Source organism: Saccopteryx leptura, chromosome 1 (genome assembly GCF_036850995.1).
Source record: "Saccopteryx leptura isolate mSacLep1 chromosome 1, mSacLep1_pri_phased_curated, whole genome shotgun sequence".
Lineage (NCBI taxonomy): Eukaryota > Metazoa > Chordata > Mammalia > Chiroptera > Emballonuridae > Saccopteryx > Saccopteryx leptura.
Genome location: NC_089503.1, coordinates 376,925,156 through 377,195,549, shown reverse-complemented (window position 1 = coordinate 377,195,549; position 270,394 = coordinate 376,925,156). Strand labels below are relative to the sequence as shown.

The following is a 270,394-nucleotide window of genomic DNA, read 5'->3' as shown; positions in this document are numbered from 1 at the left end:
AGACACCACCCTGCGGAGGAGGAGTGCAGGTGGAGTCCTCGGCCCATCCTCAGCTTCCACCCTGCCTGGGGTCTCTCCCCTGCAGGCCTTCTCCCCGGGGCCCTCTGCTTAGTCGTGCCCCACGTACCCTTCTATTGGCCTGCTCTCTTCAGCGTCCCACACCCAAAGCCACAGCCCTTGTTAGCTTGCATTAGCCTATCAGAACTGGAAGGGCAGGAACTCTGCGTTCTGAAGATTGCTGCAACCTAACTCCCAGCCCTCTGTTCTGGACCCCAGACTCTACCTGTCCATCACCCCTCCAGAGTCCCCACTTCGGCCCCGGCTCGGGGCCAAGGAGTCCAGCTCATCAAAGAAGATGATACACGGGGCCGCGGCCCTGGCCCTGGCGAACACTGTGGAGAGAGAGCCCACGGGAGGGGGACGCTCAGGGGGCTCTGGAGCCAGGCTGGGGGGGAGAAAACCCGGTGTGACAATTCACTGCTAGCACTCCAGGTGACAAGCCCCACTGGCAGGAAGCTGATGTGGAAAGGAAGACTAGGGGTGACCACAGGCAGCCTGAGGGTCAGGGGCCATCGGCGCTGGGGAAGGCCGGGAAGCCCTGGCTCCGGCCCTCACTCACCTTCCCGTACATTCTCCTCACTCTGGCCCACGTACATGTTGATGAGCTCTGGCCCCTTCACGCTGAGGGAGAGGGTGTGGGGGGTAACGCCTGTTAGACGCCCCGGCACACCAGTGACCTCCAGGCCGGCCCCTCCGCCCCCCAGCCTGCTGCACGCTCAGCCCGCCCGCCACCCCTCCGGGCCCCCTCGCCACCTGAGGAAGGTAAGGCTGCACTCGGTGGCCACCGCCTTGGCCAGGAGGGTCTTGCCGGTGCCCGGGGGCCCGTGCAGCAGGAGGCCCGAGCGCCGCAGGCCCAGGCTCAGCAGCTCGGGGTGCTCCAGCGGGAGCTGGATGGTCTCCAGGATCTCCTTCTTCACCTCCTGCAGCCCGCCCACGTCGTGCCAGGACACCGAGGGGATCTAGGGGACGGGAGGTGCACGCTGGGGCCGCCGGGAGGAGGGGGCTCCACCCCGCCTCCGAGGGCCTGGCGCCCTACCTTGGGGGCTCCGACGGCCTGGGAGTGGGCTGCCTGCAGCTGCTCCAGGGCCTGCCCGAAGTCCTCAGCCAGGAGAGGGAAGCCAGCAGCACACAACTCCGCCTCGTCCTCCTCACTCAAGCCACCTGCCAGGCTGCATAGAGAAGCTCAGGCGTCTGGGGGCCCTGCCCCGAGGCCCCACCCCATCAGGGTCCCGTTCCCTCCCCCCTTCCTCATCAGCCCCAACACACCATATCTCCTCTCGTCTCCTTTGCCCTTCTGTGCCCAACTTTCTTACCCAGAGTTCCTGATCCTGGTGCAGGCCGCCCGGCTGCTGTGGGCCAAAAGGGCATAGAGATCTCCTATGACAAAGCCCTGGGGGACAACGGGGAAGGACACATGAGTGGGACACAGTAGGCAGCAGCCCTTGGGTGGCAGGCCCCCCAGCCGGAGCAAAGGCCCACTGTTGACACCCTGGGCTTCTCCACCCTCACTGGCAGGGCGGCCGGCCTGAGTTCCCGCAGGAAGAATGCGGGGGGCCAGAGCCCCGTCTCGGTACTCACTGCGCACCGCCGAGCCAGCTGCGCCAGGTTCACCTCATGGCCCAGGGGCAGGCGGGCAGTGAGGGCCCGCAGGACGCTGAGCCGCTGCCCCTCGGACAGCGCGGGCACCTCCAGCTCGTGAGGGAATGCGGTCTGCACGTTTGCAGGCAGGTCCTGGGCCCGGCTTGTGGTGGCCACAACCAGCAGTGGAGGGGAGCTGCAGACAGGGCGTGGGCACTGAGGGCCTGAACAGCTGGCAGCTCATCCTGAGGCTGGTGCGGCAGGGTGGGAGGGGCGGCGCCGAGATGGGGTAGGGAGAGGAGCGTCCAAGGCTCGGGGTAGGGGGACCCTGTGTTCCCCCCACACAGGGAGCCGACTGGGAGCAGAGGTTGCGCTTTTTCTCCAACCTGGTGCTCCCCAAGAAAAACCAGGGACCACCCCCTACTCCCTCTGGCACCGCTGAGCTCCACAGAGCCCTGGGGTCAGCCTGTTGGCAGCAGACAGTGGAGCAGCCATGGAGGGGGTGAGGGCTGGAGGCTGAAAGGCTGCAGGGAGGGAAGGGGGGGCCCCACTCTGTGTAATACCTGGTGAGGGGGTCCTCCTCGAGGAGGAGGCGACACAGCGTGGCCACCACACGGGCGTCCTCACCGATCCCGTCACGGTCGCGGCCCAGAAGGTCCAAGGCTTTCAGCAACAGAACCACAGGCCGGCAGCGCCGGGCCCGGGAGAAGGTGGCCTGCAGTTTTGTCTCAACAGCCCCACTGCTGTCTGCACAGAGGCTGGAGCAGGGCACCTGGGGAGGGGGTCCCAGCGGGCCTGTGAGCAAGGGGCAGGTGGGACAGGCAGGAGAGTGGGGGCGGGGACTCAGAAGAAGGCACAGGCCACCTCTTTTTGAAGGGCAGGGACGGGGGGTGGGTAGTGTAGGCCAAGTTCTACTTGTTTTTTACCCTAAACTCATTCCATGGACTGTACATCAAAATCTTGAAACCCCCTCCTTGAAGGCATCTCTCGGGAGCTGAGCATATAAGAACATGGCTGACCCACTGGGCTGAGGGGTTGGGGCCAGGCCAGTAGCCAGACGGAAGAGGGGAGAGGGGGAGGGAGAATCTGGGCTGGGGGGAAGCAGTCGGGGTGCTACCTTCCAGGTACCCTCACCTTCAGTAAGTGGAGCCCGAGGCGGCGGCAGGCAGCAGCAACCGCGGTGGTCTTCCCGCTGCCTGGGGGCCCCCGGAGAAGGACACTGCTAGTCCCTGTCAGCAGGGCACCCCTGCAAGCGGAGAGCAGACTCTTGTCTCCTTCATTCGGCCCCCCCCCCAGTAACAGATAAACCCGTGGATGTAGAGAGCAGACACCCTGATTTTCCTGGGGGCGCCCCCCTCCCCGGGCTGTCTGCACGTGGTGAGGCCATCTTTCCCACACCACCTGTGGTGCTCCGGCAGCCAAAACTAATTCCCTTCTGTCACCACTGTGCCTTCAGGAAAGCCCTGACTGCTGTGTCCGGTTTAGACTGTGCCAGGATAGAGAGGGGCCTGTCTACACTTGGGCCAGGGGCACGGGGAGCTGTGTCTCTCAGGGTCAAGGTGTGAGGACCGATGCCTAGCGGGCTTCCCAAGGGGAAGGGCAGTCTCAGGGACAGCGGTCCCTGCGGAGATTTTTTCTGCACAGCCAACCCTGGAGGGTGGATGTTATCCCAGGACAGGGGTCTGAGAATCTGCTTACAGAAAGGATATGGGCTAGGGGCCTTGGCATACTGGTTTGAGCAGGGAACACCTTACAGCCCTTCCCTCAGGGAATTAGCACCTACTTGTTGGGCCTGCTGCCCCTCCGGGGATGCTGCCAGCAGGCTTTCCCCACCCCTCTCACCCTGGCTGGAGGCGAGGTTTCAGGGCGGCACACAGCTCAGCCACCAGGGCCTCCAGGCCAGGAGGAGATAAGCTGCTCCAGAGACTGGATTCTCCTGAGGGGACCCTTGGAACAGGGCTCAGGGTGGAACCCACCTGGGAAAGATGGGAGGAACCTTTAGTTTCTAAAAGTTGTTCCTGTTCCTTTCCTCGGGTCGTCTCCCACCATAGGGCCTCACCAAGTACAAGGAGGTGTGGGTGGTGTCGGCCAAGTAGGCACGGGTGGGCCCATCCGGAGCTTCCCCAGCTGTTTTCTTCACTTTAAAGAACATCTCCTGCCACCTGCAGGGAAGAGGCCCAATGAATCCGGGATCCAGACCCACAGATCCCCTCCCCAAGGGCAGGTGGCTGCCTCAATCACAGAGGTCCAAGGCCCTGGCCAGTTCGCTCAGTGGTAGAGCGTCGGCCTGGTGTACAGAAGTCCCGGGTTCGACTCCCGGCCAGGGCACACAGGAGAAGCGCCCATCTGCTTCTCCACCCCTCTCCCTCTCCTTCCTCTTTGTCTCTCTCTTCGCCTCCCACAGCCAAGGCTCCATTGGAGCAAAGTTGGCCAGGGCGCTGGGGATGGCTCTGTGGCTTCTGCCTCAGGCGCTAGAATGGCTCTGGTCGCAAAAGAGCGACGCCCCAGATGGGCAGAGCATCGCCCCCTGGTGGGCGTGCCGGGTGGAACCCGGTCGGGCACATGCGGGAGTCTGTCTGACTGCCTCCCCGTTTTCTTTATCTTTAAAAAAAAAAAAAAATCACAGAGGTCCACTGCAGGAACAAACGCAAGAGCAGCACAAATAAAGGCCTCAGACATGCAGGGATTGGAGTGGGGGAGTTGGCGGAAGGAAAGCAGACGGTCCTTTTTATCTCCCTGACTGGACCACACACATCTGGAGGGCAGGAGCTATGCCTGTCCTCCACATCCCTCACGACCACTGACCACCACCACTCTTAGAGAGTCATGGGGGCAGGGGGGTCCAGGTAAATGACCTGGCCATTTTCAGTGGCTTCACAATAGTCTCTCTCAGCCTTGGCTGGTTGGCTCAGTGGTAGAGCATCGGCCTGGCATGCAGGAGTCCCAGGTTCGATTCCTGGCCAGGGCACACAGGAGAAGCGCCCATCTGCCTCTCCACCCCTCCCCCTCTCCTTCCTCTCTGTCTCTCTCTTCCCCTCCCGCAGCCAAGGCTCCATTGGAGCAAAGTTGGTCCTGGCGCTGAGGATGGCTCTATGGCCTCTGCCTCAGGTGCTAGAATGGCTCTGGTTGCAACAGAGCAACACCCCAGATGAGCAGAGCATCGCCCCCTGGTGGGCGTGCTGGGTGGATCCCGGTCGGGCGCATGCCGGAGTCTGTCTGACTGCCTCCCCGTTTCCAACTTCAGAAAAAAAACAAAACAAAACAAAAAACACAATACAGTCTCTCTCTCTCTCAAATATGTACCCACCGAGGCCCCCCAAAACCTCAGAGGGAAGGGTCTCTTGGTTCTTACTTGATAATAACACCTGATGACTAATGATTCTGTTTGGGCTGCACATTAGGATTCTCTGTGAAACTTTTAAAAATCAACATCTCTCACATATTGTATGATTTTTTTATTATATATATATTTTTGTATTTTTCTGAAGCTGGAAACGGGGAGAGACAGACAGACTCCCGCATGCGCCCGACCGGGATCCACCCGGCACACTCAGGAGGGGCGACACTCTGCCCACCAGTGCCCGGGCCATCTTTGCTCCAATGGAGCCTTGGCTGCGGGAGGGGAAGAGAGAGACAGAGAGGAAGGGGGGGTGGAGAAGCAAATGGGCGCTTCTCCCATGTGCCCTGGCCGGGAACCGAACCCGGGTCCCCCGCACACTCAGGCTGACGCTCTACCGCTGAGCCAACCGGCCAGGGCTATTGTATGATTTTTATTCAACTGATTAGTGGTTGCCAGGGACTGGAAAAAGACGAAAATAGGGAGTGACTGCTAATGGGTAGGGGATCTCTATTAGGAGTCATGAAAATATTCTGGAATTAGGTTATACAACCTTGTGAATATACCAAAAACCATGGAACTGTACCCTCTAAAAGCATGAATTTTATGGTATATGAATTATATCTCAATGAAAAAAATTAACATTTTCCCTTCTGTTGGAAAAAAAAATAAAAAGACTGCACAGGCCCCAGCTTCCCCCATTCTGTCCCAGTAGGTCTGGGGGGGGGGGGGCTCAGGCATCTGCAGCTTTCAAAAGCTCCCCAGTCACAAACAGGGCTTTGCAGTCACTGGCTAGTGTCACAGTGAATTAGGGTTACTCCATCCACTGCTACTGCTACTGCAGATAGCAGTTTCTAGCCCAACTTCCTAGATAAAGATGTGATCAACTATTCATCTCTGTAGAGTCCTATAGCCACAAAGTTGCTCCCTCTGGGAGCAAAAGGGGAGTGGTGGGCATGCCTCAAGGTGGCAGGGGGAAGCACATCACATTAGTAGAAGGAAATTCTTGTAACTATTATGGTAGGCAGTGATTATGTTAAAACCTAGAACATAAGGAAAAGTGTGTCTTATTGGTAATCATTATAAATAAATAATGGGTCTATAAGCTAAGATCTCAGTCAAGCCCAAGATCCTGGGTCAGAGTGCAAATGGCCAGAACTGAGGTCCAAGGAGGAACAGCACTCTGGTGGAGGGTCAGAGAGAGACTCCTCCCGTCCTCGGAGGGTGGCTGAACCACTTCACTGAGTCCAAAGGCCAGAACTTGAAAACATTTCTGGATTCTGATGGGGAACACTGAGTTGTGTTCACAAGAGCCAGGTGGGAGCCGGCGGAGCGGGCTCCCATTGGCCTGGTTAGGGAAGCGGAACATAGGGCAGAATCTGAAGAGGCACCACCCCTGCAGGAAGCTCCCTGCAGGGCTTCCCTTACCAGGTCCAGCGCAGAGGGCTGAAGCACTCATCCTATCTGCCCTTGGGCCCAACTGCCCATCCCAGCCCTGCTTTCCAGGACCTGCTCAGGGGGGAGTTTGTGCTCAGCACCCAGAGGAGGGAAATAGGTCTCTAAGGGGTTAGAATGACAGACATCCAGGAATAGGAAGGGCTTGCTGGTCTGTCTCAGGAGGGCTGAGTGGCCATTCTCCTTTGAAAGTACAAACAGTAGATATTCTGCAGTTTTTCTACAGAAAGCTAGTTCATAGACACTTACTATATTTAAGATGTGAGACAGAGGTGGGAGTGACTGATACATGCCAGCCTGGCATTTCCCATCAAGCCCCAGTTGTAGATTTAATCAGGGAAAGCTCAAAGAGCTGCCATGAGCACGGAGACGGCCACAGCCCTGAGACTGAGCAGTGGACAGAACCAGACTCTGAATGTTGATTAGGAATAAATCAGGCACTCCAGACAAGGCGTCTCTCACGGGGCAAAGGACCCAGGCTGGCTAGACCTGACACCTTGGTCCTGACAGCTCTGATACTCAAGTTCTCACAAGCTGCTCCCATCCCCTTATTGAGATTTCTCCCAAAGTTGGGTTTGTGTGTCTATCAGTTGTGTTCTCCTAGTACAGGGGTCGGGCACCTTTTTGGCTGTGAGAGCCATACAATGACCCATGTACCTTACGCATTATCCAATAAAACTTTGGTGTTGTCCCGGAAGACAGCTGTGATTGGCTCTAGCCATCCGCAACCATGAACATGAGCAGTAGAAAATGAATGGACTGTAATACATGAGAATGTTTTATATTTTTAACGTTATTATTTTTTTTTATTAACGATTTGTCTGCGAGCCAGATGCAGCCATCAAAAGAGTCACATCTGGCTTGCGAGCCATAGGTTCCCGACCCCTGTCCTAGTAAATCTCTATAATCAGTGCTGAATAGAGGGCCTGGCTGGGGTAGACGGACTACACATTCTCTTCTTTTCACATAAAGCCAAAACAGTCTCTGAGTTCCTTGCCTCACTATTTGATAATGAACCTCTGTGGTCAAGAATCAACAGGAGGAGAAAGGGTGGCCTCTCTGTTTTAAGATTCATGGTTCAGTTATGCTCTATTTTTCATTCTGTTGAGGATAAGGTATGAGAGAAGGCCTTTCGAGGATAGCAGCAATGCCTCTCTCCTCCTTTTGGGACATAAGACCGAAAAGCAACCCATGCCTACTCTGTCAATTAGAGCAGAAATCGGAGTCTGGGTCTCCTTATGTTGAGTATGTGGGGGGTATGGCCCAAGCCCTGGCTCAAACAGCATTACGATTGAAAATGAAAAATACCTGGCCAGTTGGCTCAGTGGTAGAGCGTCGGCCTGGCGTGCAGAGGTCCCGGGTTCGATTCCCGGCCAGGGCACACAGGAGAAGCGCCCATCTGCTTCTCCACCCCTCCCCCTCTCCTTCCTCTCTGTCTCTCTCTTCCCCTCCTGTAGTGAGGCTCCATTGGAGCAAAGATGGCCCGGGCGCTGGGGATGGCTCCTTGGCCTCTGCCCCAGGCGCTAGAGTGGCTCTGGTCGCAACAGAGTGACGCCCGGGAGGGGCAGAGCATCGCCCCCTGGTGGGCAGAGCATCACCCCCTGGTGGGAGTGCCAGGTGGATCCCTGTAGGGCGCACGCGGGAGTCTGTCTGACTGTCTCTCCCCGTTTCCAGCTTCGGAAAAAATACAAAAAAAATAAAAAATAAATGAAAAATAAGGGATTCCACCTTGGTCTATGCTTTACTTCACATGGGACCACCATTCAATTTGAGGATAAACCCCTCCCAATGCTAGCAGGCAGTGGTCCTTAATCTTTTGTCAATCACGTGCCTATTTGAGAACATGAAGATGCGTACTTTCTCTCCAGAAAATGTGTAACAAAATATTCTTATGTACAAAGTGATTCCATACCACTTGTGAGTAGGGGGTTGTAGAACTACCCCCAGATTAAGAATCCCAGCTGTAAGACAGGAGGCAGCTGCATACCTGGGCAGTTTCTCTGGGCTTCCTTCCAGGGCCTCTACTTGCCCAACTGTCGGCACACACAGAACATCCCCTTCCTGGACTGCCCTGTAACACAGCAGTGGCCCTGGTCAGCTCACAGGGGGAGTCAAGAACATGTGCCTGACACGTCCCCCTGATTTCCATCCCCAACACGAAGACTACTCCTTAGGGACCTACTGCCCACCCAGAGGTCACAAACAGTGGCACAGAGAACAAGTCTGACCTAGGATGAGCTGGAAGAAATGGCAGGGAGGCTAGAAAAGGGAGTCAGACACCAGGGAGGTGTGAGGCGGGATCCTAGCTCTCTTGGAGCTCTCTGGAATCAAAGCAGTTTTCCAATTTGGAATGTCCGGATTTACCTCAAAGTCCAGATTTCTGCTCTGTTGTTTGCCTGAGACACCAAGAGGCTTCTAGCCACAATATTGCTTAAAATGTGGCTTTTTAAAATCAGAGGCTCTGCCCTGGCCGGTTGGCTCAGTGGATAGAGCATTGGCCCCACATGGATATCCTAGGTTCAATTCTTGGTCAGGGCATACAAGAGAAGCAACTATCTGCTTCTCTCTCTCTCTCTCTCTCTCTCTCTCTCTTCCCCACTGAGGTGGGGCTCAGGTGCTAAAAATAGTTTGGTTGATTGAGCAGCTGCCCTAGACAGGGGTTGCCAGGTGGATTCTGGTGGGGGCGCATGCGATAGTCTTTCTCACTACCTCCCCTCCTCTCACATAAAAAAATAAAATAAAATAAAATAAAATAAAATAAAATAAAATCAGAGGCTCCATGGTTTCTGAATCTAGGTATGATGGACTAGGAGAGCAAAGAGGGTGAGATGTTGTCCTCCTATAAGGGGTAACCAGCTAACCTGGGTGTCTGAAAGTGCCGGTAAAGAACGTGGTCATAATTTCCGTTAGTGTTGTAGTGGGGAGAGGACACAATTTCGATGTGTAACTCTTTGGCAAACGGAGGCCCAGGCAGCACTGAGCAGCTTCTTTTGTCTTCAGGGGCATTGTAGCCTTCCAAGTATCTCTAAGAGAGAAATAACCACCACCTTATAATCTTCTCCCAAAGTCAGGCTCTGCCCTATCTTTTAGCAGCCAATATTTCTACGTTTATCCTCTTTCATTCCCATAACCATAGGGCTTGTGGGAGGGAAGGCCTAGGATAGCAGAGTTAAATACCTGCATCTTCCCTAGAACAGAAACCTCTCTTTCTAATGACTACCAGGAAGGTTTCTGACTTTTCTGACGTTAGTGCCTAAAAGTTCCCTAGTAAAGAAAACCCTTCTGTGATACCTTTGAGTTGGACCATAACCACTAAAATGGCAGACATTTAATTCCCACAGTCCTTTGAAAGGCACCAGGGAGCCACTGGGATTGCTATTAAGTGGACATTAGTGGGGATACTCTGAATTCAGGCTGTGGGAAAAGGATATGATCTCAGTGAAATTAAAAGGGTTGGTTTAGCTGAATGAGCTCTAGTCTGAGTACTCCAGTAGTTTTTCCACCCTTCAGATGGAAACCCACTCCTGGCTCCCATTCATGCATATCTTACCTCTGTTCTTGACACCCCATGGCCCTGACTGGTTATGCCATCTAAAGGAACTTTCGTCAGTGATAGAAATATTCTATATCTACATGTGTCTACTGGGCACTTGACATGTGACTAAAACAACCAAAGAACTGAATTTTTAACTTTATTTAGTTTTAATTAAAGAGTCACAAAGTGGCTAGTGGCTTCCATATTGGACAGTGCAGGCCTAACCATACATCTAGGTGCTTAGTTAAACATTAGACTATATTTGTTGCCCCACATACAATGATCTTTTTGAAGCAAGCTCTGTAAAGACAAAAACCAAAAACTTCACTTGGATATGATATATTAAATAAAATATTAAAATTAAACATCAGGCACTAAAGACAATAAAGAGCCTTCCTTCAAGAAATTTATACTAGAATATAATTGGGGATTAGACAGATTACATGAACATAACAAGGCAGAATAAAATAAATTCTGTAAAAAGGGCACAAAATGCTATAGGAGAATAGGAGAATATCATGTTAAATTTTTGATGGTGAGATTATTAAAAGCTTTGTGAGGATGGTGGCATCTTTAGGTGGGTCCTGAAGGAAAGGATGAAAAAAGCATTTTAACAGATAAAGGCAAGAAGGCTAGGAAGGAATTTGAAGCCAAAGATAAGCATGAGCAAAAGCACTGAAGTATCATCCTCCATGCTACCCTGCACAATACTGGATGCACTGTAGCATTTCAACAAACACTTGATTAGACTGAGCAGATTAATGTATACCCCTGGTAATTTGTGCATCTCACATTTCACCTGAATAGAAGAAAAGCCCTTCCCATGCACAACCACACTAGGGAGGATAATGATACTTTGATTGTAGAGGAATGAATAAGGCTGACATTAAGCGAAAAGTCCAGATCTAAGAAGTAAGGGACCTAAATTTTACAGCTCTGGTTTTCCAATTCGGTTAAAACAAAGGGGGAAACCCTGGCCGGTTGGCTCAGTGGTAGAGCGTCTGCCTGGCATGCAGGAGTCCCAGGTCCAATTCCCAGCCAGGGCACACAGGAGAAGCGCCCATCTGCTTCTCCACCCCTCCCCCTCTCCTTCCTCTCTGTCTCTCTCTTCCCCTCCCGCAGCCGTGGCTCCAATGGAGCAAAGGTGGCCCCGGCGCTGAGGATGGCTCCATGGCCTCTGCCTCAGGCGCTAGAATGGCCCTGGTTGCAACAGAGCAACGCCCCAGATGGGCAGAGCATCGCCCCCTGGTGGGCGTGTCGGGTGGATCCCTGTCAGGCGCATGAGGGAGTCTGTCTGACTGCCTCCCCGTTTCCAACTTCAGAAAAATACAAACAAACAAAAAACAAAACAAAGGGGGAACAAGGAACATAAGCATTCCTGACCTCAGTGCTATATCGTACCTGAATTCTGAGTTCTCCCACTTCTAGGAGATCACAGCCGAGATTAAAAGCCAGAGTGGCAGGCACGAGGGCCAGTCCATCAGCGAGGGGCTCTCCCACCTGCCCAGAGGCGGGTCCCAGCCTTTCAGAGAGGTCCCAGCGAGGCTCTAGAACCTGCACCGTGGCCAAATGTGGCTGGGAAGTGTCCGATGACTCTCCGGCCCGGGTCACCCATACCCATTCGCCCTGGAAGAGACCGAGGCTACGGAGACAACTCCGGCTCACGCCCAGTGAGTCTCCAGTCCCTCCTAGAACTCCCCGGAGTCGCCGGACTGTACCAGAAACCGCGAAGAAGGACACCAAGGGCGCGGGTGGAGGCCGGCTGCTGTCCCCAGTCTCCCAGCCCAGTTTGGCCTGCCCACGGAGCTCTGTCACAGCGAGCCGCGTCCCTGGGCCCAGCAGCCCTTGCAGCGCCGGCCGCGTCTCCAGCACCCGCGGGCCGGGCACTGGTAGGGCTTCTCCGCGCCTCACCAGCAGCGGCCCGAGTCGCGGTCCGAGCCCGGGCCCTGGCGAGGTGCCCAGCAAAGCCCAGCTCAGCGCCGGAGGCCGCCGCACGGGCCGCGCCCGCACCCACGAACCGGAGCCCAGGGCCAGGAGCCGCAACAGCGCGCGGCTAACCAGCAGCTGTGGAGGCCCGGGCCCCTGCTCTTCGGTCCCCGTGCCCATTCCCTCCAAGGCCGCCACTAGCAGCGCCGGGCCCGCCGGGCTCTCCCCTGCGGGCCGCAGGGCCAGCACCAGGCCGTGCCCCGCCGCAGGCCATGGGCCCCCAGGCGGCAGCAACACCGCCAACGGGGCTGTCTCGCTCGGGAAGGGCTCCAGGACCCGTAGGACCGCCAGCACCATGGTGACAGGAGACCCAGGAGGAAGGCGCGCCTTCCGGAGCCAGAGAGCCGGGCCGCACAGTGGCGCGCACGCCGCTTCCGCTTCCGCCAGGGGAGGTGCTGCGAGGCCCGTGGGTGGGGCCTCGGTGCAGCGCCCCTGCTCTGAGCGGGTGAGTTGCGCCTTGGCTGGGGAGTATGGTGTCTTGACGGCATTAACACAATTATTGTGGTTGCAGTCTTTACCCACGCATCCTTTGGAACTCTTTCCAAGGATCTGCCTTCCACACCTGCCAGGGGAGTGGCGTCCTCTCAACTACCTTGCCCCATAACATTTACTTGTTTGTTGAATGATAATGAACAGTCAGCGTGCCTGGGACCCCCGCTCCCGGGAATGGAAGCTGCGGGTGGAGAGTTTAGGAAGGATTTCTTTCCTCTGGAAATCCTACCGTTCCCACTGTGGAAATGTAGGCACTGAGGTTTGGGGGTTGTGGGAAGGTTGCAGGAGGGAGTGGCAGGATTATAAAACTGTCTCAGACATGCTTATGGATACGTAGTGCCTGCTGGCTGATTTACTGCATGTGATTCATGTAGCCCTGGAGTGCTGGGTGCTGCCACACCTGTTCCAACACATCCTACACAAAACCCACGTTCCAGTGTTTCTTGTCCTGTGCCTTCTACTCCCACCAAACTTGAAGTAAAGACAAAGCAGCTACGCTTTCTTATCCTTCCAAAACCAGTTGTTCTCCCCAAGCCAATCCCTGCAAACTGGGATTCTCTTGTTTCTACCCTGGGGGGAGGGCAGCAGAGCAGGAAGAAGAGAATGGGTCAAGGCTTCAGTCCTGGGCACCAATCCAGCAGCTTGCTCCCCACCTATGCAGTTACTTAGATTCCCTACTGTTGCCATCACCCTGCTCTGTACAAGACACGGGTACACTTCCAGTTATTAACAATATATTTATACTTAGAATCAATGGATTGCTTGGTGGCGATCCACTCTTTCTGTACCTTGCATTCTCTTCCAGCTATTGCCCAAGTTTCTCCTTTCCTTCACAGCGAGCATCTTGAGACTGTCTTCTACCTTGTACATTATGCATTCCTAAACTCTGAGAATTGAATATTAGATTTACATGTTAGGAGGTATTTCCATCCCTAAAGTGATAAGAAGATATTTTTAAAATTAATTTTTACCTGGCCGGTTGGCTCAGCAGTAGAGCGTCGGCCTGGCGTGCGGGGGACCCGGGTTCGATTCCCGGCCAGGGCACATAGGAGAAGCGCCCATTTGCTTCTCCACCCCCCCCCCTTCCTCTCTGTCTCTTCCCCTCCTGCAGCCAAGGCTCCATTGGAGCAAAGATGGCCCGGGCGCTGGGGATGGCTCCTTGGCCTCTGCCCCAGGCGCTAGAGTGGCTCTGGTCGCGGCAGAGCTACGCCCCGGAGGGGCAGAGCATCGCCCCCTGGTGGGCAGAGCGTGGCCCCTGGTGGGCGTGCCGGGTGGATCCCGGTCGGGCGCATACGGGAGTGTGTCTGACTGTCTCTCCCCGTTTCCAGCTTCAGAAAAATACAAAAAAAAAAAAAAAAAAAAAAAAGTAGTATGGTTGCTTCAGTTTAGTGGTTCATTGCTTGCTTCTTGTTGTTATATGTGCCTTGACTGGGCAAGCCCAGTGCTTCTAACCAGCAACCTCAGCGTTCCACATTGACTTCTATCCGCTGCACCACCACAGGTCAGGCAACCAAAGGTTGTCGGTGTGATCCCCGGTCAGGGCACACACAATAATCAAACAATGAATGCATAAATAAATAAAACAACAAATTGATGTCTCTCTCTCTTTCTTCCTTCCACTCTCTCTAAAAATTAATTTTTTTATTTTTTATTTTTTTGCATTTTTCTGAAGCTGGAAACGGGGAGAGACAGTCAGACAGACTCCCGCATGCGCCCGACCGGGATCCACCCGGCATGCCCACCAGGGGCCACGCTCTGCCCACCAGGGGGCGATGCTCTGCCCCTCCGGGGCGTCGCTCTGCCGCGACCAGAGCCACTCTAGCGCCTGGGGCAGAGGCCAAGGAGCCATCCCCAGCGCCCGGGCCATCTTTGCTCCAATGGAGCCTTGGCTGCAGGAGGGGAAGAGACAGAGAGGAAGGAGGGGGGGGGGGTGGAGAAGCAAATGGGCGCTTCTCCTATGTGCCCTGGCCGGGAATCGAACCCGGGTCCCCCGCACGCCAGGCCGGCGCTCTACTGCTGAGCCAACAGGCCAGGGCCGCAACTATACTTTTTGTTACCCCCTCCTCCTCTTTCTGTAAAATCAATAAATTAAATCTTTACAAAACAAAAACAAAACCCACAACCTTGACATGTTGGGACAATGCTCTAACGAATTGAGCTAAAGTAAAGACAAAACTGGGCCAAGAACATATTTTTTAAATGTCTGATTATAGTTCCTGGAGGTACCTCTAATCCTAAACCTGAAATTGCCTGGGTCTAGATCTTTACAACAGCATGCCAGAATATTCTAGGTAGCTGACCTGACCCATGGTAGTGCAGTGGATTGAGCATCCGCTGGGGACACTGAGGGCCCCAGTTGCAAACCTGGAACTCATGGACTAGAGCGCGGGCTCACAGGCTTGAGCATGGACTTTCTAGCTTGAGTGCGAGGTTGCCTGCATGAGTGTGAGATCATCAACATGATCCCAAGGTCTCTGGCTAGAGCCCAAAGGTCACATTGGCTAGAATCCCAAGGTCGCTGGCTTGAGCAAGGGATCTCTGGCTCGGCTTGAGCCCCCTGGTCAAGGCATTCATGAGGAGCAATCAATAAACAACTAAAAAGTGAAGCAACTACAAGTTGAATTACTATTTGGTAGTTCTAAACTATTATGTGCCTCTGTCCTCTGCCTCCCAGAGGGACCAAAGACTTGGGGGATGGTGGGATAGCAGGCAAGCTCTAGGCCTTAGGACTATGATGCTCCTTGAAGCCTTAGGAATGGGTAAATATATCTGGTATCCTGTCTCAGTTGGCATACATACAGACACAAATATCTGTCTACAAATAAATGTCCTTTCCTTCCAAGATTTTCCTCCAGCAACTAATGGCTGGCACGCAGTCCACTGTGCATTACCTTGAAATCGCCATTAGTCATTGGGAGCCAAATACTTCTTCTGAAAGATAGCAGAAGCCTACATTTATTGCTTTTACTTCTATACTTCTTGGGGCTCTTCAACCCACTATAAGCTTCCTTACACTCCTCTGAAACTTTCCTGCAAAGATCACTCATAACTTCTCAACTACAGAATCAAGGTGATGCTGTTTGATCTTTATCTTACCCAATCGTTTCTGGAATCTGGCACAATTGACACATTATTTTACTTCCTTTGCTATTATGACACTAGTTTTCCTTCTACCTCTCAGATAGCTTCCTGAAGTCATTCTCAACCCCTCTTTTTCCCTCACCATCCTCCCCACAATCCAAGGAATCACCAAATCCTATTGACTGTAGAATTACCAATTCCATTCTTTCTTCTTCATGCCATGGTCTTATAACATTGCTTTCCTGGGCAAGGACCACAGGCTTATTCTTGAGCCTTCTCCAGTTTCATATAGTCAATCTGCTACTGGAGTCAACTTTCTGAAACAGTCTTCCAGCCACCTCTAAGTTTGTGTAATTTATTACACTGTATCTTAATTATCTATTTATACATGTCTGTGAACTTCATCAGATTGGAACTCCCGAGGGCAGTAACTGATCTTATCCAACGGCTTGGGCAGGGTCGGGAGTAAGGGATGTATTTCCCAAGACACTAAACAATGAAGTAGCTTTTCCACTGCGTTCCCAAGTGTGCAAATCTAGCTGGTTCCTCAATCTCAGGGCACTTGCAGTAGTAACAGAAACCCTCTTCCCAAAGTTGCAACAAACCTGGGATTTTCATCTCACCCATGCTCTGGGCTGCTAGGCTTCCCCTTTGGCTCTCTGCAAGTCCCGTCTAGACAACGGATGCCCTCGAGTACTTAGAAGATCTCTCCACCAATTTTGTGTATGCAATTAGTGCTACGTTACCTCGATAAAAAAAAAAGGCACTCTTCATTTTAGGGCTTCTTTCCTTCAATCCGGACTGGGCGGGGTATTAGAGTGGGGAATGAGTGAAAGAGCCACTTTAGAAGGGAACCGGCTGCAAAGAAAGCCGAGGCCGACGTACCGCAGACACCAGAGTGCGGCACTTGGTGCTAGGCTTGGGCTTCTCCTTGCCCCCGCCTCCTTCACTAAGCTCGACCCACTTTAGGGCGGAACTTCCCACTTGAGCCAATTCTGGGAGCCGAACCCTGGCGGTTTGTACTCTTCCTTTCCAATGAGAAAAAAAGGAAGCAGCTTGGCTCCCTTGACCAATCCGAAGAGGCGGCGCCTGGTTGTCAGGCAGGTTTGTAAGAGTTCGGGCCAATTGGAGGCGCAGACGCCGATCGACCCGGGCGCAGCGCGCAGGCGGTGGCGAAGAGACGCCGAACGGGCCGAGTGCGGCCGAGCAAAGCCGGAGCCGGAGCGGGGCCGCAGGAGCCGGGCCGGGTCCGAACGGGCCGAGATGCCCTATAAACTGAAGAAGGAGAAGGTAAGCGTGGCCCTTTTCTTTGCGCCTTCGTCTTGGGGTCTGCGCGGAGCTCTGGGAGGGGCCCGAGGCAGGCCCGGGACAGCCCCAGACTGACCCTCCCGTCCGGCCCCCGCAGGACTCCCTGGGCCAGCCCTCGCCCCCGCTGATGGTTGCACCCTCAGCCCGTGCCGCAGCTAAGAAAGCACCCTCACCTTGCACCGGATAGAGTCCTCCCACTTCCACCTCCCGGTCTACCCCGGCTCAGGGTAACACCCTCCCTCCAGATCTGCCCCTCTCCCAGGTCACTCCCCTGCTTTCTCTCCCCCCACCACGTATTCCCCCAGCCCCTTCTCGTTTGCCCGTTTGGGACAGCCCGTCATCTGAGGTAGTCCCTCCAGAACTACCTCCTCTCCCAGCCCCTTCCCTCCTCTTCTGACCCGCTTGGGCCTGGGCTGGCTTTCTCTACCGTCCCCTACAGCCCCTTCAGTTCTGCCAAGCTTCCTGACCTAGAACAGCTCTGCTTTCTCTTCTCCAGCAAATGTGGCCTAGGCCCCTCCCTCTACTTCTTTCTTCACACACAAACTTGTGAGCCTGAACTGAGCCTTTCCTTCTGTCCATGGAACCTCAGAACGTCTGTGCTGGACAGGACCTCTGAGTGCATTCAATGCAACCGGGAGTGGTACAGATGAGGAGACTGAGGCCTGGACAGGGGAAGGGACCGGGCCAAGGTCACATAGCCTGCTGGAGGTCCAACTGCAGTTATCAAGGCTCCTGACTTAAAGGCGCCTTCTGTACCAAAGTCCCCGCTAACAGGCATCAATCAAATCCCAGGTTCATTCTAAACCAGTCATCTTTCCTAATCTGAGTAGACTCCTTCCCTTAATCCTAGGATAACCTTTGCATTTTTCCCTTTTTGCACCAAGTGCTGGACTTCAGTCTTTCCTGGGCCATACTGTCTGCAAATCCGGAATCTGCCCTCCCTATCAGATTAGTTTTCCTTCTTACTCCACGGGCTAGCCACCCCTGAACACCCTCGCCCTCGTCTTGGTGTCCTGATACAGGCTGTTACTTGATATTGCCTTCTTTCACCTTGTCTACCTCTATTACCGCCTTCCTCTGTTCTTCATCCCTGTCTTTTTCTATCTCTGATTTCCTGAGGTCTGACTCAGAGGTGTGGTTCCTTTGAGGTACAGACTTACACAGAGGATGTTAGAATACCAGTTCCAGCCTCCGCCAGTTTCTCCCCTCCTATGCTGGCCCCTCGTGGTGGGGGACAGCGCTGGCCTGGTGTCCTGCACCAACATAAAGCAGCCCACTTTATGACCCCAGAGATGTCATGCCTTCATTTGCCCTCTGGCTGGGTTGCTGGGCGGCCATCTCTGACTTTATCTCTTAAACTCTTTATCCTGGTGCTGTTGGAGATCTACCATAGTTGTCCCCATAACCTCTCGGGACCTGATGTTCTGAATATAGGGTTGGTGATTGGGTCCTAGGTACTGTACATCCTGCAGTGCTGAGCTGGTCAGGGCCTTCTCCTTGGGGAGTGGGCATGCTGTCATGGTTTGGGCAGTTTAGCATGAGATGATACACTCACAAGTCAGTCATACCAGGGGCTAACAGGCTCCTTCAAAGAGTGTGGAGGGGCATGGATTGCAAGGAAAGCCGGTGAGGTCTCTACCAATCTGTAGTTTTTAGTCTGATGAAACAGATACTGTCCCATCCACAGAAAGCCTTTCTCTAGTAGATGACTAAAAGGAAGAACTTTTAGTTAGACTTGCTAAGACCATGGGTATAAGTATTTGGTTGGAAGAGAGTATTGAAAGGGGCAAGGTACATGGGGCCAGGCACCTCTGATCCCCTTCAAGGTTTAATATTCTGTTTTTGATTTCCAGTTGCATTTGGCCTCTTTCTTTTTTTTAATTTATTTACTTTAGAGAGAGGAAGGGAGAGAGAGAGAGACAGAAATATTTATCTGTTTCTGTATGTGCCCTGACCAGGGATGGAATCGGTAACCTCTGCCTATTGGGACATTGCTCTAACCAACTGAGCTATCCAGCCAGAGCATCTCTTGGCCTCTTTTAATGGTTGGCAAGTCCTGAGGAAGAGGGAGGTGACGTGTGACTGAAGTTTGCCTGGATGGGGTAGGGACAGAGAGAAGGGGTGCATAGAGGATCTTTATTGCTCGTCTATCACTTCTCCCCTTTCTTCTTCATCTCTGTTGGCCCCAATCCTGGCCAGCCTTCAAGGCTTCTGCCCGGAACCCTTTCCTGAACCTTTAGTTGGTAGTGAGCTTTCCTTCCTCTCCCGGGTTTATAGAGCACTTGGTAGATCACTGGTGCCCCTTCTGTGTTCTTTTGAACTGGAATTATCAGCAAGTCTTTTCTTCCAATTTGAGTGATAACAGCTGAGTTCCATTTTGGTTTGACATCTCCCTTGCATACAATAGGCGCTCAGTGGACGGGTGCTTCGTCAGTCCTCCTTCCTCATGTTCTGATCTGGGACTTACATCTTTTAGGTTTCTGAGTCAGGTTCCCCTGCTCCCTCCCACTTTCTGCTTGTTCATAATGATAGTGATAACATTGACTACTGTTCAGCTTTTCACATAGCAGACACGTTGCTAAGAGAACTAGGTACCATGAAAGTTGTCACTTAGTATATGAGGAAACTGAGGTTCAGAGTGGCTGGTTAACTTGCGCATGATTATGTAAATGCTAAGAGCTGGCTGGGCTCAGAACTCAGGGCTGGCTTCACCGTGCTGTGTAGCCCTGGACTGCTGGGTTGGGCCGAAGTGTGTGCACTTCACCCGCTCTCCAGAGGCCCTCTCCAGAGGCCCGGGAGCGGGAGTGGTAGGTAGGTAGGCCTGGCTTCCCACGCCCACACACACCCAGGCAGCTGGGATCTGTCTTAGGCACATGCCCTGAGTGATATCAGTGAGTGCTTTAGGGTAGGTGGAGGGCCACACAAAAGAACCAGGAGCTTATTATCAAGCAGAGCGAGGAGACATGTATGAAGAGGGGTCAGCTTTGTCCAAAGGGCCCACATCTGGGGTCTGTACAGACAACGACCTCAGTCTTGTGTCCTGCTCGCACCCCTTCCTCTTTTTTCTCCCCACCTCATGATCTGAGCCATGAGCCACTCCCTGGACCTTTGATGAGAGGGTCAGTGTGCCCAGCCTGGGCAGTGGGCAGTGGGACAGTGCTCAGCCCAAAGAAGGAGCTCCTGCCCGCCTCCTGACTGCTTGGAGCTGCTCCATACCTGGGAACGGCTTTCTCCCTCCCCGCCCCCGTGAAGTGTACCCCTCCTCTCGCCCACACAGAGCATTCTTCTCCCTGAAATCCTTTTGCCCCCATAGTCACAATCACTTGATTTAACACTTCGCACTGAAGGAGCTTGGATGTCATTAGAGTCGCAGAATCTCAGAGGTGGAAGCGATTTCCAAGGTTCTCCAATCCAGTCTTCATTTAAGGCTTGGGTCCCTTCTGCAACATGCCTTGGAGGGGCATGAGTGCACCCGTGATTGAATGCTCTTGGGCTTGGGGAGCTCGCAGCCTCCCGAGGCCTCCGGTTTGTGTGCAGCTGTTCCGGGAGGAAAATTCTTTCTTGTTTGGAGCTTCATCCTGTCTTCCTGATGCTTCAGCCCCTGGCTCTTGAGCCTCTGAATCCACATAGAACAAGTTGCATCTTTTGTCCACGGGGCAGCCCTTTAGTTATTTGTAAAGATCCCTCTTGCTCCCCCTCCTGCCAGGACTCCTCCCTTCCATTGTTACCTCTCCCAGTTCCTGCAGCTGTTGCTCTCAGGACAAGCTTTTGAATCCAGTCCCAGTATGAGTTGTATTTCCCCCGAAGAAAACCTAGAATTTGACTTTGTCCCTCCCCAAAGCTGTTGCTCTTTGGAGCGACCCATCAGTGCCAAGGACGGGGGCTTCCAGGTCCCCCAGTGCCAAGCACTCCACATCGGTCTGTTAATGGGATGGAAGGTCAAGCGAGCTCCCAGGGCATCCATGGCCCACAGAAGATTTGTTTGGAGCCTGCAGTCAGACCTCAGTCCCTGTCTTTTTCACATTTCCCCCCATCTTGTCCCTGTGCAGTTGCTTTTTCTGGCCTGAAGCTTAGGAAGAGATGCTGGGCAGACCACGGCTCTGAGCCAGTGGCCAGGTTCCCGAGGAGACTTGGGACTAGTGCTAACTCTCTCTCTCTCTCTCTTTTTTTAATGTTTATTTTATTGATTTTAGAGAGAGAAGAAGGGAGAAAAGCAGACAGGAACATCCATTTGTTCCTATATGTGCCCGGACCGGGGATCGAACCTACAACCTCTGTGCTTTGGGATGGTGCTCTAACTAACTGAGCTATCCGTCCAGGGCCAGGGCTCACTCTTTTTTTTTTTTTTTATAAATAAATTTTTATTTTAATGGGGTGACATCAACAAATCAGGGTACATATATTCAAAGAAAACCTTTCCAGGTTATCTTGTCGTTTAGTTCTGTTGCATACCCATCACCCAAAGAGAGATCATCCTCCGTCACCCTCTATCCAGTTTTCTTTGTACCCCTCCCCCTCTCCCTCCTTCCCTCCCCCCACCCCCCGTAACCACCACACTCCTGTCCATGTCTCTTAGTCTCGCTTTTGTGTCCCACCAATGTATGGAATCCTGCAGTTCTTGTTTTTTTTCTGATTCACTTATTTCACTCTGCATAATGTTAACAAGATTCCACCATTCTGCTGTAAGTGATCCGATGTCATCATTTCTTCTAGGGGGCTCGCTCTTTATAGAATTCAGGGCCTTACCCCCATCCCTGTCCCTGTGCTTTTCCCCTGAGGCCTTCTTGGGGCAGTCTATAGGATGTCCTGTACCTGTTAGCATTCCTGGGCCAGTAGCATCCTCTCTTCTGGGTGCTGTCAATGCTATATAAATAAATGTCCCTGGCTCTTTCCAGATGGCCTTGGGGGCAGAGTGGTGACCCCTTGCCCTCTAGCATGACAGCGTCTGGCACCGTCTGCCCACTTTGGCCAGAGCAAGTATGAGCAGCTTTTCCCGTCAGGCTTTCCCTTAAGACAGGGGTCCCCAAACTTTTTATGCAGGGGGCCAGTTCACTGTCCCTCAGACCATTGGAGGGCTGGACTATAAAAAAAAACTATGAACAAATCCCTATGCACACTGCACATATGTTATTTTAAAGTAAAAAAAAAACCAAAATGGGAACAAATACAATATTTAAAATAAAGAACAAGTAAATTTAAATCATCAAACTGACCAGTATTTCAATGGGAACTATGCTCCTCTCACTGACCACCAAGGAAAGAGGTGCCCCTTCAGGAAGTGCAGCGGGGGCCGGATAAATGGCCTCAGGGGGCTGCATGTGGCCCGCGGGCCGTAGTTTGGGGACCCCTGCCTTAAGACTTTTCACCCGGGTGGTTGACAGAGGCCCTCGTAGGCCGTAGCTCCTACACCAGTGTTGAGGGTACAGAGCATTACCATGCTTAATTACTGTGTATTGGAGATGTCTTCCCAACCAGTTTCTGAACTCCTTGGAGGGACTGAATTTTGCTTTGTGTACCCCAACTCGTCCTCCGCTGGGATAGGTGTAAGGTAGGTGCTCAGTGGTGCTGAGTGACTGATTGATTTAACCGGACAGAGGATAATTACAGCAAAGACCTAAGGGGTCCAGACAAGGCCTCTCCCTTCCCCTGGGATGTACTAACCCTACTTCCCTCTTCTTCCCTCAGGAGCCCCCTAAGCTTGCCAAAGGCACGGCCAAGCCCAGCAGCTCAGGCAAGGATGGTGGCGGCGGCGAGAGCGCCGAGGAGGTAATGAACATGGACGCAGCCCGAGTTACGTTGCAGGCTCCAGCTCCAGCTGCTATTTGAGCAGAAGGGAAGGAGGCTTCATAGCCTGAGAGGGGCCTGGACAGCCCATCCAGACTGCCCTCAGGCAGGTCTTCCCTTGGGCTGGTACAGACCAGAGCAGCTCCTCCATTCCTCACACTCCCCAGAGAGCCTCGTGAAAGTCGTTCCTGTCTTCCAGCTTTGAGTATAGCGAATTCCCTCCTCCCTGGGGCAGAAAGCTGGGGGTACCCGGTCCTGGGGAGAAAGGAAGAAGTACACGGTGCTCAGTGGGGTGGCGAGTGGCTTCAGCATGGCTCTGGGTGGGGTAGGGGGCGGGGAGTGGCTGGTGTTCCCGAGTCAGGCCGAGCTGGGCCCACTGCCCTTGGTTTCGATCAAATGGGAGCTACTGAAGGATAGTCATGAGCGGAGGTCAGTGCCCTAGCAATCTAGGGCTATAAAGCAATAAATGGCAAGTGGAGAGCGCCCTGGAGGGGGCAGGCCTTAAGGAAGTCCAGAGTGTGTCCATGAGGGTTGGGAGTGTGCTCAGTGGGATGCTCAGGATGGTGAATGATCCTATGAATACGTTGAGCAAGTGCCCGTATTACCCAGGGGCCGGTGGTCCTTGATTTCTCTGCTTCCTGCCTCCTATTCTAAACTATTCAGAGGTCTGGAGGAGAACAGGAAATGGGGCAGTTCTTGTGTGTCTCTGGGAGAAGAGATTGATCGATTAACAAGTGTTTGAGGTTAACTTTGGATTTAGATTTTTCTGTGTACTTCTGGTCCTTATCCCCCTTAGAGAGATTCAAGCACTTTTCATACCTGTGGCCATTTTAGGCCTCATTTTAGTAATCGGAAGAAGCACGGTGGGTTTCCCTTGTTTCACAGACGTGAGAGTTGAGGCACACAGAAGATAAATTCCTCCGTCCTCTACACTGACCCGGTAATCTGATCAGCTCTTTAGAATAGTCCTTATCACTGGGTGTTGTAACTAGTTGTTCTCACATGTGTTTTTCCCCATGAACTGTGAGCTCCGCGGGAAGGAGCCGGCTTCCTCCCCATACCTGTGTGCTCCTGCACGGGGTCACAGCGGATCAGCACATTCTTCCGGGGAGCACTCCCTCTGGGCTCAGTCTCCCCTTTAGGAATGATGACATCTGTGGAACCCAGCATAGTTGGGAACTAGCAACTAATACCCAGATCCGCAAGAGAGACTTATAACAGCATTTAAAGGGACAGAAAGGAATAATTAGGAGCTGCTCCCACTTCTTCCCTAACTAACTCCCTACTTGTTCAGTTATTAGATTGATGTCATTTCCTGAAAGTGGCTCTCCTTGACCCCCCCCCCACTTTCCCCCAGGACAAGGTAGGGCTCCTGCTCTTTGCTTTTCTGGCCCCCAGTACAGGCCCACGACAGCCCTTAACCACGGCTGTCATGAAACAATTCCATGAGAATTCAGTGTTTACCAGTCAGCTTCTGTGCTAGTGGGTAAGCTCCATGAGGCTCTTGTTCAATGCCACCGGGCCTGGCACACCAGAGGTGCCCGCATTTGAGTGCATTGGTGAGTGGAGAGTGAATGAGCTGAAAGGACCCTTAGAGTGTAACCCTCTCCTTTCATAGGTGGGGAAATGAGGGTCTCAAACTGGTACAGGACCAGTTGCCGGGATTTCCCCACTGCCTTTCTGGACGAATCTGATAAAGGCAGTAGGTCAATATCAAGCACTCTGGGAAAGGAGTGTGGAGTTCACCTTTTGCTCTGTTTTGTGAAACGCTGCTCAGGGTTTACCTGTAAGGCAGTTGCAGGAATTCTGCTCCATGCTTTTGTAGAAATGCACCCATGTGGCCCTAGGCAGAGGGACAGTACAGAAGTTGGCGATCAGGCTGGGAGGCCCAGGTCATCAAAAGCTGTTTGGCACAATTTTTCCTTTGCCCTCCATGTAGTCCAGAATTGGGGGCACTTACAGTCAAATTTACCCTGTGTTAAGCATTTGCCAGTCTTTCCAGTTGATCCTAATAATTATAGCAGCCAACATTGTTTTTTTTTTTTTTAATTTTTTTATAGGGACAGAGGGAGAGTCAGATAGAGGGATAGACAGGGACAGACAGACAGGAATGGAGAGAGATGAGAAGCATCAATCATCAGTTTTTCATTGCGACACCATAGTTGTTCATTGATTGCTTTCTCATATGTGCCTTGACCGCGGGCCTTCAGCAGACTGAGTAACCCCCCCACCCCCCGCTCAAGCCAGTGACCTTGGGTCCAAGCTGGTGAGCTTTTTGCTCAAACCAGATGAGCCCGCGTTCAAGCTGGCAACCTCGGGGTCTCGAACCTGGGTCCTCCGCATCCCAGTCCACGCTCTAGCCACTGCGCCACTGCCTGGTCAGGCCCAACATTGATTTTATTGAACAGTGACTTGCTTATTAGTTTCCTAGGGCAGCCGTGGCAAGTCACCACAAACTGGGTGGATAAAATAACAGACGTTTATTTTTTCACAGCTCTGGAGGCCGGAAGTCAGAAATCAAGGTGTCAGTGGGCCATTTCCCTCTGAGATTCTGGGGAAGAGCCTGTGCCATGCTTCTCTCCCAGCTTCTGGTGGCTTTTCAGCAGTGCTTGATGTTCTTTACCTTGTAGATGCATCACTCTAATCTCTTCCTCCGTCTTCATGTGGCCTTCTCCCTGTGTGTGTCTGTCTCTGTCCAAATTTCCCTCTTTCTTATTTTTTAATTCTTCCATTGATTTGAGAGAGAGAGAAAAAGTATCAACTCGTTCCACTTAGTTGTTCCATTTAGTTGTGCACTCATTAGTTGCTTCTCGTATGTGTCCTGACTGGGGATCCGGGCAGGGGTGACAGTTTATTTACTGAGCTACCTGGCCAGGGCCCGAATTTTCCTCTTCTTAGGTTTTTTTTTTTTTTTTTTTTTGTATTTCTCTGAAGCTGGAAACGGGGAGAGACAGTCAGACAGACTCCCGCATGCGCCGGACCGGGATCCACCCAGCATGCCCACCAGGGGCGAGGCTCTGCCCACCAGGGGGCGACGCTCTGCCCCTCCGGGGCGTCACTCTGCTGTGACCAGAGCCACTCCAGCGCCTGGGGCAGGGGCCAAGGAGCCATCCCCAGCGCCCAGGCCATCCCTGCTCCAATGGAGCCTCGACTGCGGGAGGGGAAGAGAGAGACAGAGAGGAAGGAGGGGGGGGTGGAGAAGCAAATGGGCGCCTCTCCTATGTGCCCTGGCCGGGAATCGAACCCGGGTCCCCCACACGCCAGGCCAACGCTCTACCGCTGAGCCAATCGGCCAGGGCCTTTTCCTCTTCTTATAAGAACACCAGTACTGCCTGACCAGGTGGTGGCGCAGTGGATAGAGCATCAGACTGGGATGCAGAAGGACCCAGGTTCGAGACCCCGAGGTTGCCAGCTTGAGCGCGGGCTCATCTGGTTTGAGCAAAGCTCACCAGCTTGGACCCAAGGTCACCGGCTCGAGCAAGGGATTACTCGGTCTGCTGAAGGCCCACGGTCAAGGCACATATGAGAAAGCAATCAATGAACAACTAAGGTGTCGCAATGAAAAACTGATGATTGATGCTTCTCATCTCTCTCCGTTCCTGTCTGTCTGTTCCTATCTATCCCTCTCTCTGACTCTCTCTGTCTCTGTAAAAAAAAAAAAAAAAAAAAAGAACACCAATCCTATTGGATTTAGGACCCACCCCAATAAATACAGTAGGGCTTCTTCTTAACTTCATTACATTTGTAAAGACCCTATTTACCTTTTTTTTGTGTGACAGAGCTAGAGAGAGGGACAGATAGGTACAGACAGATAGGAAGGGAGAGAGATGAGAAGCATCAGTTCTTTGTTGCAACACTTTAGTTGTTCACTGATTGTTTTGTTTTGTTTTTGTATTTTTCTAAGCTGTAAACGGGGAGAGACAGTCAGACTCCCGAATGCGCCCAACCGGGATCCACCCGGCACGCCCACCAGGGGGCGATGCTCTACCCCTCCGGGGCGTCGCCCTGCCGCTACCAGAGCCACCCTAGCGCCTGGGGCAGAGGCCAAAGAGCCATCCCCAGCTCCCGGGCAATCTTTGCTCCAATGGAGCCTTGGCTGCGGGAGGGGAAGAGAGAGACAGAGAGGAAGGAGGGGGGGTGGAGAAGCAAATGGGCGCTTCTCCCATGTGCCCTGGCCGGGAATTGATCCCAGGTCCCCCGCACGCCAGGCCGACGCTCTACCGCTGAGCCAACCAGCCAGGGCCCACTGATTGTTTTCTCATATGTGCCTTGACAGGGGAGGGGGGGGGCTACAGCAGACTGAGTGAGCCCTTGCTCAGGCCAGCGACCTTGGGCTCAAGCTGGTGAGCCTTGCTCAAACCAAATGAGCCCATGCTCAAGCTGGCGATGTCAGGGTTTTGAACCTGGGTCCTCCATGTCCTCCATGCCCCAGTCTGACACTATTCACTGCACCACTGCCTGGTCAGGCACTTTTTTTTTTTTTTTTTTTAAGATTTTGTTTATTGATTTTACAGAGAGAGGAGGGGCAGGGAGTGAGAAGTATCAACTCATCATTGCCTCACTTTAGGTGTTGCTTACTTGTTGCTTGTCATATGTACCTTGACCAGGAAGCCCAGTGTTTTGAACCAGCAACTTCAGCATTGCAGGTTGATGCTCTATCCACTGCGCCACCACAGGCCAGGCTCAAAGAGCCTATTTCCAAATAAGGTCACATTCACAGATGTTGGGTTGATGTGAATTTGGGAGTATATTTTATTAGGCACTGTTCTGAATACTTTGCATGTATTTAATCTTATAACCTTCTCATTTGATCTTCACTTCCATGAGGTCATTCTGTTATCATTATCCCCATTTTACAGATGAAACTGAGCCTTAACAGTGTTAAATAGCTTTTACTTGGTAGTAAAACAGTAGAGGTGGAATTCAGCCTGGTCTGTGGCTTGGGAGCCAGTTCTCCTGTGTTCTTGATGACATGAGACACTGTCTCTAAGATTCTAGAAGACAGTCTCAGAATGGAAGGGCCTTGAGAGTTTAGGTCAGACTTACTCTGACCTGCCGCTGCGGGCAGGTGGCCTTCTTGGTCTGTCTTTGGAGAAAGCAGGTTAGTGCTGTGGATTTTCTATGTGCTGTGTGCTCTGTCTTGAGTTCTGGGAGTGGAGACAGAGGGAAGAAAAAATTACCCTATTCTCTTCCACTTCAGCGTGATCTCCCTGTAGCCAGAGTTGTTACCCTAAAAACATTTTTGGTCTTATTAGTCCTCTACTTAAAAACCTCTGTTGGTGCTCTGGCCAGGTTGTTCAGTTGGTTTGTGCATCGTCCCAATACACCAAGGTGGGAGTTTGATCCCCCATCAGAGCACATAAAAGAATCAACTGATAAGTGCATAAATAAGTGGAACAACAAATCAGTGTTTCTCTCTCTCTCAAAGCAATTAAAAAAGAAAGAGAAAACCTCTGTTGGCATCTCATTGTTCACAAATTCAAATTTACGCCCTCAGCCCTGCTGAGCTGGCCTCACACATTCTTTTACCTCGCATCCTGGTTTCTTGTCACGATGAACGCTTTTATGACTCAGCCCTTACTGATGCGAGTCCATTGATCTGGACTGCTTTATTGCCCTCCTTCCTTTGCCTAAACTCATGTTTATCCTTTAAGAGCCAAATTAAAAGTCTTGTCTTCAGGGATGTCTCCCTTTACCTTAGGCAGAGCTTGTAGCTCAGCCCTCTGGGTTCCAAAATCCTTGTTGCTGTCTCTACTTTTACATTTCCCTTGTACTAATAGCATCTTTTCTTTTCTTTCTCTCTCTCTCTCTCTCTCTCTCTTTTGGTGAGAGGAGGGGTGATAGTGAGGCAGACTCCCGCCTGCACCCCGACTGGGATCCACCCAGCAACCCCATCTACGGCCAATGCTCAAGTACTGAGCTAATTTTAGTGCCTGAGGCTGACACACTAGGACTAACCAAGCTATCCTCAGTGCCCGGGAACCAGTTGAACCACCAACTATGGGAGGGAAAGAGGTAGAGAAGGGGGAGAGGGAAGGGTAGAGAAGCAGATGGTCTCTTCTGTGTGCCCTGGCAGGGAATTGAACCCAGGATGTCCATATGCTGGGCCGACGCTCTATCCACTGAGCAAACGGCCAGGGCCCTAATAGCTGCTTTCATGTCTGTCTCACTGACTAGACTGTGAGCTCTCTGAAGGCAAGGGTCATATCTTTCTCTAGTGCTTAGCATGGTGTTTATTGAATAAATGAAGGAAGAAAAGAAGCACAGCTAGATAGAGCTCCAGATGTCAGTATGGGAAAGAATGCCTCTGATCTTCAGGGTTTTAAACTGGCCTGATCTTTATTTGGCTAGTTAATTCATGATCTAAAAGGTATCACATTAGCCTTTGCATTTCCACTGTTATAATATTTTGTGGAGTGCTTAAATAATTTTTCTATCTTCTACTTTATTTATGTGGGTTGAATTATTAAAGGTGGCTATGTTAGGATCCGGTTGGACTAGCATTGGTTCAGAATGAGCTACTAGTAGAGTTACAACCTCCTGAGTGTGAGAGTGGTGTGTGCATTCAAAGTGCTGCTTTGACTGCTGGAGGCCGGAATCTAGGAAGACTTCTTAGAGTTTGGGTCCAGTTCAGAGTTTAGAAGTGGGAGGAAGGAGACGGTACTTCAGGCAGAAGAGATGGCCACTGCAGAGTGTCGCCAGTGGGACCAGGCAGGACATGGAAGGGGTTAAAGAGAAGCCTGGCGTGTTGCCTTTAGTCAGTGTCCAGTTATGCTCTGGTGCTTGCAGAAGGTTTCCAGGAGCCTCGGCTGCCTCCCACTTCCGACCCAGGTCAGTGGAGGAGAAGTCAGGAGCTGGAGCTTTTAGGAGAAAGTATTGAGCATGAAGTGAGTCACTGGTGTATCCCCAGCCCTCCCTCCTGGCAAACATGCTTCTTATCAAAGGGTGAACAGTCCAGGGGACGCCTCATTGAGGCTTAGCAGCCCAGGGCTTTACTGGCTGGCCCAGCTGTCTCTCAGATGCTTCCTATGTCTGGGGCCTGGGAGCCAGTGGTCCTGATAAAACCGGATGGTTTTTAAACTTTGATTTTTAGTCATACAACCCTCTCTTCTCTTGAAACCTACATGGAGAATGGTTGGGAGGTCCTGGCCGGTTAGCTCAATGGTAGAGCGTCGGCCTGGCATGTGGATGTCCGGAGTTTGATTCCCCGCCAGGGTACACAGGAGAAGCGACCATCTGCTTCTCCACTCTTTTTTCCCTTCTGTCTATCTCTCTCTTCCCCTCTAGCAGCCAAGGCCACAAGCTGAGAATGGCTCCATGGCCTCTGCCTCAGGCGCTAGAATGGCTCTGGTTGCAGGGGGGCAATGGCCCAGATGGGCAGAGCATCGCCCCCTGGTGGGCACGCCAGGTGGGTCCTGGTCGGGTGCATGTGGGAGTCTGTCTCTGCCTCCCCACTTCTTACTTCAGAAAAATACAAAAAGAGAGAGAGAGAGAGCATGGTTGGGAAACCACTGATCTAGTCAAACCCCTTCCTCATTAGTAGAGAAAATGGAGGCCTTGCTTTCCCCTTTCTGGGAGGAATGCCTCTTTTCTCTGGATGTCTCCGTGGTATAAGGTTTGTAGAGGTACAGGGTGTCTGCATCTCACCTGGGAGGTTGGAGAGAGACTTGTTTTTCCTGAGTTTCTTCCTCCTCTGCCACGGAGCCCCTCACCCGAGCATCACTGTTTCTCCCCACCCCTGCCTTTGCTGCTGTCCGCGGCTCTGTTCTGAGGGTCCCCAAGTCAGGACAAGAAGTGCCTCTGGGGAGAGGTCTGGGCTTGGCCCCCAGTCAACCAACCAACCAACCAAACATTCTCTATTAGTTGCTAGTGCTCAGGGGACCCAGAGTGGTACAAATTGGGGTCCAGGCTTTTGAGGGACTTGCTGTCTAGTAGGGGAATGACACTTGAACAGACCAAGTAAGAGGTGTCACTGGAGATGATCAAAGACAAGTAGTGTCAGGAGGTTGGGGACAGGGGCGATACCCAAGGCCTGGGGTCACCTGAGAAGGCTTTTAGGTCACCGCATGCACGCTGACTGGGATCTACCCGGCAACCCCTGTCTGGGGCTGATAGTCTGCTCATTTGGGGCCATGCTTGTAACCAAAAGGGTGGGGCTTAAGCAGGGGCTTGAAAGATGCAATGCCTGTCCCGTAGGATAGCTTGGTTGGTTAGAGTGTCATCTCGACACACAAAGGTTTCAGGTTTGATCCCTGGTCTGGGCACATACGGGAATAGATTGACATTTCTGTCTGTCTGTCTCTCTCTCAAATCAATCAATAATTTTTTTTTAAAAAAAGAAAGATGCCATGCCTTCTTTTGTCCCCGTTTTAAAACAAGGAGGATAGGCCCTGGCGAGGTGGCACAGTGGATAAAGCATGATCCTGCCATGTCAAGGGTGCAGGTTGATTCCCAGTCAGGCTACATATGAGAAGTAACCAATGATTGTACAACTAAATGGAACAACTAAGTAGAATAATGAGTTGATGCTTCTCTCTCTCTCTCTCTCTACCCTCCTCACTTCCTCTCTCTCTCAAATCAATGGAAAAATAAAAACAAGAAAGGTTTTATTGGACTCTAAGGAATACATATTTTTTCTTCTTTTCTAAGCCAGAGGAGGGGAGATAGAGAGACTCCCTCATGCACGCTGACCGGGATCCACCTGGCAACCCCTGTCTGGGGCCAATACTCTGCTCATTTGAAGCCATGCTTGTAACCAAACTATTTTTAGAACCTGAGGTGGAGGATCCATGGAGCCATCTTCAGCACCCAGGGCCAGTGTGCCCAAGCCAACCGAGCCATGGCTGTGGGAGCAGAAGAGGGGGAAAGAGAGAGACCGAGAATGAAGGGGAAGGGGGGAGAAGCAGATGGTCGCTTCTCCTGTGTGTCCTGTGTTCCTGATGGGGAATCCAACCCAGGACATCCACACACCAGACTGACACTCTACTGAGCTAATTGGCCCGGGCCTATAAGGAACATTTGAGGTGTGTTAATTTCAGGGATTTCTAGCCACATTCCTAAAATCCTTGGGATGGGAAATAATAACTAACTCATAAAACTTGTAATGGGATTTAAATGAACAGTGTATGGCACACAGAAGTGTTTTATAAATATGTATACTGTTCATTTAAATCCCATTACAATTCTATGAGGTTGGTCCTTTTTGTTATCCCCCCCACCCTTTTTTTTTTTTTCATTTCCGAAGCTGGAAACAGGGAGGCAGTCAGACAGACTCCCGCATGCACCCGACTGGGATCCACCCGGCATGCCCACCAGGGGGCGATGCTTTGCCCCTCCGGGGCATTGCTCTGTTGCATCCAGAGCCGTTCTAGTGCCTGGGGCAGAGGACACAGAGCCATCCCCAGCGCCTGGGCCAACTTTGCTCCAATGGAGCCTCGCTGCGGGAGCGGAAGAGAGACAGAGAAGAAGGAGAGGGGGAGGGGTGGAGAAGCAAATGGGCGCCTCTCCTGTGTGCCCTGGCCGGAAATCGAACCCGGGACTTCTGCACGCCAGGCCGACGCTCTACCGCTGAGCCAACCGGCCAGGGCCCCGCCCTTTTTTTTTTTACAGAGACAGAGAGTCAGAGAGAGGGATAGATAGGGACAGACAGACAGGAACGCAGAGAGATGAGAAGCATCAATCATCAGTTTTTCGTTGCACCACCTTAGTTGTTCATTGATTGCTTTCTCATATGTGCCTTGACTGTGGGGCTACAGCAGACTGAGTGACCCCTTGCTCGAGCCAGCGACCTTGGGTCCAAGCTGGTGAGCTTTTGCTCAAACCAGTTGAGCCCGCGCTCAAGCTGGCAACCTCGGGGTCTCGAACCTGGGTCCTCCGCATCCCAGTCCAATGCTCTGTCCACTGCTCCACCTCCTGGTCAGGTTTATTATCCCCATTTTAATGATGAGGAAACTGAGACACCAAGAGACTTTGTGACTCTCAGCTAATTAATGGCAGAGTCAGGCGTGAGCCCGCTGTTCACGGCAGGAGAGGTGTGTGATGGCTGCTTTTGCCTCGCTTGCTTGCTTTCCCTCATCTAATTGGTGTTTGGGGCTGTCATTTCAGGTAGGGAGGGCCAGAAAGCCAAAGCTACACTGGACCCAAGGGCTGCTCTGGGCTGGACCCCTGCTCCCCTCCTGTTCTCTGATTCCCAGATAGACCACAAGCTCGACATAATTGTTTCTATAAAAAATTGGGAGCTTACAAAACATAGCATTTCTGTCTTCCTCTCTTCCTCCTATCCCAGAGGATTTCAAATTTTCCCATACTTATTGTATGAAGTGAGAGTTTGTGGGGGGGCTGGAGGGGAGAGGGCTGTATGGCAGGTGTGGGGACAGGAGGACAACTTTCCTGTGGCCTGGGTAGCCTGCTGGATGTGGCTTCACCCTCCGGTCTGCTGCAGTCTCTGGTTGGGGGGAAGGGCTGTCCTGTGGCTCAGCCTCTCTCCTCTCCCAACAGGGGTACCTGGACAGGACCTGTGGGTGCACAGCCCTGCAAATGTCACTGTGTAACGGGCTTCATGGGGCTCTTACACCCGTGTCCGGGAGGAAGTCAAGAGATAGCTTTTAAAAATTAGCTGTATTCATACTCACTATTAAAATTGGAATATGCTAAAACAAAACAAAACCGTATTTACAAAAGACAAAAATGTAGAAAACAATCATATGTCATTCTGCTGCCACAGGGGACGGAGAGAGAGAGTGGACTTGCTCTTATTCTTTTCTTCTGACCTTTTAGCTTCCACGTGTTGGGACGCAGGGGAGCTCATGTATGTAGTTTTGTGTTACCCTTATTTCACGTAGCACAGCAAACAGTTTTCTGTCATTACAAAGTTTTAGGCTTTTTGTTTTATGTTAAATTGTGTGTGTGTGTGTGTGTGTGTGTGTGTGTGTGTGTGTGTGACAGAGACAGAGAGAGGGACAGATAGGGACAGACAGGAAGGGAGAGAGATGAGAAGCATCAAGTCTTTGTTGTGGCACCTTAGTTTTTGGGGGTTTTTTTTTTTTTTTTTTACAGAGACAGAGAGTCAGAGAGAGGGATAGACAGGGACAGACAGACAGGAACAGATAGATGAGAAGCAACAATCATTAGTTTTTCGTTGCGCATTGCAACACCTTACTTGTTCATTGATTGCTTTCTCATATGTGCCTTGACCGCGGGCCTTCAGCAGACTGAGTAACCCCTTGCTCATGCCAGTGACCTTGAGTCCAAGCTGGTGAGCTTTTGCTCAAATCAGATGAGCCCGCGCTCAAGCTGGAGACCTCGGGGTCTCCAACCTAGGTTCTCAGCATCCCAGTCCAACACTCTATCCACTGCGCCACTGCCTGGTCAGGCTTAGTTGTTCTTTGATTGCTTTCTCATATGTGCCTTGACTGGGGGGCTCCAACTGAACCTGCGACCTTGGGCTCAAGCCAGTGATCTTTGGGCTCAAGTCAGAGACCATGGGGTCATGTCTATGATCCCACAGTGACCCCATGCTCAAGCTGGTGAACCCACACTCAAGCGGATGAGCCTGTGTTCAAGCCGGCGACCTTGGGGTTTCGAACCTGGGTCCTCTACATCCTAGTCCGATGCTCCATCCACGGAATCACTGCCTGGTCAGTTTGATAAATATGAACATGGTTCCGAAGTTGGGTAGTGTTCGGTCTGTAACGGAGAGGCGGCCCTGCCCAGGCCCTTTTTTCTGTTGCTCTGTGGAGCACGTGCAACTCCCAGCTCTTCCCGTGGAGTCATTCTGTATCCCAAACAAGAGTCTCTTTCTCTTTTTTTCCTTAAATTTTATTGATTTTAGAGAGAGAGCAAGAGACAGGAACACAGATCTCTTCCTGTATGTGCCCTGACTGGAGATCAAACTAGCAACCTCTGTGCTTCTGGATGACGCTCTAACCAACTGAGCATCCAGCCAAGGCCCAAATGAGATTCTTTTTCTGCTTTTTTTTTTAATTTTTGAAATTTTGATATTATTTATGACTACCGTGGGAAATTAAAGCCTCAATGTCTTATACCTTCACACGGACATTTCCCCTCCTCTCAAAATAGTTATCACCAATTTTGGGAAAATAACTATGAGTAAATATTTTTCACAGTTGAGCTATGTATGATTACATCTAGTACATCATTTTTATAAACATGATTTTAACTCTATAATATCCAATTTATTTATTTATTTGCTGTTATAAATAAGGCTATAAAAAATATTAAAATGTCTTGCTCTGGCCGGATGGCTCGGTTGGTTGGAGCCTTGTTCCGAAGCACAGAGGTTGCCAGTTTGATGCCTGGTGAGGGCACATATAAGAACAGATGTTCCTGTCTCTTGCCTGCTTTCTCTCTTCCTCTCTCTAAGATCAATAAAATAAAATAAACATTTTTACAAAGGTGTAAAAAAGCCAAAGCCTTTTTTTTATATTTAGAATTTTTCTTAAGCTCTATTTCTAGTAAACTTCTGAGATGAAAATAACTTTCTTTTAACTTTTTATTTTTATTTACTGATTTTGAGAGAGAAAAGAAAGAGCGAGAGAAAGAAACATTGATTCGCTGTTCCACCCATTCATGCTATCACTGGTTTGTTCTTGTATATGCCCTGGGGGCAGGGCAGGGATTGAACCCACAACCTTGGCATGTTGGGGTGATGCTCCAGCTGAGCTACCCAGCCAGGGCCTCAACTTTTTCAAGTGAGAGGAGGGGAAGTAGTGAGACAGACTCCCACATGTCCCCCGATGGGTATTCAACTGGCAACTCCCATTTGGGGCCCATGCTTAAATTAACCGGGGTCCTCAGTGTCTAGGGCAGCGCTTTAGCCTGTGGAGCCACTGCCTGCGGGAGGGGAAGAGGGAGAGAAGGGAGAGAGGGAGGGGGAGAAGCAGATGGTTGCTTCTCCTGTGTGCTCTGACTGGGAATCGAACCCAGGATGTCCAGACACTGGACTGACGCTCTATCCTCTGAACCACCTGGCCCACGCCACATTCAGTGGTTGATTCTTTTTTTTTTAACTTTTTAATATTTTTTTGTTTTGTTTTAAATATTTATTTTTTAAAGATTTTATTCATTTTAATTTTTTTAATTTATTTATTTTTTACAGAGACAGAGAGTGAGTCAGAGAGAGGGATAGACAGGGACAGAGAGAGATGAGAAGCATCAATCATTAGTTTTTCATTGTGCGTTGCAACACCTTAGTTCATTGATTGCTTTCTCATATGTGCCTTGACCGCGGGCCTTCAGCAGACCGAGTAACCCCTTGCTGGAGCCAGCGACCTTGGGTTCAAGCCGGTGGGCTTTTCCTCAAACCAGATGAGCCCACACTCAAGTCAGCAACCTCTGGGTCTCGAACCCGGGTGCTCTGCATCCCAGTCCGACGCTCTATCCACTGCGCCACCGCCTGGTCAGGCTATTTATTCATTTTAGAGAGAGGAGACAGAGAGAGAGAGAGAAGGGAGGGAGGAGCAGAAAGCATCAACTCCCATATGTGCCTTGACCAGGGAAGCCTGGGGTTTCGAACCAGCGACCTCAGTGTTCCAGGTCGATGCTTTTACCCACTGCACCACCTCAGGTCAGGCAATTTTTTTTACTTATTTATTTTTTACAGAGACAGAGAGAGTCAGAGAGAGGGACAGACAGACAGGAACGGAGAGATGAGAAGCATCAATCATTAGTTTTTTATTTTTTTTATTTTTATTTTTTATTTATTTATTTTTTTCATTTTACAGAGACAGAGAGTGAGTCAGAGAGAGGGATAGACAGGGACAGACAGACAGGAATGGAGAGAGATGAGAAGCATCAATCATTAGTTTTTCATTGCGCGTGCAACACCTTAGTTGTTCATTGATTGCTCTCTCATATGTGCCTTGACCGCGGGCCTTCAGCAGACCGAGTAATCCCTTGCTGGAGCCAGCGACCTTGGATTCAAGCTGGTGGGCTTTTTGCTCAACCAGATGAGCCCGCACTCAAGCTGGCGACCTCGGGGTCTCAAACCTGGGTCCTCTGCATCCCAGTCCGACGCTCTATCCACTGCGCCACTGCCTGGTCAGGCAATCATTAGTTTTTTGTTGCGTGTTGCAACACGTTAATTGTTCATTGATTGCTTTCTCATACATGCCTTGACCGCGGGCCTTCAGCAGACCGAGTAACCTGTTGCTCGAGCCAGCGACCTTGGGCTCAAGCTGGTGAGCTTTTGCTCAAACCAGATGAGCCCTCACTCAAGCTGGCGAGCTCAGGGTCTTGAACCTGGGTCTTCCACATCACAGTCTGACACTCTATCCACTGCTCCACCGCCCAGTCAGGTTCAGTGGTTGATTCTTGTATGTTCCCTGACTGGGGATTGAACCCACAACCATGACATATCAGGATGATGCTCTAACCCAGGGGTAGTCAACCTTTTTATACCTACCGCCCACTTTTGTATCTCTGTTAGTAGTAAAATTTTCTAACTGCCCACCGGTTCCACAGTAATGGTGATTTATAAAGTAGGAAGTAACTTTACTTTATAAAATTTATAAAGCAGAGTTATAGCAAGTTAAAGCATATAATAATAATTATTTACCAAGTACTTTATGTCGGATTTTTGCTATGTTTGGCAGAATAAATCTTTATAAAACAACTTACTATAGTTAAATCTATCGTTTTATTTATACTTGGGTTGCTCCGCTACCGCCCACCATGAAAGCTGGAACGCTCACTAGTGGGCAGTAGGGACCAGGTTGACTACCACTGGGCTAACCAATTAAGCCACCTAGCCAGGGTTTCTTTTGACTTTTTCTTCTTTATTTTTAATTGAATTTATTGGGGTGACACTGGTTAACATAATTAAACAGATTTTGGGTGCCCAATTTTACAGCACATCTCTGTACACTGTATTGTGTGTCCACCCCCTCCAGTGAAGTCTACATCCATCACCATTTATCACCCCCATACTCTTTCTTTTAACTTTTAATGGATGAATGTCACACATTCACTAAAGTGTTACCATATAGTAATCTTAGGTGTCTGGATTCAATGAATTGTTACATATGTATACCTGTGAACTATCTCCCAGACCCAGTCAAGGTATAAAATGTTTCCATTACTCCAGGCTCCTCAGGCCCTTTCTCAGGCAGTACTCATAGGCAAGGCCTCCATTCCAGCCCCGCCCTGGAAAGGTAGCACTTTTCTGACTTCTGTCAGTATCTGTCCGTCCATTAGTTCAGCCTGTTCATGAACTGGAGTGAGCGTTGTGAAGGTTCTGATGCACCGGCAGTGGGCATCACTTTGGGGATGTGACTTTGTGACCACTCCCTTCCAGGGATGACCCATAGTTATCTCTGACCCTGGCCTAGCGCCTTCAGGTCGGGGACATGAACGGACTGAGGGGTGGCAGGTGGCCTGGGCCTGGGGTGGCAGATGTGGCTTGGGGAGCAGACTTTAACCACTCACTTGTTGGACCAGCCGCAGCCGCAACCACCGCCCCAGCCCCAGCCCCAGTCTCAGCCACCGCCATCCAACAAGCGTCCCAGCAACAGCACGCCGCCCCCCACGCAGCTCAGCAAAATCAAGTACTCAGGAGGCCCCCAGATTGTTAAGAAGGAGCGACGGCAAAGCTCCTCCCGCTTCAACCTCAGCAAGAACCGGGAGCTGCAGAAGCTTCCTGCCCTGAAAGGTACTCGGACAAGGGGGCTGGGCACCAGGCCTCGGGGCACTGGGTGTTGACAGATGGAGGTTTGGGGTGTTTTGGGGGGATGGGAGTCCTAGCAAGTGTGAGAGGAGTTCACCCGGGGCTGAGGGTGCCAGGGAAGCGGGACGGGGTGGGGAAAGCCCTGTGAGACAAGGGGCGTGACAGGGAGGGACCCCGGAGGGAACCTGAGTGTTGGGCCACCTCTAGATTCGCCAACCCAGGAGCGGGAGGAGCTGTTCATCCAGAAGCTACGCCAGTGCTGCGTCCTCTTTGACTTCGTGTCAGACCCACTCAGTGACCTCAAATTCAAGGAGGTGAAGCGGGCAGGGCTCAACGAGATGGTGGAGTACATCACCCACAGCCGCGATGTCGTCACCGAGGCCATTTACCCTGAGGCTGTCACCATGGTGGGCACGGGCAGAGGGGCCGTGGGCACGGTGGGGCCCTGGAGCAGCCCGACAGAGCTCTCACCGGGGCCCTGTCCCTCAGTTTTCAGTGAACCTCTTCCGGACACTGCCACCTTCATCAAATCCCACTGGGGCCGAGTTTGACCCGGAGGAAGATGAACCCACCCTGGAAGCCGCCTGGCCACATCTGCAGGTACCAGGACAAGGGGCAGGTGGCCCTGGCTCCAGAGACTAGGGTACCTCCCAGTCCTGGGGGAATACCCGCTGAGTGGCTGCTCTTTTCCCCCCACAGCTCGTCTATGAGTTTTTCTTACGTTTCCTTGAGTCTCCTGACTTCCAGCCAAACATAGCCAAGAAGTACATTGACCAGAAGTTCGTCCTTGCTGTGAGTCCCTGAGGTTGCTGGCCTTCCCTCCTTCCAGTGCCTGACCTGCAGCCCCACGCCCCTCACGCCAGGCCCAGCGGCTCTGTCCTGCAAATGTGTGGTGTTCCAGCTGTGTTTGTACAGGAGATACGGGAGTTAAACAAACCTACTCTGCCCTTCGCAGCTTCCAGCATAATGGAAGGAACCAGAAAAGCCACAGTGGCCCTTCTCCCCCCTGGGGATATGCAAACATGCATGCTCAGATGTCACCTTGGGTAGAGCAGTTTAATAGATAGAATCACTTTCCAGAGACTTGCCTGCTTGTCCTCCCCAGAACTTCTGGGTTCTCTCAGCCAGGACCCTGTGTCGCCCAGCCCCCTTTCCTCGGCTGCTGCTCACTGGCTGCCTTCCCCCGCCCCTCCCAGCTCCTGGACCTGTTTGACAGCGAGGATCCTCGAGAGCGGGACCTCCTCAAGACCATCCTGCATCGGATCTACGGCAAGTTTCTGGGGCTCCGGGCTTATATCCGCAGGCAGATCAACCACATCTTCTACAGGTGAGGCCAGGAGCAAGCAGTCACCTCTGAGGAGGGGGGAGGAGGGGGGGGAGGGGGGAGGAGGAAGGGGGGGAGGGGGAGGAGGGGGAGGTAGGGGGAGGAGGGGGGAGGTAGGGGGAGGAGGGGGGAGGGAGATGGGAGGCACTCAGAAGGGGCGTCGTTTGTCAAGAGACCCTTTTCGCTCAGGTTCATCTATGAGACGGAGCATCACAATGGGATCGCCGAGCTCCTGGAGATCCTGGGCAGGTGAGAGGTGGGATGGGCACACGTGCCTGAGGAAGGCTGGGAGGCTGACCTGTGGTTGCACAGTGGGTAAGGCAGCCTGGGATGCTGAGGTCGCCAGTTCAAAGCCCCAGGCTCGCCTGGTCAAGGCACATATGAGAAACAACTACAAGTTGATGCTTCTCGCTCCTCCTCTCACCTCTTGCCCCTCTTCTCTCTCTCTCTCTCTCTCTGCTCTTTCTCTAAAATCAGTAAATAAATAAAATCTTGTAAAAAAACAAGTTTGGGAGAGTTGGTGTCCTGAGCTTGGACCGAGCCCATGGGTCCTAACAAACCCCCTTAACCCCTAGCATCATCAACGGCTTTGCCTTGCCCCTCAAGGAAGAGCACAAGATGTTCCTTATCCGCGTCCTGCTTCCCCTTCACAAGGTCAAGTCCTTGAGTGTCTACCACCCTCAGGTAAGCTGCCTGCGTCCTGATGATCCCTAACCCTGGCGGCCGAGGACAGACAGGGAGGGAGGCATTGCAGCTGGGATGGGGCGGCCGAGGGAGCAGGGGGGACAGGCTGGCTGGGCCCCTGCAGCTCACCTGCCCTGCCCCTTGCAGCTGGCGTACTGTGTGGTGCAGTTCCTGGAGAAGGAGAGCAGCCTCACTGAGCCGGTAACCCCCCCCCTCGCCCTCGCACCCCCTGCCTGTGCTGTCAGCGGGTGCTCAGGAGGGAAGTAGCCCAACGGGGGACATGGCCTCCTTGAAGAAAAGCCCATGTACACCTAGTGACAGATCCAAGCCAGAGAAACATGAGCAGTCAGCTGCAGCCACCCAGCTGTGCCCACTGCAAGGGGCTGGGTGGCGGGAAGACTTCCTGGAGAAGCAGGCAGGGACTGAGTGGCCGTTTTATCCCCACATCCTCATCTCAGGTGATTGTGGGACTTCTCAAGTTCTGGCCGAAGACGCACAGCCCCAAGGAGGTGATGTTCCTCAATGAGCTCGAGGAGATTCTGGATGTCATCGAACCTTCAGAGTTCAGCAAAGTGATGGAACCACTCTTCCGCCAGCTTGCCAAGTGTGTCTCCAGCCCCCATTTCCAGGTGAGGTCTGGGCCCAGCCCGTCCCAGCCCCTGCCTCCCAGAAACTGAGGGGTCTTAGGAAAGCAAGCCGGGTCCCCGCTGAGTCCCGCTTGTCCCCACCAGGTGGCAGAGCGTGCTCTCTATTACTGGAACAATGAGTACATCATGAGCCTGATCAGTGACAATGCTGCCCGCGTCCTCCCCATCATGTTCCCCGCACTCTACAGAAACTCCAAGAGCCACTGGAACAAGTAGGGGCTTCAGTGGGGCTTGGGTTTGGGGGGCTGTGAGTGTGCGGAAGACCTAAAGAGCCAGGGGGCTCATCTGGCCACGCCAAGTGGGGCAGTGCCGACCTATGTTGATAGGACTTTGAAGGACTTGAGGGGAGAAAAGGTACTTATGTGAGAGATCTCTGTGATACCAAACAACAGAGCAGTGGCCTGTCTTACACCTCTTGCGGTCAGATATTCTATGGCTGTGTGGAGTTAATTCCATGCTGGGAGAAGCTGATGTCATCTTAGTATATCGTTGAATCTCAGTGCTGTAAAGTCTTTCCTGCTGAAAACAGGCACAGCGTGGTGCAGACGCATCTCCTGGGAGGCCGTATGTGTGTGCGAGAGCCTAGGAAGTAGTGGGAAGTCGATAGGTCTTGGAGCAAGGGGGGAGGGGAAGGATGGACAGGCAGACCAATATTTGTAAAGAGCCTCATATGCCAATCTCAGGTCATGTGATTTGACCGGAGAAATGCGCTTACACTGTATAGGGGTTTGTGAAATGGGAGTAGTCAATGAGAAAGTTCTTAGCAGAGATGCCTTCTGTGAGAGCAGATTGGGGGTGGGCACAAAGGGCAGGCTCTGGCCGTGTCCACATCTTTCTTCCGGTGGCAGGACAATCCATGGACTGATCTACAATGCCCTGAAGCTGTTTATGGAGATGAATCAGAAGCTATTTGATGACTGCACACAGCAGTACAAGGCCGAGAAGCAGAAGTGAGTGTCTCTCTCCGTGGGGGGCTTTGCTCTTCTACCACCAGCCCCCTTTGCTTTGCTTTCCAACTCAACCCATCCTGTCTCTGCGCCCTCAGGGGCCGGTTCCGAATGAAGGAAAGAGAAGAGATGTGGCAAAAGATCGAGGAGCTGGCCCGACTTAATCCCCAGGTGAGGTTTGTCGGCCACCGCCCTGAATTTAGGGGCCCAGCTCAGGCCAGGGAAGGGTTTGTTTGGGGAGGGGGAGGCAAACAGGCTCCCATACTTATGAAGTGGCTCTCCCCACTTGTCCACGCCTCCTTTCCTTCCCAGTATCCCATGTTCCGAGCTCCACCGCCCCTGCCTCCTGTGTACTCGATGGAGACAGAGACCCCCACAGCAGAGGACATCCAGCTTCTGAAGAGGACCGTGGAGACAGAGGCCGTGCAGGTGGCAGGGCACAGAGGGAAGGGGGAGGAGACAGAGCAGAGCCCAGGATCGAGGGGAGGAAACAGATATACTGGGAATCGGTCGTCATTCCTCGCCTTCTCCGTATCCACACACAGATGCTAAAGGACATCAAGAAGGAGAAAGTGCTGCTTCGGAGGAAGTCAGAGCTGCCCCAGGACGTGTACACCATTAAGGCACTAGAGGCTCACAAGCGGGCAGAAGAGTTTTTAACTGCCAGCCAGGAGGCTCTTTGACGCCCTCCCCTTCCCTCCATAGGGCCACAGCCCACTCAGCCCTGGGTCGCTGCCCTAGCCCTGCACCCTCTGCTCCCCACTGGCTGACTTGGGGCAAGGCAGTGCCTCTCTAGCTACTCTAGGGAGGGTGATGGAGCACTTGAAGCAGGGACAGCCAGAGTGGTTCCTCTTCTCCCCAAAATGTGTCGGTGCCTCTTGTGGCTAGTACAGACAGGCTGAGCCCTGGGGTGCTCAGTGCTCAGACAGCTGGGGATGCCTGTCCCCCTCCTCTCCCGATCCCACAGCTACCTGAGGCTGCTCTGAGAAACACACAGGAACACACATGCTCCTCTCCTCTCCCCTCCATCCTCATCTGAACTCCAGGGTTGAACTCCAGGGGTCTCTTCTTCCCTCCGCCCCCTACAGAGGCACACAGGGAGCAGCAGGAGATTGCTCTCACCAAAGTTATCTCAAGTCCCATTGGCCCCGGAAGTCGGTAGCTGGCGGGTGCCAACCCCCAACAGCACAGAGCGGCCCCCAGCCCCAGCAGCGAGCAGGCTGAGGGGGCTGTACTATTTCCTCTTACACCCTGCCTGACCAAGACCATGAGGGAGGTCAAAGAGAACTGCAGAGGCTGTGGGCAATGTGATGAAAAAGGGCCCAGATGGATCAGGAAAAGGGGATGAACAAACACCCTGCCTTGTGCTCCGTAGGTGAGCAGCAGCCCTGGGATCACAGACAAGGAAGGGACCACCTGGGGCTGACTGCTTTCCCTGCTGCTGGTTCCCAAAGCTAGGAGGAAGGAAGCAGGGAGCAGTGCCCTAAGCATGGCTCCCCAACACCTATTTATTTCCTCATTTGTGCTAATGCTGGGCAGGCTCGCCCTTGTCCTTTCAATGGAGGGACAAGGGGCTCATGAGAGCCAGACCCAGGTTCCAGGGGCACAGGCAGTGCAGCTTTTGGCTGTGTACATAGGGTGCTTTATTCTCCTGAGTGGTACATGCTGCGGTGGGTTGGGCTTGGGCTGATGTCCCCGTATGTACAGAACTGAATAAAGTGGGTCTCTGAGAAGTCTGATTTGCCTTGATGTGGAAAGGAAGATGGGGAGGATGGAGAAGAGCATTACAACCAGGGTTGTGTTCAGTCCTGTGCTGGTTCCAGTCTGGAATGCAGGGAGATAGGCAGCTCTCCAGGTGGTCACTTCCAAGCAGGGGATGCCTGCCGGGATTGGAGAGCCTTCTGTACCACATCTTCCCACTGGGCATCTGATATCTCCCGAGCCCAGGCAGGAACCCCTGGTGCGGGCAGACTTACTCCAGCCATCGTCCTTTTCACCAGCTCTACGTGTTCTGAAATCATAGGCAGAGGCCAGTTATGGGATAGACACAATGTAACCAGCTCCCCCTTCCCATTCCTTGAATTAACTCAGAGCCCCATGGTTAGGCAAGTCACCAAATCCATCTGTTATTTCTAGGCAAGCCTGCCCATTCCCCAAGTCTAGCAGAATGGCATTTCAACTGGATTTTTAGGTCTGCATAATCTTAGATTATAAACTGTCATTTTAGGAACAGGGTATTGCTCTGTGACTTCTCTGTATGGGCTCTGGCCAATCCTTTTCCTCCATAATTATCCCAGAATGAAAAAATGATCTCTTTTACCTGGGTCCATGGGAATAGAGCTGTGGTTGCTCAATGCTGTAGCTCCCTCCTCATCTTCATCCTCACTCTCTAATGGTGGGTCTGGCAAATGAAGCCCCAGGGCCTGAAGAGCCAGAGAGAAGAGAGTTCAGGGCCAGCCTTAAAGGATCCCAGCTTCACCTGTTCAGGAAAAATGCTTCTCCACCATACCTGGATCCGATCCTGGATATCGGCAACTACATCTTCTCCGTCCCCCACTGGTGCCAGCTCCACTTCCTCTACTTCGGGATCTTGATTCAGGGGCTGGTAAGAGTAGCCAGCTGGGCCTGCCCCGGTTTCCTCCTGCTCTTCCTCAGGCTCCTCACTGCTCCAATCCCCAGTGCCTTCTGCCGGGCCCTGGTGCGGCCCTAGTTCCTCAGTCTGATTGGGGAAGATACGCTCGGGGCCCATAGTGTCTCCCCCAAGAACTACTGCTGCCATCCGGGCAGGGGCTGCAAGAACAGGGAGGAAGGATAGGAATCTGATGAAAGTAGGTCTACATTCAGCCTCCCAGCCAGATCTTTACGGTCTCCTGTGTCCACAAAACACTTAAACGCCCCGTACCTTCCTGCACCCTAAGCCATCCAGCATCTCCTGGGCCCTCCTCCTTTAACGTCGCCTCTTGGCTCTTACCTCGAACCGAGGCCTACCCGCCTCGCTAGGCCATTTCTTAAATAACAGCCCAACCGGAGGCCAAGCCATCTCTCAAAACAAACCCCTTCCAGGACCCCGCCTTCTCGTCCCCACTCCTGACGTTGGAACTCCGGGTCGCCTTAAGCTCCCCAGGCAGGGCGTACCCGTTCTCTCCTCCCCTCTTCCTGGGTTCCCCCTCTGCACCACCTGACAGATGCCCTACAGGCCCCAGGGGCTCCCCTCAGATGGTCCCGGCTGCGGCGTCCCCCACCCGCCTCCACCGATTGTCAGCGCCGGTGCCTCCTCGCGCCTCACCCGCTCAGAGCCCGCGGCCAAACCCGCACCCTCACTTCCGGCGGGGCGGGACGTGCCGGGTACCTAGCCCTCCAGCCCCGCCCCGCGCTCATGATTGACGCGAGCGAAGACAACATCTCCGCCCCTTGCTTGCTGCTGTCATCCCAGGCTCAGACAACAGAGAACTACGTTCCCAGTAACTTGTCACGGTGGGTTTTTGTGGGTTTTTTTTGGATACATTGCACATGCGTAGAATCTCCTACAGCTCCTGTCCACTCCTCAGCACCTGGCGTCCCTCTGAAAACCGGTGGACTACAAGTCCCGGTAGTCTTCCCGCACTTAGCTCTGACTGCACGTGCGCACACAGCTGCCCGCCGGAAGAATCGAGCCTGGCTGTGTTTATCTCGTTGGAGACCAAGTCATCGGTTGGCGCGCAACGGGCTACAGGCTGCCCGGGGCCCCGCCCCGGCCCGGCCTGGCAAGGTAGCCCGGGATGGGTTGATGTTACACGGAAAATTGGGAGGTGCTGGGGACGTCCTTGCCTGGAGCTGGAGTCGTGCGGGGGGAACCTGACAGTGATGCGGTGGGGGTGGGGAAGGAACTAAGGGGATGATGGGAAAGGAGAGCGTTAATGGAAAAGGAAGGGTCGGGGGAGGATGGTGAGGTGATGGGTGAGAGCGATCTGGTGGCTAGAGGAAGCACTGAGGGAATTGGAAGGAAGGCTGGGTTATGAAGAGAACCGGGAAGCTGAGGGTGATGGAAGGGGGGCGAGATGCCTGGCGCTGTGGGGGAGGGGAGGTTGGGATGACTTGGAAGAATCTAGAGATAGCGTCATTTACGGGGAGGAACATCTCTGGCCGAAAGGGGTCAATGACTATTAACCTTTCTTCCCGTAGTGGAAGAGGGAAAATGGAGAGCTGTCGGGTGGAGCTTGGAGTGATGGGAAGAGGAATAAGGAGAAAACTGCAAAGCTCCCAGATCGAAAAGCGCTAGAAATGGGGAGGGGAAATTGCAAGAGACCAGGGAGAGGGACAGGCACGTGAAGGGAACTGAAGAAGTTGAGAATGCAGTAATGATGGAGTATGCGGAAACCCCAAGATAACAGAGCCCCTGAGAGTCTGGGGCCTTGTTTTCCATGAGCTTGAGTTGTCTTTAAGGAAGAGAAGCTAAGATTCTCTCCCCACCTTTGCATGGAATTGCTTCTCTCTGCCCTATACATTCTTTACCTTGACTTAGCTGAAGGGGAATAGGAGCTATGAGGGAAGACAAAGGACTCCCCTCTTAAGCCCATCAACCTCCCTATCTATGCCCACAAACCCACATCCAAGATCTTTCGGATTGAGGACAGTAGTAATGAAGTGAGACTGCTTTCCTCCTGGAGCTCTTTCAGGTTTGGCAGGGTGGGTATTTAAAGCCTGGGTTGGGGGCTGAGGGAGGTTGGATGGGTGGGGAGGGGACTGCAAGAAAGCGAAAAGCCATCTCTTTTTTGTGAGGGGCCTCCTTTACTTGAGCTTTCTCTGTGCCTGAAGTTCTACCTTGAACAGGGAGATGATCCACCCAAACCCAACAGGTGCCTACCACGGAAGGCAGTGCTAGTTACAAGAGGCTGTGCTCGACAGCCTTCAGATGCACCCGTTATCACTCAGATGGCAGGCTGTCTTAAAGGGATCTCGTACCCAAGGGCGATTTGCTTTCCTTCTCTTTTCTAGTGCACACCCCCACTGCCACCGCCTTCTCAGGGACTCAAGTGGGAGAACAGCTGCTAGAAACAGCTTGTCTCTACCACAATAGCAGGGTTGGGGAAGTGGCAGGGGGAGAAAGCCCTTCCTCCACCCCACTCCATCCCTTCAGTCTACAGTGGACCACATACCTTTCTGGTTTAAGTTCCTAGTTTTGGCAACATACCAGGCCCAGCTGTCAAAGGAACTCTTCATGCCTGTGAGGGGCCCTGGGTAACCCTGATGACAACAGCTTAGTTTGACAAGAGCTTCCTATGAGGGGCTAACTATCCATAGTGATATGGCGGTCCCTGTCCTTGATCCCACCCTGTCTTGGATAGGGGGACTATTCTACTTTAAAAGCCTAAAAGCTTTTCTGCTTGGAAGCACCCATGCCAGTTTTCAATGGACTCCCTGGGGCTGGCGGGGCTATAAATAGCTCTGAGTATTTTGAGATCCCTCTCCCCACCTTAAAGAGCACCGAGATTCTTAGAGAGGTGGCAGTAAGCAGAGCAAGCCAAAAATACAACAGAACCCACCGGCCTGGGAAGGGGGCTGGAGCTTGTGCCAGGCCATGGCCAGGGTGGAGCCTCTATGAGTAGGGGGTGATCATGCTGTGCTCTCAATCCGCAGATTCTGAGCTGGCAATCAGGTCGGAGTGGCCCCACCCTTTGCCTTGGGGAACGCAAGGCCAGGGCTAGCTCCTTGACCTCAGGAACTCCTCTGGGGCAGGGCCAGCCACCTGAGCTGTGGAGGGGTGGTGTGGGAGGGACACCAGAGTGACACATAGAGACAAGGGCTGGTCCTGGGCAGAGTCCTGGTGAGCCAGACAAAGGTCTTGCCTGAGTAGCCTGTGGCCCTAATTTGTATGCAGGTAGCAGAGGCAGCAGGCCTTGCCGGGGAGGCATGTTGCTGTAACCAGCGGCCCAGGGGATGTTACGGTGGACAGTGCACCTGGAGGGCGGGCCCCGCAGGGTGAACCATGCTGCAGTGGCTGTTGGGCACCGGGTATACTCCTTCGGGGGTTACTGCTCTGGTGAAGACTATGAAACACTACGTCAGATTGATGTACACATTTTCAATGCAGGTAAGTAATGCGGGGAATGTCCCTGGGTGCACACAACGGAGGGTAACAGGTGGTCGAATGGGTTATGGTGGTGGCCCCGTGGCCAGAGGAGATGAGGGAATGACTGTCTGTCTGGTTTGGGAAAGGATGTGCAGCCTGGGAGGAGGGTTCCAAGGCTAAGCTGAGCTGTGCCCACAGTGTCGTTGCGCTGGACAAAGCTTCCCCCGGTAAGACCCACCATCCGTGGGCAGCCTCCTGTGGTACCATACATGCGGTATGGACACTCAACTGTCCTCATTGATGACACGGTCCTCCTTTGGGGCGGACGGAATGACACAGAAGGGGCCTGCAATGTGCTCTATGCCTTTGACGTCAGTGAGTATGGGGCTATGTTCTTCCAAATGGTGCCTCACAGGGCTAGGAGGGTGTCGGCTGGGCTGGGAATAGAGCACCCCAGAGTCTAGGAGGAGTGTCAGAGGTGCTTACCTGGTCCACCTTTTCATTTCTTTCAGATACTCACAAGTGGTCCACACCCCGAGTGTCAGGAACAGTCCCTGGGGCCCGGGACGGACATTCGGCATGTGTCTTGGGCAAGATCATGTACATTTTCGGAGGCTATGAGCAGCTGGTAGGTGTGGAAAGAAAGTAGAGAATTAGGGTGGGAATGTGAAAGAAGAAGGGAATGGAATGGAGGAGGGTGGAATGGGAGGCTTTGGCCTGTTTTGCAGGTTCTGAAGGGATGAATGGAGGGTCAGAGAGTCACTTCTGACCCCCTCTTATATTTCTTCCCTCCCTTCCTTCCTCTACCCACTCAGGCGGACTGCTTTTCCAATGACATTCACAAGCTGGATACAACCACCATGACATGGACCCTTGTCTGTACAAAGGTCTGCCTTTTCTTCTTTCTCAGATCCCCACACGCAATTGCAGAAAGCATAGGAAGCCCAAATAGTGAGAGCAGATCCTGTCCCAGCCTTCTTGCTCACCCTCATCTCTCTGCTCTTGCCTAGGGCAATCCTGCCCGCTGGAGGGACTTCCACTCAGCCACAATGCTCGGCAATCACATGTATGTCTTTGGGGGTCGAGCTGACCGCTTTGGGCCATTCCATTCCAACAATGAGATTTACTGCAACCGCATCCGAGTCTTTGACACCAGGACTGAGGCCTGGCTGGACTGTCCACCCACTCCTGTGCTGCCTGAGGGGCGCCGGAGCCACTCAGCCTGTAAGTGTCTGTTAGGTCCCTATGGAGTCCCCCTTCCCACCCATTGTCCTAACACTCTTGACATGCCTCTCTCCTTCCAGTTGGCTACAATGGGGAGCTGTATATCTTTGGTGGCTATAATGCAAGGCTGAACCGGCACTTCCATGATCTGTGGAAGTTTAACCCTGGTAAGGAACACTGTCTTTAAGGGAGGAACAAGAAGCAATTTAGGAGGGAGAGAAAGAAAGAAAAAAACAATCTTGAGTAGTTAAGAGGTTGAGGTTGGAACGACTATTTGGACTGGGCAGGTATTGAATCTCCATATAAACTTCTCTTTAGTGTCCTTCAGTTGGAAAAAGATTGAACCTAAGGGGAAGGGGCCATGTCCCCGCCGGCGCCAATGCTGCTGTATTGTTGGTGACAAGATTGTCCTCTTTGGGGGTACCAGGTTAGTAGGAGAGAGGGGAGGGCTCAGGGAAGGGCCTAAGTCTGTGACTATCATGGAAGGCATTTGGGCAAGAAGGTTTCATGGATATGCCTTTCTCCTTCCTTCATCTCTCTTTATCCCTACAGCCCATCTCCTGAGGAAGGCCTAGGAGATGAGTTTGACCTCATAGATCATTCTGACTTACACATTTTGGACTTCAGTAAGTATACTTATTCCCAAAGTTCTTCTGCCATCAGAGTCCCTGTCTGTGGGTGGTGACATCCAGGACTGAATCCTTTCCTTGGCTTTGACCATCTCCCTCTCTCCCACGCCTCCTCTAAGGCCCTAGCCTGAAGACTCTGTGCAAACTGGCTGTGATTCAGCATAACCTGGACCAGTCATGTTTGCCCCATGACATCAGGTACAGTGAGTGGTTGGAAAGGAGGGATTGGTTGAGGGTGAGTGGCAGCACAAGCATGACCTGGTTAGCTTGGTTTCAGTATGGAGCAGATAGTTTTGTTTTTTTTCCTGCTGGAGATGTAGCATACTTGTGGAGAATAAGGTAGAAGGAGATATAAACTGCCTGCTGGGTAAATTACATGGAAAAAAAAAATTATGTTTCAAACCAAGCTCAGAAGCATCACTTCCTGAGATCTGAGCCTATACAGTTGTTTTTGTTAACATGCTGAGAAAGTTTGATTAAATCTTAGAACCTAGCTGCAAAGTCAGGATAAGTTTAGGAGCCTCTGGATCACCTTAGTTCCAGAATTCAAGGAGGTTCTTCCTAGCTGCTTCCCTTTGAATACATTCTTAGGTCCAAATCAAGCACCGAAAGTACTTTTGTATAATTGTGCCCTTTTGGGTCCCTCTGAGACACATCCCTGTCGTTGTATCAGTTCAGTGTAACTCTTTATTTGTTGAGGGTCTGTGTGTTCAGTATTTGATGATACAGTGTATATAAGGCTGAACTGGTGGATCAGAAGCAGGCCCAGGATTGATATATATCAACTACCTAATACAAAGTAGCCTGTAGTGAGGGTCCTGGCATAAGGAGGTTCTTGGTAAATCTTTGTAGATGACAGAATTGTCAAAAAGAGAGAGATTTAATTTGAATATGATGAGGTGGGTGGAGAAAGCCTGGGGGGGGGGGGGATAGGAGAGCTGAATCAGGCTCTCTGGAAAGGATGGTGGTTGAAAGCAAAAATGGGCATTTCTGATGTGGGGAGGAGGAGGAGCTGCCTGGTTGGATCTGAGAAGAGGAAAGGTGGGTTGAGAAATTTGTTAAGATGTGTACACCCATGCTTTTCTCCAGGTGTTGTACACAAGAATATACATATAAACATAAACAGGAAGTCCACACAGCTTGCAGGTGGAGTTGTGGGTGGGACCTGATTGTTAAACTTAGTAGGGCTGTAAGGAAGAGGTGGCTTTGGGTAGTCAGGCTTTAAGGAAGTTGAAGGCACTGGTGTGTGCATAGTTTTGTTAGCAGTTCTGGGTTTCGGGGGTGGAGGCTCCTTCTTCTGTCCTTTATGCCTATCATTGTTGGCCTTCCAGGTGGGAGCTGAATGCCATGACCACCAACAGCAATATTAGTCGCCCCATCCTGTCCTCCCATGGATAGGAGGAAGTTTCTGCCGCCGCCCCTCCTGAGCCTGCTTTGTCTTCACTGCCCCTGCCCACCTCTCGCCTGCCTGCCCCTTTGAACCCTGTTATACTTCCACATGGAGTTGTTGGAGTAGAGGTGTTTTCTGTGCTGTGAACTCAGTGGGGAGCTGTGGAGGGAGGGCTAGGTTCTCTCCCTCCTTGGGCCGAGGGCCCCTTCCCTTGGTGCTCTGTCCCGTCCACCTCCTTCCAACCGCTCCCGGGCCTCTGCTCTGCCCCGGGCCAGCCAGGCTCTGTGAGGAGTGAAGGGAATGGGGAGAGAGGAGAAGCAAGCAGTGTCTGGGCCACGGAGCTCCCCCCAGCTCTCTTTTCATCCCCTGCCCCTGCCTGAGCCATGAGCTTTGATTGGGAGCTGAGAAAAGTTGCAGCTGTTGTCATGAAATCTCCTTCTCCCCGACCTGGGGAAGGCGGGGACCAGCAAATATCCCACCCCCCCTTCCTTGAGCTGTTGCTGTAACCCTGATGCTCTCAGCCAGCTCAGATTTTATAAAAATGAATTAAAAACTTACAAATGAATTATCTGTATGTGTGAAATAAGGTGGGGATGCGTTTGCCCAGGGGGCAGGGTGCTGAGGTTCTGGCTTCTCGGCCAGGAGCATCCCCAAGGCAAATTCCACCGCGGCCTGGCCCTAGTTTCTCATCGGCGCGGAATCCAAGGCCATGCGACAAAAGGCGGTGACGTTAGCGCCAGTGGGCGTTCCTTTCGGCCTAGGGCCGCCTGCGCCGCAGTCCGGCGGTCGGCACGCGTGCGCGGCTCTTACGTCACCAGTGGTGCGGCCACCCGGGAGCTGCCGGAAGAGGCGGGGCGGGGTGCCGGAAGAGGCGGGCGCGGACCGTCGGAGCGGAAGTGCCGTCTGTCCTCGCCCCGCGCGCAGTGCGAGCCAATGCCGAGAGCGAACTCCCGCGCCGGGACGGCTCGCGGGGTCTCCCGCGGGGCTCGAGACTGCGGGGCGGACAGTGGGGCCCCGGGGCCCGAGGACCTGAGGAAGGGTGAGGATGCGGGGCAGCCAGCTCGGGGCTCCCCGTCGGCTGCAGTGCCCGCGCCAGCAACGCAATTACCGCGAGCCCGCACGGGGAGCGTCCCCAATGCAACGGGAAGTGAGAAGTGGGAGGGGATACATCCCGGCTTAGGACATGCTGAGCAGTTTTTAAAAGGGAGGATGGGGGGTTTCCGCCGGGATAAGACGCCTGTGCAGAAGCACAAAGTTAGGAAGGGGTATGGGTTGCTGGGGAAAGGTTAGTAGGTCCAGATTCAAGAAATGTAGCAAATATTTATTGAGCATCTGAATGCGCACACAGTTCTAGATGCTGGAAATACAGTAAATAAAGCAGTCAAAATCTCCTATCCTAGTGGAACTTACCTTTTAGGAATGGCAGTTAAAAAAAAAATGTGGATTAATATATTAAAAGGCAACAAAGCACAGAATTGTATGTTGTAAAAGGATGAATTTTATCGAGTGCAGAGGAACTGAGGTGGGAACACACCTTCCTACTCAGGAACTGCTAGGAGACCAGTTGATGAGGGGAGATTAGATACAAAGTGGGGGCTAGGCCTCCTGGGGGCTTTCGGGTCATTATAAGGCCTATCTATAGCTGTTACTCTGAGCAAGATGGAAGGCATTAGGGAGTTGTGAGTTCTGGAGTGACATGATCTGAAGTATATTTATGTGGTAGTGAGTGATGAGGTGGGGTGATCATATTTGTGTTTTAGATGTCTCCAGGCTGAAGTGGGGAGCGTAGCTTTGAGAGGAGTGAGGCTGGAGGTTGGGAGACCAGTTAGGAGGCAGGAACACTGATGTGAGGTGCTGAGAGTATGAACCAAACATTGGCAGTGGTAACTGGGGGCAAGGGAGACAAGCTCTTCTGGGGAAACCTGTGAAGGAATAATTTAAAAGAGAGGGTGAGAAACCTGGCAGGCCTGACCTGCGGTGGCACAGTGGTTAAAGCGTCGACCTGGGACGCTGAGGTTGCCGGTTCAAAACCCTGGGCTTCCCTGGTCAAGGCACATATGGGAGTTGATGCTTCCTGCTCCTCCCCCACCCTCTCTCTCTGTCCCCTCTCTCTAAATGAATAAAAATAATTAATTAAAAAAATTTATACCGAGAACTGATATTTAAAAAAAAAAAAGAAAGAAAGAAACCTGGCAGGTTGGCTCAGTGGTAGAGTGTCGGCTGGGCATGTGGATGTTCCAGGTTCAATTCCTGGTGAGGGCACACAGAAGTGACCATCTGCTTCTACACCTCTCTCCCTCCCTCTTCTCTCTATCTCTTTCTCTCTTCTCCTCCCACAGCCGTGGCTTGATTAGTTGGAGAGCATCTGCCTCAGGCGCTGAGAATGGCTCTCTGGAGCCTCCACCTCAGGCACTAAAAGTAGCTCAGTTGTGAGCATGGCCCCAGATGGGCAAAGCATTGGCCACAGATGGGTTGCTGGGTGAATCCTGGTTGGGGTACATGCAGGATTCTGTCTATCTCCCCTCCTCTCATTTGGAAAAGAAGGGGAAAACATTTAAAAGAGAGGGTGAGAAAGAAGGGACTGTGGCTTGGTCCACCACTAGCCTTACTTTTATATACTTTCCTTAGCAAGGTGAGGTCCCAAGGTAGCTGGAACAATTGGGAAGTAAGGTGGCTGTGCAGCACCAGTACAACCTGTCCTGCCCAGGATTGGTTTGATGGGGATATTGGGGAGGATCAGTTGCCTGAGCAATGAGGATGGGATACTGTCTTTCCAGCAGCGGGAGATGCTGAGCTGAGTTGTGTCCCCCCTCTCCCCCACCTTCACTCCCTTCCACAGACACATCTAACATGTCCTTTGAGGAGCTGTTGGAATTGCAGAGCCGAGTGGGGACTAAGACAGACAAACAATTGGTAGCTGGAAACAGCACTAAGAAGCAAGGTTCTAGACCACCTGTTCAGAATGCATGTGTTGCAGATAAGCACAGGTGAGGAGCAAGGCCTGCCCCAGGTGTTGGAGGATACCTGTGACATTAAGTAGGTGTCTGTTTTCTTAGGTGGCAGGTGGGAGGCCTTTCACCAAGACTGGAATCCCCTTGACCTGTCCTTTAATTTCTCTTTAGGCCTCTGGAAATGTCAGCCAAGGTCCGGGTGCCATTTTTGCGTCAAGTTGTCCCTGTCAGTAAGAAGGTAAGCAAGAAGCAGAAAGTAGGCCCTGGCCGGTTGGCTCAGCGGTAGAGTGTTGGCCTGGCGTGCGGGGGACCCGGGTTTGATTCCCGGCCAGGGCACATAGGAGAAGCGCCCATTTGCTTCTCCACCCCCCCTTCCTCTCTGTCTCTCTCTTCCCCTCCTGCAGCCGAGGCTCCATTGGAGCAAAGATGGCCCGGGCGCTGGGGATGGCTCCTCGGCCTCTGCCCCAGGCGCTAGAGTGGCTCTGGTCATGGCAGAGCGACGCCCCGGAGGGGCAGAGCATCGCCCCCTGGTGGGCAGAGCATCGCCCCTGGTGGGCGTGCCGGGTGGATCCCGGTCGGGCGCATGCGGGAGTGTGTCTGACTGTCTCTCCCCGTTTCCAGCTTCAGAAAAATACAAGCCTGCCCTGTGGTGGCGCAGTGGATAATGCATCGACCTGGAAATGCTGAGGTCGCTGGTTCGAAACCCTGGGCTTGCCTGGTCAAGGCACATATGGGAGTTGATGCTTCCAGCTCCTCCCCCCTTCTCTCTCTCTGTCTCTCTCTCCCTCTCTCTCTCTTCTCTAAAAATGAATAAGGAAAAAAAGAAAAAAAAAGATTTAAAAAATAAAAATTAAAAAAATAAAATTAAAAAAATAAAATAAAAGGCCCTGGCTGGTTGGCTCAGCGGTAGAGCGTCGGCCTGGCGTGCGGGGGACCCGGGTTCAATTCCCGGCCAAGGCACATAGGAGAAACGCCCATTTGCTTCTCCACCCCCCACTCCCTCCTTCCTCTCTGTCTCTCTCTTCCCCTCCCACAGCCGAGGCTCCATTGGAGCAAAGATGGCCCGGGCACTGGGGATGGCTCCTTGGCCTCTGCCCCAGGCGCTAGAGTGGCTCTAGTCGGCAGAGTGACACCCTGGAGGGGCAGAGCATCGCCCCCTGGTGGGCAGAGCGTCGCCCCTGGTGGGCGTGCCAGGTGGATCCCGGTTGGGCGCATGCGAGAGTGTGTCTGACTGTCTCTCCCCGTTTCCAGCTTCAGAAAGGGGGGAAAAAAAAAATTTTTTTTTTTTTGGTGATAGAGACAGAGAGGGACAGATAGGGACAGAAAGGGAGAGAGATGAGAAGCATCAGTTTTTCATTGAGGCACCTTAGTTGTTCATTGATTGCTTTCTTATGTGCCTTGACTGGGGGGCTACAACAGAGCGAGTGACCCCTTGCTCAAGCCAGTGACCATGGGGTCATGACCGTGATCCCACACTCAAGCAAGCAACCCTGTGCTCAAGCTGATAACCTTGGGGTTTCAAACCTGGGTCCTCTGCATCCCAGTCTGACGCTATATCCACTGCACTACCGCCTGGTCAGGAAGGAAGTACTCTTGTGAAAGGAGACCGAACCATTTTTTCATATTCTCTCTCTTCTCTACCAAGGTAACCCGGGATCCCCGCTTCGACAATTTGTCTGGGGAATATAATCCTGAAGTGTTCGGCAAAACGTATCAATTCCTCAGTGACATCCGAGCCAAAGAGAAAGAGGTGTTCTGCATGAGACTGGTTCACGGGATTCTGAAGGGTGGGAAACCAGGGCACCAGTTAGAGAGGCAGGCCAAGGGAACTGGGAGCATAGTGGTAGGTAGATTTAATTCTCCCTGATTTGGTTTTATATTCAAATCCTGGCTCATCAGTTGACTAGCTGACCATTGACAAGTCACTTAAGCTGGTTTTGTTTCAGTTTTCTGATCATTAAAAGAGACTGTCATTTCTGTCTCACATTACTGAGTTAACATATGTGAATTCCTTAGTGTAATGCTTGGCGCAGAATTTCAGCTTACATTTACAGACTAGTAACCATCATGTTCATTTCCCACCGTGGAGCTTGTGAAAAAGCAATTGAAGAAACACCGTTCTGGGGAGGAACATGACAAACTGCAGCAGCTGCTTCAGCGAATGGTGAGTGAGTCAGAACTATTCATGGGTAGCGAGAGCAGCTCCAGGCAGGAGGTGGTTCACAGTCCTTGCTATTCACCCATCTCATCTTCGCTCCTTAGGAGCAGCAAGAACTGTCACAGCAGGAACAAAAGCGGCAGCAGGAGCTGCGCCTGGCTCTGAAGCAGGAGCGGCGGGCTCAGGCCCAGGAGGGCCATCGTCCATACTTCCAGAAGAAATGTGAGTGAGACACAATGTTACAGGCTAGTTACAGAGACAGAGATATAACGTTACAGGCTAGTTACAGAGACAGAGGTACAATGTTACAGGCTAGTTACAAAGACATACAATAATACAGGCTAGTTACAGAGAGAGATACAATGTTACAGGCTAGTTACAGAGGCAGGTACAATGTTACAGGCTAGTTACAGAGACAGATACAACGTTACAGGCTAGTTACACAGAGATACAACATTACAGGCTAGTTAAAGGGATGGGGCCAGAGGCCATAGCAGGGTATTATTGTGTTGGGGTCCATAAGCTCCCTAGGGAGGCATGAAGGCAGGATCCCATGGTAAATTGGGAGAAAGTAGAAATATAGCAGGGAGAAGTTAATTTGTAACCATTGTTGTTTTCTACTCCCCACACATGCTGGGCTGGGCACATAGGAACTCATACCTGGTTGAATCGAAAAAGGATGGAATTGGCCCTGCCTCAGGCCCTGAAATAGCTCAGTTGCTGAACAACAGATGCATCGCCCTGTAGGGGACTTACTGGGTGGATCCCAGTTGAGGTGCATGTGGGAGTCTGTCTCTCTGCCTCCCTGCCTCTAAGTAAAAGAAAAAAGAGAGAGAGAGAAAGGATGAAATCATAGAAAAAATCGGCTTGCTTACATATACTGGTAAACTCTGAACAAATCATGTATCCCAGCATAGTTATTGAGAACTATTGACTGGGGAAAGGGGATGTGGGATGCTTCCTCCTCTGCTTACCAGCTTGCTTTCTCCCTGTCCTCTAGCTGAGCAGCGACAGTTGGCCCTAGCTGAGAAGTTCAAGGAGCTGAAACGCAGCAAGAAACTAGACAGCTTCTTGAGTCGAAAAAGGCGTCGAAATGCAGGCAAGGACAGAAGACATCTCCCTTTGAACATAGACTAATAAGGAACTGTCCTCAGCTCTGCCACTGCCCCAGTGAGAAATGCATCTGTGGGGACAGACTTGGGCTTGGCCTGTTCTGGTTCTTTCCCATTCAAGAACAAGGATCACAGCTGGCCTGAACTAGATTTGCTCAGAGATGACTTGAGTGTCTGAGAGTGCCTCAGGGCCGGAGAAGATGAACCGCTCAGCCTTCTGCCATGCCACACTTATGCTTGGATCTGGTTCATGTTCCCGTGTCCTCCCACCTTACCTTACACTGGTGATTCTGAGGCAGAAGAAGAAGGATGAGTGACCTTAAAGCTGGTGAAGGCCACAGAGTTTGCTGATGGCTCCCAGGATTGGAACTTTATGTAGGAGCCAGTTCATAAACATTCTTGTCACTCGTCTTTCTGTTTTGCTTTTTGTGTGGAGTTAGCAGGTGGCCTAGAACTACTGTCTTAGTGCACTACGTGTGGGGGTAGCAAAAACCTAAGGTGGCTACAAAGTAGGAAGTCAGATCAGAGAACCCTACTATTTAAACCCAAAAGGTGACACTACCATTTAAAGAATGAACCAGTTCCACTACACTCCTACTTAACTTTCATTCTGGATGCAAGGGGTTAGGAGGTGGGGACAGAAAACTTCTCCAATAATGGAAGCACGGCTGGCTCTCAATGCTGTTTGGGTCTAGAATTCCTACTACCCGTGTGGACTGGAAAATCCTCAAGCTGACAGTTCAGTTTAAAGTGGTCTCAGGTTGGTAGTGCCTCCAGGTACCCGGCAGAAGTAAATGCAGTTCTCTCTCGAGGACTGCATTAAACCCAGGCCTCAAGGAATTCCTTCAGATAAAATTTCAAGGAGTGTGAGTTTACAGTGAAACAAAGCACACAAAGAGAAACCACTATGAACAAGTCATTAGGAACAGTAATCAGACCAGCAAAGATAGCTGTTGAAAGTAAAAATTAAATAAATAGGAAATGTCTGAAGTTTTAAGAGAAAGTGTGACTAATGGAAAGACTAGCAAGAAGGACCAGATTGGGCGCAGCCAGGTAGCTCAGTTGGAGCATCGCCCCAATACACCAAGGTCATCTCAATACAAGGTTCCATCTCCTGTGAGGGCACATACAGGAATCACCCAGTGAGTGCGTTCATGAGTGGAGTAACAAGTCAATATCTCTCAAATTTTTAAAAAATTTTTTTCTGAAATGAGCAGGGGGTGGCAGACAGATTCCTGCATGCGCTCGACCAGGATCCACCTGCATGCCCACCAGGGGGCAATGCCCTGCCCAACTGGGGTGTTGCCCCATTACAACTGGAGCCATTCTAGCACCTGAGGTGAGGTCATGAAGCCATCCTCAGTGCCTGGGCCAACTTTGCTCCCATGGAGCCTTGGCTGGGAGAGGAAGAGAGAGACAGAGAGGAAGGAGAGGGGGAAGGGTGGAGAAACAGATGGGCGCTTCTCCTGTGTGCCCTGGCTGGGAATCGAACCCAGGACTTCCACACACAGGGCCAATGCTCTACCGCTGAGCCAACCTGCCAGGGCCTCAAGATTTTTAAAGGACCAGATTGGATTAAAACTCTTAAAAACGAAAAAATGCGCTCTATGCAGCAGGTTAGACACACCTACGGAGAGAAGGAACTGGAAGTAGAGCTGAAGGAGTTACACAGAGCATGGATACAAAGAAATGGAAACTAAAGAAAAGATGTTCAAAACACACAAGATAGAGTAAGAAGGTATGTCATAGTAAGGGTTCCAGAAGGAGTGGATGTTTATTATTTTTAGGTGAGGGGGAGATAGGATCCATCAGGCAACCCCATCTGGAGCTGATGCTCAAGCACAGCTATTTTTGCGCTCAGACCAACTGAGCTATTCTCAGCGCCTGGGCTCATGCTTGAATCAATTGAGCCACTGGCTGCAGGAAGGGAAGATGGGGGGGGGGGGGAGCAAATGGTTGCTTCTCCTGTGTGCCCTGATCGGGAATCAAACCCAGAATATTCATATGCTGGGCCGATGCTCTATCTACTGAGCTACTGGCCAGGGCAAAATAAAAATTTTTTTCTTTTAGAGGAAAGGGGAGAAAGTGGCATAATGTTCCTGTGTGTGCCCTGATCAGGGATTGAACCTGCAACTTTTCCATGTCAGGACGATGCTCTAACCAACTGAGCTGTTGGGCCAGGGCAAGGAGTGAGTATTTTAAAGAGGATAAGAATTTTCTAGGATTGAAATTTATAAACCCTAAAAATGAGGAAGCTCGGGAAATTCCAAGCAGGATTGGGAAGAAAAATAGTAGGTAAATTATAAGAAATTAACAGGACATTAGGAAGACTACATCTAAAAAACAGAAAAGGAAGAGAAGCAGAATTAGCAACTAGGACAGCGGTCCCCAAACTTTTTACACAGGGGGCCAGTTCACTGTCCCTCAGACCATTGGAGGGCCGGACTATAAAAAAAAAACTATGAACAAATCCCTATGCACACTGCACATATCTTATTTTAAATTTTTTTATTTATTTATTCATTTTTAGAGAGGAGAGAGAGACAGAGAGAGAGAAGGGGGGAGGAGCTGGAAGCATCAACTCCCATATGTGCCTTGACCAGGCAAGCCCAGGGTTTCGAACCGGCAACCTCAGCATTTCCAGGTTGACGCTTTATCCACTGCGCCACCACAGGTCAGGCTGCACATATCTTATTTTAAAGTAAAAAAACAAAACGGGGCCTGACCAGGCGGTGGCGCAGTAGATAGAGCATCGGACTGGGATGAGGAGGACCGAGGTTTGAGACCCTGAGATCACCAGCTTGAGCACGGGTTCATCTGGTTTGAGCAAAGCTCACCAGCTTGGACCTAAGGTCGTTGGCTCAAGCAAGGAGTTAGTCGGTCTGCTGAAGGCCCACGGTCAGGGCACATGAGAAAGCAATCAATGAACAACTAGGGTATCACAACAAAAAACTGATCATTGATGCTTCTCATCTCTCTTCTTTCCTGTCTGTCTGTCCCTATCTCTGACTCTGTCTCTGTAAAAACAAAACGAAAAAAAAAAACCCCAAAAAACAAAGTAGGAACAAGTATAATATTTAAAATAACAAGTGACCTGACCTGTGGTGGCGCAGTGGGTCAAGGCATCGACCTGGAACACTGAGGTCACCGGTACAAAACCCTGGGCTTTCTTGGTCAAGGCACATATGAGAGTTAATGCTTTCTGCTCCTCCCTGCCTTCTCTCTCTGTCTCTCACTGTCTCCTCTCTCTAAAATGAATAAATTTTTAAAAAATCTAAAAAATAAAAATAAAGAACAAGTAAATTTAAATCAACAAACTGACCAGTATTTCAATGGGAACTATGTTCCTCTCACTGACCACCAATGAAAGAGGTGCCCCTTCCGGAAGTGCGGCGGGGGCTGGATAAATGGCCTCAGGGGACCGCATGCGGCCCGCGGGCCGTAGTTTGGGGACCTCTGAACTAGGACATCTATTGCTGGATGCTTCTGGGAAGGGATGAAATGTGTTCTGATGACAGATACAATGCTCTTCTCCCTTTGGTGGAGCTATCAGCATTGTTTGCCTTGCCCAGAGGTAGTAAGGGATCAAGTGGTCAATGTTCCCCAATATTTCAATACTACTTTAAAGCCAAAGGACAGGTTCTGGCTGATAAAAGCAGAAAAAGGCCCTGGCCGGTTGGCTCAGCGGTAGAGCGTCGGCCTGGCGTGCGGGGGACCCGGGTTCGATTCCCGGCCAGGGCACAGGAGAAGCGCCCATTTGCTTCTCCACCCTCCCCCCTCCTTCCTCTCTGTCTCTCTCTTCCCCTCCCGCACCCAAGGCTCCATTGGAGCAAAGATGGCCCGGGCACTGGGGATGGCTCCTCAGCCTCTGCCCCAGGCGCTAGAGTGGCTCTGGTCGCGGCAGAGCGACGCCCCGGAGGGCAGAGCATCGCCCCCTGGTGGGCGTGCCGGGTGGATCCCGGTCGGGCGCATGCGGGAGTCTGTCTGACTGTCTCTCCCCTTTTCAATTATTAAAAAATTAAAAAAAAAAAAAGCAGAGCCCTGGCTGGTTGGCTCAGCGGTAGAGCGTCGGCCTGGCGTGCGGGGGACCCGGGTTCGATTCCCGGCCAGGGCACATAGGGGAAGCGCCCATTTGCTTCTCCACACCCCCCCCCCCTCCTTCCTCTCTGTCTCTCTCTTCCCCTCCCGCAGCCAAGGCTCCATTGGAGCAAAGATGGCCCGGGCGCTGGGGATGGCTCCTTGGCCCCTGCCCCAGGCGCTAGAGTGGCTTTGCTCGTGACAGAGCGACGCCCCAAAGGGGCAGAGCGTCGCCCCCTGGTGGGCGTGCCGGGTGGATCCCGGTCGGGCGCATGCGGGAGTCTGCCTGACTGTCTCTCCCTGTTTCCAGCCTCAGAAAAAAAAAATACAAAAAAAAAAAAGTTCTTTGAGTGTAATGTGTACTTTCTTTGCATATAGCACATACTGAGACGAGGTGGTCTGGAATATTCATGAGCTTGTTAATTTGAAATTAAAAAAAAAAAAAGCAGAAAAGACTACTGAACTCATAGAAATACTAAGAAAGTTGGAGAGGAGCTCAAAAAAGTGGGGGGAAGGGTGAAGGGATGCGGTCTTAGAGTTAAAAGCACTCTAGCCTGACCAGGTTGTGGCGCAGTGGGTAAAGCGTCAGAGTGGGACAAAGACCCAGGTTCAAAATCCTGAGGTCACCAGCTTGAGCGCGGACTCATCTGGTTTGAGCAAGGCTCATCAGCTTGAGCCCAAGGTCACTGGCTTGAGCAAGGGGTCACTCACTTTGTTGTAGCCACCCCCCCCCCCCCCCGTCAAGGCACATACGAGAAAGCAATCAATGAACAACCAAGGTGCTGCAATGAAGAATTGATGCTTCTCATCTCCCTTCATATCTGTCTGTCCCTCTCTCTGTCACCAAAAAAACAAAAAGAAAAAAACACTCAAAATCCTTCCTTGGAACCAGTGTTAATGTGAGGATGTCACTGCTGCCACCAAAGGCACTCTCCACAATCCCTTGTTTTTTTGCTCGAGAAATTCCAGGCACAGGCATCTGATGAGCCAAGCCTTGGTCACATGGCCAAAAGGGGTTGCTGGGGAAGCAAGTATCTGGTCTTTTTTAAAAAATATTTTCTGTGTTGATTTTTCGAGAGGGAGGGAGGGAGGAGAAAGGAGGAAGAGAAGGCAAGAAGCATCAACTCGCAGTAGTTGCTTCTCATTTGTGTAACTTCAGCATTCTAGGTCAGTGCTTTATCCACTGCATCACCACAAGTCAAGCAGTATCTGGTCTTTTATATGGAGGGAATGGGCTCTGTCTTATATCTAGATTTATGGTGGGGCATCCCTAAGCATGAGAAGGGGGTTCAGACGAAGGTTGGTCAAGAAAACGTGTATGTCCACTACAAACGAGGCTGTACTGGCCCCACCAAGCCTCAAAACTTCTACCTTTTCTTTGAGGATGCAGAACAGACATTTGGCAAGTTCTGAGCTTCACCTGTGGTTGGTTTGGGTGGTTTTTTAAATTTTTATTTATTTATTTTTTTACAGACAGAGTCAGAGTGAGGGATAGACAGGGACAGACAGACAGGAACGGAGAGATGAGAAGCATCAATTATTAGTTTTTCATTGCGCATTGCGACACCTTCGTTGTTCATTGATTGCTTTTTCATATGTGCCTTGACTGTGGGCCTTCAGCAGACTGAGTAACCCCTTGCTTGAGCCAGTGACCTTGGGTCCAAGCTGGTGAGCTTTTGCTCAAACCAGATGAGCCCGCGCTCAAGCTGGTGACCTTGGGGTCTTGAACCTGGGTCCTCAGCATCCCAGTCTGACGCTCTATCCACTGCGCCACCGCCTGGTCAGGCTTTTTTTTTATTTTTTTTTATTGGTAATAGATTTATTGAGAGATAATTCACATATACCATGCAATTTACCCATTTAAAATGGTTTTTTACTATATTCGGAATCATGCAACCATCACAATCAATTCTGTAACATTTTTGACCCCTCCAAAAGAAACCCCATACCCTTTAACAGTCACTTCCCATTTCTTCCCAGTGCCGTCAGCTCTAGGCAACCATTTAACCACTTTGTCTCTATTTCGGGACATTTCACATAAATGGCATCAATAATATGTTCCTTAGTGTGCAAACCAGCTGTAGGGATATAAGGAGTTGATGCCGTGTGGATGGTCTCACAGGGGGTCAGGATAGCAGACTTCTGTCCCGAGCCATCCAGGGTTTGCCCTTTAGGGATGGAGGCAGACGAGGCTCAAGTCTTTACTGGTGCTGGTGAGAGAAGGACCAAGTCAGGACTGCTCAGGGGATGGCTGAGTTCGGGCAGAGCAACCAGACCAGACTCTGTCTGGGGCTCGGGTTAGATTGCGTGCTAAGGACAGTGAACAGCCACACAGGAGCTGGACTGCAGACAGGAATGTGCCAAGTTAAGTTTTGGGCCCACAGCTGGCGTGTTCTTCCCTTAATAATTGCTGGATACTCGTCTACTGCAGAGGAGGGGGCAGGTACCCTGTCGCAGACTAAGGATGAGCAAGCAGTTGAGCGAGTGCAGGGAGGAAGGGGGTGGTGCGGAGCTCAGCCCACACAGGAGACCGGGTGGCAGCAGCACAGGGGAGGAGTGGGAGAAAAACCCATCTTGTTCCCTACAGGCAGTGCATGCTGGCCTGGATACTACAGCTCAGGGGGGCCCTCTGGGTCCTACAGACTACCTCAAGGACAGGCATGTCCGGACCAATAGAAGAGAGTAATCCATTCTGTCTGGCAAAGGTAGAGACACCCAAGTGAGTAACTGCAGCAGCCCTAGTGCCCTGAGGCCCCTGCAGCCCAAGCCCTTTGCTGCCTGCCTGTCTGCTGCCTTGTGGAATAGCGCGAACCATCAGGATGGTTCTGCTGTGAGAACTACTGACAGCACCGTGGGGCTGCCATACTGCAGAGCAAAGCAAACACAGGCCCTCTGTGTCCACCCTGTTGGCCCTCTGGCTTGTCTTGACCTGGACACACTGATGCTTCAAATCCCTGACCTTCTTCCCTTACAGATTCTATTCCAAAGCTCAGTCCTGGGTGGCACCCAGTTCTCGCTGTCTGGCCTCCGTGCCCTCTCTCACCACCTGACTCAACACTTCAGCTACCTCCTTTCTTGGGTCGCTTTCTCCTAGTCACTTCTTGGCTGCAAGAACCATGGACTCAGGATGCCTGGGTCACTCCTTCCCTCCTCGCCAACTGGCCCCTGCCAAGAGGCAGAGCTCCACCCCTGGCACAGGACCCTTAGATTGCCCTGCCCTGCTCCTGTGGGTGGTGCCAGGGGAGTCGATCATAGCAGCACAGACTTGCCTACGGGGCTAGCTGGGGTCTGGCTTTGCTGACAGTGGGCAGCTCTGCACGGCCAGAAGAGGGGCAATGAGGAGGAGCCTGTGCAGCTGCAGTTCCATCCGGGTCTGCTTCCAACCCGGATCCCAAAGGGTCCGGGCAGGGGACAAATTCAGGCTCTCCGGGGTGCCTGCAAGGAGCTTTTATATCACCTTCCCCCTGTCAACCTTACCTAGGGAGGTGTACTTACTGCTGGGTATGGTGGCCACTTGCAAAACCTTCACCATGTCAAATGCTCTGGCACCTGGTGCTTGTCAGAATCCTATAGTTACTTGTCCAATTCCACAAAGAAGGTAAATGGAACCCAGCTTGACAGTTTGATAGTCTGCCCAAGTTACATGCCGCCCTGCACGTGACAAGATGGGCTTGAGTCTCCAGCCTGCCAGGTAGCTCAATGTGCTTCTGACCACACACCCTTTGAAAAGGGGCAGAGAGCCAACCTTGTCCATTTAACCCCCTGCCAAGAGGGGGGTGCTCACCACAACCGGCTCCTGCCACCCCAGGCTGTCATCCTCACCCTAGCTGTGACTCCTGGTGAAGCCTGAGACAGACTTGGAACCAGAGGACTCCTTCCCTTTCAGCCAGCGAGGCCCTCCCTGCCCCTGTAAGGTCCCTAGCAGTCACCACACAGGCCACACACGCATGCCTGCACTTTATTTCTGTAGAAAGCCCGGCCCTGCCTAGCCCCGATCCCATCTCCAGGGTTACCGAAAGGTAGAGAAGCTCTGGGTGGCAGTGCAGGAGGCATAGGGCACACCCCGAGACCGAATCTGCAGGGTGTGGAAGGTGAGGGGTGGGTTGGGGCCTGAGGAGCCCGGGTTCAGGGACTCGGTGTGAGGCTCCATCACAGTCACAGGGACTGCATAGGACAGCATCTGGGGCCGGTCTTCGTGGCGTCTCACCGTGCCTTTGCCCACCAGGTGCAGGATGCTAGAAAGGACGTCGGCACTGTTGCAGGTAGACCCCCGGCCCAGGCTGCTGACCAGACCCCTGGGAGGACACGGGCCCTTCTGCCAGGCCTCCAGCACCTGGTACAGAGAAGGAAGGGGGAACAATAGGTCACAGACACCGGGCTTCAGGCCACGTCTAGTTTCCACTCCAAGCACAAGCTGCCAGGGAGGAAAGCTCTAAGGACACCAGGTGCAACCCAAGCTCACACACCTACAGGCACCACAGTGAACCAGGGGCTTCCAATATGGACCTAGCATCCCTGTGGACCGCACCCCCCAGGGCTCCCTCAGCCACTGCCCACCCCGCCTACCAGGCAGACAAGCTGGTCAATGTGCAGCCCCCCATCCCCGTAGGCTTTGAGGATGCGGACGATGAGGCAGCTCAGAAGGTTCCGTCTCTTCTCCAGGTTCCGGCCCTCTTCACCCTCAGCTTTCAGGTATGTCTGAGGTGGGATGAGCCACACGTTGCCCCTCCTTGGCCTGGGCTCCTCGCTGTCATCTCGAATCTTGAGAACACCTGAAATAAGCATTGGTCACTCGGCGGGGCGGCCTCTGATGACAACTGGACCTCACTCAGGCCTCTCGGCCCTAAATCCATACCTCCTGGGACATCCTTTGGCTCGTGAAGGTCCAGGGGGCCTCTTGAAGAGGTAAGAAACCCAATCGCCTGCTGCAGCGTGTCTGGAGAGAGCCCCGAGAGCTCCAGCAGACTCTCCACGGAGACCGCCTTGGAGAAGAGCAGGGGACAGTCAGGGCTTCCCACGGCGTGGGTGGGAAGGGGGGAGGGGAGGATGGGAGTCAAAGTTTAGGAAGAAAGGGGAGACAAGGGGGGTGAGAGCAGGGAGGGGGGAGAGCAGGGAGGGGAGAGTAGGGAGGGGGAGAGCAGGGAGGGGGAAGAGAACAGTGAGGGGCAGAGAGCAGGGAGGGGGGAGAGAGCAGGGAGGGAGGAGAGAGCAGGGAGGGGAGAGCAGGGAGGGGGAGAGAGCAGGGAGGGAGGAGAGAGCAGGGAGGGGGGAGAGAGCAGGGAGGGGGAGAGAGCAGGGAGGGAGGAGAGAGCAGGGAGGGAGGAGAGAGCAGGGAGGGGGAAGAGAACAGTGAGGGGCAGAGAGCAGGGATGGGGGAGAGAGCAGGGAGGGGAGAGTAGGGAGGGGGGAGAGAGCAGGGAGGGGAGAGTAGGGAGGGGGGAGAGAGCAGGGAGGGAGGAGAGAGCAGGAAGGGGGAGAGAGCAGGGAGGGGGAGAGAGCAGGAAGGAGGAGAGAGCAGGGAGGGAGGAGAGAGCAGAGAGGGAGGAGAGAGCAGGGAGGGAGGGAGAGCAGGGAGGGAGGGAGAGCAGGGAGGGGGAGAGAACAGGGAGGGGGAGAGAGCAGAGAGGGGGAGACAAGGGGGGTGAGAAAGCAGGGAGTGAGGAGAGAGCAGGGAGGGGGAGAGAGCAGGGAGGGGGAGAGAGCAGGGAAGGGGAGAGTAGGGAGGGGGAGAGAGCAGGGAGGGGGAGAGAGCAGGGAGAGGGAGAGTAGGGAGGGGGGAGAGAGCAGTGAGGGGCAGAGAGCAGGGAGGGGCAGGGAGGGGGGAGAGAGCAGGGAGGGGGAGAGAGCAGGGAGGGGGAGAGAGCAGGGAGGGGGAGAGTAGGGAGGGGGAGAGAGTAGGAAGGAAGAGAGAGTAGGGAGGGGGGAGAGAGCAGGGAGTGAGGAGAGAGCAGGGAGGGGGAGAGTAGGAAGGGGGGAGAGAGCAGGGAGGGGGAGAGAGCAGGGAGGGGGAGAGAGCAGGGAGTGAGGAGAGAGCAGGGAGGGGGAGAGAGCAGGGAGGGGGAGAGAGCAGGGAGTGAGGAGAGAGCAGGGAGGGGGAGAGAGCAGGGAGTGAGGAGAGAGCAGGGAAGGAGAGAGCAGGGAGGGGCAGAGAGCAGGGAGGCACAGAGAGCAGGGAGGCACAGAGAGCTGGGCCACCTCCAGGTCGTTGAGATATAGCAGCAGCCACATCTGCACGGTGGACACATGCAGGGTCTGGTCCCCAAACTGCAGCTCAGCCCGGCCCAGCCACGTCCACTGCAGCCGCCTCTGCGGGCCCGGCTCCAGCGCAGGGTAGCTCTGACCTGAGAAGGACCAGGGAGGAGGAGGGAGACAAAGAGCAGGGCAAGGAGGGGAGTTGGGTTTGGGGAGGGCACACCGTTGGGTGAGCTTTGAACCCCGCTAGTCTCTGCAGAGCATGCAGCCCAGCATTTGTGGACACTCAGAGCTCAGCCTTCTGCTGCCGCTCAGGTGAGCCTCAGGCATCTGGGAGCCCGCCGTGAGCCTAGCCCTGTACCATGTGGGCTCTAGTCAGTACCTTCGAGGAGTTCCTCATTTTGGGGGGGGAGACAAAACCATTAAGTAAGGAAGAACAGGGGCTCTCTCATCACCTGGACTATCCCTGAGAGAGAAGACATGTCTCCCCTGTTAGTCTGGGACTCCCTGATGGCAGATCTAATTCCCTTCCCCCTCCATTTTTGCTGCCCAGCCCTGGACCAGCCCCTGGGGGCAGCTTGGATTACAGTGACTGACCAGGATCTATACACCCACCACTGAGGGAGAGATAAGAGTCCTTTCTGCTGGCCTCTGCTGCCTCCTGCCTCCATTCCTCTCACCTCCCACAAGGAGAGTCCTGGGTCTTGCCTGACCAGGCAGTGACACAGTGGATAGAGTATTGGACTGGGACGCGGAAGACCCAAGTCTAAAACCCCAAGCTTGTTGGCTTGAGCATGGGCTCATCCGGCTTGAGCATGGGCTCACCGGCCTGAGCCCAAAGGTGGCTGTCTTGAGCCCAAGATCAATGGCTCAGCTGGAGCCCCCGGTCAAGGCACATACGAGAAAGCTATCAATGAATAACTAAGGTGCCACAACGAAGAATTGATGCTTCTTATCTCTCTCCCTTCCTGTTTGTCCGTATCTATTCCTTTCTCTGTCTCTGTCACAAAAAGGAAAAAAAAAAAAAGAGTCCTGGGTCTTTTTTCCCCCCCCAGAAACAGAGTCAGAGAGAGGGATAGACAGGGACAGACAGACAGGAACGGAGAGATGAGAAGCATCAATCACTAGTTTTTCATTGCAACACCTTAGTTGTTCATTGATTGCTTTCTCATATGTGCCTTGACCGCGGGCCTTCAGCAGACCGAGTAACCCCTTGCTCGAGCCGGCGACCTTGGGTCCAAGCTGGTGAGCTTTTGCTCAAACCAGATGAGCCCACGCTCAAGCTGGTGACCTTGGAGTCTCGAACCTGGGTCCTCCGTGTCCCAGTCTGATGCTCTATCCACTGCGCCACCGCCTGGTCAGGCGAGAGTCCTGGTTCTTATTTTATGGGCAGAAACACCAATAGTCTGGGGATCTGATGCCTGATAGCCCACCCCTACCCAAACCTAAGCTCCTGCCCTTTCTTCTCAAATCCACCCTAACCCCAGGTTCTTGCCCCGTGTGCCAATCTCTTCCCAGTCCCCAGTTCCCTCTGCCTCTCTCCTTACTCTTGTTGTAGAAGTTGGAGTATCGGTTCAAAGTGCCCCTCAGGTAGGAGGGCAGGCAGGTTCTGGGGTTCAGCGTGTGGCAGATGGAAGCAGTGGGCCAGCAGCGTGCTGACAAGACGAGCACAGACACTTCCGGCATTGCCCCTTCGTAGTAGAGGTCCTCATTCTCCTCCTCCTCCTCCTCCTCCTCCTCCACTGCCCCCGTCCCACCTGCGGCACCTGCTGCCCCAGCTTCCCAGGCTGCTTCTTCGCCCTCTCTCTCCTGCTCCTTGCCGCTGGCCTCATGACCCACCTGAAGAAGGAACACAAGGTCCCCCCCAACGCCGGTGAGCCGCCTCTGGTCTGCTCTGCGCGCTCTTCTTCCCTAGCCTCCCACCCGCTCATCCCTTCCCTGGCCCCCACCTGTATCTTCTTCTCTGTGTCCTCCAGTTTGAGGAGTTCCTGATCCAGCCGCTGGAGCTGGTAGACGTGGAACTGGCGCTGCAGCTCCTCCGAGGTGCTCAGGCTCCGCAGCATCTGCTGGGGGAGGCGGCTGGGGAAGCAGGAGCCGATCTGCTCCAGCACAGCGCCCTCCAGCCAGCTCGAGCCCAGGCTCAGGAGCCGGTCCGCCATGTAGTGCCTGCAGCGCACACAGCCCGGGCCAGTCTCAGCGTGGCACTGGGCTCCGCCCGGCCTCCCGCTCCAGGCCCCAGGTCTTCCCGGACCCCAGACACCCAGGCCCCTTGCGCCGCCCCGCCACTGCCATCCTGCCTCCCCCAGGGCTCACTGCGCAGGTGCGCACTCACTGGTAGTAATGCTCGAAGGTGGTGGCGATCTCCAGGCCAGAGAAAACCAGGGCGGTTTCCAGGCACCGCTGCAACTGCGCCAGCATCTCCATCCCCCGAGCCCCCCCAATCCGGCTGCCCTGAATCCGCTGGTCAATGTGCCGGGCAAACTGCTCGCTCACCTGGGCGGCGGGAAGACAGGGAAACCGAGAAGGGGCGCGTGGAGGTGGGCAGTGGGGCAGTGCGGCGAGGCCCGCACCATGAACATGAACGGTCAGCGCTTGGTAAGTTGCTCAACACTTTCACGAAACTGTTTTATAAAGTCATTAACAATCGGGCAACTCAACAATATTAATAATTATGATGTGTTTTTTTATATAAAGCATGTCTGAAAGTCAAACTAACAACAAGAATTTAATATGAGGCCCTGGCCGGTTGGCTCAGCGGTAGAGCGTCGGCCTGGCGTGCAGGAGTCCCGGGTTCGATTCCCGGCCAGGGCACACAGGAGAGGCGCCCATTTGCTTCTCCACCCCTCCCCCTCTCCTTCCTCTCTGTCTCTCTCTTCCCCTCCCGCAGCGAGGGTCCATTGGAGCAAAGATAGCCCGGGTGCTGGGGATGGCTCTGTGGCCTCTGCCTCAGGCGCTAGAATGGCTCTGGACGCAACAGAGCACGTCCCAGAGGGGCAAAGCATCGCCCCCTGGTGGGCATGCCGGGTGGATCCCGGTCGGGCATGCGGGAGTCTGTCTGACTGCCTCCCCGTTTCCAGCTTCGGAAAAATGAAAAAAAAAAAAAAGAATTTAATATGAGGGAATAAGTTCTGTGTACAAAGACGGTCACACTGCAGGGTTACTGAGCTGCCGTCTCACGCTCCCCTTGTACCATTCTCTGCTTATCAGAGAGCCTATCACATTTTAGTTATCATTTGCTTAATTCTGTGTCTTTTCTAGAAGACTAGAAGTTTTTTCTGTTTTTTAAGATTTTATTTATTTAATTTAGGGAGGAAAAGGAGGGGGAGAGCGGGGGGGGGAGAGAGAGACAGAGAGAGAGAGAGAGAGAGAAAGGCGGTGGAGGAGAAGTGGGAAGTATCAACTCATACTTGCTTCCTGTCTGCCCCTGACCGGGCAAGCCTGGGGTTTCAAACCTCAGCAGTCAGGTCAACACTTGTTCCACTGCACCACCACAAGTTGGGCAAGACTGTAAGTATATTTTTGTGTGTGTGTGTGTGTTTTTTTTTAAGAGACAGAGAGAGGAAGGAGAGAGGGGAGGGGGAAGGGAAGCATTCATTTGTTATTCCATTTATTTGTGCATTCACTGGTTGCTTTCCAAGTGTGCCCTGATCAGGGATTGAACCCGCAACCTTGTCGTTTTGGGAGGATGCTCTAACAGACTGAACTAACTGGCCAGGGACAAGACTATAAGTTTTTTTTTGTTGTTGTTGTTGTTTTTGTATTTTTCTGAAGCTGGAAACAGGGAGAGACAGTCAGACAGACTCCCGCATGCGCCCGACCGGGATCCACCCGGCATGCCCACCAGGGGGCGATGCTCTGCCCATCCGGGGCATCGCTCTGTTGCGACCAGAGCCACTCTAGTGCCTGGGGCAGAGGCCAAGGAGCCATTCCCAGCGCCCGGGCCATCTTTGCTCCAATGGAGCCTCGCTGCGGGAGGGGAAGAGAGAGACAGAGAGGAAGGAGAGGGGGAGGGGTGGAGAAGCAGATGGGCGCCTCTCCTATGTGCCCTGGCCGGGAATCGAACCCGGGACTTCTGTACGCCAGGCCGACGCTCTACCACTGAGCCAACCGGCCAGGGCCAAGACTATAAGTTTTTAAAGGGAGGAACTTTGTCTATCTTCAGCTCTTATCATAGTGCCTGACACATTTTAAGCGCCTGTTAAATATTTATAGGATGATGGGAATGGGTAAGTTATAGTATTCATTAGATGGAATTTATGCACAAATAAAAAATGAGGGCAAACAACATTGGGAGAGGCTTTTAAATGTAGTCATCAAGGGAAACAGGATAAAGCATTTCAGCTACTCGTGAGTAAACCCTTAAAGCATGCATTCAAACGGGAGAAAGTATGTCAAGACAGAGAGGACAGCGTGTTGGGGGTCACTATTTTTCTTTGAATTGTTGATACCGTGGTCATATGCTGATACACGTTGCTTGTTGAATGGGCATGGAGGGGGGGCATCTGGAGGGGGTGGGGGAGGCAGAATCTGGGGAAGAGGCGGAGGCGAGGGCGGGAGGCTTACGTGGGCAGCTCGGAGAAACGGGAGCTTCAACAAGGCCCCAGCACAGCCGTTCTGCAGCGCCAGCAAGAAGGCTGCCCGTGGCCCAAACAGCTCGGAGCTCGACTTCTGCAGTTTATTAAAGTGTTCGCAGTAGCGTGGCACAAAGTCATCATCTCGCCAGTGTGAGGTCAGAAAACTGTTCACCTGCGGAGATGGCGCAGCAGCGTGAGGAGGCAATCCAACCTGCCGCAGTTCTGATTCCATGCCCGCCCCCGCCCTGCCCCGCCCCTGCTCACCTGCTCCTCCACAGCAGCCTTCCAGCAGCGGGTCAGGTTTTTTACGATGCTGCTGGGAAGGCCCCCGGTGGCTAGAGAGCTCCAGCTGTGGCTTCTGTTTCTGTCCTCTGTGGAGACAGAGGGAGGGACAGAGACAAGGTGGGGGAAGCCATTCAAGGGTGAGCCCTGGGGCCTTTCCTGACATGCTACCATCCCAAATGATGCTCCTGGGTGAGGGAGACACACATCTGAAAGATGGATAGTCTGAGCACGTGCGGAGGGTGGGGGAGAAGGGGAGAAGCCGGAGCCTGTGAGTGGGGATGCACAGGGCGGGGCCCCTAACCAAGTTCCCACCTGGACTCCCTGGTACTCACTGGGCTGAGTGGCCATCCCCGCGGGGGGCACCTGACAGGGCTCCACGTGCACCAGCAGGTGGGTGAGGCGGCGTACCCTCGAGGAGAAAGCTGCTGCACGGCTCTGGGGGTTGTGGGCAGCCTCCCGACACTCCAGGTACTGGTCCAGCAGCCAGCCCAGGGGGCTGACGCCGTCCTCATCTAGAGGGCAGGGAAAACAAGCCAAGGCAGGGCATGTCTCCAGGACAGTGGCAGAGGCTGCAAGACGAGCGTGGAGAACGAGCAACTAGACAGACTGAGAAGGGGGAGAGAGGTGGCAAAGCCCCTCCTGATCTTATGGTGTCAGCTGGCACCTGAGAGACATGGGGAAGGAGGTGGCCCCTGGGCTGTGAGAACGGGGGCACTGGGGTTCCAAACACACGCGCAGGTCCCAAAAGTGCCACGAGCACAAGCCGGGTGGCTCTAGGGTGGAGCAAGAAGAGGCCGGTGAGTGGGGCAACACCGGGATGGTAAAGGGGGCTGGGGCTCAGGATGGTTACCGGGGGAGGTGATGTTCTGCACCAGGGGGCTGACCAGGGCCTCCCAGCAGGTCTTGCCCAGTGCTTGGGCGGCTTCATCATCAGGGAGGAAGTAATCAGCAAAATTCTGCTCCTGGCGCAGTGCCCCGTTGAGTCTGGGGATGAGGATGGAGGAGGAAGGTGTCAGGGGCTCAAGGCATAAGTGACCCCACTGTCCAACCAGACTGAGACTGCCAGCTCACCCCAGCAACCAGACCAAATCCTCCCGACTCAGTACTTAACAACTCCCCATATGTTTGTTAACTGGCACATCCCATGCCCAGCCTACCAGAGAAATTTTTTTTTCAAGATTTTATTTATTGATTTTAGAGAGAGAGAGAGAAGGGGGGAGGAGCAGGAAGCATCAACTCCCATATGTGTCTTGACCGGGCAAGCCCAGGGTTTCAAACCAGCAACCTCAGCGTTCCAGGTCAATGGTCTATCTACTGAGCAAGCACAGGTTAGGCAAATCTCTTTCTTCTTTCCTTCCATCCCCAAAATGTAAACATGGCAGCCCCTCCCCAAGCGGGTTCCCTCTCTATCTTACACCCTCCATAGAACCCGCCCAGCGGCCTCTGCGATCCTCTCACCTGCACACACACAGGCACACACACACACTCGCACACACCTGGAACTCAGGTGCAGGAGGCTCCTGCGGTCCTCCGCTATGTCTTGGCTCCAGGCCTGTGACCGAATCATGTAGAAGAGGCGTGTGTGTCGACACAGCTGCTCCCGGAACACTGGCCAGAACGTGGGCTTGGGGCCCAGGACCTCCAGCCCCCGGATGCGTGTGTCGATGCCACCCTGCAGGGCACACAGGTGTGTTTTTACCCATCCACACTCTCTTCATGATGGGCTGGAGTCAGCCACACCCTTGTGCCTCACTCTTGGAGCTGCCCATGACCCGGGCTGGAGCCCTGGCCCAAGACTACAGCAGTTAGAGGCCACACCTCACACCCCTGCCCTCGCCCCACCTGCTGGCAGCGCTTTATGCGAATCTGGATGACGGGCCAGAAGCGGTTGAGGTTCTCCAGGATGATCACCCGGCTGGCGGAGGGCATCACATTGACCTGGCAGGGGATAGGGAGGGCTGTCACCTCGACATGTGTGGATAAGAGTGCTGACAGCACAGCCTGTTCCTGTCCCCTCGCTGTGTCCCTCCCTTCCCCAGCCCCGGGCTATGTCTGGTCCCGATGAAAGGGTGCGAAGGCCACCCTCACTGTACAGGGTCTGATGCCACTACACTCACACAGGGACAGAGGTCTCTACTTTCCATGGGGCACAAAACAAGGAGAAAGGTAGGAGGCTGGCTGGGAGGGTTGATCCAGTGAGGGGTGGCCTAACGGCAGAGGGCTCCCTACCGAGTTGAGTTCTGTGTTAAGAGAGCTGGTGCTGTCGCCCCCGAACACCACCACCCTGGCCGGCATGTAGCTTGAGTCTTTGCTAGCCACCATCAGGGTCAGCTGCCTGGGAGCAGGGAAGAGGAACCAAATTGGAACTGGAACCAGTCCTGCCCTTGTAAACAGAACCAAGGGGACCCTTTGACAACACAGGGAAAGTGTGAGAAAGTGTAGGTGTGGCCAACATATGCACGAAGCGTGTTACCTGATGAGGACACCTTGGCGCATGTGCAGGGTGATGGCGTGGGAGCCGGTGCTGCTGTTGGACTCCCAGTAGGTCTTGGGGTTGCGGTCCGTCAGCTTGCTGGCCTGCTGCGGGTTGGAGGACACCTCCACCTTCTCCCAGCACTTGTCCTCCTTCACTTCCACACTGGAGCCTGGGGGCAGTGGGAAGGGGTGGCGGTCACAGCCTAGTAGGTGTGGAGGGAAAACAGATGTAGGTATGGGGATATGGAGTAATGTGGGGACAGGCACGAACCCTGACACAGATATTTGAGGAACACATCAAAGAAGGGGATGCTGATAGGTCGGTGGGTTCGTCTGTGGTCTTCGATCTGACCCAGCACCATCTGTAGCCGGAACATCAGAGAGAAGGGCAGAGGGAGGGGGGAGGAACATGGAGAAACACATATGGAGAAAGACCCAGCAGCAATGGGACTTCCTCATAACACTGCCAGAGCAGGTCCAGGGGCAGCAGAGACACAGAGGACGGACGCCCCCCGGTTTACTAGACTCACCCACCTTTCCCAAATTCAGAAGCACACCCTGTCCCCTCCGCGGCTCAGGTTTTATATTCTTACCCAGCTGTGAACCCACAAGCGTCTCCCGTCCTTCCTCCTGACCTGGATACAGCCTCCAAGGATGTTGGTGGTGAGTTTCCGGTAGAGGTGGGCATGCTTCTCACACTTGAACACCATGTCACGCAGCTCCTGAGCCAGATCCAGCTTTCCCAAGTGCTTTTCCAGGGCCTTGGAGATGGCATCTCGGGCTCCCAGCTGATTGAGCACCACAGCATAGTCCCTGCTCACAGAGGCCAGGTGGTGCAGGAAGAAGATCAGTTCCTGGAGCACCTGGGAAGGCGGCAGAGGAGGTGAATAAAGGTACCGGTCACAACGGCATCTGCACTAGTGTTTACTATACACTCGCTGTGTGCTGGGTGCTGCGGCTCCTGCAATGAACAAGACAGTGAGGAAGTGAAAAGACAGGGATGGGGTAGACACGAGAGCTGTGCAGAGCGAGAGAACCACCAAATACAAACTGAAACAGAAAAGCCTGGAGAGGCCCTGCCCCCCTGGGGTTCTCAACTACTGATCATGTGTGCAATAGGAGAGCATCCCAGCCTGTTTCTTTTCAGGCCCACCTGTCCCCAGAGCCAGCTGTGGGGCTGCATTTTGAGATCCTCAGGCACTAAGCAAACATCTGTCAGCAAGGAGGGACTGAGAGGGCCCCGATGTGTGTACGCACACTCAGTGAGTCCATCTCAGAAACTCAAATCTAGGTAACAGCTGAAGGTGTGTCCTGCAGATGTCCACTGCCACCATGACCCCAGTTCTCTGATCCTGTCCCTAGCCTTCTGTGCCCAGGATGTCTTTGTGGCAGGGGAGTCTGGAATGTGACAGTCCCTTCTGCCTCCTTTATCCCCCTACCCGCTACAGGCGTAACAAAAAGAGAGCCATTGAGGCTCTTAATATAATATGGACATAACCTTTTGTGTGAAAAAGGAGGTGGCACCTGACCTGTGGTGGCGCAACAGATAAAGCGTTGACCTGGAAACACTGAGGTCACCGGTTGGAAGCCCTAGGCTTGCCCGGTCAAGGCACATATGGGAAGCAACTAGGAGTTGATGCTTCCCGCTCCTCCTCCCCCCTTTTCTATCTCTCCTCTCTCTAAAGTGAATACATAAAATCTTAAAAAAGAATTAGAGATGGTAAATGAGATCATACATTTGGGTTTGTTTATATTTGCATAAGGAAACACAGGCAAGACTTATGAATTGATACAACTGGTGACCACTAAGGAGTGGGGTGGAGTGTCACTGGGAAAACAGGGATTTGGGAGGGAGGGAGAATACTCAGTGTATACTTTGTTATATCGTTTTGATTTGTGAACTATGTGAATATATACCTTTTTAAAGCAATAATATTCAACTTAAAAAACAAAACCCGCCCTGGCCGGTTGGCTCAGTGGTAGAGCGTCGGCCTGGCGTGCAGGACTCCTGGGTTCAATTCCCGGCCAGGGCACACAGGAGAAGTGCCCATTTGCTTCTCCACCCCTCCCCCTCTCCTTCCCCTCCCGCAGCCAAGGCTCCATTGGAGCAAAGTTGGCTCGGGCGCTGAGGATGGCTCTGTGGCCTCTACCTCAGGCGCTAGAATGGCTCTGGTTGCAACAGAGCAACGCCCCAGATGGGCAGAGCATCACCCCCTGGTGGGCGTGCTGGGTGGATCCCGGTCGGGCGCATGCGGGAGTCTGTCTGACTGCCTCCCCGTTTCCAGCTTCAGAAAAATACAAAAAAACAAACAAAAACAAAACAAAACCCAAACCAAGGGCAGAAAGGTTCTACCATGCCCTTCAGAGCCCCACCCAGGTGGTCTGCCTCATCAGAGGCCACCTTGTGTCCTCCACTTTCAGCATGTCCCCAGAGCAAGGCAGAGTACCTCTCGGTCAGTGTCTGGGGACCGCAGGCAGGCCATGCAGGCATCCATGGCCTCATGCCAGGGGAGCAGCAGTGCCTCAGGGAAGTCCACCAGACGCATCAGGACTCTGGGGAAAGGAGCGGGAGGAGAGCTGTGTGGCCAGCCTCGGTGGCCCCTGTGCCTGCCCCGCCCCTCCGCACCCCATCACCTCAGAACAGCCAGGTGCAGGGCCCTGTTGGCCGCTGGAGTGTCGAGGCTCTGCATCAGCATGAGGAAGGGCCGGGGCTGCCGCTGCAGCCGCAATAGCAGCGGCTTGACCTCGCTCTCCTGGGTCCCCTCGGCGCTGAGCGCTTGTGCCAGATCCAGGACAATCTTCCCAGCCGGCCCAGACCCCTCCACCAGATGTTTCAGGGGGCTGCCGGGACACTGCGTCGGAGGGTCTTTTGCTATAGGATGAGGAAAGTCACAAGAATCGGCCACTCTTAGTGTTATGAAGGATCAGAAAACGATAGATTTGTAACTTTTTTTTTTGTGGCAGAGACATGAGAGACAGAGAGAGAGAGACAGAAAGGGACAGACAGACAGGAAGGGAGAGAGATGAGAAGCATCAACTCATAGTTGCCGGACCTTAATTGTTCATTGATTGCTTTCTCATATGTCTTGACTGGGGGCGAGGGGGCTACAGCAGATTGAGTGAACCCTTGCTCAAGCCAGCGACCTTTGGACTTCAAGCCAACAACCTTTGAGTTCAAGCCAGCAACCATGGGGTCATGTCTATGATCCCATGCTCAGGCCAGCAATGTCACACTTAAGCTGGTGAGCCCGCGCTCAAGCTGGCGACCTCAGGGTTTTAAACATGGGTCCTCCATGTCCTTGTGCAATGCTCTATCCACTGAGTCACTGCCTGGTCAGGCGATTTGTAACTCTTAATCTTTTTTATCTTTTTTTTTTTTTTTTTGTATTTTTCTGAAGCTGGAAACGGGGAGAGACAGTCAGACAGACTCCCGCATGCGCCCGACCGGATTCACCCGGCACGCCCACCAGGGGCGACGCTCTGCCCACCAGGGGGCGATGCTCTGCCCCTCTGGGGGGGTCGCTCTGCCACGACCAGAGCCACTCTAGCGCCTGGGGCAGAGGCCAAGGAGCCATCCCCAGCGCCCGGGCAATCTTTGCTCCAATGGAGCCTTGGGTGCGGGAGGGGAAGAGAGAGACAGAGAGGAGGGGGGGGGGTGGAGAAGCAAATGGGCGTTTCTCCTATGTGCCCTGGCTGGGAATCGAACCCGGGTCCCCCGCACGCCAGGCCGACGCTCTACCGCTGAGCCAACTGGCCAGGGCCTTTTTTATCTTTTTAAAGATTTTTTTTTTTTAATTTATTCATTTTCGAGAAGAGAGGGAGAGAGAGAAAGAGAGAGAGAAGGGGGGAGGAGCTGGAAGCATCAACTCCCATATGTGCCTTGACCAGGCAAGCCAGGGTTTCGAACCGGCAACCTCAGCATTTCCAGGTCGACGCTTTATCCCACTGCGCCACCACAGGTCAGGCTCTTTTTAAAGATTTTATTTATTCACTTTGGAGAGGAGAGAGGTGGAGGGGAAGAGCAGGAAGCATCAACTCTCATATGTGCCTTGACCAGGCAAGCCCAGGGTTTCGAACTGGTGACCTCAGCATTCCAGGCTGACGCTTTATCCATTGTGCCACCACAGGTCAGGCAACTCTTAACCTTATTTCCTAATTTCTCCTAATTTTTTTTTTTTAAGAGAGAAAAAGAGAGAGCAGGGAGAAGTGGGGAGCATCAACTTGTAGTAGTTTCTTCCCAGATGTGCCTTGACCGGGCAAACACAAGGTTTCAAACCGGTGACCTCACCATTCCAGGTCGAAGCTTTATCCACTGCACCACCACAGGTCAGGCAAAAATGCAAAAATGTTTTTTGATTTGTTTTGTCCCCTTAAAAGTTAAGTTTTGGGGGTGTGGCCTGTGGTGGCACAGTAGATAAAGCTTTGACCTGGAATGGTGAGGTCACCAGTTCAAAACCCTGGGCTTGCCTGGTCAAGGCACATACTGGAGTTGATGCTTCCTGCTCCTCTATCTCTTCTCTCTCTCTCCTCTCTCTAAAATGAATAAATAAAACCTAACAAAAATAAGTTAGGTTTTGGAATCTGATAATATACTTAAAAAGACAGCTTTATGACAAATTTTATATCATTAAAATTGCAAAACAGCTTCCTGACCACAAAAATCGAGCATTTCCCTACATCTGAGAGAGTGCAATAATTTGTTTTTCTTTGCAATAGGAAAAATTAAATGTGGGGGGTGGGCTTTTGAAGGCTTTTACATTCTCTCCATTTTCTAACTTGACATCCTCCCTCATTCTTTGGAGGGAGCACAATGTCTACTTTTCTCATTCATTGCTTGCCTCTAAGTTTGAGCTTCTCTCTAAGGTTCCGTCTCCTCCAGACAGGACTGCACAAAAATCAGCAGTGCCATGTCACCACCTGGCTCGCACCCTCCTCAAGGCCACGTGGCAGAGCGGCTGTCTGTCTGGGCCTCACCTTCCGCTTGGGCTGCATCTGCTGCTTCCCGAGGAGGCTGGGCCTGGGCTTCCAGCAGGGCTGGGTCAGCCAGCTGCCCCGCCACAGCCTTGGGCACGTATTTCCGGTAGACGCGGCAGTTGAGCAGGTCCCTGAGAGCACTGTCATCAAGTCGCTGTGGCAGTGCCAGCAGCAGGTCCTGGGCCAACTCGATGGGCACAGCCAGCTCAGCCAGGATCTCGTCATCCAGAATCTGTCATCAGGGAGAAGCTCTTCTCACTACAAGCCACCCTGCAAGCACGGATGCTCCAGGGGCACTTGGTGGGGGGGCGGGGGCTCTGTAGTTGCCTCTGCATCCTGAGCCTCTCACGGCTGGCAGCTGGCTCTTCTCAAACAACCTGCCAACACCTCCGGACATTTTAGACCCCTCCCCTTCAGCCCCTTCCACTGTCAACCTCCACCTCCCGTCCTGAGCCTTCCAAATGCTGTCACAGTCCAGCCCTCGCACTGGAGCCCCCCAGCTTCCGTGTGTCTCCGGGCCAACTCTACCTCCCCATCCAGGTTCTCCTGGAGAATCTGGAGAACCTCCTGATGGTCTGGTCCGTCCAGCTTCTTGATGAAGAAGAGGAGCTCCCACCATTCAGGCTGGGTCAGGTGTTCGCTCTCCTCAGCATCTTCGTCCTCCGGCGGCACGTAGGGCGCGGCATAGAGCTCGGTCATGGGTTTCCATCGCCAGGAGAGCAAGGCTATGGGCATGGGGCACAGGGTGCAGAGATGTCACTGCCCACCCAGCCAGACCATTGCTCCTGTGCTCTGAGCTTCCTCCAGCTTCCTCTCTGGGCTCACCTATACCCTGGGCTCCGCTGCCCACTGCCCGCTGGTACTCATCAGCCTCCACGATGTCCTCCATGTCTTCCTCAAAACCCAGGATCTCCAGCATGTGCCAGTGTACCCAATAGGTGCGGCCTATCGATTCCCACAGCACCTAGGAGACATGGGGAAAAAAGAGAGAAAAGGGGAATAGAGAGATCAATTCATGACTGACTGGGGCCCATTGATGAGGACACACATACTGGCCAGGTGTAGAAAAAGCTCTAGACAGCCAAACACTGGTATAGTGAGAACACAAGTCCACACCCAGGGTGCCCGCCCCTACCGGTGCTGGGGCTGGCTCTCCTCTCACCTGTCCTTGATGGCTTATGACCTAGACTTCCTCCTGGTCTCAGCCACGCTGTCTCCCTGGCCCTGGCCTTTGGGAAAGTCTTGCTATATCAGTTCCTTCCTGGGAGTCTTCCTGACCTCATAGCCTCCTAACTCCAGATTTCCTTGGTCCTCCAAATGGCCTCCCTTCTCAATTGCTGACCCTTGGAGGTGTTCTCCTTGGGGAACCTGCCGGAGCCCTCTGCATGGAAGCCCCAGCTCTGCGCCACCCCAAACATCCCCCACAGCCCTGCACTGGGGTACAGGGACTGGGGCGTCGCCCGGGAGTGCTGAGGTTGCCAGTCCCATCTCTCCCTTCCTCTCACTCTATCAAAAAAAAAAAAAAAAGGAGAAAGAAAAAGAAAAAGGCCCTGGCTGGATAGCTCAGTTGGTTAGAGCATTGTCTCAAAGTGCAGAGGTTGCTGGTTTGATCCACGGTCAGGGCACATGCAGAAAGAACTCAATGTTCCTGTTTCTCTGTATCTCTCCCTTCCTCTCTCGCTAAAATCAATAAATTAAAAAGAAAAAAAAGGGGTCCCCACCCAGGTGTGCCCAGCACCGTGCGCTCCCTCGCTCACCTGCACGGGGGGCATCCCACTGTTGCTCTGCTGGAACTCGCCCTCGTCCCCAGCACTGATCTCCTCGTAGTCATCCAGCATGCGCACTCGCATCCCCGGCTGCAGTGTATCCCGCACGTACAAGGCGTAGGTATTGCCGCTTGCGAACTCAGAGCGAGGGCGGAACCGCCTTGACCTCCTGAGGGCGGGCCGGGCCTGGGCGGGTGGCAGCCCCAGGCCTGCATCTGCCAGCTGGGGCTGGAAGATGGAACAGGAGGACCGAGCCAAGGGCCCCTCTCTGCTCGAGGCCCAGTCCCAGCGCATGGCGTGTACCAGCTCTGAGATCAGGGTGCCCATGGCCATGCTGAATTCCAGCTCCAGCCGACCCCTTTCCCTGCTCAGCTCTTCGGGAGACCTGTTCTGGCCGCCTAGTTCTGCAGTACTGTCATTCAGCTGATCCAAGAGGGAGGTCACGTGCAGATAGTGCTTCACCAGGGAGAAGAGCAGCCTTCCTGGGACCTGTAGGACACAACCTTTGCCCTATGTCCCCTTTGTCCCAGCCTTCGCCCCTCCCTCTACACGGTCCTTTATGGACACGGGTAAAGGCCTGGTCCCTAGGTCTTCACGGCTCCATCCCCAATGCCCCCGACAGAATACCTGTGGCAGCTGGATCCCCTCGAAAGACATGGGATGTTCGGAAAGCGTGGCCTGTGCAAACAGAGCCAGCAGAGCACAGCGGCTGTCAAAATCCAGGTGCTTCTCAATGGCCTCCTGCTGGCTCAGTGACAGGAGAATCTGGGTACGGGTCCCTGTAACCCACACTCTAGTCAATAACTGCTCCCTAATCCCACCTTTCCCAGGCATCTCTCCTAGACATCCCCACTCCCTTAGTTCAATTATTTTTCTTTCTTTTTGTATGTGTGTGTGTGTGTGTGTGACAGAGACAGAGAGACAGAGAGAGGGACAGATAGGGAGACAGGAAGGGAGAGAGACGAGAAGCAGCAATTCTTCGTTGCAGCATCTTAGTTGTTCATTGATTGATTTCTCATATGTGCCTTGATGGGGGGGGGGGGCTACAGCAGACTGAGTGACCCCTTGCTCAAGCCAGAGACCTTGGGCTCAAGCCGGTGCCCTCGGTTGTTTGAACCTGGGTCCTCCATGTCCCAGATTGACGCTCTATCCATTGCACTCCACCTGGTCAGGCAAAGTCCAATTATTTTTCCACCACAAACTAGGAATGATAAGGTTTGCTGATTTCCTTTGAAAGCCAAATTTACTTTTTCACATATATGAATGAATATATATATATATATGTATGTATATCCTGTAATAGTTTATAAAACCTCATCTCTTCCTTTGCATGGAGGTTCTTGGGGACTCAGTCTTGCCTCTTTCTGCAGAGATGCCCATACCTACCTCCCTGCTTCCTTTTCTTCCAACTCTGAGAGAAGGGAAACAGATCATGTCCTACTGATGGGGTCATAGGCTCCTGTTATAGCATCCTGTGAGGCCCTCAGCCGCCCCAGCCCCTCTCCTACTCCCCCTCCCTCCCCGCGCTTCTCACCAGCATCATGAGAGGCCAGGGCTTGTATCATCCGGCCGGCGCTCCAGCGAACCTGATAATCGGGACTACTCAACATGTGCATGAGCAAGTCCAGGACCCTGGGGTCTCTGAAGACCCCAGTGAGGGGCTCAATGCTGGCGTAGGCGCTGAGCACGTGGACAGTGTGAAGCAGAGGAGCAGGAGGGATGGTGCCCACACACTCCTCCAGCTGCCGAAGGGCCCTCTGAATCAGGGACTTCACGTCGGTTTCCATCTCCCTCAGCACAGATTTGTCCAGGACCCCATTCTCCCCTGCAGACTCCTGGGAAGGCCCGATGATGTGGCCGTCCTCGCCCAGCATCTTGTGGCAGTTGGCATAGATCTCGTCATTGGACATCCAGAGTAGGATGTGCTCAGCCTTGCAGTCCACTTGGCTAGAGCCCCCCTCCCCATCCTCCCCACGCCTGAGGAGGAGCCAGCGGATCTGGTACTCAAGATGCCCCGTGTGGCCCACTCGCTGGCGGATCAGCTCATCAGGATAGGCGTGCAAGCCAGGCCCCAGGGGCACTCTGAATTCCCTGTACCGGAGCTCCCCCACCATCCTGGCACCTGGGACAAACAAGGAAAAGAGAACAGGAAAGCGAGTGTGAGAAGGGAGGTCAGAAAATCAAGGACATCCAGGAGAGGGGAAGCAAATGTGGCACCAGCTGTTGCGCTGGGTGGGGTATGGCAGGGCCCAGGAGCTGCCTGAGGCAGGCTGGGTGGAGCCGGCCCAAGCAGAGGAACACTGGGGTGTTTGTTCTGAGCGAATAGAAAACTTGGGGGCTAAAAGGACAATCTAAGGTCCTACAGCCTGCAGTGGGTCGGTTTGGAGCAGCGAGAAGGGGCAGTGGGGGCTGGGCCACCTTGGCCGCCTTAGAGTTTATAAGGGAATCCCAAGGTACTGGGACAAGTGGAGGCAGCCCTGGGAAGGGGTATGTGCAGCCCAGAGCTGGGTGTTGGGGACCATGGGGGGGGGGGGGCTGGAGAGCAACACTGGATTGTGTGTGGGAAGCGGTGCTAGCTCCAATGCTTGAAGCCCAGGAGTGTAGGTCGCGGAGGAGAGACCAAGAGTAGGGTGCAAGGCGCGATGGGCTAGGAGGGGCTGGTGGGCTGCAGGCGCCCATGACTGGAGGCACTGAAGTAGCAAGACCTTTTGGGGTAACGCAAGGCCTGTAAAGGCAATGCGAAGCCCCGGGCAAAGTGCCCAGGAGACCCGATGGATGAGGGGCGCGAAGCTAGAAGGACCAGCGTCACATACCCGAGAAGCCCGGGGGCGCGCGACAAGATGGAATGGGTGGCTGGGCAGGATAAACGAAAATCGCAAGGTGCAGTGGAATGGGGGAACGCGAGGTCGGGTGCGGAGCAAGGATCGGCGGGCTAGTGGGTGGGTGGGGGACCCAGGGTAGGGGCAGAGGGCCGCGGCGGGGCTCTGGCCACCTTAGATCGATGGGAGTCCTGGCGCAAGGCCTGTCCTTCGCTGAGCTAGGGACGCGGCGCAGATGATGGCGGCGATGCTGGCTGGCGGAGATTTGGGCCCCGCCTGGGCCCCCCAAGGGGGTCGAGGCGGAGAGGCGGGAGGGGGCGTGCTTCCGTAAGACACACGTTCGGGCAGGGGGCGTGGCGCGCAGGGATTCAGCGCCCAGGGGCAGGGCTACTGTCTCCACCAGCGCACGCGCCGGAGTGGAACCGCCGAGACAAGTCAGGTCAGGTCAGAACCCATGGTACCCACACCAGCTCTGGGGGCTCAGCCACCCTCCCAGAGCCTCTGCTTATTTCCGCTGCACCCAGCGGAAAGCTAGGGGCCCTGGGAGAGCCCTGGGGAGGAGCCGTGGGTGCCACCTCGGCGACGCGCAGCACCTCCTCCTCTGCACCGCCCTTTCCTCTTCCTTTTCGTGCTCCCTCCTGCCACCGGAAGTGTCTTCCCGGTTTCCCCAAGTCAGAACTGGAAAAGACCTTAGAGGTCATTTATTACCCCCTCCTCCATTACCTATGAAGGAACGGAGAGAAGGGGCATGCCTGGAAACGAGGGAACTGCAGCCGCAGACTTTGTTCCATATTGTCCTTCCCTTTCTCTGCCCCAAGCATCTGTTTGCTCCTGTCTCCCCCACCCCCCATCCAGAATGTACCATCTCCCCTCCCAAAACACCAGTCACAAATAAAAAAGAGGGTTATTTTATTAGAGTCCAAGAGCATCAGCTTTGGGCAACAGCGGAAGGCAGCTTTACATAACTCTTCATTGGGGGCAGTGGCCGAATCTTGCGGCCAGCCCAGCCCCCCTTGCGGTGCCACAGCCCGCTGGAAGGCCTCTTGCCCAGCCAGCGGTTCCGCCCAGCCTTGCCAATGACCCGTTTGTTATGATCAACGTTGGATACTCGGCCTACTGTTGCTGTGCACGTTTCCAGCACCTGACAGAGAAAGCAGATGGAAGAGAATGCACCTTGGGGTCAAGAGCCTGACTACGTTGAGGACAGGACTCTTGGGATGGTTCTTATACTCTGAGAGAAGGGAGAGGACAGGGGGAAAGCACAACAGAACTGAACCTGAGTGCAGGTCCTACAGGTATTGAAAACGAAAGACACTGTATTCTATTATTGTGCCAGCCTCACTAAGCATTCTGGTCACGCAGCAGAGGACAGACCTACCTCAGGGCAGTTCCTAACACAAAACACCTGGGAGCTATGCAGGCCAGGAAAGGTACATGCCAAAAATTCCTCCCTTGCTTATCCCTCCTCCCACCTGTACCCACACACACACACACACACCTGCATCTGCCTCTTGGAGGGCAGCTGGATGATGGCTGTCCCATTCACCTTCCGCAGCAGCACACCACATGTCCCTGGGGGAGGGAGAAGCAGCTTTGCCACCCTCTACAATGGAGGAGGTGGGGGGCGGATTTACAGGGGCCACTCGCCACATACTACCCATGTTTTGCCCTTTAGGAGCATATACACTGGAACAGGACGCATGTAATGTTTTAGGTCAAAATATAACCACCTTTTCATTCTCATTCTCCTTGTTTTTTCCTTCTTTTCATCCTCATTCTCATTCTCATTTTTTTCTTCTTTTCCTCTGCTAGTGGACCAGATGTGGGCCCATGGGTTCAGAGAATTGTGACCTTGGGTATCACCTGTCCTTTCAAAACATAAGACCCCAAGCTCCTTTCTTCATACCTGCGGCTCGGATATACTGGGCCCCCCGGCCTGGCTCACTCTCCACGTTGTTGATGAGGGTCCCCACGGGCAAGGCCCCAAGAGGATGTGCATCCCCTTCCCGAGGAGCAACTAAAAGACAGAATTTCATCAGCACCAGAACTCTTGCAGCCTTCCAGTCCACACACATCTGGCGGCCATCTCTCACCTGCCATTCGGCCTATGTGGTCAGAGTTCAGGATTATGTCTCCAGCTTGCATGTTTTCAGTGGCAATGATCCAGCGTTTCCGGTTGCCCCCAGCAACCAGAGCTATGTCTGCTGACCTGTTCAGGGTGAGCTACAGGTGAACAGACCATCTAGGCCAGGGGTAGTCAACCTTTTTATACCTACCACCCACTTTTGTATCTCTGTTAGTAGTAACATTTTCTAACTGCCCATCGGTTCCACAGTAATACTGATTTATAAAGTAGGGAAGTAACTTTACTTAATAAAATTTATAAAGCAGAGTTACAGCAAGTTAAAGTATATAATAATTACTTACCAAGTACTTTATGTCAAATTTTCACTAAGTTTGGCAGAATAAATCTTTATAAAACAACTTACTATAGTTAAATCTATCTTTTTTAAAAACATTCTTTTCATTAATTTTAATAGAGTGACACTGATAAATCAGGGTACATATGTTCAGAGAAAACATCTCCAGGTTATTTTGACATTTGATTATGTTGCATACCCCTCACCCAAAGTCAAATTGTCTTCTGTCACCTTCTATCTGGTTTTCTTTGTAAATCTATCTTTTTATTTATATTTTGGTTGCTTTGCTACCTCCCACCATGAAAGCTGGAACACCCACTAGGGGGCGGTAGAGACCAGGTTGACTACCACTGATCTAGGCAGACCCACATCTTCTGAAAAGCCACCAAGTCGTCATTCAGTCACGCCATCATCACCCCACGCCCCGAACTTGCCTACAGGGATCATAGCGGACAAGGACGACCTTCTCCTCAAAGGGTCCTGGCTTGGTTTCCGGCTGGGGTCGGAACCGAAGAAAGTCAATCATGCGGTAACGTTGCTTGTGGCCCCCACCAATACCATGCACTCGGATTCGGCCTGTGGTCAGGACAGTGAGGGCAACATAACTCAGGTCAGACCAACAGGCCTGCCCTGGACAAAGAGCACTGCTTCCCAACATTATGACTCAAGCAGAAAATGATAATAAAAAAAACAAACCCAAAAGACGTAATTATTTGGTTATTAAAATTATATAAAACGCCCAGATAAATTCTCTACAAATTACTAAATTCAGTGCTCACCAAAGGCCATGCTCAATTTCAACAGTTACCAATTTTTGAAGGGTATGAAGAAAAATCTCATTAAACTTGCTGTGTATGTCCAGTTTTCTTCAATTATCTAGATTGTCTCTAATAGCACAGACCACTTGTCTGTTACTTTGTCTTCTACTCTCTTGTCTTATACACATACCATATGCAGGAGTCCAATAAATGTGTTTTAATTACATTCCTCTGCCTGTATCAATGCACAGTACTGGGTCCTACCATGTTTTTTTTTTTTCCATTTACTGCTTAAATCCTCTTGCCCTTGCCCCCACCTGTGTGGTCTCGGCCCCCAGACTTCCTCATCTTCAATGGTCTAATGGTGTACTTGGTTTGACTCTTCCAGGATACAAAGTTGGCACTGAGGGCCACAGAGGTAAGGATTGGGCGGCAGGGGAGCAACATCGAGGCGAAGGGCAGCTGGAGGAGGGTACTGTTGGTCACCTAGAGATAAACATAAATCTCTTTCACTTGAAAGCTGATTGAAGGAGAAGCATCATAGAAGCAAGGGAGAGTACAGAGACCGAGTTTAGCTTGTAGCTCACTTCCTCCTGGATGTGCCCCAGCCAGCTGTCCAAAAACTCTACCCTTCACAGCTTGCATACCAGTGTGGAATGTTTATCCAGGTGTATGTGTGTTGATTACCTCTCCTAATTTAATATCCCTTCACCTCTGAAATAGTTTATTCACTTATTTCTTTTAATATTGATTGATTTTGAGAGAGAGAGAGAGAGAGAAACATCAATCTGCTGCTCCACCTATCCATGCATTCACTGGTTGATTCTTTTTTTTAAGTGAGAGGAGGGAAGATAGAAACAGACTCCCGCATGTACTCCAACCAGGATCCACCCAGAAAACCGTGTCTGGGGCTGATGCTTGAATCAATTGAGCTATCCTCAGTGCCTGGGGTCGACACTCAAACCAATTGAGCCACTAACTGCGAGAGGGGAAGAAAGAGAGAAGGGCAGGAAGGGGAAGAGGTACAGATATGCTTCTCATGTGTGCCCTGACTGGGGATTGAACCCAGGAGTCTGCACACTAGGTTGACACTCTATCCACTGAGCCAACTGGCCAAGGCCTGTTTGATTCTTGTGTGTGCTCTGACCAGAGATGGATTGAACCCACAACCTTGGCTATAAGGACAATGTTCCAACTGACAGAGCTACCCGGCCAGGACATCTGAAATATTTTTTTTTCTTTCTTTCTCATTATTTTTTTTTTTAGTGAGAGATGAAAAGCATCATCTTGTACTTACGGCATTTTAGTTGTTCATTGATTGCTTTTCATACATGCCATGACTAGTGGGGGAGGGAGGTCCAGCCAAGCCAGTGAACCCTTGCTCAAGCCAGCAGCACTGGGCTCAATCCAGAGTCCTTGGGCTTCAAGCCTGTGACCTCTGGCTCAAGCCAGTGACGCCACTGCCTGGTCGGGCAGGCCTTTTTTTTTTTTTTTTTAATTTATTTTATTTATTTTATTTTTTTCAGAGACAGAGAGAGTCAGAGAGAGGAATAGACAGGGACAGACAGACAAATGGAGAGATGAGAAGCATCAATTATTAGCTTTTTTGTTGCGCGTTGCGACACCTTAGTTGTTCATTGATTGCTTTCTCATATGTGCCTTGACCATGGGCCTTCAGCAGACCGAGTAACTCCTTGCTCGAGCCAGTGACCTTGGGTCGAAGCTGGAGAGCTTTTTGCTCAAACCAGATGAGCCTACACTCAAGCTGGCGACCTCAGAGTCTCGAACCTGGGTCCTCAGCATCCCAGTCCGACGCTCTATCCACTGTGCCACCGCCTGGTCAGGCAGGCCTTTCTTTCTTTTGTATTTTTCTGAAGCTGGAAACGGGGAAAGACAGCCAGACAGACTCCTGCATGCGCCCTACGGGGATCCACCCGGCACGCCCACCAGGGGTTACGCTCTGCCCACCAGGGGGCGATGCTCTGCCCCTCCGGGGCGTCGCTTTGCCGCGCGACCAGAGCCACTCTAGCGCCTGGGGCCGAGGCCAAGGAGCCATCCCCAGCGCCCGGGCCATCTTTGCTCCAATGGAGCCTTGGCTGCAGGAGGGGAAGAGAGAGACAGAGAGGAAGGAGGGGGGGATGGATAAGCAAATGGGCACTTCTCCTATGTGCCCTGGCCGGTCCCCCGCACGCCAGGCCGACGCTCTACCGCTGAGCCAACCGGCCAGGGCTAGCCTTTCTTTTTAATAAATATGCTTAATAATAGTTGTTCATGTTAGTTGATTGAAGTATTTCTATAATGAAATGTTCTCCCCTCCATGCTCTACTAAATCTAGCTCAATTCTCCTTCTCCGGGAAACTTTTCCTTCCCTAAACAAAACTCCCTTCTCCAGAGCAGATAACTTGCACACATCCATGTACCTTTTGCCCATTGGCATTGTTTCTGGGAGTTTCCAGATACAAATGGAGGGGAGGGAACATATCTGTCTTGCTCCCTGTTGTATTCTCAGAATTTCACAGAGTAGGTTTTGAATTTTAAGTACACATCTCTGAAACTGACCATCAGCTCTAGAGATTCAGAGCAAGACTTACAACGTCTTTTCTGTGATTCACGAATTGTCCACTAGGGGCCTTATGATACCTTCACCTTAGGCTCCTAGTCTTGGTATTCTGCCCTGCATTCTATAATCTCAACATCCTTAATGGTTATCATAATGGTTAAAAGCTCAGGCTTTGAAGTCAGACCCGCGTAGCTCAAATAGTTGGTGTATGGCCCTGGGCTGCTTATTAGTTTTCTCATATGTAACATGGGAATGATGGTTGAAAAGAATTCACTCACCTAAAACCTCTATTACTCATGCCTGGCTTACGCTAGGCACCCAATAAATGTCCATTATTATTGAAACCTTGTACAACCGGTTATCTGGAACCCACTTTCATCTCCGATATCTCGTCTGGGGAACCCAGGGGCCCTGTGAAATAGCATCACTTATAGAAGAGAAAACTGAGGTCAGTTTTAGAGTGATTTATCCAAGGTCACAGTCTGGCGTGACTCTAACCCGAGTCGCATCCTAGGCTCCCATCCCTGGGCCTTCCCTCTCCGTCGGCCCGAATGGAAACAGCCTCATTCGGGTAAGGTGGATTACCTGGGCGGCCGAGGTTAGTCTCGGGCCGGGGACGGGGACAGCCGGGGGCGCCAGGCTCAGGGAGCCCAGAGCACGGGTCAGTCCCCGCAGTGCCATGAGGGTAGCCAGGCTCCGCAGGGATCCGCACGCCACTATCACCTTTACCCAGACAGCCCGGCACTACAAGATGATGCTAGAGACTCCCTGTGCCGTCCCTCCGTCATGACGTAAAAGAGGCGGAAAAAGAACCCAAGAGCAGCTGTATACACATTTCCTTCCCTGCCTGCTCGTGGTCAGAACCAATCCTCTGGCTGTTCTTAGGTCGCGTGACTGGGAGCAGGTCCCGCCCCCATGAGCCGTCAAAACAATTGCCTCGAGCGGCAGCCATGATGAATTTAAAGGGGCAGTATCGGGAAGGGCGACAACCAGACCGACCGACTGCAGGTGAGTCTTTGAGAATACCTCTGGGGCGGAGGGTTGAGCTCCGGCTACCTCTTATTTTCGCATTGTCAGACAGATAAACAAACCAGGGCCAACCGACCCCACACAACTCCAGACAGTCTAAAAAACTCCGCCCCCCGAGATTCTTCCCGCCCCTCGATGTCCAGACAGACAGACAGTCGGCCTGCCCCGCCCCCTGCGCTACAGACATACTCAGTGACCTCGGGGCTATCGAGTCGCTGAGTGTCGGTCCACTTTCTCCTCTCCCCGGCGCCCCCTCCCATCCCACTCTATCCCCATCCTGCGCCCCAGGGCAGGTCGACAGCCTAGGGCACTCTTCAACCACATCCCAAGGCCCGGGAGACCACCTCCCAGCGCCGTGTTTCCCTGTGACCCAGCCGCCGCTCAGCAGACCTGCCATTTTTCTTTGCATCATCAGGCGTGTGGGAGGCACCCTAAGGTGACTCTCCGATCCTGTTAATAGGTGATCATAACAGGCAAAGGCATGGAAGTGACTGAGCCAGGACTGACCAGGTCTTCCTCCTTACTCTTGACCAGACACGCCCCATCCCACAGGTTCCAGATCAAGTCTCACTCCCTTAGGAGAAAATAGCTCCCCAGGCTTGGGGTGAGAGGTTGGCTTGGGGAAGGAGGAGGGACACTGATAGTCTTTGAAGACCTGCGGCCAGGGGGAGGGAGGATGTTTGTCCTGGGTGGAGCTCTGTGCCAGGTCCTCTGGGTGGCTGTGAAGTGGTGAGAGAAGGAGTGGGAATGCTGGACTTCTGGACTTTGGGTAGGGCAGATCCTTCTGAGTCCCTGGCCACTGAACAGAATTTCTTCTTCCCGGCTTTGGCCTGAGTGCCACAGCCGAGGGCTGTGTTCTGTAAACAGGTAAGAGACCTTCAAAGGTGAGAAACAAAGCACTTTTGAGGAAGTAGGAAGACAGCCTGAGACCTTGGGGGGGTGTGTGTGTGTGAGAAATATGGGTTGAAAGCTAGTGGGAAAAGAGGCAGGGCTGACCAGGTTTGTAGGTGCTGGTCTTAGCGCCGTGATGCAGATTGAAGAACTTCAGCCTTATGGGGCCCTCTCATTGAGGTCCTGCAGGGAAGGCTCCTGTTCCCTTCTTTTCTCTTTTCCGTGACTTAACTTTGAAACTTGTTCCTTCCCTTTTTCCAAAACTTCTGTACTATTTCCTGCATATCTCCTGTCTGCGTGAACCCTATTCCCTTTGCAACTCTCCCCAAGCACCCTCTGTGTTCCTTGTGGCGCTGTCTCTCATCTCCTGATTCCTGTTCCTAACCCTAGCTCTCTTTCCAACTCCTGTACTGTTTTGGTTCTAAGTTTTCAATCCCCCTGCTAGTTCTCAGGACCTTTGTTCCTTCTCTATTTTTTTCATTTAAGTCACTTACTCTCTCATTCCCACAATCTTAAGCTTTGTGTATATTTTTGTTTTGTTTTTAATTTTTTGTGTATTGCTTTTAGAGATAAAGAGAGAGGAAGGAGGTGAGAGAGAGAGAAGCATTCATTTGTTGTGCCACTTAGTTGTGCATTCATTGGTTGCTTCCCGCATATGCCCCCACCGAGGATCATACCTGTAACCTTGGCATTTTGGGATGATGCTCTCACCGACTGAGCTACTTCCAGGGCTTAAGCTTTGTGTTTTTAGTATTGTAGGCTCCCTCCCCACTATGACTTTCTCTCTCCAATTAAACCACAGGGTGGCCCATACTCTTTCTCATCCCTCCACTTGGATCTCTACCACTCTCTAAGCATGGCACTCACCCTCTTTTTCTTGTCTTTTTGTTGTTGTTAAAAGATTTTTTAAAGCAAAAAAAAAAAAAAAAAAAAAAGATTTTTTTAAAGCCTGACCAGGCGGTGGCGCAGTGGATAGAGCATCAGACTGGGATGCTGTGGACCCAGGTTCGAGACCCCGAGGTCACCAGCTTGAGCGTGGGCTTATCTGGTTTGACCAAAAGCTCTCCAGCTTGGACCCAAGGTCACTGGCTCGAGCAAGGGGTTGCTCGGTCTGCTGAAGGCCCACGGTCAAGGCACATATGAGAAAGCAGTCAATGAACAACTAAGGTGTCACAACGAAAAACTGATAATTGATGCTTCTCATCTCTCTGTTCCTGTCTGTCTGTTCCTGTCTATCCCTCTCTCTGACTCTCTTTCTGTCTCTGTAAAAAAATAAAAATAAATAAATAAATAGAACTTGATTAAAAAAAAAAGATTAAAAAAATTTTTTTTTAATTTATTGATTTTACAGAGAGGAGGGGGAGGAGCAACTCATACTTGCTTCACTTTACTTGTTCAATGGTTGCTTCTCATATGTGCCTTGACCAGGCAAGTCCAGGGTTTTGAACTGGCGGCCGCAGCATTCCAGGTTAACACTTTATCCACTCTGCCACCACAGGTCAGGCAAAAAAAAAAAAAGATTTTTTTAAAGACTTTATTCATTTTAGAGAGGAGAGAGAGAAAGAGAAAGAGCGAAGGGGGAAGGAGCAGGAAGCGTCAACTCCCATATGTGCCTTGACCAGGCAAGCCCAGGGTTTCAAATCCACGGCCTCAGTAATCCAGGTCAACACTTAATCCACTGTGCCACCCCAGGCCTGGCTCTTTTTCCTGTCTTTACTGCACCTGAGTACTGTTGTTTCTCCCTAGCCCAGGTGAGGTCCTTCAGGCCAGGATGTCGGGCCTGGTGTTGGGGCAGCGGGATGAACCTGCGGGGCACCGGCTCAGCCAGGAGGAGATCCTGGGAAGCACTCGGCTGGTGAGCCAAGGGCTGGAGGCCCTACACAGTGAACACCAGGCTGTACTGCAAAGCCTGTCCCAGACCATCGAGTGTCTGCAGCAGGGGGAACATGAAGAGGGGCTGGTGCATGAGAAGGCCCGGCAGCTGCGCCGTTCCATGGAAAACATTGAGCTGGGGCTGAGTGAGGCCCAGGTGAGAGGGAGGAGGTGGTGCCAGGTGGCCCATGGAGGAGCAGTGGTCTGATTGGAGGTTTGGGGTCCCTTGGGATCACCTTGTCCTAGATTCTTGCATTCAGTAAATATGTAGTAAGCTCCTACTATGTGCCAGGCACTGGAGACACATCACTGAACACAGCACTCAAAATCCTTGCTGTCTTAGAGCTTTCATTCTAGCTGGGGGAGGCAGACAATACACAAATAAGTAAATGATTCAGCATGCCAGAGTGATCATTGCTAAGGATAAAAGGATAAAAATAAATCAGAGAAGGGCATTAGGGAGTTTGGAGAGAGCATATGATTTTAAATAGGGTGGTCAAGAAAGGGTTCACTGAAATGGTGACATTTTTTTTTTTTTTCCATTTTTCTGAAGCTGGAAACAGGGAGAGACAGTCAGACAGACTCCCGCATGCGCCCGACCGGGATCCACCCGGCACGCCCACCAGGGGCGACGCTCTGCCCACCAGGGGGCGATGCTCTGCCCATCCTGGGCGTCACCATATTGCGACCAGAGCCACTCTAGCGCCTGAGGCAGAGGCCACAGAGCCATCCCCAGCGCCCGGGCTATCTTTGCTCCAATGGAGCCTCGGCTGCGGGAGGGGAAGAGAGAGACAGAGAGGAAAGCGCGGCGGAGGGGTGGAGAAGCAAATGGGCGCTTCTCCTATGTGCCCTGGCCGGGAATCGAACCCGGGTCCTCCGCACGCTAGGCCGACGCTCTACCGCTGAGCCAACCGGCCAGGGCTGAAATGGTGACATTTGAGCAAAGGTTTGAAGGGAAGGGAAGGGATCATGCAATAATTGAGGGAAGATCATCCTAAGAAGCGTAGGCAGCAAGTGCAAAGGCCCTGAGCCAGAGCCTTCCCAGTGAGTTCAGTGTGGAGCCAGTGTGGCTGCAGTAGAGGGAAGAGGAAAAGCAAACTAGAAAATGCCGTTCAGGAGGGAATGGACATGCAGAGTGGGGGAGAGATCACATGGAACTTGTAGGTCATTATAAGGACTGAGGAGAGGAGTGAAGTGTTCTAAATTAACATTTGCAAAAGATCACCTGGCAGCCCCGTTGAGAAGAGACTCTAGGGAACAAGGGCAGGAATGGGAGCCAGTGAGGAGGCTAGTGTAGTTAGTAATCAGGTAGGAACTGATGCTGGTGTGATGCAGGGTGGGGACTATGGAAGTGGTGGGAACTTGGGCTCAGGGAGTATTTTATATATATATATATATTTTTTTTCTTTCTTTTTTTCTGAAGTTGGAAACGGGGAGGCAGTCAGACAGATTCCCGCATGCTCCCAACCGAGATCCACCTGGCACGCCCACCAGGTGGCGATGCTCTGCCCATCTGAGGCGTCGCTCCACTGCAACCAGAGCCATTCTAGCGCCTGAGGCAGAGGCCATGGAGCCATCCTCAGCGCCCGGGCCAACTTTGCTCCAATGGAGCCTTGGCTGCGGGAGGGGAAGAGAGAGGCAGAGAGGAAGGAGAGGGGGAGGGGTGGAGAAGCAGATGGGCGCTTCTCCTGTGTGCCCTGGCCGGGAATTAAACCCAGGACTCCTGCACGCCAGGCCGACGCTCTACCACTGAGCCAATGGCCAGGGCCTCGGAGTATTTTGAAGGTAGAGCCATTGCTCCCGACCCCACTTCCTGTCTCCTGCTAGTCCTGCTGCCTCCCAGCAGACTCCCATCCTGCCTATTCCTGAGTACTCCTCGCTAGAGTCTGCAGCTCACAGGATGTGCCCACCTAGGTGATGCTGGCTTTGGCCAGCCACCTGAGCACAGTGGAGTCGGAGAAACAGAAGTTGCGGGCTCAGGTACGGCGGCTGTGCCAGGAGAACCAGTGGCTCCGGGATGAGCTGGCGGGTACCCAGCAGCGGCTGCAGCGCAGCGAGCAGGCTGTGGCTCAGCTGGAGGAGGAAAAGAAGCACCTGGAGTTCCTGGGACAGCTACGACAGTATGATGAGGATGGGCACACCACGGTAAGCCTGTACGGGCGAGCCTAGCTGGGGGCAAGGAGCTGGGGCCACTGCTCCATCATCTGCAGGGGACAGCAGCACTGCGCAACCTGTTCCACATGGCAGAATTCATGTACTGACCCAACTTTAGATGACAGCAAGGGGCAAAGAATATTCACTCACTCAATCAACAATGAACATAATCACATAGGCCAGGCCCTGTGCACTCCGCTGGGGATGCAGCAGTGAATAAGGCAGACAAAGTTCCTGCTCTCACAAATACAGGTTTGTGCAGGGAGACAGATGAGCGTCTGGACAACTCCAATCCAGAATCCTAAGTGCTACAATTAGGGAAAGCATCGCCTCGTTGCTCAAGACCCTCCTAAAATTTGCTCTCAAAATGTATAACATTTAACCCTCACTCAACACGCATTTATATATCTTTATGCCTTAAGCAGTTCAAGAAGATGTGTATAGGGGACATGAAAAGAACTATGAAAGAGTTGCTGCTTTTTTGAGTTTGTAATGTAGCTTATCTGTGAGGACACACGTGTGACAACACAAAGCAGCAAGTGCTCGGTGCTGGATGAGGGGTTCAGTCGGTGTGGAGGAGTTCCAAGCAGATGGGCTCCTGGGGACTGGAATGGTTTGAGAAGGAGTCACAGAGGAGGCAGGGTACTGGGATGGTAAGATGTAGGTTGGGTTTTAAAATTTTTAATGGTTATGAGTTGGGAGGATTTTGATGGATGATGAGGGAGAGGGAGGAACCTTCTAAACTGGGGGCTGGGGGATGTCACAGATAAGGCTCCAGGGCTGCAAAGCTGGTCTGTTCCAGGAAAAGTGGGTTGATGTGCATGGGACACATGGCGAAGCTGGGTAGGAGGGTTGGAGGTGTTTGTACAGGCCTGCAGTGCCTTGTGGGCACAGCAAATTTGCCCTGTGTGGAAGTAGGTTAGACAGGGAGGGTTGGGCATTAAGTCCAGTGTGAACAGTGGCAAATGGTGGGCAGAAGGCTGAGGTAGACGCTTTGGGTATGTGTCAGTAAGATCAGACACACTCCCTGCCCTCAGGAGAGACAGGACAGACATATAATCAATGTCAACACACAGGGCTATAATTATAAGAGTTGAGGGGGTGAGAGGTAGAGGCTGGAGAAGGAGCGTGCTTAGGAAGGAAACTCTGAATGTGAGGGAAGGGAAAGTCATGAGATTTGCCAACGAGAGGTCTGAGCTCGGGGAGACAAATGCTGGCCTTCCGCAGGGGTAGGGGCATGATCAAGGTTCTTCTTGTGGGCTCCACCTGGCAGGGATTTCCTGGTTCAGAGGGGCCCTGCAGAGGTTACTGGGGATATCTTGGCCCAGATACACTGCTGCTTTCTTTCCAGGAGGACAAGGAGGGTGACGCCACCAAGGATTCCCTGGATGACCTCTTCCCCAATGAGGAGGAAGAGGACCCAAGCAATGGCTGTAAGTCTGTCTCTGAAGTGGGAGGGTAGAGAGGGCCAGCAGGAGCCTGGTTCAGCTGTGCCCCCCCCCCAATACACAGGATGCCCACCATCCGGAAGTAGGTTCTTCACTTCCTCTGGAGATGGGGCAGAGACTGGGCTAGTGCTTTGGTTTCCTCCCCGTTATTTCTCATTCATCAACATTTATTAAACACTTCATATGTGCCAGGGACTGTGCTAAGCCCTAGGGATACTGGGATAAGCACGACAGGGTCTTGCCAGTAAGGAGTTCACAGCTGAATAGGAGAATGACCCTGGGGAAGAAGAACATGAAGTCCTCAAGGGAAAGAAACAGGTCTTTCTTCTCTTTGCGCCTCTGGCTCAGCCCCTGCGTCATGCTTATTGAGTAAATGTTTGTTGAGTGAATGAATTCCTGGGTGAACAAATGGGATCAATGGGCACAGGTTCAAGAGCTTGGGCAAAAGAATAGCAGATGATGAGGCAGGTCTCCAGAGAGAGCCTGGTTGGGGGCAGGTGCAGGCACGGAATAAGACATGGAGCAGGAGTGGGCAGGGCAGGGAGCAAAGGAGAGGGGAAGAGTCCCCTGGGAAGTCTCCTGTTCATTTTCTGGGATGGTTTAGTGTCGCGTGGCCAGGGTACCCAACATAGTGGATACGAGATCCCAGCGAGATTACGGACTCTGCACAACTTGGTGATCCAGTATGCAGCCCAGGGTCGCTATGAGGTGGCCGTGCCGCTCTGTAAGCAGGCACTGGAGGACCTGGAGCGGACCTCCGGCCGCGGCCACCCAGATGTCGCCACCATGCTCAACATCCTTGCTTTGGTGTATCGGTGAGTGCTGCCCTCCTTCTGGCCACAGATCTGCCTCCAGATTCCACGTTAATACACCCTGATCCACCTTGAGCTCCCATTCCTTCTCTCCACTGGGTACCCTTTACCCTTCTTCCTGCTGGGCCCCCAGGTATATGCCACTTGGGGTCTTTTCTTGGACCAGAATGCTCATTTTTTCTGTCCCTAAGCCCCTGACCTTAGATAATACTCATCTCTCAGACTCTGTTTTTCCAGTCTTTCTTCTGGGGAGGGTTTCTTTCTCTTTCTCTGTCTCCTGTGTCCAGTCTCCTCATGGAGGGCACGATCCCTAAATATATCTCAGTCACCCCAAAGGAAAGGAGGGAAGGGTGGAGATGGCTTGGGGGCAGTGTTCAGGGTAACCCCTTGATACTTTTCTCCTCCAGGGACCAGAATAAATATAAGGAAGCCGCTCACCTGCTGAATGACGCTCTCAGCATCCGGGAGAGCACCCTGGGCCGGGACCACCCTGCTGTGAGTATTTCCTGCCCTCCTCTCCCATGCTCTTTTGTCCTGTCTTCGCTGGACCCTCCCCGGCCCTCAGTCCAGTCACTGGGGATGCTTAGGAAGCAGGTGTGAGGATTCTTTTCTTCCAGGCACTGTCTGCTGATCCCAGAAGTTTTCTTTTCTTTTTTCTTTTTTTTTTGGTATTTTTCTGAAGTTGGAAACGGGAGGCAGTCAGACAGACTCCCGCATGCGCCTGACCAGGATCCACCTGGCACACCCACCAGGGGGCGATGCTCTGCCCATGTTGGGCATCACTCTGTTGCGACCAGAGCCATTCTAGCGCCTGAGGCAGAGGCCATGGAACCATCCTCAGCGCCCGGGCCAACTTTGCTCCAATGGAGCCTTGGCTGCGGGAGGGGAAGAGAAAGACAGAGAGGAAGGAGAAGGGGAGGGGTGGAGAAGCAGATGGGCGCTTCTCCTGTGTGCCCTGGCCGGGAATTGAACCTGGGACTTCTGCACGCCAGGCCGACGCTCTACCACTGAGCCAACCGGCCAGGGCTTCTTTTCTTTATAAAAAAATTTTTTTAATTTATTCATTTTTTAGAGAGGAGAGAGAGTGACAGAGAGAGAGATAGAGAGAAAGGGGGGAGGAGCAGGAAGCATCAACTCCCATATGTGCCTTGACCAGACAAGCCCAGGGTTTTGAACCGGCAACCTCAGTATTCCTGGTCAACGCTTTATCCACTGCGCCACCACAGGTCAGGCTGATCCCAGCAGTTTTAAACTCTGAGACCCGAATGATTCCATTTTTTATTTGTTTGTTTTTTGTGAGAAAGGAAGAGGGAGAGAGAGAGAGGGAAACTGGAAGAGAGAGATGAGAAGCATCAACTTGTAGTCATGTCACTTTAGTGGTTCATTGATTGCTTCTTATACATGCCTTGACCGGGGGCTCCAGCTGAGCTAGTGAACCCATGTCAAGTCAGCAACCTTGGGATCAAGTCTGTGACCATGGGGTCATGTTGATGATCCCACTTTCAAGCTGGTGATCCAGCACTCTACTGGTGAGTCTGAGCTCAAGCCAGTGACCTTGGGGTTTCAAACCTGGGACGACTCTCTATCCACTGTGCCACCACCAGTCAGGCGCAAATAACTCTTTTTAAAATATTTTATTTATTGATTTTACAAAGAGGAGAGGGGAGTGAGAAGTATCAACTCATAGTTGCTTCACCTTAGCTGTTCATTGGTTGCCTATTGTCTGTGCCTCGACCACACAAGCTCAGGGTTTTGAATCAACAGTCTCAGCATTTCAGGTCCATGAGCTATCCACTGTCACCACAGGCCAGGGAATGACTCCTTCTTATAATGAATATTTTCCTGAAACTTTTTTCATAGATAATGTAATCTAATTACACATATAATTTCCAAAACATCGAATGATGCCCTATTAATATAAAGTGGAAACAAGGAAAGTTACTTATAATAAAATAATATATACAATGTATTACAATGAAATAAAAATATAACAGTTGTAGTATTGAGTACAACTATGCTAGAAGACATAATATAGTAATATGATATATAATGAATAACTTTAGATTTAGAAGTAAGGCCAGGAAACCATCCTATATGAGAGGTACTAAAATATGACAGAGCAGAAGGACTGGTGGATGTGAGATAAAAATTGAGTGTGAGAATAAATAACAACCGGCCAGATTTAGTTGTATTATGTAAGAGAGAAATAAGTAGGGATCGCATGCTCAGATAAACGATATGTTGTCAAAGTGGAGAAAATGAGAAATAAGATATTTCTGAAAATGAGCTAACAGTGTGAAACTAATTCTCTATGTTTTGGCATGTGATATGCAGGGATGATGTATCTCAGAAAACATAATTCCTGTCTTGATACCCCACCAGTGTCAAAGCTTACGTTCAGTGTTTAAATGTCAGGCAGGACATTAAAAACTTGGCACAGCTATCCCACAATGCAGAACACCTGCTGCTTCCAAGGGTAATAGTGCCCCTCCCCATTTTCACGTGTAACAAAAAACAAAATATATATACTTTCAGAAATGTCTACCCCTGGCCAGGTAGTTAGCTCAGTGGATAGAGTGTTGGCCCGGCATGTGGACGTCCTGGGTTCGATCCCTGGTCAGGGCAGACATGAAAAGCAACCATCGGCATCTCTTCCCCTCCCTCTCCCCCTTCTCTCTCTTAGCCGGTGGCTCGATTGGTTCAAGTATTGGTCCTCAGCAGTGAGGATAGCTTGGTTGATCTGAGCATCAGCCCTAGATGGGGGTTGCTGGATGGATCCTGGTTGGGGCACATGTGGGAGTCTGTCTATCTCCCCTCCCTCCTTTCAAACAAACACACACACACAAAACAAAGGAAATGTCTAAAAATGCCTCTAGAGGGCGATACCACCCCCATGGAGAACCCCACAGCCGTCTGGGTCAGCAATTTCCCCTCTCGGACGCAGAGTCCCGCTTTCTTGGGGTTGTGCAGCGTGGGGGAGGACCTCCCAGTTCTCAAGGTCTTTCTCAGCACCAGTGTCTGAGGGGACAGGCCTGTCTTCTCAGGTGGCTGCCACACTCAACAATCTGGCTGTGCTGTATGGCAAAAGGGGCAAATACAAGGAGGCGGAGCCGCTGTGCCAGCGGGCACTGGAGATCCGAGAAAAGGTGCACATCCTCCCTGTGTTCTTTGTGCTGCTGTGACCCCTCCTCCGCTGTCTCTCTTCGGGTCTGCCCTCTCACCCCTGCCTTGTTGTCTTCTGTCATTCCCTTTCTCCGCTCCCCACAGGTGTGTGTGCATGCATGTGCATGTGGGCGCACACGACACATAATGGCAGCCATCTATCAGTCCTGTGCTTCCCTTCAGGTCCTGGGCACTGACCACCCAGATGTGGCAAAGCAGCTGAACAACCTGGCCCTGCTGTGCCAAAACCAGGGCAAGTATGAGGCTGTGGAATGCTACTACCGGCGGGCGCTGGCCATCTACGAGGGCCAGCTGGGGCCGGACAACCCTAATGTAGCTCGGACCAAGAACAACCTGGTGAGAGAGGAGGGGGCGATGTGGGCGGGAGGAGGGGAAGGGAGGGCAGGCACCACAGCCTGACCCGCTGACACCAGGGCCTCTGTGCCTTGTCTCTGGGGCTGCCTTCGGGGCCAGGGCTCTGCTCCTTTCCAGTGGGAAGGCAGACGTTCCCTAGCCCCTTGGGGGTGGCGTGGGCACACTCTCGACCCTGCAGCTAGAAAAGGAGGTGTGAGGAGGATCTCTGGGGAAAGGCAGAAACAGACCAAGAAGTGGAAATCCCTGCGGCCTGGCTGAGATTTTTTTTTTTTCCTACAAAGACAGAGAGTCAGAGAGGGATAGACAGGGACAGACAGACAGGAATGGAGAGATGAGAAGCATCAATCATTAGTTTTTCGTTGAGCATTGCGATACCTTAGTTGTTCATTGACTGCTTTCTCATATGTGCCTTGACCATGGGGCTACAGCAGACCGAGTAACCCCTTGCTCAAGCCAGCGACCCTGGGTCCAAGCTGGTGAGCTTTGCTCAAACCAGATGAGCCCGCACTCAAGCTGGTGACCTCAGGGTCTTGAACCTGGGTCCTTGGCATCCCAGTCCCACGCTTTATTCACTGCGCCACCGCCCGGTCAGGCATGGCTGAGATCTTGTCTCCATCTCTTACTCCTGCGTTTTTTGGCCTTCCTGCCCCCAGGCCTCCTGCTACCTGAAACAGGGCAAATATGCTGAGGCCGAGACGCTCTACAAAGAGATCCTGACCAGAGCCCACGTGCAGGAGTTTGGGTCTGTGGATGGTGAGTGGCAAAGGCCGATGGGTGGCGGGGGAGCTGCAGGGATGAAAAGAGGTGCAGACCAAAGGTGGGGGGTTAGACCACAGCAGTTCCCAGGGAGTGCCACACCCCGTTAGTCCAGCCCTGTGGGCCGCGGGTCCTGGCTCCCCTTACTTCATCCAGCTCAGTTCTCTAACCTCAGCACCCCATCCCGTGTCTCACCCCCAGACGACCACAAGCCTATCTGGATGCATGCAGAGGAGCGGGAGGAAATGAGCAAGGTGAGTGGGGGGCCCATTCTGGGGAGCCTGAGGCTACCTGGCCCCCATCTTACCCCCTGCGCTAGCCCAGTGCTTCACTTCCCAACGGAGCGCCAGCCCCGAGGCACGGTGCCTGGCCAGCCCCACCTGCGCCCCAGCCAGCTCCAGCTCTCACCCCAGCAGCTCTGCACTCACATCCCTGGCTCCCCCTCTCTGTCCTCCTGCACCCCAGCCAGCTCCAGCTCTCACCCCAGCAGCTCTGCACTCACATCCCTGGCTCCCCTCCCTCTGTCCTCCTGCAGACCCGGCACCGCGAGGGCAGCACACCCTACGCAGAGTACGGAGGCTGGTACAAGGCCTGCAAAGTGAGTAGGTAAGCTGCAGGGAGAAGGTAGCTTGGTCTCTGATGCCCTCCATTCAAGCCCAGACCCTGGCCTGGGCCTTTCCCCTCCCTCCTTCTGACCTTTGCCCTTCTTCCCTTTGACCTTTCCTTGGCCTTAGCCCTGCTCCCTTTGTCTCCTCACTTCCTTCCCTGGTCTCCCCGCCACAGCCCCACAGTGAACACCACCCTGAGAAACCTGGGAGCTCTGTACAGGCGGCAGGGAAAGTTGGAGGCTGCTGAGACCCTGGAGGAGTGTGCCTTGCGTTCCCGGAAACAGGTCAGAGATGGGAGGGCAAGCGTGTCCGGGAGGTAGGGCCTTAGGGACAAGGGACCACTGAGCTTCTCCCGGGTCTCTGGAGAACAGGAGGAGGGCTGAGAGGACGTGAGGCACCCTTGCGGTTGTGGTTGTTAAGTATGTTCTTACCCCCACCTGCCCTTTGTGGTCAGGACTCCAAGTTCAAGGTTCACTTCACTAAATGGGATTATTAAAGAGGAAGCCCTGCCCTTCCACAATTGGAAAACTATTAACAAGGGGCATAGGTGGTGTGGATAAGGGGGTTGAGGTTGAGAAGAGCCCAATGTCAGAGGTTCTCAGGTTGTGGGTGTTAGCTCATTACTGGGTCATGAAATCAATTCAGTGTGGGCTATGGTTAAAAATATATACGCATGTATATGTAGGGATGCACTGCAAATAGAAAAGGTGGGTATTGTGCCAGTATGTGTGTATTGGGACATCACAGGGAAACATGTCCTCCTTCCTGTGGCTGATGGAGAAAAAGGTTTGAAAGCCTCGCCCTGAATGAAAGAGTGGCAAGTCCCAGCTTCTTCCTTTTCCTCTCTAGGGCACTGACCCTATCAGCCAGACCAAGGTGGCTGAGCTACTTGGGGAGGGTGACAATGGCAGGACCTCCCAGGAGGGCCCCAGGAGCAGTGTGAAATTTGAGAGAGGGGAAGACGCCTCCGTGGCAGTGGAGTGGTCGGGGGTAAGTCTGATTATTGCCCCTTGGTCTCCCCGGCGCCCTCCTGCTGGTGGGAGTGGGAGGCTCTGAGCCTGTCCGTGGAGTGGTCGGGGGTAAGTCTGATTTTTGCCCCCTGGTCTCCCCGGCGCCCTCCTGCTGGTGGGAGTGGGAGGCTCTGAGCCTGTTCGTGGAGTGGTCGGGGGTAAGTCTAATTATTGCCCCCTGGTCTCCCCGGCGCCCTCCTGCTGGTGGGAGTGAGAGGCTCTGAGCCTGTGCGTGAAGGATATGACAACATGTCCCCACTCCAGTTTAGTCAGCTCCTCCCTCTCAGAGGTATCTCTGTGAGCCGGCTAGTGGCCAGGCTCCTGTCTGCAGGGACTGGGCTCTTGGGGGCGGAGGATGTGTGCAGAATAAATGGCAGACTCGGAAGCCAGTCTGCATGGGATGCCCTTAGCTTTTGTGCCCTGCCCCTCTCCGCCAGGACGGCAGTGGGACACTGCAGAGAAGCGGTTCTCTGGGCAGGATCCGGGATGTGCTCCGTAGAAGCAGTGAACTCCTGGTGAGGAGACTCCAGGGAGCCGAGCCTCGGCCCTCCAGGTACAGGGGCCTGAGACACGGGGAGATGCGGCAGAGCAGGCACGGAAGCCCCGGCCTCCAAGTCCTTGGTCCCTCACCCCTGGAGGGGAGAGAATCATGGAGATCAATGGGATGGCCATGAAGAGAGAGTTTGGGGAAAATGGGTGCCCCAGTGTGGGGGGAGACACCTGAGGAGATGCTGTTTGCTGATGAAGATAAGAGAGTCTATGTGGATGGGGGCCGACACAGTGACTTGATTTCGTGTAGCACGCACACAGCTCTAGTGACTCGGGAGGAAGGGAAGAGGCCTCACTTCTTTTTTTCTTTTCTTTTTTTTTTTTTTACAGAGACAGGGAGAGAGTCAGAGAGAGGGATGGATAGGGGCAGACAGACAGGAACGGAGAGAGATGAGAAGCATCAATTATCAGTTTTTCGTTGCGAGACCTTAGTTGTTCATTGATTGCTTTCTCATATGTGCCTTGACCTGTGGGGCTACAGCAGACCTAGTAACCCCTTGCTCGAGCCAGCGACCTTGGGTCCAAGCTGGTGAGCTTTGCTCAAACCAGATGAGCCCGCGCTCAAGCTGGCAACCTCGGCGTCTCGAACCTGGGTCCTCTGCATCCCAGTCCGACGCTCTAACCACTGCACAACTGCCTGGTCAGGCAAGGCCTCACTTCTTTCTTTTCCATTGCAGCAGCAACATGAAGCGGGCAGCCTCCTTAAACTATCTGAACCAACCCAGTGCCGCGCCCCTGAAGGTGAGAGCAGTGCTGGTGAGCTGTTGGGGAGAGAAAGGGAGGATGTGGGAGCAAGCCCAGGGGGGTTAGGGAGGAGGGGAGAGGCGGCAGGGCTGAAGATGAGCTAGGGACCTGGGGCTGGCTGACAGAATCAGGCACCTTGGTGGTGGTGGTGGTGACTAGGAAAGGACAGTTTCAGGCCGGAGATAGTAGTAAATAAATTAATCGGAAGGGGAACAGGAATTGATGTTCTCTAAACTGGTATTTTGGAATTAGGAATAACTCAAGAATGATTTGGGAATTCTAATTACCCTTTCTCCTGTAGCCGCCATATACCTTACCTTGGAGACTCAGTAGTAAAGAAGGGAAAAAAAATTCAATTATTTCCATTGGAAAAAAACAGTAATGACATTTTAGTGGGAAATGAGCATTTGTATCAAAGTATATGCCAGTATTCACGTGGCTCTTCGAGGTGTTTTCTCCGCCAGACTGTGGCCTTCTGAAAAATCTTAGTAAAGCCTCAGAACTTGGAGTTGAGGGTACAGGCTCCATCCTAGGTCCAGAGATAAGACTGCAGCCATGAGTTGGATAGACCCTAGGGGACAGTTTTTAGGGAGCTGAGGTCACTGGGCTGATGGTATATATTGTCTGTTTCAGGTCTCCCGGGGCCTCAGTGCCAGCACTATGGATCTCTCTTCAAGCAGCTGACATTCACCCCGCCCCCCCAGATCTGCTGGGTCTCCCCACTGCCCTCACAGCATTCCCTGTTGCTCCTGGCTCTTCCAGCCCCACAGTGGGACAGTGAAGGGGGAGCAGGTAACCAGAAGATTGCTGCTGCCCTTAGGGTCTCAGCCCCCTCCTCAGGAATCCCCTCAAGAAGGACCCTCAGGACACCCTCTCCCCACCCTGTGGTCCTCTAGAGTAGCCAGCTCTGAGGCTCCCGGGCGGGAAAGGAGCAGGTATGCACCTCAAAGGTGCAGCCTCCTGCTGGCGCTTCTGTCAGAGGGGTTGGGGCTGGCCAAGCAAGATGTTTTGTCCTGGCCTCTCTTGTTCCTTCTGCTGCCTCACTTCAGGTCCATGTATTTCACTTTTCTTAAATAAAAGAATCAGGTAACCATTCTGCCACTTGAGTCCTGATTGAAGAGGGTAGGAAGCAAGGATTGTGTTGGGGCCTTCACAGAAGGGCGAGGGGCAGTGATGGATGGGGCACAGGAGGAGTGTTGATTCTTGGATCGCTCCTCTCTGCCTTCCCGTTTGTATCGTCTCCAGCAGGGCCTGCAGGAAGGCATGTGGGGAATGGGGGAGGAGGCCCACAACCCAAGGAGAAGGTGCTGTGGACTGGGTTGTCAGGGACATGTGGTGGCCATGTGGCAGGACCCTGGAGTCCTGGCGCCACTGCTCCCGGGCTGTGAGGCCCTCTGTGGCTGCCCCTCCTCCTCCCAGCTGCTTGGGGGAAGGGAGGTCTAAGCAGGCCTGGGGGGCCCTCCGGAGCCAGAGGGGAAGGAGGCACTCACTATCCATCCCCTCTCAGCATATCCTGGAGGCCTGAGCAGCAGCTGGGGCCCATCTTCTAAAGCTTGACTCCTCCTGACCCGCCTCCTACACCCCTTGCTGCTTTCACAACAAAGAAAGAATGTGGGGGTGGTGGCGCTGGGGGTGGGGGTGCCTGGAACGAGGGCTGTGCTGGGCCTCCCCACAGCTGGAGACTTGGCCATGCCCTGACACAGCCCAGACTGCCTGGAGATGGACTTGGGATGAATCTGTCAGTTTAACAGCCTTCAGCCTGGCGCTCCAAGCCTAGTCTATTTCTACCTTTGGGTTCAGGTTGGTCTAGACCAGAACCAAACCAGACCCCAGCTATTCACTGGTCCCTCACTTCCCCAGGCGACATCTCTCCTGGGGCTGCACAGTATCTCCAGGTTACCGTGCTTGGGGGACACCAAAGACAGCCTTCTGTTCTAGGTCTCCCTCAGGATTTCAGGTTGCAAAGTCCCTTCTCATCTGGAGACTTAGGGGGAATTGTTGGTCAGAGTCCCCATGAAGCCTCGAACTGACCATCCTCCCTAGGGGCCACGGAATCACAAAAGTCACTTTGGTTCCCTTGGATCCCTGCGGATTAGTTGGTAGGGACAGCCTACCTTTCCCTACTTCACTCAGATCATCGGCGCTCCCCCACGCCTCCCTCAGTCCGGGATCCGTCTCCAGACCCCTCCCCCAACTGCGAGCTCCTCCCCACCACTACGGGGAGGGGGCGTCGTGGGGGCGGGGCGCCGCGCGGCGGCCCGCGGGGAAGGGGCGTCGTGGGGCGGGGCTTGGTGGCGGCGGCGGCGGTGGCGCGCGAGGACTCGGAGGTACCGGGCGCGCGCGGCTCCGGCTGGGGACGCCTCGGGCTCCGGCTGCTGCAGCGGCGCCCGCGCTCCGGTGCGCTCGGCCTCCTGGGCCCGCCACGGAGCGCAGTCCGCGCGTCCGCCGTGCGCCCGCCCGCTGCTTTCCGCGAGCCCGCAGTGATGGGAGCTACGCGGGGAGCCCCGAGCAGCCCCCGCCGGCTGCCACTGCTCAGCGTCCTGCTGCTGCCGCTGCTGGGCGGTGAGTCCCGGCGAACTGGGGAGCGGGGCTCGGGGAGCGCGGAAGCCCCGCTGGCACAAGGGGTACCCGGGAAGTGGGTTTGGACGGCTGGAGGGGAGAAGACACCCTGGAGTGGTGGAGAGGCTGCTAGGACTGCGAGGTCCCGGCGGCGGGGAGGTGGCCGAGCCCCCAGTGGACTCGGTCGGTCGGGGCCCCTCTGCCACCCACGCCCGCGAGGTCGCGTTTCCAGCTTCACAGAGTTTTCCCGGCCCGAGCGGAGAGTTTTGCTTGGGAGCTGACGGGAGTTGCCCGCGCCCGGGCCCTGGTGGGGAGTTTCTTTTCGAGAGAAAAGCGACCATCCCTCACTTGGCGGGGGTGCAGGGAGGTGGCTGGCGGTGGGAGAGACCGAGTCCCCCGGGTTTAGCTCAGGTGAGGGAGGCCGGCCTGGGGCCGGATGCCGGACCGACCTGCGGCGCGCTATAGCTTTGTTGCCTACGCCGGCTCGACGCTCCCCGCTTCCCTCCTCCAAGTTCCAGGGCCATGCTGGGACCCCTGATGGCCCTACTGGCGAGGGCGGAAGAAGGGAAGAATTAGGGGCTGCACCGTCTCTTCTAGCTCCTGGGCCCGAGCCCACTCCCAGCCGGGGTTGAATCTGGGGATTGGAGTCCCAGGCTGTCGCGGTGACTAATGTGGGAAGGCCGCTGCCAAAATCGGGCATGGCCGGCCTGCAAAGGTGCGGACGGGGTTTGTTCTGCGCCTTCCTGGATTTCCATCCTGTGTCTCCTCAACGAGAAAAGCAGATCTCACTTTCTACAGGCCAGTAAGGCCAAAAGAGTTCATTCTGTCTTTTCTTGAAGAGCCTCAGCATTTTGATGAGGGTGTGGTCCGTATCTCCAGGATAGAAAGGATCCGGACCCCTCCCCCCTTCCCGCCTTTATTTCCTGTCTTGATCACACCTGAGAGTCACCACTGAGGTGTGGAAGTGTTTCACAGGAAAGCACCAAGCTACCAGCACAGCCTGGACTGGAACTATCCCCCCCCCCCATCTTTCTCTTTCCAAAAAGACCCAAAAATCTTTCGTGATGATTGTGGCAGCAACCCTCTCTGGGGAACTCTGCTCAGGGAACCTGGTCCTAGTTTATCACTTTCCTCCTTTGAAGAGTGGCCACGGGGAGAGGGAGGATAGAGAATTGTCTTTCCTGGCATCTTCCAGGCCTGCCAGCTGCTGAGGGGTTTTGGTGCTGATGGAATCAACATTTCCCCCACCCTTAGTTGTAAAATGAGAGGTAATTGTAACCCAGGACCCAGAGGTAAGAACAGGCTCCGAGGATTTGTAGGAGGTGTTTCTGGAGCTGCCCTGTGTTCCTTGTGATGTGTGGGGTGATTATTGCTCATGGCAGAACCCACATCTGCTCCCAGAGGAAGTAGGGAAGGTTTTTTTTGCCTAGCCAGGATTGGGGGCCCAGCCATATGGAGCAGCCTGAGCTCACAGGCTTCCTACGTTGGCCAGCTGTTTGGGTTTTGGTGTGCAGGTTGCTCGATATGGGTGCGTTCATTGCTGCTAGAGTTCTGGAGTCAAGGGGAGATTCTGCTGGAGACAAGGCTCTTGTTCAACAAATGCTAAATTCCTTCTGTGAGAAGATGACTCTGATGTTACTGGACGTTAATCTGGCGACTGGTGTTTACTGGAGGGGGCTTCTGTAGGGGAAGTTAGGGTAGGCTGAGGGCTTGGGACTGGAGGTCTTGAATCTCCCCTGGGGGTGGGGAGATATCTTGAGCTCAACAAAGGAACATTTTAACGAGAGCCTTAAATCAGTTCCACCAAATGTGCTTGGTATGGAACCTGTTCATGCGCTGTAAACAATTTCAGTCAAGGCTTAGGCGCTTGCTGTTTCCTGGTGAAATCCAGGGACTTGGTGCACCCCTGCCGGGCATGACTTCAGGGGGGCAACAATTTTTAAATAGATTACAGTAGATTTTTTCCATCTCATTGTTTGTGTAATTAACTGGAGTTGTAGTAAGACCCTGCTGTTAAAAAGGTTGGAGTAAGCGACCTACGCCGGCTAGGTTTGTGGATTAGACCGTTTTGAAGTTTGGGTAATTATGCTGTAAATGGCTGAGTAACCCTCCAAACTTTGAGATCCCCATTGTGATTAATATGGTGGAGGAGGAGGGAAGGGCTTGATGTTTGAAATGGGGGATTTTGAGCCCCAACTGCTTGGTCGGTTGTGGCCATTTCCCATCTCTGTGCCCCTCATCCCCCCTCTCTGGCTTCTTTCCTCCAGGCTCTTGTTTCTTTGGGGAAATCAAGTTGTCACATTTTGAGAGACACTGTTCTGCAGGACTCCTCGTGGCTCTGCAGCCTGTAATTCAGGCTTGGGAGTTGCTTTTTATCAGTGATGGGCTTCTTTAGATGTTGGGCAGCGCAGTGGGAGGGAGCGGGGAAGGCTAATCTCTGCACATCGCTTGCCAGGGGATGGAGTCAGGCTCCTGGCGTTCAGAGCAGGGCTGAGGGCTGGTGATGAAGAGTTTGGCAAAACAGCAACTCCAACTCTGACAGGCCCCGTGTCCCTGGGCAAATTTCTTGACCTCCCAGTCGGCCTCCTCTGTAAAGGGACTTACTTCCTGGGTTGTGCTGAGGATTAAGTGTAATGAAGTATATAAAGGGCCCCTTTCTTGTTCTTCCTCTCTCGTGGTGTGCTTCCAGCACACCTTCCCAGCTTTACAGTCATCCCCAACAATCAAGTTTCCACCTACTGGAACCCTCCATTCCAGCCCAGCTAGTCTCAGGTCCGTCACCTAAACATACGTGGCTTCTCAGACCTTTTGTTCCTCTCTGGCCAGTTCCTGATCATGAGCTGCCTCCCCATCTCTCGTTTGCCCACCTCCACTTCCACTTCCTCCCCAAAACTATTTTATTATTTGTTTTGACAGAGACAGAGTCAGAGAGAGGGACAGACAGACAGGAAGGGAGAGAGATGAGAAGCATCAACTCTTCGTTGCAGCTCCTTAGTTGTTCATTTGATTGCTTTCTTTTTTTTTTTAAATTTTTATTTTATTTATTCATTTTAGAGAGGGAGAGAGAGAAGAGAGAGACAGGGGGGAGGATCTGGAAGCATCAACTCCCATATGTGCCTTGACCAGGCAAGCCCAGGGTTTTGAACCAGCGACCTCAGCATTTCCAGGTCAATGCTTTTGATTGCTTTCTCATATGTGCCTTGACCGGGTGTGGGGGGGCTACAGCAGAGTGAGTGACCCCTTGTTCAAGCCAGTGACCTTGGGTTCAAACCAGCGACCTTTGGGCTCAAGCCAGCGACCCTGCGGTCATATCTATGGTACCATGCTCAAGCCAGCGATCCCACACTCAAGCTGGTGAGCCTGCGCTTATGCCAGCGACCTTTGGGTTTTGAACCTGGGTCCTCTGCGACGCTCTAGCCACTGCACCACTGCCTGGTCAGGCTCCAAAACTATTTTCTTGCCCCTGCCAGAAAGCGGATGCCTGTAGAACTTCTGGACTCTTAGGACACCTTCCATGTTTTTGCCCCAGTTGGATTTTAATTTACTGAAGGGCTCCCCTTTTAGAATTCAGTACAGTATCTTATTTATAATGGGTTCTTATCTAGGTTTAGAGGGCAGAGTAACCAAGGGTAAAAGTAAACAGCCCCTTTGCCACCTGGGCATTGGGGGTCTTCTGTGCCCTTTCTTGCCTCTCTGTGTTGGGGTGGCCTGTTTCTGTGCCTGCTCAACTGTGACCCAAGCAAGGGGTCCATCTGTCCTGTTACTGGGCTGTCTGTTCTTTGTGGTGCTTTCTGAGTTTTTTGTTTTTTGTTTTTACAGAGACAGAGAGAGAGTCAGAGAGAGGGATAGACAGGGACAGACAGACAGGAACGGAGAGATGAGAAGCATCAATCATCAGCTTTTCGTTGTGCATTGTGACACCTTAGTTATTCATTGATTGCTTTCTCATATGTGCCTTGACCGCGGGCCTTCAGCAGACAAGTAACCCCTTGCTCGAGCCAGTGACCTTGGGTCCAAGCTGGTGAGCTTTTGCTCAAATCAAATGAGCCCGCGCTCAAGCTGGCGACCTCGGGGTCTCGAACCTGGGTTTTCGGCATCCCAGTCCGACGCTCTATCCACTGTGCCACTACCTGGTCAGGCGCTTTCTGAGTTTTGATGTGGCTTCTGGCTTTCCCCAAGAGTTCCTGGGCCTGAGCAGCCACCTCTACATATGAAGCTGACCTGCCTGGAAAGACCATGGTTTAAAAAAAACGTGAACTAGGGCGGGACCTCAATTATCTGCGACTTTACCTCTCAATATGAGGTCCAAAGGCAAGTGGCATCAGCATTCCCTGGGAATGTGAATCAATATCCCAAACTACTTTTTCACAAGCTCCCCAATTGACTGTACCCCAGAGTTCCAGAAGTCCTGCTCTAGGCGTTTCTCCTTATACAGAAATTCATGTTGCAACAGGACAAATTAGGGGTCCTAGATCTTGCACAATATTTAGAGACTTATCTTAAATAACTTTTAGTTCATGTGCACACTCTTCAGTGTGATATGTGCACTTAAAAATTATTTTACTTTGGGTTGAATTTGAATTAGATTCTATCAGGAAGCATGGCGCAGTGGATAGAGCATTGACCTGGATCGCTGAAGTCTCTGGGTTTGAAACCCCGAGGTTGCTGGCTTTAGCTCAGGCTCTCTGGCTTGAATGTGGGGTTGCTGGCTTGGCTTGAGTGGTCCCCGGTCTGATACCCAGTCAAGGCATGTACAGGAAACAGTCAACACACAACTCAAGTGAAGCAACAACGAGTTGATGCTTCTCTCTCTCTAAAAAAAAGTGTGACGCTAGAAGGTTGGCAATATAAGTGTGACGCTCTGTTCCCCTTGGAGTCTCAGTTGTCCTCAGGAGCGTGTCTTGTTTATAATGAAAGCCAGTGGAGAAATGGGAATTTGTAGGCAGAAACTGGGTCAGCGGCTGACTTTTCAGGAATACACTGGGTTCCTAAAGGGAGGTGACGTCTCTGCTGGGCTTTGACAGATGTTGTGTTGTTAAGTCTTTGGAGTCTTGCGTATTTTGGAGCGAAGGGGTTTGTGTGAGTTTGTGTTTAAGCCAGTGCAGCTTTTGTGAGATTCATCTGGGGTGGAGATTGGCCAGTTCACATGATGATGATGAGTCAACAAGCAGTTTGGGCCCAGGGATTCAGTCTTTGGAGTTTTTTTAATGGAAGAAAGGGTCATTAAACAGGGTTGTATGTCCTTGGCCTGCATGTCTTGACCTCCCTCTGTTCTCCCTAACCCCAGTAGCATGCCTCTCTGCTGCTATGCCCTTGGCACTACCCCTGGAAGAGCCACATGGTGGGGTTACAGGCTCCGGGCCATGGCTGCTGGCACGGGCTCTAGCCTTGCCCTCCAGCTGTGGGCCTGCCTTTTTCCTCACTTCCTGCTCTGACTCTGCACCCCCAGTCCTGGTCCTTTTTTTTTTGAGGGTGTGGAAGTTCTGCCATGGCGGCTGGGTTAGAATCCTGTCTTGGGGTTCTCTGAGTTCACTGCTGAGTGCACACTTGGCCCTGCCGAGCCCCCTGGCGCTTTGGTGGAGCTGGCACAAGAGCTGCTCCAGCTAATCAGCGGTTTGAGGAAGCTCTCTGCAGTCTGTCACATTTTCCATCCTCTTTTCTTCTCCGCATTGAGGCCATTTCCCTCCCGGCAGCAGTGGGGCAGGGAGGAAGCTTTGTTGGAGGGGCGGGCATTCGCAGACGCCTTTCCCCTCTTGCTGGTTTGGGTTCTCCAGGCCCTTGCGTCCCTGGGGTGCCTTAACACTGAATGCATGCACAGGTGAGTGGAGTGCAGTCTACCTGGGGTCCTGCAGATCCCAAGTTCCTGCCAGAAGCTTTGACCCATCATGATGAGCAGGATATGCACTTGCTGGTGTTAGGTGTGTTTGTAACTTCCGAAAACTAAGTCCTGAGCCATGAGGTAGAGATTACGAGTGGCATGTTAGGAAGGTGTAGATTTGTTGTTTTTCAAAAATGTGGTCCGGAGACCTTCTGGACCGTATACCAGTTTCTGGGTATGTAGTGGATGGCGGTTAATTGGAGGTACTGATCAAAATTTGGGTCACCTGGGTCCTGCTGCAGATCTGCCCATCAGAATTACTAGAGGGGGAGCCAGAAAATGTATTTTAGTTTCTGGTTTGTGAGGTTATACTGTATTTTTTGAATAGCCAGCCCAGTTACATATTTCAAGTCTCAAAAGGAAACTGCAGATTAAAAGAGCTTCCCAGGAGATTTGTACCTACTCTCAAGTTTGAGAACCTCCAGGTGGCCCTGAGGAGAATTTGTCAGTTCAAAGTGGAGGTGTGGCACTGAGAAAGAGGTTGGTATGCATATCAAGGGACTTAGGAGTCCGATGAAAGTGTTGGAAGGTCTTTTGTGGGTGACCATCTCAGGTTGGGCAGGAGGCAGGAAGGAGACAAGACAGGGAGATGTGAATCAGATGACACATAATGAAAACACCGTTTGAAAAAGTGCTCAATAAAATATACAGCTCACAAAAATTAGGGGATATTTCCAAACGAATGTGAAGCTGTAAATATTCCCTAATTTTTGTGAGCAGTGTAAAAGAACATTCCAGAATGTGTAAGACAGTTAAGTCCACAACGCAGGAGCAAATGGGAAGGGAAGGCGCTTCGGAGAGGAGAGAGCGTTGACATTGCTGGGAGCTCCAGGCTGCATAAAGGCATTAAACCGGGTGGGGTGGTTCATTTCCAGTATCAGCAACATCAGTGCATGATAAAGGAAGAGAGGTGACATGCAAATGATGCTGATCCCTGCCTGCCTTGCCGTCTGGTGCTCCGGGCTGTGGAGGTGGTGGCCCGGGAAGAGCCCCTCTGGCTAACCTGATGTCCCTTCCTGGGAGTTCTCCTGACCCTGTGGCTCATCCAGTGCTGACCCTTTACGGTGTCAGCTTTTCTTTCCAGTCCTCAGCCTCTAGACCAGTTTGCAGGGGCTCAACAAAGTCGCTCTTGACCGGCAGCTTTAGAAATGGTTTCCTCGTTCTAAGGCAGGCACAGGTTTTCTAAATGGTCTCAGTATTCCAGCAGCAGCTCAGAAATGCGGGCGCAGCCGCTGTGCATTTCCTGGTGGGAACTCCTGCTCCCTCTGTCCCAACAGCTTCTCCTCCGGGTGGTCAGTGCTGGCGCAGGGCCACTGTCTCCCCTTGTGCTGATGGGGACTGGCTAGGAAACCGTGACCCCCAGCCGAGCCAGACTTTTATATTACCTGAGGGAGGGGCTTCACGGTGGCTGCGGGGGTTTCCCCGGTCAGTCACTGTGTGTGACTTGCGAGGTGTCAGTCAGCGCCATGGGAGGTTCCTGAGGTGCCGTGTGGTCTCCCAATGGGTGGTTGAGGTGGTCAGAGTGGGTACTCGCTCACACTGGCTCTCTTTTGTCTGCTTCCTGGAGTGCTGGGGCAGTGAGGAGGATGCTTGTCTGCTTTCGGGACTGCGGTGTCCCAGCGGCTGGCTCATACAGTGCTTTTGTGGCCATTAGGAATAGGCGCCCTTCCTCCCAGGCTGCGGCCCTGCACGGGACACAGGGCGCCTGGAGCAGGGCACCAGTGTACAGTCATACGTGGCTGTCCCATTGGGACGAGGGCATTGCAGCCAGTGACTCTTTGCTTCCCAGCTGATGGGCCAAGGTGATTTTGGTGATTACCCCTAATGGGTTTCAGGCGAACCCTTTTCACTCCTGCTCTGCTTCCGGTGGTGTTGGGGCCCGGCCCTTCTGCTCATGATGGGGCCCGGGCTGCGCCCACTCCTCAGCTTGTGTCTGTGGCTGCTGAGGGCTCGGCCGGTCTCTGGGCTTCTCTCCCGCCAGAGGGTTTTGCTGCCTTGCAGAGGCAGGCTTTTAGCCTCTGTAATAATTGATGCGAAAAGCTGGCTGACAGAGAGGCCTCAGCCTTGACTTCAGCCACAGTAAGGAGCCTCAGGCTGGCCTCTGCCTGGGCACAGAGGACCTCCCGGGTTCCTGTAAAGCACCTTGGGCATTCCTGCTCTAGAGGGAGTCCTGCAGTAGAAGTGGTCTCACTTAAGTCACAGAGATGGGCCCTCGGTGTTGATGGGCTCCTGCTCTAGGTGCCCTGGAGGTACGTCCCTCTTAGCCTGAGGGCTCTCTGATGGAACTCCAGCTGGAAGTTAGGAGACATGGACCCTGTTCCTGCATTTACCCCGGATGGCTTGATGATGTTGGGCAAGTCCCACCTGCCGCTTGGGCCTCAGCTTGAGGACAGAGGACCTCAGAGGCTCTTCACTGTGGTGACCTCTGAGACTGACCTGGCCCAGCGTCGCCATATGCACCCTCCGGTTGTGTGTCTGCCACGCCGACAGGCTCTCTTCCTTGCCTTTGGTTCCGGAGACCACGTTCATCTGAGGGCTGCATTTATTTTGGAATCTCCAGTGCGTGGGCACAGATGCGTTTCGACTCGATCGGTTGGTGATGTGGGTGTAATTCCCTGGGTGCGGAGGGGAACGGACAGGTTTGAGTAAGTTTGGGGGAGGGAAAGAGAGAGTTTTTATCTGGGGACGACAAAGCAGAACCACGCACCGGGTTGGTCCTCAGGTATTTGAGGGACTAGTGCCTGGATGGGAACTCACTTTTCTTCTGCACAGGAGGGAGAACAACTGGCAGGAGGCTTCATGTTGGGAAGAAGGGATCGGTGTGCTTTGGGAGAGCCACCTCTGTAGTGACCAACAACTGTGCCCAGCTCTGCCGTTTACAAAAGGCTTTCACTCCCGCTGACATTTGGTCCTATCAACCAGGCTCAGAGAGCGGCAGGGTGAGGATGGTGGGGTTTTTTTTTTGTTCTTTTGGAGAAGGAAAGGGTGGCAGGCATCTGACAGGGGAAGAAACTGAGTCACAGAGTATGATCCTCTGAGGACTGCAGAGCTGATTCCGTGTTCTCATATGTCCTTGTATGGATGTCCCCTCTAGAAGCTATGACGTGTTGTGCACATATACATGCCTCAGAACCTAGTAATCATCGGGGGACGGATTTTGCAGATGAGAAAACTCTTCTGGGTGGGTTTAGGAGCAGTCCTGCTAGAATCAGAGGGTGGAGCCACCTTTGTTCTTTTTACTAAGAGTGTATCCATCATTTTATATTTGGAGAGAGCTTTAGGGCCACAGCCAATTTTCCTCCCTGTTTCTGTTACAAAACAGGTTAAGGTTTTTTGTGGCCCGTTCTGAGGTTTGTATACACATCTGAACGTTTTTAGAGTTATGGTCACACTCTCTGTAATCTAGAAGTCCAGAACACTGTGCCCGAACCCCCAAATGGGAGCTTTCCTCACGAACCCAGGGGTTCTCAGACTCTTCCGCCTGGTGCTTCTAGAAGGTCGTGGGTAGTTACAGGCCCCGGCTTGCAGGTGCGCTACCACATTCCAGACCAGGGTGCCTGCTGCGAGCCGTACACTGGGTGATGCTGTGCTGGAGACCAGGTGGGCGGCGACAGTCAGTCATGCCTGCTGCTGTTGGTGGTTTGCCACCTCTGACTGCTTTTGTGTAGATAGATGTGCCCGTGTTGGGGGGTGCGGGCCCTGGCACACAGTAGGGGTGCAATGGATGTAGCTTTCCCTGTCATTTCTGACTGTGTAGGCAGTCCTTGCATTCTCAGGAGATCTTGGGAGTGGTTGGACACAGACCTTGGACGTTCTGGGAGACGTGGGCTTTCAGGCCAGGTCTGCCTGCCTTGAGCTGGTTGTTGACTGCTCCTGGCAGTCCTGCGGAGTCCGTTCTTCTGCCTCGGCCGTTCTCAGATTCCAATATGGGAACTGATGTTCTATCGTGGCTGAGTGCAAAGTGACACTTCAGTGTTCTGATTCTGTTGAGCTCATCTCTTAAAAAAACAAAAACAAAAACACAAAGCTGAGCTGTTTTCCTGGCTGGGGGAAGAGAGAGGGGTACCCTTCAGGCCAGCAGGTCCTTGGAAAGGTGATGTGCTCGGATGGCATTTGAGAGCCCAAGTTCATTTTCAGCCACCTGAAAAACAAAACAAATCACAAAGAAAACGGTTGTCTTGCAGCCTGGGGCGGGCAAGGGGGCGGGGCGATGCTGTTGGTTCTGTAGCTCCAGCTACAAAGAGCGGACAGATCATTCTATCTGGTTGGTTACTTTAGCAGGTTAAGCTAATTGTTAAACTGACCGATTTAAAATTTGCCCAGCTTGCCAGCAGCTTTGCTGCCGCCTGCGATCTGGGCTTCTCCTCCACCCCAGGGGTCCCGGCCTTTTGTAGGAGGAGCTTTGAGAGGAGGGGGCAGATGCTGGGTCCTGAACAGCCCTGGGGGGCCTTCAGGAGGATCTCCGGCTTCTCTCCTCCCCCACCCCCTGCCCCTCAGTTTTTGAAAACTCCTTAACACAAAAGGCTTTTATTTAGTAAACTCCTTCCCCCTGTCTTGATACAGTATCTTGAGTTGCTTGGGTGTATGTATGGTGGTGGTGGTGGCGGTGGGGGGTATTTATCCCTTTATTTCTGTGTAAGAGGCTGGGATGCTGTCTCTTTACCTTTGATTCAAGGGCTTTTTGAAGATGGTCTGAGAGGTCCTGTGGAGCTGGCCTGCTGTCTCTGGCAGCAGTTTTAGACGAGTCTCTACTTGAGCCGCCCCATGAGACTCACTTTCCCAGGCCCCCGGATGGTGCTGCCCAGAGAGGGGGCAGGAGAGCCTGGGCCCAGCCTGCCCTAGGCTTGGGTGGCACCTCTTTCTGTCCCCTTCCCACTGGCCCAGATCAAAGGAGCCTCCTCGGGGAGCAGGGAAATACCTCTCCCAATAGCCCCACCAGTGAGTAAACAGCCTGGGCCTCTTGCAGCTTTTGAAGCGTGGTGCTTCAGGCCTGGAGGAATGCAGAACATTTCATCTTAGGAGTGGACTTAGGTTTCCACTGCTCTCGGTATTTGCAAATTTGAAACAAATGCCCTCATTTAGCAGCAGGCAGGCTGGGCAGTAAACGGGGGCTGTTTAAGGGCATTTATGGCAGTCACAGGTATTTGTGGGAAGAGGGACCCCAGCAGGTTTGGGGAAGGACAGAGGGTTTATGGTTAGGTGGGTTGTACAAAGACCCCAGCCAGGTCTCTGGTGGAGGGTTGTTGTTAGGTGGGCTTTGTCATAAAAAGTATCGCTGCCTGCTGCCTCCCAGGAAGTAAGGATCTCCTTCTGTCAGACACAAAGGGGTTTGGGATGTGTTTATCCCCCAGGGCTGATGCTAAGGGCCTTGTCCCTCTGACTTGGCTGCCAAAGTATCAGATTTCCAGTGAACCCTTCCTTCTCCCACTCCCAGGGCTTGGAAGGCTTGTTAAATGTGCTTTATATGTAACGAGTTGGCTGCGAGGTTCCCCCTGACTTCCAGCAGGTTTTGTGAGGAAGGAGCTAGGGAAACCTTTCTTCCTTTTTGTTGTTGTTTCTGGAAGTAGGATTTGTGAAGGTGCCATTGCATAAAAACCGTGGTTTTAGGAATTAGCCCAGCAAGTGTTCTGGGCCTTTGATGGGGCGGCTGAACCCAGAAGGATCTGTCTGAGGTCTGGCCACCCTTCTCTTACCCCCCAGGGAAGGTCAGAGATCTGGTTCGAACTGGGTTCTGGTGTCACAGCTTGCTCCCTGAGAGACCTGAGACAGTTCAAGCCACCACTCTGAGCCTTAGTTTCCTCTTTTGTAAGATGGGGATAATAAAAGCAATCCTGTTAGAGATAGAGATCGCGTGAGAATTAAGTGAGATAGTACTGTGTTTCATTTACTCTATAACAGTGATTTTGAACCGGTGAGCTGCAAGAATTTCAAAAATGTGTGATACCTGACTATTGAGTCAGGGGTACTGACCTCTTTTTCCTTAGATCAGTGTTGTTGTTTTGTTTTGTTTTTTTGAATTTTATAAGTTTTATTGCAAACCTGCGCAGGGACTACAGGCAACCCACGCAAGGGAACACTGCAGCCTAGATCAGTGTTTTTTAACCGCCAGTCCGTGGACTGGTCCACCAGAAATTTTGTGCTGGGGGAAAAAAATAAATAAATAAAAAATAAAAAAATTTTGTGCTGGTCTGCCAGAGTTAACCACCCTGATGTTGTATGATGATTATAGACCCAGTGATGTTAGTCAAATTCTCTCTTGCTCAGGGTGATTTCTGCCTTAGCGGTCCCTAAAATAATTCCCCTATTTCCACTGTTTCCAAGTGTAAAAAGGTTGAGGACCACTGCCTTAGATTGTCCAAAAAAAAAAAAGACAGTAGCCAACACAACAATAGCCGTCTGGTACGAGTGAATCAAAATTATTATCTTTTCTTTTTTTGTTAGATCTGCAAAAAACAAAATATTTTTGGTTTGCCATAGAGTTTTAGTTAATTAGTTCATGTGTGCCGTAAGATGAAGAAGGTTAAAAATTGCTGCTTTATAAGATGCTCTTTTCTTCTCCCTCAGTTTCATGTCTTCGGAATCAGGTTGTGACATTGGTTATGTAATACTGTTCTTAGTTTAGCTGGTACCATTCCTCTGAGAGGAACATAAGTAACGGCACATCTTAAAATCTTTGCAATTCATTGTATATGAAGGTCTCATATCTGGAAAGCTCAATAAAAGATAGTTACAATGTGATGAGGGGGATTTATTTACTGGTCTGTTTTTGTTTCCCATCTACCAGTAACTTTGAATAGAAACTGTCTTTCTTTTAGTCTGGCAAATAAATAACAAATGATGCTTAAGGCATAAAGCATCATGGTGTGTGTGTGTGTGTCTGTGTGTGATTGTCTATGTGTTTCTCTCTAGGGGTTGAGGTATGGTGGGGGTGGACTTTTAAGTCCTTGGGAGGCAAGAGATGTCCAGAAAAGGAGGTGGTTGTCCCTGAGAGGGTAAAAAGTCTGTTATGGAAAGAAAATTCCTTTCTGGTGGTAGAGTCTCTGTTTAAAAAGGCTGAGCTATTCCTTAGGGACACTGGAGACGCACTCCAAGAATGGTATGTCTGGTAGGCAGATTGAGAGGGAACCAGAAAAGAGTAATTAACAAGGATGCAGAGAAGCCCTGAAGAGGAGGACCCTGAATGCCAGGCTCTCAGAGGATGGCAACCCGAGTGGGGCAGGCAGGAGACAGACAGGAGACGGTAGCATTTTCTTCCCCTTCCAGGGAGCCCAGTTGCATGGGGTGGATCCACACTTTGTGGAGACAACTGGTGCCCTCTGCTTTGCTTTGTGCTGCCCATGCATTTCCTGCCGAATGGCACCTTTTCCTCGTCAGGCCTGCAGTGGCCCAAAGTCCGGGAAGTTCATTTGGTTGAGTTCTGGGTCATGTGGTGGTGGGATGGATTGGCTGTGGGCTTGGGGTTTAGATGTTAGATGTATATATTAGTAAATGTCAAGAGCAAAGCTTTATTTCTTTTTTAATATACTGCTCACAAAAATTAAGGGATATTTTCAAATATGAGACGATAAAAATAAAGTACTTGATTTTGTTTTTTTTGTATTGTTTCTGAAGTGAGAAATGGGGAGGCAGTCAGACAGACTCCCGCATGTGCCCTACCGGGATCCACCCGGCATGCCCACCAGGGGGCAATGCTCTGCCCATCTGAGGCATTGCTCTGTTGCAGCTGGAGCCATTCTAGCGCCTTTGGCGGAAGCCATGGATCCATCCTCAGCACCAGGGCCAACTCTGCTCCAATGGAGCCTTGGCTGTGAGAGGGGAAGAGAGAGATAGAAAGGAAGGAGAGGGGGAAAGGTGGAGAAGCATATGGGTGCTTCTCCTGTGTGCCCTGGCCAGGAATCAAACCTGGGACTTCCACACGCTGGGCTGATGCTCTACCACTGAGCAAACTGGCCAGGGCCTGATTGTTTTTTAAATTTTTTTATTAAACAAGAACATCAGAAAAGCAAAGGACAAGTCAAAGAAAGTTTGATTATGCAAATGAGATGCAAAACCAACTTTTATGTCATTGGTGAAAATGCACTGTACAAAAGGGTGAAAGTACCGGAGTGTCTGCACGTTCCCTGATCCCCTAAGTTTTGTGAGCAGTAGATTTGTTTCAGATACTCACTTTTGTAGGCTTTCGCACGACTCCACCTTATAAAGGTTTCAGAATGAAGGTTCTTTCTGTGTTCTTGCCCAGAATTCTAACCCAGCTAGGGAAGGGGCCGATGAATGGATCACTTGGAAGGCCAGAACCCAGGTCCAGGGGCTCGGAAACCCATCCTTTCTGTGGAGTGAGTTCCCTTCTTGGCTCCCTTCCGCAGTGTTTCAAAGGAGGATAAGGTATTGTAGATGGTGGGCCTTGACCAATCATGAAGAACGTGGTTGAGGGGTTAAGATAATTCCAGTGCGCTGCCTGACCTGCGGTGGCACCCCGAAAACATTTGATGTACTGGTGAGGGCATTTTTTAACGTTCAGCTGTGCAACAGCGTATTCTTTTTTTTTGTTGTTTTTTTTTGTTTGTTTATTTTTCAGAGACAGAGTCAGAGAGAGGGATAGATAGGGACAGACAGGAATGAAGAGAAATGAGAAGCATCATTAGTTTTTCGTTGGGACACCTTAGTTGTTCATTGATTGCTTTCTCATATGTGCCTTGACCAGGGGGGCTACAGCAGACCGAGTCACCCCTTGCTTGAGCCAGTGACCTTGGGCTCAAGCTGGTGAGCTTTTGCTCAAACCAGATGAGCCTGTGCTCAAGCTGGCGAGCCTGGGGTCTCGAACCTGGGTCCTCCGCATCCCAGTCGGACGCTCTATCCACTGCGCCATCGCCTGGTCAGGCTGGTGAGGGCATTTTTGATGATACAAAGCCTATTTTTGGAGGCCCTCTGTGTACTTCAGTGTGACATTTTCTTCTGGGGCGCTCGGCCTTCCCATCCTCTCTGTCCAGTGAGGGTTGAAAGCGGCGGCCGTTCTTTCCAGACCAGGTCAGCCAAGACGCTAAAGCCCTTTTTATGTCTCAGGTCCCCAGAGTGATACCTGTAGGCCCTCAGTTGCCCAGTTTGGGTTTGAGCCTCCCGATAAGGAGTCCACGACCGGAAGAACCTAGCGAGGACTCACAGGGACCTCCGTGGGTCTCCTGCCAGCTGCTGGCCTTGGGGGTGACGAGCGAGGCAGCTGAGTTAACAGCTGCCTTGTTCCAGGCCAGGCAGGCTGTGGCCTCGGCCCTGGGGAGAGGTGTTGATCAGGCTGACAGGCAACAAATCCCCCCTGAGCCCTAGGTTGGGAGTAAATTTGTTAAAAGTTGCTCTTAGACTCTTAACAAATTGCTTTCAGTTTTTGCTGCCAGAAGAGAACTCTGCAAACAGGGTGTAAATTGGGTTATTTATACTGTCTCTGTTTTTGTTGCTTCCCTGAAGCTGGTGAAGGAGGCCCCGGTCCAGGGGAGCTTTTCAGGTTCTGGTTGCTTCGCCCCCGCAGGTACCGGCATCAGGTGAAGAGGAGGTGGGGGTGGGCGTGTTGAGGTGAAGTGTCCTTGAATGCAGGATGTGTGGTGACCCCACGGGCCTTTGAGGTGCCTGGTACCAGCCCCTTTCATTAGATCAAAGAAATACCTTTTGTTTTCCCTCTCACACTTTCCTCTGCCCTGGAGGCCAGAGTCATAAAGAGGTGGAGTTGTGAGGGTCTGCATCTGGTGGCTGGGTGGTGGGTGGAATGCTGGGCGGTGGAGGGGTGGGAGGGGCGTGGGTGGGGGGTGGGAGGGGCGTGGGTGGGGGGGTGGGAGGGGCGTGGGTGGGGGGGGTGGGAGGGGCGTGGGTGGGGGGGTGGGAGGGGCGTGGGTGGGGGGGGTGGGAGGGGCGGGGGTGGGGGGGTGGGAGGGGCGGGGGTGGGGGGGTGGGAGGGGCGGGGGTGGGGGGGTGGGAGGGGCGGGGGTGGGGGGGTCTTCCCTGGCGCTCAGCCCTTCCTGGAGTCTGCTCGGGCTAACCAGGGGTCTGCCTGGGCTAGCCGGGACTCCTCCTCGGGCTCGGGCTCTGCTGGGCCACCTGCCCAGTAGGGCCCTGCCTGAGTTGGGTTGTACAAGCTGGCGAAACCAGCCATACAAAGACGGATTTCACTCTAGGCTAAGTGTTTTGTTGCTGAATCATTTGCATTCATTAAAAGTAGTGAAGGGTGAGTGATATTTAAGGCAACAAGACGGGTTTGCTGGAGGCCGCTGCCTTCGAACCTCATTAAGAATTCTTGGAGCTGGAAGAGGATGGCCCAGCTCATTCAGAGCTTACTTAACTTCTGACTGCCTTGGGCGTAGGCCAGCTACTAAAATATGAAAAATGTTTGCCCAGCAGCCCCCAGAGCTTGGTCAGACTGCCCTGGCCAAAGAAAACACACACTTACAATTCATTATTTAGCCTCCTCCAGTGCCTTGCTCCTGTCTCTTCCTCCCCTGGGACCCTGCTGATTTGGTGAGGGGGTGGGGTCGGGGTGGGAGTGGGGGTGGGAGCAGGAAGGCCCTTCATATTTTAAAAGAAAGGTTGGCCTAAAGCAAGTGCTGTCTGCATTCATCCCACCCCACCCCCATCTTTCTTCCTGGGTTATTTCACAGGATCCTTGCCGATAAAAGCACTTTATGGTGATTTTAGGGTTTGCTATTTTAAACGGAGCCGCCACAAATGTCCTTGTACCTAGCTTGTCCTTGTCCTTGGATAGCTGTAGGATAAATTCCCGAAGGTGGAGCTGCTCTGTCAAAAGAGGAGCGTATGACAACATACATTTATGTCATCCTTTTTCTGGGGAGGGACTTTCTAGCTTTCGTCAGATTTCTGAATCGCTGCTGTACAGTGGGCCTGTGAAGATCACACGGGATCATGTGTGGAAACTGGTGAGCATGGTTCAGATGTGGGGCATTGCATGGGAGAACAGAGAGCTTCTCACCGGGACACTTAAGAATGATGTTGAGAACAGCAGCCTGAGCCAGGGTTGTTCCAGGTAACGGGGGAGTGTGGTAGCCCGGTGCCCGAGGCCGCGTGTGTTCTCCCTGGCACAGCCTGGAGCTCTGAGGCACCTGCTCCTGTTTATTTGCCGTTCTGTCGGATCTGTTCTTTCTGTTCTCCCCCCAGCTGGATGGTGAGCTTGGTAGGGTGGGTCGAGCCCCTGTCCTCTTTTCCCACAAAGTCTAACCCTGTCCCAGGTGCTCGGGTGGTTGCTCAGAAGGTTTTTAAATTCCTAAGACCAGAATTTGAGTCCAGGAAGCAGTTTTAACTTTTCTAAATTCCATTTCTTCATGAAAAGGATCGTGATCAAGATGAAAGTGGTAATACTCAGCTCATTAGGCTGTGGCGATGATCTGATCTAGTAAAGCTCGGGCCAGGGGTGCTGTTGGTGTTGCCCTGGTTTGAGGGAGGTGAGCTTCGGGGGCCCTTGACATTGACATATATTGTCACCCCTCATTGACATGTACTTGGGAACCTTGAAGGCACCGCTAGCTGTCCATTTGTTAGTGCCCCTTCATTGCTCTTCTATCAGTTCCATCCCCTTAGATGCCAGTGTCTGCGGCTTTGTTCAGGTCTTGTCATTCCTCTTGGAATACTGCTGGAAAAAAAGAGTGAATTTTTTTTTTAAATTTTATTTTATTTATTCATTTTAGAGAGGAGAGAGAAAGGGAGAGAGAGAGAGGAGAGAGAGACAGAGAGAGAAGGTGGGGAGGAGCTGGAAGCATCAACTCCCATATGTGCCTTGACCAGGCAAGCCCAGGGTTTCAAACCGGCGACCTCAGCATTTCCAGGTTGACGCTTTATCCACTGCACCACCACAGGTCAGGCAAGAAGTGAATTTTTGAAGGCATTATCTTTTTGTTTCTCCCCTCAAAAATGTCAACAAGACATAGCTTTGATGAAATCTGATGTTTAAAAAAATATACAACGAGAAACAGCAGACTGAGATGAAAAGGCAGCTGAGAAGGGTAAAGAAAAAAAAAAAAAAAAAGGAACCGGTCAGGAAGAGGAACCAGTGTAAGGAAACAAGAAATGGGATAGCAGAATTGTTTCCAGTAGAACCTCTAAAGGGTTGAATCAGCATTTCAATTAATCTAATCAATGCCATGCAGTTGGAAAGCTCTTAGAATGAGAGGAAAATGTACAGTGAAATGAAAATGATGAAAAAATGTTATGATTAGAGAAATAGATTTGAGATTTTATTTATTGATTTTAGAGAGGAGAAGAGAGAAAGGGGTTGGGAGAGGAGCGGGAAGCATCAACTCATAGAAGTTTCTTCTCATATGTGCCTTGACCCGGCAAGCCTGAGGTTTTGAACTGGTGACCTCAGCGTTCCAGGTCAGCGCTCTATCCATTGTACCACCAAAGGTCAGGCAGATTCAAGATTTTAAAAAATAAAAATAAAAAAAAGAAAAAAGATTTTAAAAAGTAATAAAGGGGCCTGACCAGGCGGTGGCACAGTGGATAGAGCAGGGGTCCCCAAACTACGGCCCGCGGGCCGCATGCGCCCCCCTGAGGCTATTTATCCGGCCCCCCATTGCACTTCCGGAAGGGGCACTTCTTTCATTGGTGGTCAGTGAGAGGTCGCAAAGCGCAGCGTCGCTCACGTACAGTACTACTTCCGGTGATGTGGGACACATGCGTCATGGCTCCGGAAGCACGTCATATCACTTGTTACGGCTAGCAGTGACAAATATGGAACTGGACATTGACCATCTCATTAGCCAAAAGGAGGCCCATAGTTCCCATTGAAATACTGGTCAGTTTGTTGATTTAAATTTACTTGTTCTTTATTTTAAATATTGTATTTGTTCCCATTTTGTTTTTTTACTTTAAAATAAGATATGTGCAGTGTGCATAGGGATTTGTTCATAGTTTTTTTTTTATAGTCTGGCCCTCCAATGGTCTGAGGGACAGTGAACTGGCCCCCTGTGTAAAAAGTTTGGGGACCCCTGGGATAGAGTTGTCAGCCTGGGATGCAGAGGACTCAGGTACTAAAACCCAAGGTCGCAGGCTTGAGCACGAGGTCATCCAGCTTGAGCAGAGGTCACTAGCTTGAACATGGGATAATAGACAGGACCCCAAGGTCTCTGGCTTGAGCGAGGGGTCAGCTGGCTGGGCTGGAGCTCTTCCCAAGGCACTTATGAGAAAGCAATCAATAAACAACTAAGGTGCCACAACAAAGAATTGATGCTTCTCATCTCTCTCCCTTCCTGTCTGTCCCTATCTGTCCCTCTCTTCATCTCTGTCTCTCTCTCTCTAAAAAAGAAAAAAAAGTAATGAAGGGTATATTAGTAGAATTAAGAAATTAAAAAGCAAGATGTCTAGACCCTGGCCAGAGTGGTGGAACATTGGCCCGGTGTATGGAAGTCCTGGTTTCGATTCCAGGTCAGGGCACAAAGGAGAAGCACCCATCTGCTTCTCCACCGTTCCCCCCTTCTCTCTCTCTCTCTCTCTCTCTCTCTCTCTCTCTCTCTCTTCCCCTCCCATAGCCAAGGTTCCACTGGAGCAAAGTTGGCCCGGGCACTGAGGATGGCTCCGTGGCCTCCGCCTCAGGCACTGGAATGGCTCTGGTTGCAATGGAGGAATGTCCCAGATGGGCAGAGCATTGCCCCCAGGTGGGCTTGCCAGATGGATCCTAGTCTGGCACATGTGGGAGTCTGTCTGCCTCCCGGCTTTTCACTTCAGAAAAATACAAAAAAATAAAAAAGAAGAAGAAAAAAAGGCAAGACGTCTACCTTGCAGATCCTAAAAGGTGATGAAAGCAAATGAAACACAATACATCCAACAAAGAAAGAACCATTAGCTTATATTAACACATAAAATGGACAAAAGCAGCCTGACCTGTGGTGGCGTAGTGGGTGAAGCGTCGACCTGGAACACTGAGGTCGCCGGTTCAAAACCCTGGGCTTGCAGGACATGGAAACAACCAAAAAGCCCATCAATAGATGACTGGATAAAGAAGATGTGGCACATATACACTATGGAATACTACTCAGCCATAAGAAATGATGACATCGGAACATTTACAGCAAAATGGTGGGATCTTGATAACATGATACGAAGCGAAATAAGTAAATCAGAAAAAACCAGGAACTGTATTATTCCATACGTAGGTGGGACATAATAGTGAAACTAAGAGACATTGATAAGAGTGTGGTGGTTACGGGGGGGGGGGAGGGGGGAATGGGAGAGGGAAAGGGGGTGGGGAGGGGCACAAAGAAAACAAGATAGAAGGTGACAGAGGACAATCTGACTTTGGGTGGTGGGTATGCAACATAATTGAACGACAAGATAACCTGGACATGTTATCTTTGAATATATGTATCCTGATTTATTGATGTCACCCCATTAAAAAAATAAAATTATTAAAAAAAAAAAAAAAAAAAAAGAAAAACAAATATAAAAAAAAACACAAAAAACCCTGGGCTTACTTGGTCAAGGCACATATGGGAGTTGATGCTTGCTGCTCCTTCCCCCTTCTCTCTCTCTCTCTCTCTGTCTCCTCTAAAATGAATAAATAAATAAAAATAATTTTTAAAAAATGGACAAAAGCAAAGACAAAACAGTTGTGATTTTTTTTTTGTGAGTTTTCTTTTTTTTTTTTAAATTTTTTATTTATTCATTTTTAGAGAGGAGAGAGAGAGGGAGAGAGAGAGAGAGAAGGGGGGAGGAGCTGGAAGCATCAACTCCCATATGTGCCTTGACCAGGCAAGCCCAGGGTTTCGAACCAGCGACCTCAGCATTTCCAGGTTGATGCTTTATCCACTGCGCCACCACAGGTCAGGCCGTGATTTTAAATTTCAGTAGAATAAGAAGTTTTCCATTAAGATCAAGTTAAGATTGAGTAGCCTGGCCTGTGGTGGCACAATGGGATAAAGAGTTGACCTGGAAACTGAGGTCGCCGGTTCAAAACCCTGCCTGGTCAAGGCACATATGGGAGTTGATGCTTCCAACTCCTCCCCCTTCTCTCTCTCTCTCTCTCTCCCCCTCCCCCTGCCTCTCTCTCTCTCCTCTCTAAAAATTGAATAAATAAAGTCTTAAAAAAAAAGATAAAATATCAATGAAAATCTAAACAAGCAATTTAAAAAAAATTAAGATTGAGTAAAAATGTTTCATGCTCTTCACATGAGACAAACCTAAAATAGTTACAAAATTTGTTTTATTATTCTTTGTCTTAACTTTAGGCCAGTAGCCTAACTTGTTTCACTTATTTAGAAAATAATTTAAGCCTGACCAGGCAGTGGCACAGTGGGTAGAGTGTCAGACTGGGACACGGAGGACCCAAGTTCAAATCCCCGAGGTCGTTGGCTTGAGCATGGGCTCATCTGGCTTGAGCACAGGCCCACCAGCTTGAGCAAGGGTTTGCTGGCTTGAGCGTGGGATCATAGGCATGACCCCATGATCGCTGGCTTGAGCTCAAAAGTCGCTGGCTCGAGCAAGGGGTTACTTAGTCTGCTGTAGCCCCCCGGTCAAGGCACATATGAGAAAGCAATCAATGAACTACTAAGGAGCTGCTACGAAGAATTGATGCTTCTCATCTCTCTCCCTTTCTGATTTCTCATCTCCCTTCCTGTCTGTCTGTCTCTCTTTCTATCTCTGTTAAAAAAAAAAAAGAGGATTAATTTTCTTCTGAATACAACAAATTTTAAATGAAAAATATTGACTTGATACAGTCCATTGCTTTAAAAAAAGGAAACTTTGGGAAGTCCAATCAAGAAAAAGAAAGAAAAGGTCAATAAAGAAAACAAGCCCTGGCTGGAGAGCTCCGTTGGTTAGAGCAGTGTCCCATAGCACTAAGGTTGCTGGTTTGATCCCCGGTCAGGGCACATATGGGGACAGATTGATGTTCCTGTCTCTCCTTGTCTCTCTCTTTACCTTCCTCTCTTACTAAAATCAATAAGTCAAAACAAAACAAAAAACCAAGAAGAAGGTTTTAACTTCATTTCTGGCTTCAACAATTTCTTGAGCACATACTAGTCACCTGGTGGATACTGGAGATATAGCAGGGAATGAGATGGAGCCTTGTCTTTAATAGTCAGGGTTTAGGAAAATGTATACTTATAATTAGAGTTGTGATAATTATGATAGAAAAGACTTTAAATTATCAAGGGGTAATGCTATTCAAAGAAACTTATGCTGGAAAAATATAAATTACTGTAACTTATTCAAGAGCCATTAGACTAACTGAATGGACCAGTAATTATTAAAAACAATTGCACCCTGGCCGGTTGGCTCAATGGTAGAGCATCGGCCTGGCGTGCAGGAGGCCCGGGTTCGATTCCCGGCCAGGGCACACAGGAGAAGCATCCATCTGCTTCTCCACCCCTCCCCCTCTCCTTCCTCTCTCTCTCTTCTCCTCTTGCAGCCGAGGCCCCATTGGGGCAAAGTTTGCCCAGGCACTGTGGAGGGCTCTGTGGCCTCTGCCTCAGGCGCTAGAATGGCTATGGTTGCAACAGAGCAATGCCCCAGAGGGGCAGAGCATCGCCCCTTGGTGGACATGCCAGGTGGATCCCGGTGGGGCGCATGCGGGAGTCTGTCTGACTGCCTCCCCGTTTCCAACTTCAGAAAAATTAAAAAATAAATAAATAAATAAAAACAATTGCAAGATAGTTTTTTTAAAAAGATTTTATTTATTCATTTTAGAGGAGAAAGAGAGAAGGAAGAAAGAAGGAGGGAGGAGCAGGAAGCATCAACTCTCATATGTGCCTTGACCAGGCAAGCCCAGGGTTTTGAACCGGTGACCTCAGCGTTCCAGGTCGATGCTTTATCCACTGTGCCACCACAGGCCAGGCACAAGATAGTTTTTTAAAAAGCCAAACTGTTGCCTGGCTTGTGGTGGCACAATGGATAAAGCGTCAACCTGGAATGCTGAGGTCGCCAGTTCGAAACCCTGGGCTTGCTGGTCAAGGCATATAGGACAAGCAACCAATGAACAAGTAAAGTGAAGTAACTATGAGTTGATACTTCTTGTCGTCGTCCCCCCCCCCGTAAAATCAATACATAATAAAATCTGAAAAAAAAACCCACAACATATAAAAAACCCAAAGTATTGTATCAGAGGGCTTTGAGGGAAAAATGTGAAAGACATTGAGGAAACAGATCCTTGTAATGTTTTATAGACTGTCACAGAGCTAAGAAATGGGATGGTCACCCTGTGCATGTCACAGAGTTGATATAACCTTGCTCCCAAATACTGACTGATAGTTCAGAAAATAAAAATATACTTTTTTTTTTCAAATTTTTTAATTTTTATTTATTTTTATTTTTTATAGGCACAGGGACACAGAAAGAGTCAGAGAGAGGGAGAGATAGGGACAGACAGACAGGAACAGAGAGAAATGAGAAGCATCAATCATCAGTTTTTCATTGCGACACCTTAGTTATTCATTAATTGCTTTCTCATGTGCCTTGACCGTGGGGCTAAAGCAGACCGAGTAACCTCTTGCTCGAGCCAGCGATCTTGGGTCCAAACTGGTGAGCTTTGCTCAAAGGAGATGAGCCCACGCTCAAGCTGGCGACCTTGGGGTCTCAAACCTGGGTCCTCCACATCCCAGACCGACGCTCTATCCACTGTGCCACTGCCTGGTCAGGCACAAAAATAGACTTCTTAAAAATATTAGTGTAGCATAAAGTCTCACACACACAAAAAAAGTTGGTGTAGCCTGACCTGAGGTGGCACAGTGGATGAGGCATCAGCCTGGCACGCTGAGGATGTCGGTTTAAAATCTGGGCCTGCCCTGTCAAGGCACATATGAGAGGCAACTGCTGTGAGTTCATACTTCCCATTCCTCTGCCCCTTTCTCTATCTCTATCCTTTCTCTAAAGTCAATAAACAAAATCTTAAAAATGTATATACAGATGTAAAAGTCGAATATCAAATACTGTTAAGTTAAATCTAATACAGTACTATGTTAAAGGTAGGTACTACAAAGGATTTATTTTAACAATGCATGGATGGTTTAATCTCATAATTCATCAAAATAATTCAGAGAAGTCTCACAGTTACTTGAATAGATGCAAAAAACGGTATTAGATACAAATTAACATCTTGATTTTTTGAAGAAAATCTTAAATCACAGCTAATATTATACTTAAAAAATGAAATTATACTGTTCTCATTAAAATAATGAAATCACCACTGTTTTGTTTTTAGATTTTATTTATTGATTTTTTGGGGAGAGGGGAAGACAAGGGGAGAGTGAGAAAGAGGAGGGAGAAATGGAAAGCATCTACTCATAGTAGTTGCTTCTTGTATGTGCCTTAACCAGGCAAGCCAGGGATTCAAACTGGTGACCTCAGCGTTTCAGGTCGACACTTTACCCACTGCGGCACCACCACAGGTCAGGCAAAGTCAGCACTATTTAACATTCTGGAAATTGTAGCTAAAATAATATGAGAAACAAAAGTCAAAGTTGTTTTTCTTTGCTGATGTTACTATATTTTTATGTGTGTATCCTGAGTATCAAATGAAAACACTAGAACCAGCAAGACAGTGGGGTCATTTGGGCCAAATACAAAGCTACACAAAACCCAGAAGGATCAATATCTACCAGCAATTAACCTCTTGGAAAATATAATGGAAATATCCCCTTCACAAAATCAACAAAAACCCATAAAATACTCAGGCTTAATGCAATGTAATGGAAAGCATATATTGAAGGAGCCAGTGAATGTCACCGTTCTCTACTCTGAATTTGAAATAAATGGAGGCAGAGAGGAAAGAAAAACAGACACAGGAATTGGACAGATGGAGATGATCACCTTTATTATTAATAAAGATTATGTTGAGGAGCAAAGTTCTTATCTGAAGAGAATAAACTGGTCTAATCCATCCCTGTATGTGTGTAAGTGTGTGTGTTTTTTAGGCTACCTGTAAAAACTGTTGATTCTGCACCCTAAGTAACTGGGGGAGGAAGGGTCAGAGCCGGACGTGCCTGATAAGACATCACCCCTCTCTGGCGCTCGTGAGAGGAGCTGGAGTAGGGCTCCAGTGGTACCCCCTTTACCAGAATGCGGAGGAGTTTCTTCTTAAAATATCTTTTCTTCTCTGAACATAGCCCTGGCCAGATAGCTCCGTAGGTTATAGCAGTGGTAGTCAACCTGGTCCCTACTGCCCACTAGTGGGCATTCCAGCTTTCATGGTGGGCGGTAGCGGAGCAACCAAAGTATAAATAAAAAGATAGATTTAACTATAGTAAGTTGTTTTATAAAGATTTATTCTGCCAAACTTAGCGAAAATCTGACATAAAGTACTTGGTAAGTAATTATTATTTTGTTTTGTTTTGTTTTTTTTTGTTTTGTTTTTTTTACAGGGACAGAGAGAGTCAGAGAGAGGGATAGATAGGGACAGACAGACAGGAATGGAGAGAGATGAGAAGCATCAATCATCAGTTTTTCGTTGCGGCATCTTAGTTGTTCATTGATTGCTTTCTCATATGTGCCTTGACCAAGAGGCTTCAGCAGACCGAGTAACCCCTTGCTCGAGTCAGCGACCTTGGGTCCAAGCTGGTGAGCTTTTTGCTCAAGCCAGATGAGCCTGTGCTCACTCTGGTGACCTCGGGGTCTCGAACCTGGGTCCTTCCACATCCCAGTCCGACGCTCTATCCACTTCGCCACCGCCTCGTCAGGCGGTAAGTAATTATTATTATATGCTTTAACTTGCTGTAACTCTGCTTTATAAGTTTTTTAAAGTTAAGTTACTTCCCTACTTTATAAATCAGCATTACTGTGGAACCAGTGGGCGGTTAGAAAATGTTACTACTAACAGAGATACAAAAGTGGGTGGTAGGTATGAAAAGGTTGACTACCCCTGGGTTATAGCATCCATCACTTGCTCTGAAGCACAGAGGTTGCCTGTTCGATCCCTGGTCAGGGCACATACAGGAACAGACCAATGTTCCTGTCTCTATCTCTCCCTTCCTCTCTCTCTAACATCAGTAAATAAAATTTAAAAACCCCAAAATACTTCCTTTGCGGTCTGGATTCAAGGGACTTAAGCATTGAAGACCCTGGACCCCTGGGGGTGTGGCTCTTGCCCTCAGGGAGGGGGAGCAGCTGTCTGGCCGCTTCACTGATTACCCTGCTCTCTTGTAGATGCTCCGGGACAGCTGGAGAACAGAGTAGATTTTCCCCCAGAAGACTCTCAAATGGATCAAAACAGGACAGTATTTAAATTAATTTTTAGGCATTCTGCACCCCAAGGTGAAAATTTACTTCCTATCCTATTGCCCAGCCCAAATCACATGCACACACGTTTTCTTGTGAGAAAATAACATTTTAAGAACAGGAAGCTTCACATGTCTCGTTCAGTGCTGTATTCCAGTACTTCGAACACTGCCTGGCACACAGTAGGCATTCAGTAGCTTAATGACCATTTTGGGGGGAAAGTGCAACATGTAATGCATAAAGGGTCTTATATTCCTGATCTTATTGATTACAAATTGATAAGACATACACAGTAAAAAATAAGCAAGGAAAAAATAGGCAAGGAAGTTGAATAGAAAACGAACAATACGGAATTCAACGAACCAGTAAAAATACAGAAGATTACTTTATCTAGTTTAAGGACACACTAAATGTCTAAAAATGCACATTAAAACAAAGTATTGGCCCTGGCCAGTTTGCTCAGTGGTAGAGCGTCGGCCTGGCGTGCAGGAGTCCCGGGTTCGATTCCCGGCCAGGGCACACAGGAGAGGTGCCCATCTGCTTCTCCACCCCTCCCCCTCTCCTTCCTCTTTGTCTCTCTCTTCCCCTCCCGCAGCCGAGGCTCCATTGGAGCAAAGTTGGCCCAGGTGCTGAGGATGGCTCTGTGGCCTCTGCCTCAGGCGCTAGAATGGCTCTGGTTGCAACAGAGCAATGCCCCAGATGGGCAGAGCATCACCCCCGTGTGGGCATGCCGGATGGATCCCGGTCAGGCGCATGCGGGAGTCTGTCTGACTGTCTCTCCCCGTTTCCAACTTCAGAAAAATACAAACAACAACAAAGTATTATTTTATGTCTTTCAGATTGATGAAGGTTAATAATTACACTGGGGAACAATTGTTTTGTTTTCTGTTGTATAAGGTTTTAGAACTTTTTCTATATATTTCTGCATCACTAATTCCAAATCTGAAGTTCGTTTTTTGGTGCATGCTCTAGTTTTTATGCAATTTTAATTTCTTTTTGTTACACAGTTTATGGCATGCATTGGTTTTTAAATTGGAGTTAATGGGCAACGACTCTTGGATTGAACATAACCACAAGGCAATTAATGTTTTACAAACATCACTTTTACATAATTGTAGCTGTTTTTAAGTGTAAAAAATTATTATTTGGTAAAAACGCCCTCTTATTTTAAGATTGAATCATGGCTTCTTCGAGTAGGCGTAAATATAAGAATAGTCATAGTCCTGACAACTTCTGTTACATATTATATGTGGCTGTTACACACTTCAATGTCAAAGGCGCCAATATTTCATCATTTGTGACATGTGCATATATTGCCTATTTTCAAGTTCCCCTTGGCGATCAAGACAAGAATTGGGCTCCTTATATTGTGTGTCATTATTTATTTATTTTTTTAAAATTTTCTGAAGCTGGAAACGGGGAGAGACAGTCAGAAAGACTCCCGCATGCGCCCGACCGGGATCCACCCGGCATGCCCACCAGGGGCGACGCTCTGCCCACCAGGGGGCGATGCTCTGCCCCTCCGGGGGGTTGCTCTGCCACGACCAGAGCCACTCTAGCGCCTGGGGCAGAGGCCAAGGAGCCATCCCCAGCGCCTGGGCCATCTTTGCTCCAATGGAGCCTTGGCTGCGGGAGGGGAAGAGAGAGACAGAGAGGAAGGAGGGGAGGGGTGGAGAAGCAAATGGGCGCCTCTCCTATGTGCCCTGGCTGGGAATCGAACCCGGGTCCCCCACACGCCAAGGCGATGCTCTACCGCTGAGCCAACCGGCCAGGGTCATGTGTCATTATTGTGAGGAAATGCTTCATGACTGGACAAGAGGAAAACGCAAAGGAATGCCTTTTGGTATTCCCATGGTTTGGCGTGAACTTAAGGACCACAGCAGTGACTGTTATTTCTGTCTGATCCACACAAAGGGCATTGGCAAGAAAAAACGGCATATGATTGCATATCCTAATATTCCTTCAGCAATACAACCTATCCCACATTCTGAGACACTCCCGGTTCCAGTTTTCAATGGTTTTATTTCTTCTAAGGACGAAGAAAGTGAACGTGGTAATCAAATGTATTTTGATAAGATGCATGAGGAAATGGTTGTCTAGTCTGAAGGGTCTTCTTCTGATGCCAAGCAGTCATTAACCCCTCAGCAGTTTAGCCAACCCGAATTGAATGACTTAGTAAGAGATTTGGGCCTATCAAAGAAAGCAGCTGAGGCTTCAAGAAAAGAATGTACTTCATCGGTCAGCTAAAGTATCCCATTTCAGGAAGCATGAACAAAGTTTTGTGGACTTTTTTCCCTGAAGACAAATACTTTGTTTACTGTCATGATATCAGTAGTCTTCTCAGCCAGCTAGGTGTTACCACTTACAGTCCAACAGAATGGCGGCTATTTCTTGACAGCTCTAAATGGAGTCTGAAATGAGTTCTTTTACACAACAGTAATGTTTATGCAGCGGTACCAATTGGTTATTCAACTCATCTGCGAGAAGATTATAATGACATAAAAATTGTCCTCGACTTTCTGAAGTATGAGGAGCATAACTGGATCAATTTGTGTGGATCTTAAAATGGTAAATTTCCTGCTAGGACAACAGAGAGGTTTCATGAAGTATCCTTGCTTTCTGTGTTTGTGGGACAGCTGAGCTCAGGAAAAACACTGGACACAGAAGGAGTGGCCGAAACGTGAAGCTCTGGAAGTAGGAATGCAAAATAATGTGAATGAACCTGTAGTTAATCAGGACAAGATCATTTTCCCCAACTTCACATCAAACTTGGCTTAATGAAGCAATTTGTTCAGGCTTTGAATAGAGAAAGTGAATGCTTTCAATGTATTATTTCTGCTTTTCCTGCCTTGTCTTTTGAGAAGATAAAGGAGGTGTATTCGCCTGACCTGTGGTGGCGCAGCGGATAAAGCGCCAACCTGGAATGCTGAGGTCGCTGGTTCAAAACCCTGGGCTTGGCCTTGGCTGGTTGGCTCAGCGGTAGAGCGTCGGCCTGGCGTGCGGGGGACCCGGGTTCGATTCCCAGCCAGGGCACATAGGAGAAGCACCCATTTGCTTCTCCACCCCCTCCTCTCCTTCCTCTCTGTCTCTCTCTTCCCCTCCCGCAGCCAAGGCTCCATTGGAGCAAAGATGGTCCGGGCGCTGGGGATGGCTCCTTGGCCTCTGCCCCAGGCGCTAGAGTGGCTCTGGTTGCGGCAGAGCGACGCCCCCTGATGGGCAGAGCGTTGCCCCTGGTGGGCGTGCCGGGTGGATCCCGGTTGGGCGCGCCGGGTGGATCCCGGTTGGGCGCATGCGGGAGTCTGTCTGACTGTCTCTCCCCGTTTCCAACTTCAGAAAAATACAACCCCCCCCCAAAAAAAAACACCCTGGGCTTGCCTGGTCAAGGCACATATGGGAGTTGATGCTTCTTGCTCCTCCCCCCTTCCTCCCTCCCTCTCTCTCTCTCTCTCTCTCTCTCTCTCTCTCTCCTCTAAAATAAATAAATAAATAAATAAAAATTAAAAAAAAAAAAAGATGTATTCGATGGACCTCAAATTTGAACCCTCATACGTGAGGAAGAATTTGTCAGGAAGATGAATAAGGAGGAGAAAGGAGCATGGCAGTCTTTTGTGGCAGTTACAAAGAACTTCCTTGGCAACAAAAAAGCAGAAAACTATGAACTTCTGGTTCAAAGGATGCTTATGGCTTTCCGGATGTAACATGAGCGTTAAGATTCACTTCCTGAACAGTCACCTTGATAAGTTTCCTGAAAATCTTGGAGCTGTTAGTGATGAGCAGACTACTGCTGGAGCATCAAACAAGATTGTCCTCAACAAGTACACAAATGCAAGAGCTACAAACGCAAATTTCTGCTTGAATAGAATTTAAATAAGCTTTGCGCAAATTTTATGATTAAAATAAGTGTTTTAACATGTTCTATTTCGAAATTGTAGACAAATACTGATGCAATATTCTTTTAGGGTATTAGTGTATTTACTGCATTATATAAATTATTATATTTTCACAAAGGTGATGCCCAAGAAGACATTCTACTTCATTATGTTAAACTAAATGCTGAAAATTTTACAATAAAATGAAAACCTAAAATCTTGAATTGTGAAAAAAACTAGCTTACAGAGGAAAACTAATGTCAGATTTGAGATCAGCACACTCGAATTACGTAAGAACAAGTGTTTTTCTGGATGCAACAAAAACTTTGTTCACAGTGTTATCAGTGTTGGTAAGGAAGCCATTAATTTGTATAACCTTTTTTTTTTTTTTTTTTTTTTTTTTTTTTTTTTTCTGAAGTTGGAAACGGGGAGGCAGTCAGACAGACTCCTGCGTGTGTCCGACCGGGATCCACCCGGTATGCCCACCAGGGGGCGATGCTCTGCCGTTCTGGGGCGTCGCTCTGTTGCGACCAGAGCCATTCTAGTGCCTGAGGCAGAGGCCATAGAGCCATCCTCAGTGCCCAGGCCAACTTTGCTCCAATGGAGCCTCAGCTGAGGGAGGGGAAGAGAGAGAGAGGAAGGAGAGGGGGAGGGGTAGAGAAGCAGTTGGGCGCTTCTCCTGTGTGCCCTGGCCGGGAATCAAACCCGGGACTCCTGCACACCAGGCCGACACTTTACCACTGAGCCAACCGGCCAGGGCTGCATAACCTTTTTAAAGAGCATTTGTCGGCCCTGGCCGGTTGGCTCAGTGGTAAAGCATCAGCCTGGTGTGTGGAAGTCCTGGGTTCGATTCCCGGCCAGGGCACACAGGAGAAGTGCCCATCTGCTTCTCCACCCCTCCCCTCCTTCCTCTCTGTCTCTCTCTTCCCCTCCCGCAGCCGAGGCTCCACTGGAGCAAGGATGGCCCGGGCGCTGGGGATGGCTCCTCAGCCTCTGCCCCAGGCGCTAGAGTGGCTCTGGTCGCAACAGAGTGACACCCCGGAGGGGCAGAGCATCGCCCCCTGGTGGGCAGAGCGTGGCCCCCTGGTGGGCGTGCCGGGTGGATCCTGGTCGGGCGCATGCGGGAGTCTGTCTGACTGTCTCTCCCCGTTTCCAGCCTAGGAAAAATACAGGGGAAAAAAAAAAAAGAGCATTTGTCAATTATCAAAAACTTGAAACTGTATTTATTCTCTTTGGTCCAGGGGGAGTGCTGTTTCTAGGAAGTCATCCTACAGAAACATTTTCATTATCAGTGTGCTCAAATTCCTGTATAGAAGATCAATTGAAGCATTGTTTGTAATGGGAAAATATTTAAAACCCCCTGAATGTCCATTAGGGCAGTGATCCCCAACCCCCGGGCCGCGGACCGGTACCAGTCCGTGGGCCATTTGGTACCGGTCCGCATAGGAAGAGTAAATAACTTACATTATTTCCGTTTTATTTATATTTAAGTCTGAACGATGTTTTATTTTTTTAAAATGTCCAGATTCCCTCTGTTACATCCGTCTAAGACTCACTCTTGACGCTTGTCTCGATCACGTGATACATTTATTCGTCCCACCCTAAAGGCCGGTCCGTGAAAATATTTTCTGACATTAAACCAGTCCGTGGCCCAAAAAAGGTTGGGGACCACTGCACTAGGGTGTTTGACAAATAGTTATGGGTCGTGGGGACAGTGAAATGATACCGAGCAGTTGAAATGAGTGTGAGTGTGTTACTGCCAGATGAGCAGACGTGGGAAGAATCTGCGGTTAACTGGACCGTGAAAACAGCAAGTTGGAGAATGGCAGGCATTATGGGTTGAATGGTGTTCCCCAAAAGGATGTGTTGAAGCCCTAAGTCCTGGTACCAGTGAATTTGACTTAATTTGGAAATAGGGTCTTTGCAGATGTGATCGTTAAAGAGAAGTCATTAGCCCTGTCTGGATAGCTCCGTTGGTTAGATCATCATCCAGAAGTACAGAGGTTACTGGTTCGATCCCCGGTCAGGGCACATACAGGAACAGAGTGATGTGAAATCTAAAATCAGTAAAATAAGCATTTAAAAAAGGTCATTAAAGCGGGCTCTAATCATATATGCTGGGTGAGGTGATGTCCTTTATAAGAGACAGACATGCATGAAGGAAGATGGCCATGTGAGGATGGAGGGAGAGATTGGAGTGATAATTTCTACAAGCCCTGGAACAGCAGGGATTGCCATCAGTCACCAGAATGGAGGACAGGGACATGCAGCAGACTTCCTCCTAGCCTCCATAAGGAACCAAGCCTTGATTCCCAGCTTCCGGCCTTCAGAACTGTGAGACAACAAAATTGTTGTTTTAATCCCGCCCAGTTATGGTAATTTGTTATAGCAGCTCTAGGAAACCAATAGAGCAGGTATGGTGTTATCCCATAATAATGCCCTCCGTGAATCCGCCTGCTTCAGTCCATTTTCTACCCTAACAACCACTGCCTCGGAAACAGGGACTCACTGTGGTGGCAAATTTTTTTGTTCGTTTTGTGTTTTGTTTTTTTATTGTCAGGGGGACAGCCTGAGCAGGGTGAATTTGTTACTTCTATTTTTATTTTAAAAATTTTCTGTCTATTTGAGAGAGGTATCAACTTGTTGTTTCACTTAATTGTTCCATTTAGTTGTGCACTCATTGATTGCTTCTCATATATGCCCTGATTGGGGATTGCACCGGTGACCTCAGTGTGCCAGGACAATGCTCTGTCACCTGAGCCACCTGACCAGGGCCAAGCAGCGTCAATTTGTGTGTCATCTCCTTGGTCTCACCCACAGACCAGTGCCCTAGTGGCCTCTTGCTGGTTCCCCCTCATCATCATCTCTTAAACTCTAAGCAGCCTTGAATTGCCTAGCATTCTCTGACCGTCTTTGTCTTGGTGCATCTGTCTTGTTCTTTCTTTCTTTATTTTTATTTTGAGATTTTGTTTTTATTTATTTGAGAGAGAGAGAGAAAGGCAGGGTGTGGGGGAGAAGCGGGAAGCACAGGGTTTCGAACCAGCGACCTCAGCATTCCAGGTCGAAGCTTTATCCACTGTGCCAGCACAGGTCAGGCCCATCTGTCTTGTTTTATTCGAAGTCCCATTCCTTCTTCTTTTTTTTTCTTCTCTCTTTTAAAAATGTTTTGTTTGATTGATCTTAGAGAAAGGAAGGGAGAGAGCAGGAAGGAGACAGGAACATCTGTTCCTGTATGTGCCCTGACCAGGGATCGAACCGGCAACCTCTGCACTTTGGAACAACACTCTATCCAATTGAGCTATCCAGGCAGCGTGCCCCATTCCTTCTTAAACCTTTGTTTTGAAGAGCCTTGTTCCAGGATTCTTCCTTGACCCCTTCTTCCCCCACTCTGGTTTAGAAGCTTGTCTTGTGCACCTACCATCGTGCTGAGTGATAATGTGGTAAAGCATTGTGATATATATAGTTTTTCTCTGGAGCCATATGACCTGAGGTTTGAACTCTGTGTTTGCCACTTACTAGCTGTGTGACCTTGAGCAAATAGATTCACCTCTCTGTGCCTCAGTTTCTCCATCTGCATACTGTTGATCATGGTACCTATCTCACTGGGTGATTATGCATTAGGAAGCTATAGGGTTAAAGCTCTTGGAATAGTGCCTGGCACGTAGTTAGTGGTCAGTAAGTGTTAATTATTATTGTAATTGTCTATTTGTCTGATTCCTCAACTAAACTGAAATACTTAAAAATAGTAAGTAATTGGTGCCTGACCAGGTGGTAGTGCAGTGGATAGAGTGTTGGCCTGGGATGCTGAGGACCCAGGTTTGAAACTCTGAGGTTGCCGGCTTGAGCAGGGGATCATAGACATGACCCCATGGTCACTGGTTGAGGAAGGGGTCACTGGCTCAGCTGGAGACCCCGGTCAAGGCACACATGAGAAAGCAATCAATGAACAACTAAGGTGCCACAACTATGAGCTGATGCTTCTCATCTCTCTCCCTTCTTGTCTGCCTCTGTCTCTCTCACAAAAAAAAAAAAAAAGAAAGAAAATTGGTGTGTATTTCTCTTTATTCCCAGTGTTTTGCAGAGTATTTGACAGTAGTAGGCTCTAAATAAATGTTTGTTGGATTAATAATTATAATTAATGTAATTGGCTACCAGCATCCCATTGGGCTTTGACCCTCGCTTGTTCCACATGATGCAGGAGTGATGGGGTCAAGTAATCTGGCTGAGTGTAACCACTGCAGACCAGCTGGTCTCCCCTGAGCACCTGCAGTGAAGGATGAGGGTGAGACCAGCCCTGTCCTCGGGGAGCTTAGAGTCTAATCGGGAAGACTGGTTATAAGTACATGAAATGTTAAAAAAAAATTAGGATTTTTAAAAAAAAAATTATTTTAGCCTGACCAGGAGGTGGCACAGTGGATAGAGTGTTGAACTGGGATGTGGAAGACCCAGGTTCGAGACCCCGAGGTCACCAGCTTGAGTGCGGGCTCATCTGGTTTGAGGAAAGCTCACCAGCTTAGACCTAAGGTCACTGGCTCGAGCCAGGGGTTACTCGGTCTGCTGAAGGCCTGTGGTCAAGGCACATATGAGAAAGCAATCAATGAACAACTAAGGTGTTGCAATGCGCAACAGAAAAGCTAATGATTGATGCTTCTCATCTCTCCGTTCCTGTCTATCCCTCTCTCTGACTCTCTCTCTCTCTCTCTCTCTGTAAAAAAAAAAAAATTATTTTAGAGAGGGGAGGGAGAGAGAGGGAGAGAAGGGAAAGGAGCAGGAAGCATCAACTCCCATATGTTCCTTGACTGGGCAAGCCTAGGATTTTGAACCAGCGACCTCAGCGTTCCAGGTCAACACTTTATCCACTGAGCTGCCACAGGCCAAGCAAACAACATTAAGTTAAAAAAAGTATTTGTATTTTTAAATTAATTTTAGAGAGAGAGACATCAACTTGTTGTTCCACTTATTTATGCATTTATTGGTTAATGCTTGTATGTGCCCTGATTGGGGATCAAACCTGCAACTTTGGTGTATGCTCTAACCAACTGAGCTACCCGGCCAGGACAACATTAATTCTTTTTTTTCTTTTTTTGGTCAGAGACTAAGAGAGGCAGAGAGAGGGACAGATAGGAAGGGAGAGAGCTGAGAAGCATTGCTTCTTCGTTATGGCACCTTAGTTCATTGATTGCTTTCTCATATGTGCCTTGGCCAGGGGCTACAGCAGAGTAAGTGACCCCTTGCTCAAGCCAGTGACCTTGGGCTTCAAGCCAGTGACCTTTGGGCTCAAGCCAGCAACCAGGGGGTCATGTCTATGATCCCACGCTCAAGCCAAATCAGCCCATGCTCAAGCTAGCGACCTTGGGGTTTCGAACCTGGGTCCTCCGCGTCCTAGTCCGACGCTCTTATCCACTGAGCCACTGCCTGGTCAGGCTTTACCTTTGATTTGAGAACTCTTTGTGTTGTTTTGACCATGTTGGTATTAGACTCTAGTGGTTATTATGATTGACTTGTAACTATATATCAAGGCCAGCGACCCCACTTCTGTCAATTGCGGAAAATAATTTTCCTAATTTGTTGTGTGATGCTGAGAGTTGTTTACAACTTCTATTTTATGTAGTTTGGTGTTTTCCTTTACAACACATAGAATTCCCCAGTCCTCTTTTGTTGGGGCTGTAGATCCGAAAGCTGAAATCTCGTGGTTGTCTCCAGACACCAGTTGGTCCGTGAACACCCCCTGTACTCCCCTCACCACCTACAGTGTGTTCCATGCGGCCAGAGGCCTGACTCCTGCCAAGATGGTCTGGACTCACTGGCACCCGGACGGGTTCACTCTGATTCATTTTCATACAGAAGGTGCCGCTGATTTGAGAAGCTTTTGGAGGGGAGTGAGTGGAACTAGGAGCAACTGTTAATCTAGGCACTGCCTGGGGGGCCCTAGGGCAGTGGACAACAGGCTTCAAAGCTCCCAGCCGTGAGCAGCTACCCCGCAGAGCTTCCCTGACACGGGGCAGCGACCCTTGAATCGCAGTGCCCTGCATTAAGTACATCCGGTGACCAGGTGGCTGTCAGGCAGCAGTTGGACGAAGTTTCAGACCGCAGAGCCTGTTCAGAGAGAACCGCTGCACTCAGGTGGCAGAGACTGGTTGAGCAGCAAATCAAACAGGGCTCTTTGCAGCTCCAAGCGGCCTGCAGGAGAGGAATGCCAGCAAAAGCCTTCTCTGGGTAAGAGATGGTTGAGATAGGGTCTAGTTCCTAAGAGATAAATATCTCTGCCCTGGCTGGGTAGCTCAGTTGGTTAGAGCGTTGTCCCAGTATACCAAGATTGCCGGTTTGATTTTTGGTCAGGGCACGTAGAAGAATCAACCAATGAATGCATAAATAAGTGGAACAACAAATTGATGTTTCTCTTTCTCCTTCCTCTCTCTCTGAAATCAGTCAATAATTTTTTTTTTAATTTATTGAGACAGAGAGAGTCTGAGAGAGGGATAGATAGGGACAGACAGACAGGAACGGAGAGAGATGAGAAGCATCGATTGTTAGTTTTTCGTCGTGACACCTTAGTTGTTCATTGATTGCTTTCTCATATGTACCTTGACCGTGGGCCTTCAGCAGACCGAATAACCCCTTGCTTAAGCCAGTGACCTTGGGTCCAAGCTGGCGAGCTTTTGCTCAAACCAGATGAGCCTGCGCTCAGGCTGGTGACCTTGGGGTCTCGAACCCGGGTCCTCCGCATCCCAGTCCGACCACTGCGCCACCGCCTGGTCAGGCAGTCAATAAATTTTTTTAAATGACAATTAGGATCTGGCTGATTTTCCTTTAAAAAAATAAATAAATTACACACACACACACACACACACATCTCCAACATAGCAATAACTATAAATAATGGCTAAGAGCCCAAACTCACATAGTCCTTTAATATGTTCCAGATCCCATTCCAAACATGCCACATTTATTAACTTGTGTATTTTCTCTTCACAAGCCTATGTGGTAGTTACTGGTATTCGCACCATTTTATAGATGCAGAAATGGAGGCACCGCAAGGATAAATGCGCTTGCCCAAGTTCGTGCGCTTGGTGAGTGGGGGAGTGGGCTCTGCGTGCAGGCAGCCTGACTCCACTCTGAGCTCTCGTCCTGCCTCCGCCCTGCCTGTGTGCCGTGGGCCAGGATCAGCAAGTTGCGTGGCTCTTCAGACTTCCCAGAGAGCATCTCATCCTTGTAAAAGCCCCGCGGGAGAGCGAGCAGCTGCTGATGTCCTGTGTGGGGACGGACAGGAAGGGTCTGAAGACCAGAGTGACGTGCACAGAGCCACGTCTGGGACGCAGCTCTTCCTGCGTTTGGTAACTGTCACTCATTTGGCATCAAAGTTGAACACTTTGAACCTTTCAGGGACAGAAGTGCCCTCAGACAGGTACAAAGTTGTTGCCTTTTCTCTGTGAGAGGGCCAGAACCTCTGGGTGACTATGGGGATCTTGCTCAGGATGTTTCTGGGCACAGGTCTGACTTTTCTTGGAAATTGACTGCTTTGCCCTTGCGCGAGGAGCAGCAGACTGAGGTCCAGAAGTAGCGGGACTTCTGGGTCAGGGGTTCTGGAAGAGGTGGGTGGAAACTGAGCCTGCTGTCATCTTGCTCTTGGCCTAATGGCTCAGACCATTTTTAGATGTCAGGAAGTATAGCAATATGGTACATTTATCTTGGTGAATAATGGATGAACCCGGGGAAGGTACTGTACTTCTGGTGAATTATTTACCGGGAGCCTCTAATTTGAGGCTCCATTACAAACGGTCTGAATCTGGTATCGATAGAGCCAGCCCCCTCTCTCCTCTCCCTCTCCACTTGTTCCCTCAGTTCTCCCCCCTACACACGAGCTCTAACCTTTTGTTTCTGGTGTTGTGCTGGGCAGCCCTGTGGCCTGTGGCCTGGGGATGTCTGAGTTTTGAGCCCCTGCGGCTGCTGGCGAGAGGTGGGGACCTCCTTACTAGAGACACAGGAACCGACCTGCCAGGGAAGCTGGGACCCGTGTGTGGCTGCAGCCTGCTTTACAGGCCTGGAAGCCCTATGTCTACTTACGTGTGCACACGCACACTTCATTTGTGTGTATCTCATTGTCTTTTTTAACTCTTTCTCTGGGTCTCTGTAAATTGATGTTACTCTGTGTCCATCTGTTTGTCTCTTCTGTCTCTCCCTGTTGATTTCTTACCTTTTGCTACTGTCAACTCTGGGTCTCTCTCTGCCAGCGACTCTTCCTCTCTGTCTGTTGACCTCCTTGTCTCTGTCCGTTGTGGGTCTTCCTCTGTCTGTCATGGCCTGTCTCTGTAGATCCGTCTGTTGACCTCCTTGTCTCTGTCCGTTGTGGGTCTTCCTCTGTCTGTCATGGCCTGTCTCTGTAGATCCATCTGTTGACCTCCTTGTCTCTGTCCGTTGTGGGTCTTCCTCTGTCTGTCATGGCCTGTCTCTGTAGATCCGTCTGTTGACCTCCTTGTCTCTGTCCGTTGTGGGTCTTCCTCTGTCTGTCATGGCCTGTCTCTGTAGATCCGTCTGTTGACCTCCTTGTCTCTGTCCGTTGTGGGTCTTCCTCTGTCTGTCATGGCCTGTCTCTGTAGATCCGTCTGTTGACCTCCTTGTCTCTGTCCGTTGTGGGTCTTCCTCTGTCTGTCATGGCCTGTCTCTGTAGATCCGTCTGTTGACCTCCTTGTCTCTGTCCGTTGTGGGTCTTCCTCTGTCTGTCATGGCCTGTCTCTGTAGATCCATCTGTTGACCTCCTTGTCTCTGTCCGTTGTGGGTCTTCCTCTGTCTGTCATGGCCTGTCTCTGTAGATCCGTCTGTTGACCTCCTTGTCTCTGTCCGTTGTTGCTCTTCCTCTGTCTGTCATGGCCTGTCTCTGTAGATCCGTCTGTTGACCTCCTTGTCTCTGTCCGTTGTGGGTCTTCCTCTGTCTGTCATGGCCTGTCTCTGTAGATCCGTCTGTTGACCTCCTTGTCTCTGTCAGTTGTGGGTCTTCCTCTGTCTGTCATGGCCTGTCTCTGTAGATCCGTCTGTTGACCTCCTTGTCTCTGTCAGTTGTGGCTCTTCCTCTGTCTGTCATGGCCTGTCTCTGTAGGTCCGTCTGTTGGTCATGCAGTCAGTCCCTCAGCCTCAGCCTCTCTCTGTCTCTGTTTCTGCCTCCCTCTGTTTCCCTTGATCTCATCTTCCTATCTCGCTCTGTCTCTCTCCATCAGTGTCTGCTCGTCTCTGTCCCTGCCCTCCACCCCTGGGCTTGAAAAGTCTGTAAGAGGCATCTCTTGGAATGGAGGGACAGCCAGTTCCAGACTTAAGTGAAGTCGAATCTTGGTGCCTTCCAGATCCTGACGTAAGATTGACAGAGTAGGCATGAAATCAACTTTAGGCTTTGTCTTTTTTTTTTGGCTGTTCAATTTAGTATTGCATCAGCTACTCTTAGGATTTTATTTTCCTGTAGCTATTTGTGTGTGCTTTATGTTTTATAATGTTTACTGCCCCCTGCCCCGCCAAAGTTGGGTATCCCTAACCTTTAAAAAGCATCTGGTGATGAGTTGGAAGTTTTTGGTGTTTTTAAAAATAACTTACAACAAATTGTTTTTGCTATTCATCAGTTTGTATTTTTTTCATCTGTTCTTATTGATCTGAAGATTGGAATAACTTATTTTTTGCCATCTTTAGCCAGAGTACTTTTTCTAAAACAGCTGACTTTTGCTGGGGGTGGAGTAAGGGGACATGACTCTCTTTTGATTATTTTCCTTAAAAAATAAAGGCACAGATCACTAGTAACGCAATTAAGAGATTAAACAAAAGAATAAAATTCGTTTTGCCTTATTAGGAAGTTTATAGTTTAAGCAGTAAAATTAGGTTTATAAGGATCCAGGGAGTGTCTGATGGCTTGACTCTAATTATGCAGCTGGCCTGCCTTCCACCTCCGGCTCTGTCGGCTGACTCCCCCTTCGCCCAGGGATGCCAGGCCGGACGCCATTACGTCTGAGTAGTATTTGAGCAGTGATCACGGCTGCAGTAGGTGATGTTCAGTACGAGACACCTTCCCCCTCGCACATCCCCCTGTCCCAGCAGTCTAGAGCCCAGGAGGACACCATTGCCTCTTTATGTCAGTGACTCTTCCAAACCTCCCTCAGTCTGGATTCTTATCTTTGTGTCCCAGGTTGAGACCTAAAACCTGGAGCATCCTAAAACTCCCCTCCCTGGAGAGAAGGGCTGTTTCCAGAAGCAGCTGTTGGCCAGACAGGTGGGGAAGGAAAGAAAGGAAGGCTAGGGGTTGGGCACATTGAGGATGGTGTCTAGTTCTGACTCTTGGGCCCCGCTTCAGTTCCGGCCCCGGCAGCGGGGCAGGGCGGGGCGGGAGGTGGGGATGGACAGACAACCAGGCTGGCTGTTGAGCATGTTGTCCGATGGGGTCTCCTCCAGGCTGCCAAGGGGCCGTTGGCCTCCGGCACATGTGGTGAGCATCGCCACGTGTCACTGGGTGTGTGACTGCCACAAACCCTGAGTGGCTCGTGCTCCCCACATCACACATAGCAAAGTGATTTCCTCACATTCCCCACTCTTGTCTGCTCCAGGAAGTGGTTTGCAGAGCGCTTCTAAATATAAAAGTATGAGACTTGACTTTTTCTCTTATCCCTTTGAAACCAGCTGAGGTCCAGCCTCTTCAGTGACTTTTTGGGGTTGTGGGGAGGTGGGAGGGGACAGAAGAAGCTGGTGCGTGTGCTTGCATGTGTTTCACTGGGCTCTGATGATACCCAGGTGATGGGGAGACAGACAGTGTGGGGGAGGTGCTGTGATAGAGGCCAGGGCAGGGCACAGGGGGTCTGCAGAGAGGAGCGGACAGGCGCAAAGACTGATTGTCAAACTGGGCAGCTATGTTCAGCTGTGTCCTTGTCTTTTTTTTTTTTTTTTTGTATTTTTCTGAAGCTGGAAACGGGGAGAGACAGTCAGACAGACTCCCGCATGCGCCCGACCGGGATCCACCCGGCACGCCCACCAGGGGCGATGCTCTGCCCCTCCAGGGCGTCACTCTGCCGAGACCAGAGCCACTCCAGCGCCTGGGGCAGAGGCCAAGGAGCCATCCCCAGCGCCCGGGCCATCTTTGCTCCAATGCAGCCTTGACTGCGGGAGGGGAAGAGAGAGACAGAGAGGAAGGAGGGGAGGGTGGAGAAGCAAATGGGCGCTTCTCCTATGTGCCCTGGCCAGGAATCGAACCGGGGTCCCCCGCACGCCAGGCCGACGCTCTACCGCTGAGCCACCCGGCCAGGGCCTGTGTCCTTGTCTTAAAAAGATTCATTTACTTCTCCCCCCACCCAAAACCAGTGTTTTTCAGCTACTGGTCCACCAGAAATTTCATGCCAGTCCATGAAAGAGTTAATTAACCACCCTAATGTTGTATGAAGATTATAGACCCAGTGATCTTAGTTAAATTTGCTTATGCTCAGGGTGATTTCTGTCTTAGCGGTCCCTAAAATAATTATATTTTCAACAGTCCCCAAGTGTAAAAAGGTTGAAAACCACAGCCCAGCAGCATGCTTATCTTTTGAGAAGGGCAGCAGGATGTAGGTGCTGGCCACAGAGAAGGCTCTAATTCTATCATTAAACACAATAGAATGGTTGTGGGGGAGTACATGAAAGCAGTGGAACGCAGCCAATGCAGCATCAGCGCACAGGGCTGGCAAGAAGTTATCAGAGGAGGCCCTGGCTGGTTGAATCAGTGGTAGAGCATCGGTCTGGCATGTGGATGTCCCTAGTTTGATTCCTGGTCAGGGCAAACAAGAGAAGAGACCATCTGCTTCTCTACCCTTCCCCCTCTTCTTTTTCTCTCTCTTCTTTTCTCAGCCGTGGCTGGGTTGGTTAGAGCAGTGGTTCTCAACCTTTCTAATGTTGTGACCCCAAACCAAAAAATAATTTTGGTGGTTACTTCATAACTGTAATTTTGCTACAGTTATGATTCAGAATGTAAATACCTGATATGCATTATGTATTTTCTGATGGCTTTAGGCGACCCCGCCGGGGTTTCGACCCACAGGTTGAGAACCTCTGGGTTAGAGCAAGTTGGCCCCTGGCTTTGAGGATTTCTCCCTGGCCTTGCCTCAGGCACTAAAAATAGCTCTATTGCTGAACAATGGAGCAGTGGCCCCAGATGGGCAGAGCATCGCTGGGTAGGTGGCTTGCTGGGTCGATCCTGGTTGGGGCACATGTGAGAGTCTGTCTCTCTGCCACCTCGCCTCTCACTTAATAAAAAAAAAGAAGGAAATGGTCAGAGGACCTAAGGTACCTTGTCCAGTAGCAAGCACCTTTTGCAGGGGTGGAAACTGTTCAGTATCTACACTGTTCAATACAGTGGCCGCTAGCCACTTGCAGCTCCTGAGCACTTGAAATGTGGCTAGTGTAACCAAGGAAATTAATTTTCAATTTTGTTTCATTTTAATTAAGTTACATTTAAAGAGTCCTGTGTGTCTAGTGGCTACCATGTTGGACAGAGCTGGTCAAAGGGAGGACTTTCCTCATGAAATGTAGTTGAGGCCACTCCACCTAAAGGGCAGGAGATCACACTCTGCCTTCCACCGGGAATTTGGGGTGAACTGCTGGTTAGGTCTGGGGTCTCTGCTCACCACCTTACCAGCCTCCCAGGGGGAGGCACAGATGAGTGAAAAGAGTTCAGAAGTCGGAGTCCCCCGGAGGTTTCTGAGCCTGCCTTGAAGATGAACAAAGACCTGGTCCAGCCCCTAGTGGCGGAAGGTAGTGGCCTCAGGCTGGCGTGTAGTTTTCCTTCCCAGGAAAGGCCGTGGGGAGCTCGCGTCCGGCCTCAGCCGGGGCTGTTTTCACCGTGGCCTCCCAGAGCCCTCGCCACCACACCTGGGGGTCGGCCCTCGGTGGGCCCTGGGTCTGGGCCCCCTTAATGAAAGGTAGCAGAGGCTACAGTGGGCCCCTTTCCCTCTTCTCTGGGTGATGAGGGGCTTGGCACCCCGTCCCCGCTGGAAGTCCTGAGCGCTCCGGCCCAGCACCCCTGGCTCTTCCAGGCTTGAGCTCATCCCTGGTCTCCTCCTCCAGCAGCCCCGGCACTTTCCCTGTGACGGGTGTTATTTCTGCAGGCCCCTCGCTGGTTGGTGTCTTCAGGAGCCCGCTGACTGCTGCCCCCCCCCCCCCGCCCCCACCCTCCCTTGGGACTGAGACGGGATCTATCCCAGGGCCTCGAATGTGGAAAAAGTCCTGGTTCTCCTCCGCGGTTCTGTTTCAGTCTCCACACCCACCTTCATCATTCCCCAGGCCTTCGGATGCCTCGGGGCCACCCTGTCAAAGGACGTTTTGTTTTTACCTGTTATTTAAAAGATTGTATTTATTTGATCTTAGAGAGAGGATAGAGAGAGAAAAGGGGGTGGGAAGCAGGAAGTGTCAACTTGTAAGAGTTGCTTCTCCTGGACCCAGCAAGCCCACAGTTTGGAACTGGCGACCTCCGCATTCCAGGTTGATGCTTTTTCCACTGCGCCACCACAGGTCAGGCTCAAAGGACATTTTAATTTGGGGTCTACAGTTCTCTAGAATTTTTGGGATTTTTCTTTTCTTTCTTTTTTTTTTTTTTTTTTTTAGATGCTTTATTGATTTTAGAGAGAGGAAGGGAGAGAGAGACACACAGGGAACATCAGTCTGCTCCTGTATGTGCCCTGACCAGGGATCAAACCGGAAACCTCTGTGCTTCAACACGATGCTCTACCAACCGAGCTATCCGGCCAGGGCTGGGAGTTTTCACTTCCCTGAAAAATATGTAGACTTTTATTTGTCTGTACCAAGTATGCATTTTATTTGAACATCTAGGGGCCTGGAAAAGAATCACTGTAATCAGTTTCAAGACTGCCGTTTTCCAGGTGAGGAAACCGAAACCCAGAATGGAAAATTAAGTTGGCCAGGATTGGATAAAGGATGTTGGACAAGATTTCGGGTCAGATAGTCTCTTCAGTGACTTGATTCCCCCATGAAGGCTTGCAGGACCTTGACTGTGAGGCCCAGGTGCTCGGAAGAGCACAGCCGTAGCATGGTGGGCACGGATGTCGGTTCTCCCCTCGAGCTTACCGTCTAGCTTGGGGGACACAGCTCTCAGTCACAGCCCAGGTGGGACTATTCTGGATGTCGCAGGCAGTGAGCTGTTAGTGCAAGTGTGTGGTCAAGGCCCAGGCAGGGTCTCCTAGGGAGGCGGGATGCAAGCTGTGCCACCGGAATGGCAACAGCTTGTCAGCAGTGATGCTGGGTCCCTGTCTGTAACCCCGCAGCTGCCTTCAACCCGCACACCTGCTGTTCATAGCATCACTCTTAATCCCTTCCCCGGCTAGCCCTACAATCCCTCGCTGTGTGTGCAGCTTGGGGGCAGGGAGGGGATTCTGGGAATGAGCCCTTTGTTTCTGTAACTGCCTCTGAGGATCATCGCCCTGAACCCAGGGTTAGGTCTTGGTGACCATGCAGTCACATCCTCTTCTTTCTCTGATTGTACAGATAATAAAACTGTCTGGCTGGGGTGGGGCAGGGGGGGATGGCGGGCCTTGCCAATGATTGGCCAGGGGCCCTCCATTTGTTAGCAGTTGTATCGAGACCACAGTCCACGTCTCCCGGACCCATGTTCCTTCCGCGTGTTCACACAGCGTCCCCCTGGCTGGGTGTTGCATTCATTACTGCTTCCTTGGGGATATCTCAACCACTGAAGAAGGCTTCCTAAGGGTGAAGGTTGTGTCCCAGGTGTGGTCCCCTCAGCCCCAGCCGAAGACGAGGTGGCTCTAGCTGGTGTGGCGCGTCTTGAGCCACGTTTCCAGCTGCTGGCATGTGTGCGCCAGCATCCAGCAGCTGCCACGTGACGCTGGACAGAAGGTCGCACTCGTGCCTTCGGAGGCTGCTCTCCCAGGAGTGAGCAGGGCAGGCCTGGGTTGTGGTTTTCATCGAAGGTAGAAGAGCTGGCTCGCTCCTTATTTCTTCCCTAATCCCTGGTGATTTTGTTCTGTTTCTCTAATCCGGATGTGGGAGCCTCTCCAGATATTTACAGTTAAATCCCAGGGCAGGAACTCGGCCGGGCCCCCTGGCTGCTCCCTCCCGCGTCGCCTGGGCCGGGCTCTGATGGCCTGTGGAAGGCTGCGGTGCTCCTGTCAGCAGGCCTGGGGCCTTTAGGAGACACAGGAGGGGGACAGAACTTCGTGCTCCGAACCCTGGTGTTCTTTCTGGCTTATCAGTGTGGTCGGGGTGCCTAAGCCAAAGGCAGCGTATTGGTGACGGGCTGGTGGTAATGGAGAAGGATGGCCCAGGTGCCCAAACCCACCAGTCCCACTTGGCGTTTTGTGTTTCTGCCGATCTGGGTGAACTGGGGCTGGGGGTGGGGTGACTGCAACGTGTTCCTGCAGCGGTTGAGATTTGTTCCCACAAAAGCTTGCTAATGTCTGTGAGACGTGGGACTTTGGGAGTGGCCCCATTGCCTCTGAAAGTATGCCAGTTAAGTCCCTGAAGGCTTGGGTCTGTGGTACAGGGCATTGGTCCCTTGGGCAGGGACACTGCTCCTCCTAGGGTGGGCCTCTCACTTGGTGTCCCTAGAGTTTCCAGATGGGGAGGGGATTGGTGAGCAGGGCTGTCCTGTGTGGGTAAGGGTTCTGGGGGCCACTTTCTTGACTGGAGCATGTGTGCCCCTCCAGTTGAGGACAGCTCCTCCTGGCCTGCGTCCTGATACTGGTGTCCCAGACAGGGCCCAGGAAGTCGGCCAACGTCTCAGGGCCACCCAGGTGTCAGGATGTTCCTCACCAGGCCCTGGGGCCTGGGGCCTGGGGCCGAGACTGAGTGTTAAGTGTGGAAGAGGCAGCTACTTTGCTGTGGCTGGTCGACCTTGTGCGTGGGAGAGGTCACAGTCACTCTGATCTTGATCACACAGAACCTACAAAATAAATACCCATTCCGGGACCAACCAGGGTCATCTTGGGATCTCTGTCTGGCTCCAGGGCCTCTCTTCAAAGCGTGGGATTTCTTTTATAAGAGGGAAAGAGGGTAGATAAAATCAACCGGTCAAGTTTGGCCGGTCCTGGGGCGTGTGCAGTGTCCTGGGGGGTGTTTTTCTCGTCCGGGAGGACTGGGCGCTGAGACCTGGGTGGTTGAGTGGCCCAGATGGATGCTTGGACTATAGCAGCTAAAATGACTTCAGAGCGGAAAAACTTCCTGCTGCTCTCTGCTCTCTCTAAAGTCGTGTTTACACATATGTGTGCGCGCACATGCACACACATACACACATGGATGGACTGGGCCTGGAGCCCAGAGAGCAGCGAGGAGGGCAGGCTCCAGACCAGATGCGTGCTGGGGGTGGGGAGCGGGGGCTGGGCTGCTGCCCACACAGCCCTTTCTCGAGGGGCTGGGGCCGGCGCTCAGGCAGAGCGAGTGTCTGCATATCGAGGGCTGTTGGGGAGCCTGCAAACGGCTTGGAAAACATCTTTACCGGGCATTTGGCGCTCCAGCTTTGTGGGGGTCAGCATGTGGGCAGATAGATGGCTCTGCCTGCCTGTCCTTGCGGAGGGGCTTTTTGAGCCCACGGTGCCCAGTGGGGCAGCCCCCTGCCCTCTGTGTGCTCCATGCTGTGCTGTGGGCTTTGACTGTGTGAACCCGGGGGTCCCCATTTCATGACACGGGGAGGGGGCCAGGGGCCAGGCTGAGTTGACATGGTCAGGGAGTGGCGGGGCTGTTGGGCGGCATCCCAGCTGCTCCACTGAGGGACCTGCTTCCAGGACCTCATGGCTGTGTGTTCCGTGAGGTCCTGCGTGTAGAAGGCGTGCTGCATGGACGGTGCGGCCGGACTGTGAAGGAGAGGGGGCGGCTTGGGGAAGCAGGCCTCCCTCCTTGTCCTCTGTCATTGCTGTCCTTCATTTTTTTCTGTTGGGGTCTCAGCCGAAGCATCTGAAGAGTCCCTCACTTCCCAGTCCTGCTTTTTCTGGAGTTGGGCATTTCTGCCAGGGGCTCCTTGGTCTGCTTCTAACTCACCTGACCGTCTCCCCCAACGCAATGACTGACTCCTCTGCAAACCGTGCAGGTGGCCCGACCGGACACACCACACACTGACTTCCCAGCAAACGTGGATGCCACAGCATGGGGCCAGCCTCCTGCCTGAGGAGCCTCGTGGCCCAGCTGTGGGTGCAGAGCAGGGCCTGGGGGCTGCTCTCCCTGCATTTTCCAACATCTAAAGTCTGCCCCAGCCAAGCACTAACCAGGACCTGCTGTGAGCTGACGTCAGGACAGAGGGCCCCGCAGGGCCGGCTTTGATGTTTCCCAGGCCCTATTGTGGCGGCGCAGGGGGCTCTGAGTGGCAGTCTGGGAATGCAGCAGCATCTCTCACCGCTGCCACGGGGCAGCCCGGCCCCAGCAGGGGATGTGGAGGCCAAGCTGGGTCCCCTCTGAGTCATGCCGTTTCTTCTCCCAGCTCAGGTTTCTGTGGCCGCTGGCCTGTGGTTCCTGCAACCCCGTGGCCCCTTTCCCTCCATCCCACCCATCATCCTTTTCTGCTGTGGCAGCTCCATCCCGGACAGGGTCTGGGACTGGTCCTGGGCCTTGCAAGAGGGGCGCTTTCTAATGTGCTTAAAATGTGAATCCTTGGGCTGCAAAGGTGGTCACGGTAATAATACCAGTAGCTGGCTTGACCGGTGGAGGTGCAGTGGATAGAGCGTTGACCTGGGATACTGAGGTCCCAGGTTCGAAACTCTGAAGTCACTGGCTTGAGTGTGGGCTCATCCAGCTTGAGTGCAGGCTCACTAGTTTGAGTGCAGGGTTGTTGGCTTGAGCATGGAATCATAGACATGACCCCGTGATCGCTGGTTTAAGCAAGGGGTCACTGGCTTGACTGGAGCCGTTCCTACCCCCTAAGTCAAGGTACATATAAGAAAGCAATTAATGAACAACTAAGATGGCCTCAACTACAAGCTAATGCTTCTCATCTCTCTCTCTTCCTCTTTCTCTCTCTTGCTCCTTCCCTCTTTCTCTCTCTTGCAAAAATAAAAGATTAATAATAATGACAGCTGTCGTTTACCAAGTTAACTCTGTCTCAGGCACTTCTGTGCAAGGTCAACCACACCAAGTGGGAGGGTCAGGAATTGAGCCGGACCTGCCCGATTTCAAACCCTAACTAACGTCCCTCTGCTCCTCTGCGTGGGGGACTCCCGGCTCCCCGCTAGGTCAGGAGCAGCTGGGTGGGGAAGTGCGGGTTCGCCTACACTGGGAGAGGGTAATCTCTTTGGCCTTTGAGGAGCATCCTGGAGTTCTGGGTCCGTGGTCCCAAGATTTTGATGAGTCACTTTTGAGAGGCCCCCTGGAGCCTCTCAGACCGTCTGGTTCTGAGAGGTGGTCAGGATTCTGAGAGGTGGTCAGGAAGGGTTCCAGACCCTTCCACGTTCACTGCCCCTTACCCCGCACTTCCTTTGAGGTTGCCACAGTTCAGCCAGTGGTCAGCTGATCGTCTTTGCGTGCCTGGCATTGTCTGCAAGGGGTGCGTCTACCTTTACCTGGCTGCAGTGAGGGAGGCCTGTTGTGGGATCAGTTGCTTCCAGGGTTGGTTTTGAGTTCCTGGGCGGGGCTGGGAAAAGCGTGGGGCTCTGGTCTTGGTTCTGGCCGCGCCACAAATTAGCTGTTTGATCTTGGGCAAATGTCTTCATCTCTCGTGACCTCAGTTTACCCATCTGTACTACAAAGGGATTGAGCAGGATGCCCAGCAGGGGCAGGGCCACAATCTTATGCAGCATTTAGAAGTGGGTATAGGGGTGTTTGGGTTGTCAGGGCGACTGAGGGTGCTGAGCAGTGCCCAGGAGGCCTGTTTGTTAACTTGCAAGTGGGTGAGATCGCTCAGCCGTGGTGGAGGATTGTTCCGTCCAGAGAGCCACCAGTACCTCACTGAGAAGTAATGGGCGGGGGGTGCTCTGAGCTGTTTCCACTTCTGTGTATCTTGTGGGCTGGCCCCTCTAAGAATGTTGGGGGAAGGACCCACGCCAGGGGTAGCCCCTTGTCTGGACCCAGCCCTGTGGGATCCCGAGATCAGTTGCCAGTGGGTTGGGAGGGAACGGGCAGGACCCGTCAGCCGCTTTATTCCTGCCCTTGCCAGGCTCAAGTTTGGCCAGAGGAAGAGCCTGCCGTTTCATGTGGCAGCCCCAGGTGGTCCATTTCTTCTTCCTGGAGGGGTGTTGGCACGTCCCCTTCTGTGCTGTCACCCACCCCTGGCTGGTCTTCCGGGCTCAGCAGCTTCGGGCCTCTGCTGGGCACTAACGTGGGCCAAGAACAAAGCCCAGTGTGTTATTCTTGCTGCCGTAACCATGCCACCTGCCCGGCCCTGCGCTCCACCTCCCCGACCCGTCTGCCGCTTCACCCGGGCTTCTCACTCTTCCCTTTGTTCTCACTGGCTCTGGTTCCACCTTGGGTTGCAGGGCTCCCCTTCTTGAAGGGGCTCCCCTGACCAGAGCTGAGCTGTTGCCGTGTGGGAGGGGGAATGGATTCGGGTGAAAACCTGGAACCACTTGGCTCACTCTTTTCACTTAGCACAGAAAACCCAGCCCTGGCCACACGTGGGTTCTTGGGGATAGAGAGTGGGAAGGTGAGGGTGGCCTTGGCGTGTCTTTGAGAACAGCCCTTGTTCTAGAGAATATTGGCTTCTGCTGTGATGGGGTGGGTTCTCCCGAAGAAGCCCCTGGGGAACTCGGGGCTGACGAGTTTATGGGCGGGATTCAAAGTTCCCTCCCTGACCTGTGGATCCTCACTGGGTGTGTGAGTGTTAGTAATTGAAAGATGCTCTTTGGATCATGATTTAATTTTAAGTTTGTCCACATCCTCGATTCTGAAGACAGTGGGGAGGACTGCCTGCTAACGTCCCCTGCTTCCCAGCCCCGCATCAAGCCCTGTGATCTAGCCCACAGGTTCCGTGCCTTCTTCCTCTAGGTAGCTTCTTGTGTGGCACTGGCACCCCTCACCTCAGCCCTGGGGGGCTTCCTCCCTCTTCTGTGCTCTAGAGGCACTGACTTCCACACCATTCACTTGTCATGGGTTTCGCTATGGCTTGTATGATTGTCCTGTGTCCCCCTTCTGACTGGCGTCCTGTGGAGCGCCCAGCACAGTTTAAAAGTTCTTCATTGGACTCCTGGCAGTTGTGGTCTCACGAGCCTTTTCACCTGCGCCTGCCGAGCATGTCCACAATCTCTCTTCTCCTCCTGGGCTTAGGGTGATGGGTGACCTGTGTTAGGACGGTGACTGCAGCTCCTCTTGACCCTGTCTGTCCCGTGTCCCCATCTGCAGGTGCCCAGGCAGCCATTGTCTTCATCAAGGAGCCGTCCTCCCAGGATGCCCTGCAGGGGCGCCGGGCCCTGCTCCGCTGTGAGGTCGAGGCCTCCGGCTCGGTGCACGTGTACTGGCTGCTGGATGGGGTCCCTGTCCAGGACACCGAGCGGCGTTTCGCCCAGGGCAGCAGCCTGAGCTTCGCGGCTGTGGACCGGCTGCAGGACTCGGGAGCCTTCCAGTGCGTGGCTCGGGATAAGACTACTGGAGAGGAGGCCCGCAGTGCCAACGCCTCCTTCAACATCAAGTGTGAGAGCTGGGGCCGTGCCCGTCCCCATCGAGACCCTCAACTCCTGAGCCCCGCGGGACCCCTCCTTTTCCTCAGCGTCTCCCGTTTCCGGTTGGATGGGGCAGGCAGAATGAATGCAGTGTGGTCAGTTCCTTCTGCTGTGTGGCTAAGAGGAAGTTAAACTTTGTAATTTTTTAAAAAAATGCTCCCTCTTTCAGTCTTGGACCGTTTATCTGCTGGGTGCTTTTGCAAATGGCAAGCACCGTGAGGCAGCGTTGCCAAGTGTCAGGCCTGACCTGCCAGGGACCAGGCAGGTCCTTGGCGGGCGCTTGGTCTCTGGTGGCCCACGGGTAGCCCCAGCCTTCGCTCCGCAGGGCTTCCCTGCACTGTCTTTGGCTCAGGGCCTCTGGGTTACGTCGCTTCCTGCTTGTCCTTCTCCCCCTCTGCCCTCCCCCGGGTGCTCTGCTCTGTCGCTCATTGTGCACCCATGACCTCTGCTGCAGGGATTGAGACTGGCCCTGTGGCCCTGAAGCATCCAGCCTTGGAAGCCGAGATCCAGCCACAGACCCAGGTCACTCTCCGTTGTCACATTGATGGGCACCCTCGGTAAGGAGCCCACTTTGAGGATAGGGATGGGGAGAGGGTTATTCTAGACAGGCAGGGATGTGTCCCCCAAATCCTGCATTCTATTCAGCTGCGTTTTGCTTCATTCTGCAATCACCCCTGTGCCTGTGCTGCTCCACACCAGCCCCTGGTGACCTGAAGGGCAACGTTGTGTTGTGGAGTGACCCTGGGTTGTGGGAGCTGAGAAATCTAGAATCTCAACCTAATTCTGCCCCTGAAATGCTCTGTGAACTTGTGCAAGTCACTTTCCCTCCTCAGGCCTCTGTGTCCCTATTTGTAAACCAAGGGGTCTAGCCCTGACCCATCTGTTGGTCACCTGCTTCCCTGTTGCTGACCCCCTCGCCCTACAGGCCCACCTACCAGTGGTTCCGAGACGGGATCTCCCTCTCTGAGGGTCAGAGCAACCACACGGTCAGCAGCAGGGAGCGGAACCTGACCCTCCGGCCCGCCGGCCCTGAGCACAGTGGGGTCTACTCCTGCTGCGCCCACAATGCCTTTGGCCAGACCTGCAGCAGTCAGAACTTTACCCTGAGCATTGCTGGTGAGCCTGGGATGGAGGTGGAGAAGGTAGGGTAAGGGTCGGCGGGGCCCACTCACTCTGCCTGTTCCTGTGCCTGTGCTTCTCCCTCCCAAGATGAGAGCTTTGCCAGGGTGGTGCTGGCCCCCCAGGACGTGGTGGTGGCGAGGAACGAGGAGGCAATGTTCCACTGTCAGTTCTCAGCCCAGCCACCCCCGAGCCTGCAGTGGATCTTTGAGGATGAGACTCCCATCGCCAACCGCAGCCGGTAAGGCATCTGGCAGGGGGTCTTCAAGAATGGTGGTCCAGCCTGACCAGGCGGTGGCACAGTGGATAGAGCATCGGACTGGGATGCAGAGGACCCAGGTTCGAGACCCCAAGGTCGCTAGCTTGAGCGCAGGCTCATCTGATTTGAGCAAAAGCTCACCAGCTTCAACCCAAGGTCGCTGGCTTGAACAAGGGGTTCTTCGTCTGCTGAAGGCCTGTGGTCAAGGCACATATGAGAAAGCAATCAATGAACAACTAAGGTGTTGCAATACACAACGAAAAACTAATGATTGATGCTTCTCATTTCTCCGTTCCTGTCTGTCCCTGTCTATCCCTCTCTCTTACTCTCTCTCTGTCTCTGTAAAAAAAAAAAAAAGGTTGTCCAGCCTGACCAGTGGTGGCTCAGTGGATAGAGCATCCGGACTGGGATGTGGAGGACCCAGGTTCGAGACCCCCAAGGTCGCCAGCTTGAGCGTGGGCTCATCTGGTTTGAGCAAGGCTCACCAGCTTGAACCCAAGGTCGCTGGCTCGAGCATGGAGTCACTCAGTCTGCTGGAGCCCCCCCCCCCATCCCCTCCCACCCCCATCAAGACACATATGAGTAAGCAATCAACGAACAACTAAGGTGCCGCAGCAAAGAATTGATGCTTCTCACCCCTCTCCCTTCCTGTTTGTCCCTCTCTCTGACTCTCTCTGTCACAAAATAAATAAATAAATAAATAAAATGAAAAAGAAAAAAAAAGATTAAAAAAAAAAAAGAATGGTGGTCCCGTTGCACAGTGCATTCTCTAAAAGGGAATGAGAATCGTTATCAGACATTGCAGGCCTGTACGTGTATTACTTCAGATTTCCGGCAGGTGGCAGTACAATGCCTCGTTATTACAAAATGAGTTCACAAAGGGAAGTCTCCAGGGAAGCACCTTTCTCTAGTTCCCACAGGGCCACCGCAGGATGAGCCAGTAGATGCCCTACCCTGTTCCCTCCTGCCCACATGCATCTCCTGGCATCAGAGGGTAGAGACCCAGGGATGGAGAGACACAGGGGGGACCTGGATGATCATATGCACACCGACATTTGGGCACACGCGTGTGCTTTGTAGCAAGCAAACACTCCTAGAAGGTGCTGGGTGACGCCAGCTCCTCTGTAGGGGCTTGTCTCCTTGCCACGGCCCCATGAAAGCAGGAGGTACCCTTGTGGTGTCAGGTGTGGCCGTGGTTATTGGGGCTGTGGCTCCTGAGGCTAGGGGCTTGGATGCCACCTGGCTTCAGCCCTAAGGACGTCATCAGTAGTCCATCTGATGTGGCTGAAGGACGTATGACCGGAGGAGCTGGGTCCTTACCAGCAGGCTTATCTTGACCTTGAAGGAAGGTGGCCCCTCTGTCCCCGTAGTTGCATGCTGTTGATCCCTCATCATCTCTCACTTAAACACTTGTTCGCCTGGCCGTTCCAAAAGCCAACGCTCTGGTAGTGGAACACGTGCCTGAGCATGCACGTGAATGAGTGCACGCACGTACGCACGCACATGTACGTACACACATGCATACACACACACTCACATGGTGTGCCGGCTTCCTTCTCTCTGCCCCGTTCCTGGCCGGGGCAGGATGTACTTTCCTACATCTCTGACCTTTGTGGGATGGGGTCCCATCACATTCCCCTCCAGAAGGAGGCCTGTGGGCCACCTCTTCTAATGGGCACTCTCTCCCCTCCACAGTCCCCCGCACCTCCGCAGAGCCACGGTGTTTGCCAATGGGTCCCTGCTGCTGACCCAGGTTCGGCCGCGCAATGCTGGGGTCTACCGCTGCATAGGCCAGGGCCAGAGGGGCCCTCCCGTCGTCCTCGAGGCCACACTTCACCTGGCAGGTGGGTCTCTGGGGTGCCAAGGTGGGGGCTGCCTTCCATGTTGTTGGCATGTAGAGACTGAGGTTCCTGTTTCCACTCTGGAGGACAGAGGGAGGATGGGGATGCCAAGGTAGCAAGGAGATACCAAGAGTTATGGGGAGGCTTGTGCGGGAAAGCCCCAGAGCTTGCGGTGGGAGGACGTCACGCACCTGGAGACCCACAGTAATAGACTGTTTCCCTTCCGCTCACATCCCTGCAGAGATTGAAGACATGCCGCCCTTGGAGCCCCGGGTGTTCACGGCTGGCAGCGAGGAGCGTGTGACCTGCCCACGCACCCAGGGTCTGCCGGAGCCCAGCACGTGGTGGGAACACGCAGGGGTCCGGGTGCCCGCCCACGGCCGAGTGTACCAGGAGGGCCGCGAGCTGGTGTTTACCAGTGCTGCCGAGAGCGATGCTGGGGTCTACACCTGCCATGCCGCCAACCTGGCCGGGCAGCGGCGACAGGATGTCAACATCACCGTGGCCAGTAAGCACCCTTGCGCTGAAGGTTGAGGTGCGGTGGAGGGAGCCCAGGTCCCAGGGGGCCTTGGGCTCTGGGTGTGATGGACAGAGGCTTCCTTGGTGCCCCCGCCCCCCCGCCCCCGCCCCCACCAACGCCTCAGCTCTGGATCCTGCAGGCACCTGGGAGGTGAGGTTGGAGCCTGGCACAGAGGTTGGGGGGACGACTCTCCAGAAAGTTGGTCCTCTGGCTTCGAAGGAAAGAGCAATGGAATAGTCTGGAGACCCAGGTCCCACTCTGTCCCCAGGGCACAGAATGACCATGACTAGCAAGTCACCCACCTTGCTCTGTGGTTTGGTTTCATCCATAAAATGGGACTAATAACTCACCTACCCATCAAGATGGTTGGAAAAGTGAATGAAATAGTTATAAAAAAAAATTGGGGGGGGGGGATGGTGATGATAAACTTATGTGATAATTTATTTTCATTTGTTATACTTTCTGAATTTCTGGAATGAACGTGGTACTTGTGGACAGACTGCAAGTGCGTGTGCTGAAGGCCTGTGTGTGCTTGCTACAGGCATAGAGACCTACTTCCTTCCTTCCTTTTTTACACCATGCCTGTCCCAAACCTTTATAATAGTATAAAAGGGCACACAAGACGAACTTATACACGTAGTCACACACGGTTTTGCAACCTGTTTCTTCCACTTATCTCGACATCTTTTGAAGTGGGTAAGGTTCAGAAACTCAACAAGGTTTTGAATACGGAAGGGGCTCTGTAAATTTGAAGTTGTGACAACACTAATCCGGTTAAGATACTGAAACCTTGGAGTCGTGCTCTCTGGTGCTCAGGGACCTGGTTCAGGGGGGAAGCCGCAGCACACAGGTGGCACGTACCACACACAGGGTGCTCGGGACACTTTCCCGGTGACATGCAGACATAGGCAAACGGCTACAGTCAGCCTTTCTTCAGGCTGGGTCTGGGGAGCACCTTTTACTTTGGGGGCGCTTTTACAAATGCAGAATCTGGGACTCTGCTCTAGATCTCCTGACCCAGACTTTTGGGGAGGGCCCAGGTGGAGAGAGGCCAGGTGCTCCGGGTGATGCTTTCTGCACGCTGCCGGTGGAAGGGCTGGCTTTACTCCCTCGCTCAGCGGGCATGCGCGCCGGGAAGGCTTGTGAAGTCAGCGTGGTGCACGCAGGGCTGGAGGAGGTGCGGAGGGCCGCGGGCTGGAGTTGGAAGGAGAGAGAGCTCTGTGACTGCATTCTGTCAACAGATTTATTGAGTGCATTCATCGTGCTAGGCACTGTTCCCAGTCCCGAGAATGCAGTAGTGAACAAAGCAGACAAAATTCCCTCTCCTTGTGGAGCTCAGAGTGTAGCAGGAACGACAAAGCAAACAAAAACAGTTGAGTGAACAAATACATAATTTTAGAGGGCAATGGAGCCCTGAAGAAAAATAAAATAGGGGTAAGTGAGTGAGAGAGAGAGAGAGAGAGAGAGAGAGAGATGAGGCCCAGGGGATGTTTGGGGACAGCTCCTCTGGACAGTGGCATTTGAGCTGATACCTAAATGAAGGCAGGAGGCCTGTGGCTAGGCTCTGAGACAGAGACAGAAACGGGGGCGCAGTAGCTTGTGTGACTTGCATTGCCTAAGGAGTGGAGGGTGTGGCTGGGATGGAGGGTGGAGATGAGAGGACGTGGGGCTGTGAAAGAATGGGCTTGTATTCCGAGTCTTATCAGTTATCTGTTGCTGCCTTATCAGTTATCTGTTGCTGCATAACAAGTGACTTCATGACAAGTGACTTAAAACACAATAGTCATTGTTTCACTTACGATTCTGTGGCTAGAGTTCAACTGGGATGGCTCATCAGCCCCGTGTGCTATTGGCTGGGCTCTTGTGCATTTGCCATCAGCGGATAGGCCAGCTGGTGGCCGGGTCTTCCCTGATGGCCTTGCTCACACGTCTGGCAGTTGTTACAGCTTAGGGCGTCCTGGTTCTGTTCCCCCTGACTGCTCCAGCAGGTTAGCTCAGGCTTCCTTCCCGGGAGCTGGCTTCAGAAGCTGCAAGGTGTCACAAGGCATTGGCTTCAACGTGGCACCATGTCACGTCCACTGTTGGACAAGGCAAGCCACCCAGCTATGAGACCGAAGGGATGAAAGGGCCATTTACAGCCATCTTTGCAAATAGTGTCTTATACCAAGTTAGGGGACCGGAAATCCTTGCAGGGTTTTGAGTTAGGAGAGTGATATTTTTGAAAGATCACTCTGACTGTTTTGAGAAAACTAGACTATTAGGACAAGAGTCAAAACAGGGAGACTCGCCTGGCCTGTGGTGGCGCAGTGCATAAAGCACGGACCTGGAATGCTGGGGTCGTTGGTTTGAAGCCCTGGTCCTGCCGGTCAAGGCACAGATGAGAAGCAACTACTATGAGTTGGTGTTTCCTTCTACTCCCCTGCTCTCTCTTTCTCTCTCTCTTTCTTTCCTCCTCCCTCCCCCTCTTATCCCCTCTCCCTCCCTCTTTCCTTCCCCTCTCTATAAAATCAATAAATAAAATATCAAGACAAAAAATCAGGGAGACCAGTTAGCAGATGACTGTCATTGTCTAGGGGTCGAAAGGACTAGAACAGAGGTGGTGGATGCCACAGGTGGTCAAAGTCAGGGTCTGGGCCCTGGCCCATTAGCTCAGTCAGTTAAGAGCATTATCCCAAAACAGCCTGGTTGTGGGTTCGATCTCTGGTCAGGGCACACATGGGAAGCAACCAAAGGATGCACAACTGAGTGGAACAACAAATGCTTCCCTTTCCCCTCGCTTCTCTCCCTTTCTCTCTCTAAAAATCAATAAAAAATTAAGCCCTGGCTGGATAATTCAGTTGGTTGAAGCCTTGTCCCTGAGCGCAGAGCTTGCTGGTTTGATTCCCTGGTCAGGGCACATATAGGAGCAGCTCAATGTTCCTGTTTCTCTCTCTCTCCCTGCCTCTCTCAAAACAAAACCAAACAAAAAATTCAGCTTCTGTTTTGGAGCTCAGGTGGATAGGGTTTGTGTGGAATAAACGTGAGGGGGGTGAGAATGTAGAGAAATGGGGGCTAGGGTTTTGACTTCTGCAGTTGCTGGATCGTGGCTGTATTCACTGAGATGGGAAAACTAGGACAAGCAGGTTTGGGGGAAATCGGGTGTTCTCTTCTGCACGTCTGAAGTTTGAGATGCCTGTTAGGCAGCCAGTTGGAGATGTCGGTAGGCAGCTGGCTTTGCAAGTCTGAAGCTCACGGGGAGGTGTTGAAGGCAGGCTGGGGACTGGATGAGATCACTCCGAGAAGGAGTATGGCTGGAACAGAACAGAGAGATCTGAGGCCTGAGCCTTGCAGCGTTATGGCATAATAAAAAAAGCAAGGCTTTAGGAGTCATACAAGAGTGTCCAATCCTGTCTGCCGTGTTTTAGCAAATCACCATTACTGCCCTGAACTTACGTCTTAGCTGTAAAATGGGTGTAGTAATACATACTGTGGGCATTTACTGTGACCATTATTACTGTGTCACAATGAGAGCACCGTGACAGTGTTCAAAAGGTGCCGGCATGTAGGCCGTCACTGCGGTGGGGACGTTGCTACGGTTATCGCCGCAACGCCGAGTTCCGGAGCTCAGGACTTACTGGGGTATTAGAATTTCTTGGGATTGGATCTTTTGCTTAATCAATCTTCACTGCGTCCTCCCTGCCCTGCTAGCGGTGCCCAGGTGGCTGAGGAAGCCCGAGGACAGCCAGCTGGAGGAGGGCAAGCCGGGCTACTTGCACTGCCTGACGCAGGGCACGCCGAAACCCTCCGTCATCTGGTACAGAAACCAGATGCTCATCTCGGAGGTGAGCGTGAGCACTGCCGCAGGGGGGTGCACGGGGTCCCCTCCCGCGGCTCCCCTCCCGCGGGGCCCCTCCCGCGGGGCCCCTCCCGCGGCTCCCCTCTGCTCCCATCCACGGCGCTCTTCCCCAAGCCCCCCCCCCCAGCGTGATGTGGGTCGGGGTTCGTGTGTGGCAGGACTCGCGGTTCGAGGTCTCCAAGAACGGGACCCTGCGCATCAACAGCGTGGAGGTGTACGACGGGACGTGGTACCGCTGTGTGAGCAGCACCCCGGCGGGCAGCATCGAGGCCCAGGCCCGTGTGCAAGTGCTGGGTGAGTCAGCTGGGGAGGGCGCCCTGCCTGGCGGGCAGGCGGGCGGGCTGGCGCCGGGGAGCAGAGGCGCGGTCCGGTCTGGTCCGGGATCTGCAGGCCTGCCCGCGCCTGTCTAGCTGCCTCAGTTCCTCCTCTTTTCACCTCTCCCCACCGAAACAGAAAAGCTCAAGTTCACACCGCCACCCCGGCCGCAGCAGTGCATGGAGTTTGACAAGGAGGCCACAGTGCCCTGCTCCGCCACAGGCCGAGAGAAGCCCACCATTAAGTGGATCCGAGCAGGTTGGTACCGTGGGAGCACGGGGAGGGGAGTGGGCAGGGTCCATCCAATGGTCAGACGTGCGCTCGTCTGAGTGCCCAGGTCCCATGTCAGGGTCCGTGGGGACAGGCAAGAAATGTAGGGCAGGGTTATAGCCTAGTCAGGGAGGAAAAAGCCAGACAGAAAAGAGTTCAGATTTTAGTGTTAGACAACACACATGACGACTCAGGACAAGGGGTTGGGTTGGGCCAAAGAGCTACTGCAGTGCCCTCCCTTTTCAGAACAGTCATCCTTCCTGACAAAAGAAACCTGGGCTCCTTCAGAAAATTTCTGGAGGGAAAAAGGTGTAATCCCACCATCCATTATCTCTGGGTGTGTGCCCTTTTCTTGTTCTTTGCATTTTTGTGTGTGTGTTTATGCAGCGATTTTAGTGTATATTTTCATTTATTCAACTTACATGCATAAGTCACGCTTACTATAAAAAATAGAAGATGCAGGTAACGATGTATTTTTATACTCCTTTTTACCTAACATTATCCAGCATTATCCCGTTTTTATACATAAACACTGGTTTTGATGATTGTGATAATATTCCATTGGTTGACTTCACTGTAATTTACTGAAATATTCCCTAAACGTTGGAGATTTGGGTTGCTAATCATCCTGCCTCTCTCCCGGGCCTCTCTCCCTCTCTGTCTTTCTCTTTCTGTCTTTTTATTGCTGCAATAAACATCTTTAAGCTCAAGTTTTTTCTGGATTTGGGTTTATTTCCTTTGGGAAAGGTTCCCAGAAATGTAACAATTATGTAGAAAAGGGTATGCACATTTTACAGCCCTTGGTGCAGACTGCCAAATTGTTTTCTCGAAGGGCTGGGCCAGTTTTTACTTTCCCACGAGGAGTTAGGGGGGTTGCAGGCTTTGAGGAGGGAGTGGGCGCTCTGCTCAGGTGATCTGGGGAGGTTTTCTGTGGGACGAGTGGCTCTCGGCGGATCTGAAGCCTGGGACCGTGGCAGGGAGCAGGAATGGGTCCTCGGAAGGACAGGCAGCGAGGGGAGAACAAGGCAAATGCAGGTCCCAGTCAGAAGTGCAGTTCCGCAGCAGTGGAATTAGAAGGAGACAGGAAATTTGGAAGAGGGGCATATAATGGGATTCCCAATGCCTGGTTAGGAGTTCGGATTTGCCTGTGGGAAGTCAGGAGGGATGACATTTATCTGAGTCCATGTGAGCGACTGAGGGCATTGCCAGCCAGCCACCCATGTAACTCTGGTCAATTCCATGATGTCCCATTGTTGCCCCTGCAGATGGGAGCAGCCTCCCAGAGTGGGTGACAGATAACGCCGGGACCTTGCACTTCTCCAGGGTGACCCGCGATGATGCTGGCAACTACACTTGCATCGCCTCCAATGGGCTGCAGGGCCAGATCCGTGCCCACGTCCAGCTTACTGTGGCAGGTGCGACCGTGGCAGGGTCCCAGGGCCGGGGCTGGCAGGCCCTGTACGTCCTGCCGGCCCCCTTGCTCACTGCTCCCGGCCCCTCGCCGGGCTCTTCCCATCCAGTTTTCATCACCTTCAAGGTGGAGCCGGAGCGCACCACCGTGTACCAGGGCCACACAGCTCTGCTGCGGTGTGAGGCCCACGGGGACCCCAAGCCTCTCATTCAGTGGAAGGGCAAAGACCGCATCCTGGACCCCACCAAGCTGGGACCTCGGTAGGGCCATCTCCCTCCCACCCCCACGCTGCCTCTCCTGCAGCCTGGTCGCCCCAGGAGCCAGCGGGGTGGGCAGCGCTGTGGCTTCTCTCCTGGCAGGATGCACATCTTCCAGAATGGCTCCCTGGTGATCCACGATGTGGCCCCCGAGGACTCCGGGCGCTACACCTGCATCGCGGGCAACAGCTGCAACATCAAGCACACGGAGGCCCCCCTCTATGTCGTGGGTATGGGCCGGGGACAGGAAGCAGTGGGGCCAGACTTCTTTCTCATCTTTGTCCTCATCCGACCCTGTGCACGGAAGACACTCAAACTGTTCTTGTGTGGAGGGGGGAGGAATGGAGAGCTGGGTGTCGTTCCACAGCTGGGGCGTGTGTGCGCGTGCGTGCTGTGGGGTGCGCTTGTCCTGTGGTGCTGTCTCCTAGGTCTCCTGCAGCTGCTGCACGTCTCCCTGGGTGGATACATAGGGCATCAGGTCAGGGCGCATCAGGATAAGGTTCCTTTGCCCTGGAGGCCCAGAGAGGATGGTGTGTCAGGTTAAAGGCCCTGTCTAGGGTCGGGGACTTGGGGTGGGGTCTGGCCGCTCCTGCTGCTCACCAGCGGCATGCCCCTCGAGGTAGAGGCTGTTTCCTCTCCAGGGCTTGTTTCTGCGTCAGCAAAATGGGCGTGGCTTAAGTGAAAAGTTCTCAAAAGTTTTTTGGTTTAGCAGCAGAATTGTTTCTCTGGACGAAGTATAATATAGGACTTCCCCTGGATAGCAGTGAAGCGATGAGTCCCTTGGCTGGAGCCGTGGGGCATGTGTGAGAGTTGGGGGGATCCTTTATAGTGTCCCCTTGGGTCTCTCTCCCCTAGTTCCCCTAACTTTCTCCACGAGACCCTAGGTCATCGAAAGCCCCTAGCCCAGAAGAGCCTTTCTACACATAACATTTCTTGAGGAACCTGCTGTGTGCTGTGTGTTGTCTGGGATTCTAAACCAGAACTCCGACGCTGTTCTTCAGGGCTTGACTCATAGTATTGTCACCTAAGGAGCTTTTTAACAGTGGGTTTGTGGTGCACCACGACAGGTGTGGTTTCTATGCAGGTCCCCGCCTGCTGTTGGCATGCACAGCTGGCCAGGGAGTCACTGGCCTCAGCTCCTTCGGAGCTCCCTGTGACCTCCGTGGGGCCAAGGCCCTAGCCCTGGGTAAAGCCGGTGATGGCGGTGACCCTCCCCAGGTCTCTCCAGCTTGGCTGGGGCAGCCAGTGTCTAGGAGCTTTTCCTATGTGTTGGGTTACGGAGGGGCGGGCAGAGGAAGCAGGGCTGGGCTTTCTTCAGCAGCCCGGCCCAGACCTCGCTGTGTGTCTCCCAGACAAACCCGTGCTGGAGGAGTCGGAGGGCCCGGGCAGCCCTCCCCCCTACAAGATGATCCAGACCATTGGGCTGTCCGTGGGCGCCGCCGTGGCCTACATCATTGCTGTCCTGGGCCTCATGTTCTACTGCAAGAAGCGCTGCAAGGCCAAGCGGCTTCAGAAGCAGCCAGAGGGCGAGGAGCCAGAGATGGAGTGCCTCAACGGTGAGGGGCCCCCTGCAGGAGGGAGCTGGTGCCATGGGCAGGTGCTGAGCGCCCTCTCGTGGCCGTGGGTGGTGGACAGAGCTGTGGTTCTGGAGGAAGCCGGCGGCCGTGGGGCTGGCGTTTGCTGCTGTGGCCAGAGCAGAGCTTCCTCACCCTGGCTGGAAGCCTCAGGTTGGCTCATTCCCAGGGCCTTGGCTGCTGCTGCTTCTCTTTCTTCTTCTTTTAATTTATTGAGTTTTTTAGGGAGAGAGAAGGAGAGAGAAAGAGACAAGAAATTACTCTGTTCCTGTATGTGCCCTACCCGGGGATAGAACCAGCCACCTCTGTGCTTTGGGAGGGCTGTCCAGCCAGGGTGGGCTTTGGCTTCTGAGTGACCTGGCGTAAGGCTCCTCAGTGGAGGCCATGGCCAGGATAATGGTTAGAGGGTAGGGCATCGTCCTGGCGCGTCAAGGTCTTGGGTTTGATCCCTGGTCAGGGCGCATATGAGAAGCAACCAGTGAGTGCATAACTCAGAGGAACAACAAGCCGATGCTTTTCTCTCTCTCCCTTCCCCGCCTTCCTCACCACCCCACTCTCAAATCAATGGGGAGAACTAGACTTCCTCATTGGAGGTGCTTGCGCCAGCGCCCCGTGTCTCCCTGCCTTCTCCCTGCAGCTCTAAGCCACAGAGATAACTGGAGTATATATTTGTGTTTCTGGTACACATCTTGTCTTTCGAGTTTCCCCAAAGGCAGTCTGCTTCTCCCCTCCTACCCTCCCCGTCCTCCCTAGGGGCATTTCTGGGTCTCTCCTATAAACCAAGGTGTTCAGGAGCAGGGCCTGGGTCCCCTCTGTGCCTGTTTAGGACCTCACATATAGAAGCAGAAATCCTTATGTCTGCATGGTATCCAGAAGCCAGTGATTGACGTGAGACCGTTATGATTTGTTTCTCTCAGAGGTTGTGGTCAGCTGCATTGATAAGTGGTCATACCTGAAGGGGCGCCCGTCACCCCTTCCCCCAGCCTCACCAGTTTATCCGTTGGATTGGCCCTTTTCTGAGGAGCACTGGGATTGGACCCATTTGATAGAAGTAGGGGGTTGAGAGAAAACTGAGGTCCCCATGGTGACCTGAGTGACAGCTCTCATCTGGACAATCCCTTGCACCTTCTTCCCAGGTGGACCTTTGCAGAATGGGCAGCCCTCGGCGGAGATCCAAGAGGAAGTGGCCTTGACCAGCTTGGGCGCTGGCCCCGCAGCCACCAACAAACGCCACAGCACGAGTGACAAGATGCACTTCCCAAGGGCCAGCCTGCAACCCATCACCACACTGGGTATGTTGCCTTGGCCACAACTTGCCTGTGTGACTAGAGGTCACCAATTCTGTCTTGAGGCTTAGGTTGTGACTGGTGGCTCTTAAGTTCCTGAAACCTAGACCCTTAGAGATGGGGGCAGCACAGGGGGACCCATTGACTGTCCCTCACCCCCCCCCACCTCCAGAACTTCTGTCACTCCTGTGTGTTATTGATTTGATATTTTCTTTAGATTGACTTCTTTAAAAAAAAACCCAAAACTTAACTAACGTTAGCTTTGTTCTAGGAAAAAATATGAGAAATTAGGGATTTGTGTCGGTTAAGTTTTTTTCTGAGCATACATTAAACATATAACTATTAAGACCTGTATATCATGAACCACCTAAAATTCTCATACAAACAACCCTTTGGAAAATATTAATCCCACCCCTTTATTTCACTGCTGGGGGCTGGAAGCCCAGGGTGGGAGAGGGAGGGCCTTGCTCAGGGACACGCAGCGGAACTGGACCGAGGCCAAGTCCAGGGGAGTGGGGAGCAGGGGAGTGGGGAGCAGGGAGCAGGGGAGTGGGGAGCAGGGGAGTGGGGAGCAGGGGAGCGGGGAGCAGGGGAGTGGGGAGCAGGGGGCAGGGGAGTGGGGAGCAGGGGAGCGGGGAGCAGGGGAGTGGGGAGTGGGGAGCAGGGGAGTGGGGAGCAGGGGAGTGGGGAGCAGGGGAGTGGGGAGCAGGGAGCAGGGGAGCAGGGAGCAGGGGAGCAGGGGAGCGGGGAGCAGGGAGCAGGGGAGTGGGGAGCGGGGAGCAGGGGAGTGGGGAGCAGGGGAGCAGGGGAGCAGGGGAGCAGGGAGCAGGGGAGTGGGGAGCAGGGGAGCAGGGGAGCAGGGAGCAGGGGAGTGGGGAGCAGGGAGCAGGGGAGTGGGGAGCAGGGGAGATCCCCGCCATCTGACAGCGGCGAGCAGCTGGCCGACTCAGGCCTGTGCCCGCAGGGAAAAGCGAGTTTGGAGAGGTGTTCCTGGCGAAGGCCCAGGGCTTGGAGGAGGGGGTGCCGGAGACCCTGGTGCTGGTGAAGAGCCTGCAGAGTCGGGACGAGCAGCAGCAGCTGGACTTCCGCAGGGAGTTCGAGATGTTCGGGAAGCTCAACCACGCCAACGTGGTGCGGCTGCTGGGGCTGTGTCGGGAGGCCGAGCCCCACTACATGGTGCTGGAGTACGTGGACCTGGTACGCTGTGGGCGGGGGACCTGGGGGTCTGGGGCGGGGCGGCATCCTCACGGGGGCTCTGGGGGGGCCCCATGGGAACCTCCTCTCGTGGTCTCGGGCCAGATATCGGCCTACCTGCTGTGAGATGCTGTCTGCTGCCCCCCTGCCCCTGCCCCCAGCTCTCTGACGCCTGCCTTCCCTTGACCAGCACCCCCTCTGCCAGCCCTGTGTCTGGGGGTTGGTCCCAAGTTCTTCCGGTTCTCCCTCTGCACACTGTGTGGATACCTTCCAAGTCTTTTCCTCGACGCTGCTGTCCTGTGGTTTGCCGTTTTTCCTTTTCCCCAGGGCTCGTCACCCCCTGAGAACACACTTCCCAGAGCCTGGCTTTTCCTCCTCCCTGGCATCCCTGTGTGAGGCAGGCACCAGTGTTAGCACAGCCGCCAGCCTCTCCTCGCCACCCCAGTTGTCATGTCCACATCTGCCCCTTGCTCCTCGTTCCCCAGCTGGTCGAGGCCTGATCCCTCCTGGTCCTCAAACAGCTGCTTATCAACTCCCCCAGCTCTGGGCCGGAGGGGGAGGAGCAGTCCCTGATCCTCCTATCAGAAGTGTTGAGTGCTTTGTGTGTGTTTCTGCTGCTGTCATCTCCCCTTATTTGTCTATGAAATTAATGAACCCTTGGAGGACAGGGGGCAGTTGTGGGGTGCTGTGTTCCCTTGGCTCCTTGGGGGCACCTGCCTGTCTGGGGGTGCTCTGAGGGTGGGCAGGGCCGTCCCCTCTAGGACTGACGGCTCCTGGGACGCACCTCCTATGTATGTACTATTTGTTTCCCACTGGACTTCCCCCATGGGAGGGGTCCAGGCTGGGGCCGGCAGGGGGTCAGGGCTTCTCACTGTCCGCCAGGCAGCACACTCTGAGCACCTGCTCGGTTCGATGCTGGGCTGCGACAGGACAGGCTTCTGACTTTTCCCTCAGGGAGACCTCAAACAGTTCCTGAGGATCGCCAAGAGCAAGGATGAAAAATTGAAGACGCAGCCCCTCAACACTAAGCAGAAGGTGAGGACAGGGAGGGGGAAGAGAGAGGTCCCCAAGGGTGGGTCAGGAGCAAGGACAGTCATCATTACTGGCACTGCTAATTGAGTGCTCCCTCTGGGCCCGGCCCTCTGGCAAGTGCTTGATTGACATGTGTTATTTCAGCGACTACAACAGTCGTCTTAATGTGTCACTGTCCCCATTTCATGGGTAAAGAGACTGAGGTGTAAGAAGTTAAGTGAACCTGACCAGGCAGTGGTGCAGTGGATATAGCGTCGGACTGGGATGCTGAGGACCCAGGTTCGAAACCCCAAAGTTGCTGGCTTGAGCATAGGCTCACCAGCTTGAATGCAGGGTCGCTGGCTTGAGCGTGGGATCATAGATGTGACCCCATGGTCGCTGGCTTGAATCCAAAGTTGTTCACTTGAGCAAGGGGTCACTTGCTCTGCTGTAGCCCCCCGGTCAAGGCACATAAGAGAAAGCAATCAGTGAACAACTAAGGAGCTGCAATGAAGAATTGATGCTTCTCATCTCTTTCCCTTCCAGCCTGCCACTCTGTCTCTCTCTCTCTCTCTCTCTCTCTCTCTCTCTCTCTCCAAAAAAAGATTAAGTGATTGCCCTGGCTGGTTAGTTCAGTTGGTTAAGAGTGCTGTCCCGAAACAAGGTTGTGAGTTCAATCCCTAGTCAGGACACACATGGGAAGCAACCAAAAAATGCATGACTGAGCCTGACAAGGCGGTGGCGCAGTGGATAGAGCGTCAGACTGGGATGCAGAGGACCCAGGTTTGAGACCCTGAGGTGGCCAGATTGAGCATGGGCTCATATCTGGTTTGAGCAAAAGCTCACCAGCTTGAGCCCAAGGTTGCTGGCTTGAGCGAGGGGTTACTTGGTCTGCTGAAAGCCCACAGTCAAGGCACATATGAGAAAGCAATCAATGAACAACTAAGGTATTGCAACATGCAATGAAAAACTAAAATGATTGATGCTTCTCATCTCTCCGTTCCTGTCTGTCTGTCCCTGTCTATTCCTCTCTCTGACTCTCTTTCTCTTAAAAAAAAAAATGCACGACTGAGTGAAACAACAAATGCTTCTCTTCCATCCCACTCTCCCTTCCTCTCTGTCTCTCTAAAAATCAATAAAAATTAAACCCTGGCCGGATAGCTCTGTTGGTTGGAGGGTCATCCTGAAGCATGGAGGTGACCAGTTCGATCTCTGGTCAGGACATACAGGAGCAGCTCAATATAACTGTCTTTCTCCCTGCCTATCTCAAAAATAAAAAGGAAAAAAAAATGAAGAGGTTCAGTGAGTTAGATCACATGGCCTGAAAGTGGCTTTATATTGCCATGTTGTCTTCACATAGCAGAGCTCTCCTAGCCTTCCCAGCTGGGGCAGGACGTTAGATCCCCGCAGGGAGGAGCAGCTGGGAGCACCAGGAGAAGGAGAGAGGAGGGAGGGCTAAGGAGGGGGGAGGAGGGAGCGCTGAGGAGGAGGGGGTGCTGAGGAGGAGGAGGGAGGAGGAGGGCTGAGGAGGAAGAGGGAGAAGGGAGTGCTGAGGAGGGGAGGGAGGAGGGAGCGCTGAGGAGGAAGAGGGAGGAGGAGGAGGGCTGAGGAGAAGGGAGAAGGGAGGAGGGAGCGCTGAGGAGGAGGGGGTGCTGAGGAGGAGGAGGGAGGAGGAGGGCTGAGGAGGAAGAGGGAGAAGGGAGTGCTGAGGAGGGGAGGGAGGAGGGAGCGCTGAGGAGGAGAAGGGAGGAGGGAGCGCTGAGGAGGAGGAGGAGGAGGGAGGAGGGGCGCTGAGGAGGAGGAGGGGGCGCTGAGGAGGAGGAGGGGGCGCTGAGGAGGAGGGGGGCTGAGGAGAAGGGAGGAGGGAGCGCTGAGGAGGAGGGAGGAGGAGGAGGGAGGAGGCGGAAGAGGAGGCGGAGCGCTGAGGCAGGGAGCAGTGAGCAGCCCCTGCTGGGCTGGCGTGCCCCTGAGTAGTTTCTTCAGACTGTGAGTGTGGAAACTTCTGTGAGCGGCTGCCCACGTTTCACCTCCTGTGGTTTCACACTTTCACTCACTTTGGCTGTAGCTCTGCAGTTTTTCCTTCCTGTTCTCCTCCTGCCTCTGGGCAGGGGGTTGTTCCGGGCACAGGGCCCTGGCTGGAGCCCCACGGCAGAGCAGACGTGGGCTGAAACCCGGGCTGAAACGGTGAAGAGGGGACCCTTGCCTGCTCCCCTGCCCACCCCAGGTGACACCGCCTGCCGCCTAGCCCTTCCTGCCCACAGCTTTCCCCCTTCCCTCTGAGGTGGACCCGCCTCCTCCCCTGTGACAGGGTGCTCTGCTTCCAAGCTGACAGTGAAGTCACCTTATAAACCAATCAAAGCACAGGGCCAGTGGACAGGCACTGACTGCTAGGCCCTGCCAGGGGACCGTTCCCTGCCTTGCAGGCGGACTCAGGGCACAGACTGGGGGCAGGGCGGAAAGGCGTGGGTGCTTGATGAGTCAGGCGAGGGGGACCCTGGCTGCCCCTGATCTGTCTGGGGAAGGGGCTCTGGGCCCTTGAGGGTGGCCTCCTTCCATCACAGGTGAATTTACTAAGGCCCAGGCAGGGCAAGTGACCTGGCCCCAGGTCAGCCAGAGCTGGCTTCTTGACACTGTGCCCCTACCTCTGTCTCTGAGAAGTCATAAGACAGGACGTTCTGCTCCAGGTCGGTGAGATGTCATGACCCCAGAGCTCACAAATCAGGACCTGCATGTAGCCATCGAATTTTTACTGAGCCAGCCATGGCCCTCAGGGCCCTTGGGAATGTAAAATCGAAACTGCCAGGCGTCTTAAGATCTAGTGGGAGAGCTTAGGTAAATGAGGATATACATGTCACACCGACTTCAGGTACGACACAGATAGCAGACGAGAGGCATGAATGAAGAGATGTCGAAGACATCCACTTTAGGTGGACAGACTGCTGTGGTTAGCAAGGGTTTCCTGGTAGAGAAAGCCATTTGGGTTCAGCTCTCAAGGACAGGAAGGACTTAAATGGCAGGAAGGGGATGGATTCAGGAGACAGGGAGTCAAGGTAGGTTTCTGTGGCTGGAACAGGGACAGAGGCTGGCAGGAAGTCAGTTACCTCTGTCACATGACCCGAGGGACTGGCTTTGGCTGAAAGTCATCACTACCTTTGTTGGGATCTCTCCGACACTTTTTTGCCACATCATCTTAAATTTGATGGGGGAGCTTTGATAAAGTGGGTTCCACACTCTGTAAGGACAGTATTCTGCATGTGGTGGTGACGGGGTGGGGTTGGATTGCTTGTTAAAAAAGTAGATTTCTGAGGCCCTGGCCGGTTGGCTCAGCGGTAGAGCATCGGCCTGGCGTGCAGGAGTCCCGGGTTCAATTCCCGGCCAGGGCACACAGGAGAAGCACCCATCTGCTTCTCCACCTCTCTCCCTCTCCTTCCTCTCTGTCTCTCTCTTCCCCTCCAGCAGCCGAGGCTCCATTGGAGCAAAGATGGCCTGGGCGCTGGGGATGGCTCTGTGGCCTCTGCCTCAGGCGCTAGAATGACTCTGGATGCAACAGAGCGACGCCCCAGAGGGGCAGAACATCGCCCCCTGGTGGGCATGCCGGGTGGATCCCAGTCGGGCGCATGCGGGAGTCTGTCTGACTGCCTCCCCGTTTCCAGCTTCGGGAAAAAAATGGGAAAAAAAAAAAAAAAAGTAGATTTCTGGACCAGACCTTATTCAGACTGAGAGAATCAGAAAATCTGAAAGTGGGGTCTGAGGACCTGCATTTTTCTTTTATTTTTATTTAAATATTTTTTTCCATTGATTGGGGGAGGGAGAGAGAGAGAGAGAAGCATCAACTCGCTGTTCCACTTAGTTGTGCACTCATTGGTTGCTTCTCATACTTGCCCCGACTGGAGATCGAACCCCTTGACCTCGGTGCACTGGGATGATGCCTAATCCTCTGAGCTACTGGGCCAGGGCTGAGGGCCTGCATTTTTCAAACAACATTTTCATTTGATTCGTAAGCTCATTAACGTTTGAGGAATTCTTGTGTAGGACAGTGGTTTTGACAATGTCTTTGATAAGAAATGCATTTCATATCATGACCCAGCACACACACACACAAAATTAAATTTAAACTTTCACAACACTGTTATTTGATGTACTTTCCTAGCCTGTTTTTTTAACCCACAAAATTGTTTTTGAGACTCGTGGGTTTCTATTAGTAGTTTAAAAAATACTGCTCTTTGAGGATTCTATGAAAATGACAGTTCTTAGGGAATATATACTAAAACCTGTAGATACTTTGGGTTAGCTGCAAGCCTGTAGAGGGTTAAAGTTGGACAGGAAGGGGTGGGCACGGTCTTTTTTTTTTTTTTAGCAAGAGAGATGAAAAGCATCAGTTTTTCATTACGGCACCTTAGTTGTTCATTGATTGCTTTTTCATCAAAAAAGCCTTGACCAGGGGCTCCAGCCGAGCCAGTGACCCCTTGCTCAAGCCAGCGACCTTGGGCTCGAGTCAGTGACCATGGGCTTTAAGCCACCAACCTTTGGGCTCAAGCCGGCAACCATGGGGTCATGTCTATGGTCACATACTGAAGCTGGTGACCTCAGGGTTTTGAACCTGGGTCCTAAGCATTCCAGGCCAACACTCTATCCACTGCACCACTGCCTGGTCAGGCATGGTCTTTATAACAGTATTTGAAAATTAATCCTGTGGCCATCTGATGGCAGTTTGCCCAGCAGTAAGGAAACACTTAATTGGCTTGGGCCTAACAGAATCCCTCACTTAGCCGGTATTTCCAGAAGCACTGCCCCTCTGGAAAGTTAGCAAGTTAGTCACCTTGCCAAGTCCGTTCTTCTGTTTCTCTTGAGTAGCGGCAGATTGCAAGCTGACCGAAGGGCATGGCAAGTGTGTTGAGGGCACATTACAACAGCCTCTTCTGAGATCACCATGCAGATAACCAGGCAGGTCTGAACAGGGCCTTGGGGTTTGGAAGCCTGGAATCAACTCTGCTCACTCACGATGACCACTTCAGTGGTCATGTTTCACCACCAGTGTTACTTGGGGCATCCTGAGGACGGCAGTCTGGGGACTGTTTTGGGAGTGTGGCCTCTGCTTCTCCTTGGAGATGCAGTGTGGGGCTCTGCACCCAGCCAGGGCTCTGTAATCCTGCTAGACCTGTTCACCCAAACTTCTTTAACTCTCCTCACTGGGTACACATATTTGGCGGGAAGCTCTCTGGAGATTTTGTGTCTTCACTTGTGATAAAGAAAATGTATCAAGGCCCTGGCCAGTTGGCTCAGTGTTAGAGCTTCGGCCCGCGTGTGGAAGTCCCGGATTTGATTCCCGGCCAGAGCACACAGGAGAAGCGCCCATCTGCTTCTCCACCCCTCCCCCTCCTTCCTCTCTATCTCTCTCTTCCCCTCCCGCAGCCAAGGCTCCATGGGAGCAAAGTTGGTCCAGGCCCTGAGGATGGCTCCTGCCTCAGGCACTAGATGGAATGGCTCTGGTTGCAACTGACCAACAGCCCGGATGGGCAGAGCATCGCCCCCCGGTGGGCATGCCGGGTGGGTCCTGGTCGGGCACATGCAGGAGTCTCTCTGCCTCCCTGCTTTTCACTTCAAGGGAAAAAAAATGTATCAAGACGAGGAGATTTTTCCCAACTCTTGATGGTGTCCTTTGTCCAGTGAGCACCTCTGTGTGTGCAGGGTCCATCGGTGTGTTGGATATGTAGATGGGTCCAGTTTGGTGGTGGTGATTTGGATCAGTGCTAATAGAACTTCCTGCAGTGATGAAGGTGTTCTGTATCTACTGCTGTCCAAGGCGGTAGTCATTAACCCCATGTGACTCTTGAGCACTTAGAATGTGGCTAGAGCCACTGAAAAGTGAAATTTTTTATTTTATTAACTTTTAGTTAAATAGTCACGTGGAGCTAGGGGCTACTGTTTTGGGAAGCATAGGTTTAGACCATTGTTTAAATTTTTTTTTTTTTACTGAGCCACATAGTAACAAAAAGCACATTTTACATCACAACCCAACAACATGGCCATGGTTATATATTTTTAAAATGAAAAATGTTAGGAATGTTACCCTTATGAAGTAATGCACTATGATATTTTCTTTTTTTTTTTTAGATTTTATTTATTGATTTTTTTAGGGGGAGAGAGGGAGAAGCGTCAGCTCATAGTTGCTCCACTTTAGTTGTTCATGGATTGTTTTCTCGTATGTGCCTGGGGTTTCAAACTGGTGACCTCAGTGTTCTGGGTTGACACTCTATCCACTGTGCCACGCCAGGTCAGGCTTCTATACCGTTGTTGTTGTTTTTTATTGCTGGTTAAGATTCACTAAATTGGTTTCATGCCACGCTAATAGGTTATGACCACAATTAGCAAACTATCATTGGAGACAGTGGGGCCTACAGGGATGTCACTGGCCAGTGCACACAGGCTGAGAAGATCTGTCTTTGAGTGACCCCTCTGCTAGTGTCTGTCCAGCTCGGCTCTTCTGCTGGCCTTCCTGTGACCCTGGGAGCCAGGCTGGTGAAGCTGCTCAGAGCCATCAGCGATGCAGAAGAGCCAGGCTGAAGCCAGCACCCCACCTCTGGGCTCACTTGATGGGCAGACAGCCCCTCCTGTGCCCCAGCACCAGTGTGATGTGACCCAGGAGAGGCAGCTGTGGTGTGAGACTGGGTAGAAGCCTTGGATGGGATCATAGGCAGGGCTGAGGATGAGCCCCATCTCCCGGAGTGCAGTGAGAGAGGCAGCTGGCCTTGCTCAGGGCTCAGCACCCAGCTAGGGTACTCAAGTGCTCCTGGCTCCTTCTCTCAGGTTGGGTGGTCTCCTCTACCTCGGCCCCTCTACTACTCCTACTCACTCTTATTCCTCTTTGAACTTCAGCAACATTAAATCAATCACTTTTACTGTAATTTTGTATAACCTATGACATTCATTATTGGTCCACACATGGGCTTTTGCTCATTTTTGAATGTTCCTATTGATCTCTGTGTATTTTTATTTTGCTATTTCAAACAAAACAGTGTAAGAACAGTTCAAGGAACTCCTACAAACCCTTTATCCAGATTCAGTTGTTTGTTTATTATTTTTGACAGAGACAGAGAAAGTCAGAGAGAGGGACAGATAGACAGGAAGGGAGAGAGATAAGAAGCATCAATTCTTTATTGTGGCACCTTAGTTGTTCATTGATTACTTTCTCATATGTGCCTTGACTGGGGGGCTCCAGCAGAGTGAGTGACCCCTTGCTCAAGCTAGCAACCTTGGGCTCAAGCCAGCAACCATGGGGTCATGTCTCTGATCCCACGCTCAACCCCAGGCTCAAGCTGGTGATCCCATGCTCAAGCTGGATGAGCCCTCATTCAAGCTGAGACCTTGGGGTTTTGAACCTGAGTCCTCCGCGTCCCAGTCCAACAGTCTGATCACTGCGCCACTGCCTGGTCAGGCTCAGTTGTTCATATTTGGTTTCTCATCCTCTTAATTTGTGTGTGTATTATTATATATATATATATATATATATATATATATATATATATTTTTTTTTTTTTTTTTTTTTTTTTTTTTTTTTTTTACAGAGACAGAGTCAGAGTCAGAGAGAGGGATAGATAAGGACAGACAGACAGGAACGGAGAGAGATGAGAAGCATCAATCATTAGTTTTTCCTTGTGACACCTTAGTTGTTTTGTTTTGTTTTGTTTTTTGTATTTTTCTGAAGCTGGAAACTGGGAGAGACAGTCAGACAGACTCCTGCATGCACCCGACCGGGATCCACCTGGCACGCCCACCAGGGGCAACGCTCTGCCCACCAGGGGGGGATGCTCTGCCCCTCCGGGGTGTCGCTCTGCCGCGACCAGAGCCACTCCAGCGCCTGGGGCAGAGGCTAAGGAGCCATCCCCAGCGCCCGGGCCATCTTTGCTCCAATGGAGCCTTGGCTGCGGGAGGGGAAGAGAGAGACAGAGAGGAAGGGGGGGGGGTGGAGAAGCAAATGGGCGCTTCTCCTATGTGCCCTGGCCGGGAATCGAACCCAGGTCCCCCGCACACCAGGCCGACGCTCTACCGCTGAGCCAACCGGCCAGGGCCCTTAGTTGTTCATTGATTGCTTTCTCATATGTGCCTTGACTGCGGGCCTTCAGCAGACCAAGTAACCCCTTGCTCAAGCCAGCGACCTTGGAGCCAAACCGGTGAGCTTTGCTCAAACCAGATAAGCCTGCGCTCAAGCTGGCGACCTTGGGGTCTCGAATCTGGGTCCTCTGCATCCCAGTCCGACATTCTATCCACTGCGCCACCGCCTGGTCAGGCCTATATTTTGTTATTATTTTTTAACCATTAGAGATAAGTTGGAGGCAGACTTTTGACTCTTTGCCACCAGATGTGTATAAAATGATACCTCATTGGATTTTGGGTTATATTTCCTTGATCACCAATGATACCGGGTTTTGGCCCCATTCTTATCTTCATCCCTCCATGACTGCATTGCTGTGCTGGGTGACTGCTTCCGTATGGATCCTGAGAACGAGCCTGTATGGCTGAAGAAGCACACGGCTGGCCTGGAACTGTTATCTTCCACAGGCCATAGGATCTCTGCATTTCTGTTTGCCTTGTATTTATAAACAAAGAAACACTACACAGCCTGGCCTGTGGTGGCGCAGTGGATAGAGTCCAGCTGGAATGCTGAGGTTGCCTGTTCGAACCCCGTGCCTGCTCAGAAGCCCAGTCAGGTCACATACAGGAAGCAGCTACTATGAGTTGATGCTTCCCACTCCTCCTCCTATTTCTCCTTTCTTTAAAGTCAGTAAGTAAAATCTAAAAAGAAAGAACCACTACAGGTCCCACATGTCCCTCAGTGGTTGCTGCCAAGTTTTGGATAAGGGGACAGTGGCTAGGGGTCATGGGTCTTGACAAGCGCTCTCCTGATGCTCCAATTTTACCTCTGTTTAGCACGGAACACCTTCCTGGTGGTGGCCGCCGCCTTGCGGGTATAATTCTGACCTCACATCTAGACTGTCCTCTCACTAGGAGTACTGTCTTGCCATTCCTGTTGTATTTCACCAGTATGCAGGGTGTACAGTACATACTCAGTATTACTTCAGTGCAATGATACATGCTGTAAAAAAAGTTAACGTAAATTATATATATAATTATAATTACATCTAATATGTTCTGTAAGGTAGTCTATATAATACATTCACATTGCTCAAAAATTTTAAAAGGGCATCAGTGAGGCCCTGGCTGGTTAGCTCAGGTGGGGTTAGAGCACCTTCCCTGAACCCCAAGGTTGTGGGTTCGCTTCCCAGTCGGGGGCACAGTGAGGCAGACACTGTCATCATCCCAATTTTACGGAGAAGGAAACTGAAGCTGTTGTGCCTTCGCTTTTGGGCTTCCTAAGCATCACAGCCATGGCACTGAGACCCCAGCAGGGGTTGTGTCAGAGGTGGTCACCTGGATCCCCTAGACCGAGGTGTTCTGACAAACCCCTTTCTTGTTCCAGGTGGCCCTGTGCACCCAGGTGGCCCTGGGCATGGAGCATCTGTCCAACAACCGCTTTGTGCACAAGGACCTAGCTGCTCGCAACTGCCTGGTCGGTGCCCAGAGGCAAGTGAAGGTGTCGGCCCTGGGGCTCAGCAAGGACGTGTACAACAGGTAGGACGCTGGTGGGGCGGGGCGAGGTGGGAAGTGTGGGGAAGGCCTTAGTGTCTGCTTGGTCAAAAGCTGGAGGCCCGGGCAAGGGCGAAGACTTCCTATGCTTTCTCAGAAGGTATAGTAGTTAGGTGACCAATCGTCCTCCTTCAGGGAGGACAGTGTTTCTTTTGTAAGTTCCGTCCTTCCTCGAAAAGTGTCCTCCTACATGTCCTCCTTTTTGATATTGGAAGACTACTCTGTAAAGGTCCGTATTTGATCGATGCAGAGTCAATCCACTGTTGTGTGATGTGACGTATTTGTATCTAAATGAGTACCTTTTTCTTACAATTATTATTAAAAATTAATAGTCATGTAAGCATATTTACAGTATAAAATATTACAAATGTTTTGATTATGCAGTTATCCTATTATAGTGTATTGTTGCAATGGATAAAATGTTTCTCTTATTTACGATACTGTTTTCTTCTATTTATTTTTGTCCTTTTCATTGTAAAAAAAGTTGGTCACCTTACTAATAGTAGGCATCCTAGCCAGTGGCCACAGGTCCCTGCCACTCAGAAATGTTCTCTAGTGATGAAATCAGTTTTTAACAACTAGTCCAATTTTATAACAGTTTATATGTAATCTAGCTATTCATATGGTTCCCTCTGGAGCTTCCTGAATTCGGTGACTGTTACTTTGGAGCCCAGGATGGCCAGAGATTGCTCAGGATGCTCATTCACTCTACACAGCGCCTCTGGAACTTCCCCTGAGTCACTCCGGCCCTGAGTCACCCAGCTCGTCTGAGTGTTGTTTTAGTCATGATTGATTTATCACTAGTAAAACATTTTAAATTCTTTCATTTAACGTGTCCTCCTTTTTCACATTTTTTAAACCAGTACTAAAAAGGACATATGATGATTCGCTTTTTTTTTTTTTTTTTTTGTATTTTTCTGAAGCTGGAAACTGGGAGGCAGTCAGACAGACTCCTGCATGCGCCCGACCGGGATCCACCCGGCATGCCCACCAGGGGGCGATGCTCTGCCCCTCCGGGGCGTCACTCTGTCGCGACCAGAGCTACTCTAGCGCCTGGGGCAGAGGCCAAGGAGCCATCCCCAGCGCCTGGGCCATCTTTTGCTCCAATGGAGCCTCTGCTGCGGGAGGGGAAGAGAGAGACAGAGAGGAGGGAGAGGGGGAGGGGTGGAGAAGCAGATGGGTGCTTCTCCTGTGTGCCCTGGCCGGGAATCGAACCTGGGACTCCTGCATGCCAGGCCAACGCTCTACCACTGAGCCAACCGGCCAGGGCATGATTAGCTTTTTATATTCAAATTTAGCCAAAATTTGATTTTTTTTTTTTTTGTATTTTTCTGAAGCTGGAAACGGGGAGAGACAGTCAGACAGACTCCCGTATGCGCCGACCGGGATCCACCCGGCACACCCACCAGGGGTGATGCTCTGCCCCTCCAGGGCATTGCTCTGCCGCGACCAGAGCCACTCTAGCGCCTGGGGCAGAGGCCAAGGAGCCATCCCCAGCGCCTGGGCTATCTCTGCTCCAATGGAGCCTCGCTGCGGGAGGGGAAGAGAGAGAGAGGAAGGATGGGGGGGGGTGGAGAAGCAGATGGGCGCCTCTCCTATGTGCCCTGGCCGGGAATCGAACCCAGGTCTCCCGCACGCCAGACTGACGCTCTACCGCTGAGCCAACCTGCCAGGGCCCAAAATTTGATTCTTAATGGAATTTTTAACCATCAGACCGTCTGTGGATGCCTCCATATTTCATCCTGGTATGCCCCTGAGCTCAGCGTGAACGTCACCCGTTTCTCTGAGCGCCTTCCTGTAGAAGAGTTGGGTTCTAGCTCGGGCATGAGCCCCAGACCTGAGAGGCACGAGTACCCCGTGACCCTCGGAAGCGCCCCCAACCTCCACCTGTGGTTTTCTTCTGCAGTGAGTACTACCACTTCCGCCAGGCCTGGGTGCCTCTGCGCTGGATGTCCCCCGAGGCTATCCTGGAGGGCGACTTCTCCACCAAGTCGGACGTCTGGGCCTTTGGGGTGCTGATGTGGGAAGTGTTCACCCATGGAGAGCTGCCTCATGTTGGGCAGGCTGATGATGAAGTGCTGGCAGGTAGGCAGCGCTGTTTCCAAGGGACCATTCCGGATGTTCTCCGAGTGGAGACTTTGCTCGAGGCTCTGGGGCTGGCTCAGCCTGCCTCCCCTCAGGGCTGGTTTTAGCAGGCACAGGGATATGGTCCCTGGTTGCTGAGATACTTAAATAATTTCAGACTGGTTGGTAAGCAGCCCTTGCCCCTAGTGCCCACTCTGGCCACTGACACCTGCCCATTGACCCCACGTGCATTGGTTGCCTCCTGTGCATGCGGCCCCTTCCCACCGGCTGGGCAGAGCTGGGGCCAGGGGAGTGATCCCCTTAGGTTGGAAGATACTTCCAGTGTACTCTTTTTTTTTTTTAGCGAGAGAGGCAGACAGACAGGTGAGGAGAGAGATATGAGAAGCATCATCAATTCATAGTTGCAGCACCTTAGTTATTCATTATTGCTTTCTTATATGTACTTTTACTTGGGGTAGGGTGCCTCCAGTAGAGCTAGTGACCCCTTGTTCATGCCAGCGACCTTGGGCTTCAAGCCAGTGACATGGGGTCATGTTTATGATCCCATACTCAAGTTGGTGAGCCCACACTCAAACCAGCGACCTTGCTGTTTTGAACCTGAGTCCTCAGCATTTCAGATCTACACTTTATCCGCTGTGCCAATGCTAGTTAGGCCCAGTGTACTGCTTGAGTCAGTGCCCACCCAGTCCTGGCCTGGCCTGTGACCACTATCCCTAGTCTCCCTCCAGTGGCTGCTTGTGGGAACTGCAAGCTCCACAGAGAATTGGACAGGTGGTTAGAAGTTTGACTAACGCTCCTCCCACCCTTTTCCTACAGACTTACAGGCTGGGAAGGCCCGACTTCCGCAGCCTGAAGGCTGCCCTTCCAAGCTCTACCGGCTCATGCAGCGCTGCTGGGCCCTCAGCCCCAAGGATCGGCCCTCCTTCAGCGAGATTGCCAACACCCTGGGAGACAGCCCTGCGGACAGCAAGCCGTGAGGAGGGATCCCAGGCCGGCTGTGCCTCAGGATGGCATGGGCAGGGGAGGATCTCGGGACGGGTGCCTGCAGCATGATGGGCAAAATCCCTGTCCTCCTTGGTCCTGGGCCCCCCCCTGGCACCACAGGCACTGTTGAGGTCTGGGCAGGGCCTGGGGTTTCCTCCTCTTCCTTACCCTCAGCCCTTAGGGAAGCCGATTCGGACCCAGACTAGCTGACTAGGCCCTTGGGCTGGGCAGCTTTCTCTGCTACCCCTGCCCCCATCAGGGACTGTGGGTGCCTCAGGTAACCGCGAGTTCTGGCCTTGGGCTCCTTCCCTTGACCAGGGCCAGTTCTGCCACTCGCCTGCCAACTTTGTCCAGGGAGGGCTAGGCTGGAGATGAGCTGGGTTTGAGGGGCATTCCTTACTGTACGCAAACCCCTGGGGAGCCCTGGCCCGCGGGGCCCACCTGGGGTCTGCACCAGGATCCAGAGGACACAGCCAGTGTGTCCTCCCGCATGGACTTGTGCACGCTGATCCAGACCCGTGCCCCCTCCCCACCCGCCTCTCCTTTCCGCATCCTAAGTGCCTGGCAGATGAAGGAGTTTTCAGGAGCTTTTGACACTATATAACCCGCCCTTTTTGTATGCACCATGGGCGGCTTTTGTATGTACTTGCAGCGTGGGGCGTGGGGCGGGTGGGCCTGGGAGGGAGGGCTGTGCCCTGGAGGAGATGGGGAGGCGGCACCCCTGCCTCCCACCTTTATTGTTGTTGTTGTTGTTTGTTTGGTTTTTATTTTTACACTCGCTGCTCTCAATAAAGAAGCCTTTTTTACAACCTGCTTCTGATGCCCATTCTCTGCCGTGGCCCATGGCTCATGCCCCGTCTTCCCAATCTTCGCTTGCTTGTTAGAAGGGGCCGTGTGCCTTTATGGGGTTTGGTGAGTCGTGGGTGGGAATAACTGGCAGTCACTGGTCCTTCTCTCTGGTTTGTGGAGCAGTTGAGAATGTGGGCTCACCAGGCAAAGCCACCTCGAGTCCATAGGACCCTGTGCGTTGGTCTTTGACTGCCACCTATTTTTTCTCTGCTGGCTGGCCTAGTCCTCTTGCTCAGGTGGGGGGGGGGTGGAAGTGTGAGGGGGGACAGGTTAGAGTAGGACTGGAGGGGTAGTTAACGACAGATTCAGGTCTATGAATCGCTTTAAGACTTGGGCAGGGAGATGGAGTGGTAGTTGTGAGCAGAGACGATGCTTAGTGCCTCACTGGTGCAGGGCCCTTGGCTGATACGATTCCTGTCTATTCTTTACGTAGACTTGTGTCATCGGTTACATTCTACCTTATTCCAGTAACCTGGAATTATTGAATTATTAAGTCCCAGGTTCCCCATCCTAAAGGAATGAGTCCTTAACTCTGAAACTGCCCTAGTTCATTCTGGCCCTCACCACATTTCTCGGTAATGAAAATAACAGCTAGTATTTATTGACCACTTGCTCTGTACCAGTCACTTTGCTAAGCACTTAATACGCATTGTTTCATTTCGTCTCTGCAACCACTCTGGTAGCTAGCTGGATGTTACTGTTCCCATTTCATGGATTCAAAAACAAGCTTAGGCCTGACCTGTGGTGGCGCAGTGGATAAAGCGTCAAGCTGGAACAGTGAGGTCGCTGGTTTGAAACCCTGGGCTTGCCTGGTCAAGGCACATATGGGAGTTGATGCTTCCTGTTTCTCTCCTCTTGCTTTCTCTCTCTTTCTCTCTCTATCCTTTCCTCTCTAAAGTCAATAAATAAAAACCTAAGAAAAAAAATGCCCTGGCCGGTTGGCTCAGCAGTAGAGTGTCGGCCTGGCATGTAGAAGTCCTGGGTTTGGCCTGAGCTTTGGTGGCGCAGTGGATAAAGCCTCAACCTGGAACACTGAGGTCGCTGGTTCAAAACCCTGGGCTTGCCTGGTCAAGGCACATATGGGAATTGATACTTCCGGATCCTCCCCTCTTCTCTCTCTCTCTCTCTCTCTTTCTCCTCTAAAATGAATAAATAAAAATCTTTTAAAATAAGTAAAGTATATTAAAAAAAAAAAGTCCCGGGTTCGATTCCCGGTCAGGACACACAGGAGAAGCAACTCTCTGCTTCTCTACCCCTCCCCATCCCCCTTCTCTCTCCTCCCTCCACCTTCTCTCTCTCCCCCCTCCCGCAGCCATGGCTCATTCAAGCCAGTTGGCCCCAGGTGTGGAAGATAGCACCATGGCCCCACTTCAGGTGCTAGAATAGCTCGATTGCTGAGCAACGGAGCAACGTCCCCAAATGAGCAGAGCATCACCCCATAGGGGGATTGCCAGGTGGATCCTGGCCGGGACACATGCAGGGTCTGTCTCTCTGCCTTCCCTCCTACCTCTCACTTAAAAAAAAACAAAACAGGCTTACGAGGCCAGGTAGTTTCCCCAAAGTCACACAGCTAGTAATTGAACCACTTACTTGTTGATATACAGGATGTTACATCTCGCGGGTGTGTTGGAGTGAAAAAAAAAAGCCTAGAAACCATTTTTCTAAAGCAGTGCTTTTCAAACTGGGTTGCAACCAGCATTTTTAAAATATGAAACATGACAGAAACTACCTTTTTAAACATTTTCTTTGTAATATTTGACACGTTTGTGTATACTGGGTTATTAGTTAGCTATGGGATGATGGGCCTGATAACTCTTCAGATCTCAGTCACTTACAACAATTGGCTTTTCTCCATGCTTATGGATCTGGAGGTTGTAAAGTTCAGCTGATCTTGGTGGGACCCAGCTGAGTTCAGCTGGGCCTGGCCCTAGGCTGTAGGACTGGTTTGGGTCACCCTGGTGGTCTCAGAGTATGCTCTCTTGTGGTAGCAGGAGCCCAAGAGGTCAAGCCAGATCATGCAAGCACTTTTAAAACCACAAGTCTGTTAAGTTTTTATTGGCTAAAGCACATCACATCAACCGCAGTAGTGGGTTCTGTACAATCACGGTGAAGGACGTGGATGTCTAACTGTCTAACTGTTTAATACAGAGTGTGAAGAACCGGGAGCGAAAATCCAATTCACCACTGATTGCAATGTGAAATTGATTCCTTAACATGGATTGTACCTGGAAGTATTGGGAAGGCACTACTCTTAAAGGTCATTAACACTAATCCTCTTCCCTTCCTGGTCTCCCTTGACCGCTCTGCAGCGGCTAACATTGCTAGCCACATCTGCCTTTTCAAACTTTTCTCTCTTGACTTCGGTGATGGTATGCCACGTCTACTTTCTTTGGGCAGGCCTTCTCCAGCCCCGGCTGAGGCTTCCTTCTGCCTGCCCCAGTAATGGCTCTTCCCCTGGAGTCTGGCCCCGACCTTTTCTCTCCATTCTCCCCTGCAGGAATCTCATCTCACCTCATGTGGCTTTAACTGGCCCTTTAGTGTGAACAATTTCCAAAGCATTAGCTGCGGTTCCAGCCTCTACCTCAAGCTCCAGACACACGCTCCCCATTTCCTACAGGACATTTTCCTCTGCGTGTTTCCCTGGGCCCAAACGGAGTCTCTCCCAAACCTGTTCCTCCAGCCAAATTCTCTCTTTCCATTAATGGTACCACTGTTGGGAGGATAGCCACCCTTATTCAAAATCTCAATCCATCACGAGTCCTCCTCTCTGTGTACTCCCCTCCCTGTGCAGCTGGTCACCAAAATCCACTTATTCTACCTCTTTCCTGTCTCGATACTTGCTTAACTTTAAGGGAGAAAAAGTTGTATAAAAGTAATACTTATCAAGGAAGAAGTCAGGCCAGACTTGTATAAAGCAGAGGATACACTCTGCCAGTCCCTTTGGTTCTCTCTAGTGGTAAACATTATTACCGTTCGGAGCATGGCTTTCCAGACTTTTCCTAGGCACACCGATTCACAGCCTCTTTTCCTTTCCATTCCCTTTAGTGCTGCCATCACAATTGAGACCTCTTTGCTTCTATCTGAAGAATACATATGTAAAGGTTAACTCCAAATAAAAAGTTTTAGAGCTAGTAACTTTTCATGACAGTAACTTTTTTCTTTGTAATTTTCTGAAGCTGGAAACGGGGAGGCAGTCAGACAGACTCCCGCATGCTCCCGACCGGGATCCACCCGGCACGCCCACCAGTGGGTTATGCTCTGCCCATCGGGGCATCGCTCCATTGCGACCAGAGCCATTCTAGCGCCTGAGGCAGAGGCCATGGAGCCATCCCCAGCGCCTGGGCCATCTTTGCTCCAGTGGAGCCTCGGCTGCGGGAGGGGAAGAGAGAGACAGAGAGGAAGGGGAGGAGGAGGGGTGGAGAAGCAGATGGGCGCTTCTCCTGTGTGCCCTGGCCGGGAATCGAACCCGGGACTTCCGCACATCAGGCTGACGCTCTACCACTGAGCCATCCAGCCAGGGCCACAGTAACTTTTTTTTAAAGTGAGAACAGGGTGAGAGAGATAGACTCCTGCATGTGCCCCGACTGGAAACCACTTGGCAACCCCTCTCTGGGGCTGATGCTCAAATCAACTGAGCTATCCTCAGCGCCTGGGTCTATGCTTGAACCAGTTGAGCCACTGGCTGTGGAAGGGGAACAGGGAGTGGAAGAGAAGCAGATAGTTGCCTTATTATTTTTTTAGGTAGAGAGAAAGAGGGACACAGAAACGAAGGGAGAGAGATGAGAAACATCAACTCATAGTTGCGGCACCTTAGTTGTTCACTGATTGCTTTCTTATATGTGCCTTGACTGGGGGGCTCCAGCAGAGCAAGTGACCCCCCTGCTCAAGCCAGCAATCTTGGACTCAAGCCAAGTAAACTTGGGCTTCAAGCCAGTGACTCCTGGGCCTAAGCCAGCGATTATGGGGTCTTGTCTCTGATTCCACGCTCAAGCCGGCAACCCCGCGCTCAAGCTGGTGAGCCCACGCTCAAACCGGCAACCTCGGGGTTTCGAGCCTGGGTCTTCAGTGTCCCAGGCCAATGCTCCTATTTGCTGTGCCACTGCCTGGCCCGGCCTGACAGTAATTTTATTTTTGATTGACAGTAATTATTTGTTGATTTTACAGAGAGAGGAGGGGGGCAGCAAGAAGTGTAGACTCATATAGTTGCTTCACTTTAGTTGTTCATTGCTTGCTTGTTGCTTTGTCCTATGTGCCTTGACCAGGCAAGCTCAGGGTTTCGAACTGGCGATCTCAGCATTCCAGGTTGACGTTCTTTCCACTACACCACCACAGGCCAGGTGTGACAGTAATTTTTCAAAGCATTCTTAATTCTTGTTCTGATATTTGAGTGATAAAAATCAGGAGAAAGAGCCTGACCAAATGGTGGCACTGTGGATAGAGCATTGGACTGGGATGCAGAGGACCCAGGTTCAAGACCCCGAAGTCACCAGCTTGATCGCGGGCTCATCTGATTTCAGAAAAGCTCACCAGCTTGGACCCAAGGTCGCTGGCTCAAGCAAGGGGTTACTTGGTCTGCTGTAGCCCCATGGTCAAGGCACATATGAGAAAGTAATCAATGAACAACTAAGGTGTAGCAACAAAAACTGATGAATGATGCTTCTCACCTCTCTCTGTTCCTGTCTGTCTGTTTCTATCTATCCCTCTCTCTGAGTCTCTCTCTGTCTCAGTAAAAACAAACAAACAAAAACAAAAATCAGGAGAAAGAAACAAAGAACGGTTTAGGAATGGTGTGGTATGAGGGGCCCTGGCTGGAATTCTGATGCCCTTTCTGGGGGTGCTCCATGGTGTGGGGGGTGAGCTCCCACCTTCCTGGGGACTACTGTGATTTCCGCCTTATCAGAGCAGCTCCGAGCTCACATTCCAGAGAGGCCAGACAGGGGGCTTATCTGAGCTCAGTGGGCTGTGCGGAGTCTGCAGTGAACTGACGGCAGACACCTCTCCTGTGGCTACTGTTCAACTCAGCTCTACCTAGGTTGTAGTGCTGCTGCAGGCACTTTGAACTAGCGTGGCTAAAAATTCCAATTTTTAAAATATATTTTATTGATTTTTTATTTTTTAGAGGAGAGCGAGCGACAGAAGGGGGGAGGGGAGAGCAGGAAGCATCAACTCATAGTAGTTGCTTCTCTTATATGCCTTGAGCCGGCAAGCCAGGGCTCAACGCTCACTCCACTTCACCACCACAGGTGAGGCAAATTTCCAATTTTTTTAGAGAAGCTGGATATTCAGATTGTTATGTAAAACCTGATTTTGAAATATTAAATAGTCCAAACAAAACACATCTATTCTGGGGGACCTCTATGTAAAGTATATGGTGATCTAACCACTATGTTGTACATCTGAAATGAACACAAAGTCATACTGAATGTACGCTGTTACTGAAAAATAAAACACAGCTATGAACCAGTGTTTGATTTTGACTTGATCCACATGAACAGTTTCAAGCTTCTGAACCTGCAGTTATCCAACATAGTGTGGGTGTTGGTCCCCCCTGTCCCAACGGTGACAAAGGGCGGAGAAGATGAAGCCGTCCCAAGCAGGTGAAGGCGCCGTGGCCCGCACGGCAGAGGGACTGGGTGAGAGCGGAGACAGGGCAGCCCGTCAGAAAGGCAGCTGAGAACTGTTGACTGCCCTGTGGATGTGGCAGGCAGCAGTGGTCCTCTGGAGTGCCACACTGCCGAGGGTGTCTGAACGAGGGCTCTCACCCCAGGCAGGAATGCGCCACAGGCTTGTGGTTGTGAAACCGCTCCTCAGACGAACCGCAGTCCCAGCACCGTCTGTGGCCCCCGAAGCCCTTCTGGAACCTATTTATCTATTTGACCTGCTCTTCCTCTTGAGCTAACACATTCCATATGTTTAACTACCTGTTGTGTCGACTAAATTAGGAAAAGAAAAACATTCTTTAAAACGATTGGGAAGTGGGGAAGAGGAGGGCTCTTAATTCCTGTAGTTAGGGGTTTGATGAACAAGTCCATGTTTTTAATATAGGTGTGTTTGTATGTGTAAATACACACATATCTCACAAAACACTTGAACATACTTTATTTCAGTCTTTCTGCTTTTGGATTATGACGCACAGTAGGATATGCAGTTGACCTTGTCATTCAATACACATGTTGAACCAAATCAAATCCACCTATCCCATCTTTTTGACCTATAAAACGGCAGTTTTATATGGTTCAATCTAAAAATGCAACAAAAGTTTTATGCAACAATAATTACCCTTGTGATACCCATTTGTTTTAAATGCTGGTTGCAGTACATTAAATTCGTTTCACTACCACTTAATCTTCACAACTTTTAAGGTAGGAATCATCACCCTCTTCCATTCTATTAAACACAAGAGGATGTTTATCCCAGGGATGCAGTGATTGCTCCAGGTAGTTTCTGTTAACTCCTCACTGACCACTTACTCTGGGCTTTAGTCTTCATCTCATTAAAGTTGCATTAAGAACCTCATGGGATGGGTAGCAACAATGAGGGATATGAAGTTTAGAGAGGCGCCAGACACTTGTTTCAGGTACGGGGGGGGGGGGGGGGGGGCTAGAAAGAGAAAGATTCCCGATTTGAATAGTATCTGCAACAGCAAAACCCAAGCTCTTTTCACTACCTTGCAGCCAAGACCGAGAACTATACTCTGAACCTGGCCTTTGCAGCACCCTGGTTCTAACTTGCATCTCCTACGGGCTTTCTAGAGAAGAGCGTGTGTTCGCTTGCTTGTTTGCACTCTTGGCCCGGCTATACTTTTTTCCCAGGCCGCCGGTCTGTCTGAGGGGTGGGCTTTATCCCTGGGACCACCCCTCCCCCAGCCCAGCCCGCAGCTGGAAGTCTTCACTGATCTCCATCTCCCCTCCCTGCCCCCCTCTGGGATGGGGAGGCCGACTGTCTCTCCGGCCTTTTTCAGTTGTACCTCTGCCAAAGACCACCCCTCACCCCGCAGTACAGAAGATGATGAATGAGGACTGGAGAGCCGGCCTGGTGGGAAAGTGTCATCGCCTCGAAAAGAGAAACAGAAAGGAAGTCGAGGGCGGGGGGGGGGGGGGGGGGGGGGAGGGTTAGAGAGGTGAGGGGACGACGAGTCTGGCAACAGAGACCCCAGTCCCCGCTGCAGAGCCAGTAACTGCCTCCCTCAGGAAGGCGTGGGTAAATGCTCCAATCCCTGCACTTCGTGGAATTTGGGCTGTATTTACTGTATTACATCATTTACTGCAACCCGCACAATGCGCTCAGGAACTAGCCCCGTGCTTGTTCCCACCCCTTCCAGTGCCGGGCTCCCAGAGCTGCTCCTTTTTCTCCGCGAGACTGAGCTCCAGTCCCTTCCTAGCTTCCTCCCTGCAGGTCCCTCCCAGCTCTTTCTACCATTCTCTGGTCAGGGGGGTGGAGTCGTACCTCCTCTCCAGTTCCTTTAAGAGGCGTCGCCTCCTCCCCTTTCGGAGTCGCCGTCTGACACCGAATGACTGCAGCGAGTTCGGGATATCTATGCAAATAGGCGCCCCCTGTGGGCCAATGGGGAACGGAGGTGCCAGAGCAGTGGACCAATGGGGCGGGGGCGCAGGGGCTCACCATATAAGGAGCGGCCTCGCCATAAAAGGAAACATTGTATCTCTTTATATGGGGGGGGAAGGGTCGGGGATCCCTCGCCGCCTGCGCGTGGTCCCGGCCCCCTCCACCCGCCGTCCCCGCGGCGGCCAGCAGCCTCTGCCCCCGGGGGGACGCTGACGGCCGCCGGGCGCGCCGCCGTAGCATACGGACAGGGGGCGCTCCGCGCGGCCTGGGGCAACCCGGGCCACAGGGGCAGGAAAGTGAGGGCCCAGGTCGGCCCGGGCGTGCAGGGGCCCCGGGTTCGCGGCAGCGACAGCGATAGCGGCACCAGCAACAGCGGGAACGCCGGGTTGAGCCGGGAAGCCGATGGCGGCGGCGGCGGCGGCGACTCCAATTCCTCGCTGACTGCCTATCCGCCCTCCTGCATTGAGCGCCATGTTACCGAGCCAAGCTGGGGCCGCGGCGGCGCTGGGCCGGGGCTCGGCCCTGGGAGGCAGCCTGAACCGGACCCCGACGGGACGGCCGGGCGGTGGAGGTGGCGGCGGCAGCGGGACTCGTGGGGCTAACGGGGGCCGGGTCCCCGGGAACGGCGCGGGGCTCGGGCCGGGTCGCCTGGAGCGGGAGGCTGCAGCAGCAGCAGCGACAACCACTCCGGCGCCCACCGCGGGGGCCCTCTACAGCGGCAGCGAGGGCGACTCCGAGTCGGGCGAGGAGGAGGAGCTGGGCGCGGAGCGGCGCGGCCTGAAGCGAAGCCTAAGTGAGATGGAGATCGGCATGGTGGTCGGTGGGCCCGAGGCGGCGGCGGCGGCCACCGGGGGCTATGGGCCAGTGAGCGGCGCGGTGAGCGGGGCCAAGCCGGGTAAGAAGACTCGGGGCCGCGTGAAGATCAAGATGGAGTTCATCGACAACAAGCTGCGGCGCTACACGACCTTCAGCAAGAGGAAGACGGGCATCATGAAGAAGGTACCGGACCGGGAGACCGGCCGGCCGGCCACGGGGAAGCAGGAGGGTGGGGACGCGCAGGGGGAGCCCGGGAGGAAGGCAGAGCAGAGCCGGAGGTGAGAGGCGGCGAGTCGGCAGGAGGTGTGTGGGAGGGGATGCCTGTTACCCCGGGAGGGTATAAGGGGAGGGGCCGCCAGGGAAATGTGGGTAGAGGGGAGTAGTGGCGAACCTCCGGAAATGAGGAGAAAGGCGCCAAGGTGGGAGTGACGGGCGCGAGAGAGGAACAGGGCCCTTGCAGAGCGAAGGGGTGAGTAGTGGTAATGCGAGGCTGCCGGGAGATGGTTGACGAAACCCAGGGTCCAGTGGTGTTAGGGGAAGGGCACCCTAAAATCAAAGAGCAGAAGAGAAGGAATGAAGGTGAGGAAGCCGAAGCAACAATGCAGGAGCATGTGTGGGAGGAAGGTGGGCACCACTTTAGTACTGCTGGCTTGGAAGGACAGGCGAGGCTGATGATGGAATGGGGCTCTAGAGCTCCAGGTAAGAGAGCGAGGCAGGAAAACTGATGCAGGGGCCAAACAAGTCCTGCCATGGCCATGTGTCTTCCATGCATCCACTGGAAGCCCGCACACTCCCTGGAGGACAGGCTTCGGGATCATCTGGCTTTTGGACAAGTGGGATTTCCAGCCCTAGGGAGAATCTGTGCGTAGGTTTGGTGGGAAGATAGGGAGGTTTGCAGAGGTACCTAGATAATCCTCTTCTAGCGGGTTGTCCTGTGAAATGGGGTAAGGAAAAGAGTTGTCTTGAGGTGTAGAAAATATGGGATGAGATGGAAGCACAGGAACTGGGAAACAAGAAGCTAAAGTCCTGGGACCATTGGCTGGTGTTTATATCTGTCCCATATATAAGTCAGAGCTGTTTCCAAGGTGGGTTTGTGAAACTGTTGGAAGTCAGGATACCATCTATGGGGCCATCCTTGAAGGTCCCCTTCCTGGGCTTATGGCAGAGTAGTAGCTGCTAAGCTAGCCCCTGTTTTCCATCACTCCAGACACTGTTGTATCAAGACAAAGGAAGAAAAAAAGGGTAGCACAGAATTCTAGGGCAGAAGGACAAATGGCAACAGGTTAGCACCTGTGCAGTTTCTGGGAAGAAACATGGGATATTTCAGAGTTTAGGTGGCTCCTAAACTCTAAACATTATCTCTAGTGTCTTTTGTGACTTCCGGTATAGTAGCAGGTTTGTCCTGGTTCCTGTGACAGTGAGGAGTGGATGGGAGGCTGGATACCAAGCTGTAGTGAGGAGCAGCTACCTGGAGCCCTCCGTGTCCACCTAGGTTATATGTTCTATCACCAGGGCATTGTAACTATTTGCTTGGGGTTTCTGCAAATCAATGTGGCTGCTCCTCAGAGAGGGGACATGGGGTTTTTCTGCTCTAGAGTCTAGCTCACCTTCAGCTATCCTGATAGAACCTCCCCTATAGTCACTGGAGAGGAAGGTCGTTATGGAAGTGGGGGTTTTGAAGTCACTGTATACTACCTCTCTTTCCTACTTCCCAAAGAAGATAGCAATAAAAAGTTTTGCTGATGTACCTATCTCCTCCCCCTTATCCCCAGGCCTATGAGCTGTCCACGCTGACAGGGACACAGGTGCTGTTGCTGGTAGCCAGTGAGACAGGCCATGTGTATACCTTTGCCACTCGCAAACTGCAGCCCATGATCACCAGTGAGACTGGCAAGGCACTGATTCAGACCTGCCTCAACTCGCCAGACTCTCCACCCCGCTCAGACCCCACCACAGACCAGAGAATGAGTGCCACAGGCTTTGAAGAGACAGACCTCACCTACCAGGTGTCCGAGTCCGACAGCAGTGGGGAGACCAAGGTGTGTTTGGGTCTCCTATTGAGGGAAAGGAAGGGGAGGGACTTGACCGGCAGAGAGGGGAGGGCGTCCCTTTCCCTCACCAAGGACAGGTGGAAGGTGCCCACCGAGTGGAATGGGGCCGGGTTAGTACCCCCATCCTAGAGGACAGGTGTCCATTCTCGCTATCCTGACAGGAGGCCGGCCCACTAGATAAGCGGGCAGCCTCCGTGCCCATATAAGGCCCGCTCCGGCTCCACGCCGGCCTCCCGCCTGCAGCCCGGCTGCCTGGCAAGGGCCTTGCATTCCTCCCGCCAGCTGTCTGCCCGCTGGGGGCGGGGGCGTAGCTTAGCCCTGCCCTCTCGGCAGGCCGGGTCACCGGGGAGTAGGAAGTGAGCACTCATGGGTTCCAGGGTACTGGGAACCTAGCACCGTCTGCAGGAGGGCTGGCTGACTGGGCTGAAGACTACCTTACTAGCCAGCCACCTACCTCTTCAGGATGTCCGGACCTGAGCACATTAGGGAGTGTATTCCCGGCTGCTAGGGATGCCGGCCCTAGTTACGCCTCCCCCTTCCTTTTCCCGGTAAGGAGAGGGGGCGGGGCTTCCTTCCTACTTTGGGGAACTCCACCTTCCGGGTGGCCCTTCACTAACTGGCCAATTGGAGGCAGCAGCACTGTTTGCCTTAGCAACGCCTCCACCAATCAGGGGCTTTGAACTCGTCCGCTTAGGAAACATCCCGCGCTGATCAACCCCCAGTATTTGAACCCCCTCAGTTCTCTGAGCTTGGTTCTCAGCTCCTTTTCCGCCTTCCCCTTCTAGAAACAAAGCTTCCCTGAGGGGAAAGTTAGTGCTCTAGACTCCCCCCTCTTATTGGCATCTATAATAATTTTCAAACTTTTAGTAGTAGGGCTCATTTATTCCCAGGAAACTTTACTGGATGGATACATTCTCAAACCCCAAGTTCCCTGAAAAACTCTCGGTCCCTATCTGAGAAACCTGGCAAATCTGAGCTGGAAGGACCCTTTTAAAGAGGGCATGGTAGCCCAGCCCTCTCGTATTTACATTAGAGGAAAACGGAGGCTCAGAAAGAGTAATTGATTTTCCCAGGGTCACACAAATGGTCATTGCCAGAGCTGGAAACAGACCCCATGTGTCCTGATTCTCCAGCCAATGTGATGGCCACAGTCCACTGGGGCAGAGAAGTCAGGGAATTATGATAGTGACATTATCCTCATCCTCATAAGGGCAGCAGATACTTATTGCTCTTTATATGTGTCAGACATTGTTCTAAGTTTATTATGTATGTTAACCTATTTATTCTTTACAACATCTATGGGGTAGATATTTTCCTGTTTTTACAGACAGGAAACTGGAGCTTAGCAACTCAATAACTTGCCCAAGGGCCAGGCATCAGATAAATGACAGCTGGGATTTGAACCAAAGCATACTGGTTCCAGTCTGCTGTCAATCCACATGAAACTTCTGCAGGGGCACGATCTAGTATAGGCTCACTGTTTCATCTCTGGGTGTAGGACTCACTGAAACCAGTGTTCACAGTCACGAACCTGCCGGGTACCACCTCCACCATCCAAACAGCGCCCAGCACCTCTACCACCATGCAAGTTAGCAGCGGCCCCTCCTTCCCCATCACCAACTACCTGGCACCAGTGTCTGCTAGTGTCAGCCCCAGTGCTGTCAGCAGTGCCAACGGGACTGTGCTGAAGAGTACAGGCAGTGGCCCTGTCTCTTCTGGTGGCCTCATGCAGCTGCCTACCAGCTTTACCCTCATGCCTGGTGAGTCACAATGGGAAAATTGAGCATGCCAAGATTGGGTTTAGGGCTGGCACAAGGAGAACCTCTTCCCTGCTCAGAAGAAGGGTGAACAGGGGGGCCAGGACCTGAGAGGAGCCTATTATGTCCCATTGGCAAGCATGCTACTCCCCACTGGGACCCCTACTGTCTTTGTCAGTAAGTTTCAACCATATGCTCTGGCTTTGTCTAGCCAGCCAACCCAGCCCTGGGCCACAGGGACAGTAGACATTCTGTCACTTCCCTACCTTGAGTAAAGGGTAGATCATGTCCTTGATGCGTCAATGCCAGCTCCCTGAAGAGGGCAGAGGAAAGGCGTGGGGGCAGCAGGAGGAGGGAAGGGCAAGAGCAGGGTATAGAAGTCTCTGGAGACCAAAATTTAGGACAGGAAGGGCCTCTTTGGCTCCCAAGAAAGTGATGGGAGTTGGAGAACAGTGTGCCAGACCCTGGGCATGGAGGTGTTTGAGGGTGCTTGGTGCAGTTGGTGGCTAGGTAGGACAGAGCATGAGTAAGTCTCTGTGTCTCACAGGTGGGGCAGTGGCCCAGCAGGTCCCAGTGCAGGCCATTCAGGTGCACCAGGCTCCACAGCAAGCATCACCCTCTCGCGACAGCAGCACAGACCTCACGCAGACCTCCTCCAGCGGGACAGGTATAGCTCGAAGCTCTGTCACTTCCCTGCCCTGTCTCCTTGTTGAGGCCTACCAGTAGGTGCTCAGAGAATTTCTTAAGTGGAGACTAAGGCTTTTGGCTTAACCCTTATCCTAATCCTTAAAGTCGGGAGCGGATGACTGGGTGTGAATTCTGCCCTGCAGTAGGGCTGTGGCTTCTAGAGAGAAATTAGGGATCATTGAAGCTACCCATCTCCTTATTCGGATGAGAAGCTTGAGACCCAGAAAGCAGAAATTACTTGCCCAAAGACTCCCATTTGCTTAATTACTAGGAAGGATTTATAGAGCAGTTGTCTCCTTGTGAGAGGCATTCCAGGTTTGGAGTAGCAATCATTTCCCTCAGTGTCTCGAGTCATTTCAGAAATGATGAAACACTTTCAAAATAAAATTTCTTTTAAGTTCTTGTTATTTACAACCTTGTTATAATCTATGGAGGACCAGCATCACCCTGGAGCTTAACAGAAATGCAGACTTTTAAGCCTCACCCTAAAGCCACTGAATCAGAATGTGGATTTTTAACAAGAACCCCAGGTGACTTTATGCACATTTGAGGAGTGCTTGTTTAAAAGATGCATTTGTTAGCCACACATTGAACAAAAGGGAGGAGGAGTGAAAAATAAAAATGGGATAATGGAGCTCCCTAAAAGGGGAGGCGTGTCTGAGTTTCCTTAGGTGGGTCAGTCACTGTATGTAATTTAAAAAAAATTTTTTGTGTGTGTGACAGAGAGAGAGAGAGAGAGAGAGAGAGACAGATAGAAAGACAGACAGGAAAGGAGAGAGATGAGAAACATCAATTCTTTGTTGCGGCACCTTAGTTATTCATTAATTGCTTTCTCATATGTGCCTTGCATTAGGGGGCTCCAGTAGAGCAAGTGACCTCTTGCTCAAGCCAAACACCTTGGGCTTAAGCTGGTGAGCCTTGCTCAAACCAGATGAGCCCCGCGCTCAAGCTGGCGACCTTGGGGTTTCGAACCTGGGTCTTCTATGTCCCAGTCCAACGCTCTCTCTACTGCCACCTCCTGGTCAGGCTCCGTATATAATTTTTGTTTTTCCCAGGACCTTAAGGCAGGGGTCCCCAAATTTTTTACACAGGGGGCCAGTTCACTGCCCTGAGACCATTGGAGGGCCGGACTATAAAAAAAAACAAACTATGAACAAATCCCTGTGCACACTGCACATATCTTATTTTAAAGTAAAAAAACAAAACGGGAACAAATACAATATTTAAAATAAAGAACAAGTAAATTTAAATCAACAAACTGACCAGTATTTCAGTGGGAACTATGCTCCTCTCACCACCAATGAAAGAGGTGCCCCTTCTGGAAGTTTGTAGGGGGCCGGATAAATGGTCTCAGGGGGCCGCAGTTTGGGGACCCCTGCCTTAAAGTCTTGGAATAGAGAATTTAGCAGATAGACAATCAAGTAGTAAGACATGGTAGAATACAATTAAAGGCTGGTGCTGTTATAGTCAAGAAAAAAATAAGGCTTTTTTTAGTTGATGACGGAGAAGAACGAGTCTTGTCTAGCTCTGACCTGGGTCTGACCTGGGAAATGGCAAGAGGGTTCTGGAATTCCGGGTGTGGGATGGGAGATATCACTAGGGACCAGTGTCAGTCTCCCTGACATGTGTCTGTATTTGCTAGTGACGTTGCCTGCCACCATCATGACATCATCTGTGCCCACAACTGTGGGCGGCCACATGATGTACCCTAGCCCCCATGCGGTGATGTATGCACCCACCTCGGGCCTGGCTGACGGCAGCCTCACCGTGCTCAATGCCTTCTCCCAGGCGCCATCCACCATGCAGGTGTCCCACAGCCAGGTCCAGGAGCAAGGTGAGTCGGGGGTCGGGCTGAGGAAAGAAGGATCTTTGCCTCCTTTACACGCACACAGACACACACTCAAATGCCATTCCCCCTAGATATATACACCCCCTTCCACACACAGATTAGGATGCCCCCCCACACACACACACACAGATGCTTGTGTACACTTTCTGGCACCCATGCTTGTCCACTTGGACACTTGCATGCACACTTAAACACTCACACCCACACACACACTTGGGTACTCACCCTAGGGTACTTACATCAGACTCACCCAGTCATTTGTGACTTATCAACACGGCTCCAATAACCGGACGTTTCTCTTGAGCAAGCAGTATGAGTGTCTTGTTTTCTGACGCAGGTGGTGTCCCCCAGGTGTTCCTGACAGCGCCATCTGGGACGGTGCAGATCCCTGTGTCTGCCGTTCAGCTTCACCAGGTAGGTGGGAGCCCCTATCACTCTATCCCAGCCTGCCAGCCCCGTCTTTATCTTTACCTCGGAGATTCCATTACCAGTTGGTCAGAGCTAAGATCCCTAGCCCGGAGGCCTGTTTTCCTGGTCATACCTGTAGTGGGAAGGCTGGCAAGCAGGAGGAGCCTGAGCTGGCTGATAGTTCCTGCCCTCATTTCCTCATACACCCACTTCCCTCCAGATGGCTGTGATAGGACAGCAGGCCGGGAGCAGCAGCAACCTCACCGAGTTACAGGTGGTGAACCTGGACGCCGCCCACAGCACCAAGAGTGACTGATCCGCCCTGCCGCCCTGGACAGATGGCCCAAGGGATGGCACCACTTATTTATTGTTGCCTTTTCACGTTTTCTTTACACACATGTTGACGGGCTGCAGGAGGGAGGCAGGGAGGAGCAGTGGGCAGCCACAGGACTGAGCCCTCTCACTCCAGCCAAAGAAATGGGCAGCCTACCCTCCACCCGGTCCTCCCTCACTCTCCCCTCCTCTGGCTCCACCTTCCATTTCTGTTGATGGTGGGGCTGCCCTCCCTCCTCGGACTCCCCTTGCCAGCTTGGCTCCATGTTTGCCATGAGTATTAGCTTTCCCAGTGGGACCGTGCCCACCTTCCCACAACAGATCTCTATGGGATTAGGCACCGTGCCCCCCCCCCCAGAGGAAGCAGTTGAGGTCCTCTGCCCAGCCTCCTTGCTGACCCCACGTCAGCACTAGGTCTGCCACAGGCTGGGTCAGTAGAACCCTCCTTCTGCCCCTCAGGGAGCCAGCTGGGGAGATGGGGCTTCTTCCCTCAGGCCGAGGCCCGAGGCCCCTACAGCTCCCGAGTGGCTGGGCCTGCGCAGGCAGCAGGTTGCCGGGCCGCCTGCCCTGCCTTGCCGCTCCTTTAGGAAGTCCAGGGGCTCCTGGGTCGGAGGGGACCATCATTGTTCCCTCGCCCTGTCTTCCCCCTCCTCCCAGCTGCTTTACTTAAAGTGGATTTTGAACTTTTTATTTGAGGAGACGAAGTGAAAACAAATCTATAAATATATATTTTTAAAATATTTAACATTTTTATGGCGTTTTTCTCATCCCCCTCCCTACCCGAGCTCCCCTTCCCTGGGGAGCCCAGGGGCTCCCCAGAACTGGCTGGGCCTCTGGGGACAGAGCCACCCCATGAGCTTGGGGCTCACCAGTGTGTGGGGAGAGTCTGGGATTGCCCGGTCCTGGGTTGTTTCCAGGAGAAAGCCGGGGGAGGGCCCCAGGCCATGCCCTAACGGGGTGGGAGGGACCCACAGCTCCCAGCCTCTTTGCCCTCTAGGGCTGTTGCTAGGGAAAGGGAAGAGGGAGACCAAATGTGGGGGTGGGAGTGGGAGGGTGTGTGTCAGGAAACTGACTTCATTTGTGCCACACACATGGGCATTGCAGCCTTGTGCTCCCCGGGCCTGCAGCTGCCTGGGGCCCAAGTTGCAGTGAGCAGGGTGGGGTCTGGGAGGGGATGAGAGACAGGAAAGGGGGTCAGAAAAATGGGAGCAGCTCTTGGGCTGAGTGCAGTGATAGGGGAGCCGGAAGTGGGCAGCTCTCCCAGGGAGTGAGCAGCTACTGTAACTTTTTAAAATTAAGACAAAAAGCCTTGAAGAAAATGACTTTATTTTTCTAAGTGTAACCTCAGTATTTATGTAATTTGTACAGGGGCCGTGCCCCACCCCCCTCTGCCCCCTTTGGGGTAGACCTTCAGGGTGGGCCAACACGGGGAGGGTCTTTTACCCTGTGTCAGAGCCCACCCTCACCACTGATATCCAGAAGGGAAGCTTTTTCCAAACAGGGCAGTAATTGGAGTCGAGTTTTATTAACCCTATGACTGCCTTCAGTAGGAACGAGCCTGCTTCTGGGACTAGGTGAAGGGGTGGGGAAAGATTTTACGCACAGCCGAGTTATCAAGGGGATGATTTGCCAACAATTTTGAGAACCCCCTAACCTCTAACCCCCATTACTGTTTTGCCCCAATTTGGGGTGCCAAGATGGAAGTCTCCTTTCTGGGCTTTCTCCTGGAGACACCTGGGGCTTATGGGTGGCTTACAAGGCTAGGGCATGGCAAATCAGGGGCCAGAGAGTGGGGGGGCTTGGGACTCAGGTCTGTAACTGCCCAGCCCTTTTCTCTGCTCTTGTTTCACACCACCCTCACTCACTCACTCCCCACTCCCCCACCCTGGGGAGGAGACCTTGATGAATTAATTCCTCCTCTCCTTCCCATAAAAGACAGACCCAGTGAGTGAATCAGGCAAAGTGCTTATAATGTGTGTTGTGTGAGCATGGCCTTGGGAGAACATGCGTGCATCAGGGATAAGGTGGCATTTATATGTGCAGCAACCTTGGTGTTTCCCTTCCTTGGTGGCGCTGGGGTGTGTATGTGTGTGTGCGCGCGCTTGAATGAATGAATGTGTGTGTGTGGATGTGGGGTGTGTATGTCAGTGGTTTCTACTTCCCCTGGGATGCTGACCCAGGAATAGTGGACATGGTCACAGTCCTATGTACAGAGCTTTCTTTTGTATTAAAAAAAATACTCTTTCAATAAATGTATCATTTTTGTGCACAGACTGTGGGGTCTGCCTGTGTTTTTCCACCTAGGGACGGGTAGAAGTATGAACTTGAATCAAACCCAAAAAGTTGCTGCTCTGAGAAGGAAGCCCGACAGCTTGGTGAAAGCAGCAATGCTAAGGGGTGCTTTGCGCTGTTAAACTCTGTACGATTTAATTTAAAGAAACACTTCGTGGGGCTGGAGACTATATCTGTGTGCACGGCTATACTAGGTAGGTGCTTAGGTCACCACAGAGATAAGCAATTTTAATAGAAAGTGACTCAACCAATCCAAAACATTGCTGAGGGGTTTGGGAACCTCATGGCCACGTGACCTACTGAAACCCCAAGGACTGCCCTAGGGCGCGAGTGTGAGTTACTAGGTTTCAGGGGGTGAAGAAGGCAGACGCACGAGAGCCGAGGTTGGGGTGAAGGGGGCTTCAAACTTGACTAGATGTAAAGCACTGCCTACCGCTGCAAAGACAGGAACAACGTGACCACGATTGCGGGCTCCGCCTCCAGTGCGTCCCCGAAACGCAGCGGCCTGTGGGTACTACGCATGCTCCACTTGCGCGCGGTTCAGCCGCGCTCGGCGGTGGGCCGCTTTGGGACCCGTAGACGCCCGGCAGGGCGGGCAACCGCTGTGTGACCCGGAAGGGAGCTGCTGAGGAGGCGGGGCCAGCACGGCGGGACCGGTTGGGGGGTTCCAGCGAGGGCCGAGCCGGGCGGTGGGAGGTGAGAGGAGAGCTCTGCGCGGACCTGGTCCTTGCCCTGTCCCTCCCCGGTCCCTTACTCGTCAGTGCTTGTGGGAGACTGACGACTGGAGCCAGATCTTGCTCCCTGAGACTCGCCCGGTCCTGTCAGACTTCTTGGGCCGCGCCCCCCACCCCCCACCGCGGCTCACCGCGCCCCCCAACGCCCTTCTGGTCTCCTGCACCGCCCTGCTGGTCTGCAAGCTTGGGCCTGATCTTGCTACCTGCGTCTACCTGCTGTCGTATCCCCGCGTCCAAACCTCACCTCACCTTATTTTATCGTTCCTTACAGTTACCCCATCCCCCCAAATTTAGGCCTATCCGATTGTTCTAGTTCTCCACCCTCGTCATCACTTGTTGGTCGCCGTGTCACTGGTTGCCTCCCAGCCTTGTCCTACCCCCCTGGTAACTGGACCCCTGCCTCCGTGGGGTCCATATCCTGTATCTCCCCACCTCTTCACACCTTTTTTCTACACTCATCTACTGTCCCTGTACCCCAACATGACCCCTTCCCTGATCACCATTATCTTCATCGTGGGTTTACCTTCCATTCTTATTCTTGCCATTCCCCGCTGCCCACACACTGCTTTATGTCTCTGCTTTTCCCCATAGCCATCACCCTTCTACCCCTGACAGTCTTCTACTTTAATAATGCTCCATTTATCTGAGGACGGCCCCTACCTTCTTCATCTAAGAAAAATAATATGTACTAGATCATGTTTACTGAGCACTCACTATGTGCTAGAGACTGTTCTAAGTGCTTTACAAAGGTGATCTTCAGTTTTTACTTCATGAGTTTGGGTAGGTATATTATTACCATCTTGCAGAGGAGGAAACCGAGACTCAGAGGTTAAGTAACTTGTCCACAACTACACACATAGTAAATCAAGGGGCCAGAATTCAGAGTCACATGATCTGATTCTGAAATCTGCACTATGTTACCTCTCCACCATTTCCTGACCTCATTCCCTATTCTTCAACTCCGTGATTACTACCTCCATCTGTGTCTGTCTGACTTAGACTGTCAGCATACGTGTAGAATAAGTGAAGGATGGAGTCTGGTCTTTTTCTCCCATTATTTTATCTGGCTCCCTAGACTCCTCCTCCATTCACAGTCCTCAAACGCTTTTCCCATCCAGCTATCTGGATGTTGGAGTCCACAGCCCAGCCTGCTTTCATATTTATTCTCTATGTCTGCCGTGGCCTACTCTTTCATATCCACATTTCAGCTCTGCCCTGTCATTTATACCCTCTGACTGGCCTCCCCCCTGCCTGACTTTCCTCACTTGTTCTGGCCCCGCTGTCTCCCATGCTGCTGTCCTTCCTCCTCATCCGTGTCATTCTGCGTCCTGATCTCTGTCCCTCAGACACCGTGCCCAGACTATCCTACTTAATTGTCAACTCTTTTTGTTATCTTGCTTATTCTCATCTCTCTCATAACCTCTTCCATTTCTTAAATCTGATCATTTCATCCTCAACTGTTTCCACTCCATTCTCCTTTTCTTTCTTCTTTTTTTTTTTCATTTTTCTGAAGCTAGAAACAGGGAGAGACAGTCAGACAGACTCCCGCATGCGCCCGACCGGGATCCACCCGGCACGCCCACCAGGGGCGACGCTCTGCCCACCAGGGGGCGATGCTCTGCCCATCCTGGGCGTCGCCATGTGGCTACCAGAGCCACTCTAGCGCCTGGGGCAGAGGCCACAGAGCCATCCCCAGCGCCCGGGCCATCTTTGCTCCAATGGAGCCTTGGCTGCGGGAGGGGAAGAGAGAGACAGAGAGGAAAGCGCGGCGGAGGGGTGGAGAAGCAAATGGGCGCTTCTCCTGTGTGCCCTGGCCGGGAATCGAACCCGGGTCCTCCGCACGCTAGGCCGACGCTCTACCGCTGAGCCAACCGGCCAGGGCCCATTCTCCTTTTCTTATAAATCTCAGAGTATGTTCAAGTTTTATTTAATTCATCCTATTCATAGCCTTTCTGCTTGGCCTCTAAATTTCCTCATTCAACCTACCGATCACCACCCATCCTGAAGATTTTACCCCTTCCATGTAGCCTTTTCCCTTTCCCATAGTGCCTTGGTCTTTCTGCTTGTGTGTTCCAGGAGGTCAGGATGGTGGGGGAACAGCGCCCTGGGGACCTCATGGTGCCCTTGGGACCCCAGCTGCAAGCATATCCTGAAGAACTTGTTCAGCAGCGTCCTGGGCATGATGGGCATCCTGAATACCTGGTCCGATGGAGTGTCCTGAAGTGTGGGGAAGTGGGCAGGGTGGGTGTAGAGGAGGGCAAGGCAGAGCACATCCTCATGTGGCTGTCAGCCTCCGAGGTCTGTGCCAACTGCCCCATGCTGTTAAGTGAGTGGACACTATCTAAGGGACCTCAGTGCAGACTGGCTGGGGGTTCAAGAAGCTTCACCCGAGATCCAGGAGGCCTGGATGATGTGGCAATAGGAGAGATGGAGGCTGATGTGCGGGTGCTGGTGCAGAGGGCTGCCAGGCAGCTGGCAGGAGGTGGGACCTCGAGCCCCACAGCCGCTGTGCTCCACACTATGCACGTGCTCAGTGCCTACGCCAGCATCGAGCCCCTCACTGGGGTCTTCAGAGAAACAGGAGCCCTAGACCTGCTCATGCACATGTTGTGCAACCCTGAGCCTCAGATCTGTCGGAGTGCGGGCAAGATGCTACAGGCTCTGGCAGCCCACAACGCTGGTAAGAGGCAGCCAGGGGAGGAAGGAAAGCACTGGAGAGAATGGGGCCATAAGGAGTGAGAACAGAGACAAGAAAGATTTCCCAACTGTGTAATACCAATGCAACACAGAGGGAAATAATAGATTCATAGGCTATTACTTATCAGTCTGTACAGGATGAGATGATAGAACCCGGTTTATTTGTTCTCAGTGCAGTGACAGAATGGGGTAGGTTTATATTCTGAAACTGCTGCTTCAGATTCATTAGTTGGTTGTGAAACCAGTTTGGTGAGTTATAACCAACGTTTTTTTAAAATGTAAAATATTAGTATGTAGCCCTTAAGGTAACTTTTGTAGCATGAAATACGTGTTTCGGTTATGTATATGTATTTTATATTAGGCTGCCATGTAAAATGTAGTTACTGTGGATTTCAGTCACAAAGTGAAGGCCTGGGGTAGGGGATGGGGAGTCTAGGAAAGGCAGAGGGAAGGTCTGGGGGACTGAGGAGAAGATACGGATTGGGTGTGGATTACAGGGAGTCGGGCTCACGTCCTTCTGTCACTGAGCCAGCAAGATGGCATCGAGCAGCACATGGATTTTGACAGCCGCTGTACTTTGCTGGAGCTGTTTGCAGAGACCATGTCTTCTGAGGAGCACTGCATGGCCTTTGAGGGCATTCATCTGCCTCAGGTACTCTGGCAGCTGTGGGACACATGCTGTTCAAGGCCTGGGGCATCATTTCTGGAAATGGTTCAGGACTACATCACCAGAACCTGGGGAGATTGCTAAAATGAAGGTTCATGCCCTCCTTCTCACTCCAAACTTCTAAGATTAGAACCCAGGAATCTGTGTTTTGAGACATTCCTTGGCCCTGGCCGGTGGCTCAGTGGATAGAGTGTCGGCCTGGCGTATGGATGTCCTGGGTTCGATTCCCCAGTCAGGCCACACAGGAGAAGCGACCATCTGCTTCCCCCCCCCTCTCTCCCTCTTTTCCTCCCACAGCCAGTGGCTTGATTGGTTCAAACATGACCCCCCCACCCCCGCGCTGAGGATAGTTCAGGATAGTTCGATTGGTCAAAGAGCATTAGCCTCAGGCGCTGAGGATGGTTCAGTTGATTTGTTGACTTGAGCATCGGCAGCAGATAAGGGGTGGGGGATGGATCTTGGTTGGGGCACATGCAGGAGTGTGCCTCACAATCTCTGCTCCTCTCACCTCAAAAAAAATAAAAGACTTCTTGTAAAAGAAATTTAAATCACAGTTTGAGAGCTACAGCTATGTATATTTTTCTGTAGAGGATGATGTTGAGGGGAAAGGAGATGGGCTACAGCTGAGAGATAAACCTATGCCACACACTGTGTCCCACAGATCCCAGGAAAGCTGCTCTTCTCCCTGGTGAAACGCTACCTGTGTGTCACTTCCCTGCTGGATCAGCTGAATAACAGACCAGAGCCAGAGGCTGAAGACCAAGGCTCCCTGTCCCCAAGGGAGGAGTTCGCCCAGGAGAAAAGCCGGGGACAGCGGGAGCTGGAGTTCAGTATGGCTGTGGGCAGCCTCATCTCGGAGCTGGTGCGGAGCATGGGCTGGGCCCGGAACCTCAGTGAAAGAGCCACGTCGTCGCCCCGATCATCCCGGTCCATCTTTCAGCCCTGCGTTTCCGGCTCCAGCCTTTTACTCCCCACCATTGTTGCCACCCCCAGAAAGCAAGAACGGGCCTTCCGCCAGCGGTATGAATTCTCCAGCCAGAGTGGCTATGGCAAGTATGTGCAGCAGACGCTGGTGCCGGGGATGCGAGTGCGCATGCTGGACGACTACGAGGAGATCAGTGCTGGGGACGAGGGCGAGTTCCAGCAGAGCAACAGTGGGATGCCCCCCGTGCAGGTGAGCGAGGGAGCGCATGGTGGTGGGACACATAGCGGGGCTTCCATGTTGGGGGCTCTGGCTGGACACCCAAGGAGAAAACTCCCAAGGAAACTAGGATGATTAAAGGGGGACCAGCAATTGAAGGGGAGGCATTTGGGGAAGACTGAGAAAATCTGGTGGGAGTAGGCAGGCTGTGAGGTCCAGGAGAGACTCATCCCAGAAGCAGAACTGATGTATGGAGACACCCTGCCCCGTATTGGTGGTACTGGCCAGGAGGGACAGTAGTGGCAGAGGCCGTCAGGCTTAGGAAGAGATGAGAGGCAAGGCGTCCCCTGCCTGGGGAAGGGAGCCTTTTGCTCTGTGGTTTTCCCAAGCCCAGCCAGGTGTGCCCTGAGGGCTGAATGCCCCGGGTCTGGACCCAGCATATCCTCTCAAGACTGCACAGCCCAGGGTTCAGAGGGTGAGCCATGTCTCTTCTTCCCTCTGTCTTCCTCCATACCAGGTCTTCTGGCAGGCGACGGGTCGCACCTACTGGGTACACTGGTACATGCTAGAAATCCTGGGCCCCGAGAAAGCTGCTGGGGACACAGCTTCCACAGCTGTGGAGAAGGGAGCAGGGGCTACTGTGTTGGGCACAGGTGAGCCTTGGAGGAGACACTGACAGGATATCTGTGAATAGAGGAGGAGGGGCTGGGATGAAGCCACTCCAGGGGCTGCCCCAAGAGATCCAGAAATTCCCTATTCCTGCTGGCTGCTAAGTCCCCGATGCGTGTATCCTCAGCACTTCCCTCCTGGGACTGGAAGCCCGTGGATGGGCTCTACTCTTTGCTGGATCTGCAGCCTGAGCCTCAGAAGAAATTGAGACACCTGACTCAGGCTGAGTGGTGGGAGCTGCTCTTCTTCATCAAGAAGCTGGACATCTGTGAGCAAGAGCCAATATTTCAGAATCTTCGAGAGAACCTGGATGAGGTATTCCAGGCCTGAGGGGGTTTATGGTGGGGTTAGAAGTGGGATTCAGGGTGGAATTGTCCAGGAGAGTTCTAGGTTCAGAAGTGTTTAGGAGGAGACTGGTGCTATAGGTTAGAGAGTCTGAGGGGTCCTGGGAGACAAACGCTGTGAGGGTCTGGTATATAGAAGGTTGCAAAGCATAGTGGGAGGTGGCCACCCTTTCATTTACCGTCCCCAGAACTTTTTTGTCTGCTTGTTCTTGAAATGCATACTCCTTTCTGTTGACAGACCCTGGATGAAAAGGCCCTCGGTGAAATCTCCGTGCCCATAGAGGTGGCGGAGGGTCTGCTGCAGGTTCTCAGTGATCGGTTTGAGGGGAGCGCCCTCAGTGACCTGCTCCACTCCCAGATCTACACCAAGTACCGGCTGCGACCTGACGGAGCAAGCGCCTCATCTTCCTCACGGAGTTACTCCTGTACCCCAGATCCAGAAGAGGAATCCGAGCTAGAGGCCAGGTGTTCAGAGGAAGAGACCGAGTCCCCCAAAGCCAAGGCTGAGCCCCGTAAAACAGAGGCTGAGCCTGCCAAGGGGAAAACTGAACCCATCAAGGCACAGAGTGACTCGCAGCTGTTTAACCAGCTTCTGGTGGCTGAGGGGATGGCTCTGTCCCCCGAGATAAAGGAGACATCCAGGGGTGAGTTCAGTGCTGGGAGGAGAGGGAAAAGAAGTTGGAAAAAGTCCTGGGTGGTCCCCAGAGAAGTGAGTAATTAGGGTAGAAGGAAAGTGGAGTAAGGTCATGTTTGCACAGGAAAATGCTTTGGAAGCATATATCCATCTTCCTTCCTTTGGCCTTGATTATATCTAATCAATCATGGGTGCCTTTCTTCAGTATCCCTGAAAAAGGAGGGCCCATTTTCCAGAGAATCTTCTTCTTCGTTGTTTGACTGTTAAGTGCTTTACACAGAATTGTAATGGAATGCAAACTACAGCAACGAATAATGTATTGAAGTATAATAGTATAAGTGGGCTTGACCTTGAAGGACTTCCATCTTGCAGGTGCCACATTTTTTTAAGCCACTGCCTTTCCCTCATCAATTTCAGAAATGGCCAAAGCCCTGTGGGGTCCACACAGATTCCTGTACCAGCACGTGGAGGCTGTGGTGGCTGCTGTGCAGGAGTCCAGCTTGGGCACAAAGCTGCAGCTCTCAGGGCTCGACGCCCTCTCCCAGGCGGTGGAGTTGGTTACGGAGCGGGACCATCCTCTGGTCCATCCTGACAGATCCCTGAGGTTGGGATGGTGGAGAGGGAAGAGGTTTTGGTTTAAGTGGGGAGGTTGGGGACAGAGTAGTAAGGTGGGAAGGAGCTGAGATCAAGAACTGGAAAGGCTAGGGATGAAAGAAAGGTCAGTCTGAGGAGCAGCGGAACGGGAGGGTGGAATATTATCATGGCTCCTGTTGTTGCGGCATTTATTCTCTGCAAGCTCCGTGCTTAGATTTTTACTTGCATTCTCTCATAAAGTCCTATCACCTAAGAGATTGGTTCCTGCTCACATCCCATTGTATGGGTGGGGAAACTGAGGCTGAGAGAATTGAACTAATTTGCCCAGAGTTTGACAGAAAGCAAAGCTAGGGTTCAAACCTAGGACCCTTTGGTGCTGGAACTAGTGTTTTTCTTTTCTTTTCTCTTACTTTTTCCTCTTTTTCTTCTATTTTAAAAAGGTTTCTTTTTTCTCCTCCATTATGTAAATGATACACAAATACATTCTCATTTTAAAGGATCTGAAGAGTATAAGATCCTAGAATAAAAAGCTCAAGTTCTTTTCACCACTGTCGTTCTAGCATGGGCACCTTCAGGCCTTCTCTAGATTTACATTTGTCAGTGTGTTCGGATACAGAATGTTTCCTGAGTTTGTCTTTTAATATATGTAATCACACTCCACGTGTTTCTGCAACTTTTCCCCCACTCAGCATGTCTGAGAGCACTTTCCATGTCAGTCCACACAGAGCTAGCTGCTTTCTTATTTTGCTCTGCATAGGACTCTGTGACTGATCATATCCATGTTCAAATACAGTGTTCTGATGGATCTGTTTCTCTCATGTCTGCCAACACTGGATACTAGCATAGTTTAAAAATCTTATCAGATTGGCCCTGGCTGGTTGGCTCAGTGGTAGAGCGTCGGCCTGGCGTGCGGGAGTCCCGGGTTTGATTCCTGGCCAGGGCACACAGGAGAAGCGCCCATCTGCTTCTCCACCCCTCCCCCTCTCCTTCCTCTCTGTCTCTCTCTTCCCCTCCCGCAGCCGAGGCTCCATTGGAGCAAAGTTGGCCCGGGCACTGAGGATGGCTCTATGGCCTCTGCCTCAGGCGCTAGAATCACTCTGATTGCAACAGAGCGATGCCCCAGATGGGCAGAGCATTGACCCCTGGTGGGCCTGCCGGGTGGATCCTGGTTGGGCGCATGCGGGAGTCTGACTGCCTCCCCGTTTCCAGCTTCAGGAAAAAAAAAATACAAAAACAACAACAACAACAAAATCTTATCAGATTGGCAAAACTATTTTCAAAAAAATTTTTAATGTTTTTAGGGAGAGAAGGAGAGAGACAGGAACATCAATCTGTTCCTGTGTATGCTCTGACCAGGGATCGAACTGGCAACCTCTATGCTTTGGGACGATGCTCTAACCAACTGAGCTTTCCAGTCAGGGCACAGATTGGCAAAATTTAAGATGATTAGTAACTCCTTGCTTTAATTTCTTAGCTCTAGTGCAGTTAGGCATATTTGCGTGCATTTGTTGTGTTTCTTCTAAATACTGTTTTTACCTTTTGTCCACTTTTTTCCTGGGTCTTTGTCTTTTTCTTACTGATTTATAAGTGTTCTGTATATTAATCAGTTATTTATGTTTCAGTTATCTTGTTTGCCTCTTTTTCAAAGTCATATTAACTATTTTCTAACTATAAAATGATTCATGCTCATTATAAAAAAAAAATTAGAAAATTACAAAGGTGCATGACCAGTGGTGGCGTAGTGGATAGAGTGTCAGCCTAAGACATTGAGGTCCCAGGTTTGAAACCCTAAGTTCACCAGCCTGAGTGCAGGGTGGCTGGCTTGAGCCCGAGGTCACTGGCTTGAACAAGGGGTAACTGGCTCGGTTTGAGCCCCCCAGTCAAGGCACATATGAGAAACAATCAATGGACAACTAAAATGATGTAACTACGAGTTGATGCTTCTCATCTCTCTCCCTCCCTGTCGCTGTCTCTGTCTCTCAAAAAAAAAAAAAGAAGAAGAAAAAATTGTCAAGGTAAAAATCATCTGGAAACCCTGTATGTAGAGATAGTCACAATGTTAACATTTCAGTAAACATCCTTACTTTTATTTCCATACCTGTTCATACGTGTTACCTATACATACTAACTTGTTTATAAGAAAGCATGACTATAGAAGGGGGTATCTATTGAAGTGTATTTGACTCACACTGAAGTCATTATAAAGCACGAGAAAAGACAGATTAGAAACAGAACTTTCTCAGTACCTTTATTTGCCTCCTCTCTCAGAATTTCTTCTTTCGTGTCCCTTTACTCCATAGTTCATAGGCCATTCCTTCACTGTGCCCCTCTGTCCCTGCGGAGAAGGAGGTCAGTCCTGGTGTTGATCCCCCTGTGATGCTCTCTATGATCTAGGGACTCCGGAGGTACTTCTTCCTTCCCTTCCGAGCAGCACTTCCTTTCCGCTGGGGCCTCTCGGACTCCTGCTTATCCCAGAACTTGGTGGAGATGCCCTTCATTGTGCTGAAGTTTCAGATTTTAACGTTGCTGTATTTTTCAACTTTCTAAGGCTTCCAGATTGTGTGTCTCACTTAAGAAGGCCTATCCTATTCCAGGATTACAAAAACATTTTTCTATATTTTCTAAAAATATCCATGATTTTGTTTTTTAAGTTTATTTTTAAATGTTTTCAGTTTACTTTTGCAAATGGAGTGAAGCAGACTTCCAACTTTCTTTTCTCAGATGGACAGCCAGGTGTCTCCACGTCACATTCTGCATGGTCCTTCCTGTCCTCTCTGACTGAGATGCTGCTCTTGTCTCTCTTCACATCTGTTGATCTGTTTAGCTACCCTGTATTATTTCCAGAGTTTTATTAAAAGTTTATATTCAGCCCTGGCCAATTGGCTCAGCGGTAGAGCGTCGGCCTAGCGTGTGGAGGACCCGGGTTCGATTCCCGGCCAGGGCACATAGGAGAAGCGCCCATTTGCTTCTCCACCCCTCTGCCGCGCTTTCCTCTCTGTCTCTCTCTTCCCCTCCCGCAGCCGAGGCTCCATTGGAGCAAAGATGGCCCGGGCGCTGGGGATGGCTCTGTGGCCTCTGCCTCAGGCGCTAGAGTGGCTCTGGTCGCAATATGGCGACGCCCAGGATGGGCAGAGCATCGCCCCCTGGTGGGCAGAGCATCGCTCCTGGTGGGCGTGCCGGGTGCATCCCGGTTGGGCGCATGCGGGAGTCTGTCTGACTGTCTCTCCCTGTTTCCAGCTTCAGAAAAATGAAAAAAAAAAAAAAAAGTTTATATTCATATTTTGATAACTAGTAGGCAAGTCTACCATTATTTCTTTCTTTTTTTTTTTTTAAATTAATTAATTAATTTTTTTTTTTTACAGAGACAGAGAGTGAGTCAGAGGAATAGACAGTGACAGACAGATAGGAACGGAGAGAGATGAGAAGCATCAATCATTAGTTTTTCACTGTGCGTTGCAACACCTTAGTTGTTCATTGATTGCTTTCTCATATGTGCCTTGACCATGGGCCTTCAGCAGACTGAGTAACCCCCTACTGGAGCGAGCGACCTTGGGCTCAAGCTGGTGGGATTTTTGCTCAAGCCGAATGAGCCCGCACTCCAGCTAGCAACCTCAGGGTCTCGAACCTGGGTCCTCTGCATCCCAGTCTGACGCTCTATCCACTGCGCCACCGCCTGGTCAGGCTACCATTATTTCTTTCCAAAAATTTTTGACTACTGTATTCTTGTATATTTTCCCTTCCTGGGCCTGAATCTGCCTGTCATGTTTTTTTTTTTTTTAAAAAAAGAACAAACACAAAAACATTTTTAGGCATTTTGATTAGAATTATATTATATTTATAGACTTACTTGAAATGACGAGCCCGAGTTCATAACCATTTTGTTCTACTGACTCCTTCATGAAGTGAGGAGCCAGAGGCAGGCTGACAGCGGAGGACAGGGGACCAGGGGAGAGAGTAAGGCCAGAAGAGCAAGTTAGAAAGGAGGGAGTGGGGTGATGGACCGGAACTTGGGGTGTAGAGTTCGGTGGGAAGTCCGGCATGACTTTTGGGGTCGGTGAGAACCTCTCATTACTCTCCTCTCAGAGACAAGCTAGTGAAGATGCTGGAGGAGCTGCTGACCAACCAGGTGGGGGAGAAGATGGTGGTGGTGCTGGCCTTGCGCCTCCTCTACCTGCTCCTGACCAAGGATGAGTGGCACCCCCTCTTTGCCCGGGCGGGTATCATCTATACTGTGCTGGTTTGCATGCTAGAATACAAGACTTCCGTCTTGGTGCAGCAGGCGGGGCTGGCGGTGAGTGGACCAGGCCTGGTTGGTGGGAGTGAGCGTTAGGCGAGACGGGCAGGGTGGGACTGCTGGCCTTGGAGGGTTGCTGTGGTGAGTTAGGCCAGGGAGGAGGCCTTGGGCCAGAAAGATGCAGATGATTGAAGAGTTCCAGCTGGACAGTCTTGAAGATTAAGCACGTTTGGAGAGAGGGAGAAAGTTGTCTTTAAGAATGACTCTAGGCCCTGGCCGGTTGGCTCAGTGGTAGAGCGTCGGCCTGGTGTGCGGGGGACCCGGGTTCGATTCCCGGCCAGGGCACATAGGAGAAGCGCCCATTTGCTTCTCCACCCCCCCCCCCTTCCTCTCTGTCTCTCTCTTCCCCTCCTGCAGCCAAGGCTCCATTGGAGCAAAGATGGCCTGAGCGCTGGGGATGGCTCCTTGGCCTCTGCCCCAGGCGCTAGAGTGGCTCTGGTCGCAGCAGAGCGACGACCCCGAGGGGCAGAGCATCGCCCCTGGTGGGCGTGCCGGGTGGATCCCGGTTGGGCGCATGCGGGAGTCTGTCTGACTGTCTCTCCCCGTTTCCAGCTTCAGAAAAAGAAAAAAAAAAAAGGGAAAAAAAAAAAAGAATGACTCTAGCCCAGACAGCTAACGGTCGGTTAGAGCAGCATCCCGAAGCTCAGAGGTCGCCAGTTCGATTCCTGGTTGGGGCCCATACAGGAACAGATTGACGTTCCTGTCTCTCTCTCTCCTTTTTTTTCCTTTCTCGCTAAAATCAATAAATAATAACTAAAAAAGGAAGGAAAAGAATGTCATTAGGTTTAAAATTAAGTGTCAGGGTCGATGAGGTGGCCATTTACTAGGTAGGAGAATGTTGGAGGAAGAAGAGGTAGAGAAAGAAGGTCAGGAGCGGAGTTTCTAGGTATGTTGAATTTCCCATGCCTTTTTAGTTATAATTAGATGTCTGGTTAAAGACTAATTTCTAAATGTGACAAAGTAGTTTTTTACCCTTTGATCTGAGTTGCACCCTTACACAGAAAATACCCCTTTCAGGTGTAGGTAAAACAAAGCCAACCTTGCCATTGTCTTGCTACCTTGGGACCCGAGAATGAGAAAGGGAAGCCCTCATCCAGGGAAGCTTAATAGAATTGCTTCCTGACTTATCCAGACCCAGTGCCGGCTGGTGGGTGTGGGCTGCAGAGCCTGAGGGTCCTCGAGGGGGACACGTTGGCCTCAGCTCTGAAAGTGCATCCCAACAGTATAGAGGCAGCAGCGTGGACAGGGGCACGTCCGGGCCATGTCTGCTGAAAGAATCCCCTGACCCTTTCAAATTGTGTGTCCAAAATACAACATTCCCTTCTATATCCAAACTCTTGTCCTGTAATAAAATTGTATCATTTTGTTTATAACTTAAGGTCTGCAGAATTCAGCTAATTGGGGAAAGTGGGGGAGCCAAAGGGAGAAAGCTTCCTGATGAGGGGGCACTTGCGCGGGGGTCTAGGCCTTAGAAGGGAGATTATCCTGAGAGATGTTTCTACTTCCTAGAGGGTTTCTTCTCAAGAGTCAGCTCTTTCACCAGGAGAGACATTCTCCGCTCAGCTGGTACAGTGTTCATCTTAGTTTATTTTTCTATCGTACCAGCAAACAAGTTTGTAGGTTACAAGTATTTTTTCCTATAATTCCAAACACTCTGCCTGTGAGACAGCCCAAGTAGCCTTGTTGCGGAGGGTGGGATACTGACTTTGGAGGCCACGGGACATGGGTCTAGGAGTGCTGGCATATAGGTGGGAACTGCAGCTGTGGGCACGGCCAGGGTTGCCTGGGGAGTGGGTGCGCAGTGAGAAGGGAAGGGGCACAGGAGCTTCCATGGTTAAGGATCAGGCAGAAGATGCCAGAGAGGGAGAACCACCAGGAGGCCAGGACAGTATGACAGTCAAGAGAAGAGAGGTTTTGAAAGGGAGGAGTGGTCAAGCAAGAAGGAAGACAACTTCGAAAGCTTTTGAAGACAGCTAGATGCTGTGAAAGGGCCCCATCCTGAGGGACGCTGAGGGAGGGGTCGGCATCCACTCGGTTAGCCTTGGTGCTGCCAGAGAGACACTGGGCGATACTGCCACCATCGAGCCTTAGATTTCTTCTTGTTTGTCTTTTCCTTTTCTTCTTTTGTTTTTTAGCATCTGTTGTCCCATCATTACCTTTTCCATTTCCATCTCTTAGTTGACCTGTTTGCAAAGAGCTCAACTTCCCCGAAGTTTGACATGGAGAATGATGGTCTGGCTCTCCCCTTCCTCTGCATGGTGGCTCTGCCCACTCCTGACTCTGCTTCCACATCCCCCTTACAGGCTCTGAAGGTGCTGGCTGTGGCCAGGTCCCCGGAGATCCCCACTTTTGTCACTGGCCGAGATTCCATCCACCCAGTATTTGATGTGCAGATGACCACAGAGATATTCGCCAGCATCACCACCCGCCCAGGCTTTGAAAGCCTGCTCCTTACCACCATTCCTGCAGCTGTGGTCCTGATGCTGAACACGGAGGGGTCAGGGCATCACCTTCCCAAATCCTGTTAAACCCCTCTGCTCAAGTCGCATGTGCTCTACAGAAATACCCCTCATGTTGTTGCCTCTGGCTGAAACTTTAGTGGCCCTCTCTGACTGTTGTTGGAAAAGAGGCCAAGTGGCTGGGGAGAGGGTGACTCCCAGAGAGCAGAGACACCCTGCCCTTTCTTCCTGGGATTGGGAGGAATGACCTGAGGTTGGGGACCCCTGGAGCCCATTCCTCCCCAGCTGCAGGGCTTCTCCCCTGTGTACTTCCTTCCTGTTTTTATTGCATTCACTCTGACAATCTTCCCGGTCACCTGCCTTCCTCCAGGTGCTGCTCCGCGGTGAGAAATGGCCTGGTCCTGCTCAGGCTGTTTTCCTGCAACTACCAGCCTCTGGGAGACCAGATTGTAACCCAAGAGCTAAGAGACGCCTTGCTTAGGCACTCAGGGATAGCACTGGGGACAGAACCCATGCCCACCACACATACCAGCCTCATGATGCTTCTCAATCGCTACTTAGGGCTGCTGGGCAGTCCTGAGCTTGCAGGTACCATTGTGGAGGGGGTGGTCTGCTAAGGAATCAGACGGTGCTAGCCGGAGGCTAGGAGGCTTCCACTGATGTCCTCATACCTTACTGGAAGGACCAGTAAACCTTCAGGAAATGAATGAGGGTTTTGGTGTTCAGCTTAGGTCTTAAGTAGAACTTCCTGACCAAGAGGAAAGGGTGACTCTAGAATAGTTAGAAGGAAATTGCCTTCTCTGAATGGCTTTGAACACATGAAGGTAGCCACCATATGGTCTGGGTTTGGTCCTATTTTATCGGACACCGAAAGTTGGTTGAAATAACTTACAGAGAGGCCTTCTTTTTCAATTAATTTTTTAAAAGACTTTATTCATTTCTAGAAAGGAGAGAGAGTGAGAGAGAAGGAGAGGAGCAACAGGAAGCATTGACTCCCATATGTGCCTTGACCAGGCAAGCCAGGGTTTTGAATCGGCGACCTTAGCATTCCAGGTCAACACTTTACCCACTGCACCACCACAGGTCAGGCCTAGAGAGGCCTTCTTTAGAGGAATTGTTATTGTACAGAAAGTGTATAACTAGAAACCTGAAATATTGATGTCATGGGGAGGAAATCCTTTGTGTTTGTGTTTAACAAACAAGTGAAAATCCAGAAGTATGGGGAGAAATTGAAATAAACAATTACGTACCTTTTAGTGTGTGTATCTAAGGCCTGGTGCTAGGTAGTGCAGGGATATGGTTATAACAGCTAACATTTATTGGCTTATGTAACAGCATAGCTTACATTTAATAATAAAACAATTGTATGACCAGAGGAGATTAAAAATGTGTAAATGTGACAGTGTTTGCCATACTAGACACTTTTTTTTCAGATGTAGCTAATATATCTATATTTTGGTATATATTTGGGGCCAGAAAAGAAAATCCCCTATAGTTTTGTAAAAACTGCAGACATCCTCTAAGTGGGAGGAAAATTTGGGGGCGATTTTCAGAAACTCCATTTCTCGGTTTGACCAATTTGTATGAGCCCTCGTCATATGTATTTTCTTCCTCCCGTGTGTCTGAGCAGCAGCGCTGGAGACCCCCAGTGCCCAGGGCCAGGGTGGGTCCCTGGTTGGGGGCCCGTCTGCAGAACTCTTCCTGGACTTGGAGCGTGTGCTGTGCCGTGAGGGCGGCCCCATGGGCGCCGTGAAGCCCCTCCTCAGGCGCCTCCAGCAGGAGACCCAGCCCTTCCTCCTGCTGCTGTGGACTCTGGATGCCCCCGGGTCCAACAGAGCTCTGCTGCTGACTGTGCTGAGGTGAGGGGTCCGCTCAGGCACCTGTGCACTAGGGGGGGGGACCTGCTTAGGCACCTGTGAGCTGGGGGGGGGTCCCGCTCAGGCACCTGTGCGCTGGGGGGGGTCCCACTCAGGCACCTGTGCATAGGGGGGGCCTGTACAGGCACCTGTGCACTGGGGGGGGAACCTGCTCATGCACCTGTGCACTGGGGGGGAACCTGCTCATGCACCTGTGCACTGGGGGGGGAACCTGCTCATGCACCTGTGCACTGGGGGGGGAACCTGCTCATGCACCTGTGCACTGGGGGGGGAACCTGCTCAGGCACCTGTGAGCTGGGGGGGGGTCCCACTCAGGCACCTGTGCGCTGGGGGGGACCCGCTCAGGCACCTGTGAGCTGGGGGGGCATCTGTGAGCTGGGGGGGGTCCCACTCAGGCACCTGTGCACTGGGGGGGACCCGCTCAGGCACCTGTGAGCTGGGGGGGCATCTGTGAGCTGGGGGGGGTCCCCGCTCAGGCACCTGTGAGCTGGGGGGGTCCCGCTCAGGCACCTGTATGCTGGGGGGTCCCCGCTCAGGCACCTGTGCACTGGGGGGGACCCGCTCAGGCACCTGTGAGCTGGGGGGGCATCTGTGAGCTGGGGGGGTCCCCGCTCAGGCACCTGTGAGCTGGGGGGGTCCCCGCTCAGGTATCTGTGAGCTGGGGGGGACCTGCTCAGGCACCTGTGAGCTGGGGGGACATCTGTGAGCTGGGGGGGGTCCCGCTCAGGCACCTGTGAGCTGGGGGGGTCCCGCTCAGGCACCTGTGAGCTGGGGGGGTCCCGCTCAGGCACCTGTGCGCTGGGGGGGGTCCCGCTCAGGCACCTGTGAGCTGGGGGGGGGTCCCGCTCAGGCACCTGTGCGCTGGGGGGGTCCCGCTCAGGCACCTGTGCGCTAGAGGGGACCCGCTCAGGCACCTGTGAGCTGGGGGGGTCCCGCTCAGGCACCTGTGAGCTGGGGGGGTCCCGCTCAGGCACCTGTGAGCTGGGGGGGTCCCACTCAGGCACCTGTGCGCTGGAGGGGACCTGCTCAGGCACCTGTGAGCTGGGGGGGTCCCACTCAGGCACCTGTGCATAGGGGGGACCTGCTCAGGCACCTGTGCATAGGGGGGGCCTGTACAGGCACCTGTGCACTGGGGGGGGTCCTGCTCAGGCACCTGTGCACTGGGGGGGTCCTGCTCAGGCTCCTGTGCACTGAGTGGGACCTGTTCAGGCTCCTGTGCACTGAGTGGGACCTGCTCAGGCACCTGTGCACTGGGGGGGGTCCTGCTCAGGCTCCTGTGCACTGGGGGGGGTCCTGCTCAGGCTCCTGTGAGCTGGGGGGACATCTGTGAGCTGGGGGGGGTCCCGCTCAGGCACCTGTGAGCTGGGGGGGGTCCCGCTCAGGCACCTGTGAGCTGGGGGGGTCCCGCTCAGGCACCTGTGTGCTGGGGGGATCCCGCTCAGGCACCTGTGAGCTGGGGGGGTCCCGCTCAGGCACCTGTGCGCTGGGGGGGTCCCGCTCAGGCACCTGTGAGCTGGGGGGGGTCCCGCTCAGGCACCTGTGCGCTGGGGGGGTCCCGCTCAGGCACCTGTGCATAGGGGGGTCCTGCTCAGGCTCCTGTGCACTGAGTGGGACCTGCTCAGGCTCCTGTGCACTGAGTGGGACCTGCTCAGGCACCTGTGCACTGGGGGGGGTCCTGCTCAGGCTCCTGTGCATAGGGACTTCACTTGTTTCCATCCCCTCACCAGGGTCATGACTCAGCTGCTGGATTACTCAGAGGCAATGGTCCTCCCTTGGCATGAGGTCTTGGAGCCCTGCCTCAACTACCTTTTTGGCCCCAGTAGTGACTCTGAGGTACCAGAGCCATGGCAAGGGCAGGGGGGGGGGGCGGGGAGGTCCGCCTCCGGAGGGCATAGCACAGCCTTTCCTGATGGGTCTGGACACTGGGAGGTATGGGTAAGGGGGAGGAGGCCACTGTCATCTAAGAGTCTCCTGAACTGGCCTTTGAGGTGCAGGGATACGTCCCAGATGGTGCAGGTTCTGTTCTAGACCACTGCAGTAAAGCAAGGGTTGCAAAAAGGGAGTTGTAATCTTCTTGCTGGTGGAGGGTCTGGCCTTTAATTTGTAAAAATTGCAGATCTGTGAAGCTCCACAAAGCTAACGCAGTATAACGAGGTGTGCCTGTGTAAGCCTTCCAGCTACACCTGGATTAAGTCTCTGGGTTAAGAAGCCCACATTTAGCAATCCAAACATTCCTTGCTCTCCACCCTTCAGGGTTTGCGAGGCTCAGGTACCAGGGCTGGCTCTTGAGATAGCTTGGTCCCGGCAGGAAGAAGCCTGGAAAGCTGTGCCCAGCTCCTGCCCACTCCCTCTGGAGTCCCAGCACCCCGTTATTCTCTTCCTACCTGTCTTTGGGCTTTTTAACCGGGCTTTTGAGTTCCTCCCAAATCTCAGCCACGACATTCCCTTTGCTAATTCCCCCAACCCTGACGCGGCCTGCCCTCGTTTCCCGTGCGTTGATCTCCGCGGCCCTGGGCTCAGCTTGTGCAGGGGCTGCTCTGCTTCCTGCACCGCCTGGCCTCGCTGCACAGGGACTATGCCGTGGTGCTCTGCTGCCTGGGAGCCAGGGAGGCCCTCTCCAAAGTCCAGGACAAACGCCCGGCTCTGCTGGCCTGCGAGCTTTCGGACCTGGTGACGCAGTGTGACAAACACGCCCAGCTCTATAGTAGCCTCACCTCCAGCATCCTGGCTGGCTGCATTCAGGTGAGGAGGCTCCTGGGTGCAGAGCTAAGGGAGACTGTAAGCCAGAAGCCAGGGAAGGAGATCACTGTGTGTCCCCATTTGGCGTCGTTCGGCCTGAGTGGTAGCAGATACGGGGTAGTTCCCCAGCCTTTACCCCACATGCTTGTTCTTCCAAAATGTGGGGGGAAATGGGTTGAGAATTCTGTTGCCCTTTTCTCCATATATATCTTTTATTGTGTTTGTTTTTCTGTGTTTTCTCCTCCCTCTGCCCCTTCTCTGATGTTCTGGTTGTAGATGGTGCTGGGCCAGATCGAAGACCACAGACGAACCCACCGACCCATCAACATCCCCTTCTTTGATGTGTTCCTCAGGCATCTCTGCCAGGGTTCGTGCCCCATGTGCTTTCTCCTGGATCCCACCGCACCCTCTGTTCTCCCCTGCCCTTCCCTTCCCACTCGTAGTCCCTTTCCTTTTTCTCTCAACTAACCAGCCTGTGACCGCCACCGCTTCCCACTGCCCCCAGGCTCCAGTGTGGAAGTGAAGGAGGACAAGTGCTGGGAGAAGGTGGAGGTGTCCTCCAACCCGCACCGGGCCGGCAGGCTGACGGACCGCAACCCCAAGACCTACTGGGAGTCCAATGGCAGCACCGGCTCCCACGCCATCACCTTGCACATGCGCCGTGGCATTCTGGTTAGGTGTGCACACACCCACACACACAGCGCATCTGTAATACATGAGGGATACACTCAAACCCATTTTGTGCAGTGAATGGACAGACACACAGACCTGTGCTGGTAGGGGGTGTCCCCTCACCCCCTGAGCCTGGGGACATGCTCCCCCAACAGGTACAGGTGTCACTCCTGTGCTTGGTGTTGCAGGAAGTCAACAACTCTCCTGTGGGCATCTGTGTCCTAGTTGAGAAATGATGACTGTCTCCAGTTAGAGGGAATGGGAATAGCTAGAGGTGATGGACCGGGAGATCCTAAGAGGTGGAGTCTATGGACTTACCCTTGACCTGACGAGGGAAGCGGGAGAGGAAGGCATTGTGGTGACAGTGTCTAGTTGTAGAATTGGGTGGGTGGCAGTTTTCTTTCCCAGGAGAGAGAACTGGGAAGAGGAGCCAGTTTCTGAGGACAGATAGGCATGTTGGGCATGTTGGCTGATGTGCCTTTGGGGCATGGCATGGAATGTCTGTGAAATCTCAGGAGAGGAGTCTAGGGTAGAGATGTGGGGTCGGCTCATTGGGTGTTAATTTTCAGCTAAAAGTATGATTCTAAATGAAATAACTCTGGGGGGAGGGAAAGGCAAGAGCAGAGGGTCCAGGGAAGACGCTTAAGCAGAGGGACAGGAGTCTGAGGAAGAATTGGTGGGTTGCAGACATTTTGAACTCAGATCCTGGTCCTGGTTCTTACGGACTCCTTTCTCTTTCCCCAGGCAGCTGACTCTGCTGGTGGCCTGTGAGGACTCCAGTTACATGCCTGCCAGGGTGGTGGTGTTTGGGGGTGACAGTACCAGCTGCATCGACACTGAGCTCAACAGGGTGGGGACCCTCTGGCCGGCCTTCTGTTTGTCCCAGGGCCTTATCAGTAGAACCCAGCCCCTGGGGAACTCCCATATCCCTTCCTCCAAGCAGTGAGTGGAATTGGGGATGTGGAGCCGTGTAAATCCACGGACTCGGGGCAGGCGCAGTGATGGGCACACGCTGTCACAAACTTGGTGTCAGCAGCCCTTCCAGCCCCACTTTTGGAGGTGACAGCTGTCCCTCTCCTCCCCTGCCCCACCAGGTGAATGTGGTGCCCTCCGCAAGCCGGGTGATCCTCCTGGAGAATCTGAACCGCTTCTGGCCTGTCATCCAGATCCGCATAAAGCGCTGCCAGCAGGTGGGGGGAGGTGGTCCGGGTCTGGGGGAGCAGGAGGGAGCACAGGTTCTCCATGGTGACTGGGTCCCCAGCATTTGGGGGCCAGGCCAGGCCAAGGCTCCCCCTTGGTCAGCTTGGGGATGGCCCAGGAACCTTTTGAGTTCTGGAGATGTAGGACTGTCTTGAGCAGCTCCAGGGAACTCAGTGTGAGGCCAGGCTTTGGTAGTGCTTGGTGGCTAGGTGGCTTAGGTGACAGATAAATCTGCATGTTACAGGGCGGCATCGACACCCGGGTCCGGGGTGTGGAGGTCCTGGGCCCGAAGCCCACTCTCTGGCCACTATTCCGAGAGCAACTGTGTAGGCGTACGTGTCTGTTCTACACAATTCAGGCGCAAGCCTGGAGCCGGGACATAGCCGAGGACCACAGGCGCCTCCTCCAGCTTTGTCCCAGGTGGGCGGGGCAGGAGGTGTGGGCGGGGCTGAAGGTGGGCGGGGAGGTGGTTCAGGGAGGTGGTTCAGGGCCGAGGTCGCTGGGAAGGAGAGAGGTCCCTGTGGGAGCCTGGCAGGTGAATGAAGCAGCAGCTAGGACCTGAGGGGTGAGGGGAAGAGAGGGTAGGTGAGACGCAAGTGCTGCTGGGGAAGTAGAGCTGGGGTAGCTCGAGCGTGGGTGACGAGGGGTTGACTGCACTCACAGGAACCTGTGTCTTTAATCCTTGACCACGCACTGTTTATCCCCAGACTGAACAGGGTTTTGCGCTACGAGCAGAATTTTGCCGATCGCTTCCTTCCTGACGATGAAGCTGCCCAAGCGCTGGGCAAGACCTGCTGGGAGGCCCTGGTCAGCCCCCTGGTGCAGAACATCACCTCCCCCGGTAACCATCTGGAGCCCCGGCCCCACTGACCTTGTCGTTATTCCCGGGTACTACTTGAGTTAATGCTCTTAGTTCTCTTGGTTCCTGTCTTTATCCCTGAAGGCCTGTCACCTCAGTGTTCCTTTCCTTCCTGCCCCCGAGACTGCTGCCTGACACTGGTATTTGAACCTTACCCTCCACCCCACCCTGTCCTATGACCACATCCCTAGAGCCAGCTGAAGCAGACCCTGGTGAGGGCGGGGCTGGGGCTGTGCTCCCCCCAAACCGTTTTGTACAACTGCTCCTCCTCTCTCTTCCTCCCAAGCTGTCCACTCCCCCATTGCCCATGGAGACTTGTTTCTGACCGATCTTCCTTCAGACACAGAAGGCGCGAGCTCCCTGGGATGGCTGTTGGTTCAGTACTTAGAGCAGAGGGAGAGCTCTCGGAACCCCCTGAGTCGAGCAGCATCCTTTGCCTCACGTGTGCGTTGCCTTTGCCGCTTGCTGGTACACGTGGAGCCTCCTCCTGGGCTTGCTCCTGAGCCGTGGGCCCATCCCTGTAAGTCCCAGCCAGTGGTGGTTGAGCTCAGCATCTGGGCAGTGATATTCTCTGGCTCCTCCCCCGTGGATTTTATTCTTCCTTGTGGCTTTGGCTTTGCTGTGGGCATTTCCAGGGGTCAGTACCCAAGACTCCAGACTCACTTGGGGGCTGAGGTGAAGCTCTTGCTTTGCCCTCTGTCTCCACAGCCAGCAGGAACAGGAAGGGTCAGGATTGGAGCCCTGGGCCCTCGCCAGTTCTTCCAAGCAGCAGCCTGAGGAACATGGCGCAGTGCTGGCTGAGCGTGGTGCAGGGGCAGGTGGGCAGAGGGAGCTGGCCTGGGGCGGGGTGGGGCTAGGCTGGCCGCACGCTGGGAGTTTCCACTTAACATTTCTCTGCTCTTCAGGTCAGCAGGTTCCTGGTTGCAACCTGGAAGGCCCCAGACTTCGTGCCCCGTTACTGTACACTCTATGAGCACTTGCAGAGAGCGGGCTCCGAGCTCTTTGGGCCTCGGGCAGCCTTCACACTGGCCCTGCACAGTGGCTTCTCGGGCGCCTTGCTGCAGCAGTCCTTCCTCAGCGCTGCTCACGTGAGTACCAGCAGCTCGGCTGGAAGCTCCTCTCTCCCTGCCCTTCCAGCTCCTCTCCCTCCCTCCCTCCTCCACTGTCTCCCTCCTCCACTCCCTCCTTCCTCATGGTTCCCTGGCGCCCTTTCCATTGCCCCAGATAAGCGAGCAGTTTGCCAGGCACATCGACCAGCAGATCCAGGGCCGCCTGATTGGTGGAGCCCCTGGAGCAGACACGCTGGGACAACTTCGGGGGCACCTGGAGCCCATCATGGTCCTTTCTGGCCTGGAGCTGGCCATAACTTTTGAACACTTCTACCAGTGAGTGAGGGTGTGGAGAGGTAGGGCATGGGAGGCCTAGAGTCAAGAGGGAGTGAAGCCTGACCTGTGGTGGCGCAGTGGGTAAAAGCCTCGACCTGGAATGCTGAGGTCACCGGTTCGAAACCCCAGGCTTGCCTGGTTAAGGCACATATGGGAGTTGATGCTTCCTGCTCCTCCCTCCATTCTTTCTATCTCTTTCCTCTCTCTCTGTGTCTCCTCTCTCTAAAAAAATGAGTAAATAAATTGTAAAAAATAAATAAATTGTAAAAAAAAAAAAAAGAATTATAAAAAAAAAAAGGGTGAAGACCTGAGTCTTAGAGGGAGGACAAGGGGCAACACAGTAGAGAGGAAAGATTAAGAACCAGAGGTGGCTGTGGTATTGGGGGAAAGCAGGTGGGAAGAGGTGAGCCTGTGACCCGGGCTGGCTGCACCAGGGACCCCTATGTGTGGAGCGGGAGGCCGGGCGGAGCCCAGTGCCACGCTGAGACTGGCCCGGGCTGTGTGCGCTGCAGGCACTACATGGCGGACCGGCTCCTGAGCCTGGGCTCGAGCTGGCTGGAGGGCGCTGTGCTGGAGCAGATCGGCTCCTGCTTCCCCAGCCGCCTCCCCCAGCAGATGCTGCGGAGCCTGAGCACCTCGGAGGAGCTGCAGCGCCAGTTCCACGTCTACCAGCTCCAGCGGCTGGACAAGCTGCTCTTGGAGCAGGAGGAGCAGGAGGAACAAGGCCTGGGAGAAAAGGAGGTAAGAGCAAGGAAAACAAGTGGGAGAGCAGGAGACCGAAGAAGGGAGCCCAGGAGTCCTTGAAACCCTTCTGTCTCTCAGGAGGAAGAGGAGGCTGAGAAAGGACTATTTATCGAAGACCCAAGTCCAACAGTTTCTATACTGGTCCTGTCACCACGCTGCTGGCCGGTCTCCCCACTCTGCTACCTGTACCATCCCAGAAAGTGCCTTCCCACAGAATTCTGTGATGCCCTTGACCACTTCTCCAATTTCTACAGCCAGAGTGAGGAGATAGGGACAGGCAATTGGAGACTGGGGGGAGGTTTGGGGAGGCAAGACAGGAGGAGGAGAGGACCATTGGATAGGAGTGCCTAGATATAAAGAAACAGTCTTTAGGGACAACAGTGTCCTAGGCAGGGTGAAGAAGTGTGAGTGAGATCTTCATTAATTTCTCATTATTTCTTTCAACTTTGTATGAATTGGTTCTACATTTCTTTTTTTTTTTTTAAGTCTCTGCAGAGTCGATCCTGACTCTGCTTTTTTTCTTTTTTTTTTTAAACTTTTCCATTGATTTGAGAGAGTGAGAGGAAGGGAGAGAGAGAGAGAGAAGCGTTAACTCATTTCACTTAGTTCCATTGATTGCTTCTTGTACGTGTCCTGACTGGGGGTTAAACCTGAACCTGCAACCTCTGGTGCTCCAGAGAAATACTTTATCCACTGACCCTACCCAGCCGGGGCTCTATTTTTCTTTTTTTACTTCAAGTTGCATGCTTAGTCTTTTCAGACCTCTTTCCAAATAAAAGTATTTAAGGCTATTTATTTCCCTCTCAATGTTGCTTTAGCTGCATTCTGTAAGATTTTGGGGTTTGTTTTTTAATATTTTTTAATTGAGATATAATTAGTATACAGAAAAGTACAGATATCTTAATTATGACTTAATGAATTTTATATCCAAATACATTCACTTAACTACCCCCCAGATCCAGATGCAGAATACTTCCAGCACCCAGAAAGATTCCTCCTTCATGTCTCCTTTCTCATCACTTTCTTCCAAGAGAAATCATTATTCTTCCCTTGTCACCATAGATTTTTGCCGGTATTTGAACATCATGTAAATGGAGTCATAGAGTATACATTCTGCTGGGCCTGATTTCCTTCACTCAGCTCATTGTCTGTGGGCATGACCCAGGCTGTCAGTGTATCCTTACTTTGGTCTTTTGAATTGCTGAATCGTATTCCATCGTGGGAATATATTTACCTTTTCTGCTGCTGATAGACATTTGGGATGCTGAATAACTAACTGTATTATGTGGCATTCTTATTGTTTAGGTCAAAGAATTTTCTTTTTTTTTTTTTTTTTTGTATTTTTCTGAAGCTGGAAACGGGGAGAGACAGTCAGACAGATTCCCGCATGCACCTGACTGGGATCCACCCGGCACGCCTACCAGGGGCGACGCTCTGCCCACCAGGGGGTGATGCTCTGCCCCTCCGGGGCGTCGCTCTGCCGCTACCAGAGCCACTCTAGCGCCTGGGGCAGAGGCCAAGGAGCCATCCCCAGCGCCCGGGCCATCTTTGCTCCAATGGAGCCTTGGCTGCGGGAGAGGAAGAGAGAGATAGAGAGGAAGGAGGGGGGGGGGTGGAGAAGCAAATGGGCGCTTCTCCTATGTGCCCTGGCCAGGAATCGAACCTGGGTCCCCCGCACGCCAGGCCGACGCTCTACCGCTGAGCCAACCAGCCAGGGCCGGTCAAAGAATTTTCTAATTTTCATTATTACTTATTCTTTAACTTACCAGTTTTCTGAAGGAGATTTAAAAATTTTAAAGCAGATTTTTCTTTGTTTTGTTTGTTTAGTTATATTTTTGTTTTAGATTTCAACCTTCATTCCATTGTGGCCAAAGCACATGGTTTCTGTGATTCTGAATTTTTGCCATTCCCTTGTGGCCAAGATGGTCACATTTTCAAAATGCTCTATATGTAATTAAGAAGAATGTGTGTTTTTCATCTGCTAGATACAAGATTCTACATATTTCACTAAATGGCCCTTGTTAATTGTATTGTTCAAGTTTTCTGTAACCTTACTTATTTTTGTCTATTTGATTTATTACTGAGAGAGGTGTGCTCTAATCTACCATTTTGATAGTGACTGTTTAAACTATATAAATTTTGCTTTATCCCTTTTGATTATGTTATTACATACAGTTTTAAAATGATCTCACAGTGGTGCTAGTAGAGCTTCCTGCAACGATGGAAAAGCTCTGCATTGTTCAGTGTGATAGACATTTATGGCTGTTGACTACTCGAAATGCGACTAGTTTGGCTGGGGAACTGAATATTTAGTTTCATTTACTTTAACCAGTTTAAATTTAAGTAGCTACATGTGGCTTCTGGCCATCACAATGTGCTGTGCAGGTTTAGAAACTTCATGGTTACTTAAACCTTATTACAATGGAGTGACCTCACAGTCATTTTATCTAGTATTAGTAGTAGTAAGGTGACCAACTTTTTTACAATGAAAAGGAGGACAAAAATAAATTGAAGAAAACAATATAAATAAAAGAAACATTTTATTCATTGCAACAATAATACACTATAATATAAATGCATAATAACATTTGTAATATTTTATATTGTAATTATGCTTAAATGCCTATTAATTTTTAATAATAATTGTAAGAAAAAGGTACTCATTTAGATACAAATACGTCATATCACACACAGTGGATTGACTGTATCGATCAAATACGGACATTTACAGAGTAGTCTTCCAATATCAAAAAGGAGGGCCCTGGCCGGTTGGCTCAGCGGTAGAGCGTCAGCCTAGCGTGTGGAGGTCCCGGGTTTGATTCTCGGCCAGGGTACACAGGAGAAGCACCCATTTGCTTCTCCACCCCTCCGCCATGCCTTCCTCTCTGTCTCTCTCTTCCCCTCCCACAGCCAAGGCTTCATTGGAACAAAGATGGCCCCGGGCGCTGGGGACGGCTCTGTGGCTTCTGCCTCAGGCGCTAGAGTGGCTCTGGTCGCAACATGGCGAGGCCCAGGATGGGCAGAGCATCGCCCCCTGGTGGGCAGAGCACCGCCCCATGGTGGGCGTGCCAGGTGGATTCCGGTCAGACGCATGTGGGAGTCTGTCTGACTGTCTCTCCCTGTTTCCAGCTTCAGAAAAATGCAAAAAAAAAAAAAAAGGAGGACATGTAGGAGGACACTTTTTGAGGGAGGACTGAACTTACAAAAGGACTGTCCTCCCTAAAGGTCACCTTAATTAATAGTATAACAGCTTTCTTTGGTTAATATCTTTCTAACACATCCTTTTCTATCTTCTTTTTGTTTGGATAATTTTTTTTCTTTTTCTTTTTGCAAGAGAGACAGATAGGGACAGAAAGGAAGGGAGAGAGATGAGAATCAGTTCTTCCTTGTGGTACCTTAGTTGTTCATTGATTGCTTTCTCATATGTGCCTTGACCAGGGTCTACAGCAGAGCGAATGATCCCTTGCTCAAGCCAGCGACCTTTGATTACCCCTATATATATATATTTTTGACTATGATCCTCCAATGGGGCTTTAATGCTGCCAGGCCAGGACCTGATTTTTTTTTTTAATTTTAATGGGTGACATTGATAAATCAGGGTACATATGTTCAAAGAGAATATCTCCAGGTTATTTTGACATTTGATTATGCTGCATTCCCATCACCCAAAGTCAAATTGTCTTCCGTCACCTTCTAACTGGTTTTCTTTGAGCCCCTCTCCTCCCCCAACCCCCTCCCTCTCCTTCCCCCTCACCCTGTAACCACCACACTGTTGTCCATGTCTCTGAGTCTCATTTTTATGTCCCACCTATGTATGAAATCATATAGTTCTCAGTTTTTTCTGATTTACTTATTTCGCTCAGTATAATGTTATCAAGGTTCATCACCCCTATATTTTTAACCTATATGTTTGACTTGTTAAACCTATATATTTCCTACCTTCCTGAATAATTAAAGGCCCATAGAAAATCTTAACTTCAGCTGTGGCTCCTATCTGTCTTGTTACTGTTGTTCAGTACTTTAGAATGATCTATTTTTAGTCATTTTTGTTTTATTCAGTTGGTGTTTATATTTGCCATCATGCCGATTGATTTAGTCACCATTCCTTTTGCATCTTGAGCCTTCCTTTCGAGTTCAATTTTTTCCCCTAAAGTGTATCCTTCAGAAGTTTCCTCATTGAGAGAGTATTGGTGGAAAACTACTAGTTTTTGTTTGACAGAGGTTTATTTTCATCCTCATTTTAAAATCCTTTTATTATTATACATTTTAGACATATGCAAAAATAGAATAGATAGCAACATATACAAATTTATGACTAGTCTTGTTTTATCTGTCTTCCCCCCCAACTTATCCAGCCATGAAATTTAAAAGATAAAGACTTTTTAAAGGCAAGGATGCTATAATAATTATCAAATCTTAAGAAATGAACAATTCTTTTTTTTTTTTTGTACCTCTCCTAAGTTGGAAACGGGGAGGCAGCCAGACAGACTCCCGCATGCGCCCGGGATCCACCCGGCACGCCCACCAGGGGACGATGCTCTGCCCATCTGGGGCCATTCTAGCGCCTGAGGCAGAGGCCACAGAGCCATCCTCAGCGCCCGGGCCATCTCTGCTCCAATGGAGCCTCGGCTGCGGGAGGGGAAGAGAGAGACAGAGAGGAAGGAGAGGGGGAGGGGTGGAGAAGCAGATGGGCACTTCTCCTGTGTGCCCTGGCCGGGAATCGAACCCGGGACTCCTGCACGCCAGGCCAACGCTCTACCACTGAGCCAACCGGCCAGGGCCAAAATGAACAACAATTCTTGATATCATCAAATATACAGTTAGTATTTCTATTTCCCTTATTGTCTAAGTTTTAAAAATTAATGGTTTATTGGGGATCCAAACAAAGCCCATGCATTGCATTTGATTTAGTTCTCTTTTTCATCTTAATCTATGGGTTCCCGTCTCCCCTTTTCTTCCTATCCCCATTACAATTATTTGTGGAGGAAGCTGGTTTGTTTGCCAGAGTTGTTGACAGGCTGGATTTTGCTGATTGTATCCACGTAATGTCCTCTAGCATGTTCCTCTGTCTCCTTTATTTCCTGAAAACCGATGTTTAGCTGTAGAAGCTTATCCAGGTTTGGGTTTGATTGCTAAGGCAAGAACACTTCATAGGTGGCGTGTGTACTTCCCCAGGAGGTGTGTTACATTTAGCCGTCTCTCTCTGTGTTCAGGTGGATGAGTGGATTTCAGTGTTGTTAATCTGATGTGTGCATTATGTATATTTCCCATCATTAGTCATCATCATTGCGTAGGCATGGCATTTCCTTAGGGGTCATGAACTAGTGATATTCTAGCTTTGTCTTTTTTTTTTTTTTTTTTTGTATTTTTCTGAAGCTGGAAACGGGGAGAGACAGTCAGACAGACTCCCACATGTGCCCGACCGGGATCCACCCGGCACGCCCACCAGGGGGCAACGCACTGCCCACCAGGGGGTGATGCTCTGCCCCTCTGGGGCATCGCTCTGTCGCGACCAGAGCCACTCCAGCGCCTGGGGCAGAGGCCAAGGAGCCATCCCCAGCACCCGGGCCATCTTTGCTCCAGTGGAGCCTTGGCTGCGGGAGGGGAAGAGAGAGACAGAGAGGAAGGAGAGGGGGAGGGGTGGAGAAGCAGATGGGCGCTTCTCCTGTGTGCCCTGGCCGGGAATCGAACCCGGGACTTCTGCACGCCAGGCCAATGCTCTACCACTGAGCCAACCGGCCAGGGCCACTTTGTTCTTTCTTTATGTGTTAGCTGGAGTGCTTTCTCTATAAAGAGAAACTTTTCTCATCAACTTTTTAGTTACCTTGAAGTATAGTTGGGAAAGGAAAGCCTTGATTCTTTCCCCCGTCCCTTTATTTTGAACCAGTTTTCAAAGTAATGTGTTGGTTCTCTAGCATCCTCCAAAGATGACCAGGGAGGTCATCTAAAAGTGGGGTCTTCTAAAAATATATAATCATGTGAACTCATGGATTAAAAAAAATATCTCATGTGTTTTAATCCATCTCAGGTGTTACTTTTTTGATGTTCACATTGTCCCATCTTTGGCCAGAGAGTGCCCCTCAGGTTGGGTCCTTTGATACACTCTTCCTTTGAAAGCCTCCCTGCTCTCTAATAGGAGCAAACATCCCAGACTCACGTTGCCCAAGCTGTAACACAGGACAAGGAGAGCCCCAGCCAAGTGGGTCTTTATGACTCCCAGCTCCTTAAGGGCAAAACCCAGGTGTCTAGCGCTTCTTCGTGGAGCCTGCCTGATAAAGGGTGAGGCACAGGGTGGTTTCCCAGATTCCTCTGGCTTGCCGGGGAGGCAGCACGGGGCAGGGGTGGGGTGGGGTGTTGAGCTCTGGACGCTCTAATTGCTGGGGCCTAAGTGGCTAGCAGGATAGCACGCCCTGGCTTCCACCCCGGCCCAGTTTCCCCTCTTATTTGTCCCCGCCCTTGTGCTCAACACTTTCCCAGGTCAGAGCCATCCAGTCCGGGGACCACAGCGGTGGCTGCAGTGGACGTGGCTGGGCCGGGCTGAGCTGCAGTTTGGGGACCAGACCCTGCATGTGTCCACCGTGCAGATGTGGCTGCTGTTGAGTTTCAATCAGATAGAGGTGCCGCAGCTCCTTAGCCTCTCTCTGTCTTTTTTCTCCCTTGTCTGCCACTGTTCTGAGCTCTGCCCCTCCTTGCGTTCTTTCTTCCCACTTCTGACTGGCCCTGTTTCTCCTCACCAGGAGGTGTCAGTAGAAACCTTGCTGAAGAGTTCTGACCTTAGCCCACAGCTGCTGCTCCAGGCCCTTTTGCCTCTCACCTCTGAGAATGGCCCTTTGACCCTGCATGAGGGTCAGGACTTTCCACACAGGGGTAGGTCACTGGGAACAGCCTGGGACTCTGCTTATAGAGAGTGGGGTCCTGAGGGTGGGGTCATGCAGTAGGGGCAGTAGGGGGTGAAAGTGGGCTCTCCCCCCCCCCTTTTACCCCCACCCCTACCCTGGGCACTAACTAGAACTGTGCTCCAGGTGTGCTACGGGTTCGTGAGCCTGGGCTCTGGCCCCGTGGGGGGGCCCTGTGGCTGATACCTCCCCAGAAGTACCTGAATGTAGGGAAGGATGAGGGCCGAACCCTGGAACAGAAGAGGAACCTCTTGAGCTGTCTCCTTGTCCGGATTCTCAAAGCCCATGGGGAGAGGGGTCTCCACATCGATCAGCTGGTCTACCTGGTAGGCAGAGAGGGAGCCATGAAGTGAGGAGAGGGAGGAAGCCATGCTTGGGGTTGGGAGTTAGAGCCAGGGGTCACCACAAGGGAAGGTCAACTCTCAGTATGAGACCTTGTAGGGTGACACTTCTGTCTGGGTTTTCTGTTCCTGACAGGGCAGTTAGACTGAAGGTGGAGACAAGGCATGGGTATTTACCTGTGCCAGGCCCTAGACCTAAGGGTTTGCATTATTAAGTCATTTCATCTGCACAATGTTGTGAGGCAGGCGGTCTTATTATTATTCTCATACTCATGTGACAGATAAGGAAAATGAGGCATGAGAGAGTTAGCAACGTCCGTAGTTGCACAGCGGGTAAGTGGCACAGCTGGCTGTTGGACCTAGGCAGCCTGGCTCCCCTAGGAAAAAGGGGCCTGCCTGCCTGTTTTCTCCCTTCCCATCAGGTGCTGGAGGCCTGGAAGAAGGGTCCAAATCCTCCCGGAAGCCTGGGCCGCACCGTTGCCGGGAGTGTGGCCTGTACCAGTACAGATGTTTTCTCTTGTGTCCTGCACCTTCTGGGCCAGGGCTATGTGAAGCGTCATGATGACTGGCCCCAGATCCTGATGTATGCTGCCCCAGAGCCCATGGGGCCCTGCCGGGGTCAGGCAGAGGTCCCCCTCTGTGGCAGCTACACTACCGAGACCTCCAAGCCTAGGTAGCTCCCCAGCCCCATCCTCCTGCTCAGAGGCTCCAGGCCAGTAGAGAGGGATGGGCTCCCCACAGCCAATGGCACTCAATAACCTGGGAGGGCTTTTAGTGCCAGAGCCAGGCTCCCTTGTGGAAAAGCACTTCATTTCTTTCTTTGTCTCACCCCAGTTTTCCTCTCCCTGTAGTTCCCCCAGCTTGATCATCCTCATCCTTCCCAGTGCCATCACCCCCTTCTTTTCCTTTCTAATCAGGGACCTTGTTGTCCCCATCCTCCTAGAGTCAGCGCTTAGCAAGGGACAAAAACATGTAAGCTCCTTTATAGAGATCTCTCATTCTAAGCAAATATTGTATGAAATAGGAGTACGTATTGAGTGCTAACCATGTACTATGCTTGGTGAAACAGACAAACTCTAGTTTTGGGAAGCCTGTTCTTTGGGGGAGTTGCTGTGGCTATCCCCTAATTAGCTCAGACTTTGCACATCGGAGCCAGGTGACCAGAAGTTTTGGAGGCACCTCTTTGATGCTTGCTCTTTGCATTGGATGCAGAAATGCCTTCTCAAATAACCTTTCTCCAACTTTCACATGCATGAACATCACCTGGGGATCTTGTTAAAATGTAGATGCTGATCCCTGTGCTGCTGGTCCACATACCACACTTTGTGTGTGACAGAGACAAAGGGACAGACAGGGACAGGTAGGCAGGAGGGGAGAGAGATGAGAAGCATCAATTCTTCATTGCAGCTCCTTAGTTGTTCACTGATTGCTTTCTTACATGTGCCTTCATGGGGGGGGGGGGGGAGGCTACAGCAGAGCAAGTGACCCCTTGCTCAAGCCAGTGACCTTGGGCTTCAAGCCAGCGACCTTTAGGCTCAAGTCAGTGACCTTGGGCTTCAAGCCAGCGACCTTTAGGCTCAAGCCAGTGACCTCTCATTCAGCTGATGAGCCCGCACTCAAGCCAGCGACGTCGGGGTTTCGAACCTGGGTCCTCTGCATCCCAGTCTGATGCTCTATCCACTGTGCCATCACCTGGTCAGGCCACATACCATTTTCTTGCCAGACATGCTGGTAGTATTTTGGGTAGGACCTACAGTGGGACTCTCCCATCTACTGTAGGTGAGATAACATCTTGGACCCCTGCCCACTAGATTCCTCTAGTGCCCCAGTCATTGTGACAGCCAGCCCAGCCCCTGTGGAGGACCCCCCTGTGACAATCACTTGGGGTAGTTGTCCTCAGGCTGGCTAAGCAGTCACGAGCAGGGTGTGCAAGTGGAGAGCAGGGGGACAGGGTAGGGTTCAGTTGGTAGCTTGCATAAGCAGGGCAGGGAGGCTAACCACTGACTCTCTTCTCTGCCCCAAGCCCAGAAGCCGTGGCTGCCCTGGCATCTCTTCAGCTGCCTGCAGGCCGCACCATGAGCCCCCAGGAGGTGGAAGGGTTGATGGAGCAGACAGTGCGGCAGGTGCAGGAGACGCTGAACCTTGAGCCAGATGTGGCTCAGCACCTTTTGGCTCATTCTCATTGGGGTGCTGAACAGCTGCTGCAGAGCTACAGTGAGAACCCTCAGCCCCTGCTGCTGGCGGCCGGGCTGCAGCTGCCCCAGGCCCCGGCCACCGGGATGCGCCTGGACCATTGTCCCGTGTGTGTCAGCCCCCTGGAGCCTGACAGCGACCCGCCCTCGCTCTGCTGCATGCACTACTGCTGCAAGGTGAGGCCCCCAGCTCTCTAGCTCTCTGCTCCAACACAGGCCCTCGGGAACTGTGGGCGCTAGCTCCTGTGCCAGCACTTTCAACCAGTGGACGAGCCGCTTAGTCGCTCTTAAACTTTCTTAAACTAGTTGTGTCACCAGCCATGACATTCTGAAGGGTGGTCCTTAGGATCCAGTGGTACGCATCAGTGCTTCTCAAACTTAGCTGCATATTATAATCACTGGGACCTTTAAAGCTCCTGGTAGCTCAGGCGGGTTCAGTCGGAATCTGCAGGGAAATGTGGGTATGTGCAGCTTTAAAAGCTCAGGTGATTCTGTATTCAGCCAAGTTTGAGAAATATATATACTGATATACACACACATCTCACACACCAATACGCATTAAGGTACTTTGTGAAGGAGAAGTACAGTGGTACCTTGACACACGAGCACTTGAAATCACGAGCAGTCACTCACGGGATTTTTTGCTTTAAGTCACCAGCAGATATTTGAATCACAAATGTTGGGCAAATGAGTTTGTGAAATTTGTGTTTTTTGAGTTTACTCACTTTTATTGTTAAAAATGGCCCTGGGCAGCTGTCTGTGAAATTGCTAATTACCTTCCTGTTTGGGAAGGGCCGTTGTTATGCTAATGTCTCCTCCCCATCCACCAGCATCTTCAGCTGACCTTGAAGGTAAATACACTTCATAAACCAGTTTATTTCTTTACATTCTCTCTTATGTATATATATGTATTTGTTATTTATAAAGTACATTTTCTTATTTAAAAGCATATAAAACAAAAAATTTGTGTGGTTTTGGGGGGCCAGAATGGATTAATTGCATTCCATTCATTTAAATGGGGAAATTCAATTTGACACACGAGCAAATTGAGTCACGAGCGCGGCTGTGAAACGAATTACTCATGTGGCAAGGTACCACTGTATTATTAAATTGGTGGTAATGATAGTTCATGGTTTCCTTTTCAGCATTCAAGTCTCTAAGAACATCACGTGGAAAATAATACAATAATTAATAACAACACAGAAATAAAGTGTGTTTTGTGTACTCACAACTGTAAACCTACTTTTGCCCAACTCTGGAATATACTGTTATTTCCCCACGTGTAAGATGCTCCCGTGTATAAGACGGACCTTAATTTGGGGGCCCAAAATTTAAAAAAAAAATGTATTACATAAAGTTACTGAACTCAAGTTTTATTCATCATAAAATTCATACAACTCCTCATCACTGTCAAAACTCTCATCCATCTGTGTCTGATGAGGAATCACTGTTTTCAACAATGAGCGCAAAAACAAGCGTGAAAAAGTGAGAAATGGAAGTAAAAAAATCTACAACTTCTGTATAAGACGCATCCAGTTTTTAGACCCCAATTTTTTTTGAAAAGTGCGTCTTATACATGGGGAAATACGGCATTCATTTAATACAGAAATAAAAGAAGTGTTGTAAACCAGAGCGTAGCACAAGAGTAGAGGGGACTCATGGGAAGGCAGGGTTTGCCGCCCTGAGGCGGAAGCAGCCCCGAGGCTGAGGCTGCGAGTGAGGACTTGCTTTTGGAGGCAGGGGAGAGGGGCTGAGCGCAGCCATGCGGTGCCCGCGGCTGGGAGCAGTGCCAAGCCCACGCATCAGTTTGATTAACGGCATGCACTCCTCCGTAGCCATGAACAGCGGCTGCCGCTCCCAACAGTGGCTCCCGCTGCAGCGTGTGTCAGGACTTTCTCTCTTTCCCTTTTGCTTGGCTTCGTTAACTCTTCTCACGCAGGTGCCTGTGCTTGCTTCTTTTCGGGTTCTTACTTCCTTGACATTTCCATTTCTCCATTCAACTAGTGTCTGGCCTGGATTGACTGTGCATAGCACGGGGTGCCGAATGAGGGAGCGGGAGAATCCACGCAGGGAGTAACCTCAGCGCTAGGCATCATAGCCGCTAGTGCCTACGGGCCTGTTAACGGCGGCGTTGTCTTGCTTAACTGCCCTCCTAGTTTTCCGTGAGGCAGTCCTTGCCTGTCCCCTCTCTGCAGACTGAATGGAGGTGCGGGGCGGAGGAGGGGCCTGCCCACGGGCAGGGTTGGATTTCAGCAGTCTCACTGCAGGGCCCACGCTTAGGATGAGTGCAGGGAAGAGACTACAGTGGGTCCTGTCGAAAGTGACTGGGGTTAGGAGGGGCCGAGGGCCTTGTCGGGGACTCTAGACTGGGGAGGTAGGGGAACGCCCGTCCCAGGAGCTGAGGGAAGTCCGGGAGAAGAGGAAGGAGCAAGTGAGAGCACTGCGAGGCGGGGGACAGCGGCTGGCGGCAGAGGAGCATGTGGACCGGCCTGGCCGACTGGTCAGGTCGGCACCCAGTGGGGGTTATTTACTACAAGGGAAGCTACGGTGGGCCTTATGCAGCGCAGTGATATGATCTGATTTACATTTTTGAAAGGATCACTGTGTGGAGAACAGGCTGGAACAGAACCAGAGTGGAAGCAGGGACACCCGTGTGGAGCCTTATGCAAACAGGCAAGAGAAGGTGGTGTGTGCCTAGGTCCCAGGGAAGAGGCCTGGGTGGGCGGAGCTGCATTTGGAGGCGGAGCAGGTAGAGCTGGGGGTTAGGTGTGGGCTTAGGTCCTAAGACAAGGGAATTGAAGATGATTCCTGGGTTTGACCTGAGCATCTGAGTGGATGGGATGGCATCGTTTACTGAGTTGGGGGAAATGTCAGGCCTGGAACTAGGGACGGAGAACAGATTTTTATTTTTATTATTTATTCATTTTAGAAAGGAGAGAGAGAGGGGAGGAGAGAGAGAAGGGGGGAGGAGCAGGAAGCATCAACTCCCATATGTGCCTTGACCAGGCAAGCCCAGGGTTTCGAACCGGCAACCTCAGCATTTCCAGGTCAACGCTTTACCCACTGTGCCACCACAGGTCAGGCCGGAGAACAGATTTTTGAAGGGAAATTCAGTCTTTTGTGTCCATGAAGTTTGAGCTACCTGTTGGATACCTGTGTGGGACTCACAGTGGATAGTGGGTTTTCGAATTCAGAATTAAGTGGGGAGGCCTGTCTGGTGTCACCCAGGGAGAGAGAAGTGGGCCCAGGGCATTGAACTCGGGCCGCCCCCGCCCTGCAGAGATGTGGAGATGGGGAGCCTGGGAACACCAGTGAGAGAAGCTGGCTGATGGAAGACATCCTAGCCAGGAAGGAGCTTGTGACTAAGTCACAGCTGAGGGGCACAAGTGAAATGCAGGACAACTCAGGACCCAGGAGCCTGGGCCTGGGGCAGATGGGAGCAGCTTCCCCGGATGAGCCTGGAGTGGCAGGTGGGGCTGTCAGAGGGCCAGAGACCCGTTCCAGGTGGGCTGGACAGGGAGACCAACATGAGGCAAGAGCAAGCCCCAGGCGGAGGAGTGAGCCGTCAGCCGGCGTCCTCTGTGCCTGGAAGTCAGCTCTCTGGATTGGGAGAAATTTCCTCTGTTCTATTTTGTGGATACAGGAATTTTGCATTCAGCTTCCTAGTTTACCTGAATTTCTCTCACTATAGAGAAAGGGGTTTGTTTTGTTGTTTAGTACTTTCTTCTGGGTAAAAATGGTCCAGTGAAGTGCTTCCCATTAATCCTGGAGCTTTGAGAGCACCGATACTTGTCCTTGCTTGGGGTCAGATGCATCGTTTTGGAAAGCTTGGCTGTCAGCAGTGTGAGGGAAGGGGTTGTTAATGAAGAACTGGAGGAGGCTCAGGCTGCTGATCATGCATAAACCATGTGGATTTGATGGGGAGAGACAGGTTGGGAAGAATGTTTATTGAGACCAGCTCCTGCAGCAGTTTAGGAGAGGCCAGTGGCCTGGTTAGGGTGGGCAGTGACATGGGCACAAGACAAGGATTCAAGAGATGTGAGGTTCTGCTGCTGGGACTGGAGGGGGCACTGGTGCTGTTTATGGGGATTCGGAGATGCAGTGGGCAGGTCTGTTTTGTGAAGAGTCTGAGTCTGGGGGGTTGGGAGCCTCCAGACAGGCACTGAGGTGAGCAGATGGAGCCAGGAGGCAAAGCCCCAGCTGTGTGTGCAGTGGCGGAGGCCAGCCACCCGGTGGGGACGGGGACCCACCACCTCCCAGGCCTCCTTCCTCTGACCTTGCTCTCTCCATTTCTGTCTTAGAACTTGAATCTTTCTCTCTCTCTCCTTTTGATTCTCTTTATCCATTCCCTCCACATCCATCCCAACAATAATTATATTGTAATTAGGCTGCTGTCCTGGCCTACACATCTTCAAAGGCAACAGTAATTTGGGTCAATTCCAGGAAAATCCGTGGCAACCAGAAAGGTTAGGGTCAGTTTTGAGGCTGATCTAAAAGCAGGCTTGTCTCTGGACCCCCATGTCGCTGGAGAGAGGAGCTAGACGACTGGCAGGACACCCTCCCCTCACACTCTTCCTGAGCAGCTCCCCCTCCCCTCCCAGTCTTGCTGGAATGAGTACCTGACAACCCGAATCGAGCAGAACCTTGTGATGAACTGCACCTGCCCGATCGCTGACTGCCCTGCCCAGCCCACAGGAGCCTTCATCCGTGCCATCGTCTTCTCGCCAGAGGTCATCTCCAAGGTACCCCTCCTCTGAGAGTGGCTCCAGTACCAGTGGAGGGGCAGGCCTCAGGGAGCAGGCTGACGAGCAGGGTGATGGGACGCCTGCGGTATGGCCTCCTGGGGAGCCAGGCTCTACCTGGTGGCACCTGTGTCCCCGCAGTACGAGAAGGCCCTCCTGCGTGGCTATGTGGAGAGCTGCTCCAATCTGACCTGGTGCACCAACCCCCAGGGCTGTGACCGCATCCTGTGCCGCCAGGGCCTGGGCTGCGGGACCACCTGCTCCAAGTGTGGCTGGGCCTCCTGCTTCAACTGCAGCTTCCCTGAAGTGGGTGCCCCCCGCCCTGATGCTGAGCTGGGCCCCGCACCCCTCCCTGCCCAGCCTGCCTTGTCCGCATCCTCTGCCTCCAGGTTGGGCTCTGTTCCTCCCTTAGTCCTCCAAATGGGACCTCCCTCCCTCCTGCTCCCCCCCCCCCACTCCAGCAGGAAGGCCGCCCTCAGTGCGGGCTTGGCTGTGTCCTCCCCTCCCTCCTACTCTAGGCACACTACCCTGCCAGCTGTGGCCACATGTCTCAGTGGGTCGACGACGGTGGCTACTATGATGGCATGAGTGTGGAGGCCCAGAGCAAGCACCTGGCCAAGCTCATCTCTAAGCGCTGTCCCAGCTGTCAGACTCCCATCGAGAAGAATGAGGGGTGCCTGCAGTAAGAAGGGGGTACTGAGGGCCCTGGGGGAGGCAGCAGGCACAGGAGAGGGTAGGAGGCCTGATAGGAAGAGAGGGGCCATGGGGCTTATGGGAAGACGGGCGACAAGGGCAGTGACCCAGCTGCCCCTCGGCACTCCAGAGTGCTTCCTGGACCTCATGTTCCTTCCAGCACTTTGAGTCTACACTGTGGGGGAATTCAGAAGCAAGGGTGAGTTCAGTAGGACCTGGCATGGTTAGGAGACTGAGGGCATGGAGGGGCCAGGGACATTGTCAGTGGTGCATCCAGGCTCCTGGCATTCCTGATGTGTCCAGAGGCAGGAGCCCTCTGACCGGCTGGCTTCCTCCGTAGCATGACCTGTGCCAAATGCAAGCATGGGTTCTGCTGGCGCTGCCTCGAGTCCTGGAAGCCGAATCACAAAGACTATTACAACTGCTCTGCCATGGTGAGGGGCTGGGCACCAGGGGAGGTGGTGGCCAAGGGCGGTCAGGCTGGGCGCTCTGCCGCCCCGGGGCGGAGGCTGTGTGCAGAGCAGCCGAACAGGTGTTGGGATAGCGGCTGTGTAGAGAGAAGACAGAAGCCATAGAGACGCACGGGTGCTGGGAGGCCTGTGACAGGGACCACAGGCCCAGAATGGGACTTCTCACACCGGTGGCTACAGAGGAAGTTGAAGAGGGGTTGAGGAGTGCTGGGCATCCTCAGGGCAGCGGGACAGAACGGAGAGCAGTGCTGGGAATCCTCAGGGCAGCAGGACAGAGCGGAGAGCAGTGCTGGGCATCCTCAGGGCAGCGGGACAGAGCGGAGAGCAGTGCTGGGCATCCTCAGGACAGCAGGGCAGAGTGGAGAGCAGTGCTGGGCACCCTCAGGGCAGCGGGACAGAGCGGAGAGCAGTGCTGGGCATCCTCAGGGCAGCAGGACAGAGCGGAGAGCAGTGCTGGGCACCCTCCTCAGGGCAGCGGGACAGAGCGGAGAGCAGTGCTGGGCACCCTCAGGGCAGCGGGACAGAGCGGAGAGCAGTGCTGGGCACCCTCAGGGCAGTGGGACAGCGGAGAGCAGTGCTGGGCACCCTCAGGGCAGCAGGACAGAGCGGAGAGCAGTGCTGGGCACCCTCAGGGCAGCAGGACAGAGCGGAGAGCAGTGCTGGGCATCCTCAGGGCAGCGGGACAGAGCGAGCGGAGAGCAGTGCTGGGCACCCTCAGGGCAGCGGGACAGAGCGGAGAGCAAGGACTCCGAGTCAGAGCCGGGCCCACCACGGAGTGTGTGGCTTTGGGTCCGTTTACTCGTCCACACCTCAGCATTCTCGTCTGGAAAAGGAGGGAATATGACCGACCTCTCAGAGTTCTGAGGACTAAGTGAGAAAATCTGGGGAAAGTGTAGAAAGGCCTCTGTGAACGGTAGCTAGTCTGATGAGCCCCATTCTGACCCAGCAAAGCCCAGAGCCCCCTTGCTGTGCCCTCCCAGGTGAGCAGGGCAGCCTCCCAGGAGAAGCGGTTTCAGGACTACAACGAGCGGTGCAGGTTCCATCTCCAGGCCCGGGTGAGCGGGACAAAGCTGGGTCGGGCTGGGGCTGCCGGTCTGGAGGGGCGGGGCCCACCCGGACCAGGGCTGTTCTGACGGGCACGGGTGCGCATGGCTGGCACCCGCCTGCTTCCCCTGTGCAGGAGTTTGCTGTGAAACTGTGGAACCGAGTGTCTGCCGTCCACGAGGCGCCCCCGCCCGCGTCCTTCACCTTCCTCAGCGATGCCTGCCGGGGACTCGAGCAGGCTCGGAAGGTAGTGACCCGGAGGGGAGGGCTGGGGAGGGGTGTGCCCAGGGGGTCTGGTGGCAGGGCAGCTGTCCTCTCACCTGTTTGGGTGGAGGGGACGAGGAGGGAGCAGGTGGGGGCGGGGCCTCGCCTCAGCGGAGAGAGGCCTGACTCGGGCGGCCCTAGGTGCTGGCCTATGCCTGCGTGTACAGCTTCTACAACCAGGACACGGAGCAGATGGACGTGGTGGAGCAACAGACCGAGAACCTGGAGCTGCACACCAATGCCCTGCAGATCCTCCTCAGTGAGCCCGCCCCACCGGGTCAGCCCTCTCCTGCCCCCACCCCTCTGAGCAGCCCATCCCAACAGACAGAGGGCAAAGCCGGCCCCCACTCCAGCTCCCACTTCCTCTCGGTCCTCCTCCTCCTCCCAGTTCTTCATAGCCTCGTGGCCACCAGCCTTTTGAGAGTCTGCGTGTAAAGGTCTAGACATGCAGGCTGCGAGTGCCTGCAGGCACAGTCTTCACCTGAAAGCTGTAACACTTTCACTTGGTTACACTCTGTCCCCACCAGACAGCATGAGCCTCATGGAAATGGGTGTCTAGGGCTGGGCCTGGCAGTGTTGGTGGAACTTGCTAGGGGTTTGTTGAAGGAGGAAAGGGGGAAGCTGGAGGAAAGGAGGGAGCCCTGCACCCTGCCCCCTCTGCAGAGGAGCTGCTGCAGTGCAGAGACCTGGCCTCGGCCCTGCGCCTCCTGCGGGCCGACTGCATCCACGTGGGCCTGGAGCTCCTTCAGCGGATCCAGGGACGGCTGCTTGCCATCCTGCAGCATTCCACCCAGGTATGCAGTGCCAGGCCTGCACTGCCTGTGCCCAGCGCACCCCTCCCCTGGACACCCCGAAGGAAAGGCAGCGAAGGATGGTGAATGGGTATTTGGAGGCCTGGGTGTGTGTCCCAGCTCCTAGGCCAGCCTGCTGGGTGCTGTTGGACCCTCCACTTAACTGCCTGGTGTTTCGTACCAAATAAAGGAGTTAGCCCAGATCAGGGGTACTGGCCAGATCCTTGCTCATCAGAATCACTTGGGGAACTCTTACCAGACATAATTCCTAGATGTGGACTCAGAATCCCAGGAGTGGGGGCCAGGGGGTTGGGGTCTATTGGAGTAAGGGACCTCTGGGATTCTTGCAGCTGTAACACGCTGATGTTGAGTCTGAACTGTAAGTCCTGCCCTCAGGCAGCTTACAGACTGGGAGGAACTTGGGAAGAAAAGACATGAACATACACCATGAGCCCTCAGTGCGCGGCCGCTGTGCCTGAGCGGCCCTGTCTTGTGCCTGGAGACCACCTCCGCGTTCAGTTATGCAAGGCAGTGGTTTGTGCAGTGCTGCGGGGAGGAAGGCAGTGGTTTGTGCGGTGCTGCGGGGAGGCAGGGAGAGCAGGCTGAGGGCATGCCTGCCAGGGGCATGGCACCTGATAGGCCCTCAGCACTGGGTGAAGGACCCCTGGGCACAGAGGCCCAGTGGCCTCCACTCTCCGGCTCTTCACGTTCTGTCTCTGTGCCAGGATTTCCGGGTTGGCATCCAGAGTGCATCATTAGAGGCCCGGAAGGCTAAAGGGTCCAACGTGCCCAGCAATCAGTGAGTACGGGCAGAGCCAGGGGGAGTGGGACATGTCAGGCTCCAGCCAGGGCTGAGTGGCATTGTCTCTCCCTAGGTCCCAGGGCTCCTCGGGGCTGGAGATGGATGAGGAGGAGGAAGACGATGAGGATGACATGCCAGAGTGGCAGCAGGATGAGTCTGATGAGGAGCTGGACAGTGACAGCTTCTCCTCCGACGAGGAGTCTGAGAGCCTGTACCGAGAAACTTTCTTCTTCGGTGACGAGGAGGAGGATGGTTCTGACTGAGGGACAGGACACGGGGCGGGGGGTGGTACTGGGAGCCGCCCCAGAGCCCTGGGGCCAAGGGGCTGGTAGTTCGCTCTGACCACTGTCCTGGGGTGGCCGGAGGGGGTGACTCCTGGCATCTGTGGCACCTTCTTCTGTTTACTGAATAAACTTTCACATACTTCTCTGGCAGGCTGGGCAGCTTCCCCAAAGCCCACTTCAGACCCCCACCACCCTTCCTCATTCTTTAGTTTTCTTTCCACTTCTAGACCCTTTCATCAGAGAAGGCCCAAAGCTGACCCACTGGACCTCAGCTGACAAAGGGAAATGAAGGACATGGTGCATGCCCACGTGCCCCAGACCCAGCCTCGTGTCAGAGGAGGTGGGAACAGCCATCCCCCATGACAAGCCTTCCCCTAAACTCGATGTTACTGGCAGGGGCCTGAGGGCATTAGAAAGTATCCTCCTGTTGGGGGCCAGAGACTTCTAAAGGTTATCTCTACACCTTGAAGCGAAGTGGCGTGAGAAGAGGATATTACCGAGGACCTGCTGTGCCCACCACACATACCGACATAACGTTAGAATTGTAAATACACCTTTTCATTCGGTACCGGTCCTGCAGGGCAGTAATGGTATTAGAGCTGAGTCTGGGATCAGAAGCATGTAATAAAGTGGATTAAGTCAAGTGGTTAGGTAGGGGGAAGAAGCCATCTGCTCAGGAGGATCAGCCTCAAAGAATCGATCCAGCACGGCCTCCACCTCTCCCTCCTCGTAGTCCCACACCTGGAAGCGTGAGCCATCTGCTGCTCCCCGGATCATGGCTGAAAGCACTGGGAAGGCAGAAGGGGGTGATGGTGCCTCCCACACACGCCCCGCCCTGTGCTCCCTTCCCCAGCCCTTGTTGGGAGAGGACACTACTTGGAGCCTCCCAAGGAAGGGGGCCAAGGGCTGGGCCCTCAGCTGGGGAGAGAGGCGACAGCCCTCCAGGGCCTGGAGTACTCACCTCGGCCAGACTTCGGGCGGAACAGGCACAGGATGCGCTTATTGAGGGCCACGGCCCGGCCCAGCTCATAGCCGACACCTAAGGATGGCTGGGTCACTTCTGCCACAACCACTGGGAAGAAAAATGAGGCTGAGGTTCAAAATCTGGGCTTGTAAGAGAAAGATGGCGGTGAGTATGGTAAGGAGGGAGCTCGGGGCAGCCAGGGAACCTGACAACCCAGAGGAGTTCACAGGCAGGAGAGGGCCACTTACAGTCTGCCTGCTGCAGCCAGGCCAGGTCCCGCTGGTGGATTAGCCTGTCACCCCCCGCAGCCTCTTCCCCTGTGGTGAAGGGAAAGCTGGTTACGGCCACGCTCCACCCCAGTCCTTAGTACTTAAACTACTTCTCTGCCCACCACTCGCATCCACCCTGCTCGGGGAGGAAGACATGCTCGATGTCATCTGACCGCCTGCCCAACACTACAGGTCCATGAAAAGGAGCGAGGAAATGGAACAGCTGCAGGAAAAACTCAATCCTGTGCAAGGTGGGGTGTGTCATTAGGGCCAGGGAAGGACTCGCTGTAGGTCACAGTGATTAGAGGTGGAGAGAAGGGGGAAGAGCATCCCAGGCGGGGGAAACAGCAGTTGGAAGCAAGGATAGGTCCATGCAAGTGGAGGAAGACCAGATGAGCCGAATGAAGTGGCTCTCAAGCGTTGACAGCTACCAGAATCACCTGTAAACTTGATAAAACTACAGACCCACGTGTCAGTGGACTCAGCTGCTTCATGAGCTCTCAGGTGATTCTCATACCAGAGTTGGAGAACCACTGCCCAAATGCAAAGGAACTGCAGGAGGTGGTGGGAACTGAACCAGGGGTGTGAGCCGTTCCAGTTTAACCTGACCCGTGCTGGATAATCTCAAGCTCCCTCATTATATCGAGCACACTAAAGTGAGAAAGAACTTCCAGGCAGGCTGGACATGCTATGAAACCAATGAACCTTAAGTTTTAGGGGCCCTCACTTATACGGGCGCTTCCCAACACCCTAGCAATTAAAAAATTATACTTATTGAATTTAGAGAGAGGAGCAAGAAAGCATCAACACATAGTAGTTGCTTCTCATATGTGCCTTGACCGGGCAAGCCCGGGGTTTCGAACCAGCAACCTCAGCATCAGCATCCAGGTCGATGCTTTATCCTCTGCGCCACCACAGGTCAGGCACCCTAGCAATTCTGTGATTTTGTCTTTTTAAAGAGGTCTCCCAGGATTGCATTACATCCCACAAATCCTGGATCGCCTCCTAGGTAGGGCATGGGGGAACCATTTAAAGTTTTCTGAGCAGAAGTACATCAAACAGTTTTAGGCACAATTTTCAAACTAGAAGAGTTTGATCAGACCAACTGATCAAAACCATGTTTTAGAAAAACCCAGTAATAATAAATTATCTAAAAAAGAGTGCAATCCCATTTGCAATAGCATCGAAAACAAAATACTTCAGAATAAATTTAACCAGAGAAGCAAAAGATCTGTACACTGAAAACTATAAAACACTGATGAAAGAAATCAAAGAAAGCACAAATAAATGGAAAATTATCCCACGTTCATGGATTGGAAGAATCAATATTGTTAAAATGTCCATACTACCCAAAGCTATCTACAGATTCAATGTAATCTCTATTAAATTCTAATAGCATTTCTTACAGAAATAGAAGAAACAATCCTAAAATTTATGTGGAACCACAAAAAACCCTCAATAGTCAAAGCAATCATGAGAACAAATAGGGAGGCATCGCACTTCCTGATTTCAAGCTATATTATAAAGTTAAAACAGTACGACACTGGCATGAAAACAGACACATAGGCCAATGGAACAGAATCAATAGCCCAGAAATAAAGCCGTGTGTGTGTGTGTGTGTGTGTGTGTGTGTGTGTGTGTATATATATATATATATATATATATATATATATATATATATATAGTCAGCTAATATTTGACAAGGGTGTCAGGAATACTCAATGGAGAAAAGACTATCTCTTTGATAAATGGTGCTGGGAAAACTGGATATTCACACCAGTGGTCCCCAACCCCCGGGCCGTGGACCAGTATCAGTCCGTGGGCATTTGGTACCAGTCTGCAGAGAAAGAATAACTTACATTATTTCTGTTTCATTTATATTTACATCTGAACAATTTTATTTTTTAAAAATGACCAGATTCCCTCTGTTACATCCATCTAAGACTCACTCTTGACGCTTGTCTTGGTCACGTGATACATTTATCCGTCCCACCCTAAAGGCCGGTCCATGAAAATATTTTCTGACATTAAACTGGTCCGTGGCCCAAAAAAGGATGGGGACCACTGTTTTACACCATTCACAAAAACAAACTCAAAATAGATTAAAGATTTAAAGGTAAGACTGGAGCCCTGGCCGGTTGGCTCAGTGGTAGAGTGTCGGCCTGGCGTGCGGAAGTCCTGGGTTCGATTCCCGGCCAGGGCACACAGGAGAAGTGCCCATCTGCTTCTCCACCCCTCCCCCTCTCCTTCCTCTCTGTCGCTCTCTTCCCCTCCCGCAGCCAAGGCTCCATTGGAGCAAAGATGGCCCGGGCACTGGGGATGGCTCCATGGCCTCTGCCTCAGGCACTAGAATGGCTCTGGTCACAACAGAGCGATGCCCCAGATGGGCAGAGCATCACCCCCTGGTGGGCGTGCCGGGTGGATCCCAGTCGGGCGCATGCGGGAGTCTGACTGCCTCTCCGTTTCCAACTTCAGAAAAATCCAAAAAAAAAAAAGACTGGAAACGATGTAACTCCTAGATGAAAACAGGAAAAAGCTCCTTGACTTGGGTCTTAGGAATGGTTTTGGGATATGACACCTAAAGCACAAGCAGTAAAATAAACAAGTGGGACTACATCAAACTAAAAAGCTGCTTTCTGCACAGCAAAAGAAATAAAACAGACAAGCTACAGAATGGGAAAAAATATTTGTAAACCATGTATCTGGTAAGGGGTTAATATCCAAAATATAAAAGCCTCGTGGCCCTGGCAGGTTGGCTCAGCGGTAGAGCGTCGGCCTGGCGTGTGGAAGTTCCGGGTTAAATTCCTGGCCACACAGGAGAAGTGCCCATCTGCTTCTCCACCTTTCCCCCTCTCCTTTCTCTCTGTCTCTCTCTTCCCCTCCTGCAGCCAAGGCTCCGTTGGACCAAAGTTGGCCCGGGTGCTGAGGATGACTCCATGGCCTCCACCTCAGGTGCTAGAATGACTCCAGTTACAGCAGAGCAACATCCCAGAGGGGCAGAGCATCATCCCCTGGTGGGCATGCTGGATGGATCCCTGTCAGGCTCATGCGGGAGTTTATCTGTCTACACCTCCCGCTGCCGCGCCCTGCTTCTCACATCGGAAAAATACACAAAAAATAAAAATTAAAAAGCCTCATACAACTCAACAGCAAGAAAACAATCCAATTTAAAACAGGCAAAGGACCTGAACAGACATTTTATCAAAGTTGCTATATGAATGGCCAAGAGGTACATGAGAAGGTGCTCAACATCACTAATCATTAGGGAAATGAAAATCAAAACCACAATGAGATAATGCTTTAGATCTGTTTAAACAGCTATCATCAGAAAGACAAGAAAAAACAAATGCTGGTGAAGATGTGGAGAAAAGGGAATGGCTGTGCTCTGTGGTAGGGAATATAAGTGTCCACTATGGAAAACAGTACAGAGGTTCCTCAAAAAATTGAAAATAGAGCTGTTATATGCCCAAGCAATCTCATTTTTGAAAATATAACCAAAGGAAATGAAAATACTGTTGAAGAGAAGCCTACACTCCATGTTCAAGGCAGCGATACTTACAATAGCCAAGGCACGGAAACACTTGTCTACAGGTGGATGAATAGATAAAGAAGTTATAGTGTATATATGCAATGGAATATTATTCAGCCATAAGAAAGAAGGAAATCCTACCATTGGAAAGGACTCTGAGGGCATTATGCTAAGTAAAGTCAGTCAGACAAAGACAAATAGTATATGATCTCATATGTGGAATCTAAAACACACACACACACACACACACACACACACACACACACACGCGCGCGCGCAAACAGAAAAACCAAAACGCCTAGCAAAAGAGATCAAATTTGTGGTTATTAGAGGTGGGGAATAGGAGGTTGAGAAATTGAATAACAGTGGTCAGGAAGTACCAACTTCTGGTTATAAAATATACTGCTCACAAAAACTAGGGGATATTTCCAAATATGAAGTGATAAAAAAGCATTTGATTTTTTTTTAATTAAACAAGAACATCAGAAAAGCAAACAAGGCCTGACCTGTGGTGGCACAGTGGATAAAGCGTCGACCTGGAAATGCTGAAGTCCCAGTTCCAAACCCTGGGCTTGCCTGGTCAAGGCACATATGGGAGTTGATGCTTCCAGCTCCTCCCCTGTCTCTCTCTCCTCTCTCTCTCTCTCTCTCTCTCTCTCCCCCTCTCTCTCTCCTCTCTAAAATGAATAAACAAAATTTTAAAAAAAAATTAAAAAAAAAAAGCAAACAAGTCAAAGAAAGTTGTTCAATAATGCAAATGAGATGCAAAACTAACTTATTTCACTGGTGAAAATGCACTTGATACAAAAGGCTGAACGCACTGGAGTTTCTGCACGTTCCCTGATCCCCTAATTTTTGTGAGCAAACACAAAATGTAAGTACTAGAAATGTAATGTACACCATGATGACTACGGTTACTACTGCTGCGTGGTTATTTGAAAGTTCTTAAAGAATGTAGATCCTAAGAGTTATCACAAAGGAGAAAAATTTTTTCATGAGGTGATGGATGTTAACTAAACTTACTGTGGTAATCTCACAACATATGAAAGTCCAGTCATTATGCAGTATACCCTAAAAGTATACAATGCTGTATGTTAGTCATAGCTCAATGACACTGGCAATCAAGGGGGAAAAAAGACCTAGCGCAGGGGGAGAGCACCTAACAGCCTGGTCAGAGGGCGTGGGAGACGGTGGTGGTGGAGACAGCGGGGGTCTGCCGTTCTGAGAGAGGGCTGACACCTCCACGGCAGGTGGGGAGGCGTGGGAAAACGACTTTGTTTCAGCTGGGGTAGAAGAAGCCAGCGGGGTTCGCGGAAAGCCAAGCCGTCGCATCCACGCTCATTCTGCCCCTCCCTCCAAACTACACTGGAAAAGAGCTGGAGAGTTCTCCAAGAAGGAACGAAGGCCAAGATAATGCAGCACTGAGTGCGGAGACTGGGCTCCCACCGCAGCTGCCCTCGGTCACACCGGTTCCCTTTTCTTCTCGAGCGGGGTGCTGGCTCCGTGCCCGCGCCCGGCGGAGTGGCAGGCGGCCACGGCCCGGGGGAGGGCCGTTTGGGTAAAAGGGCGGGGCCGGGCCCATCCCTGTCCCCTGCAGCCCGCGCTCCGTGACCCCGCGGCCTCACCCCACGCGCTCAGGTCCGCGGCTGCCACGTGCTCGGTGAGCACGGTGCCGAAGCGCCGCAGCCGCGACACGATCCGCTCGTACAGCGGCCGGTCCTCCCGTCCGCCGCGAATGCTCCCGCAGAAGTACAAGGCCAGGCGCCCGCGCTGGCCCGACTGCCCCGGCGCCCCACGCTCTCCCGCGTCCGCCATCGTGGCCCTCACAACCGCCCCCACCTCCGCCCCCTTTCCCGCCCCCATCTCCGCCCCCACCACCGCCCGCATCTCCACCCTCCTTCCCGCCCCCACCACTGCCCCCATCTCCGCCCCCTTCCCCGCCCCCACCTCCGCCCCCTTCCCCGCCCCCATCTCCGCCCCCACCACCGCCCCCATCTCCACCCCCCTTCCCCGCACCCACCACCGCCCCCTTCCAGCGCCAGGGGGCGCTAGCTCGTGGCCACTTGACCAGGGCCCGCGCGGAGCCCTGGTGCGCAAGTGTCCACACTTGTGACATACGGACGAGTTGGGAGAAGGGGTGACGATACCCGTGTGTGGGGAACCCACCGCCTCCTGTACTTCTGAACTTTAACTTGCTCGGGAGGAGTGGCTGGCCTCCTCACCGCGCCCACCTAGCCCCGGCCGCCCCGCAGTCTTCCCCATCCCGGCTGCGCAGGCCCAGAACCTTGGAGTTCCTCTCCTTCCGTCAGACCCTATGTCCCTCTGATCCGTGGGCAGCTCCTGTCGGTTGTCCCTTCTGAGCATTTCCAAATGTTGATGATGTCCACCCATCACTTCCAGGGCAGCCATGCTCACCCCTTACCTCCCTCAGCGTTCTCCCACAGCTCCCCACTTCCGCGCTACACAGTCCGGTCTCCACTCAGCAAGCCACAGCGATCCTGTGAACACATAGTCAGGTCGTGACCTTCCTCTGCTCAAACCCTACAGTGGCTCCCTTCTCACTAAGGGTGAGAACCCAAACCCCACAGTGGCCCACCAGGCCCTCATGAACTAGTGACTGCTCTAACCCCAGCTCTAATGCTCGCACTGACTCTTCTGCCGCAATGCTGGCTCCCTGGCCGTCCTCAGGCATGCTGGCCTCAGAGTCTTTTCACTTTCTGGTCCCTGGAATCTTTTTGTCCCTGGATGGATCACTCCCTCATTTCCTCAGAGTCTTTGTTTATATGTCACCTTCTCTGACCATCTTCAATAGGGCAGCCTCTATCCGGAATATTCTCTGTGATCCTTCCCTGCCTTGCCTTTCTCATGGACCATATAATTTATTAATTTTGTTGTGGAGGACCCCTTAATACCCCTGGTAGAATATAAATCCTTAGGAAGGCAGGAATTTTTACCTGTTTAGTTTACTGCTATATCCCCAGCTTCTAGATCTGTGCCTGGCACTTAAGAAACATTTATCAAATATTTGTTGAATGAAAAAGTGGATTAAATGAAAATTTGCATTTGACAGCACTTTGTAGCCCTATGGTAAACTGATAAAAGCTGGATCTTCAGAGAGACAGGCACATACCCCTCAACTCACCAGTGACTTACCCCTCATTGTGTGTGTGTGTGTGTGTGTGTGTGTGTGTGTGTGTGTGCGCGTGTCAGACAGAGAGAGATAGAGGCACAGACAGGAAGGTAGAGAAATGAGAAGCATCAATTCTTTGTTGCGGCACCTTAGTTCTTCATTGATTACTTTCTCATATGTGCCTTGATCATGGGGCTACAGCAGACCGAGTGACCCCTTGCTCAAGCCAGCAACCTTGGGCTCAAGCTGGTGAGCCTTGCTCAAACTAGATGAGCCCACACTTAAGCCGGCAACTTCGGGGTTTCAAACCTGGGTCCTCTACATCCCAGTCCAACACTCTATCCACTGCGCCGCCGCCTGGTCAGGCTACCCCTCATTTTATTATAAAAAGAACACAGACACAGGACAAAATTTTTTTTATATAAATTTTTATTAATTTTAATGAGGTGACATAAATAAATCAGGGTACATATATTCAAAGAAAACATGTCCAGGTTATCTTGTCATTCAATTATGTTGCATACCCATCACCCAAAGTCAGATTGTCCTCGGTCACCTTCTATCTAGTTTTCTTTGTGCCCCCCCCCCCCCCCGTTACCACCACACTCTTGGTCTCATTTTTTTGTCCCACCAATGTATGGAATCATGCAGTTCTTGTTTTTTCTGATTTACTTATTTCACTCCGTATAATGTTATCAAGATCCCACCATTTTGTTGTAAATGATCTGATGTCATCATTTCTTATGGCTGAGTAGTATACCATAGTGTATATGTGCCACATCTTCTTTCTTTCTTTCTTTTTTTTTCTGAAGCTGGAAACAGGGAGAGACAGTCAGACAGACTCCCACATGCGCCCGACTGGGATCCACCCGGCACGCCCACCAGGGGTGATGCTCTGCCCACCAGGGGGCGATGCTCTGCCCCTCCGGGGCGTCGCTCTGCCGTGACCAGAGCCACTCTAGCGCCCAGGCCATCTTTGCTCCAATGGAGCCTTGGCTGCGGGAGGGGAAGAGAGAGACAGAGAAGAAGGAGGGGGGGGTGGAGAAGCAAATGGGCGCCTCTCCTATGTGCCCTGGCCGGGAATCGAACCCGGGTCCCCCGCACGCCAGGCAGACGCTCTACCGCTGAGCCAACCGGCCAGGGCCATGCCACATCTTCTTTATCCAGTCTTCTATTTTTTTTTACAGTAATTAAGGCCTTTAAGCAAACTCTTGGCCAATACAGCAAGAATCCATAAAAGAGTAGTGTCCTTAACATGTTCACCAAGTCCAAGTTGTCCCCAACACCATTCCAAATCCCTGCAAATGCAACCAACCCCAGTTCAGTCCATTAGGAGCTGTCACAAGGAGCAGGAGTCCAGGAAAAGTCCACATCCAGGAAAAGTCCGCATGGCACTGGAATTGTTGTCACAATTCTATACTTTGCAGCTCACGTCCAAGTCCCAATGATCGCTGCTTCTAGCTGGTAATGATTCAGGTAGACTGGAAATACCATCTGCAGCATGTGTGGAGATGGAGCCTCTGTTCTCCTCTGCCTGGAGAGATGAGGCCAGGTTGCTTTTCCCTGGAGCTTTGCGACTGTGGCGTGGTAAAGAGAACCTTGGGATACACTAAGTTCCTGCCACGTGAGTCTCTCCCGGCTGCCGGCTGCCGTTTGCTCCGGGGAGCTGGGCAGCCCTCTCCGCGTTTCCACTTTTCCTACCAGTCTCAATGTGGCTTCTTCAGTGTTCCTTGGTTAAAGAGTCCTCTTAGTTTAGTCCAAAGTTGGTTTTTCCAGATGATAGTTCTTAAAATTAGTTTGTAATCCACTTTGGTTCTGGGAGGTGGATGTTGGTACGTCCGCCTTCTCCAGCACCATCTTGTCTTCCCTCCATAGGACAAAAAATTTAAGTGGAACAAGAGGGTATGCAGTGGGAAGTGAGTCCCAAGATGCCAATCCCCATCCCCAGAGGAAAGCATCATTGGAGTTTCTTCTGAAGGAGAGTAAAAATACCAAAGATGGGGTTCCAGAGCAGGCATAGTAACAATTTTTTAAAATACAAAGATGCAAAGAGACTTCAGGATATTTCTGTCCACTGATGGACACAGCCACAGATACACAGGCCATGGGGCAAAGGGACTCCCGGGCACCCTCAGACACATGACCCTTTAGTAAGGATGCTTCGTGTGCTAGATGACTTGATGGGCAACCTCCTTCACCCTTGTCATCCACGCTCACGCCTTCCCTCCAGCGTGAGGAACACACATGCTCATTCATATACGTACAGAGCATCTTGTTTCTGCCTCTGTGTCTTAAAGGAAATAAACCAGCCTCCATCTCCTTAGGTCCACACTTTTGATGTCTCTGGCATCCCCTTTCCACCTTAGGATGAACTGGAAAGAGTAGAAGGGATGTGTTACCTGTTTCTCTGGATGGGGACGACTCCCTGAGGCCGGCTCTGTACCCACGGGTAGTCGGCGAGGGTGCAGAGCCGCGCGGCTTGCAGCTCAGAGCTCCCGCCTCGATGCAGAGAGGCCTGAGGTGGGTGGATGGGGTACCAGGTGATGGGACGGGGGACCCAGGGCAGTGGGCAGTTCAGTGAGGCAGCATGATGGGGGAGAATATCTCACCAGGTGACAGGAGGCCAAAATCCAATCCTAATTCAGTTACTAATTAGCTCTGTGACCTGAGTCAGGCCCCTTAAGTTCTCTGAGTCTCAGTTTCCCCATCTAAGAAATTGGTGAAAATGTCATTCTGCCTTACTTATACCTGGTATATGAAACACTCAACACAAAGTGCTATACAAATGTAAGTCATCGTTCAAGTCAACAAGATTGTTTTCATTGTGGAAAATGTCAGAAGTATACTAATAGAATATCAGAAGACTATGTATCAATATTATACGAGTCCATTTAAAAGAAATGTCCAGAAAAGACATATGTATTTAGAGAGACAGAAAGCAGACCAGTAGCCTGACCAGGCAGTGGCGCAGTGGATAGAGCGTCGGACTGGGATGCAGAGGACCCAGGTTCGAAGCCCCAAGGTCACCGGCTTGAGCGCGCTCATCTGGTTTGAGCAAGGCTCACCAGCTTTAATCTGTAGCTCCCCGGTCAAGGCACAAATGAGAAAGCAGTCAATGAACAACCAAGGTGCCACAGTGAAGAGTTGATGGATTTTGGTGATGATTGCACAACTCTAGAAATTTACAAAATACTTAAAATTGTACACTTACAAGTAGTGAATTTTATTGATATGTAAGTTGTACCCCATAAAGCTGTTTTTAAAGAAGTAAAATTGAAGTATGTAAAATAGTAAGTAGTATATGATTTAATAATTATCAATTTATAGGCAGTCTTGTTTCATCTATACCCATATCCAATTTCCTCACTATACTATTTTTTTTTTAAGTGAGAGAGAGAGATAGACGGACAGACAGACAGGAAGGGAGAGAGATGAGAAGCATAAATTCTTTGTTACACCTTAGTTCAGGGGTTGAGAACCTATGGCTTGCGAGCCAGATATGGCTCTTTTGATGGCTGCATCTGGCTCACAGACAAATCTTTAATAAAAAAAAAATGTTAAAAATATAAAACACTCTGATGTATTACAATCCATTCATTTCCTACTGCTTATGTTCATGGTTGTGGGTGGCTGGTGCCAATCACAGCTGTCCTCCGGGACAACACCAGATTTTTATTGGATAATGTGTAACGTACACGGGTCATTGTATGGCTCTCACGGAATTACATTTTAAAATATGTGGCGTTCATAGCTCTCTCAGCCAAAAAGGTTTCCGACCCCTGCCTTAGTTGTTTATTGATTGTTTTCTCATAGGTGCCTTGACTGGAAGCAGAGGGGGGCTCCAGCAGAGCGAACGACTCCTTGCCCAAGCCAGCGATCTTTGGTGTCGCGGATCAGCGCGGCTCCTAAGAATGGTGCGGAATTAAGGAAACAGACTTATTAAAAAAGATGGGGGCCCTGGCCGGTTGGCTCAGTGGTAGACCGTCGGCCTGGCGTGCAGGAGTCCAGGATTCGACTCCCGGCCAGGGTACACAGGAGAAGCGCCCATCTGCTTCTCCACCCCTCTCCCTCTCCTTCCTCTCTGTCTCTCTCTTCCCCTCCCGCAGCCGAGGCTCCATTGGAGCAAAGTTGGCCCGGGCGCTGAGGATGGCTCTGTGGCCTCTGCCTCAGGCGCTAGAATGGCCCTGGTTGCAACAGAGCAATGGCCCAGATGGGCAGAGCATCTGGGCCAGGTAGATCCCAGTCAGGCGCATGCGGGAATCTGTCTGACTGCCTCCCCGTTTCCAACTTCAGAAAAATAAAAAATAAAAAAAGATGGGACGGGGAGAACTCTTCAAGTGCTGATGGCAATATCCAAGTGCCCCATAGCCCCAGTTTACTTTATTATATAGCCATATGCAAATCAAGGAAGTCCTCGATACAAAGTTACACATCCCAGGCTAAAACAGGAACTCTCCCAAGGCATAAACAGGGATCCCCCTACCATGCATAAGCTAAATCAACATCTGAACAAAGAGTAAGAGGAAGGACATGTAAATTGCTTCCAGCAACTTAAGGAAGCAAGTGAAGTGGGTGCAAATACTCAGCATAATAACTAAATATGGAGATGGAGGGGGAGAACTTAGCCTTTTGCTAAGCCTCGAATCTACAAAGGCTTTTTGCCATTTACAGTCCACAACACTTTGGGTTCAAACCAGTGACCATGGGTCATGTCTCTGATCCCACACTCAAGCCACAACCCCGTGCTCAAGCTGGTGAGCGCACGCTCAAGCCAGCAACCTCAGGGTTACGAACCTGGGTCCTCCACATCCCAGGCCATGCTCTATCTACTGCACCGCCGTTGCCACTACCACCACCTAGTCAGGCTCACTATAATATTTTGTTGCAAATTCAAGGTCATATTATTTCATCTGTAAATATTTTAATGTGCCTCTAAAGATACTTTTTTTTTAAAGGTAACCAAAAATATTACTATCACCACTGAAAATTTTTAACAAAATTTTTTAGCATCATCAAATATTCCATCAGTGTTCAAATCTCCAATTGTCTTAGAAATATTATAGATGTTTGCTTACAATTTATTTGTTTAAAAGCAGGAGTCACATAAGTGATTGGTTGACAGGTCTTTTAGGTCTATTTTAATCAACATGTTCTCCTGCATAGCCTGTCCCCTTCCCTCATTTATCCTGCAGTTTACTACAGTCTAGAGGTGGCTGTGGTGTCATTTAAAGTGTTCCTCTGCCCTTTAAACTGAAGTTAGACCTAGAGGTTTGATGAGATTCAGGAGCAGTTTTTGGTTTGTTTTTTATTTAGGAAACAATTATTATTTTTTTATTTTATTTTTTATTTTATTTATTCATTTTTAGAGAGGAGAGAGAGAGGGAGAGAGAGAGAGAGAGAGAGAGAGAGAGAGAGAGAGAGAGAGAGAGGGAGAGAGAAGGGGGGAGGAGCTGGAAGCATCAACTCCCATATGTGCCTTGACCAGGCAAGCCCAGGGTTTCAAACCGGCAACCTCAGCATTTCCAGTTCGACGCTTTATCCACTGTGCCACCACAGGTCAGGCAGGAGCAGTTTTGAGCAAGGCTGTTTCACAGGTGGTGGTGTGCACTCCCATCATGGGACACATACTGCCTGGTTACCTCTCTTTTTTGATGTTAGCAACTATTGATGCTTAATGCCAAGGTCCACCCATCATTCATTCAGGGAACATACTGATAAAAATATTTTTATTATAAGATAAAATCTGGACCTTGCCAGATGGCTCAGTGGATAGAGCATCAGCCCAGCGTGCGAACGTCCCGGGTTTGATTCCCTGTCAGGGCACACAGGAGAGTTGACTATCTGCTTCGCTTCCTTTCCCTTCCCCCTTCTTTCCTTCTTCCAGTCCTGCAGCCAGTGGCTTGATTGGTTCAAGAACTGGCCCTGGGTGCTGAGGATAGCTCTATAAGTCCAAGTGCACCAGTCTCAGGTGCTAAAAATAGCTCAGTTGATTTGAGCATTGACCCCAGACAGGGGTTGTAAGGTGGATCCTGGTCTGGACACTTGTGGAAGTCTGTCTCTCTCCCCTCCTCTCACATAAAAAAAGAAAAAAGAAAAAGATAAAATCTGGACCTGGCTGGACTGCTCAGTGGATAGAATGTCTGTCTGGCTTGCAGGTTTCCCAGGTTCAATCTCCAGTCAGGGCACACATGAAAAGCAACCATCTTCTTCTCTCCCCTTTCCTCTCCTCTCTCTCTTTCCTTCTAACAGCCAATGGCTCAATTGGTTCGAGTGTCATGGCTCCTGGTGCTGAGGATACTTGGTTGATTCGAGCATTGGCTTCAGGTGGGGGTTGCTGGGTAGCTCCCTGTTGGGGTGCATGCAGGAGTCTGTCTCTCTATCTCCCCTCTCATTTTTTTAAAAAAAGGATAAAATCCACCTGCTAAAAACCACCTTAAAACAAATACATTATTATAAGACAGATACTCTTGCAACCACCCAGAAGTATCTATGTGTCCCATCTTAATCACAGCCCCCCTTTTCCCTCCAAAAGTAACCACTGCCCTTACTTTTATAGTAAGGATAAAAACGAACATAAATCCACTTCTTTATGTTTCTTTACAATTTTATAACCCCAGTGTGCCTCCCTGGACATACCATTTAACCTTGCTTATTTTTTATGTCTTTTATGTCTCTTTTTATCTACAGCATTGAGGCTATATATTTTTTAAAGCATTTTCATTGTGCAAGACACTCAGTGATGTGCATTAAAGGAGCTACAAAAAGGAGTAAAGAAGAGTCGGACACTGTGGCCTCTGTTTGGGTTTGGAAAGGACTAGCCTTAGCTCAAGAATGGGAGAAGTGACCCTGTCTGGTTGGCTCAGTGGTGGAGCGTCGGCCTGGCATGCAGGAGTCCTGGGTTTAATTCCCGGCCAGGGCACACAGGAGAAGCGCCCATCTGCTTCTCAGCCCGCCCCCTTTCCTTCCTCTCTGTCTCTCTCTTCCCCTCCCGCAGCCAGGGCTCCATTGGAGCAAAGTTGGCCCGGGCACTGAGGATGGCTCTATGGCCTCTGCCTCAGGCGCTAGAATGGTTCTGGTTGCAACAGAGCATCGCCCCCTGGTGGGCATGCCGGGTGGATCCCAGTTGGGCGCATGCTGGAGTCTGACAGCCTTCCCATTTCCAACTTCAGAAAAATACAAAAAAAAAAAAAAAGAATGGGAGAAGCCCAGCCTGACCTGTGGTGGCACAGTGGATAAAGCATCAACCTGGAATGCTGAGGTCATTGGTTCAAAATCCTGGGCTAGCCTGGTCAAGGCACATGCAAGAAGAGACTACGAGGTGATGCTTCCCGCTCCTCCTCCCCCTGCCTTTCTCTCTCTCTCCTCTCTCGAAAGTCAATAAATAATATCTTTTTTAAAAATGGGGAAGTCAATTTATGCCATGCAGTGATGTGCAAGAGGCAGAGCGACTCAAAGAAGACAGAAATCAAGCACATGGAGGACTCCCCCAGCATGTCCTCACACTCCTGCTCTCTAACACCCACACCAAACTCCTGCTTCTGGCCAAGGTGTTGTGGGGACCAGAGCTATCCTCCTGTGTTTTTGTTTGTTTGTTTCAAATGTGCCTTTCCTTTCTCAGATACGTTGTAGAGGAAACAGGGCTGAGACTGTCTGAATATCATCTGTATTCCCCTGCCTGGGTATATTTTTAGTCTGCCTTCTTCCCCATCCAGTTGCTAGGATGTTTTCTTGCTTGTGACATTTCCTATGATGGAAATTCTGCAAAAAGGGAGAAACAACTCTCAGGTCTCTCATCTGTAAAGACCAAAACAGGGAATCCAGGCTAAGTGCTCCATTTTGCTTTATTTTTTTTATTTTTTTCCTTTTTATTGACTTTATTGGGATGACACTAGTTAACGAAATTATACAGGTTTCAGGTGCGCAATTCTGCAACACGTTGTCTGTACACTGTATTGTGTGTTCACCCCTCCAAGTCAAGTCTCCCTCCATCACCATTTATCCCCCAACCCCTCCTCAGCTTTCCCCAATGCCCTCCCCCTGCAATCACACCACTGTTGTCCATGTCCCTGAGTTCTTTTCTTTTTTGTTCAATCCCTCCACTCCCCACACCCAGAATCTGCCACCCCGACAGCTGTGAGCCTGCTCTTTCTCTGTGAGTCTGCCTCTATTTTGCTTGTTAGTTCATTTTGTTCATTAGATCCCGCATATCACTGAAATAATATGGTACTTGTCTTTCTCTGGCTGGCTTATTTCATTTAGCATAGTGCTGTCCAGCACCATCCATGCTGTCACAGGGCTAAAAATTCCTTCTTTTTTATGGCTGTGTAGTATTCCACTGTGTAAATGTACCACAGCTTTTTTTTATCCACTCATCTACTGATGGGCACTGAGGCTGCTTCCAAATCTTGGTCGTTGTAAATAACTCCGCAATGATCACAGGGGTGCATATAGTTTTTCAAATTAGAGTTTCGGGTTTCTTTGGATGTATTCCCAGAAGTGGAATTGCTGGGTCATAACATGGTTCTATTTTTAATTTTTTGAGGTAACTCCATAATGCTTTCCGTAGTGGCTACACTAGTCATATTCCCACCAATAGTCTTAGTGCTCCATTTTAGAGTGTCTAAACTTTTTAAATTGTTACAAAAATATTGCAAGTATGAGAAAAGTAGGGAGAATAATATATCAAATATCCTTGTATCCACTGTCCAGTTTTAGTAAATCTTAAAATTTTGATATAGCTATTTCAGATCTATCTAAAATATATATTATAAAATCTATTATAAATATTATATTACCTATGATGTACATATATATATATATCTGTATATAAAATATACCTATGTATGTAATAGGTAATAAAAACCCTGAAATAGATATGGTACAATATAATAGATCATACATTATCTATATTGTATATAATAGATAGTCGACACATATATACTTTTCTTTTCCTATTTTTCTATATCCTTACTCTTTTCAGGGGAAATGCCCGTTTTTTAATCAACTACTGACATAATTTTGTTAAAATCTACCTCCAACCAGTGAATTTTTAATTTTGTCCTTGTAATTTTACCTATTTTTTTCTTTGTATTTTGAGACTACTATTAAGTGATTATAGGTTTAGAATTGTAACATGTTCCTGATGGTATAGTTTTTATCCTTATGATGTAACCCAACTTTTTTCTCCTAATAAATTATTTTGGACTTTATATATTGTTACATCTTCAATTTTAGCCTTTGTGTATTCCAAGTGTATTTCTAGGAAGCAGCTTATATGTGCATTTTTAAAAAGCTAATGCTCTATAAATCAATGATTTATATTTGGATCGTTTTCCTATTATCTTCTTTTGTGCTATACCTTTACCATGGTTTTTCCTTGCTCCTTTTTCTGTTTGATTATCATAGTTTCTCTTATGTGGATTTAAAAAAACTGAGATGTAGTTGACATATTGACATATAATATTGTATTAGTTTTAGCTATACAACATAATGATTGGATATTTGTATATATTGCAGAATGATTGCCACAAAAAGTCTAGTTAACATCCATTACCACATGTAGTTATATGTTTTTTTTCTTATGATGGAAACGTTTAAGCCTGACCAGGTGGTGCCGCAGTGGATAAGAACGTAGGCCTGGGATGAAGAGGACCCAGGTTCCAAACCCCAAGGTCACTGGCTTGAACGTGGCTCACCAGCCTGAGCACGGGGTCACTGGCTTGAGCCCAAAGGTTGCTGGCTTGAGCCCAAAGGTTGCTGGCTTGAAGCCCAAGGTCGCTGGCTTGAAGCCCAAGGTCGCTGGCTTGAGCCCAAAGGTTGCTGGCTTGAGCAAGGGGTTATTGGCTGGGCTGGAGACCCCCGGTCAAGGCACACATGTGAAAGCAGTCAAGGAACAACTAAGGTGCCGCAACAAAGAATTGATGCCTCTCATTTCTCTCCCTTCCTGTCTCTCTGTCTGTATCTGTCCTTCTCCTTGTCTCTCTCGCTAAAAAAATAAAGAAATAAAAGAGAATCTTTAAGATTTTCTCTCTTAGCAACTTTTAAATATACAACACAGGATGATTAACTATAGTCACCACACTGAACATTACATCCCCAGGATTTACTCATCTTATAACTGGAAGTTTGTACCTTCTGACCGCCTTCACCCATTTCATTCACCTCATCCCCCAATCCCTGATTCTGGCAACTACCAACCTGTATCTGTTTTTTTGTTTTGTTTTAAGATTCCGCATATAAGTAATATGATACGGTATTTGCCTTTCTGTATCTGATTTAATTCACTTAGCGTAATGCCTTCAAGGTCCATCCATGTTGTCAACTGGCAGAATTTTCTTCTTTTATTGACTGAATAATATACTACATTTTCTTTATCCATTCATCCATCAATTAACACTTAGGTTATTTTCATGTCTTGGCTATTGTAAATAATGCTGCAATAGGCATGGGGGTGCAGATATCTTTTCAAGATAGTGACTTCATTTTCTTTGGATAAATGCCCAGATGTGGAATTGCTGGGTTGTAGGGTAGTTCTGTTTTAGTTTTCTAAGGACCTTAGTACTGTTTCCCATAGTGTCTGCCCCAAATTACAATCCCACCAACAGTGTACAAGGGTTCGCTTTTCTCCACATACTCACTGACACGTATTTTTTTCTGTTTTTGATAGTAGCCATTCTAACAGGTGGGAGGTGATATTTTATTGCGGCTTTGATTTGCGTTTCCCTGATGATAATGACATTAGATACCTTTCATGTACCTGTTGGTCATTTTCAGATCCTCTGCTCATTATAAAATCAGGGTTTTTTTCTATTGTATTCTATGAGCTTTTTATAAATATTAGATATTAATTCCTTACCAGATATATGATTTGCAAATATTTTCTTCCATTCCATTGGTTCCCTTTTTATTTTGTTGATGGTGTTCTTTGCTGTATACTGTCCGTCCCATGTTCAATGACCTCAAAACTGGGCAGAATATATGAAACAATGACGTTTGAACATTGGCCATTAGACAGCATACAACAGTAATCCCGGAACAACTGAAAGCCAGCCAGGTGAACTCTGTGTTTGCCCCCGTGTGATGCCTGCAGGGTTTCTAGGTTGCAGGCAGGAGGAACCCAGGCTGAGCTGTCTTCTTGAGCTGAGGAGGCAGAGTGGGGAGTCCAGGGAGGCCAAGGCAGCTGGTTTGCAGGATAGAGCACAGGAGAGGAGAGAGAGCTCTGGAATCTTCAGAGGGTTTTCTGCGGCAGTCAGCTGAGGACTGAACAGCACACAGGTGTGAGGAAACGCTCTGAAGTGGGGAAAGAACCATCTATAATGAGCAAAGCAAACAGTCCTTGGAGCTCACTCAAGGATGGGAATTGTGAGCGTTCCTTCCAGCTGACGTGAAGAATCTCATAACTCATGGGGCATTGGGTAAACTATGGCAAAGGGGTTTGCATCAGTGGTGGGGGAAAATTAGCCTTAGATTGGAGGCTGCTCAGGTCCCACCTAAAAAAGAATTAAAAAGTAAGCTTTGGAAAGATCAGACTCTTTCTAAATAAATAAATTGCTTCCCAGAAAAGAGTTCAAGAATATGTACTGAAATAGAAAAATATTCAGGATTCAACAAGGTAAAATTTACAATAGTTGGCATCCAATAAAATAGTATGGAAAGGAGCAGAACCATATGACCCATAGTGAGAAGAAAAATTGAAACTAATCCAGAAATTACTCAGATAATAAAATTAGTAGACAAGTACACTAAAAGAGTTGTTATAACTACTCAATATGTTTAAGAAGTTAGAAGAAAAATTGAACATGGAATATTTTAAAAGACCCAGATTGAACTTCCAGAGATGTAAGCTACCATGAAAAATGCAGTGGGTGGGATTATTACCAGATTAGCTACTACAAAAAAAAAAAAAAAGTTAATAAACTTGAATATGTATTAGTAGAAACTATCCAAAATGAAACACAGTGAGTAAAAAGAGGGGGGGAAATGAACAAAGCATAAATGGGACAACTTCAATCAGCCTAATATACAGGGTAATTAAAGTCCCCAAAGGAAAACAGAGGGCAGAATAAATATTTGAGAAAATAATGGCTGAAAAAAATTTCAAACTTGATGAAAACTGTAAATCCATAGATACAAGAAGCTCAATAAAATTTAAACACAATAAACATGAATAAAACTACACCAAGGCACGCCATAATGAAATCGTTTAAAACCAGAGATAAAATCTGATCCCTGGCCCGGTAGCTCAGTTGGTTAGAGCATCATCCTGATATGCTAAGGTTGCGGGTTTGATCCCCGGTCAGGGCACATACAAGAACCAACCAGTGAATGCATAAATAAGTGAAAACAAATCAATGTTTTTTTCTCTCTCATAGTCAATTTAAAAAGATTTAATTGCCCTGGCCAGTTAGCTCAGTTGATTAAGAGTGTCATCTTGAAAAAGCAAGGTTGTGGGTTTGATCCCCAGTCAGGGCACACATGAGAAGCAACCAAAGAATGTACCACTGAGTGAAACAACAAATGAATGCTTCTCTTCCTCCTCCCCTCTCTCTCCCTTTCTCTCAGTCTCTCGCTAAAAAAAAAAAAATTAAAAAAATAAATAAATAAAAATAAAGTTCTAGCCATGTAGCTTGCGAGTGTCGTTCTAGAGTGCAAAGGTTGCTGGTTCGATTTCTTGGTCAGGGCACATATAGAAGCAGATAGGTGTTCCTGTCTCTCTCTTTTTCTTTTTCTTTTTCTTTTTTTTTGTATTTTTCTGAAGCTGGAAACGGGGAGAGACAGTCAGACAGACTCCCGCATGCGCCCGACCAGGGTCCACCCGGCACGCCCACCAGGGGCGACGCTCTGCCCACCAGGGGGCGATGCTCTGCCCCTCCGGGGCGTCGCTCTGCCGCAACCAGAGCCACTCTAGCGCCTGGGGCAGGGGCCAAGGAGCCATCCCCAGCGCCCGGGCCATCTTTGCTCCAATGGAGCCTTGGCTGCGGGAGGGGAAGAGAGAGACAGAGAGGAAGGAGGGGGTGGGGGTGGAGAAGCAAATGGGCGCTTCTCCTATGTGCCCTGGCCGGGAATCGAACCCGGGTCCCCCACACGCCAGGCCGGCGCTCTACCGCTGAGCAAACTGGCCAGGGCCTCTTTTTCTTTTTTAAAAATAATTTAAAATTTTTATTTATTTATTTATTCATTTTAGAGGAGAGAGAGAGAGAGGAGAGGAACAGGAAGTGTCAACTCCCACTCGTGCCCTGACCAGGCAAGCCCAGGGCCTCAAACCGGCGACCTCAGCATTGCAGATCGACACCCGATCCACTGCGCCACCACAGGCCAGGTGCCTCTCTCTTTCTAAAAAAAAAAAAAAAAAGATTTAGGCCCTGGCCAGTTGGCTCAGTAGTAGGGCTGCTGGCGTGTGGATGTCCTAGGTTTGATTCCTGGTCAGGGCACATAGGAGAAGCGACCATGTGCTTCTCCACCCCTCCCCCTTCTCTCTCTTTCCCTCCTACAGCCATGGCTAGATTGATTCCAGTGTGTTGGCCCCAGATGCTGAAGATGGCTCCTTGGAGCTCCTGCTTCATGTGCTAAAAATAGCTCGGTTGCAAGCACAGTCCCAGATGGGCAGAGCATTGATCCCAGGTGGGGTTGCCGAGTAGATCCCAGTGGAAGTCTGTTTCTCTATCTTCCCTCCTCTCACTTGGAAAGAAAAAAAGATTGAAAAAAATTTTTTAATTGAAAAATAAGAGAAAATCTGAAAAGTAGTCAGAAGAGAAAAAGACACATTATATTAAAGAGAAACAAAGATAAGGATAATTGCAGAGTTTTCATAAGAAACAATGCAAGCTTAAGAGGATAGTAGAGCACTATTTTTTTAAATCATGCACAAGAGAGAGACAGAAAAGGAGAGAGATGAGAAGCATCAACTTGTAGTTGCAGCACTTTTTAGTTGTTCATTGATTGCTTCTCATATGTGCCTTGACTGGGGGGTTCAAGCTGAGCCAGTGACCCCTTGCTAAGCCAGTGACCATAGGGTCACATCTATGATCTCATGCTCAAGCTGGAAAGCCTGCACTCAAGCTGGATGAGCCCGTGCTCAAGCCAGCCACCTTAGAGTTTCAAATCTGGGTGTTCTGAGTCCCAGATAGATGCTCTGTCCACTGTGCCACCACCTGGTCAGGCTAGAGCAACATTTTTAAAGTACTGGAAAAACTGTCAACCCAGAATTCTAACCCAATACTCAGATCAGGCTGTGTCTTATTTCTGCTTAGAATCTCCCGTGATTCCCTGTCTAAGGGTCTCATTGCCCTAGGTACTGACCCTGAGACAGAGATGATCATGCATCAGGCATATTGGGAAGTGCTCTGAGGACCAACATCTGTGGATACAACCTTGGGGAAATTGAGCTTTGATGAAGTCTCAATAGAAGCCAGTTGACCCTATCAGGAATTTTGAAAATGAATGTCCCTTCAGACCTGTCCCAAGTTGGAGGAAGGGGGCAAAACCTTTGTACTCACAAGTTGATCACTGATTAGATATGGGATGCCCCAGGAAGTGCGCATGATCTTGAACAAGGCATCTCTCTAGGCCAAGAGAAATTTCCAGAGAGGGAGTCAGCCTGGGGAATGACGATCTAGATTGTGCAAGGGCATCTGGATGGTCACCACACTGTCCAATGCCTTCAAACAGGAGGTGGAGAAGGTCCGACCTTCTGAGCACGGCCCCTTGTGACCTCGCACTTGCCTACCGCAGCTCGCCTCAGGCTGTCCTCCGAGCCCGGAAGTCTCTCCCACCCTCTGCACTGGCCACACAAGTCTGTCGGAAAACTCCTTCTAATCCTTCAAATAACAGTTAGACGCACCTTTTCTGAGATGCCTCTTCTGACTGTTTTTGCAGACTCAGCGACACTTCCTCCCAGCAGAGTGGTTAGGAGCGTGGACTCAGGAGCCAGGGTTTGAATCCCAGCTATAGCACTTGCTAGCTGTGTAACCTAAGGCAAATTACTCAAATCTCTGTATCTTGAATCCCAGCTATAGCACTTGCTAGCTGTGTAACCTAAGGCAAATTACTCAAATCTCTGTATCTTAGTTTCTTCATCTATAAAATGGGTACAACATTAGTACTGCTACTCATAGGGTTGTTATGAGAATTAAATGAGGAATATGTGTCAAGTTAGAATAGTGACTGACAGGAATATTTGTTGCTATTATTGTTGTTGTTGAAGGTGCTCAGTATGCTTTTATCGAAGGCATCAGGATGGAAG

General features: G+C 51.8%; 11 protein-coding genes and 2 non-coding genes across 23 annotated transcripts in view; 6 read left to right on the top strand and 7 right to left on the bottom strand.

Moving 5' to 3' along the window:
- PEX6 (peroxisomal biogenesis factor 6) overlaps nt 1-12,292 on the bottom strand; it is a 13,577-nt gene extending 1,285 nt beyond the window's left edge. The window contains exons 1-14 of the mRNA XM_066359381.1: nt 11,367-12,292; nt 9,292-9,455; nt 8,418-8,501; nt 3,698-3,800; nt 3,481-3,614; nt 2,773-2,884; nt 2,202-2,410; nt 1,639-1,834; nt 1,374-1,450; nt 1,097-1,229; nt 814-1,019; nt 620-681; nt 284-392; nt 1-10 (exon numbers count right to left, since the gene is read on the bottom strand). The exon at nt 1-10 is cut by the window's left edge and continues 107 nt beyond it. Of these exons, the coding sequence (XP_066215478.1) occupies nt 1-10; nt 284-392; nt 620-681; nt 814-1,019; nt 1,097-1,229; nt 1,374-1,450; nt 1,639-1,834; nt 2,202-2,410; nt 2,773-2,884; nt 3,481-3,614; nt 3,698-3,800; nt 8,418-8,501; nt 9,292-9,455; nt 11,367-12,248 (2,481 nt within the window). The 5' untranslated portion in view covers nt 12,249-12,292. The remainder of the gene's footprint in view (nt 11-283; nt 393-619; nt 682-813; nt 1,020-1,096; nt 1,230-1,373; nt 1,451-1,638; nt 1,835-2,201; nt 2,411-2,772; nt 2,885-3,480; nt 3,615-3,697; nt 3,801-8,417; nt 8,502-9,291; nt 9,456-11,366) is intronic.
- A 4,357-nt stretch (nt 12,293-16,649) lies between these two features.
- Nucleotides 16,650-43,633, top strand: PPP2R5D (protein phosphatase 2 regulatory subunit B'delta). Its single transcript, XM_066359395.1, has 16 exons — nt 16,650-16,814; nt 22,518-22,598; nt 38,073-38,283; nt 38,506-38,705; nt 38,788-38,898; nt 38,998-39,090; nt 39,495-39,625; nt 39,812-39,871; nt 40,198-40,306; nt 40,454-40,507; nt 40,765-40,935; nt 41,038-41,165; nt 41,802-41,903; nt 41,999-42,071; nt 42,213-42,329; nt 42,446-43,633. The coding sequence occupies exons 1-16, from the start codon at nt 16,788-16,790 to the stop codon at nt 42,581-42,583; spliced, it is 1,806 nt and encodes a 601-aa protein (XP_066215492.1). The 5' UTR covers nt 16,650-16,787; the 3' UTR covers nt 42,584-43,633.
- Nucleotides 43,527-45,310, bottom strand: MEA1 (male-enhanced antigen 1). Of its 5 annotated transcripts, XM_066359404.1 has the most exons (5): nt 45,187-45,310; nt 44,410-44,690; nt 44,221-44,323; nt 43,877-43,911; nt 43,527-43,780 (listed from the first exon to the last, which is right to left on the bottom strand). In XM_066359404.1, exons 2-5 carry the CDS (start codon nt 44,677-44,679, stop codon nt 43,760-43,762), a joined length of 429 nt encoding a protein of 142 aa, XP_066215501.1. In that variant the 5' UTR covers nt 44,680-44,690; nt 45,187-45,310; the 3' UTR covers nt 43,527-43,759. The 5 variants fall into 5 exon arrangements, with proteins under 5 accessions (XP_066215501.1, XP_066215497.1, XP_066215500.1 ...); XM_066359400.1 differs by having other exon boundaries at nt 43,527-43,911; nt 45,187-45,306; XM_066359403.1 differs by lacking the exon at nt 45,187-45,310 and adding an exon at nt 45,143-45,166 and having other exon boundaries at nt 43,527-43,911.
- Nucleotides 45,311-45,355: 45 nt separating this feature from the next.
- Nucleotides 45,356-57,824, top strand: KLHDC3 (kelch domain containing 3). Of its 2 annotated transcripts, XM_066359397.1 has the most exons (15): nt 45,356-45,648; nt 47,758-47,970; nt 48,148-48,324; nt 48,462-48,577; nt 48,765-48,836; nt 48,960-49,173; nt 49,254-49,340; nt 49,492-49,600; nt 49,726-49,799; nt 54,032-54,179; nt 54,315-54,381; nt 55,789-55,893; nt 56,233-56,307; nt 56,406-56,523; nt 57,302-57,824. In XM_066359397.1, the coding sequence occupies exons 2-15, from the start codon at nt 47,817-47,819 to the stop codon at nt 57,436-57,438; spliced, it is 1,653 nt and encodes a 550-aa protein (XP_066215494.1). In that variant the 5' UTR covers nt 45,356-45,648; nt 47,758-47,816; the 3' UTR covers nt 57,439-57,824. The 2 variants fall into 2 exon arrangements, with proteins under 2 accessions (XP_066215494.1, XP_066215493.1); XM_066359396.1 differs by lacking the exons at nt 54,032-54,179; nt 54,315-54,381; nt 55,789-55,893; ... (1 more) ...; nt 56,406-56,523; nt 57,302-57,824 and adding exons at nt 49,922-50,000; nt 51,134-51,757.
- Nucleotides 57,825-58,884: 1,060 nt separating this feature from the next.
- TRNAT-UGU (transfer RNA threonine (anticodon UGU)) lies at nt 58,885-58,960 on the bottom strand. Its single transcript has one exon. It is a non-coding gene; the product is annotated as a tRNA-Thr (tRNA).
- Nucleotides 58,961-65,432: 6,472 nt separating this feature from the next.
- Nucleotides 65,433-85,175, bottom strand: CUL7 (cullin 7). 2 transcript variants are annotated; one of them, XM_066359379.1, is made up of 26 exons: nt 84,749-85,175; nt 83,291-83,878; nt 82,384-82,535; nt 81,748-82,245; nt 80,816-80,954; nt 80,519-80,715; nt 79,991-80,222; nt 77,651-77,888; nt 77,464-77,569; nt 75,652-75,879; nt 75,288-75,378; nt 75,015-75,186; nt 74,771-74,876; nt 74,384-74,479; nt 74,038-74,213; nt 73,392-73,525; nt 72,874-73,053; nt 72,521-72,627; nt 72,246-72,428; nt 70,015-70,175; nt 69,632-69,848; nt 69,214-69,521; nt 67,686-67,833; nt 66,346-66,472; nt 66,057-66,262; nt 65,433-65,823 (listed from the first exon to the last, which is right to left on the bottom strand). In XM_066359379.1, exons 2-26 carry the CDS (start codon nt 83,868-83,870, stop codon nt 65,500-65,502), a joined length of 5,106 nt encoding a protein of 1,701 aa, XP_066215476.1. In that variant the 5' UTR covers nt 83,871-83,878; nt 84,749-85,175; the 3' UTR covers nt 65,433-65,499. The 2 variants fall into 2 exon arrangements, with proteins under 2 accessions (XP_066215476.1, XP_066215477.1); XM_066359380.1 differs by having other exon boundaries at nt 67,686-67,831; nt 69,230-69,521; nt 84,749-85,173.
- Nucleotides 85,176-85,467: 292 nt separating this feature from the next.
- Nucleotides 85,468-91,957, bottom strand: MRPL2 (mitochondrial ribosomal protein L2). Of its 3 annotated transcripts, none has more exons than XM_066359378.1 (7): nt 91,850-91,957; nt 88,071-88,239; nt 87,430-87,571; nt 86,669-86,784; nt 86,482-86,592; nt 86,074-86,147; nt 85,468-85,716 (listed from the first exon to the last, which is right to left on the bottom strand). In XM_066359378.1, the coding sequence occupies exons 2-7, from the start codon at nt 88,198-88,200 to the stop codon at nt 85,504-85,506; spliced, it is 786 nt and encodes a 261-aa protein (XP_066215475.1). In that variant the 5' UTR covers nt 88,201-88,239; nt 91,850-91,957; the 3' UTR covers nt 85,468-85,503. The 3 variants fall into 3 exon arrangements, with proteins under 3 accessions (XP_066215475.1, XP_066215474.1, XP_066215473.1); XM_066359377.1 differs by having other exon boundaries at nt 91,733-91,866; XM_066359376.1 differs by lacking the exon at nt 91,850-91,957 and adding an exon at nt 90,899-91,090.
- KLC4 (kinesin light chain 4) lies at nt 91,179-106,819 on the top strand. Of its 2 annotated transcripts, none has more exons than XM_066359375.1 (16): nt 91,179-91,321; nt 93,980-94,262; nt 96,020-96,250; nt 97,611-97,692; nt 98,312-98,522; nt 98,927-99,014; nt 101,564-101,665; nt 101,865-102,038; nt 102,710-102,809; nt 103,014-103,066; nt 103,348-103,418; nt 103,596-103,704; nt 104,270-104,410; nt 104,868-104,983; nt 105,657-105,720; nt 106,357-106,819. In XM_066359375.1, the coding sequence occupies exons 2-16, from the start codon at nt 94,005-94,007 to the stop codon at nt 106,405-106,407; spliced, it is 1,851 nt and encodes a 616-aa protein (XP_066215472.1). In that variant the 5' UTR covers nt 91,179-91,321; nt 93,980-94,004; the 3' UTR covers nt 106,408-106,819. The 2 variants fall into 2 exon arrangements, with proteins under 2 accessions (XP_066215472.1, XP_066215471.1); XM_066359374.1 differs by lacking the exon at nt 91,179-91,321 and adding an exon at nt 92,067-92,209.
- A 1,195-nt stretch (nt 106,820-108,014) lies between these two features.
- On the top strand, nt 108,015-186,887 carry PTK7 (protein tyrosine kinase 7 (inactive)). The gene is made up of 20 exons (XM_066359372.1): nt 108,015-108,285; nt 158,506-158,793; nt 159,277-159,379; nt 159,748-159,938; nt 160,032-160,182; nt 161,896-162,044; nt 162,283-162,549; nt 166,249-166,382; nt 166,555-166,690; nt 166,850-166,969; nt 168,247-168,396; nt 168,502-168,652; nt 168,752-168,879; nt 170,002-170,205; nt 171,360-171,515; nt 172,474-172,706; nt 173,658-173,738; nt 183,193-183,344; nt 185,266-185,444; nt 186,261-186,887. The coding sequence occupies exons 1-20, from the start codon at nt 108,207-108,209 to the stop codon at nt 186,419-186,421; spliced, it is 3,213 nt and encodes a 1,070-aa protein (XP_066215469.1). The 5' UTR covers nt 108,015-108,206; the 3' UTR covers nt 186,422-186,887.
- Nucleotides 186,888-190,722: 3,835 nt separating this feature from the next.
- TRNAI-GAU (transfer RNA isoleucine (anticodon GAU)) lies at nt 190,723-190,798 on the bottom strand. The gene has a single exon. It is a non-coding gene; the product is annotated as a tRNA-Ile (tRNA).
- Nucleotides 190,799-193,915: 3,117 nt separating this feature from the next.
- SRF (serum response factor) lies at nt 193,916-205,007 on the top strand. Its single transcript, XM_066359371.1, has 7 exons — nt 193,916-195,839; nt 197,429-197,695; nt 199,206-199,467; nt 200,012-200,131; nt 201,794-201,985; nt 202,338-202,414; nt 202,629-205,007. Exons 1-7 carry the CDS (start codon nt 195,312-195,314, stop codon nt 202,722-202,724), a joined length of 1,542 nt encoding a protein of 513 aa, XP_066215468.1. The 5' UTR covers nt 193,916-195,311; the 3' UTR covers nt 202,725-205,007.
- A 565-nt stretch (nt 205,008-205,572) lies between these two features.
- On the top strand, nt 205,573-247,432 carry CUL9 (cullin 9). Of its 2 annotated transcripts, none has more exons than XM_066359368.1 (41): nt 205,573-205,729; nt 207,844-208,447; nt 208,962-209,116; nt 209,793-210,305; nt 210,790-210,925; nt 211,069-211,256; nt 211,524-211,929; nt 212,337-212,523; nt 216,597-216,804; nt 219,111-219,304; nt 219,637-219,854; nt 220,897-221,125; nt 222,871-222,976; nt 223,664-223,885; nt 224,159-224,249; nt 224,355-224,559; nt 225,299-225,404; nt 225,649-225,744; nt 225,999-226,174; nt 226,462-226,595; nt 226,900-227,133; nt 227,322-227,431; nt 227,519-227,701; nt 227,838-227,998; nt 228,511-228,739; nt 228,821-229,001; nt 235,220-235,359; nt 235,480-235,609; nt 235,765-235,964; nt 236,402-236,652; nt 238,003-238,348; nt 242,773-242,913; nt 243,055-243,219; nt 243,432-243,595; nt 243,947-244,040; nt 245,057-245,131; nt 245,257-245,367; nt 245,526-245,643; nt 246,048-246,178; nt 246,901-246,974; nt 247,051-247,432. In XM_066359368.1, exons 2-41 carry the CDS (start codon nt 207,853-207,855, stop codon nt 247,238-247,240), a joined length of 7,593 nt encoding a protein of 2,530 aa, XP_066215465.1. In that variant the 5' UTR covers nt 205,573-205,729; nt 207,844-207,852; the 3' UTR covers nt 247,241-247,432. The 2 variants fall into 2 exon arrangements, with proteins under 2 accessions (XP_066215465.1, XP_066215466.1); XM_066359369.1 differs by having other exon boundaries at nt 205,574-205,729; nt 224,388-224,559; nt 226,954-227,133; nt 247,051-247,430.
- Nucleotides 247,433-247,623: 191 nt separating this feature from the next.
- DNPH1 (2'-deoxynucleoside 5'-phosphate N-hydrolase 1) lies at nt 247,624-253,851 on the bottom strand. The gene is made up of 4 exons (XM_066359370.1): nt 253,649-253,851; nt 248,474-248,542; nt 248,223-248,333; nt 247,624-248,049 (listed from the first exon to the last, which is right to left on the bottom strand). Exons 1-4 carry the CDS (start codon nt 253,836-253,838, stop codon nt 247,901-247,903), a joined length of 519 nt encoding a protein of 172 aa, XP_066215467.1. The 5' UTR covers nt 253,839-253,851; the 3' UTR covers nt 247,624-247,900.
- Between the last annotated feature and the right edge of the window lie 16,543 nt (nt 253,852-270,394).

Coding starts and splice junctions, on each gene's coding strand:
- CUL7 (XM_066359379.1), bottom strand. CDS start 83,870: ATGGTGGGGGAGCTCCGGTACAGGGAATTCAGAGTGCCCCTGGGGCCT. Junction 82,536..83,290: donor CCTGGCCTCTCATGATGCTG/GTGAGAAGCGCG, acceptor TGTGGGTTACAG/GGACCCGTACCCAGATTCTC. Junction 65,824..66,056: donor TTGACCAGCTTGTCTGCCTG/GTAGGCGGGGTG, acceptor TCTCTGTACCAG/GTGCTGGAGGCCTGGCAGAA.
- DNPH1 (XM_066359370.1), bottom strand. CDS start 253,838: ATGGCGGACGCGGGAGAGCGTGGGGCGCCGGGGCAGTCGGGCCAGCGC. Junction 248,543..253,648: donor CGCGGACCTGAGCGCGTGGG/GTGAGGCCGCGG, acceptor CCTTCACCACAG/GGGAAGAGGCTGCGGGGGGT. Junction 248,334..248,473: donor CTGGCTGCAGCAGGCAGACT/GTAAGTGGCCCT, acceptor TTTTCTTCCCAG/TGGTTGTGGCAGAAGTGACC.
- SRF (XM_066359371.1), top strand. CDS start 195,312: ATGTTACCGAGCCAAGCTGGGGCCGCGGCGGCGCTGGGCCGGGGCTCG. Junction 197,696..199,205: donor ACAGCAGTGGGGAGACCAAG/GTGTGTTTGGGT, acceptor CTCTGGGTGTAG/GACTCACTGAAACCAGTGTT. Junction 201,986..202,337: donor CAGCCAGGTCCAGGAGCAAG/GTGAGTCGGGGG, acceptor TTTCTGACGCAG/GTGGTGTCCCCCAGGTGTTC.
- PTK7 (XM_066359372.1), top strand. CDS start 108,207: ATGGGAGCTACGCGGGGAGCCCCGAGCAGCCCCCGCCGGCTGCCACTG. Junction 162,045..162,282: donor GGCCACACTTCACCTGGCAG/GTGGGTCTCTGG, acceptor ACATCCCTGCAG/AGATTGAAGACATGCCGCCC. Junction 172,707..173,657: donor TGCTGGAGTACGTGGACCTG/GTACGCTGTGGG, acceptor CTTTTCCCTCAG/GGAGACCTCAAACAGTTCCT.
- MEA1 (XM_066359400.1), bottom strand. CDS start 44,679: ATGGCAGCAGTAGTTCTTGGGGGAGACACTATGGGCCCCGAGCGTATC. Junction 44,324..44,409: donor ATATCCAGGATCGGATCCAG/GTATGGTGGAGA, acceptor CTGGCTCTTCAG/GCCCTGGGGCTTCATTTGCC. Junction 43,912..44,220: donor CTCTATTCCCATGGACCCAG/GTAAAAGAGATC, acceptor CTATGATTTCAG/AACACGTAGAGCTGGTGAAA.
- PPP2R5D (XM_066359395.1), top strand. CDS start 16,788: ATGCCCTATAAACTGAAGAAGGAGAAG. Junction 38,706..38,787: donor ACCCTGAGGCTGTCACCATG/GTGGGCACGGGC, acceptor CCTGTCCCTCAG/TTTTCAGTGAACCTCTTCCG. Junction 39,872..40,197: donor CTCCTGGAGATCCTGGGCAG/GTGAGAGGTGGG, acceptor CTTAACCCCTAG/CATCATCAACGGCTTTGCCT.
- KLC4 (XM_066359375.1), top strand. CDS start 94,005: ATGTCGGGCCTGGTGTTGGGGCAGCGGGATGAACCTGCGGGGCACCGG. Junction 98,523..98,926: donor ATCCTTGCTTTGGTGTATCG/GTGAGTGCTGCC, acceptor TTTCTCCTCCAG/GGACCAGAATAAATATAAGG. Junction 102,810..103,013: donor GGAGTTTGGGTCTGTGGATG/GTGAGTGGCAAA, acceptor TCTCACCCCCAG/ACGACCACAAGCCTATCTGG.
- CUL9 (XM_066359368.1), top strand. CDS start 207,853: ATGGTGGGGGAACAGCGCCCTGGGGACCTCATGGTGCCCTTGGGACCC. Junction 219,305..219,636: donor CTGATGCTGAACACGGAGGG/GTCAGGGCATCA, acceptor GCCTTCCTCCAG/GTGCTGCTCCGCGGTGAGAA. Junction 246,975..247,050: donor TCCAACGTGCCCAGCAATCA/GTGAGTACGGGC, acceptor GTCTCTCCCTAG/GTCCCAGGGCTCCTCGGGGC.
- MRPL2 (XM_066359376.1), bottom strand. CDS start 90,994: ATGGCACTGCGGGGACTGACCCGTGCTCTGGGCTCCCTGAGCCTGGCG. Junction 86,593..86,668: donor CCACATAGGCCGAATGGCAG/GTGAGAGATGGC, acceptor TCTGTCTTTTAG/TTGCTCCTCGGGAAGGGGAT. Junction 85,717..86,073: donor CCTCCAAGAGGCAGATGCAG/GTGTGTGTGTGT, acceptor TTTCTCTGTCAG/GTGCTGGAAACGTGCACAGC.
- KLHDC3 (XM_066359397.1), top strand. CDS start 47,817: ATGTTACGGTGGACAGTGCACCTGGAGGGCGGGCCCCGCAGGGTGAAC. Junction 49,601..49,725: donor GTCCTCTTTGGGGGTACCAG/GTTAGTAGGAGA, acceptor TTATCCCTACAG/CCCATCTCCTGAGGAAGGCC. Junction 55,894..56,232: donor TCCGAGCCAAAGAGAAAGAG/GTGTTCTGCATG, acceptor CCCACCGTGGAG/CTTGTGAAAAAGCAATTGAA.